The sequence below is a fragment of the Nasonia vitripennis genome, chromosome 5 (assembly GCF_009193385.2).
Source record: "Nasonia vitripennis strain AsymCx chromosome 5, Nvit_psr_1.1, whole genome shotgun sequence".
Taxonomy (NCBI): Eukaryota; Metazoa; Arthropoda; class Insecta; order Hymenoptera; family Pteromalidae; genus Nasonia; species Nasonia vitripennis.
Genome location: NC_045761.1, coordinates 18,407,414 through 18,682,247, shown reverse-complemented (window position 1 = coordinate 18,682,247; position 274,834 = coordinate 18,407,414). Strand labels below are relative to the sequence as shown.

The window sequence follows — 274,834 nt, the reverse complement described above, 5'->3', positions numbered from 1 at the left end:
AGGTAATTTTGAAGTGAGAATTATGCGTGGCTGTAATTTTTTGCGAGCCGGCCGCTGATGCGCTGCTGGCTTATTCAGCGGCTCTCGCGTGCTAGCTATATAGTGCGCGCATACTTTCCAAAATTATATGATTATTCCAGGCGCGCAGCCTCGAGATTCGTATTTTGAATTCCGAATAGACTCTAATCCGGGGCTAATTCTCCGAATGATCGCGTTACGGTCCGGCTCGACGTCATCCGATTTCCAGCGGCCCGGGAAATCTGCTGAGAGCTGCACGGGTCATTCTTCTTCTTTTTCCTCCGACTACGAGTCGCTCGACATGTGCGTCCGTATAGAGAGAAAGAGAGAGAGAAGGCTTCTAGCCGATCATCTCAAATTACAAAGGGTATCGGAAACGGATTTGTTACGGCCTGCACTTTCGCATCTCTCTCTCTCTCTCTCTCTCTCTCTCTCTCTCTCTCTCTCTCTCTCTCTCTCTCACTCCACCTGCTTTCCAGCTAGCGCCAGCTAATGCCTCGGGAAATTGCCCTTTTACATCATCCCGCGCGCGCTGTACGTGTACGCTCTCGCCGCCGCGTAAAAGCGCCTGTGTAACGTAAGCCCCGTTGAAATTCCCTGCTGTACGCTCGCAACTGTGTGTGTGTGCGCGTATGAGAAATCCAGTGGCCGGAGAGAGAGATAATGCAGTTACACACACACACACATATATATATATATAGATAGATAGATAGATAGAGAGGGAGAGAGAGAGCTGTGTGCAGTGCAGTTCTCTGGATTATTATGAGCGAGTAATGACGGGCTTAAGTTCGTGGTGCGGAAGAGGACGTTCTGAGGGATGATTTTTAAAAGTTGCGCAAATTCGTAATCAATTAAATCCGGGCCTCGATTAGCCTGCCCATCAGCGACAAATCGAGCGCAGAGCAGAGAAAAAAGCGGAAATTAGCAAGTTCTCGGAGAGAGAAAGCTGCGCGCGTCTACTTAAGCCTCATCCCCTTAGTGTCGCATGAGAAAAGGGACATCCGAGGGTCTCCAATTAAGACTCGACTCGGCTAAAGACTCGCTTCGCCCGGCGAATCTCGCCAACTTCTTGATGGCCGCCGACTACTTCCCCAGCCTACTCCTTTTTCTCTGAAGTGGCGCAATTCGCGCTCGCGATCGACTGCATTAATCAGCAGACGTGTACGACGAGCTCCGCCGAGATGTGTATAGCTATATATATAGAGAGAGAGAGGGAGAGCGAGAAAGAAAGCGCAGCAGCAGCAGCAGCAGCGGCATAGGCCTCGAAAAGAGGGTAAAAGGGGTGGAAGATGAGCGGTAACGATATTGCGTGACAGTGCCCCTCTAAATATTCAGCGCGCGAGAGCTGCCGCCGCCGCTGCTGCTGCTCTCGAAAACTTGGCAGCTTTATCTCGGCATTGCTCGAAAATTTATTCATATATAATGAGCAGCTGAATAATGGACGAGCTTAACCCCTTGTTCCGAGACCGAGTCTGCTCTCTCTCTCTCTCTCTCTCTCTATCTCTCTCTCTCTCTCTCTCTCTCTCTCCCTCTCTCTCTTCGACGTGACTACTACGCTGCAGTGAAAGCAAGAGAGTAGAGGCCGCGATATCTGGAGATTTTCCAGCGTAGGGAGGTATAACGAGGGAAAAAGTGGAGGACGGCTGGGATGAAAATTTTTTGGGAAAGAGACGGAGAGAGAGAGGATGAGAGAGAGAGAGAGCATCGCTGGGCAAAACGCAGAGTGGATTTTCTGCGGCTTTGGAGAGCTTTCGGGTGTGAATTTTTGAATCCGATGAGCGATCGGTTGGTGAGGTTGGTGTTATTGCCTTATTTGAAAAAGCTGTCTAATTGATAATCGTTGATGAAATTTATGAAAAATTGTGTTAAAGACGCGGATTTGCATTGAATGCATCGATGGGAATGCAATAAAGCACTACATTTCATAATAGTATTAAGAACTGAAAATCCATGGCAAGATTTGTTAATCCTGAAAAAAAATGCGATATTGATCATAACAACGTAAACCACGTGTGGAACAAGACAAACATTTTTACGCTGCCCATAACCGCACTCAAAATCCACCCTCTCTCGCAACGCGCGCGCACACACATGAAATACAGCGCAGAGCAACGCAGGCAACACACGGGATATGCCATTTTCCTTGGAATTACAGGCGGCAGAGCTTAATTCCCCACCGGCGCCGTATTTGATTATTACCCTTTTAATCTGCCAAGTCGGCGCGCGCAACGCGATGGGCGTGGTTCCGGCTACTTTTCCGCGGACGACCAGCTGCGTGTGTGTGTGTGTATATATAGGTATACTCCGCCGCGAGTGCTACCGCTGCAGCCCATACAATGAGAGGAGAGGGATACGGGCGAATTTGCGCGAGTCTATACGTATGCGCGATGAGGTCGAGGCTTTGTGTATTGCGCAGCGATTCCGCAGATTTTTTTCTCTTCATTTTGCGGATATATATTTCGTTGGAATTTATCCGATTTATATTAACGCGATTTTCAAATAAATTTCGTCGTAATTTACAATTCGATCGAGAGCGCGTGATATGCTATTATTGATATATGATACTGCGCATAGCTGGTTATGCCTTCACCTATATTTCGATTCAACGCCAACGCCGAGGATAAGCTAACAGACGCTATAAAAACAATGAATCTATTATTACTATATACTCGGGGCGAATCCGATCAATCATTCATTAACGTATAATCACTTAATAATTGCAGCCGGTGTGGATTTAGTAATGATGTAATGAAGCGTTTGAATATGCGATGCTCCATCGCACTTATCGCGTTTTTCTTATTCTGTAACTAATTGACTGTCTCGACGTGATAATTGAATCAAGCGAAGTTTGCCCCCAAGTATCCCGTATTTCCAAGTCGTTATTTTGCGCTCTCGACCGTACGTACACCAGACGGTAAATTAAATGCAGACGCGCGGTGTGTATCTTTGGAAATCCCGCTACTATTTCGAGGGCCATATCGCCGCGCGCACGGCTTGAAAAACTAAACACAAAGTTTGCGGGCTATAAGTGGGCTGATTTTTATTTTAAAATACCCGTTCCGCCATGAATAATAACAATCGGTTCGACTAGACTTGTAGGATTTTAAACAGCCTCTACATTTTAAATATCTGCGGAGTTAGAATTTCATGGGTATCTAGGTCACAGTGGATTTCCTGCGGATATAATATCAGACTTGAATCATCCATCGAAGCTAAAAAATTAACGTCATTCGCCCTGTATAATATTTAAGAGGCTTTTTTATTATGATATTCAGTTATATAGGATCATCCATTGTTGCAGTAAATTCATGCATTTGGAAGTCTTACTTAAAAATAGTCATGTGATATTTTGTGAGATACATATCAGACGATAGAACAATAATATTACACCGTACAAACTCTACACAAAAATAACCCTACACGCTATACAAAATAATTCTACACAGGAAATAACTGTATGGAAAAATTCTACACAGATATTTATTGTACCGAAAATAGGTGTAGGGAATTTCCGTGCTGTAAATATCTGTGTAGAATTTTTCCGTGCAGTTGTTTCGTGTGTAGAATTATTTTGTGTAGCGTGTAGGCGTTATTTTTGTGTATAGTTTGTACGGTGTCAATAATATGATGTATCACATGTTAAGTCTGATGACATTTCAATTTAAAACGATCACGTGATTCATACGACCAATCATACGATCTGATGTAGTCGTATTACATATAATTGACAGTCATCTGAAAATTATGTGACTCATCATGTGAGTACTTTGAAATTGAAATATAGTTAAAACAAAAAAGGGGTTTTCCCATAGAAATCGGAGTAAAACTGCAACTCGATTCCCGAGAAACAAAAATGTGCGTTCAGAACCAATCGAGGGAGAAAAAACGACAATTAACGCCTGATTCCAAATGCAAATCCTTCCATCAGCGCCTGGCAAATCTCTTTCTCAAGCAGAAAAAAACGAACGAAAAAGTCCTGGCTGATCCTCCGAGCGATGGCGGGAAAATTACGAGCTATAAGTCGAATCAGCCCCGAGTACAGAGAAGCTTAAACGAAGTAGTGGCTCAGTTCTTGCAGCAGCAGCAGCGCAGGACACACACACTAGGCCGTCGTCGTTGCTCGGCGTTGATACTTTATTCATAAGGCATTACAGGCGCGGGGGCTAATTATAATTTACATCACGACGGCGTCACATCGACGCGACAAAAGCAAGGGGTAACGCCGCCAGTAGAGAGAGAGAGACTCACTTAGGATTATGAGCCTTAAAAAAGGCGACGGGCCATTTCGTGCGCTGCGGTCAGGAGCGCGCGTCCTTTTTCGCGGATTATATCCGCAACTTTTCATACAAACAACAAGCCGCGGATCGATTCTAATCTCTATAGACGTTTCCCGATAAAACGAAAGAAAAGCCAGACACAGAAGCGCGCGGCATCGAAATCAATCGTATTATCCCTCAAAGCCATTAACTGCGAAAAGAGAGATATAGAGAGAGAGAGGGGGGGAGGGAAGAGGCAAGAACAATCGAAATAGCTTGGCAGGCGCAGTGCACGGCCAATCAGCGCTTTTTCCTCGACTGGCTGTCATTCAGTCAACCGAGCGGAAGGACGGGACTGCGCTTGTGGTTCGGCGGCGTTATTCATTATGCAACTCGCAACACGCCGTCACCTACCTAACCCCCCGACGAAGACGAGCCGCCGCTAGACTGCTACCCCCAACTGCGGAGGATGTATAAGCGAAGCCAAATCGCGGCTTCGTTTTTAGATTCCGACGGGTGTCAATAACCGCGTCGCTCGCTGTATACGATGCATGCCTGCGTACGAAGTTTTCGAAGACGCGCGCGCAGTTCTTGATTATCAAACATAACGCCACGAACTAGAGAAAAACTTGCAAGACACGAAAGGATTATATATGTGCAAATCCAGAAAAAACCGGACACTTCAGGGGGTCTGAGTGAAAAAATTTGAAATTTGGGAACACATCTACCAGACCACTTTTTTTCGTTCTTTAGGTCATATAGAACCCGAAAAACCTTGGGTTCCCAAGATTAAAAAATACCTATTTTTTTGCCGGGCAGTTTAAATTCTCTTATGGGAATTTAACACGGGGAAAATTAACGAAAACCAGAAAAATGCCACTTTTTGTCTGGAGGCGCAATTTAAAAATGTGTTTTAATAGAATCGAAGTATTAAAAAAAAGAATTTATTTGAGGGCTAGTGGGTTAAAAATGGTTGCCTAGGTCAAAAGTTGTCTAGGCTTGAAAATGACAAAAAATCACCAATTTCTCGACTTTTTACGAAAACTAGGAAATTTAAGTGCGCTTCGCGCACTCCTTATCATGTCATGCTTGGCATTTCAATTTTGCTGCCTGCTTAGCGCCAACAGTTTGAAGCGTTTGTAGGTTATATAATAAAATCCATATTTCTGATTCGCGTTCCTTAATTCTTGTACCAGGCCACCGATTCTCAATTAAATGCTTCACATGAAAGCCCATCACTTTTTTAAGAGAGGAAGAGAGGATCAGCGATTTTTCTTATTTTTAAAATCCTTATAACTTTTGATCCGAGCGGTCAATTTCGACCATCCGGGGCTCAAATTGTAGCCCTTTCTTCCGCTTTCGGTTTGAAAATTTAGATTAACATTTTTATTTTACGATCAGCTATATATATGACGATGAAAACGGCCAAAAAACGGCCATAATTGATAGGCATATATATAACTGATCGTAAAATTGAAATGTTAATCCAAATTTTTTAAACGAAAATAGAAGAAAAGAGCTTTAATTTCAGCCCTGGATGATTAAAATTGGGTGCTCGGATCAAAAGTTGTAAGAATTTTAAGAATAAGAGAAAAATCGCTGATTTTCGTAAAACATCTTACTCTTCGTGACTTTTTACTATTTTCAAACCTAGACAACTTTTTACCCAGGCAACCATTTTTAACTCACCAGCCCTTAAATTAAAGCTCTCTTCTGATACTTCCATCCTAGCAATATACTTTTTTGGATTGCGCCTTCATACACTGAGTGGGTAAAGTTAAATCGTTGCTTGTTTTCGATAATTTTCCTCGTGTTAAATTCCCATAAGAGAATTTTAACTGCCCGGCAAAAAATAGGTATTTTTTAATCTTGGGAACCCAAGGTTTTTCGGGTTCTATATGACCTGAAGAACCCAAAAAAGTTGGTCGGGTAGGTGTACTCTCAAATTTCAAATTTGTTCACTCAGACCCTCTGAAGTGTCCGGTTTTTTCTGGATTTGTACATATGTGCATTACAATACAGATGGTATTAACGACTATCGTATTTAAGGTACACGAAATCGTCGTCGCTGCGGATAGTAACGACAGGAGCTGCGCCTCGAGATTTAATTCAATAATCGCGCGAGAAGGAGAAATACTGTCGAATCGATAAATCCCCGAGCCGCAGCAGCCTACAGCTATATATCAAAGAGCGTACACGAGAGAAAGAGAGAGAGAGAGAGAGAGAGAGAGAGAGAGAGAGAGAGAGAGAGTCTTTTCCGCAGTTAGAGCCGCGCTTGCCTTCCCTTGCGTATCGATTGGCTCGCGACCTCGCAGTTATAGACGGTCAAGCTAGCAGCCGATGTTTCTCTCTCTCTCTCTCTCTCTCTCTTTCTCTCTCCGTTCGCTCGACGAGAGAGAAAAAGACATTTTCGATCGGCGAAGCCGCCGGCTGGGGAATCGGAAACTACTTTAAAGTAATTAGAGGATTGTCAAGCCACTGCCTGTTCCTATTAGGGAACGTCGCCCCGAGTGTGTGTGTATATATATATATATATATATATATATATATATATATATATATATATATATATATATATATATATATATATATATATATATATATATATATATATATATTATATATATATATATATATATATGTGTGTGTGTGTGTGCGCGTGTGTGTGTGGCTCAAGTGGGATGAACCGTGAACCCTATCTCTATTGCACCCCTTTTTTTGTTCTCCAACTCTCTATTTCTCGCCCTGATGGGATTGATTCGAGGTGTGAGATTTTCGGCTGTGCTCTTTGTGTGCCGCTGGAAGTGCTTGATGCGCTTTGAATTTCAATTGCGCAGGTTCGCGCGCGCGTATTGTGTTCGAGTGAATTTCGAAAAAGCGACGATGATTCATCGTCGTCGTCGGTGGTGGTATCTGTCAATGTCAGAACAACAGAGTCCCCGTATCTAATCTGCGCCGCGACTTATACAAAGGATACACTAATACAAAATCATTGATCTGCAAATTATCCCCCTTTTACAATATTCGTCTGCAACGTACTGCCGATACGAGTAAAAGACATTTCGAAAATTCATACGATATATTCGCTGCTGCAGCGCGGCTTTATAAGCCCTTAAAAAATACGACGAAATGTAAAGCGTCGGTCTGCATTATGGACGAGCATTAATACACGCGACCTTTTCACCGGCTATTTATTGCGCAAAATTCACACACTCACACACATACACACGTATACATCCCGCGCGCGACTTGTGCGTTGCTTTTTATTCGCCGGACACGAAGCTCGCTTAATCGGGCTCGGAAATTCCGCGTTCATTATTCAGCTGGCCAGAAAACTCTCGTGATTTTCCGCGGAGGACCTTTGCGCGCTTTGTTTTTTTTTCGCTGCAGATGTATTGATTATTAATGACTTTGCCAGCTCTGCTTCGAGGAATGATTATTTGGACGTTATCGTACAAAAAAAAAATAAAACGCAAGCACTGCTCATTGGCTGAATAGTTCAGGATACTCCGGCCGAGTAATCATCAAGGTTTTATGCCTTTTTTGCAATTGATCAATCGCTATTTGTATATCACGGGCTAAAACGAGGGAAGGTCTGAAGTTCTATATTTGCTTTCGGTCATTTCGAGAATAATTTCATCATATTCGGTGCTTCACATTACGGAATCATGATGCACCTGTTAATTTTATAACATTCATGAAATTTGTACGGCTAGCCGCGCAGCTTGTTGTTTAAAAGAGATAGACGAGCATCAAAGGATTACACGCGTAGATAAACGAGCTGTGTACACGATAGTTTACATATATTCGGACAATGCTGTACATGCACACACAGCCTTTCTACTTCTGTACAAATCGAGTATACATAACGATATAACATACGATTGTATCGGTCTGATAAGCAGGTGAAAGCTCGGATTAAAAATAGCGCTTGCGTCGCGCGCTTTCGTCCTCCCTCGCAGTCACAGTCGTACCTTTTCGGCGTTCGCAGCTTGCGCGGTTCATCCGTTGCACTCATATATGCGGTATGTCACTGTCAAACGCCGGAAAAGGCCACTCGAAGTATCTCGTCGTATAACGCAAAGTTCGAGGAAGTTGGCCGCAGCTTAGGTCGAGTTGGTCCGCGAAAATGGCTGACGATCAGCTGGCAAAGTGCGAGGAATTATCGAAAAGATGTAAGTATATGCAAACTTCCAATTGCGTGGGTGGAGAGTGAGCTACTTTCACGATGATTTCGTTTTTTCCTAAGTCAACGAATCGTCGGCCAAGGCATGTCCGCCGAATTTCGACGGCGTCAACTGCTGGCCCGCAACGGCTGGCGAAACTACGGCCGAATTGCCGTGTCCCATAATCGAGGGGGAAACAATCAGCAGATGGTGCTCGGCAAGCATCAGCGCGATAACGAGTGACAATAATCGGACGATTTTTGAGTGGTATCCCGCCAATAATGCAGACTGCTCGCTAATCAATATCATAGAGAACAATATGAAGGGCGTACCGCATCCCACGTTATCCGATTTGGATATTAATTTATACGTGAGTACATTGATTATACCGAATTAGCGTGTGTAATCGGGAAATTCGAATCAGATGGTATACCATTAGCTCGTTGCAACTATAACTGATATTTATGATGATGGCTGAAATTTTGGATTGATTATCTAGCGTAATTACATTCTTATTTTCACAGTGGTGGCATCTGAGACTCTACATGGTCGTGAGACTAGGCTACGCAGTATCGACGTTCGCCTTGTCAATCGCCCTATCGATATTCACGTTGCGCCCGTAAGTCATTTGAACGCATTGTTCGAATCGTCAACTTTCCTTACCATGAGAATTCCTATTCTGCTTCAGCCGCTTGCGGAATACACGGGTGAAAATACACACTCACTTCTTCGTCTCGCTGGCTTTGCAAGCTATAACGTGGCTGACTCAGGGAATGATCTACGGTCACAGGATCTTCTATTCGATCATAACGGGAGACGTTCACTCCGGTGTCAATCCCGTGAGTTCCCATGCAAACGAAGATGCTTTTTTATTTTTTCGACAGGAATACCCTTTATAACTAGCGACTATATGATTTTTTCTTGTTTTTTTTTTGCAGTCGATCCTTTGCAGAGCGCTGATGACCTTAGGGAACTACTTCGAGCTCTGTAGCTTCTCTTGGATTCTCATGGAAAGCTGGTACTTCTACAGTTTCATCTGTCTAGCGCCGTACAAAGAGTGCACGACGGTAAAGCCACTAATAATCTGCGGCTGGGGTGAGGAATTCGATATTAATCATGCATATAAATAGAAAAATTCCGAAAAATTGACGATATAGAAATAGAAAGGTGGTCTACTGTAGCTTACAACTTGCAGGTCTACCGGTGATTGTGATGATTCCATATTTGATCACTTATTCACTAGCGTCGGAGACAAACTTTTGCTGGGTTGACGTTGACGCCAAGTCCAACATTGTAGCAGTTCCGATACTTCTGATGGTTTTGGTAAAATTTCAGCTCATGCATAAGACATGCTTACAGAGGCGATCTTATTTCTTTTCTCTGCTATTGATATACACTTCTTTCGCTTCTTCCAGATAAATTGTTCATTTTTCGTACTGAACGTCAAAGTTCTATTCATCAAGCTCAACTGCAGCGTGTTACATCAGAGGCAGAAACATTTTTGGAAATGGTTCAGGTCTACCTTGATGCTGGTACCGCTTTTCGGAGCCCACGACATATTTTTCTGCATGGAACCGTGGATTGAGGACAAAACGATCAAAACTCAGTTTTACAACGCTGTAAGAGTCGTCTGCGCGTTTCAAGTAAGAATAACTCGCGAACTGCGAATAGCTATTTTTTTAATTTGAATTCATAACTTAATTTAATTGTTTTTCGTTCGAAGGGTCTACTCGTTTCAATTTTATATTGCTTCATCAATAACGAGGTTAGAAGCGAGCTCAGAAGAGTTTACGGGAATTGGGCAACCAAAAGAGAAATCGACTGCAATTTCGAGAAGCAAAAAATGAAAACGAAGGACTCGAATAATCCTATGAAGTCACAGAATCAAAGCAGGAATAATAGTTTATCGGGATCTACAGAACTATCGTTGAATACGTCCGTATAGTAATGCAAAATATTTTAAGGTTGAACCTAGTGCTGAATTATAAAGTAATCTTGTTCTGGAAATATAATGTGCCAGATAACAGAAATTTTTCTTGAATTATTCAAACTTAATCGTCCATATTTTTATAAAGAATTAGATTATTCAAATGAGATAACAGAAATTTTATTCTCACATGTCGTAATTAAGCAGCATGTGTTATATTAGAACCCATTATTGTTTCAAAGTATCCTTGTTTGAATATTTATTTTATCCGGCAATTTACACCTTAACGCACTAGTCTCAAATAATACTAAATGTATCCTAATCTCAAAAAGTCGCTATAGTAAAGTGTAGTGTTTTTAAATCACGAAATATAGGCAAACTTTAATTCTGTTAGAAAAACAAATTGATTAGAGAATGCAAAAAGACCTGAATTTAAGCGATTACTAATGCACTAATTGACTGCTCTGTAACTTATTATTATTGACTACGCTATTTTGGACTTCAGCATAATCGCAAACCACAGTTTTTCTAAGTTTTCAGCTGATTATTTATTACAAAGCAATTTATCATAATGCATTCGTAGTGATTAATGTGCAATCCTTGTTACACATATTCTATAGGAAAGTTAAGCAACCAATTGTGTGGTTCTCTCGACGTATAATCTGGTGTCCCATTAGCGCGCACGTGTGATCGCCATGACGAAGCAGGGAATCAAGGCGCCCTCTGATGGTAAGGCGAGTTTGCGTGTCTACACTGTCAACATTTTTTATTGTTTTTTTCTTAGTTTTCGGCATTTCAAATTTTAAGAGCTAATAATATCAAAATATTATAGTGTATTGAATCAAGGGGCGCGATAGCGCTGCACTGACAAGAAAAGACATAGTTCGGTTGAGGACAGGGCGACCCTATATACTTTTAAATTGGGTTTTCTAACCTCCAACAAAAATCTCGATTACGTTTAAATCATTAGTATTGCGCATGTATGCCCAATCTGTTGGTATCTATTTGAAATATATTAACCTAATCTTTCATCTTCGTTATTATACTACGTTACTAACTTATTATTTCAAGTTGAAAATTTGCTCGGTGAATTTCTTTTCGTCAGAGTTTCTTTTCCCGATATTTTGTCTCCTCCGATCACGTGACTTCCGGTGAGATGTATTATACGCCAGCGGTTACGGCAGTTACTTATAATCTACTTTACCGACATTCGTCTGCTACTCGGTGACACGCGATTGTGTTATTATGATACATATATTATGTACTACATATAATAATGCTATACGTTTAAATGCGCCATGGGACCAATGTCTAAAGCTTATTGTCTATCGAATAGATCAAAATTTGAAGGAGAATATGCTTTGTAAAAGATGTGAAATTTCCCTAAAAAAAACTTTTTTCAAAAGCAAAAACCTTGGCAAGAAAAAGTAGTGAAATCTATAAATATAAAAATGCCAAGTAAATGTTTTTTTTTTTTTGCTATACGCATTTGGATATTTTTTGGGAAAGCTGATTTTAACTTTAGTTTTATCTTAGCGCGTATAGCAAAAAAAAAACATTTACTTGGCATTTTTATATTTATAGATTTCACTAATTTTTCTTGCCAAGGTTTTTACTTTTGAAAAAAGTTTTTTTTAGAGAGATTGAATAGTATACATATTGCAACGCTAGGCACAAAAGATGGATTTCCTAGCATGTGCGAGATGATGCCCCGGGAGAAGCCTATAGATTTGTAGTTTTGAGGTTAAGCGTAGGTTAGGTTACAACAGTAGCGCCAACGAAGATAGACCTTAATAGAAGCGCAAAGCCCCATCCTAAAGTGAGGCATCCCGAGAGTTAGTAAGCACCCCGACCACCGCGGCGCGTCAGTCTAGTTTCTTGCGTTCAGATGGTAACAGAGTGCAGCTTAGTCGGTAACATATCGGTCATGCTTATCACCTTAGTTTTTATATGCAATCGGCGCATCGGAGGCGAACGAAATCAAGGAATAAATCTAAAAGCGAAATGCTTAAACCCAGCTACCCAAGGCGTCGCGATTCTTAATGAGAGAAGCTTAATTTAGAAAATACGTCGGCACATCGAAGAATCATAAGGCGAGTAAAAGCGAGGAATACATCTAACACCAAAACCCTGAAACCGAGCTACCCCACGCGTCGTGATTTTTAATAAGACGAGCTTTAATTTAAAAAATACGTCGGCATATCAGATGAAGGAAAACGAAAGCGAGGAATAAATTTAAAGCAAAATATATCGGGCGCTTTATACAGTGACCCCCGAAAATCGCACAGCCAATCAGAGCGCGTCTTAATCCAGCAGGCCACAAAAAGCTGTTCTTCACTGAGCCGGGAACTACGTACTTGTGGTCAGGGGATTAAGAAAAATAACAAAAATATTAAACCGAAGTTGTTCCTTCATAGTACTCGGTCCGAGACCGCGCCACCATCAGCGGCGGTTATAGAAGTAGGATAGGCAATAATAGTCACGAAGGTGGAGGTGAAGACAAACGCTCCCTCTTTCGAGAGGGAAAGGAAGTGAGACTCTCACTGTGAGAGAGCGGAAAGAACGCTCCCAGCGCGGGTAAAGCGCCTGGAGGCCCAGCTCAAAGATGCAGAACATAGAGTGGAAATAGCAAACACAGCCAGTAAAGAGGCTGAATTGCAGGTGAAACAGCTGAAGCAAGCACAGGTTAGAGAGGAAGAGCGGCGATTGCAATCGCGGACAGGACAGTGACCGAACTGCAGGTAGCGCGCCTGCAGACCCAGGTGAAAGAGGAAGAACATAGAGCGGCGATCGCAGCAGCAGCTAGGACAGTGGCCGAATTGCAGGTTGAGCGTCTCCATGCCCAGATAAGAGAGAAAGAACGTAAATCTGCAGTTGAAACAGTGGCCAGGGCAGAGGCGGTCAAGAGCCCGGCACCAGCGGCAACAACAACGCTGGAGCCAGAAGCAGTGGTAGCCGAAGCAGCAGCGACCGGGACAACGGCAGCGGGGCCACATCAACATCTGGCACAGGGCGCAGGGTTCCAGCCCAGCAATTGACAGTGGCTGCAACAGGCGTTTAATTTTATGCGCACGGCGCTGCAAGATACCGGTAATACGGGAACGGGCAGAGTGCCGTTCTCCGTGACGGTGGATCTTCTGCCGAAATTCGCGGCGGAGGATACCGATCAATCGGTCGAGGTATGGATGAAGCGCGTAGAAGAGGAGGCACTCGCGTCCCGCTGGACACCTTACGAGATGCTTGTGGCGGCGAAAACGGCGCTAAGAGGACCAGCACGGAAGTGGCTGGACACACGGAGCGCATTGCAGTCGTGGGACGAGATGAAGAGAGCATTGAAGGATGCGTTCGGCGGCAGGCAAAGAAAGACGAAGGAAGCGACTGTTCAGCAGAACGCTCGCCAACGGAATCAAAAAAGAGGAAAGCCCGTTTTTTGCGAATGCAGACTGCCGGTCCAGACAGGTAAAAAGACAACGTGCTTCAACTGCGACCAGGAGGGACACAAGACAGCCTTCCGTCCCAAGAAAAAAACGCAAGCCAACAAAATGAACCGCGTGGGCCGACGTTCGGAGGATTACAGGGACGAGGACGACGACGACGACGAAGATTCGGAGGATATGGAATTTGGACTGTTTACGTAGATGTACGCAGTTACTGTTCAAAATAAAGTTGTCAAGCTTGATTCAACAGTCAATTACATGCATTATTATAATTTTATATCGTATACTCTTTTCTTTATGCCTGAACAATTTCTTATAAAATTATATATAAGTGCGAAATTTGTATTCGTTTTGAGTCAAAATCATTCACGTAACGTTAACAACAATGCATACCTTAAGGTGATATCGATACAGAATCAAGACCGGATGCCTCCGAATCCAAAAAAAGCAGCACGAAAACGAACCGATACTGCCAAAGATAAAAAGAAGAAGACCCTTAAAAAAAATTCGCCGAAAGAGCCACGGCTAAAATCAAGCATCATCTCCCGCAGTCATCCGGTCGTCTGGCGCGCAAATTCAAATCGGCCTGAATAGTTGATGACCCGAGCGCGAGAGTCCGGGAAAGGGCCGCATAGCGCAGCTACTGGTCAGGAAGGCAGCGGCACCAGACGAAAAGGCCGTTTCCCGCGCGCTCGGCTATATGTATATGCATGCGAGGCGCCAACTTGATTACCCGCGACTAAATCCAATTTCGTGGCCGCTCGACCCTCGAAGTTGATCCGCCCGCGCGCGTATAACAAATTGCCCGGCGCTCTGCTAGTTTACATTCCGAACGAGCAAATCGTCGACCGGAAAAATTATGGCTTTATGGATAGTTTTCGCGCTGAACTGCTGCTTGCGGATCCGAATTCATTGATCGTTTGAACGAGCCATTATCTGCATCCTTTGCTCGCGAGAAGCGAAGCTTCTTGTAGGAGAGCTGTCGAATATCCTTACGTGTTTTACGGTTATAGACACGACGAGTTGTAAATCAAATGAGATATACTTTTTTATCTCGCTCGCTTCCCTTTGATTTACGATCAATAAAAATCATCGGACGCCCGGCGATAAATTTCGAAATAAAGAAACTGCCCGCGCGAATTGGAGGCGTTTTTAGCGTTATTACAACGCGAACGTTCGCGTATTATCGCGCGGCGACGACGCGAAATGTTTTTCGAGTCGCTGAAATATTAATGGATACGAGAGGCTCGTGTATACAATATAAATTTATTGCGCAGTGTGTGCGGTTTTTAAAATTTCCGCTGCTTGCGGTTTGTTGAATTTTATTTGAAATTGAAAATTCGCGAAATCTCGCTTTGCCGCAGCGCCGCTGCAGACGTACATAATTAAAAGTCTGTTTACAATCCTGATGAAAAAGGCAGAGAAATCGCGAGAGTTGGTTAAAATCGTAAACAATGGAAATATCGACTCGCGAATGCATTGTTCATGTTGGGAGTTGCAAAAACTCGACGCCGCCGTGGCGCGGCCGCGCGTAATTGATTTTTGTTGCGCAGAAAACGATTAAAAATTCAGAGAAAATTTCGCGACCTTTTTACAATATAAATTGAACGAACGGTGGATTTACCGACTCTTGAATGAGTAACTGCGCTGCTAATAAACATTGTTAATTGAATTAATTTTCGATGAAATTATACTCCGGTTATGCATTGAAAACGTTGAATATTTCGATGATTCCATATGGCAAATGGATCGAGTGAGATGCAACCTTTCGTTATTGAGTGACTTTATATTTCTTTGTCCAACTCATAAAAAGCGAGCAGCTTATAATCAAAGTAATATGCGAAGGCTCGTCAATAAAACAAGAGCTTTTATGGGTGAAAAACCATCAAAATTTGAGAATATCGAAAATATCGTCACAAAAAGAAAGTTAATTTTCTTTATTTTTATATAATTTTCAAGCGCCGGCATCTCGCACTTTAATTCATCTTATTCATACATACCGTTACGAACAATGCATGTATTTCTTGTTGATTTTTCCTCATCAAATTTCCAGATCAGTATTAGAACAGCTCATGGCTCTCAAAAACTAGCCTATACCCCAAAAAACGTACGCTCGAATTCTGTTCTCCCGCTCGTCCGTAACTTTGACAAAATTAGCCAATCATAACTCAACCAACAAGTTCAAAACTCCGGACACGGTACAGCCATCAGCCGCACACACACTAGCAGGAATTCCGCTGCACATACAGCAGCAGCGCAGCACTGGCGCATCCCTTCGATCGCGCTCGCGATGGCGAAGCCCCCTTAAACCCTGCGGACTCAGCGCAAGCGATCCTGTACGAGGATAAAGCCAGAGAGAGAGAGAGAGAGAGAGAGAGAGATGGCGAGTCGCTGGTCCCCAGCTCGCCTCGGCTCATGCGCTATTCATGCTTCATTATCATAGCGAATCATGGGCCATCAGCTTTTGATTGTCCGGCCAGCGTTGTTAGTCCTAACTAATGCGACTGTGAGCAGTGACCGCCTCTCCCTCTCGATTTTCTCCCTGGATTACGATGCACTCTCTCCCTCTCTCTCTCTCTCTCTCTCTCTCTCTCTCTCTCTCTCTCTCTCTCTCTCTCTCTCTCTGTATCCTCCGCGTGTGCCTGACAATGAGTTTGACGCTACTGCTGCCGCCGACTGGGATATGATAGGACTAGGCTACTTTGTGCTGCACGCACCGGATCGAATTTCCACTCGGGATTGATATGTCTTGCGAGCTCTAATTGCTCGTTACATGTTTCAAATCGTCGTCGGCCGCGGCGATCGATTTTTTTTTCGACTGCATCCCACACACTGTACACACCGCGCGACGCGATGGTAATCAGCGACTGTCTATCTCGATTAATGATTCACCGCATGTATGCATTACGCAAATAGGTTGATATGTATAATACGCACTTCTTCTTGAGAAGAAGCAATTTCGACGACATCAAGGATTCAGCATCGCGAAAGCGCGAGCGGTAACGATACATACGCATAGAGACACTATACTGAACGGCCGTGCAGGTATATAAGAATAAGTGCACGCTTGCGCCTATATAATGCGCGCGGCGAATTAAAGAAAACAAAAGCTGCCCATGAATTTTTTGTGAACGCGCGCCAGTTTGAATAAATAAGCCTCGAGAGTACTTGCTTATTGCCGTACGCGATATATACATGTCTACGCGACGCACAACCGATTCGATTAACTATGTATTGTAAACACCGCGTCTGTATCGCTCGACGACGCGAGCATTAAACGTATCGTCATCAATAAGAATGAAGTACCCATACGTGGCCGTCGCGTCTCAAGTGTAATAGATGTGCGCCTGAAATTCGACGAAAACGTTGAGAACTAAACTCGGACCACGCATGTCTATCTATACTGTTTTAGACCGATTCTTATTACTCGAACGAGAGGCTTACTCAAATATTCACTCAATTCTTCTCGATCTCTCCGCGCGTGTCCTTCTCGTGTGTATACATCAGGGTAAATCTAATAATACCGAAAAACGGAATCGATAGTCAAAGCGAAATCCCCTTACTAGCGCCTTCTTTTCACCGTATCCCGCATATACTCCCGCGCGCACCAGTTCAGCTCCTCCGGCGCATCTCGCCGCGCTGCGGGTAATTCTTTATGAGGCCGCGACGCTTGTTATGCAAGATAAGAACGTTTACCGAATTCTAGTCGATATATATACGTGCGCCGTGAGAGCTGAGTTTTCCTCTCGGGTAGAGGATTTTTCCCGCGCGCTGCTTTATTATGCTCTCGGTGTGTGTACACACACAGGATTTTGCAGCGAAGAGTTTTTACTACGTTATTATATCGATAATATGCAATAGGAAAGAATAAAAAGGGTGACGTTAATTATTGATGTACCGAAATCATAGTATGTGTGTGCGTGTACGAGGTACACGGCTGCGTATAAACATTAATTCAAGCATCGATTATTCCTTGGTTCGACGAAGCGTAAGAATAAAAAAAAGACACTATATACATATGTATGCAAAATATTCCTTGCACACATCATGATTGAGACATGTCACGCGCGGGCGTATAAATAGTATTTTTTTCTATTTTGACCGGTCAGTTCCCCCAGAACTACTATACTACCACTACTATGCTGCCGCCGCCGCGTTCTCCAGTATATACACATTAATTCCTTCCCCTTTTCTCGCTCTCAGCTGAATAATACAGGCGCATATGTGCATAACGCGATGAACGTGGATATTTCATAAGGGAGAAATCGCGAGCGCGGACAGGTAGAACCCTTTGTCTCTCTTTCGAGTGTCCGTGTGTGACTGGTATTCCTATTTTTTGCTCCCCTCGCGAAAGCGAGCTTGCAATACAGTGTATGTGCCTAGAGTCTTCGTTCGACGAATCGAATGATTATTTCAGGCGTATTATAGTCGCCGAAGGAGTTTATTAATACATCGTCGTCGCGGTGCAGGAGGATCGCTGGTTTCTTTTTTGTTTCGCGTTTCTTTCTTTGAGAGATAAGAGAGAGCTTCTTTGTTGACCATAAACCGACAGCAGAGTCGGATTTTTAAAGCGAATAATTCTCAGCTCGTTGATCTCGTTCTTGAATGATTGACGATCGGATCGTTATCGGTATGTTGAAAATTTTTACGAGATTATCCTCTCGCGCGAATTAAAATCAAGTCGCGGACTGAATACTTTATCTATAGTCTATACTAATGCTCGGTTTAAAAAGCCGGAGTAAAAAGGGGTTAATGCAATTATAGGCACACACATCAGGTTCTGAAATCGAACCTCCCGAGAGAGTCTCGGGACGATGATCGACAAGTGAAAGTTTAATCGCCGCAGAAGATTTCGAGACGAAGCTCGAGAAAACCGCAGAGGCGTACAAGGCATGTATTCGCGATTATCGCGTTCTACCGAGGCAATTATACACGCGGGGGCGGGATATTTTTTTAATAAACTCGCTGAATAACTGAATTGCCCGCGAGAAAGGCGAGCAGCCAAATGATCAATATATCGACTGGCCGAGAGATCGAGAGAGAAAGCTACGCAGTGTAAAGAACAAGGTAACGCGTGTACGTATACTCGTAACGAGAGCGAGTGTATCGCGCAACATATATATATATATATATATATATATATATATATATATATATATATATATAGCGTTTAATGATTCAGACACGCTGAAGAGAATAAGAGAAAAGGGCACAGGAGGAGCGTTGAAAAGGCGAGTCGAGCGCGACGAGTATAAAATAAGAGAGTATATAATTGAAGGTTGCACTTCTCGGAAGCCTTCGTCAAGGAGCTCGGCTCTGCTTATTATCGCTCGCTTTCTTCTTTGATATTTATACTTTGGGAGTGAGGTGACGCAGGAGAGTGAAGGAGAATGTGAGGTGAAGAAATAGAATAACGCGGAACTTGATGTTTCGGAGTGGTCGTTTTATTTGTCGTTGATTTGCGTGACAAGATCTGGAGGTGATGCGACTCGTGTCGTGGCTCCAGTTGAACTGACTTGGTTGGCTCCAGCGCCGACCGTCGAAGGTCTCGATCGTTCCGTCTCCTGTACCGATCGCCGATCGGATTGGCAGGGACGGAGCACGCGCGGTCCGGATAGCGTATCCGTGGCAAGGGCAGCTGGCCCAAACGGCCGGCCATTTACTGTTTTATTACGCCAGGGATTACCCGCGCCGGTGAACTTTAGCCGCCCGCGTCGAGGTGCGGATGACTGCAATAAAAGGGTTCGAGCGCGGGCCCGAGCGTTTTACTGCCTCCTCGATGCGGAGGACTTAATTGTCCGAATGCGCTCAGCCGGGCCGGAAAAACTGAGTTCTAATCCGGGCCTCGTCGTTCGAGGCACGAACGCTGGAGTCTTCACGTGCGCGTGCGCGTGAGGTTTGTATATGTGTGCGCGCGTGTGTGAGTGCGAGTGTGTGAGCGTGTGTGTGAGTGTGTGTGCGAGTAGGTGCTGTGTGGCCACCACAATATAAAACAGAGAAAAACAATCCAGCGTCGAAAGAGCGAGGCGCAATTAAATCGCACGGCCCGTCCTTTACTCAGGGAAAGTAACTCCCATCGTCGTTATGAGAGAGAGAGAGAGAGAGAGAGAGAGAGAGAGAGAGAGAGAGAGAGACGCGTAAGAGCTCATCGACACAAAGAGCTGAGGGCTGGTGTACCACCGCGAGTGTCAGAAGGATAAGACAACTTTTCCACCCGTGTATATAGTGGTGCTACTGGTGTATATATAGGGGGACGGACGATTTTGCTCGCATAAAAGCGCGCCGGTGCGCGTTAAGAGTGTAATAAGAAATTAATTATGAAGAGCCGAGGAGAATGAGATGATTACGAGTGCATGAGCTCTCGCGCTGATGTACGAAATTGGCCGATGATGCTAATGATCGTTCGCGCGCGTGGGTGTGCGGGGGTGGATGGATCGCTTTGTGTCTGCCAGTTGAGCGAATGATGAAGAAACGGTGGTTTCTCGGAATAAGTATATTAGCCGTAGAAATTCCAAAACAAAGGAGACCCTTCAAGTATAAAATTACATTAATGTCGATCGATTAAGTAGCCTATATTCCCCTTGTCGATTCGAGCTAAAAATTAAAAGCAGCTAAGGAATCTTTCGGCGAATAACCTTCCACACGTCAGGTCGGCCTAACGATGAGCGATTCCCCCCGAAGCTAAACTACTTCGGGCAGTCATAAATCATTCACGTCCGTTGTGCGTGTGCGAGAACCACGGGTTCGCGCCCGAAATTCTCTCGGATTCGAAAATCGCTACGCTAATTCGATACTTAAAAAGAAGCACTCGATCCTTCGCATGCAGAGCGACGATTCGAACGAGAAAAGCCGCCAATAAACGCAAAAGCTCCCCCGCAGCAGAATCAAGCTCGCAGAGGCCGCGTACACGCAACCAGAAGCGAAAAGAGAGAGAGAGAGAGAGAGAGAGAGAGAGAGAGAGAGAGAGAGAGAATCGAACGCATGGCGCGTTGCGTGTGCGCAGGAGAGTAGGTGGAACAAACCGAGAGAGAGAGAGAGAGAGAGAGAGAGAGAAAGCGAGGGAGGAAAGAGAGAGAGAGTAGGATGCAGTAGCGGCGTTCCGGCGTTTGAGAGCTTGAATGAGTGGAGCGAGGGTGGCGTCGCCGGCGCGTGGCCCGCATTGGCTGCTGAATTATAAATGAAGCGGAGCGTAAGGGCCGTTGCCTGGCAACCGCGCACGCTGCGTTAAGACAAAATGGAGGAGGGAGAGAGAGAGAGAGAGACAACCGGCGAAAGGGACGAGCTCCTGAGCCTATACAGCTACACGCGTGGGTGTTAGCGTGTCTTTCTCTCCACCGCTGATGCCGGACGCAGCTTCATGTGTGTATGTGCGCGTTTGAATTTGCGATTGTGTGCACATTCGGAAATGTACACCGGAATCTTTATTCATGAATATCCGATCGCGATGTCGAATATATCGCGTCCATTCACCGGCCGGTGCTTGCAACGGGAAAAGGAGCTATACGAAGATTAGCATCCGATTATACGCGCCTGATTGCCCGAACGCGAGCCCGGCTTTTAACGCGGCAACTATACAGCACACAGCTCCGTCTCTTTATCTCCCTCGCGCGCACTTTGCTACAAAAGAACAAACTTTTCGGGGAGTAGAGCTGCGCTTTTTAAAAGGGGCTTGCGCACGAAGCTTTTTTCCCGGGAATCGCACTCGCAGAGGCTTTTTTCCCCAGCTCTCGCTGCAGGAGAGCTACTTTGAATTTGAATTTAGCGTGCGCGAGCGCACTGAAAATAGAATAGTGCCAGCGCAGAGGACTCGCGTCCGCTGACCTAATCTTTACACACTTTTGCAAAATTTATAATGCGCTGGCGTTCTTTTGAAAAAGTTGCAAAGCCCAGATAGTGAATTGTTAATGCTTATGTGTATGCGCGAGCTTCGGTGTAACATTCTTTGCATGAATAACGCACGTGTTCGCGAATAGCGACCCGAATTACTGCACAATAATGCGCACATTCTTCTATGAATAATAAGTCACACGATTTAATTTTTTACTTCGTATATTCGATCCGGTGTTCGCATTGAATATTTCGCCGCTATTAAACTTTGAGGTGGATATAATAAATCGTGCATCTCATCATTTCGTTATATCATTACTAGTATGAACCGCACCGTCGGGATTGATTTCAAATTGATTTAAGAGAATCCGTGTTTTCACTCCACATCCGCCGAAAAAAAATTCAAGAGGAACACAAGGTCGCAGTGGCAGCCAGGGATAATTCAATCCTACTTCGGCGACCAAAGGAAGCACGGATTACGCGCGATCCTTATCTCGTTAGATCGCGATCCTGACCGTGTCTTCTCCTATACTAGTTCGAAGACTTATTTTAAACGTGATAAACCTCACCAAGAGAAGGTTCTGAAGAAGCATTCGAAAATCACCCATAACTTTTATATAATCCCGCAAGCTCTATCCTGCAACCATTAAAGCACAAAAGCATCCATCGAACTTGCTCGATAAAAATTTAATAGAGCGCACAGGGATCGACAAGGCTGCAAAATTGCCGACTCCTTCTTCTCCCTTCGGAAAATTATGAAAATCGCTGTCCGCTCTTTACGCAATATAGATACACATGCACAGCATAATAGAGAGTTTTGCCGATACTTTGAAAGGGCTTAAAGATGGATTATGCAGAGTCAATGCGATTTATCGCGCAGCGCGTCGTGTCCGGCCGCTATATCTGTATGTGTAGCGAGAGCCTAGGCAGATTTTTCTCGTTTTTACTTATATAAATAATCGAAAATCCAGAGCAGCCGGACTTTTGATATTTTGATCTTCTTAGCGGGCGCGGCGCGCGTTGCGAATTTTCCGCGCTTCCTTATTCTTCTTACTCTTATATGCCCTTGTTCGAAGAGCCGAACGCGAGAGTGGGGTTATCTATTATGGCACATGTATTTATAGATCGATGATCTTTGAAACATACGGCAAGAGTGAGAGAAGGGCCAGTCAAGCCTCCAAATGAACAAATAGAAATTAAGCTCAATGGCATGATATAATAACTGATTTAAACAATTTTCAGTACAATACTACTATTCTGTTGTTCAATTTGGAGCGTTGGTATGAAAAATTGAAAATTCAAATTTCAAAAGTTTATGTTCAAATCACATGATTCAAAGGATATATTCTGCGAGATGGCTATTTATACGTATTTGAAAAGTGTGAAATTGAAAAAGGATGTTTATAAAAAATTTTAGATTTCCAGGTTTTAAGTTCAAAATTTTTTGTTTATAATTACGCAGCGTCCAGATTAGGCGCTTTGAAAAATTCTGACCTCAAAACACGTAAACCGTGCACCTTACTCCAAAAAAGGTCAGCACATTTAAGCTCCCGAACGAAGCTCAACAAATCCCCTTATACTCTGCGAAAGGCCTCCAAAAATCAGTGAAAGCATTCCCCCAAATCCGCGGCCCTCGAGTGTGTCCGATCGTCACCCGATACTCTCTCCCTCGAACACCAGCGCAAGTATCTCTTTCATAGAAAAAAAAAAGACGCGCGCAATCTAACAAAACATCTCCGACAACAAAAAGCGCCAGTACTCAGCCAAAGCACGAAAACAAAAGGGGGAAAGGAGACAGGCGCGCTAAAAACGATGAGCCGCTGCAATATGTTTATATTAGACGGATAATGAATTCCCCTACCGGAACAGGTTGTGTTGTGGGGCTAGTGCGTATGTGTGTTATACGTACACAGATTCGATCTGCGCCAGAGCGGCAGATGCTCTTTTCTGCAGCGCCGCGGCCAGATGCAGGGGCCGATCGAAGTCAAAGCCCCCCTGATGCGTGTACACGCAAGCGCTCGTAGGGGGTATTGGATGCGAGTGTGTACATTCCTCGGATATACGGCGATTCGATTGCGTTTACTTTAATTGGAGTGATTTTCGATGAAAGTCGAGTTTCTTTATGTCATCTTCAACCGATGTTTGCGTTGATAAGTGTCTGTTAACGATGTACGCATACATATTGAGCGCCGTTATTTTTAATAGGATTTTTCAGCGAATATTCTATAGAGCACATGAAAATTCTAGCCCTTTATAAATGTTAATCCTATTCCAGAGCGCTTTTTCTAGAATTATCTATACGTCGTCGCTGAAATAAGGACGATTGGAGCTGATAATAATTTAACGGCGTGGATCTAAAATTTCGCCTGCTTCTTTTTCATCGGTCACCATTAAACATTTAGACGCAATTTTTTAGCCTCGATTCCCGCGCTCGATTTTTAGAACTTACATTTCGAAAAGGAAATAAGCGCGGCCTGCAATTGAAAAGAAAAATCCCAAACTCGCATCATCCCACATCAAAGCCCATCAGAGGAGAGACAAAAAAAACACTTCTCGACTGTACGACATCAGTGTCACGGTGCAGTCGTCCCGCATACAAGGGCGACAAATCCGGATAATAAGAGGGGACGCGTCGGACTACTGCGCGTAGAGCATCGGAACACACCAGGCGTTCAAAGGCTCGTTGACGCCTTGTTTGCCCCGGCATTATGATGATTCGCGACACACCCCGCCTCGATATGCGCGAACTAATGACTCCTACTCCCCGCCGTTGTGCTCTGTGGCCCCGCTCTATGAATTCACGATTAGCCTCGGGGCACTGGCGTATCACTCGTGCAGTGTGTTTATTGTTTTGATGCGACTGATGGAACTACGAGATTTTTGTTTGACTTTTGGCTATTTTATTGCGAGCGATTTTGAGGAGATGTATTTGTGTTCTGAACGTGAGAGAATCAGCGGATATAGGTAATATATAAAGCAATTGAAAAGTTCAAGCAAATCCAATCCATAAATTAGATGAAGCTATTTCTTCCTCAAAAATACATTCGCAGTACCGATATCGACGATGAAATATTCAATCGCCAAATTAAAATAGCACTATAACGAACGGCGATTCATTCTTAATGCTGTTAAATATCGAATTTGAATATAATTTGTCTAAAAATTGATGCGACCGCGCGGGTGATATACTTCCTCATCGATATTTATCCCATTTCGTGCCCACACACACAAAGAAACCGGAAGAACAAAAGAACCAATCGACGTCCAATACACAACATATCGATTACATCGACGAACCCTTCGCCGACTGGGTAGTCACGAGAAGAAATATGGCAAACAGAGTCGAGCGTAATATGCCGAAACTATACTATTTTCGCGTCTGGGCTCGTGTATACCTTTCCTTTATCCTTGGCAGGCGAATCGAAGGAAATCAGATCTGATGTATAGCCGATGCGCGCGAACATCTATGTGTGCGCGAAATTTCACGTGGAAGCCGACGAGGTCGAAGAAAGAAAAAGTTTTATCGGCCAACTTGTTTTCTTGCGGCTGGATTGTTTCTCGGCCTGAAATAATAATTCGGCGGAAGAGTGTATATCGATATACTCCTCGTGAGGATTATATTGGCTTGTTTGGAAAAAGTGAATTACGCATGACGAGAAAGTTTAAGCCTTAGACAAGTGTATATGAGTCGAGTTTGATGTACGTTTTTTCGGTTACGATGTAGTAATTTTTTTGCAATTTTTCAAACCCGATACACAAACGCATGAAAGTATCGATCCTAATCAGCTCAATCATCGCACGGCAGATCGTCCCGATGAAAAATGCAAAAGCATCGCGCCTCAAACTGCCCATCGAGTCGCTCTAATTCGCTTAATTAACTAAAGCACCGGTAAGCGTCAAGCAACATAAACATCATGCAAGACAAACGATCCGCGCGGAGAAAAAGCTCGCGTTCTCCGGATCCCGGCACTTGGATACGGCAAAGCGCGCGCGCGCGCGGATATACAGCGCAGGGGAAGCTTTCGAGTTAGCTCGCGGGCGACTATATAGCGACGCGGCGGCGGCGGCACATCGGTTTCTCCAGGGATCGCGAAATCCCAGGCGGTTATATCGACCCTCATAATATTTACGGCTCCGGGGCAGGGGAGAATCGCGCAGTCGCTCTCTCTCTCTCTCTCTCTCTCTCTCTCTCTCTCTCTCTCTCTCTCTCTCTTTCTTGATGGTAGCAGTGTGTATGCGCGCGCTGGTGTGTATGCTTCTTTTTTTGAAAGGGAGGACGCACAAAACGCGTATAAAATCACACTTGAAAACGAAATATTAGAATTTATATGCAGCGGAGACGGCGTGTGCGGAGGAGCGGGGATGTGTGCTGTTTCCTGATATGGGTGCTGTGTGCTTGAGAATGTGTGGGTATAATCCAGTTCTGCATACTGTGAGTTTGCGAGATGAATTTTTTTTTTTCTTTTTGAAATTGAGGAGGAACTTTGTGGAATTTTTAGAATGTCAAGGATTAAGCAGCCAAGGAGACTCGTCCCTGGAACGACATCCCTCTGTGTCTTTTCACCTGGAGGGACACCTCCAGATTATTATTGTCCTGCTCCTGTAGCTGCCAGGCCCATCCGTGAGCAGCATGAAAAAAATGTAATTTTGATACATGATATTAATGCATAGATTATTGTTTATTCTAAAGTTTATCCATTTACATATCACCATACCGCAAAACAACATCCAAACGCTGATGCAACCCACCCCCACCAGCGCCGAATTACACACTGTTTTGACGCTACCCGAGCACTCGCCCCTCAATGAGTCCGAGAAGAAAAAAGGGCAAAACACATAAATAACCTTTTCCCTTAACCTACCCCCGAAAAATTTCCAACTTCCAGTCCACCCTCGCGACCAGATGGAACACCAGCCACTAAAACTCCGGATCGCGTAAAAGCGCGACCCTCGCGTTGAATGAAAAGAAGAAGAAGAAGCCCGTGACAAAAAAAAACCGGGTCGAGCCTCAACCCCGTTCCGCTGGTGTCTCCTCCATACTGTACTTACCCGAGCCGTAAGTTAGGAGGAGGGAATGATTTGTGCCCTTATAGCCGAGCGATAATCCGCGTATGATCGTATAACGCGTTTCACGCTTATCAAACCGTTGCGTCACGCTTCGAGTGACAAATGTCGAGATGTAGGCGTATACGCTTTTATCGATTTCATCGATGGTATACACGCGTGGAATTGAAATCATTAAAATATGGGAGGTAATGGCTTTTTGATGACTATCGCCGGGTTAAATATGACTCGGCTTGTTATTGCCGTCGCGCGAATGTAATTACGTAATGTCAATTGTGTTTGGTGTATCATCTAAGGTGGAATTAATCGAGGGCCGATATTAGCGATGAATTATGCAGCTCGGAGTAGAAATTGATTTTTAATGCCTTTTCGGATTTGAACTGGAATAATTTATAATTACGAGGGATTGTTTAAAATTTTCATCAATCCATTCAAGCTGGCGGTATTAAAAATGAATCGAAAGAAATTTCACGGACGTTGCATGCGCGGGGATAATGCGAAAGCGATAGACAGAGCAAAGAGAGTCGATACGGACGTACAACAAAAGCCGCATGCACCAGACTCTCGGTGTTGTAAGTCAACGAGGCGAAACGCCCTGCGATGCTATACCTTTTCTTCTCTTTCATCTGCCGTCTATCGTCAACGCGAGCTTCCCTTCGTCGTTAGATCTACTTTTATCCATCCTATTATACCATCGTTATTTTTTCTTTGATGTTCGATTTCTTTTTTCCTAAAAATTCATGCAAAACTCTCCTGGATCCTTCGCCCGAGTAAAGAATAAAACACAATTAGAGCCAAAACACACGCCACTAGAGTTTCTCCCCAGACAACCATTACCTCCGCCGAAGATTTACGCGGGAATCAATACGGAGAAGAAGAAAATCCGTCATGTAAATTCACCCTCCGACTAACCAGTTGCATCAACAAATCTCACTTACACGTGTCCGTCCTCCTCCACGCTTCCCTCTGCAGAATCCGAGTAAAAAAAACACACACACACACACGCAGCGAGATTCGCTCCCTCTACAGACATCCATACATCTCCACAAAAGAGCCAGAAGATAGGGGCCGACGATCCGATCGAGAAACACACTAGTATCTTAAAAGCTCGGCGAAAAGCGCATTGAATCGGGCCGGATTATGAATAAGGGATAGATATACTGGCGAGCATAAGGCGAGCCCCTGGGGACCGCGCTCGGGAAAAACCTGCGCTTCGCCCGACAGGCATCGAAAAATAAGAGAGGGGGAGGGAGTGGGGGGATGTGTATACAGGGGTGGGGGATCGAATTATAGACACGCTTGTTGCGCCGTGGATATGATACGGGAGAACATATGCGACGCATTGCCGCGCACGGATACGCCTTAAGTGCCGAAAATGCATGTGCGGTGAGTACGTGCGTGTACGCTTGCCTGCAGGGAGGGGGTTAAGTGCCGCCAAAGTACGCGCACTTTGACTTGCGTATAGACGCGACGTGATGCGCGGCGTCGCGAGAGGTGCTTCGATGTAGGTGCGCCGGCTCTTTGACGAGGGCTTTGTAGAGAGCTTCTTTGCTAATTGATTTTGGCAATCGAGAGCTGTACGGAGATGTTTATAAGTTGTTTGAGGGATAGGTATTTATGAATTCACGCCTATTGTACTTGGAAACTGTATCACAGGACGATTTCATTAATTCGGTTATCGGTATGTTTCAAAATTACCGATTGCATAGAATCGATAAATCACTCGAAGTTGAAATCTCCATGAGATGCTGTTTTCCAAATTTGATTCGAAGCATCTGAAGTTTTTGACAGACGAAGAATCCTCAATACGTAAGCTGCTGCTGTTCGACATTCTCCTGAAGGTTCTACATTATTATAGTCGTCATGGATTCGTCGCGATCTCTACGTGCAACGAATTAATAAACGAAGCTTCGAATTAACGAAAAAAAATCTCGGTAAAACAATTCTCGCAACGAAACTGCAAACTCCAAAAATAATCCAGAATTCATCCCAATAACGAAACGCAATAATTCTCGGAAGAATAATAATTATCGGTCATGCATTATTCTCTCCCCCAACCAACTTGCGATTACACACAAGCAAACGCGATCGCGCTCGCTCATTTCCCCGCTCGCGTTAGCTCACCGCACAATCGATGATCACCGCGTCGCACGATGACAATCATCGTCGCGCGCAGTGCGCGTACATAATATACTTCAGCCGCAGTTTTCCTACACACGAATCACCCCCGAAACAACAACAACAACAACTACTACGCAAAACTACCCACGCGAGAGAAAGAGAGAGAGAGAGAGAGAGAGAGAGAGAGAGAGAGAGACCAAAAGAACAGCAGCCGCGATCATGTCTATAATAAACAGCAAAAAAAGAGAGCATACCGCGTAGCTGCTGTCCAGAGGTTCGCAGAATGAAAGAAGAGCAGGAGAAGAAGAAAAAAGCGGAGAAAGCGAAAGCGCAATAGTTCTCCGCTCGACGCAGCTGAACGCAACTTAACAATTCATCATCGCCTCGCTCGGCTAATGAAAGAATCAGAAACGGGGAAAAGTGTATTGTCGCGAGTTTTTTTGTCGTCGTCGTCGTCGTTGCATATACATACGTGGAAAGGAAAAGCCTCTGGAACACGTCCCATTTCAGCGAGTGTAGACGAGTGCGTAATGATAAGTTTACGCGCGCGCGCGAGCCACCCCTTGTCGGCAGCAACGACGCATTCAAATTGATGAGTTATTAAAAGCCAGCGCCAGCGGACGTTGCGACGAGAGAGGATGGTAATTACAACTTGTGTATAGCGTTAAAGTTATTATAACCGAGAGAGAGAGAGTGAGGGACGGGAAAAACACGTTCAATCGGATAATGAGAATTAAAGCTTTTTATGGTGGAAATGCGCGAGTGCGTCGTCTGGCGGTTTTTGATGTCTTTTTTGAAAATTGATCGGATGGTTGGGAGATTAATTTCGAAAACATTTTCGTTTGTGCGTTATCGCATCGGATTTAGTCGCTTGCAGGCGAATTTACTACGATCATTAATTGGATTATTAACGTGTACTGGATGTACGGAATATCGTTGCGCATGCGACCTTTATAAATTTGTTACTGTAAAAAATGTATAGTTGATAATTCAACGATCATTTATAAAACCAAAGTTTTTCCGAATCGAACGATTGGAAACTCAATTTTCAATCAGTTTTTTACTTTTAAACTTGTTTACTCTGCAAATTTTACGCGAAAACTCCATCCAAAAGTATTCAAAGTTTCAGTAACGTGTTGTGCAATTAAAATAATGCAAAATGCTCAACAATATTTATGAACAGTCTACCTGAATTCTCAAATGTATACAAATTATCCAATCAATCGTTACTGCATAACTCACGAGGGTATACGAAACTTTTTAAATAATTTTTTGTTAAATTATCAAACAATTTTTAACAGCGTTACTCTTGCGTCTACCAAAATTGAAAATCTGTTTACTACAATGCCAATTTGCTATAAAATTCTATTTCAATATACAACAACAAATCCATAATACGATTTTGTTTACAATAACCACAATCCTAACTCCCGCATGTACGAACCACCACAAGCAAGCACATATCATTATCTAACCACCCCATAGAACAACAGAGACACACGTACACGCCGTCATATATCGATTCGTCAATCCTTTCTCTCTCTCTCTCTCTCTCTCTCTCTCTCTCTCTCTCTCTCTCTCTCTCTCCAACTCCAGGATCCACTCGCTCGCAATTACCTCGAGCCTCGCGTCTAGCAATGACTTTTTTTGCCTCGACCTTCTTCCCCCCGAACGACGTAATGTAGCCACCTCCGTGTATCTCTCGCCGCTTTTTTTCTTCTGCCCCAGCAGACGTTCTCTTCGTTCTTTTTCGTGTCATACACATACGCACACACGGGGTAATTGCGCGAGAGGAAAAAACGAGCGGTGTAATCAAAGGGTATACATTAGAGCCGGAAAAAAGACACGAAGTCCGTTATTCCGCGCGATGTATTTCCTTCTGCTTCTTCCTCGTATTATTATATTGTGCGTCTGATTGCCGCGACTCAGCCAGTACCGTGTATGGAGGGGAAAATCTCTTTCGCGCGCGATTTATGAATACTTGAGTTCGCACGCGTATAGGGGCGGTGTACTACTTGCGCCGCGTGTATAAGCTATTAGGTGTTTACGTAGCGCAGCGAATTTCGCGATTTACATCTACTTCGAGGATGCATTATTCAAGCCGGGAATTACGGAAATTATGAGGAGAAATCGAAAGGTGCGGACTACCGCCGCTTTAAAGTCAACTATTACGCCCTCGTTTCTTATTCCGTTCGGCTGAATTAATGATCGACTAACTGCTCTATCGCTTTAATTTTAATCGAGATCAGCGGCGATTCGCGGTGAAAACTATCCGCCATCCCATACATCCGAATTATACTCTGGTACACTGCAGTATGGCATCAGTCGTGCGTTGTCTATAAGCAGCGCGGGCTGCTTGTAATCTAGCAAAGTCACGCGAGTGTCGGAAAAGTGGACGAGCGAGAAAAGCTCTTTCGGCTGCTGATGCTGCTGCTGCCTGGTATATGTAAAACGATTGGACGACGCCGACAAATGAGCAGCGCGCGCTCGGACTGATTTCCCCGTGGGTCACTTGCTGCCGCTTTCAAATCAAGAGAGACGCCCAGAAGTCGCTGGATATCGTGCGTTTTTATATGCGAGAAAACGCGCTGCTGTTCCGCGGATGTGCTGTACAGAGAGAGAGAGAGAGAGAGAGAGAGAGAGAGAGAGAGAGAGAGAGAGAGAGAGAGAGAGAGAGAGAGAGAATGGGTATAAGGGGATTGAGTCGGATATACGCAGTCTTGTTTTGGCAAAGAGAGGGATACTTTCTGCATTTTTCAGCGACGGCCTTTCAAATTTCCCGCCCTTTCGCGTTTACGCTTCGAGCGCATGAAAATTTTTCGAAAGCTCGTCGCCGCCCTCTATATACTGTATCAAACGGCCGTGAACTTGAATTAATGATGCCGTGTCTGCGCGCAGTGTGATTCGATTCTTTTTTAGATTTCGAAATTTAAAAATTCGATGCCCAGACTCGATGAACATGCTACGGGTGTCTAGACAAGCGCTCTTTACCGATTCAATTAGCCTTTCATGAGGAATTCTATTTCTTGAGTGTCATAGCTTGTAGCTCGATTTCATCTCTCGCTGTTATTTCGATTAATCGAGAAACACGAATAGAGAGAGTTACGATCTATACCGGAGTCCGTCGATTTGTTCATTTTTTATGCTACATGCAAACCACATCTAGCTTCGCCCTGTAGACTCGTGTTGTGCGGATTAGTCGCGCGCCGCATCTCGAGAGAAAAAAAAACAGAAAATCGCATCAATATTCATCGAAAGTGTACACCCTCATTTCCAGCCGACACACACGAGAAAGCCAATCTTCCGCAGAGCAATAAACAACGAATTTTCAATTTCATCCAGCCCCAAATTTTCCTCCCACACGCGCTTTCCACGATTCCCCGAGGATATCACCCGGCCGCACACGAAAGACATACTTAGAGGGTCGACCGCCAGATGTATGGAGATGCTTTTTACGCTGTTCGGAAAAAAAGCTCGAGGCCTCTTCTTTTGGCGTTTATACGCGCAGCAGATCGCGAAGGGTTGAGACAATAATTAAGGAGCTGCAGCTGTGCGTCAATGTTTCAAAGCGACGAATTTATAGCCGAAGGGTGAGAGACAACTTTTTTTCGCTGGAAAAATGTGTTTTCGCTTCGTTAGACCTGATTTGTGCCCAGTACCAGAGAGAGAGCGTCTCGATTGCGATACGTTTGTCACGCCGTTGAATTTTAATGCGGAGCAGTCGGTGGAAGCTTCGAAATACACTTTTGCCAAATAAATACGAGAAGAAAATTTTCGAAAATACTGCATTGGATGAACGAGGGTCGGACAAAAAATTTGTCAAACGACCCAGACCAGGCGTCATTAAAAAGTCAAGCGAAAAAGCGCGTCATTTCAATTTGTCGTAGTCGGCGGCGGCCGATCGGAAATCCGTCATCGGCTTTAAATAAAGCGGCTAAGCATTAAAAGTTTAAAGCGCGTATAACCGCGACAGTGTCTACGTCGTAAATATCAACGACGATGTAACGGCCGAGAGCGAATATGTGTGCGTAAACGCACGTGAAGAAAATCGCGTAAATGGAAAAGCGACTGTGTCCGCAGGTGCATGAATGATCGAAAGATTTCGGAAGATCGTCATTTTCAAGCGATCAATCGGGATCAATCCGTGTGTGCGGTTTTGAATCTCGCAGATGTAATCGCTGCATTAAGAGAGTAATGGTAAGGGTTTATACGACGGAATAAATGACGCCACGACCATCGAGCCCTGTCCTCGCTTATTATTCCTCGCTTTTTCCTCTGGAGATGCAATTATCGCGGTAACGATTATCAACCCTCGACTATACACTTCCTGCGCTGTATATCCCCTTGTTTTAATCATTTCTCTTGCCTCGACGTGAGCGCGTGCGTTTTTATGAAATCCATGCCAATTTTTCAAGTTTGATTATTCATGGCTTTGCGCATGCTGGAAGGGAGAGGAAGTTAAATTTTATCGAGTTTTATACGAGAGGGATAAGTAAATAATGAAAAAATTAGTGATGATTGTAATGGCGAACGGATTCACCCGGTAATTTGGTGAAATAAAATACAGTCGCGTGAAGGTAAGGACAAATTATATTGCTCCTGACTCATAGGATAACATTTGATGAAAGTAGACAAAAATCATTATCAAATCGCCTTTCGTGAATTACTGCACATCGACTATCATAAAAATTCAATCTCTCATGCCTACTGAGATGAACATGCTTTTTGCAATTTTCCCCAAACATCAACGATCACAACGTCGATATAGAATGCTTTTATCGAAGTTTTACATAGAAACGTTATCCATGATTCAACCTGCAATATCAAATTATTAGCTGATTTTACATTCTTTCATCGTCAATATCTAGGCTAAGCGATAAATAAATTTGCATCCGAATCAATCAATCGTCTAAATTTTTCATGAAAATTGAGCTCCCCAAGTGGCGGACTGCGTAAATACGTAATATTCTCGTCCGGCGAGGAGTGCGTTCTATAGTCATCAAGTCGCCATCGTATAGATTCTTTTTAAATTATCGGAATTATTTTATATCGATTAGGATCTGATCCGCACAAAAACTTAAAAAACAAGCGATCAATCATTCATATTTTTCCCTTCATTTCATAAAAGCGGATTTGACTTTACGTCCTACGAGCGTACTATTCCATTTCGCGGTAATCCGTTTTTTTTCACGCTTTTCACCTTCGTGCAAACTATTGCACAAAACCTTGCTCTCCACACTGCACCCTACAGATTTACATTTCGCATTTACAATAGTCCGAAGCGTTTCCTTGAAATCGGGGTACATGAATAGCGAATTAGCAACGCCGAAGGCTAGAGTTGAAAAGATTTATATTACGCGTTATGGTCACTAAATATTTCAACGGTCGCGGAGGAAAATTTTCAAATAATTCGCTGCTTTATGCTTGAGAAAGCTTTGTTGTTTTGAATCAAATTTTACGTTTAAAAATTGTATATTTTATTTTTCTTTTTTTCCAAATCACGTCTCACAGCCATTTTTCAAAAGCCGCTTCTTCCGTCATACCTATAACGTTTCACTCCCTACTCAAACGCGCGCTGACGACGCTATAAGCTCGCTCCATCGCGTTATTCCACGGCTCATGAATTATCAATCGCTAACTATCCATTTTCAAATGAAATAGGCGTACTTTTGTGTGCAGCGCGGGTAGAAAAAAAAGAGGAGCGTGCGCTATTACACGCGAGTCATCAAGGCGGCGATTGATTGGCTTTTAAGTGTAATTCAAACGTATAGGCCTGCGCACGATGCTGGAGATAAGCCAATTGCACACGATGTAAGTCATATCGAAAAAACGTTCATGCGACCATCAGCCGTATTGGCTTGCGGTTGAACTAATAATTTCGCTCCGCTTCATTATTCATGCTTAATTATGGCGACTGCTGATAAATTGATGTAGATTTCGACGCAATATCTTCGCCTTTTATTACATCGCGCTGTATCGTTACGACCGCGATGCCATCATCGTTTTAAAATCAAAAGATACGCAGGTATAATCATCTGTTTATTGTTCGAATAATTTCGAAATAATTCCAGCGGAGCCAAATCTCTGCCGTAATACGCTCAGACAGTCGGAACGAAGCGCTCAGATTTAAACCCAGTTAACCCTCTCTAATCCTTTATTTGTGTACTCAGAGCATATCGCGAGCAAACCTCGCGCGCGCACACAAAGCGTGCGGAACCGACCGAAATTGATCATTTAAGTTTTCTGCTCGGCATGAATTTTTGAAGCACCGGCAAAGGGTTGCGCTTGGAAAACGCCCGCGGGAATACCCGCCCGTGCGCGTTATTTCTCGGCTCAACGATCGCGGCGTCGAAAGTCGTAATGACGCCGAGCGCCGCAGGAAAGAAGACAAAGAATCCGAAATATGATAATTGACGCGTGGTGTACACGTATATAGTCGCCAGCACTCTCTATACTATATATATAGGTATACGCGCAACGTCTCCGGGGAAATTCGGGGGGCATGAATTTTCGATTTGTCGGCGGCTCTGGAAAAGGGTTAACTCGCTGCGTAGTGCGCAGTGTGTTTTGCTTTAAATTAATGCGCGACATCGGATACGCGCCATACATGAGCCGCGAGATTAGGATTTATTCGATGCGTTATGACGGGCGTTTCGTTACAGAGATCATCACCCTCTTTCTCTTTAATGACTTTTCCGGAGGGTATAACCCAATTTTTGCACTTTTCATCCCCTTACAGTGTGCGCGTGTGCAGCTCGACGGTATAGGTATATACACGCTAGAGTGCATAGGTACAGACAGACAGACGAACGAGTGTGTGTGTGTGTGTGCGTGTGGGTGGGTGGGTGTACATACGCCGACGCATTATCCGGGCTTGTTTGCTAGGGCCGTTGCTAGGGCTACGCGCGCGCGACTAGCCAGGGCTTCCGCAGGTTTTAGCGTATACGCGCAACTCTGCCACTGCTCTGCTGTTGCGTATGTATATATATATACCTATATGTATGCGTTTGTCAACCTAGTTCGCATGTGTGCAGCGTGATCTTCCACGTTGGCGACGAGCGAGTCCTGTTGGAGTTTTAATGGCGTCGTTTTTTTTATAAATGGTTTTCTTCTGAAAGCTTGAAATATAGGAGACTTGAGAGCGATCAATTAACAAATCTTGACAATTTAATGATTATTAACTAAGAACACAGCACGTGTAGATTACGTTTTTGATTTACAATTTGCATTTCGAGTTCCGTTTTCGAGAGTGCACAACGACGTTATACTCAGAGTCACGTTGATGATTTATTGAGTGTATATTTACCTCGATCGAATTTATTTTCTGAATGACACAAAAACGTGACTCACCATACAATGTATAGACTCTTTAATTTTTTAATCATTTCTAAAAATACGTGATTATGCACACACAAAATAAGACAATGAAAGGAGTCACAATGAAAATATGTCTTACTGATTCGCCCTCGAAAGATTTTCTTCTAGGAAAGTGCAGTAGACGCGTAGATAACTTATGTATACAGAAATTTTTTTGTTATGTACAGTTATGTGGAACGAAACTTATTTATTTAGACAAAAACTAAAGAGGCTATATTGATGGATTATAGACGTATGTAACTGTGCGTGCATGATCTATGCTTTTTTATATAAACAATTTATTCAGCATCATTTATGCAATTATTGATCCCGAGAATCTAGAATGTTACCATTTACATGTTTGTTATATAAGCGCAGATAATATTAATATTTTTATGGAAGCTTGCAGCAACTAAATTACATAAGAGATCAATCTATGTATAAGTGCGATTATACAATATCCCGGTATACAACGTACGAAATCCAGGAATTGATTGTGCAAAACGAAGATGCAAACATTTCACTGAAACATTCTATCCTTCAAATCCAACGTCTAAATTTCCTCCACGTGCAGCAAACATCCTCAATCGTCATCGCGTCTAGACGTTATTTCCCCGACGAGTATAGTCTTCCCAAAACAGTCGCGATTCCGAAAAATCATTATCGCCTCTACGACCTATTCCCGACTACAACGCAGCTGACAACAATTGCGCATATGTGGGACGGAAAGAGAAAGAAGTCGAACGGCTTTTGCCGCGCAAACGACAGATTTACGACCCCGAGCTTAAAATTCCGCGATCGATTTCGCGCTGGCGCGTTATCAGTCTCGTTCGCACGGATTAATCGTCCTTATAATAAAAGAATGAAGTCGCCAAGGAGGGAATGAAACTGTCTCTTGTCAGTCGTGTGCTTTGCGAGATACCGTCGATATAATCGGTACAGTGTTGCAGTTTACGCTAGTTTTATACTTGGTTCTACGAGTTATTTTATGGTGCAATATATAGCTGTGCTGAAGAATATAAGGTTTTATCATTTTTATAATCGTTCGATGAGATATTGATTTAGGAAACTATTTTCGCAGTAAATAATTCAGGTATTAGTATAGCTCACAAATTTTTACGCAAGAAATTGAATTACAAAACAAAACATTTTCGAATTCGATGAATTCTTTTTGGCGAATTATTAGTAGATGTAATTTCCCAAGTTCGATTCAACTTTAACCAGGATTAACTATAATCCACTAGTAAACAATCTACAGCACTGGATTGATAAAATTCGCTGCCATATAATAACGGCTCAAATATAGTTCAATTAGATATCGTTAATACCCACTTTTCTGAGCAATCAAATAGATTCGCTTTTTACCCAATAATATCTCGTCGAACATTAGAAAGCATTTACGGCAGCCTCAAAAACGATTGGGATTCTTCTCTAATCCATGAAATACATTCTTATCATCAGGATTTTTACAAGATTTCACGAAGATAATAGCCTGCGATACCTCGAATCTATCGAGCACATTGTACCTTCGTCGACTGTCCGGTGAAGTTACTTTATGTAATACCAAAACATGAAAGTCGAGATTGTCTTGATCCTGCTGTGCGGTGCGATCGCAAGCCTAGAATGCCGTCGCATCCCAGGCAGCGGTAGACCGACGCAAGGCAGAAAAGTCATTGAAGCGGTGCCAAAATCTCGTAAGTTATTATAGCTTGGAGAAATGTTTTTGGTGGTGCAATATTTTCGTTGAATATATATTTGAAATAAAATAGGAGCTACAAATAGACCACGAGAGAATTAAATTCGTTTCAATGTTTACAGAGAGACCGACGTTCCTGGCCTACACTTTGGGTCACGGCTTCATGGAACAATATCGAATGGAAAGTCCTCACGTGTTTCCCTTCCCGACCTTGCTGCAAATATCGTCGGAGCTCGAAGATAAATTCCAGGTAAAATTTACTTTGTATTACAGAAAAATATACCAGTAAAGCCGGACTTCGCAGCCCACAAAAATCCCTCGCCGAAATCGAGATTCGCACAGCTCATATCATCCCTTTCGCAGTCCCATCAAACATACACGGTTTTATAGAATAAATCAGGCGCTAGCTACATATACCCGTATAAGCGTGCATCATGTAGCGTAAAACGTTCGCTGAATCGTCGGGGCATTTATGTTTCAGGCGCTCAAGAAGCCGAAGAACTTTACGAGCGATCTCTACCTATTCGTCTCGGAGACCTTCCGGCTCAGCTCGGCGGATATGTTCTCGCTCATACTGCGCCGCAAGTACTGCTTTCCTCACGGCAAGTGCATCGATCTCGAGAACATCGGCGAGCTTTGCTGTCCCTTCTGATGATGTTTCGCCACACAGGATTTTTAATTCTCGTGATATTTGAATTTCGCGCCACCTTTTGCATATAGCTATAGACTGTAATTGGTGATTCTAAGAAAAAATTCAATTTACACATGTTATCGATAGGATTGTCGAGTGATTATACATTGATAACATCGCTGAGGCAAAGACACTCATTATTTCGCAAAAACGCAACAGATCGTTTTGAAATATAATGTATTAGAATAGAACAAAGCTTTAATAAAACCATTAGCTAAGAAAATAGTAACATTAACTTGATGCATTTTCTTTTACTTAAGATAAAATTATAATGTGATAAACGTTTTATGCGATATTTTATTTGTAAGAACTTGTATTAATTATTACGTACTTATACGAGTGCAGCTAAATGCCAAGTTTTCATGGAAAAAAGTAAAATTTCCATGTCATTTGTGTTTTGTTGAGGGCTCGTATTATATTCTTATTATAATATAATGTAGCGATAATTTATAATACCCTTTACCTTTTGTATCAAATATCTGTATAAAAAGTTGTATTATATACAATGAAAGAAATAAAAAAACGTATTATATTATAAATTATTCAAAAATAAAATTGTAAACTTTTACCAACTTCTACGATGCATCGAACGACAGTAATCGCAATCTCTATAGCAATAAAACAAAATTTATTTCATCATTCTGAAAAAAGATTAAATTTAATCTAAATAACGCTTCGAGTAAACTCTATCTAAATCCACAATAAAGTATTATCAAAAATATGACTAAATGTTTTTGCGATATACTCGTAACAAAAATTAGAAAAGAATCATTGAATAATATAAATCACCTTTATAATTAAAACAATAACCTATATATTATCCAGATTTTACAGTAGAAATAAGATTTACGATTTTTGAAACTATAATTTTATTTTATTTTTATTTATTTTTTTTTTTTTTTGAAAATGTGCTTTTGTGAGCAGTGATATGCATATGTAACAAAATATAATTAATATAACAACAAAAACAAAGTCATTACGAAAACGATCAGCACAATTAGACAAGCAGCTAGTATAAATGTTAGGTGCTTATGCTCTTCAAATAGCATCACGTGTTTCATAACTCTTCGTTACGTACAGTTATAATGTATATAAATACGAATAACTTTACAATATATGGCATCGATTTTTATTTACGCTAAACCAAAGCGCGACACGAGTTCAAGAATAGAATATAATTTACAAATAAAAGGCTCTAGACGTGATGAGCCAATAAAACGATTACAAACAAAAATTGAATATTCGTGTTGTGCTTTGCTTGGTCGAGTGTCAAGTGTATAATATATAAACCAACTGTTATGTTCAATAAAACAACTAAAATGTTACCTCCAAACAACATCGTGGATTAATACGTGCATTGTGTATCTTGTGATCTCTTGTAATATAATGAATCATTCGCATAACGTGCATATTCAAAGGTCTCCTTTACATTTTACAAAAAAATTTTATAAAACGCCGCAAAAGACCCTTAAATAAGTTAACAAAACTCGAAAAGTTCATTTTTTATTGACTTTTTAAAGCTTTCATTCCACATGCGCAAGATGATTATGTTAGGTTCAAAACGCAATAATCTCAAAACGAAAATTTAAATGAATCTAAACTAGAAGTTCCTATAAGATTGCTCATCAATTCCTTTGATATTAAACACATCTTCGAACATTATCAATAACGTATACATATATATTATACATTCACTGGACAAAAATATAATTATAAACAAACTACATATGTTGATACGGTAAAATGAGAAAACAAATCTTTTTTGGCATTGTTTCTACAGATTCAGTCACGTTATATTTTTAAAACAGACACGGATGCATTTTATTATCATTACGTTTTTACTCTATTATTAATTAGCTTAGGCTCCATTTACATTAGTGTGAAAATCAAAAATAAATAAATTTTACGTATATGATGTATACATGTAACAAAAAGTGTTTGTTTGGTGGTAAACGACTATAACATAAATATTAAAGTGTTACCATTGTGTTAATGTAACGAAAATAAACAAACGCAAATATTTATGACAAACTCCATTGATTATAAAATAAAAACAAAAAATATTTTATTGATCAACAACAAAATGATGCATCGACGTCTGTTATACGATTGGAAACAGAATAATCGATTTCCCTTTTCAGAACTCCGAACTATTTCTACACTAGACCTACGTACAAGAATTGAAGTTCCTTCGCGAAATTGAAAGCTTTCGCGCTTCGACTTTTACACATATGTAACATGCGAGTGACGTGCAGTACGGAAAAGTCTTGTATGCGTATAGTTCTTCGTTAAGATAGATCTCGTGCGAATTAAAAGTCACTTCATAAAAAAAAAAACGCAGAATATACATCATTTTGAGCTCGAGAAAATCTATTTCTTTACGGCTTAAACGCGCTCAAGAAACAAGCGACAAATAAGTCAATCAGTCTTTTTCTCGAAAGCGAGAGGCGGGTTATTATTTTAGATATACATACTTTTCGCGTCAACATTTTTTTCTTGCTTTAACGCATAGATCAGAAGCACGCACTTTTTCAGAGATCTGACGCTATAGTGATTCTGAAAAGATATATGTACCCTTCGAATGAATATTAATTACTCGACTGTAAACCAAGATTTCAAATTTTGTTGGTGTAGAAGTAAACAAACGTGCAGATCTCTGATTTTTTAAATCAGTAAAAATTATTTGTCGAAGCGCTGTTTAGGATAACTTATGTTTCTGATTTCGTAGACAAGTTTGAAAACTTAAACGTTAAGATAACATATATTCAGCTAGAGCTAGCATTAAATCGACTCAACAACAATGTACCTCTATTTCATGTAAAAATGCGATATGATGATCCACAAAGGCGACGGTTTTACAAACGACGTGATTAAATCTAGCTGGACACTCATCTAGCTACAAGAACATTCATTCGTTTACATTTTTTTCTATCGATTTTCCGGCTATAGGTTTAAAACAACCGATCGATATACATCTCATCGTTATCCACTGCTACTTTAAACAAATGTGCTGATCAAATCACATTGAATGAGTTAGTATGCGATTTTCTATTGAAAACGTGAAACAATTCACTGATGGATAATCCGAAGATATTTTTATTTTATCAATCTTGAACAGAAGATGAATGAAAAGAAATTAATTATAAACATGGTTATCGAACTTCAGTGAAATCGAATGATTTTATCATCACATAATTAATGTTAGAACATAAAGTACCGAGTTGTAATCAAACTCAAACTTAGTAATGCTGTTTTCGAGTATAAAACGCTAAAATAGTCGGTTTCGTTTGAAAATTAAAAAAAAATCAGATGTCAATCGATTGATGAGAGTATTAATCGATGTTTTAATCTTATCTAAGGTTAATCTAACGACTTGTTACTAGTATTGAGAGGAAATGTAACGAGATTATTTCATACAAATCAGTAAAGTGTTTATAAAGCAACAGCAATAATAATATTTTGTTCGAAACATCACTTTTAGCAACAATGAAAAATGTTAATATCACTAAATTTTGTATGATTATGAATAAATAATTTTAACTCAAAGAATTAGCGATTAATTAACACTTTGCTTTACGAAGCTCTTTATTGATTTTGTATTACTATCGATCGTCTTCCTCTTAAAGCGTTTGTTGAATCTTTCGAAGAGAAGAAACTCAGTTCTACGAGGTTTGAGGCTCGGAAGTGAGTACGAAGCTTATACAAAGAGTCAGTTAATGACAGTTACAATAACCCTGAGAGTCTATTTATCGTACAAAAACTTTACAATTCTGTCAAGTACTCCTATGTCAATTACTTTTTTTTAATTATGTCTTGACCCTACATTGTTTCTGGCAAGTATTTTCTTTTGGTGGCACCTTACGAAATATATCAATATAACTACCTTAAAGGAATCCTTTTAAACATTAGAGTATAAAGTGCAGTAACATCAACAACTACAAAAGCCCTGCCATTTTTTAAATTATTCAAAGCAACATGCCGATTGCTCTTTCTGTTATAAAACTAACGATTTTTTTCATAGACAAGTAAACGCAAGAATCCCTTCACTTTTGGTTCCAACAACAAACTTTAAAACTAAAAACAAATTGTTTTAATTACTAGTAATTGACGTGATTTACAAGACATACATGCTATTTTTCACATTCGCCAATATCTCAATCAAATAATGAGTCGTAACGATGTTCTTTTTTTTGAAAATCCAACCATTGCGTTTAGCGCTATCAAAGACATAGACTTCATAGTTTGGAAACAGCAGTAATTTGATAATTTGACTCCGAAGTTTTTTATCAACCAAAAAAACCGTATAACTAATTGGTATATCCAAGGGCATTCTTCCAATGACCTCACATGTTCTCCTCGTTAAAACTGCAAAATCTCTCTTAAGTTTCGTTTTCGCTCATTGAAAATGCTCAATGTTGTACTTTTTAGACAGTCTTACACGACTATAATAGTTTTTTTTCGTTTAATCTAGATATATGTACGCGTAACTTTTCCTTTTAATTTGCATCTACCTAAACAAAAGGATACTTGCAGCTACGTACTACTTAGTCTTTTATAAAGAAAAAAGAGAGTATAAAACCAAAATCATCGATAAGATAATATGTGTGATTAAAATTAAAATAATTTAAATAACATAAAGGTATTAAAGTATACAATATACATCGGCTAGATTACGTAGAAACGCCAGACAATTCTAAACACAGAAAAGTGCACGCGTGAGGGTATTTTATTTTTTGTATTTTTTAAAGCTGAGACCGATATGTGTGGCAAATGCAGTTATTACGATATAAAGATTCTTTGATATAGTTCTATAGGCGAGTGTGTCGCGGCCCTTAAGTATAACGGTAGAGAGCGATGTTGACTATAAATAGTAAAAAAAAAATTATTGCTCTTTAGATTTGAGTAATGAAGCTCCGATGACGTATCTATACATAGTTTACGTTCTACAGTAAATCTCTCGTGAAGCTGAACTCATGTAACGTATGTATGCAAACTTGCTACGATATGCTTTCACGTATTCTGCAAATTCGTTTCGAATGTGTGATGTGTACGAATTTTTCAATGTCATACTGACACGACTCTTGCCGCCAACTGGTTTTTTTCCACAGTTCGAAAAAAGAAAAAAATCAGCGGGGATGCAGCGTCTCCGCGATTGATCTCACTCGAAGGACATGAGATTTGCTGGAATGGGCTTTCGATCCGTCGCACCGCGCACAGTTGCCCGTAATTCCTTCAGCCATTGGTCTGCCATTTCGTTCGACGTCGCTCGGAATTTATATACGTTTCCTAAGAAAGACAATAATCTCTATCTTACCCAATTTATGACATACTGCTAAGCAATTTCGAGAGATCAGTGAATTGCTTGCAGTAACTACTTTGGCGTTCATTGTTTTGTCCCCTACCTTTTTTCGGATCTGCTAACAGGAAAGTATCTCCGTGAAACGTATTATCCAACGTTTCAACAATCCAACCCAATATAGACACCATTTTGTACGGCTCCCTTTTAAAGTCCCCTCTGTCATTTCTATATTGTAAAAATTACACAGTTTTAGATTCAAAACGCTTATAATAAGTATCTCGTGAGATTTAGTAAGAATCAACGAAAAAGTGTTAAAGTGCATACATCAAGAAAAAAAAATCGCTCGATATTGTGCAGATGGTTTAGTAGGAATCAACGAAGAAGTGTTAAAGTGCATGGAACAAATAAAAAAAACGAAGAGAGTATTCGGACAATGCGGAAATAACAAACGCAAAACAAAAAAGGTCACTATTTGTTAGGTCATTTGTCAGGAATCATCGCAGAGACGGGATTCGGACGAAATAGAAATAACAAACGCAAAATAAAAACGCTCAGTATTTGTTAGGTGATTTGGTAGGAAGTAACGCAAAAAGGAGGATTCGGTCTAAACGGAAATAGCGAACATATTAACTAAAATATGTTCACTATTTTCAGGTGTTTGGGTAAGAATGTGCGCAAGGGGGGGGGGGTACTGGTAGAATAAGATGAAGTGTAGAGCTGATGAATTTTCTAAATAAATAAAAAAATAGATCGAAATCAATTGTGCAAAAACTTACCCTTTGAAGCATTTCGGAGAAAAGTATACAATCGAGGATGCCCAAAGTTGGACCCAGTATCTTTGCCAGGTTGTTACCGCGGGTTTCCGTCCATCTCGTAGAACAACTTTTCGCCTCAAAGATCCTTGCATTATGCAACGAGGCTCTATGGAACCATCAATATCGCATGCCAAGACTGACAGCGTACTGCAAACAAACAATTCGAGGATTAAAATTCATCTCAAGTGAAATAACAATAATTTAAATAAACATCATGTAATATCAGATTACTAAATCTTACCTAGTCTTGGACAGTAAACTACAGTCATCGTTTATAGCGTCGGCCGGCGATCCTGGAGAATTCTGATCGAGGTCTACGATTTGCGTAGCCAAATGCGGCTCCTCCAGCACGGAATCGTCAAGTAAATGACGAACCGTTACGTGATTTGCCTCCAGAGGAACTACAGCCTTGCCGAATATGCTGCAATACAAATTGTTTATTAGTTTCGCATGCCAACGGTGGCGGAGCTATTCATGCAGTGACAGTGACTTCTCGAATGAACGATGTTTTTATTTGCAATCGAGAGGCGGCTTGCGTTATGCTAAAAGGAATTTTATTAATTGGATGATACAAAGTTACTATAATAGCTAAAGCAACTGAAAATTCTGCATGTAACGCAAGTTTCCTCTGATTTTGGTTCTCACTTCTATATCTGAATCAAATTAGACATGACTGGACGATAACTTAGAATACGTAAATAATAATATTCAATTCAATTCTATATTATAACAAACGATGGTATACATTAAAAGTAAATATAATTTTTTTAACTAAATACTTCTAGACATAAATAATCGAACCTAACCAACTTATTTGACTGTTCACTTTTTAACAAAGTATACATGCTTCGATAATTTATAAATCATATCATAATCATAAAATTGATCAAAATAAAACGTATCACTTTTACCAAATGTTGTTACAAGTTTTAAATAAAGATATTCAGTATTATCAACATGCATAGTTATATTATTTTAATGATATTAACTTTAAGTATTTATGTTGATAACATCAACGTTATTTTTTTTTATTTTGATACTGAGAAAAAAAAGTAAAATAATATAAAAAACTTGTTTATTGGGGATCAGAAGACGGAAACTAAACAAAATTATACAGAAGTTCTAAGACTCAATAAGTATGTACAGAAATATTTTTCTCAGTGAAATTAGTAAAATGAATGAATGGCATCACATGCATAGACTAAAAATGGGTAATGACATATGCATAACACCATGACGATTTATAATATGATAACAAAAAATTCTAAAACTATGTATAAGCACTATATAATAATAAATAAATCGTTTCGCATAACCCTGAACGCGGACTCTTGGGACTCACCCAGGAGTTGTCAAGCTAGGTCCGTATTTTCCTCCTTGTTTATGGAAGTTGCGTGGAAGACTCGTACTACGAAATCTAACAAGTTCACAATCGTCATTGCTAGTTCTTAGAAGCAACGAGTCTGAATGAAAATACTTTCAAAGTATTTTGTTCTTTGTTCAAATGAGTGGTTTTCCCATAAATTGTGCAACTTTTTACGTACGTTACAGACGACGTTATAACAACTAAATTGCTAGTACTTAGATTTAATATGCATACGAATAAGCACTATGCTTATTATATGAAAAAAATTTACGTTTAAAAATTTTGTTACTCAACACGGGGTCTAATTACACTATAAAAATGTTTTTTTTTTTAAATTAAGCAAATATTTCAACAGATTTGTGTCGAATGCAGTATTCAAGAATTTATTGGATTACTCCCGTTATATGAAATTCAATTAGTAAACTAGAATAACGTCAAAGATATTTTACATACTGTCTATGTGTATATTACGAAATCTGACATTTTAGTATTTTAAAGCTTTACCACACTTTTTCGATTAGTGCAAATAAAAAACACTCTAAGCTGTTTCCCAAAATACATGTATATTAACTTACTTCGTCCCAAGACTACGACACTTGCGATGTCCAGGTACAAATTTATTAGCTGCTGATGCAGCATGCAAACGCAAAGATCCTGCACAGCCTCGCGCTGGAGATAAAGACAAAGCTGCGACGCCCGTCACTACATCGCCAACTGATTCTTTACTACTACTTGAAGACGGGATTGGTGAATTTGGCTCCAATTTCATTGATAATCTAAAGAGTAGAAACAACTTTTTTTATTGAAACTGAATAAAAATGTATTTGAATACTTATTTTGGATAGCGCTTACTTAAAATGATCGTCCTCAAGAAATTTTTGTAATTCTTCTATATAACGAACACTGCTCAAATATCTTTGAACATCGGGTAGAGGGACTATGCCGGGATATTCGCTGGCTTGAAACATTGCTACTTTTGTTAAAACAGCATTCATCTTCAAGATTCGCTGATGATTGTCGCCATTCTGAAATAAAAAGAGATACAAATTTTACAATAATACGAAGTTGCTACAAGCTTTTATACTTTTTTTTCTTCAAAAATTACTTTGGTTGGTGGATGTGCCATGTCTATATATACAAGATCTGTCAAAAATAATCCTAAATAAGGTATGCATGGCAGTTTGATGCTATCCATATGTTCTCGAAGATTCATCCAATTGCTTTTATCACTAAATACTTCTGCAAGTTTGTCAAAGGTGCTTTTATCTTTTTTTGTTAAACAAGCCCACGTTTTGTTCAATCTACAAACAAAAAATTTTAAAATTAAAAACATCAGGATTAATTTTTTTTTTGTTGGTAACTTGAATTCGAAATTTTTACCTGTAAATTGACGCGCTGTGTAAACCAGATATAATAGCAAATAAAGAGTGTAAATTATTCAAATCATATAGCTTTTTTGCTACTCGTATAAAATGTGCTAGAATTTCAGATCTTTGCTTTGGTGTTGGTGCATTTAATATTTCTTGAACTGTCCAAAAGCTGGCCTGTATAAATTATGAAATTAATTTTTAAACCAAACTCTGTATAGGTAATGTGTATAATGATAGTATTATAATGTATGATAGTAAAAATGCTTATACTAACGTGATTGAAACGCCTTGTGAAGCTGACAACATTTGGGGCAACCAAGAGTTTGTTCTTTTTGTTCCACGAACAACTGGATAATTCTTCAGGTCTTATGCATTTGAAGACACTAGCATCGAGCAATGTTAGTTGTGATGCTAGGTCTTCAGCTGGAATCTCAGTAGCCACTGTGGCATTTGGTACTGGTGAACTGACATTGCAGCGACCAGGTAATGAATTGGATTTGCACGCCACAGATCTTAAAATGCAAACATACATATACATATGATAAATTAAAATGAAAAAATGAAACTTTGCCATACAGAAACATAGTTAGCAAAGAAAGTTATGGAGTTATTATAACAGATACACACCCATAATTGTCATAACAGCTTGATATAGCGGGCGGTGTCAGTTCAGAATATTTTCTATACGTCCTACATTTTTCTCTGTATTCCTTACGTTCTTTTAGACTCTTGTCACCCGAATTCACACCACTGGGCAACAAGAGTCCACTAAAGGAATTCGAGTCTGGACTATAGGATTTGTCAGAGCAATCATTGGGTCCATACTTTGAAACAATTATTAAATATTAGATGTCAATGTTTTAGTTGACAAAAAACTCACAATAAGAAAATCAATGTCACTAATGGTCTTTACCTCAGACAGCCGCAGAGTGGAAACTGACTCGGTAGACAAATCGCGGGGCATGGCGGTATAATGCAGATCAGCCATGAGGCCGCACTACTCAATGGGCGCATCGCATCTTCCATCAAACTTCAAAGTGCTTGTATGTGTCAATAGACACTATTACACTGCAATGTGAAACGAATATAAATTAATAAATATATTCCTAAATTCTCATAAAACTATTTTTCGTAAATAATCTTCTATTACACAACTTTAAGAATGAATTTAAGTCTATTGCATACACAGATAAATAGAAACAAGCAATTAAAATGTCATCAGACCAACAAACTGTGGTAAATCACCTTTTAATGTACATACACGTGAATGTAAACTAAGATTTCCAAAAATATTTGCTACGCACAATTCAACGATTTCGCTGTTTCAATGCAATAAAATTTTAACAACATTGTCAAACTGCTTCTGAAACTAGTCAGTGATAGCAGCATTGCTGCAAAAAAGATCAAGCGTAAAGTGAATAATAACAGAGCTATTACTCAGCCAATTGGAAAGTCCACTTATGATAATGGAATGTACACCCTTCACAATCTCAAGCGCAATCATAGACCTCCTCGCTTACAGTATCAAGCTTTATGCACGTTCATCAAAAAATGATGAAATTGACAACTGGATTGCCGCCTATCCCAAACTATTTCCATTTACAATTCGCGAACTTGGTGCACTCGATCTCCCTCAAAATCAATCACATCATACTCAACGAATTCCCGCATACGCTAATGCATCTGGTGCACCGCAGAGCGCGAGAAGGCGACTGACGTTTCAGCAAATACCTCCGAGACTGTTTGCACAAACCATTGCATATAAGCGCGCAGCCAAACTCCAAACAAGCATCGAGCTCGGCTCTAGAACCGCGCGATAAACACTGATACAACGGGAACAAACAAAAAGCGCCGAGACTGAGAGAGAAAGAGAAGGCAATAAAGTATATAAAAAATTAACCTCGAGGCCTAGGGCGGTGAGAGCAGCAACAGCAGCTCTCCGAAGACGCCGCTCTTCTGTCTTGCTCTCTTCGACAAACAACAAACTGCACACTCAACACACACCCGCGCGCGAGAGTCTTTACGTCTCTCATACGAAGCGACGAGTAGAGGCGACTGATACTCGCGTCCAGCGAAAAAACCCGTATAGGCTGCAGCTGCGGCCGCGATCGTGAGCTACTCAAGGTCGCGACGACGCGCGCGATATAGATCCGGAAGCGGACGAGCTGCGCAGAGAGACGGACAGATGCACTGCGATGTGTGTGTATGGGCGTCTCGTGACACTTGGCTTGGTGATAGAGCGCGAGTCTCTACTATACTCGACATGTATATATATATATACCGCTGCGATACTGGCCGCCGTTAAAAATATTATTTTTCGGCGGCTCCACTACTTATACGCGCGCTAATGCCAAGCCGAAAATGACGTTACACAACAAACATCTGCGCCCTCCCCTTAGGCCGCTTGCTCACATTATGCTCTCTATATACTTATACAGTCTACCACCTACCGCGAGATTATGTGTACATGAAATGTATACCTATATATACGCCGTTGGCTATATTATGGGTGTATGGGCATGGGAACGGGAGTGTGAGAAAATTTCATAAATATGAAGCTATATCTATATGTCTGAGGCGGAAAAGTTAATCGGTCATTGGTGGATCGCTCGCTGACGCGAGATGTCGCGATGGTGTCGCGGGAGATTCGAACACTCGTTGGATTTGAACGTTTGAGACGAACTTTTCACGAGAATTTTAATAAGTTTCATGATTTTCAAGTCTGAGATGAGTTGAATAAATATTGTTCAGCTCTTTTCTTTGAAATTTCTTTGAAAATCGACTTTATCTTATCTACGGTATCTTTGTAGACACGCTCAAGTCATCTTTTATCTCGTAGAGTTGCCGGCCTGTATTATATAGAACAGCCACACAAATGGCGCATGTTTTTGACGACCACGTGTTTGTCTTCGCGATATCACGGCGTTGATATTAAGTTTGTAAGATAGTTGAATTTCGCTCGTTGTTAGCCGTTGATACGAATTTCACGTGAAAAAATGAGGCGTCTTTAATCAATAGAGCGAAGATATTAAACTTACGAAAAGGAGATAACTAGAAATATTTATAGATTTATAAATAATTTTGATATATCCATGTTGATACAATGGAAACGGAGCAAGAAAATGTAAATGTTAATCAACAAAATAGAGTTTCGGAAGAATCTGGCTTGAGAAACGAAGACGGTCAATGCAGTGATGCTGCTTTGACAGTTTGCAACAATAAAGAAGATAAACAATCTTCTATAAACATGACAGAGGCAAATATCATTGATGATACATCGAACTCTGATGTTGTTTTGAGCAATGAAGGCAATGCACCTTCAAGCGAATCTTCATTAACAGATGAACATTCTTATGCCAATGTCAACAATGAAAGTTTAAGTGTACAGCAAAGTTCGACAATCATTGAAAACACTACTTCAGATGAGTTGATGCATGTGGAATCAGTATTACCTTTAGATACTTTGAATAATGTAATTAGTAATAGTGACAAAGAAATTAATAACCATCCTAACAACAAAGACAATGATGTTGTACCTATGATTAGTAGCGAAGTTGTTGAAGTGATTACAATCAGCACCGATGATATTCAAAAAACTTGCACAAAAAGTAAGGATTCTGAAAATACAAATTTAAGCAATGAAAAGGATGCAGCAACGACAGCAGACCTGTTTTATATAGGTAATTTTTTTAAGCTCATGTATTTGTATATCCAGTTTTGATGATTCGTGTGTGTTATATTTAAAAAAACAAATTTTAGATAATCAAACTTCACTTGCTGCAATAGCTGCTCAATATGACAGTTCGGATTCTGAGGAAGAAAAAGATTCTGGAAATTCTGGCAGGAAAGCTGTTTTAAATATTCAAGATTATCGTAATAAGGAAGTTGTACTGTCAAGTGACGAAACGAGTGACAGTGAGAGCGATTCAAGCAGCAGTGATTCTGATAGCAATTCAGACTTGCCTGGCTCTGGCAGCAGTGATAGTGGTGATTCAGATGATGAGGAAAAAGTCAAGAAAGTCAAGTAAGCTATAATAGTTGGTAGCTATTTTTACATTATTAAAATAAATATCACATTATACATCAATTATTTTTTAGGAACAAAGGAAAGAATCCAAAGAAAGTATTCAAACCAAAAAGTGAATTCGATGATCTGCCTCCAATTGAAGATTTGAAAATCAGTGTACCTGAAGTACTTTGTGACCCGTTAGGCGAGGTAATTATATTTTTTTTAAAGCTAAGTGATAACAAATTTTATGAGTCGTTCGTGAAAATAAACTTTATTTTCAAGGTTGCATGGACTGTTGAGCAAATGGTGGTTGTTCGTCCAAAACCTGGCAAGCCAACACTTAATTTAGATACAGTGTTATTTATTGACAAGGGTCAGAGAGCACTGGGTCATATATTTGATGTATTTGGTCAAGTTGCTGAACCTCATTATTGCGTAAGATTTAATAGTTCAGATCATATTCAGGAGTGTGACATTAAAGTAGGCATGACTGTGTACTATTGTCCAAACACACCGTACACATCCCTAGTCTTCGTAAGCGAATTGACAAAGTGAGATGATCCAACAAATTTTAAATTAGTTTTAAAATTACTTATGCATGGGTATTAGTTATTAAATAATGGAAATAATTTATTTGAACGAAAAATGTTTTAGGATGAAGGCAATAGATGATCTAGGAGATGATGAACCTCCACAGTTTTCAGATGATGAAGAAGAACAAGCTTATTTAGCAAGTTTAAGAAATAAAGCGAACAACAAGCAAAAAGACTCAGCTGGTGAAAGACCAATGAAACGTAAACGAAGTAATAAAAAAATATATATATTTTTTTATTGATAATTCTATAAATACTGATGCACGTTAATATTAACCTTCTATATTTTTTACAATTATTAGCTAACAAGGCAGGTTGGCAATCTAATCATCCTTGGAACAGCAATAGAGAACATCAACAAATCTCACCAAATGTTCATTCACCAAATCCAAGGCCTTTTTACCGCTCACAACATCCATGGTCTCGCCCAAGATACCAGCAACCAAATTCTTGGAACCAATACAACATGTATCCAGCTAATCAGTGGATGGGTCAATATCCACAGTATAATGAAGTACAGCCTTACAATGAGTATCTGGCTCCGGTACAAGTTTCACCAATGCAAATGCCAAACGTCAGATATCCGCAAATGCAGTGGAATCCTCACTACCCAGTGCCTCAAATGAATGCAATACCAGTTCAAAGATTTCCTCAAACATTAGTACCACCGCTCACTGTACCTCCACCACCACCACCACCACCTCCTCCAAATGCGGACACATAATTGTTACATTGATAATGTTGTGTAATTAAATTTTTTTATATAAATACGTTTTTGTTAAAAGAATATATATATATATATATATATATATATATATTATCTTTATATTTCATTGCACTATCTAAAATACCATATGAGTGTAATACATGTTCAAATGAGCTCAACTTTTCAAGAATGGATCCTCTTTGTATTTTACACTAGTTGCTTCATCAAGAGATTTATCGGCTACTTCAATGTCTTTATTAATGGCTTTAATGAGTTGATCTGCAACAAAGATTTCATTGATTTTTAGAAACTTTTCATTGCTACAATTATTATTCTACAATAACTGTCTACTATAACTTACCAACTGATGAAAAATTCAACTCTGGCCGAATGTATCCTAATACAATAACTTTCAATTCCTTGCCATAGAAGTCATCTTCAAATTTATGAAGTAAATGTATTTCCTAAAACATGATTTGAAATTTAATTTCAGAAGAGTGCTAATATAAAATTTTTAAATGCCAAATTATTTACCATGGACTTTTTGTCATTTTTGTAAAATGGATTCCAACCAATACTCATAACCATCTTGTATATAGTTTTCTCTAAAGATGCCCATCCATAATAAATCCCAGTTTCAAATTCTGATGGAAGAGCCTCCACAATTTCTTCTGAAAGGTTGGCTAAGAATTTTTTTATTTATTATTATCAGCATTTCATTTTGAAGATAATATTTATAGAAAATAATTTTTATCTTCATTATTAAACTAAAATGACTTAAATAATCAATCAGGAAACTGAAGAGGTGATAAAAGCAGACAAATTTTAATGAAAGAGACTTTAATTACTTATATTTATAAATACCTGTTGGACATCCCAATGACTTGGATCCCCTCCCAAAGCCAGAGACGACTTCTCCAGCTGCATAATATGGTAAATAATCCTTAGAAGACATTGCCGACTTTTTATTCACTTATTGCACTTTTCTTAGGCCGTCTGTAGAAAAAGAAACGCTACATGTATATCTCTGTCTCAATCTACTTATAACTTCTGCACTTAAATGAAGTGGGACTGAAGAATTAATATGTGCCTTCGATAAGCCACGTTATGGAACTTGTTCAAATAACGTCATGAGAGGGAAAAAAACGTGCGCAATCAGTATAATTATGTATCGTAAAAAAGTCTCAAATCCCGCGAAATTCAAAACTTAAGTAATTGTGTAAAACAAATTGATTTCGAGCAATATACAAAAAGGAAACAAAGTTTTACGTAGATGTAATAAAAAAAAATTATTTCAAATATGTCAAATACTTGTCATGTTATATATACACTTCGTTGTCGCTCGAGAATAGGTTATGTCAGCTCCTCTTCCACATCGCCTTAGACTTGATTTGCTAATTGTCTCTATATCTGAGAGTCGTTAAAAAATTCATGTGACTAATAACACGTGTCAAACATGCATATCTTGACGTTACGAACTTACGACTTTGCACGAATCGAGCACTACCTTCCACTTGGAGCTCAACAATTGCATTATACTTGTACTATTCGGGGGCCCTATTCTTAGCTATTTTGAGTTTTTGAATAAGTTCGTGACAATAATGAGTCATGTGTACAGCCCATATGACATGATAACAAATGCCTAGAAAGTGGATGACATTCGTATCTGACGTCTACAGTTACGAGCTACAGCTGGAGGAGGTTTTCAGTCACTTTTTTTTTAAGAAATATCACGTACTATACACATATGTATGGCAGGAATCAGCTGATCCTATACCTATATGGCTATATACATATATGGCCGCTTATATACCTGCGCTGACTGTCGGTGCGCGTCGACATTATACATACACACATACTTTATTAATTAAATTATAACAATTATGGTCACAACTTTTTTCTTATTCTGAAAAGGAAAATACAAGCTGTATACATAATTTCCAAGAAAATATTTATCGACACGAAAGTATTAAAAAAAAAAAAACTATATGCGCTTACATAAACGCGAGTCCGTAAAACTAAAAAGTCTTTTGTTAGTCTTTATGTATTACATATACATTCGCAAGTAAAAGAAGCGAAAAGAATGGAAATAAGTTAATATACATACAGTTCTCTTCATTGTTCATTTATAATCAAGTTTCTCTCTTCCGTTTTGCGCTCGGCCTCGCAAAACCTTCTTACGTCGCTTACGTGCCAGTATATGAAGTGAACGAAACTTTTAGCAAGGTCGAGTAATTACAGATGCAATTATACTATCACAAAAATCCGTTCGTTCTATTTACCTATTGACGGCGCAGACTAAAAAGATGTTATGTTTGTCCTTGAGATTGATATGATTTAATGCTTTTTTATTATTAATTATTTAACAATTTGATACATCACCCACTTGTTTTCTCTTAAATTTCTTTAATTATTTTTAAGTATAATATTTCCTAAGTAATAATAATATGTATATTTTATTGAATTTTATTACAATAACTTGATTCCTTCCTCTTATAATTATAGCCGAGATATCAATGTTAATTTTTTACTTATCTTATTCTTATTGCTTCAAAAATATAGGTATATACAGCTTCAGCGTATAGCAATTAAATCTAATGCTGTTTTAAGGAGAAAGTAATAACAATGAAACGTTGCTTCTTATTTTATGCAATGCGTACAGAAAAAGATTTCTCAAAAATACAACAATAATTATAAAATTATTCTATTTGATCGTTCCAATTGTAAAAAAAATCAATTCCTTCTATAAATCATCTCCATATCCTCCCAGCTATTTGCATTGCACGTTAATAGTTTGCCAACTGTCGCGTCTGTTTCGTTCAAGATAATAACGATTAAATGTGCCGCGTTTTGTCTCTGATGTGACGTTTTATTACGAATTCATCACAAACTCTTTCCGGACACTTCCAGTCCGATCCCGCAAGCGTTCAATCTTTCGCTCCGGTCACTTCTGGGACAGTCGAGAATTTTACCGAAACTGACGGTCGCAATACGACTGCTCACGTAAATCAATTTTTCGAGCTACATTTCGGCGCTCACGAGCATATTTTGGAGTAGTTTCAACGTTGCAGCGAATTCGAATCGATTAAAACAGCCTTTGTAGTTTGGTATTTTCGTCTTTTTGACGGTTGACAATTCCACACTTCGATTCTATTCTTGATTAAATATCGGCATACCATCTTTAGCATTTGAGCAGAAGCGTTGAAAAATAATGCAGAGATCCTTTTCACAAGAGAATAATAAATAGAAGAAAGTAAAAGACATTCAGCCAAAAATCCTCTATAAACCCCGTAAAAACATGAAAATCTCGAAGCGCCGCGCAAGGACTATGACGATCACGTAACCGTCGTCTCGAACGGTCTCGTCTTGCGAAACGAACCGGCCAACAACACTCGTGTCGACCCTCGTGTCGCGCTGCAGCGTCAACACACGCGAAGGTAAAGAGTACTATCTGTATATGGCCCAGCGTAAACGGATTACAAAGTTCGCCTCAGTCTCTCTCAGGCAAATATATAATCGACGTACACACGGACACGTAGAAAATTCGATAAAGCGCCCCCGCGCGCGCAAAACCACCGTCTCTGTGTGTCTCTCTCTCTTCTTTCTACGTCGGCGCGCAAAAAGTCGGCGTGCGCGAGGAAGGAACCTGTGCCTGTTCTCTCTCCACTAGGCACTATATACTCCAGTAGTTCGGCCTCGTCTCTGACGGCAGGCGCCTCGCAGCTACTTTACGGAATCGCGTGAATTTTCATCTCATCGCATACCGAATCGCCAACCGACGACGTGTGAAGAGAGTGTCATATATATGTATACAAGCATACCCACGCGCGAAGCGAAGCAGCCTTACTTCCGCATATTTCGAAGCGACGGATCATAATAGTCGTCTGGAGAGCGAGAGAGGAGTATAGAGTGACTATTTTGACCCGGACTGGCGGCGGCGTGTGTGCAGATATATACACAATCGTCGGACGTATGCTTCTCGGCGGTGTGACTGCTGCGAAAGGGGCTGCTACTGCCACCACTGCCTATACTGATATGAAGTGACCCGAGGCTGAGAAGACTCGCCGACCCGGATTAGACACGAGGTGAGTCCATGTAGCTTCTTTTATTTTCCCTTGACAACATAATCCATGCTGTCCATATACTCGAACGCGAAGCGATGCCTCGTGCGCGTTTTCGGAGGTTTTTGAACTCGCGAGAGAGAAGGAGCATCCGATCATGCGGGGTTGCCGACTTTTACGTGGTGCATACACTTGCTCCCGTTTTTTTTTTCGAGCAGTGAATGTTTATAGGTGCGCGAGCCTACTCCGGTTTTTTAAAATTCCGTTTGTTTATTTTCCAGCACAGCGTCTAATGCGTACACCTCTCACTACTCGCAGTGTGTTTTTATTTACCTATATAGGTACAACGAATACCTACGTATATGTTTCTCGGGACTGCGGGATTGTCCTTGTGAGCCATTGTTAATTATAATTCAGCCGCTAACTTCGTTACTACCTCGCGTTAGCCGACAATACGCGTTGGAAAATTCTTCCTTTTCCTCGTTCAATACACTCTCATGGCGCTTCTAATAAACTCTGCATGTTTGATTGAAATAATCCAACCGTAAAACGGAACCCATACCTTACACGTTTAGCGCGTGTTGACACGCGCGTCTCCGCGAACGTACAAATACAGCACCTGGAACTGGCCGTAATGCCAGGCTTCCTAATAACATTTTCGTCGGACCCTCTCGGTGTTTAGATGAGCTTGCAGAAACGTGCGCGTGTGTGCCCCGACGATGAATTATTCGGCCGTGTAAATGCGAACAACGCCGACGTTCGAGCTCATCTATTTTTATTTTCTTCTCGCTCTTCCTTTTTGGAGAAAGACGCTCCGCACCTCTTATAACGCTCACCTAATGTATATATTTTCCCTCGACGAAATTGGCGAATTTTTGATGGGGCAATCTTCGGAACTTTGCTGAATTATTAACGTACACGGGTAGATTATGGTTGTTGGATAAATTGAGTTGATAGAGAAAAAATAATAATAATACTCGTCGCTCTAATAGCTAGTGAGTTTACTGGCAAAGTCAAGGTCCGTCAGCTGATGTGCGTTGGAGAAAATAAGCGTCGTTATATTGTGTTTAGAAATTATTAGCACCCGAGTCGACGTATATGCTGATGGTATATACGAGGTGTGTGTTGACCTCACCGCGATGTATTCTTGTGGAAAATTTACTAATCGTTCCAGAGCCTCCTGCTGCGCATCCCGAAAGTGCCGAAATTAATGTTTACATGAACGGCTAATATTTCATAAGTGATTTCACTCCGGTCTTTGCCAGGTCCCTCCGTATCAAATTGATACAGTCAATTCGATACTCAGCAAATCAACATTTCTTTTGCCGCGCACACGCAAAAATTCAAAGTTTCTTCAACGTCTTCCACAATTCCCATGTATAAAATCTCCAAACCAAGGAAAAAAAAGGAAATTCCTCGCGCGGCCTTCCAGCGGCATTAGCTCGCAGCAACCTTCCCAGACATCGCCAACCATGAACGGCAGCAGCATCCCACCCCATGCACACGCGCGTGCGTATACCTATAGTAAAGAAAGGAAGAGGAAGGAGCTAACCTCCCCCGTCGATCCTCGCCCACGCGCGCTATATTCCCCCGGAGCAACGCGCACAGGTATAGTACCACAACACAATAAACGAACGCGAGAGAGAGAGAGAGAGAGCCGCGTGCGCAGAAACCCTATACACACGCTGGCAAGGATCGAAGTAGGCGGCTGCTAAAGTAAGAGAGAGAGAAAACCTTGTCAAGGTTGCGCGCGTGCCACCTCGAACGCGCGCATTATTATCGTCGTCGCGGCCTAGCATCGTGTCGTCGTCAGAGGGAGAGAATGTAATCGCGGCGACGTGCGTCGAAACGTGATCAATAACCACGTGTTCGCTGTTTATTTCTTGTATAGGCTGGAAAACAAAATGCCGAACTCGTCATTTATACTGGAGTATCTTCTTTGCATGGGGTTGGATTACCGATATAAGCGATTGATGGACTGCTGTGTTTAGTGGAGGAGAGAAGGGGGAGGGGGATTGGAAAATTTCGAGAGCTATTCGCTGACAAATAGGTGTGTGCTTGGCTGTACGTAATGTAGCTTGTTTTTTGATAGATAGGATAGGTGTGTGTTTGGGTGTGTTCGGAGAAAAATTTTGTTACTTGTCTAGTGACGGGGAGGATAGATTGTACGGAATATGCCTGAGTACTTTTAGTAAAAATTAATATAAACCATTTACTTCTTGTTCATATTAAACTCTTCAATGAAGATTCTTATACACTTGAATCAATTGAAATTCCGATCTTTACCGTCATAAATCTGCGCCCTCCTTCAGCTTTCACATTTCATCAACGTTAACAATCCATTAAAAACACGTATCGAACCAATCAAAAGTGTCATCACCAACAAAACCAACTCCGAGTAACCCAACTCTAAAAACCACAAAATCGGGCGCGGCCAAGAGTATCATTTTCGCCGCAAGATGTCCCACATCAGACATCAATGTTTCACTTACCACCTCTGCATTTAGCTCCGAAAACATTGACTCTATCACTTACAGCGATATCTCACAACTACTTCCACCAGCCTTTCGCGAAAAAAAACTGCACCGCTACATCTCTGACGTCAAAATACCATATCTATATGCATACTTTGCTCTGCACGTGCGCGCAAAAACCCGAGCCTCTGCAATTCTATACGTTCTATCTCTCGGCTCTCTCTCTCTTTCTCTCTCTCTCTCTCTCTCTCTCTCTCTCTCTCTCTCTCTCGCTCACCCTCGTACGTGTGATTTAGCCTATATCCATCCGCGTCAGGGGTATACGTTATATGCGCAGAGAGCCGTATCGACTCGTAATTCCGGTGCTCTTCTCTCTTTCGATGTCAAGGCGCCAAATTAATGCGAAGGCCTGCGACTCTGCGACTGGATTTTTCGTGGTCCTTCATTTGTTTACAATCGACAGGTCTGTCACGTGGGTTTTTTCTTCCCCCACTGTTTTGGTGTTTTGTCGCGTCGCGAGCGTCGCGGTTGAATAGCCGTGTGGGTATATGTATAGATCTAAATAGGTACTGTGGACAAGTAGATTATATTCGAAATGACGCAAAAACGGGGGATTAAATTTTACGCAACGACGCTTTGTCGAATAAATCGTGTAACTGCGGTGTTGCGTAAGAATATTTTTAAGTGTAAGCGTGTGGACGAAGAATCGAAGTTTTTTTCAAAAAACGGATCTGGAATAACGCCGAGCTTTCGAAGAAAAGCGCGAGCTTATACTTTCAGTGTTACTTGAAAGACCGACAAATCGAGTTAGAATAAACAGAATTTTCCGAGGACGCGCGGTACACTTTCCGGAGAGGGAGATTTATTGCGCTGTAGTGCTTTTTAAATATGCATAAATTTTGCTTTATCTCTTTTTTAAAATAAAAACACGCCCGGAAAGAGTGACAATTAAAACCGCGACATTTTCCTGATATTTCCACAGCGAAAATCCGTTATCACTATCGCGTACTACTATATGACTCACTACTATGTCCATACTCACGTACACCAGTCCTTACACTAACTACAATTCAATAATAAAACTCAAACTACGCATCGCACCGTGGAATCACCTAAACACAAACTCTCTCGAGAAAATTAACACTCGATCATCGTCAGACCCACCCGATGACACACATCAGCGCAAGTGGATCTCAGACCAGATAATCGAGAATCATCCGGATTTCTCCCGCTTCATTTTTTTTTCATTCTATTTTTCTCGTCTAGAAAAGCGCTTTCTAAGCTATACGTCGGTGTTTTGCCTTTCTCGCGCTTTTTCCCTTCCCGCCGCGTACGACGACGAGCTTCTCTGATTTCCGACGAGGTCAGCTCTCTGCTTTCCCAGTGCGCAGTTCTTTCGGATATGAAGTTTGACCGACAAAAAAAAAAGAAGTGTAATCGCGCCAAGGCGAGACACCTCGCGTTGTCACGTTCGCGAAAATATATGTGCTGTATAGTTTGAACAAGTATACGTAATTGCGGTTGGGATTGTTTCGAGGTGATTGGATAACGGAGCGGAGTTGTATACGTGTATAGTGCAGGTATAGACGGAAAAAGAGGAATTTTTCTATATTCGTTATAGGTAATATCAAGGAAGTATCGACGTTTTTGCATCGGGAATATTGGATAGCCGTAACTATACCTTACGCTGTGGTTTCCACACAAATCCAGGTATACTTGTAGCTTTTGTTCTTTAAAAAAGTTTTCAAACGATCTCGGCGTATCATAACAGCCAATCGTCGCTTCCGACACACTTGTGTCGATTTACATAACAGTAACCCGCGTGTACTTACCGTCTCGATTATTCCCCGATCAATCCTCTCTGCGAACTTCTCACCTACATATTATTAGCATACGATCTCTCTTCCGAAGCCGCAACTCTTATATTCGCGGTCTCGTTAGTAGCGGCCGATACACCTATATGTATACATAATTGTACAGTTGTCGCGAAACTTCTAGATTTATGCCTCTCGCGGTGTTTCTTCTAGGCCTGTATATATAACTTTATCCTCAATAAGTGGCACGGTACATTAACCCCTACGCGCGTCTCTCTCTCTCTCTCTCTGCCTCTACTCTCTTTCTCGCTCTCTTCGTTCAGCTCGTCGTCATTGCACGAGTGTGTGTATGTGTGTGTGTGTGTCTAGTCTCTCTCTCTCTCTCTCTCTCTCTCTCTCTCTCTCTCTAGCAGCCCGGTAATACAACATTTTCGTTATATGTATGTAACTATCTCCTAGTATATACTGTGCGTCAACTGTGCAAACTCTCGGACTTTGTATATAAACGTTGTCTCCTTCGCGTAATCGATCGTCCTCATGCTGGTTGTCATATATATATTTTTTTTTCGACGTATTATTGTGTACAGTTAGCGAAGTAGTATACTAAGTAGTATAGCATATATATGAATATCGGGGTACGGGAGAATCGCGTTGTGTAATTATTCGGTGTTTACACTTTTACGTCAATGCTCGCAGGCGCTTCGAATTGATAATAATTGCGAGGCACGTGGCTTTGCACGCATTGCGCAGGTATAATGTGTATACGGATTAAAAAGGCGTCTTTTTCAATTTGGATAATTGGAGCATTTCCTCTGCTAATCCGCGTGATGTGGCTTGTGTATGACACGTCGATCTAAATTTAGATCTGTTTGATCGAACTCCTGAAAAATTTTCCCTCTGTATGAAACCAGAAGACTCATGTTTTAAAGATATCCCACGCGGCGGCTTCTCGTCGCATTAAACTTGCGAGAAATTTAAAATGTCGCTCGGATCCTCTGCTCCGGAATGCATTATTGAAGAAACTCGAAAAACGTGAATTCCGACCTTGCCGTCCAAAATTAAACTCCATCTGCGTGAATTTTTTTTTCTTTTTTTGTTTAGAAAAACATAAACAATAAATTCCGTCTCTTTCTGTTCCAGCAAGACAGCAGTGAATTCGCGAAACGTTGGTATGAGCAGCCTTTAGGGACACCGGATCTTCCATAGACGGGACGATTTTTTTATACAGTTGAAAAAACAATCCCAGAAAATGGTCTCTTCCATTTCGACGAACGGGGACGCCGAGGGCCTCAAGAGCTCGACCCTCGAGCTCCAGGACGAGCATCACTCGCGACTGATTCTATCCTCGCTCAACATGATGAGGAAGAACAAGCACTTCTGCGACGTCATACTACACGTGAGTAGGACAATTTGCTCTTCTCGAGATCAATGCAAACAGATATTTTTATCGAATATTCAAATTTCAGGCTGGCAATGCGGAGGTGCATGGTCACAGGGCAGTTCTGGCCGCGGCGTCTCCGTACCTATTCGACCTGTTCAGCACCGAGAATCAGGGCAACAAAGAACCAGTGATCACGTACAAATTGAGCGACAACATTGACAAAAAGGCGCTGCAAAAGCTCATGGATTACGCTTACACTTCGAGGTAAACTTCGTTTGACATCGGCTGCTGTTGTGTAACCAATGAGAAATATTCGCGCGCGATATATTACAATTATAGCCAGAAAGTGCTTCCTTTGTTCTATCGTTGCTATTTACTCGGAAACGTGAATGTCATGAGCATTAGGTGGCAGATACGCTCGATTGCTATCGTTCAAATGTATTAGCCGTATCTTGTTGACGAAATTCGCTTTTTTAAATGTATACGTGAGTGTTTAATACCAGTAAGATGCAACATCCAAAGGAATTACACGAGTTAACGCGAACGTGTGAGGCGCACGAAAAAATATCTAGTAGACCTTGACTGGAATTATTGCTTTTGTTGAAGTGAAAACCACAATAGGCGTATTGAAAGCACGACGTAGTTCTCTTTGTGCGCGGGACATTTGTTTTAATAGATAGGAACCGTTATTGGAAATCAATCCATGCCAGGAATAAATTAGATGTATGAATACACATTCAGACCTTCATCAGGGTCGAAACAAACAAATTACACCGTTTGAACAATCACCCGATGCCGAACGACGTGAAAAATAATGCTCGATAAACATCGGAACTAGATAACGCGTTGCAAAGGCTTCTGCCTATACTATTTCGTGTGTACTCTTAATCTCTTAATTTCGAGATAAAAACAACGGCATCGAACGATAAAACTATCCTTCGATCGGCAAATGCCAAGTGCGCGATAATTTGGACGCAAAACTGGAACTGATGAACAAAAATGTATGCTTTCAGGCTGGAAATCAGGCCCGCCGAAGTAAAGTCGGTGTACCTGGCGGCGAGCTACCTAAAGATGGAGCGTATCGCGTCGCAATGCGCAGCCCATCTGTTGGAATCGCTGACGCCCGAGTCTTGCCTCGACATTCGCTCCCTGCCCGGCATCACGCAGAACGAGACTTTCGTTAAGCAAGTCGATGCCTACATTAGGCAGAACGTAAGTAGAAGTCGCGAGCCGATTGATAACTGCACGCGACGTCGAGTCTACTCGTGCGTCAGATGAGAATATGACGAATTGCGACGACGATGATCGTACATACATGAACGTAAATTTGCACTGGATGTGGGACGTTCTTCGAAATTGAGCGTTTATTTAATGCTGCATCAGAGGTGCTTGCGAGTAACGATTCTTTTTTCCTGCGATTCGTTTCGACTTTTGTTTTATCAATGTCATTGAAAACAGACAGCCCTGTACGTGTTTACTTTTTATTTTGTTTCATTTTTTTTTTTTTTTTTTTCATTTCTGATCGTTACTCCGCGACAAACCTCGCTTCTCAGCATTATTATAAAATGACTCCTTGCAAAACAAAGTCTCACGGAGTCGCGCAAATGCTCCGCTGTTGTAAAACGCGTGAAGAGAAGTCTGCTCGCGCTTGCTCGAGAGTCAGCATCTGTTGACCTCTGCCCCTCACGACAGTTCGAAGCGGTGTGCGCCAGTCCTGCCCTGTCCTTCCTGCCGAGCGTCAAGATCGAGGTGCTCTACCAAACCAGCCAGGAGATGAGCTTGGTCAACGGCTCGAGTCTCTGCTGCCTCGTGCTCGACTGGATCAAACGATTCCTCGCCGACCAAGACAACTCGAGCGTCGAGCAGCTCATTGAAAAGACCTACTTGCTCTATCTTGCTCTGGACAACAGTCTGCAGGACTGCACTGACCTGCCTTCGGGCGACGTTAGCGACACCGACATCGTCCAGGATTACAAGAAGTTGTCGTTGAAAACCCAGGCTCAGAACAAGAACCGAAGGAAGGGTGTGTTGCAACCGGCCAAGCCGAGAGTACTTATCTACAACAGAAATATCGAGGACAGTATAGAGGAGCAACTCGAGCCCGATTGGAATATGATCGGCGTTAACAAAGTGGGAGGTAAGAATAACTTTTCCATTTTCTTTACGTTGTAGATTAATGATTATCATTGCGAAGCTAATTACTTCTTCTTCGCGTTCTAGAACACACATTCCTGGCAATTGTGACGCTTAACGGCCGACTCGCCAAGCTGTCGGTGCTACTGCGTTTGAACGCACCCTCGTCGCCAGCGGCTCAAGACAACATCAGCCGCATTCCGGACGACCAGCGCAGCTCCAGCAGTGAGCCGGATCTCTACTGCGCCCTGCCCACCATGAAGGCTGGCAAGTGTTCGGTTGGCTGCGCCGAGCTCAACGGCGCGCTCCTCGTCTGCGGCGGCTACGACCGTGTCGAGTGCCTCAAGACCGTCGACAAGTACATACCCGAGAGCAATACTTGGGAGGTACTCTCGGCCATGCGCGAAGCCAGGGGCAGATTTGGTATTGCCGTTGTCAACGGCAAGGTCTACGCCATTGGAGGATCCAATGGATCTACGGAGCTGGCGACCGTGGAGGTACTGGATCCCGAATCCGGCAAGTGGAAAGCTATCGCCAGTCTACCTCTGGCCAGATCCAACTCGGGCGTCTGCGCTTTAGGCGAGAAGATTTACTGTATCGGTGGCTGGAACGGACAGGTACAATATATTGTTACTCTTACAACTAATTCGATTGACTTTATTTTAAGAGTTACTCTCTGACGTAACTTGAATTCTCTTATTACGACACTACTTGAAAAAAAAATTACGTCGTTTTGCTATTTGAAAATCCTATTTTATCCGGCATTAGTAGAGCTTCACACAGTTTACTAATCTTATTTTGTCGATCTAAACTCGTTTCTTTTTCTATATAAATGTAAAGAGATTTCATGCGACTTAAAAAAACTCTGAAAGTTTTTTAATGAACATTACTATAACCTTGAATTCATCACATTTCAGGCTGGCATTAAACAATGCGACATCTTCGATCCGTCCACAGGCGACTGGTCTAGCATCGAGTCTCTGAAAATCGGTCGCTACCAAGCTGGTGTCTGCGCGTACGACAATAAGGTCTACGCGGTGGGCGGTTGTGACTCCTGGAACTGCCTAAATAGCGTCGAAATCTACGACCCTACTACCAACAGCTGGAGTATGGGGCCAGCTCTGATTACCGCCAGGCGCGGTTGCGGCCTAGCCGTTTTTCACGGACGCCTCTATGCTGTCGGTGGATCTACTGGCACGCACAGTCTGACCAGTACCGAGGTCTATGACCCGTCCGAGCAAGTCTGGGTACCTGGTCCCAGCATGTGCACCCCTAGGGCTAATGTTGCTGTCGCCGTTGTAGGTGACAGGTTGGTATTTTTTCTCTGTTGAATAAATTTTAATTTACAAGTTAATGTATACAATTATAAAATAGAACTATTTTACGAGGTTTGCATGATCGATGTAAGAAGTATATATAACATAGTATAGATTTTCTTGTGAGATATATTCCAGAACTTATATAGACCAATCTAAAAATATTGCTTTCCAGGCCTTCAACCTTGAATATAAATAATAAATTGCTTGTTTCCAAAAATACGAGTGACATTCTAGTTTCCGTCAATCGAAGAATTTTTTATGAAAAAATATCGAATAAGCATCATGCAATGAATACAATACCAATGATTTATGTCTACAATGTTTGTTTATCTATTCGAAATATGTATATATTTAATATATAGATTATTTTTTCCAACAGGAAACTTATTTATATTCGTTCATAAATCAACTCCTTAACTGATTAAATAATTGAATTCACAGAAAAACGTCGCATAGAATGACAATCGTTAATATCGAAATCATTATATCGATGAGGAAACATTTACAATTTTATCAAGATGCGTCTTTGTGCCAAAGTTTGGGATATCAAAACCGCCATTTCTAGAATAATCAGAACAGCATAATTTACAGATTTTTAAAGAAATTTCATTGATTGTTGTAGATTGTACGCAGTCGGAGGTTTTTCCGGCAAGAACTTCCTGAACTCTATAGAGTATTTGGACGTGCATACTAACGAGTGGACGACGTTCATCCCGAAGACCGATGGCATCAAGACACCCCCCAACCCAGAGTACAGCAACTACTCAGACTCAAGCGCTAATGGCAGCGAGAAGGACATGCCTCAGTCAACGGCGGGTAGCCGACAACTGAGTAAGGCAAACTCTGAGGTTGAATGAGATGCGAAAACGTCAAAATCATGCTATTTCTCCTGCTTTTTTATTTTCTCGCGTTATATAATTTCTCCGTTCTACGCGAGAGCGTCATTTACGAAAACTGTCGATGATTTTCAAGCACTGGAAGAGAGAAGTACAATTTCAGTATATATCAGTATATTTGGCGAATAAGAGAAAGAGAGAAAGAAAAGCACGATAGAGAGTATTTGCGTATCGCCCTTGGTCGTTTATTCTTCTCGCGTGAACGAATGTTTCTACGCGAGTATATTTTCGAACTTTTAGCGGTCCTTGATACTTCTGCCGTTTTACGTATTTGTAATATACTTACCCATATTTAATGAGGGACGCCGTTTAAAAAAGCAATTAATCTGATAATAAAGATTATATACACGGGTGATATGGCCGGTTTATTTCCTTTGAAAGGTATTGGAAATATCAATTCTAGTACTAAGGACTGAGCAATGTCATACGCGGTATATAGATGGTGTGTATCACATCTTTGATTCTGAAGACCTTGTCCGTCTCCTTTGCAATCCAGGTTTTCGATTCTTTTGATATTAATATTGCCTTTACTGGTAAAGGTAGAAGTATAGTTTTATTGCATTTGTATTTTATCTATATATTTAATACCCTTACTTACGTGTCTCTTGGATTTATTTATACCGAACAATTTTTTTTCAATGGCTTCCATTTGTACAAAGTTTTGAATCGCAAATTATATTGAGTATATTCCCTGTATACTTATCGACAGCTCTAAATGTTCGTAGTTTGCCAATGATATTATCAAATTGTTTATAATTATGCAAAAGTGTGTAACATTGCTCAGTTCGAAGAATTTTTACTTGTATACAACATTGAGGAATTAATCAGAAATTCTATTTATTGTATACTTTATGGCAAACCACAATTAAAACGTCGATATAATGAACTTACAAGCAGATATTATGCAAATTTCAATATTGTCTTGTGCTATGTACTTATTGAAAATCGTAGATGAAAATTGGTACATACATCAAATATACACACTGCTTAACATTCCCTTCCAGTTAATTTTTTGCCTAAAATGAAAAATACAGGTGATGTGACTACGAGGATTTATAAACTGCACGACCAAATGGATCTAATAAATTTTAACATTCGTGCATTTTTCCTTTCATTGAAAAGCAATACACTGCCAAAAACCAAACGTATTTGTTCCTAAGTAAAATAAACCGCACTATAAGATTTTTTGAAAGTGACGTTTTTGTGATTAAACTCAAAGCCGGGTCCAACTGACAACACAACAATTTTCAAACGTATAAATAAAATTGTCAAAATTCTGTAAAAACGGATTTACAATAAGTTTTATGCATTGTTCTGATCCATTGATCGGCTCTATATATGTGATTTTAAGGACAGATATAATGATTGTGCAGAAAGTATCAAGGGCGCTCGATATTATCTATGCGATAAAAAAAAAATACTATCTAAGATATGATCTATGCTTCAACTATAAAATATAATTTGCTATAAGTTTTTTATTTTTCGGAAAATGTCTGAAAGTATATTAAAGTACTATATAATTTTGTCACGGATACAATAGAGTTAAATTAAAAACTATTAGACTTGCTGAAAAATATATACGAAAAAAATGAATTTCTATAATTTTACACATTTTTCATGTGAGTGGCTGAATTTTCGACGTTGATTGAAATAATTACAGACAAAATTGTAAAATGTATGAAGATGAAGTTCTCGATTGAACAAAATTGACTATTGTAAAATGTAAAGCAACGCAAGCGTTTATTGACACATAAACGATTCCAAGGTGACATCATTTGAGCTTGTAAGCAGTAAAAAAAAGATGTACAGTATGGTATGAATGTGAAACTGTTTTGTAAAACTAATCTGATTATGAAAAATTATCGGCGAGTCTGCATAATAAAACTATAACTGTTACAGTATAACAATGAAAAGTCTAATGGTATTATTAATCTTCCTTTTGTAATCGAAAATATAGGGAAAATAAATTCAACAATACAATTTTATTTTATTATATAATTCTTGAAATATTTTATTCACATAATTGGTATAGATAACACGTTCATTATAGAATAACAAACTATATATAAAACGTTCTTTATACAATAACCGACTTATCCTTATGCAGTATATGCTGGCCAGATTATGGACACATAACGCCGTTTGTAAAAAAAAAATCCAAAAAATGAAAAATAAGAGTATATCTTTTGTTCACAAAAGTAGGTGTTTTTCTATACCTTAACTAAATAATTACATATTGTATAATTTGTTCTTTTGTATCTTAAATATTAAACAGCACTTCTTAAACTTCATTCTTCAGAAGCTTCTTGTCAAACAAGAACTCTCCCAAAGCTCCATGTGAAGCCATCATCTTGCCCAAGGTCGAGATCTTTCCAGCAAGATCCCGCTGGCCCTTGTACTGCTCATCCAGGAAGTCTGCGGTAAGGTAATCTACCAACTGCAACCAAAAATATTTACATAAGTATACTTATATAAATTAATCGACTGTCCGCGACTATCAAAGAACTTATAGCTTTAACTTTTTTTAGAACCCGACGTATGAAAGTTTCAACAGTCACCAAAACTGTAGACTTGACTGACGCATTTATATCGACAACGACCTTATCGACTTGCATTCCTATTTACTCGAAAGATAAAGTCAAAAGCAAAGAAGAAAAAGCGATACTCACGTGATAATCGTTGAAAGGAATGTCCTTAGGTGACTCGCAGGTCATGATGATGTCCCGAATGCTGCGGGTGACTTGGGATTCGAGGTTGAGGGCGTCGGTGAGAGCTTCGACACCGCTGTTCCATTCCTCACGGATGGGCTTGAGCGGGAACTTGAGAAGCTTGCTGACGTCGCTGACCAACTCTCCACGCATCAGCAAGTACTCGATGATCTTAATTGCGTGTTCACGTTCCTCGCCTGCGCTCTCGATGAAGAGTTTGCTAAAACCAGGTCGGTTCACCGAGTCTCGTGCGAAATGTGCGCCCTAAAAAGAACAGTGATTATAAGCGAAATGTTTTGATTTTTTTTTAAATTTTATTTCAATCGAGAAATAGCTATAGGATTCTTACCATAGCAAGGTAAGTCATGGCAGCCTCGATTTCAGTTTTAACTTGAGCCTCGAGGATCTTTATGCAAGGACTGACCATGTCCTTCCATGCTTGTGGAACATCAGCTGGTGCAACGTGGCCTGAAAAATTGAAAAATCATTCATAAGTTTGAATCTTTGGATTTTTTTACCTTTTAAATAGAAAACAATGATAAGCAATTAGAAATAATCTTTGAAATGCACAAGCATTTTTGTGTCTCTCATTGATGGTCATTTGGTATCCGAATAATAGATAATGTTCATACGTGTTTTTGTGGGCATACAATTTTATCAATAAAATTTTTACGTGACTATGAGCATACTATGATATGATCAGGAGAAGATATAGATAAGCACAATATTAGCTTTCAAAGATTTTCTCATTTATTATTTTCAAGACTTTTATTGTTGTCTGATATTGGTATCACGATACGTGCAAAGATAAAAAGTTGTTGAGAGATATCTTTGTAATTTAACTCAAACATTTTTTTGAGCCTTAATGAAGTTGAGCTATATATTAGTCGAGAAAATTCTTCTTTTTTGAATATTGAAAATGAATTATTCATTAAGAATTATTTGAACAAAAAATCTGACTAAGCAAAATTGAGACAAAGTTCATGCAATGCTTGAAATATTTAATGCATATGCGTTGATTCAAACTGTGAGTCAACAAGTAACCATTGGTAGGATATGCTGTACTGGCTGCCTTATCAAGAAATAGATAATTATAATAAAATCCGGGAAACAAACATTTAAAATGCAGCAACCTCGTTTATTCATCAACATGATTTGCGCATTATTCAACTGTGTAATTACACAGCTATTGCATGAGTATCAATTGGGATTGCAGAAAGCGTGCCAAATGGAACATTCCTAGAGTTGCTAACCAGCCAATTCATCGATGAATAATATTTCTATTATGACAAGACAGGATGGAGCGTTCAAACAGACCTTTGTTCGCATCCTTCACTACACAAAACAATTCTAAGAAATGTTAATTAAATTTGTTAAATTTTTTCCCATTGATTAGCCAAGTTTCTTGTAACTTGTATTTTTGTTTACAACAACTTTCAGTCTTTCTGACATCATTTGCATCCAAGAGGCTCAAACAAAGAGTGGAAAACTGTTCACTCGAGTAAGTAGTTATTTATGCCAGATATCATGCATTTTGTTCTGCATTTAAAAAGTTTCAACTTTAACCTTTGTCAAATGTGCTTTAGTGATTAAAATTTCTTGGATGCAACATGCCAGAAAATAAGTTGCCAATCGCCCACAGATAAGAGGTAAACATGCTTATTCATTGTTTATGTCCTCAAGTCCCTACATCAAACATCCGACTCGAATTCATTTGCATCGAACAAAGACAAGCTCTACAATGAGGGCAATCTAAGCGGTGGGAAAGCCACAAGCTCCGGTAGCCCATCCTCTATCAAACGAACCCTCAACGATGGGACTGGTCAGCAACCTCTAGTTCGAACCAATAGGAATTATAATCGCGCTAGCAGATCTCGGCCAATAATTCTCTATAACGACGTCTGAAAGGACATTATAAGAAACTACAAAGGCCTCCAGCAGTACATTATTACAGGCGATGAGCCAAGGTCGCGCGACCGGGGCAGTCGAGTGTCTCTCACGCGTTATCGGCTCCACTTTTCGCGCAGCGGAAAAGTTCCGAGCGTTGCATCATGTGTCAACATTCGCGAACACGTAAATAAATATATATTAAATAGGGCGGCAGAATAATTTCGCAGAGAGAAAATAAAGCAAAAATATGCAAGCGTGCATTGAGTATACTCACATTTGAGACTGTCTCCGTAAGTGCCGACGCACGCGAGGAGGAGCACAAAGAAGGCGCCGAACAGCTTCATGACGTAGTTGATAAGTTGTCTGGTCGAAATGTAGAAAAAGCGTAGGAGAGTTTCGGCTAGTACTGTTTATTATAGATGAAGTTGTAAAGGCGTTGATCGAAGGAACGAAAGCGGTCTAGTATGCGAGCTCGACTCGTTACGAAGCAACCTTTATACACACTGGCATAGAAGGCTGGCTTCTAACAACGTCAGGTTTGGGGATCCGCGCGCTGCTCTGCTGATCTCTCTTACTGGCCTGCTACTCGCGACTGGCCGACGTAGATATCCTATTCTGCGGGTATACGTATGCGATAGTCAAATAACGACACTTTGCTCGGCCATTGGTCACTAGAGAACTCGGATAAGGTGTGTGTAGTGAACAAGGCTCGCGGATCTCTATGTGCGTGTAACGACGTATGAGAGACGTCGTCGTGTGCTACTGCGGCGCGCAGAAAACAATATCACGCAGTTAAGAGAGAAAGAGGAGATATAGTGGGGGAGAGCGTACTTCGAACGAAATGAGGGGCGGCGCAGGGGAATACCGCTGGAATATTCTGCGCGAGACGCGACGTTGCCAAGTTGTGCGGGTATATGCGTAGGATGTTTCGTGGACGGATCGAGATCGCGATTTGAGATTTGACGTGTGGGAGAAAGACTTATTTTTATCGTTGTATGTACATAGCAAATTGAATGGTGTAATTGGCAGATTTTCCCTTATATTTTATTTAGGTTATGTCTCGCTGAGCGGAGGAACGAAGCATCGGAAATTAGAATTTTTATTCGTGAGCAATGCGCTTCACCCTTATCTATTTCGGAAAAAGACACACGTGCCTACTTTAAGTGCAGCTCTTGAAAGCCAAGGTATACTAATTATGGTACAGCGTACTTTTACAGCGGGTCGAACTGACCATTTGTTTATTCATCAGAGTAAAACGCATTTATCGGATGAAAAATCGTTATGTTTATTCGGCAGCAATTATAAACAGCAGATAGTACGTATGCATGAATGACGCACTCGTGAAAATCATAAAAATATAGCGCGTCCGCAAGCATATTGACCAAATAGTATAAAGAGCTTTTTGTTCAGTGCGTATGTGTATTGTATGGAAATTCGTGCGGTTTGCGATGTATATTTTGTTTGGGCTTTGGCGCTACTACGTTTTGTTTTTACACGTTTTATTATATTATTTTTATAAAAGTTAATATTCTATTTACAAAACAAAAAAATAAAAAATAACGATAGCATTTGAACACAGTTGATCGATTGGAAAATTACGGCGGAAAAAGCTCAAGGCATTCACCTGCACTATATATATCTATATATCTCATAAATGCAAAATGCAGAGTGAACATAAAAAAACTGCTGCCAATAAGTCATTAACTGTTCTAATTAGAGATGAGTGGGGGTATACGATTCATCACACGTAACACATTAAGACATGAATTATTATATTTTAAAAGTATAAATGCGGGCATTTACGGACAACCTATATATAGACCTGAGATAACCCCTTAAAGAGAAAATGAAATTTTTAAGCCTGGTGCATGATCAAAGTTTTTTTGTTTAAGTTTTTTTCTTATACACCCATAAAAGAACATTTTGTTCAATTTTACTCCGGCCACGGAGCAAAATTGCACGAGTAGTTTAAATGAAAGATATGATGCAATTTAAAAAATTGTTTAAATATAAGGATATATAAAAGTACTGTTTTTTATCATGTTGAACTTTTTCAAGTATTCATGCATCTGCACCATCAACAGCCTATATTAATAAAATTGTAAAGAAAAAAGGTATACTATATGTACACTTACATTTCATAATATCATCCATTGTATAAGAAGGTGCATAAGCTGCAGAATAGATAAGTTTACACTATAAATAATACTTAGCACGGTTGCTAAGACTGTACCTCAGCAAAATTATTATAAGTTTTTTGGTGGTATACGTTCTTATATTGTAAATGAGAATCTCCCAATTCCGCCGCTTCTTATATTTATAAGCAAAGTCAATTGAGCGCATAAAAATGTGCTGGCGTAGTTATACATAGAAACGAATGAGATACAAAAAAAAGAAAAACATGATGTATGTAATTTCAAAAAATATGTTAATGCATAAGTAGATGGATGGGTTTTCCACCAGGATATATTGCCGTTTGATTATAGAAACAAATACGTGTATTTGTATCAGCAATAGATGATGTTGCAGCTGTACATCGCCAGTAAACGAGTATAGTTATCGGTATAGTAATCGTCATTTTTTCTATCTTTTCTTAAAGTTTCAACCGAAAATTATTGAAGGTTTTTTTTTAACTTGACCCGTTAAATTGCGTCGGAGAAAGAAATCAATTATTTAGTCAGATAGTCTTCTTTCAAATGCATTTTGATTGAGTTAATTTTTGATTAACTTTATATCGATCATCTGCGCTGAAAATAAAATCCATCTCTAATAGAAAAATCGCCGGATTTTTTACTTTTTTAATAATATTTTTAAAAAACTGGAGAAATTTCAATGCATAATGTATAATTATCCCCCACGTGACATCATTGCGCTGAAACCGGTTTCTCATTCCGGCCTCTCTTTAAACGCCACGTAGGTTGCAGTTATTATTATTTTTTTCACGATGCATGATTTGTATAAACAGATAATAAATCGATACATTTTTCAATAATCGAACGTTTTTACAACATTCTCTGCAAATTAACATCGATTATCTCTCAGCGATAAAGCAGTATATATAGACTCGTGTTCATACATGTAATTCACCGCGGAATTATAAACCCTGAATTAGATTTCGATATTAATTTATAGACGTCAATAAATTTGGAAAATGAATCGTATATTACGATGACCAGTGCTTCGTCATGCAAAATCATCGTGTACAAATTAGTCACACATTCGGCGCACATCTGGTATTGATACCATAAGTTTAGTCACCACTATCCTAACGCTTTGTGAATAATCAACGCGCAGGAGATAAAAGCTCTGCATCGCGTGGTACACACAGTACAAGCTCGTCGCAATAACAATGCAGTTTTAAAAGTACATTGTCATCATCGTCGTCATTATCCAATTTCTGTTATTTCGTCGGGTGTAAACGCGACGCGTTCAATTCGAACGCGGAATTGCGCGACATTGAGGGTGTGGTAAAAGTACCGACTTATATCCTTTTGGTGTGTCATTGATCTTGTTGATCGAGTCGCCCTTTACACGCGCGTATGATAAATTTGTAGAACGTATACACATGCTTCGTCGTAAATAACGATTTAATTGAGCTCTCCTATTAGCGAATGGTTATATTTAAAAGCGTTATGTAAGTTCATCGGTACACAGCCTTGTAAAACCTATAGAGTATTTTTTGCTGTGGAAAAAAACATTAAATTGTAATATTATTTTACGAGAATCGATCGCAAAGTTCGAGAAAAATCGGGTCGAAGTACACACACACACACACACACACACACACACACACACGTGCACAGTTCGTTGATTGAGAAATTGTATCGCATATACATACTATACAATCGTTTAGAGTACAGTCATATACACAATGTGTGTCTTACACGACTACCATAGGTCTATACTGCTATATAACAGTTCTATGCTTGGCTTCTTTCGCGATCTCGACATAACTTCGATCGCGGCAGCATTTTCCTTCGATTTCCCGCAATAGCACATGAGCGCGAGGCCGCTAACTATTTCATCAGCCAAACCGCCCGTGTAAAAAAGCCCTCACCTATTAAGTATACTGGAAAGACTCATTTCGAGGAAAAACCTACATATTTACAGCAAAAAACAGAAATAAGTCCGATAACGATTAAAGCGACTATATGTGCACGCGCGCGCGCGCGCGAGAGAGAGATACCGATCGCGCATTCGAAATTCCCGCGTTTCCCCGTGGAAAATGCCTCGGAAAAATCATGAAACTCTCACTCTCCCTCGGCACTCGCATTCGATCTCAAAATTTAAAATCCACAACGCGTGGCGTGTGCTGATTTTCATTCGAAAAAAAGTCTCGATCCCCCGATAACGTTCGAGACTATGAGCAGAACTGCGCGAGTATGAGAGATCCGGCAACGTCGCAACCGCGACGCATGCGCCAGTGGGAGCCAGCGGTTGACGACAGTCATCCCCACTTCTCGGCCACAAACAGCCTCTGAATACGCATCAGCAGCGGCCGAGTTTCTTCATTGTTTAGCACAGCGTCGAAGCGAGAGTATTCACGCTTTTTGCTAGACACCCAGACCAATTCACCGCCCCGAAGAGGTAAGTTGCTTCTTTTTTCTATAACACGCGATCGTGGTACTTATAGTATATAGAACAAGCGGTTGTCGTCGGTGAGTTTTCGAAATCGAAACAAATATACTCGCGAGATTCACAAGTGCCTACGTCTGCTGTCCGTTTCGGAGCAAAACACTTCTATATGCGTATTTTCTTCGGGGGGTTGTTCGTCGCGTGTGTAACTATTGCGCCGTCTTGCATCTTAGTTTTCGACGCGTCATGATCGTCGCAATAATAACTGCGCGCCTCCCTCGAGAGTAGCTGATGTGCGAGAATATGACGAGTCCGCGAGAGAGAGAGAGAGAGAGAGAGAGAGAGAGAGAGAGAGAAAGATAAAACTCGCCAGTGTGTGTTTGTCGTCGCGAGGACTTTGTTCACGCGTTTCCTCGAGCAGCTCACATGATTGCAGATAAATAGTTTATCTGCCAGCCTAGAAATTGTAATCTTGATAGAATTGTCCGGCCTCTACTGACTGCGTACACGTATGTACTTGTGCTCGAGCTTTGTTCTACTCGTTGAATGATATGTATTCGAGCTGGCATCTAGTGGCTCTGATAGGGCATTCGTAGTTTGATTGGCGATCTAGCATACTGAGGATCCACTATTCGCTAGTTGCTCCCTTGTGTTTACCAAATTTGTAGGATAGGATATTTTTTCAATTCTGTCACTTGGTTTTGCCAGGTTACTTGACATACTCGTAAATTATTCACACTGATTCAGTTTTATTATAATTGAACTTTCTCCCAGTTACAATGATGAGTCAATTCGCTGATAGTACATACTGCCTTTTCTATCATTTTTTCTAAAATGCAGATCCATCATTAAGATCATATTTAGGATTGATACTTAGATTTGTGCTAATAATGCTGATCACTATTAACTTTTAATTAACTCTTATCTTAAAACATTGATGACAAGATAACTGATATTAAATTTTATTTTATTTTACAGAAAATGTTTCTACTAGGAGTTTTGTGCACTTTGCTCGTAACTGCTTCGGCAGAATACTGCTACAATGATATTGAAAGTGCATGCAATCCTAAGCAGGCACCCTCATTAACAGGTAACTTGTGATTTCAATTATTTTAATTGATGATAGTTAAAACTAATCATTTTAATTGATAAGTAGAAAATAGAAATTAATATGTTGATTTTGATGATTCTTTCAGCTGGACCACAACTACCCAACTGTAATGCAAAGTATGGAGGCATTGATTTAATTCAAACCGACCTTCAAGCTTATGCTAATGGACATATTGAGACAAGCTTTGAGTTCTTGTTGATGTCCACTCACTTTGGTAATTATGAATCCAACCGAGATGGATTCAAGAGCTTATACAGGAAATTGTCTGATGATGCTTGGGAGAAAGCCATCAATACCATTAAGTACATCACTAACAGAGGTGGAAGGATGAACTTCAACCAACTCCCACACTTCAAGAAAGTTGTAAGCACATTTTTTTATAGCAATACGATATTTTGTTTTAAAAAATCGTTACTATTACAATAATTAGAAACACTTTTTAACAAAACTAATTTTAATTGACAGACCAAAGATCGCGTGCTGGACCTCACTGAGCTTCACAGTTTGGGTAAGGCATTGGACACAACCAAGCAGCTGGCCCAGGAGGCCCTGCGTCTGCACTCTTTGTCCATTAAGCACCAGGACTCCGCTGCGTCCCACTACATCGAAGAGAAGTTCATGGAGCCCCAGACGGAAACCATCCGCACCCTCGCCGGATACACTCACGACCTCAGGGGTCTGCTCAACAATGACGCACCACTTGCTCTCTTCTTGTTTGATGAGTACCTCCAGAAGACCCTATAAGTCCTGTATATTTCTATTTCCCGCAAAAGCGACTTTTTTTGTTATTTCAAGATAATTCCGTTTATATATATCATATTATTATTATTCTAGTATTAAAGTTAATTGAAGCAAAGAACAAATGTTGTAAAGAACAAACGTTGTAAAGATTATGTTTGTACAGGAAGATAAACGATTTTGGTATACATGGAGTTTTATTAAAAAGAAAAGTTAATTGTGCATATTAACAGTACGTAATTTATTGCCTTATTGTGATACACACTTTGATTTATTACTTCCTACAATGATTGAAATATGTAAATGTCGAACAGATAAGCAATTTTCGTAGATGATAAAGATACACGTTTTCAGTCACTCATCTTTTTTGATAATCTTTATCACGAGAGAGTAAATTAAATGCGTTACAATAGCATTGTTCGTCAGCACTGATAGCGAGTGAAAATAATTTTTTATTTTGTACTTTTGAGAAGAAAATGTTTTCTTGTATTAAATAAATTCTATTCGATATAAAAACGAAACAGTTTTATTTTGTTGTGTACATCGAATATTAATTATTTTATTGAATCTAATTTAGAGGCTCATATCCAAGCGTTTTTCTTAGAATACAGTAAATAAGTCAAGTTAAAGAAATTTCTCATTTCACGATAAATGTTCATGAAATCGTGTTATCTTTGTTATCTTCATATAAGTCAATACTGTAAATCATTAAAATGTTGACTTTTCTAATTGCGAAAGTCAAGCTACAAATAATGATAAATTTTTCCGCACCGAACTTGAGCTTTGAATAAGATGGAAAGCCAAAATTTTAACTTTTAAGAGATTAATTTATAGGTTTTATTCTTTACATGATTTAATTGCCCAATTTCAATCTATTTACAAAGATTAAAATGCATTATAAATTAATCTCCTAAGAGTTTAAAGTTTGGCTCTTAATCTTTTGTAAAGTTTAAGATGTAGGCTTTAAATTTGAACAAATTAATTTTTTTTTTATTTTTCTTCATCAGTTTAAAGCCGGTGTGGTTTTTTTTTTGTAAAAACGTACATTTTTTTAACGTGTAATAGAATTTGTCAAAATTTCGAATGGTCACCTTATAAGTAAAAGTAAGTAAACCTATAATTGCTGAGTAGTAGCATAGTGCCAGTGGTACTCAATCGAAAAAGCAAAAACGTTATACCCTGCACTAAACAAGACGTAATTACGTCGAGTCATACCCATTACCCTAGACCCCCTAACCTTCGAACGAACGACAATCGCATTACATCACAATGAGCAATTAAGCTAATTGTCCAGCATAGTATCCCAAATACGGATCAATCGAAAAAACGGATCGTAGATGCAAAACACTGCACCTTCCCATCCTCCCGATTTAAAATTCCGCACGTTCGCGCGAAACTCGCGATATATATCGAGACAACGCATCTATAGATGCACGTCTGCGGCACTTTTCGCACGGCTATATACCTATGCACTTACCTCCTATTATATACAATACTCAAACTGCATCAGCTGACGAGTTTCCCGATATTGCGCAGTTTCGACAAATTGAGAGAGAAGAGGCGAGCCGCCGCTGCCATGTGCGTTTAACATAAACATTAGGAGAGACTAGCCGGCGACTCGCGAAGGTCAAGTTCGCGTCCATAGTCCAATTGTCCAGCAGGAGGAGAAGCAATAGTTAGTTGACGAGGTGCGCTCGAACCAGACGGACGCACCAGTCGGTTCTCGGAACGAATTCAATAAGTTTCAATAATATTTAGATCACTGTACTGCGTTTGTTTTGATATCTATATATTGCCATGGATTACCCGAGGAGATACAACTACGTGAGCAGGCTGTCGGTGAGTTTAGGCCATTTTTTTAAGGATCGAGTGGTGGATGTTTTAGTTGTTTCGGTAGGTTTAGCCTACTTCCGCGCCTGCGAAAAGGAGATCGATCGATCGAGCTCCGGGAGGTTCGCGAGCGTGTTTATACCTGTCCGTACACGTTTAAGTACTATTGTTGTGAAACGGCGACCGAGCTGCTGAAAAGAGATCCGTGACATTCGGTGTTTACAATATTTTTTTTTCTTGTGAATTATACGTTATGTTTTAACAAATGCGAAATGAACAATAAATTATATGCGAATGACAAAATATTCTCTATTAGTTAGACTTTTAGAAACTTTGCGACCAAAGCTGCAGATAACGAGCGCATTTCCTGGATCTCTGTCCATAAACGTTGCATAATCAAGTGCAACTATTTCGTAATCTATCATACGCCGCTTCGAATGTGCGTTTAGCATTTTTTATCTACGTTATTGAGTAAGCTATAAATCTGACGCGCGAGAAACATTGTCGCTCAGAGAATGTCTAGGAGCAACAAAGTAAACGAGAGAATTTTCGGTTTGATTTACGCAAGACCGTGAATAAAATTTCTTAATTTTCTGGCAGAAAGATTGCTTTTTGGCACCTACAGCGCGCGTCGACAGTTTTAGAAAAACATTCTCTTCGCGGCTATTTCATTTCGAATAACGCGATGTAAATTTTCAAACAAATGTTTTTTTTTCTAAGGAAGTTAAATTGATAACTGTAGAAAAATGCAATATTTATGTATTCGATCAAGTGTTTACAGTAAACATTCGGGGCGAGTCTGCGAAACAAACGCGCCATTAGTCATTTTTGTAAAGCACACTTTGACTAATAGCGCAAATCATACATGCATAATTTTTCCTCATTGTTTTTACGTAAGGAGAAACGCGAACTAAAATCGACTTCTGTTCGACAAAATAAATAATTTTCGGTTGAGCTTCCCCGTTAATGACTATACGGAAATCGACTAATCTAATTACCGACAGTGTAATTACGATACGCACAACAAAGAAGTCGTAGCGCGGTTCATTATTTTAAGGCGAGGCCGAGTTATTATAATAACAATTATCCGCTTGTTAAAAATTAAACTCGTCACACCTGTCAATGAATAAAACTAAATAGAGCCTAAAATTAACTTTATACTATTGCGAAATATAAAGACGCGATTTCGGGAACGACATAGTTGCGCAATTTTCCCTATTCTCTCCCACGAAAGCTCCGCTCCAAAAAGCCTAGACAACATTCCACTCTCGCGCGGGTATTCAGCACGAAGCTATCCTTACGATCCGCGTAAATCACGAGAGTAAGTATATAACAAAAGCCCGTATAGCTATTCCACTACACCCGGGCGTCAATCATCCTAAACGAACGCACCCCTAGCTCCCCGCAAGCTCTAGCACCTCGGCGAGCGAGCTTGCAACGGTGCGAAAAATCACCAGCGCACTTCCCTCTATTAAACCGATCGACGTGCCTCGTTTCTCACTCCCTCTTCTTTTGCCCTCGAATTTCGTAAGAGGCCTCTTAAAAATAAATACATACACCATCGCGCACACACACATACTTGCGCGGCTTCTTTCGCGCCTCTCGATCGTGACTCAGCCACGCGCTCGAGCGGACAGTTCGATTTTCGCGCACGTTGCAGGCAGATTAGCTCCGCCGACGCCAATCGCGATGAAGAGCACGTGGAGGGACAGGGACAGAGTGAGACTACTTCCTCTTTATACTTTCCGTAACGTTATCTCTATATGCGACAGGTCGAGTGAATAGCTGTTTGAGAGCTGCCTGTGTGTTCCAGAGGAGCCTGGCGAGATGACGGACATGGCTGAGGCTGAGACGGAGAAGGTCAAGGGCTGTTCTTCTTCTTCTTTTTCTTTTTTTTTGTATCTGTTGGTGAATATAGCTTCTACGTGCCGTTGCAGGTGTAGATCGGAGTTGCGGTGCTTGGGTTTTGGAGAATTTGTTGTGTTTAGGTGTAGGTGCAGCGTGTAAAAAGTGTTTAGCAGTCGGGTTATTTTTAAGCTTTTGTGTAACTTGTACGAGGTTGATGTTTCCTTGGGGTGTCTATGTTGTAATGTTAGACCTATACGATTCTTTTTGCTTTCGTATTTTAGAATCGTCCTCTCATCCGTAGTGCTTAATTTTTTTAAATTTAAAAATAGGAAACCTTACAATACGTAGAAATGTGTTGCGATGATGCTTTTACGACTTCCAAAGCTCCACTTAGTTTTCAATGCGTCCGCGGTATTTGTTCCAATCGATTTAAAGTACCGTTAATTGCGGAACAATTCCAGCTTCTTCCACAATAACTGCGCGATGATCAACGATGAATATACCACCGAATCGGGCAGTTATAATTGGAATTCAATCGAATTACTTTTTTCAGTTGAAAAATTGATCTTTTATGTAACGCGCAGTCGTACGTCTATCGGTGATTAATCGACGTGCAAACGTCTTCTTTCTTTTACTAACAAACGTTTAAGTTTCATTAACGAATTGACGGCTTCGATATCGAAAATTCACGTTCGCGTTGAAGTGTCAATTAGTTGACAAAAAAAATGCTCAGGTATTCATTTATTGTAAAATATTCTCGCACTCGATCAAACGTTTGCATATCGGACTATTCTATTTCAGACATTGTTGGAAGGTTTGTTTAACGAACTTTTGTACATTTTGGTTTTAGTCTAATAATTGGCATATTGTATCGTACGTAAATGCGGTATTTGGGGTAAAGAAATTATCAGTAAATCAATCATTGTATATATGTAGTCTATATAGTAAAAGAATCCTCCCCGAAAGTATAATCGAAACCAACAATATTATCAAACAAAATAAGACTAAAGTCCATGTTTGTCTTTCTCAATATAGGATTTCCGTAAACCGCTGCCGGACGGCGAGACGACCGTACAGCGCTTGGTCCACGCGCTCCACACCACCAGGACAGGTTACAAGCGTATGCCCGGCTTCGATCCCAGCATCGACAACATCGAGTACTACCGGGCCCAGCAAACCGTCGACTGCGATGAAGTTTTTCCTCGCATTTACATCGGAGATGGGTAAGCCCCTCAATACTCCGTTACATCTTGAACTCTTTTTCTCAACACCTCTTCCTTTCAGTATTACTGCCAAGAACAAACCGTACCTGCAGAGGATAGGTATCACCCACGTGTTGAACGCAGCCGAAGGCAAGAAGTTCGGCATGGTAAACACGGACGCCAATTACTACAAAGACACGACAATAAAGTACCTCGGCTTGCGAATGCTCGACTTGCCCAGCACCGACATCGCCCAGTTTTTCTTCACCGCAGCAGCTTTCATAGAAGACGCGGTACAATCTGGAGGTGAGATACATCGATCGATCTCTCATGTTCTCAAAATTCAGCAAGAATAATAAGAGTATTGTCTTCGTAGGGCGAGTCTACGTGCACTGCGTACAGGGAGTGTCGCGCAGCGCGACCTGTGTGATCGCCTATCTGATGATCAAGAAGGGAATGTTGGCTACCGATGCCATCCGTACGGTGAGACTGAGTCGGGACATCCATCCCAATGAAGGCTTCCTCCGTCAGCTGGCGACGCTCGATAATCAATTGCGCAGACAGCGATTGTAAAACAATCTGATCCGAGAGACGAGTGATCTTGCTATGCAGCGCCTTTTTTTATTTACGATGCATGCTGCACTTAATGATTAATGAAAGCTTTGTTAACGATTAGTTCGTTGTTGCGAGATCGCGCTTTGTAATCTAGAGATCGAATTTCCCGCATGATTTACATCATGTCGGAGCTTATTCACTATTATTTTCCAATGCTATTTGAACGATTCATTAAAAAGTATTAATACGTAGGCTTTATTCTACTATACAGTGTTTTGGAAACACGAGCTTGATTGAAAAGTTATTTTTGTAATGAAAAGATTAATGATTTATCTTTGTTTTGTAACTTTGTGAATAATGTGTACAAAATGAAAAGATGAAAAATAAAGAATTTGATACACTATTCATGCGAGATTTATCGATTTAACAAGAGTACATTGTAAGAGGGTAATAAAAATCGAGTCAACAACAGGAAATTGATGGAGAAAATCCATTTATTTTTTTATACATACTTTTGTACCAAAGGCTTACTTCTTAGCTTTCTTATCCTTAGCGACTTTCGTCACGTCATCGGGATTCTCGGCAGCATCCTTGACGCGCTTAGCCCTGATACCGACCAACCTCGCGTCGGCTCTCGCTTTGCGTAGCGTGATGTACGCATTGAATTTCTTTTCATCTTCAGTGATGACGCGGGCCTTGGCCTTGGCCGGAGCCTGGTGGAGTCCCTGTGGCATGATCTCTCCCTTGACCTGCGAGGCGACCTTGCATTCCTCTGGAGTGGCTTCACCCTTCTTGATCTGCGATAATTTTATTAGATTAGAATTATTATTTGAGTATCAACATATATTCAAAAACTTTTTTCAAAAGTATAAATATGTGTCTAATTAATTTGAAACAAGATAAGCAATCAGACAAGTAGTTTTCATTGGTTCCATTTACATGAAAAAATGATGTAAAACAAAAAAAAAATACTTTGAAATTGATGATCTATTGAGTAAACTTATCAAAAACTACTGTTTCAAATTACCAGAATTTTTCTCACAACTTCTTTAAATTAAGTTAGCTCCAAAATTTTGGAGCTGAATTGTAGAACTTGTGGACAAATTTTGAAGCAAAATAAAAATGCTTATAAATGAAAAATATCCATACCTTCTTCTCGTTCAATGGGAAGAGGATCAACTTGGCTCTGTATTCCTTGAGCCTCTGAGCATTTTGCTGAAGGGACTCAACGGACTTGTTGCGCCTTCTGGGATCAACAGCAATACCAATGGTCCTGGCAAATCTCTTGTTCAGACCGCTGGCCTTGAGTTCCTGAAGGGTGAAACCTTTGCCTGCCCTAACCTTAGCATGGTAGCGGAATGTGGGGCAGTGTACAACAGGCCTCAGAAGATTGACAGGCCTAGAGTAACAATCAATACATAGATTAACAAAAATAGTCTACAATAGGGACAGATGCAAACAATTGATGGATTTGATTAAAATCAGAGTTAGATTATTAGTAAAGTTCAAGTGAAAGTCGAATGTAACATACCTTGGGGCGACGGTGCGGGCCTTCTTGACGCGGTTAGTTCTCCTGCGGAATTTGCGGGCTGGCTGGTTGAACCACGTCTTCACAAAGCGCTGCCAGTCTTTGTGGAAGTGCCCATTAGGGATCATATTATTCCGCTTACCCATTTTTGAGCTATCACAGAAAGAAATACAGAACTAGATAAATAACTTATTGTAGGTTATGTCGCACTGCCTAAGTTCACACGCACTAACAGCAAAACTTCGCGATTTATTAGAGCACACTTGAATTTTAGGAATGTAACAACTAGCACAAATTGGCCAATTTTCAATGAAAGCCAATAAATTGATCGATATCTCTTTCAACAACACACAAATATGTTATCATAACCTCGCGAGATCACGTCACTTTGAGTCTAGAGCAAAGTCAATATTTCCGAATGAAAGCCGAAAATATCAATCGGTTATGAAAATGTAATAGCTAAACAACAATAATTCATCGTTTCGCGATGAAAATCATCACGATGACGATGATTTTTAAAGATCCGATTTTAGAAAAGCCTCCTTACCAGCTTCTCTTAGCCTTGCAAACCGGAAAAAGAGCGTTCGCCGACGATACGAAACGCGGAAACTGCTCCAGTAGAGAACCACGTGACTCAAATCATGCCTATTTGAATCTGCAGGATCAATGTTCCCGCTTCGCGCACTGGCCGCCTTCGAGGCGCATATCCTTCATTAATGAGTTTAAATGGCGTAATTAACTTTATTATTATAGATTTATTTATCTTAAATGTATTTCTTTTATTTTTTGAATCTTAATTTATTAAATCATGACTTATTCTTATACAGCAAATGTTATACCTAAAGTTACACAAAAAAGTTGTAAATATTCGATTGATCAAAAGAACAACAATTACACTGATAATTACTTATCCCTATATTTGTTTATGCAGTACCTTTATAAGAAGAAGGTAAGTAACAATAATATAATGTTTAGATACGATTTGACTAGATCAGTAGATCGCGCGAGCATGTCTGTCTGCTATACTCTGCTGTTTCTACTCCTGTAAATTAACAACAAATATTTTACATTGTTAAGAAAGTGATTATCCACTTCGACAATGAAGTACAACATTTTATTCAGTTTCAAATACCCTCTAAGAAACAAGCATATTCAGAAATGCATTTTTTCGAGACACGCATCTACCGGGTTAGGCCTCTGGGTGAGGTTATGTTTTTAAAAACAAATAGCCAAATACCGCTTTATCCATAAATTGCTTCTATATTAAAGAATATTAAAAAAAAAAATTCTATGCCTTTTCCACAGAATGAAACTCTCGCCACCGAACATAAACACGAAATTGAAAAATACTGGAAAGACAAAATTCATAAGACTGATGGAGCATCTGAGAGCAAAGAGAAATATTATGTATTATCCATGTTTCCCTATCCCTCAGGATCTCTTCACATGGGCCATGTTCGTGTCTATACCATAAGTGATTCTGTTGCACGATTCCACAGAATGAATGGTAAAATATTTTTCTTTGTGATATTACTCTACTTAAAATATCACGTCAGTATATGATTTGCATCCGTATAGGTAAAAATGTAATTCACCCAATGGGATGGGATGCATTTGGATTACCAGCCGAGAATGCTGCTAGGGAAAGACAAGTCGATCCCGCAAAGTGGACACAACTAAATATTGAAAATATGCGTGAACAGCTATTGAGATTAGGTTGCACCTTTGACACTCATAGCGAGTTTGCTACTTGTGATCCCGAATACTATAGGTGGACTCAAGAACTGTTTCTGAAATTATATGAAAATGGTTTACTCTACCAGAGAGAGACATATGTCAATTGGGATCCAATAGATCAGACAGTACTCGCTGATGAGCAAGTCGATGAAAATAATAGATCCTGGAGATCTGGTGCTATTATTGAGAAGCGGCTACTTAGGCAATGGTTTGTTAGAACTACAGTATTCGCAGAGTGAGTAAATTGTCAAGCAAATCATGCAAAATTTAACAAGTTTTTATCACATAACATTTATTTATTCTAGATCACTACTGGAAGGTTTGAAAGATAAAACTTTAAAAGAATGGAGGGACATTATTAAAATACAGGAGCACTGGATTGGGCAATGTACAGGAACAAATTTTGATTTCCAATTAATCTCTGATGTTCCTGGATATCCAAAATCTGTTACTTTGTGGACAGATAAACCTGAATATATTGAGAATGCTAAATTTTTAGCAATATCTAGCAATAGCCTTCTTGCTAAGGTTGAAAAAACTGAATCTCACAATTCTTTAAGAAAGTTGAATGCAAAAGTTGTAAACCCATTCACAAATGAGGAATTACCAATATATGTTACTGATAAAGGTAATTTCTAAGTTAGTATTTCACAAAATCATTTTGAAATTATATTCACAATATTTTATTTTACAGAAACTCTTCCATACCCTGATTTTAGAGATGATTATCTTGGTATTCCATGTTTGTCTGAAGCTGATATTGAATTTTGTAAATCTACCGGTATTGACTATGAGGCAGGGCCAGTTTATTCAGCTGAAGAATTAGCAGAAAAACGTTCTGATATCCTTAGAATAGCTAAGGAACGAAATATTGGTGGATACTTGGTCAGTTCAAAGCTAAGAGACTGGCTTATATCCAGACAGAGATATTGGGGTACACCAATACCAATAGTTCACTGTGATAAATGTGGTGCTCAACCTGTACCTAGAGATGATCTTCCTGTTAAACTTCCGAAATTGGATAGATCGTCGGAAAATAAAAATTTGACTTTAAAAGATGCCAATGAATGGCTGAAAACCTCTTGTCCAAAGTGTAAAGGACCAGCTACCAGAGAAACTGATACTATGGATACGTTTGTTGACAGTTCTTGGTACTTCATGAGGTACATTGATCCAAAAAACACTAAGGAAATGTTCTCCAAAGAAGAGGCCTTCAAATCCCTACCAGTGGATCTTTACATTGGAGGAAAAGAGCATGGTAGGAGCTGTTTTAATTTTTTTATAAAATGAAAATCACGGTAAATTAATGTTCTTAAACGATTTCAGCGTCACTGCATCTGTACTATGCACGCTTTGTAAATCACTTTTTGCATCATCTCGGACTCGTCCCTACTAGAGAGCCATTCCGACAACTACTAGTACAAGGCATGGTGATGGGCCAGTCTTATTCCACAAAAGAAGGAAGGTATCTCCGACCAAGCGAGGTATTGCTGACAGACGACGGTTACGTAGAGAAAGAGACTCACCTTCCTGTTGTAACAAACTGGGAGAAAATGTCCAAATCCAAGTATAACGGTGTTGATCCATCGGAAATGTTCTCAGAGTACAGTACCGACACTATCAGGCTACTTATTTTGGGCGACGTGGCTCCGACTTCGCACAGAAATTGGTCCCAAGACAGTAAGCATCATTCCTAACTTACATTGAAAATCTGAAAGATTACTAAGTTTTAGTAATGTATTACAGCCTTCCCGGGAATCCTAAACTGGCAACGACGACTGTGGCAGACGATCAGTGAGTTCATCGCGGCCAGGAAGGAACTTAGCCCAGAAGACCTCAAGATCCACCACAACGACGAAAAATTCGTTAAGGAGGACGACTACATGTTTGACAGTCGAAACTACTACGTCCATGGCGTAACGTTCAACATAACAGGTGCCCAGCAGCTAAGCGTTGCCATCTCCAAAATGCAAGGTCTGACAAACAGCATCAGAAAGTCGTCGAAGCTCTGCGTTGCCCGGAGTCGCGAATACGAGAGAGCTTTAGCTGTGCAAATTATAATGTTAGCGCCTCTGGCACCCCATTTTGCCTCGGAATTGTGGGCCGGATTCTGCTCGGCTCTGCATAGGCTGTCTAACGATGGAGAACTGCAGTGGGACAAGGATGTACTTGAGCAGAGGTGGCCTGCGGTCGATTTGGAGTACAAGCTGAAGGTTCGCGTTCGGGTGAGTAAAATAGAAAGAACATATTTTTCTTTTTATTCAAAGAAATCGAGTTACAACTTTATGGCGTTTTTTACAGGTGAACAGCAAAGATTTCACAACTTTGCGAATTCCGCGCGGACAACTGGACGTAATGACGGAGAATGATATTCTGGAGGTAGTCACGAAGGACCCCAAGTTCAAGAAGCATGTCCAAGGCAGAAAAATCACCAAGTTTATTTTTCGGTCAGAGATAGGCTGTGGAGCAAACGTTTCGATTAATACGAAGAAAGAAGTCGTTGAAAATATTTCGCAAGAAAAGGCGATTTAGAGTGATGTATAGTTTTTATTTAATGTTCATTTTTTTTTAACTAGCTCTAAGTTGTACAGTTGTAAATAAATCTAATATTTGTTTATGAATGTGATTTATTATGCTTACTCTACTTGCGTTTCACCAGCATAGCCATTATGAGGAAAAGACTTAATATATTTAATATATTCCTCGGGAATACCATGATCTTGGGCTCCAGTTAGGATGATGTTACTGAAAGCAATATTGATGTGTGTAATAATTTTTAACAATGATAAAAAAACTTCTATAGCTTACTGATAGACAAAGGAAGGTTGCCTTTCAGGAGGCAATTGACTTGGTTCAATATAGTTCTCTGGAACCTGGCATTGTTGGTAAACTTTACAACTGATAGTTTCTCCAGTACTGGTTTCAATATCAACAGTTTTTGAAAAGTATATGTTATCGTGAACTCCTTCTTGTTCGTCCAATGCAGCTGAACTGCTTATATCAATTTCCCAAACTACTCCCCAAACCTCGCAGCCTGGAGTAGGAACAATCGTCGCAACGCATCCTTCCCACCGTTTTGTAAACAGGTTGAAATCAAGTCGATGGTCCTATTTTGTAAATTAATTTTAGTTCCATCGTGATCAAAAATAAAAGTGAAAATTTTCGTCTTTTACCTTCAATTTTCCGATGTATTTTTGAACAGCTGTTGGATTTTTATAATGAATTCTCTTGGCAAGCATGTTGCTACCGTAGGCAAAGTATAAAAATGTTTCCGACATTTTTTAAAATTATTTTTTTTACTTAAAGTCGACTTATGCTTCTTTAAAACACGTCCAGTCGATTCCGACAACGAACTACTTGTGCAGAATTTAAAAGAGAAATCAAGCGTGCAGCTTTGTAAACCAATACTATGGAAAATCTTTATTGAAATTCTAAAATTAGTAATACGACTTTCGCAACGTCCTTTTGAGACCAAGGCTAACTACCTGTAATCAGCAGACAATTACTGCTCTTAACGCTCGATTTAAAGATGTTCACTTTTTCAATCAAACGATTATAATTAATTCAAAATTTATCGAGGTTCTGACGAAAATTATAATACCGTAACGATAATACGAGAAATAGTCTTGCGTTTTGATGATGCGTCGACGGTGAATAATTATCTTCTCACTCGAGCAACCGCACGATAACGTGAATGTAAAACAAATAAAAGGAAATTGAGACAGCATTGATGACAAATAAATTTACGTAAGAGAACCGGTTAATTGAAATATTCGAAATGACGATTAAATTTAGCGTGAAAGATAACATTCAAGAATTTTTAAATTGAAATTGGTACTTTATTGTAACTCATGTTATGCTAATATCAGTAATACATATAATTCAAGATAATTTTTTAAAATAAATATATTACTACTTTATCAATTTTGTCAAGTGTTAGTCTTCATTGTCCTAGTTGACAGTAAAAAAGTTTGAGCTTTCATTCTGATTTTCCATGCTGTAAAACAAAAATTATAAAATCCAATTTAATAATTTGTATGAATCATTAAAATTACTGGTGAGTTTAATAGTAATATGCTTACCAGTTCTACTTCACCCGTGTAGCCATTGTGTTTAAAAGATTCAATGAATCGTATGTATTCTTCTGGAATGTGAAATTCTTTTGCTCCTCGTATTATAGTATTTCTAAAATACAATTATCATGAAACACAAATCATTAATAATTTTAATACGTATGCATCAAAAAATAGCTTACAAATATACAAAGGATGGTTGTCTTTCAGGTGGCAGCTCACTCGGTGGCACATATTTTTCTGGCAATACACATTCCTGATATGTTCTGCATTCAATAGTTTCTCCTTCAGGGGTTCTTATGCTAACGTTCTTTGGAAAATATATATTTTCATGCACTCCTTCCTGGTCATCTAAATGGGCCAGGTCTTCCAAATTAATTTCCCATATAACTCCCCAAACTTCAGATTTTACATCAGGGACAATAGTTGAGACACTGCCTCTCCAATTTTTTGAATAGTGGATAAAATCAAGACGATGTTCCTATATAAATATATTCATTAGATATCAAAATATTCTTCATAAAATCATATTTTGAATAGATGACAAAAGTAAACCTTAAGTTTGCCAATATATCTTTGGACTGCAGTAGGATTCTTAATATGAATTCTTTGGCTCAGGAGATTGCTGCCATAAGCAAAGTAAAAGAAAGTACGAGACATGTTCTTTGGCGATTCATTAGAACTTGCTACCTGGAAATAATAAAAATGTATTCAAAATATAGAAATTAATATAAAAAAATTGTTATAAAATTACTATTTGGCAAAATATCACAATCAGTAAAATACAAATGATGGATTTTTGTTTCATTTTTACTTAATTTAATTTTTAAAAAGTATCACATATTTATGTTGTTTTTATTGAAAAAATAAAAATATTTAGACTTGAAACAATTGAGCTTGGTATTGTTAGGAATGATCATAACATACCTGTATTATTTTTGTTTAAAATTGTTAAAAAATCTCAAGGTATAAGTATTTAACAATGAAAAATTAATAATGATATTTTGTATGTATTTTTATTATATTTATTAATTAAGCGAGTTAGTTATGAAAAAATAATAGAGGTTATAAACATTTAACTCTAATGTAGTCATTTTTTTTTTACTAAAGTCGCACGAAATTAACAATAATGTATCGCGTATAAATTAATTACGTAAATCGTATAGCTCGTTGAAAAAAACAAATGATCACCTACGCAAAGTTTCTAAAATCTTCCTGTCATGACATCTCCATTTACAAAACTTCTGCAAAAAAAACTATCAATTTCCTACAGCAATACTGCAATTTTCGCATCTTGCATAACCGATATTAGCCCAATAAAGCACCAATTGTCCCTAATCGACTAATCATCGTCGTCGTCATAAAAAAACAAACATCCTAAGAAAAGCCACACGACTCGTAAAAAAGTCCACAAAAGCACTGACTCCCACCCGAGAGATCGAGAAAACAACAACAAACGCGCCACCACGATTTCACGTGGTTGGCGTGACGGCGTGACGGCGTCTGTCCCCGCCAGAGTTGCGCACGCACCTCCCAACAGCTGTTTCCCGGCCAATAGGCTGCAGTGTCTCAACAAAACTACCCGCGAAAAGGTGCGTGCCGTCGTATATCAGAAATCAGAATGGTGCCCCTCGTCGTTGTTATTGCTACGATGGCCCGTTGAAGTTTCAATTTTTTTAAAAGAGTGCAGTTCTCCAGTGCAACGGAGGTGCGCAAGGACAAAGAGGATGATGGCCTTGGAGGCGCTACTACCCTCGGAAGTCGCGCGTTTGGTTTACGGTGAGTCTCGTGGAATGTATTCACGTATTTTATACGACGCTCTTTAGCTTTGGGAAAATGCTAACCTCCCCATTTTTGCGTGATTTTCCGTTGGGGTAGTTTTAATTCCGGACTCGTTGAGCGATGTCTGAAAAGTGCTTTGTTAAGCCGTTATGTGGGTTCGACGACGTTCCTTTGTTCTATGAGGGAAAGTGGTGAGAGTTCTCGGAATGTAATTTGAGCTTGACAGTATTTGTGTATGTATGTGTTAGATGCATACTGCATAGTAGCTATCAAGCTCGTGAGATTATGCTTGCCTTTTAATTGTTAATCTAAGATTTTTGGCGATGTAATAGTTGAAGTAAAAATTTACTTTGACAACGAATGTTTAAAACTTGAGATTTTTCTTGTAATTTCTTTTTCTCAAGATTGCTTTAAACCAGACAAGCATTGTACTTTAGACATAATGATTAACTTAATTTTTGATTTTCCATGCAGGTTATCTACTTGACGAGAGATGCACAGAGACAGCACAATCATTGCTTAATGAGTCTACAAATTTGCTCGAATGTCGAAGAGTTGTATCCCGTGGTAAAACATTCACAACTCGTGTTGGTGGACATACTTTAAAAACTATATTGGATAATTTTTGTGCTGTGAACTCTATTGGTGGGTTTATTTTGTAACATTTAATTTAAAGTACTTATGGTATATTTTAAAAATTTTTTATGATCCCAGTGCAAGATAAAGTTAGTAAAATTGATAACTTAGATGAACTAAATCAATGTTACGATTTTGTGGACATAATTAAATTTTTCTTAGAAGACTACAAGAAACAAACAACTATTGTTAAAGTTGATGCTTCTACACAGGTATTGAATATTTACTATTTTTGTTCTGCGTATCTTTTGTTAATGCTGTAATACATAATGAATATATTTTAGGTCACACCATCCAAACCAAGTGAATCACTTGAAAAATTGCAGAAAACATGTTCTTGTTTCAGCACTAATGAAGGGCAACCTACACAAAGAGTAGTACAAAGGTTTGATAAAGAAGCTCAAACAGAAACTTCATGTATGTGATGTTTTTCGTACACTAAAATTTATAGTTTATACAGTATATTTTAAATGAAGATTGAAAATTTTATTACATTTTTTTTCAGTTTATGAACCTAGTGCAGTAGAAGCGACTCCATTGCAAGATTTACCTGGTTATATTGGTCATTCAGAAAATGGAAAGTTTCAAACCAAAAGGACAAAAAATGAAATTCAGAAAGTTAACGTACATGAAAAACAAAATGAAGAGATCAGTCCTGAAACTTCTAAGCAATATGCAAATTCTGAAGTTCAGACTTCTACAACACAAAAATCCGAGAGATTTGATAAAAATGTTATGACTGATATTGTAGAAAAACCACTCAACAACTGTGTGGACACTGAAGTACAAACTTCTGAAATCGGATCTCCTGATTCAGGAGTACCACCTAGCAGTGTTGAAATTTTAGGTGTAAGTACCATAAAATATTCATATTGTAGCCAAACTTATTAAAAAATTATAAATTGACGATTGGTTTTAGGACATAACGTTAGAGCTGTTAAATCGTACAGAAGTACAAGAAAAAATAGCTGAAAATATCAACAGGGTGCTTGGATCAAAAAAATCTGTATATTTTTCTAATAAGCCTTCTGAAGGTACCAAAGAAGAGGCAAGTAAATCATTTATCGCAAAATTAAATAAGACTGTACAGACAGCGCTTAATAAGACTGAAAATGATCCAGAACTTCTTGATTTACTTAATGAATTCATTCAACCTGTGGATGAAATCATGAGTACTGAAGATGAAGCAGATATGGAAGTAGACAAGTGAGTACATTTATATTTCAAAATGAAGTTTATTATAAATGTGTATGTTCACATTTTAATCATTTTTATTCAACAGTGTAGATATATTTCAAGAGAATATGGATTTAGATTTTGGAGACGCTATATCGAATCTTAAGAATAAAGAGACAGTATTAGCAGCGAATGGGCAAAATCCAGCTAAAATTATAATAGAACAAAATCATAGTGATGAAACACACAATACTGTAAGTGCAGAAAACAATCCAACACAAGTTGAATTTGTTCCAACTCATATAACAAAGAATATTGTAAATCAAGTATTACTGGAGAATAGACAAAGTCAAAATAAAATTTTAGGAGAACAAAATATTAGTGATGGAACATACACTACAAGTGCACATAGCAATGTAATAACAGCGTCGCAAGCTGAGTATGATCCGACCCATAGTACAAAGTGTATCGCTAATCAAGCCATAGTTAAAGTTCCTAGCAATACTCAAAATAATTTAGAGACGATTGTTTCAAGTTCTTTGAGTTCTGCAGAATCACAGGCATTGCAACAAAAACCTGTGCCTACATCGGATAATTTTTTTACGCAAAACAATACAATAACATCAACACCTCTTAAAACTTATACAGCTGTTCAAGGTTTTGACCCATGTGATTGGTTTTCCACGGAAGCTTTACTAACACCAGACATTGACTATCATAAGCATTCAGTCTTCAAAAGTAAACCTTGCAAAATATATAAATAAATATCAATTAAGATTTTCATAATCATATGCTAATCATAATGTATTTACTGTTCAGATCCATATACTGCTTGTGAAACAGTTGTACCTACTACAACACTGATTTCACCCATTGCATCTAAAGGTATACAAAGTAACTGTTTTATTCATTTATTTATAATAATATAATGCTCAAGGAAATTGCAAATTTTTATATATTTTGCAGATACGACGAATATTGCAGAAAAAGTGACATCAATAAATTGTTCTACAGCGAATGCAATCAAAAGTAAAAAATAGATAAAGATAGCTATCTAAACTATTAACTGTTATTGTGCATACTTACAAGAAATTTTATTTTTCAGATAGAACGTTAAATACGCCAGATGTTACTTTCCCACCAAAAAGTAATTTCCCAAGCAGTACAAATCCAGTATTTCCTATAAAGTTGTCTCTGAGTAAAGATTCGGAAAATCAGATAAGTCCTGAAATAAAAAATAACTTGCCTGGTTTACATTCTATGCAAAAAGTTAATAGAATTGCAGATAATAATAATTCATCATCTTTATCAAACGAAAAACTGTTTGGCTCAGAATCAATTATATTATATGGCATGGAAAATAATGCAACTACCGTACCAACGCTCGTAACTATACCAGAAATTGAAGTTGAAGATTCAATAACACTTACTGGTATCGGACTCTCGCCATTCATAAAAATAAATAAAACTTCAAAGGATACAAAACTAGAAAAAAGTGACCCAGTTGCTAATCATGCCATTTTATATGGTCGACCTAGTGAATCTAATATTGCTGTTACACTAGAAAATCAAAAAATTTCAGAGAGTACACTAAAAAGAAACGCTTGGTATGTTAAGATTTAAGTATTTTTTTATCCATGAAATAGTAGTATTTTTTATGAATTTATTTATTCTTTTTTTTAGTACTACTGAAGTAGTAACAAAGAGTACTCCTAAAATATTAAAAGAAAACCGATCGAAAAACAATCGGTTAAGTCTGTCAACTCCAAAGAAACCGAGCAGTCATGTGCGAGCCCTGAATTTCGAAACGCCGATCCCTCGGTCTAAGTCGGAAAGTAAAGCGAATGAAAAAACAACTGGCAGATCACCTGATTCGATTATGAAAGAGCTCAAAAATGCATGCAAATCATCTTTGTTTCAATCTCCTGAAATTACAAACGTAGAAATCATCGAACAAAACGATTTGCCTTCAGATAACGGTATATAACAAATACATTATTTTTACTTCTTATTGTTATAGTTTACTTCCAGTATAATATTAAACTGTATTAATGGTGTTTCAGGTGGTGAAAACGTCGATCTGAAAAATCTCAAGGGAGAAACAATTGTAAACCATAATGAGGCAAAAAAGCAAGCAATTGCTATAAATGAAAACGTGTCTTGTAAACCTGATGCTATAAAGGTAGAAGGCAAAAAGAAAAAAAGTTGGGATGAAGATCTTAGAACAATGATAGGTCAAGCTACAGAAGCAGTAAAAGAACCTTCCAAAAAATCTAAGAAGAAAAAAAAGTCAAAAGATACCGAAAAAGGCAATGATAAAATCGATTCTAAAATATCGATAAAACAAAACAAGTCGACGCCTAAAAAATCTAAGAAGAGTTTCAAGAAAACGCCTAAGAAATCGAAAAAGAACAATAAATCAGAAGCCTCTAACGATGCAAAAAACGTGAATACTGAAAAAACTAAAATTGATATTGAGAAGCCTGAAGAAATGATTCCGCTTCCAAATAGTATAGAAGACATGCCTGTGGTTTTAAATGAATCGGAAGAAATACATATACCTTTAAATAATTCAGAAATAACATCTGTTGGCCAAAATAATTCCGAAAAAACACCCATAGTTCCAAAAAATTTAGAAGAAATGCCTGTACTTACGAAAAGTTCAAAAGAAACGTCTATACTTCCAAATAGCTCAGAAGTAACGCCTATGATTCCGAATGGTCCAAAAGATGAAATTACTAAAACTACAAATGATGGGATACTTAGTAATAGCTCACTCGAAGCGTTATTATCTAATAGCATAAACGATGACAATGCTGTCGGCATAACAGACGTAATGAAGTTGGCAGCCGAGGAGTTGGACAATCTAAGCAAATTAAACCATAATGACTCTGTGAGCAATATTGTTGGTGGTACCAATCACGATATTGTAGAAAAGATGCAACACGACGAGGAGCTTATGACTGCAGCATTTGAGAATCGGACTGAAAATATATCGTCAAACTGCTTAAAGGAGAAGGAAATAGAATCTATTGATAATAAAATAGTAAAGGTATGGATAAATTACTGTAAAAATCTAATGCTTGTATTGTCGCAAATTATTAATGATTTAATAATTCTTTTCTCTTTTCCCTTAATAGCCAGATGATGTAAAAAACTTTGTAGACTACAAAAAGCTGGATACTCAACTAAACATCGAAGAACTAAATGTCACTCCACCATTTACCAATAACAGTATAATAGCCTCCATTAGTAGCGGTAGTAGCCAAAAAGCCGAGGTGATTTACGACAGGGTAAGCAAGATTGAGCGCGGCCGCATCGTTCAGAAGAAATACGCCCGCCTTCATACTCTCGACACTAAAATTGCGTCCAAGTCTAGCCTGAACAATTTTTCAATGGAAATAAAGACGCCGCTAAAAGATGAGGAGACGCCATCACTTCAAGTACCGCCTACCCCCAGAGTTTTGAGTCCTGGAAACAGCTGCAGTTTTCTTTCGATGCCGACATCTAAACTAGGAGACGAGTCGCGTAAAATCAGATGCTTTGTCACGACGCCAGTCGAATGCCCGCTTACTCCTGAGATAGTTCTAACGCCGCCCAAGACTCAGGACGAGAATACAGCTGAAGGTCTCAAGGTAAAGATTCTATAAAATAATTTTATTTCGAGTTTATAGACAGAATAGTTGGTGTTAATACTGATAATTTACATTTTTTTTCATAAACATTTTTATGTCTCTACTTTTCAAAGAATGGACAGAAAACTGGCACGTCCTCGTATTTTCAACCAACATTTGAAGCCTTCAAAAATTCCGAAATCACGCAATTTGAAGTCATTAAAGAAAATCTGAAAGGTTCCACGCCAAAGACTCAGTCTGAATCTGAAAAAACAATTAATGATGCTCCGAAAGATCAAAGTAAATTTGAACCATTCAATGATAATCCAAAACTATTAAGCGAAATAGGAGCTATACCAAGACACCAACAGAATACTATATCGTCTTCTAGTTGTTCTTCGGCAACTTGCAGTTCTTGTTCTTCATCAGTAGAAAGCTATACAAATAATAACAATGATAATGAATATAATGACAATGGCAACAATGGTCCAGGTAAAATACAAAAATGAAATAATTATGAAAACAATCAAATTAAATTCTATAATACTTTGTGAAACATTCTTCAATACCTTGTTTAGTACTAATGGAAAAAAGTTAGTACTTGTAACTAATAAGGGACTATTATTTAATCTTATATTCTGATCTTTGATCAAGTAATTAGAAGAAGTTAAATTTATCGCTCACATTTATTTTCATTTTTCAGATGTTCCTTCACCCAATATTCCAATAAACATCGATGAACAAAAAAGCAACATTCAAACTTCTCCTGAAAAACTTTTTTCTATTAAAAAAACTGATGAAGAATTAGCTGATACCATAAAAGAAACTCCCGTGAAAGACGATAATGCCTATCCCGAAATGGGCATTGTTGACACCCCTAACGTTTCAAAACCAGCTGAAAATCCTACTAATTTAAATGCTAAGATATCTCAGATGATGATCATGAAAGAGAAAGAGCAGATGGAAATGCAACAGGTAGCAGATAAGCAAAAGCCAAAGATCATTAGTGTTGAACACGTAATGCCCCGAATCATTACGAAACCATCTTCTCAGTTTATCAAAGCTCTACCTCTAAGCATGCAGAGACAGGCCTATGAAATACAGAACGAATTTCTGCACAGAAATCCACAGTTTCAGAGAGTAAAAATTGAAAAAACTGAAAAAGAAGTGGCTCAAGCAGTCGAGAGTATTACAGTGAAGTCCGATTTCAAATTTAATAAAAGTTTAGAAAAAAGCGCGGGAAGCATTACACTCAGTCCTATTGAAAAACCTGACTTAGACAACACTCCACATAAGATAGAGCTTGTAAAAGCCGTAAAGAGTATCACAGATGGTGATATTGATTCACCATTATATAGTCCGGTAAAAACAGCTGTTTGTGGCGATGATGAAGAAACATGCTCAATCCAAAGCAACAATAGCAAAATTGAGCACTGCACAAGTAGTGATCACTCACTAAACTCTTCTATGAGTAAACCTAAAGTAAGAGTGTCCGATATCTCTACAAAGTGGAGTGACCGTAATGCAACCTGCCGAGAAATACATATGGTATTTGATGATAGCGACTATTCTCGAAAACGCAGAAGAAAAAAAGTCAACGAAGAAGAATTGGTACAAGAATATTGCCTAGATCATGGGCATGTATTGCATTATTATAAATTTCGACCAACGACGTTTGAATGTATGTACAATCAAGTGCCGCCAAGGATACGAAAAAAGAAAGAAACGCTGGCAAGGACCCAATTTGAATATGTCAAAACGGATTCTCAAGAATCTACTTCAACGACGAGTTCTGCGGTACTGTCGGGTGTATCTCATAATGAAAGAGGTATTGCAGTTTTGCTTTTGTTTAAATTAAGAATTGAATTATTTATTCATAGCTAATTGAATGATTTTCCTTCCAGATGAAGAAAAACGAAATATTAACCGTAAGAGAACAATTGAGCCCGAACAAAGGACTATTTACAATAAGAAAATAAAGAGTTTAACTTTTAGTCAATTTTAAGACATAAAAATATGCATGAGTGCTGATGATATTTGAAGAAGGTGCTACTGGTCAGATTTACTAGTTTTATTTTTTACTAGTCAGATCTCAATATAACGTAAGATTATGTTTTTTTTTTAATTTTTGTATTATCTAGCTGTTATTTGAACAAACCGGTAGATGGATGAATCAAAAGTGGTTGTAAACTAGAACACTGCATAAAAATGTTATTTAGGAGTATAAATGTTTTTGATATTACTAATCGTTAAGTCTATTCAATGTTATGGATAAACTGGAATTCTAAAAGAACATTTTTTAGTATAATGCAGTTTATGCCAGTTGAATAGTTTTAAAAGACTTTAAGAAACTAAGCATTTTATTTCTGTTTTGCTTTTTAGTAACATTTTAAAAATGGCAATAATAAGTAGAATATAAAATGTATGCATAAAAGATAATATGCATACACGCCATTATATAATGTCATCCTAACTGTAGAAATATGTGTATTCTACAGTCACGTTTTATCTTCGTTGAAAAAAAAAACTTAAATCCGATATTTGAGAAATTTTTTTAGTTATAAGATTTCATAATTTAATTATACTATTAAAGGCATTCTCAAAGCAACCGTTTGTAAGTTGATTTCTTGCTTTATGAACTAATTTATCGAGTAATTTATTCACGCTAAATAAGAAATGTACATAACTGTATTAAAGTTTGTATTTTTTTACATTTCATATAAAAATGTTAACAAAAAAGTAAAAAATGACTTTAATTATAGAACCATCTCCTAAAAATGATTTTTGTTCTTTAGTAGATTAAGCTACAATTTAAGTTACACTTGGGGCGAGTAGGGCACTTCTGTATGTGGTGTACTGAACATTGATTAGAAAAAACATGCTTTAATATTTTTGACGAAAAAAAAAGAAAGTTAGTCGTTTTGAAGTTTATATAACCAATATTTCTCACTCTATGGAGAGCACAGATTTTTAGAGTACATGCAAAATATTTTCTTATTGAAAAATGGAAATTTCTAAGGATATAAATAATAAAGGTGAATATAAAAAAAAGTTTATTACTGTCAAGTCATAAATATATAAGAAATATTTATTAGCGCGTGTCAACATTAAATACATTTTTTAAGAAAATTCGGATAAAGATGAATTTATGAAACTGGTTTTGCAAGAATATTTTCCCAAAAATTTTCAACAAAACGTGCAATCGGGCGATATTTTAGCTCTAAGCTTTCTGGAGAAATTAGAATATGACTGCAAGCGTTGCTTTTCATTCAATAATGAAAACGTACATCAAGGTTGGAAAAGCTTTTTAGATAATCTGCCTAATTCGCAAAACGAAATAGTTCCACGCATCGAGGAAAGGTATTACTTTAATAGAAACATGAAATTATTAAGTATATATATATATATATATATATATATATATATATATATATATATATATATTTTTTAAGATAAAATTTATTTGATACTGATGATCAACATGCAGATTTTGGCGTTGGAAAATATACAAGAAGTATGAACCCCATGAAAGAACTAATTTTAGAAAAACAATGAAATGTGGTCCTAATATTGATCAATTTGGACGATTACCGATCACAGGCGAAGATATGCGTTTTTACCGCAATTCTTTCAAACGTTGAAAATCATAGTTGTGTCTTTGCAAAAAAATAAAATTGGAAAAAATGGTAGTCGCCAAAGCAATTAACGCGATAATTTTTATAGCAAATTTTTTTATTTTTAATTTAAATTGCGTGCTGTATGTCGTTTAGTAAATGAATTATACTTATTCAGGCAAAATAGCTATAAAATTCACTTACACAGACGCGATTTCCATATGTTCTAAATTGAATATTTTTCAGTATTATTGCTTGAATGAAAAAATTATTCTTACCTCAAGTGGACTCGCATGTGAGAATTGAGTTGCAGCTAAAGCTAAGAGCATTGCTACCATTACTATTTTACTATCCATTTCAATGGCCGGCATATGTAACTATAATCATAGATTAATAGAAGAATCAAATTTTCGTTAGTATCGCGTTATCTTACTTACAGTGTCAGGTAGCGTTCGTTTTCTGCGTTGTTAGTAGACTGTGCCAAGTACCAAGTTTTCCAAGCTATTTAATAGCATTACTAATGACATGAAGATAACAATATCTTACACATAATATCTACACGACAATATTTTAACACGATTTTACACAACGGAAAATTATATTTACTATATCAATGCAAAAGTCAAAGTTCATATAAGACGATAAAATTACGCAATTATTATGGTTTAATAAAAGAGAAGAATTCGTAATTTTTATCATAAAAGCATTATCAATGTAGTGATATGAAATCCTTGGAATGTGACCATAAAAAAAAATTGATAAAACGTACGTTAAGGGTCCACCACACCAGTTACATAGATATACTACTAATGTAAATTTACGCTCCCAACTTCTGGAAAAACGAGAGCATTTATGACTCTCAAAAAATTACAGGACCTAGTTGTCGGTGCAATCTCCCAGAGGAAAAGGATACTTAAGATATACTTTGCAGATGTGTCAAATATTTTGGGTTAAATCAGATCGATCGTTTATTGTTCATTCTGGCTGACGTTAGGCGCTCGGAAGGAAAGCATACTTTAAAGTATCTTTTTCCCCAGGATCCCGTTCAAGGCTGCTATCCAGCTCGCTTCCGCGCAAAGACGGTATCAAAAACTATAACCGGTAATTTTTTCAGACTTCTATGTACAGCCGTTTTTCTATAAGTTGGGAGCAAAGGAGCGCGTCAATTTAACACGGTTAGTATATCTATATAACTGGTGTGATGGCCCCTTAATCAGTTACAACGTCAATTAAAATCATAAAAAGTAATTTATTAAAGCTATTTATCGTATAATACAATTTTGCAAAATATCAATTATTATGCAAACTTATAGTTTTTGTAGACTTCATGGAACATATCGCGACAATTTATCTTGACGTTTAGCTTTGCGCATAGTAAGAATACACCTGACAATTTTCTGTGTAAACTGTAAATCTCTTCTGGTGGAGGGCATAGACGATGATGAACAATAGTTGGAACTAATGCCTGTATCCTAAAGTAATAAATTCGAAATTTAATATTGAAAACGAATAAACTAGTATGCTTTTCAAAATCTATTAAATACCAATGAATTACCTTTTTGTAACATCTTGACCTCCAAAATCGAAATATTCATGATCCTTATCAAATACTTGGCCTAAAATCATCACTGCATCTACGTGCGCTTCTTCCATGATCTATTTATACATGTAGAAGATATATAGTTTTTGTATGCATAAAAAATGTGAAATGTTGAATAACGTTTACCTTTGATTCATATCCAGTTAGAAATCCCATTTCTCTAGAAATAGTTAATACTTTATGCCGATCTCCTTCGCTAGCTCCATTGATTACTTCAATATATTTATCCATAAATTCTTTAGTGTAACTTCGACACGCTCCAAAATCTAACAGTATCATCTAAAACAACGAATATTTTTATTTTAAAAATTTGAGAACGGGTTTATAAAACATCAAGGGGCGCCCTGATGGCAAGTACAATATAATACTTATAACATTTCATATTACATACCTGCTTTGTTCTCGGATTGTAGAAAAAGTTGGACCAATTAGGATCAGTTTGCATGTATCGAAATACAAATAATTCTTTCAAGCACAATTGCATTATAAGCCTGCAAATATGTTCCTTTGTTTCCTTATCCTGATCCACACATTTATCCACTGGCACTCCTTCAATTAATTCAGAAGTGAATACTTGTGATGTGCAGAATTCATCTATAAAAGAAATCAATTTGTAAATGTCAATAAGATTAATAAATATCTTTAATCGTTAAGAATTCAATTAGTATTTTCACCAATGACTTCTGGTACGTAATACTCGGGATAAGGTTCCACATATTTTCTGTACAACCTAGTGCATTCAGCTTCTCTGACATAATCAACTTCCCAAGACAATTCTCTTTTAGCAACTTCAACAACATTATCAATGAACATCCCTTCAGGAAACATGTTCCACACCTGCATTAGAATCATATTACCGTACATGCTCAAAAAAGAATATTACAACAGGAAAAATATCGCTGACCTTCATGACTCCAACCAAATTCTCAATATCACTTTGAATTCCAGCTGCTACTCCTGGATACTGAATTTTCATTGCAACAGGTCTTCCATCATGTAAGGTAGCATGATGCACTTGTCCTGTAAAGCAAATTTGAATTAGAATATATTGATTAATAAATACAGCACAAAATAAAATACAAAGCCACATTACCAATAGAAGCTGCTGCAAATGGTTTTTCATCAAATGTTGCTAATTTTTCTCTCCAATCGTGTCCTAGTTCGCTCACAAGAACTTTCTAACAATAAATTATCTTTAGTATCATCAGAAGAAATAAATTCATGAAAAAAGTAACTTATCAAATGAAATTATTATCTTACATGCACTTGCCAAGTTGGCATAAAATCTGCACTTTGTCTAACACGTTCAAAAGCTTTTTGTAATTCTGGACTGATTATTGTATTATCTTGAATACTGAGGATTTGGCCAATTTTCAAAGCTGCACCTCTTACTTTACATAAAGTAGATACTATACGTTCAGCATTGGCCTTTGTAAGAAACATACTGTCAAGAGTTTGACCAACACTTTGATCCTTTAATCCCAAACTTCTGCGGGTGTATTCAGCTAGTGTTCCAATACCCAGTCCAACTCCAAGTGTTCCAAAACTGACCATTCTTCCTATCCTTGTTGCTGGAACTTTTCTGGCCTTTGCACTTTCTGATAGCTAGAAGAATTCTGCTCTGTAATTATATTTAGATTTATTCATTACATAATTTATTAATACTAACTGTGTCTTTTGGTTTTTCATGCGCTATTGGACGCGGATTTTTCTGTTTCTGATCTTCAGTACTTTCAATATTTACAGACTGTACTGACTGCTTATTATCAAATTTTTCTGATTCTAAACTTTTTCGTTTCCTTATTTTTTCTTCGTGCTCTAGCTCTAATTTTCTTAGCAATTCCTTGTCTTTTTCTGATAATTCTATTGGTGGTATGTCTGTGTGAATAGTGCCGATAGTTTCAATTTTTTCTTTGACACTTGAAAATTTAACTGGTGACTGTTTACTCTTGTTAACAGTTTTTGAACTTGTGCTTGTTTGTGCATTATGGCTATTGTCTAAAATACTTTGTACATTTTCTGTAGAAGGCTTGTCGCTACGAATAGGCACTTCTTTAGGATCTTTCGCAGGATTATAAACGTATAGTTTTTTACTTAAATCACTCAAATCTTTTGTTAAAATTTCAGACACATTTGTTTTGCCCAAAACTTCTTCAAATCTTACTTTTGTATATTGTGAGAGGCCTTTCTCAATTACGTATAATCTTTCTGCGAATTCCTTCAAATCCTTCCTTAAGTTTTCCTGCAAAAGAAATAATTTTAAGACCACCTTCGATTACAAGATACAAGCATCAAAATATAAGTCAACTCTAGATAAGAAACAGATTTTTTGACTTAAGTGCGTTCTTGAGTTAGCCTATTTGGAAACTTACAGGAACCTTACTTGCATCTATATCTCCCAATAACTTTTCCAAACCTTTGAATCTCTCGTCGGCGAAATTTTGTATATTGGTCTGTTTCATCATATGAGGAAACTTCTTTTCCTGCTCTCGCAATATTGCATCGACAATAATTTTCATCCCTCGCACAATTGCAACAGCATCAGAGGTTTTGCGCCCAGCCATGTTTCCTACGAAACCCATAAAAAATTACAAATCATTCAGAGATTATTCAATGCTACAATATACAAAACACATGAAAAGTGTCAATAATGCAAGGTAAGTTCTGATGTGTATATCATGAACGGTAAGTTGAATTTAAATCACTGTTGGAAGATAATGATTTAAAAAAACCTTTTTTGTTCAACAATTATCGGTGGACAACATAAAGCACGTGTCGAATGCCAAGAGACACTGAGCTAATCGCGAGCTCTCAGTTCCAAAATAAGTTCTGCGGCGCGAGCAGAAGTGCAGAACACGCGACATCAGAGACCTTCAATGGCTTTCAGTTACGTAAGTAAGGTTAGGTAGTTGAATGCAACAATTCTATATGCGAAATTCTTCGCGCGCGCGTCGCGCTCAATTGCATTTTTTTATATAAAGCCTTTATAATTACTTACCTAACAGCAAGATTTGCGCAATTTGAATCAAATTTTATCATATGCATTATTAAAATATGGTACTGTAGTGTATCCTATTATGGGCTATATATTATAGCATTTTGTCAGTAAAGGATATTATTTTAAATAAAGAAAAGCGCTCAAATTTTTCATTCGAAATGAGATATTGTGTTTTATTGGCATTCTGTTATATCGAGAATAAAATGAAGGAAATGAACAATTAAGCTACATCATGATAATTGGTATGATTATTATCGCAAGAACTATTTCGTCTGTGCCACGAGTTCTTGAAAGAGCGAGAAGATTATCTCGGTATGCTGATTATTCAACGAATTGAATTCCGGTTGGTCGACGAAGTGCTTCGCGTTGCCTACAATGTACTTCTTGGCTGTGTTCTTCAACAGTTCGATATTGTAAAGGTATCCGAACGACAAATAATCAACGGCGTTGCTCAGGCTCAGAGTCCGACAAAAATAATCCGAGCACAAGTTCATCAGCTCTTCGATTCCACACCTATCAGCTGCTAAGTACAAACTCTTGGCCAATTTCTCGAGATTTTCGACCTTTCCAGCGTAGATGAACCTGAGCAACTCTTTGATCGTATCGTGATCCATGTCTTCGATCGTGACCAAATTCTCCTGTTTCTCAATCATGTCGTGCTTGAACATGGATGCGAAATACTCGCTCCCAGCTGACAATACAGCCTTGTGTGCGTGCAACTCCTTACCTTCGGCACTGATCAGTGTCACGTCGCAATATAGTTCGTCCGTCAACAAGCGCTCGTAATTTAGCAGTATCTTACGCTGCACGGCGCTCGAGATAGTGTAGTTTCCTGGAATTTTGGCCCGCCGATCGGGAACGTAAACAGACGAGAGCTCGAGCAAAATAGTCAGTGTATCATCGGCAAGTTTTTCTAAAACTTTCGAGACGTCTTCCCTGGCGATGTACTTGTGAAAGCCCCAGGATTCATTGATTTTGCTGAACTTCTGGTTGTTCGTTACCCTCTTGTTGAGCGTACTTGAGTATTCGTCCAAAACAGATAGCTCGTACGAGGCTGCCACTGCAAAATCGTTTTCCGATAAAATGTACAATGAGAGGTAATCCCTATCTGCGTAATGATAGTTAAACGGGTACAACTCCATACGCCACTTGTACTCGGCGTTACTACCGCTTGAAAAAATGGGCGATAGAAGTCGTTCGCCCGAACATGCACAGTAATCCGGAAAATGGGCTATGTTCCACTTGAATTTTGAATTTGTTTCGATAACTTCGCCACGATCGCTCAATGTTGATTTTAAAGAATCCATCGTTGTAGAGTATATATTATCTGTCTAAAAATGCAGAAGCAAAAGTTCAATCTACACTTTATCGGCAGCTCGATCACTCTTTGAGTATAAATTTACGTGTTCGAACTGGTTTCTCTCAGCTAGGAGGCTATATAATAAAATAGACTCGCCTGCTTGATTCAGCACAATAGAGGTACTATCCGCTTCAGTATCGAGAGTCGACTGTTATACAGTAGGACCTGTAGGACACGTTAGACGAATACGGAGAGGGCTGCAGGAAATCTTGAAAACAACGTTATGCCGATACGATCTGATCACTACTGATGAAGGGCTGCTTGATACTCATACTAAAACAAACGGCAAGTTGTAGCTTGTATACACGTCACAGGACAAACTATCACTCATAGGAATTACAATAACTTACTTACTTACTATTTAAATAGCCGTGGGTTTGAGGAATTACAATAAGCATAGACTGATGGGCGTAGGTAGGGTAAAGGCACTACTTAGTAGTCGGCCACAAGCCGTTGGACACTTAGTGGTCGGCCATTTCAGCTGTATATTTAGTTTTAAAAGACTAAACGAAAAAAGTAATATCGAAAATTTGTTCAGTGGATACTGTAGCACAATTTGAAAAAGGTTATATACAACGAAATAAATTAACAAAAAAAGTACCTTTTCAATAAGTTTCAATGGGACAGACAAGTTCTATGGATTTGTATCATCAAACGATTTGTTTTGTTTTTCGATATATATTTATTGCGGTGGGATCATCACCATAAAAACTTGTCGAGAGAAGAGAAATTTTACAATTCTTCTCATTTCTATTAATCAAAAATCTAATTTTCTTTGTGTATTTTTTTTTAAATCGAATCACTTAACTTTTCAAACCGTGTAATATAAATATTTCATATCCAACTGTAGTACGTGCTAAGGGTAGGCTTATTTTCGCATAGATATTTTGTATTTTCGAAGCAAAGCCGTGACGAATTATATTGGAATACCTGCTATATAGTATTTGACTGTGTGTATATGCATGTGTGCGTGGCTGTGAAACTCTTTCTTTAAAGTATGACCTAATTGAATTGGACTTCCTATGTAAAATTTAGGAGCTTTTCTCAGTAGAGAATAATGGAAAGTTTACAATAAGTTGAATTGATTTTAGCATACATATCGATAAATTATCTTTTCATGGATCACGTTGTTTATTCCTATTTTTCCAGTAGTCCGCATGCGTCGTAACAGTTTAAGAGATTTCTTATGTAGTTTATTGATACACAAATGAGCTGTGTATGCAGCGCCGGGAAGTACTCTTTTTGCCACACAGGTGCAGCGTGCATGTATCGACGACCAGTTATAGCGCTGCACCTGTATATAGTTACGTTTTATTTTTCTTCGCATTGGAGCTACCTATATATAAAGTATAATACAAATCGCGCGCGAGTCCAGTTAAGCATCGCGCAGAGGCTGCGCAGAAACTCGAGCTCCAAAATAAATTAGTCCAACTCGGTTCCAGCTCCGCACCGCGGCCACAGGGAAAAGTGCCGGCTCGCATATATACATAGCCACTGGCACTGCACACGCGTACTACAATCCACTTCATTATAAGCTATAGACGCCTCTCTCTCTCTCTCTCTCTCTCTCACTCCTGTGCGATACAGATCGCGCCTGCTGTCGTTCCGGACATCGTCGTCGTCGTCGTGGTCGTCCAAGTCTCCCGAGAAAGAGAGAGACAGAGAAAGCTGCACGCACACGATCTCTTGCGTCGCCGTGTCCGTGTGTGGATCGTGGAACACACCCGCTCTCCGCAGCAGGAGTGTGGCTTTGGGCTGTACACACACTTTTACACATTATAGGCTGAAAAATCAACGCCTCGCATAGCTCGAACTCGCTCTGCGGAAGTCGCACAACACGCGCGCAGGGGCTCGATCGAACCTTTCGAGATATCGCAAAAATGACTAATTTCTCACTAACAGCGTGGAAGGCACCTTCAAGAAAGATGGCCGCCACCAAATGAAAAGAAGACTTTATGTTTCATGTTTTTCAGGTTATAGAAGTTCGAATTGTCCGAAATTCAAATTTGCATATTGCAATCATCACAATAATAATTATTACAATTAAAAATTATGAATAATAAAAATTTATAACTATAGCTTTATCACTCAAGAAAGTAAAGTGGTTATTACACTGTGAGAACTGCATGAAATATTAACTGTAGATTTTTTCTATTTTCTAATATGATAAAAATTAATAAAGTTAAATATAGTTTTTAATTGAACAGTTTATTGTATCTGCTCACACAGTGCAACAATCACTCTGCTTTCTTGGGCAATGAAGCTGAATTACTTATTTTTACATAATTACATAAAAAAAGCTTGCGACGTATTACATATTAAGATTTATTAAACATCTTATGGCACAAACTGATCATGAGATCTACATAATTATAAATAAATTATTAATAATTGAACACTTAAAAGTGGTGAAACTAGAGAAATAAAACTTGCAAACGCATATAATTGAAAATATTAGAATACTTTTTAAATAAAATCATCTGAAATGAATCCATTGGACCACCAAAGCTTCATTCTTTCTTCATAATATTGCTCCGTTTTGCGACAATGCCTTCGAAGAATCTCACACTTTTTCGCTTGCACCTCTTTCAGTTCAATTACCGTCTTGACAAGTTTGTTGATGGAGTTTGAGTTTTCTGCCACCGCAGCCAATGCCACTTCTTTCTTAGCATCTTTAGAAGCTGAAATAAAAAAGATTTTGAATGTAATTTAATTATAATAATATAATTATATTATAATTATAATAATAAAGAAGTAAACTAGCTAAGAACTAAACTAATAAACTAATAAAGAAGCTAACTAGAAAAGTTGATTGTGGAACATAGATTAATCTCACCTTTAGCATTCTTTTGCCAAGAACTAACATAACTGCTGTAGATTTTGCTGTATTCCAAAGATGCTGAAAATTTGTTCTCTGCTGTCTCTTCCATTTCAGACTTGCAGTTTGATTGCGTATCATTTGTGAGCTTTGTTACTCTTGAGCTGCTTCTTGTGGTAAACTTCGGTGGAGCTTGTTCTGTGGATGCACCGACATATGCTGAGTGATGGAGAGTTTGTCTGATAGAGCTATTGATCCCTTCCTTGTCTACAGTCGCTGCAGCTTCACTTGTTGAACCACTGGAAGATTCTGATTGGCGAGGAGCTGGAGTGACACACCTTGATAATGTCATTTCTTTCGTAGGATTGATTACTTTCAACCTTCTTGAAGTGTACTTTGGTGGTACAGCAAACGTATCATATGGTTTGCTATGATGAGCTGCAGATGCACTGACATGTGCTGAGTGATGGAGAGCTCGTCTGGTATTGATCACTGGGTTGTCTGGAGTCGCTGCAGATATAGTTGCTGACAGACTGGCAGATTGTGACTTCAGAAGAGCTCGAGTGACAGACGTAGTGGATGCCTCCTTGTTAGGTGGAATTGATGCATCTTTCATTCCTGAACCAGTGGCAGATGCTGATTGATGGAGAGCTGGAGTTGCAGACGCAGTGAACAATGCACTGTTAGCTGGAGTTGCTGCAGATTCACTAGTACATGTACTAGTAGTTGCTGCAGAATGCAGAGGTCGAGTAACAGGTGAAGTCAACGATGCATTCTTCATTTTGATTTCACCAGCTGCAGTCACTGGAGATGCTCCTGAAGTGGTTGTTAGAGAAAGTGGAAGCTCGTAGACAATAATGCTCTTTTTTGGCTTTCCTAAAACAAAATATTTTCAGGTGAACTTTATATTTTTGGTACACAGGAATAATAGGAATAAAAATAAAAAACTTTTCTACATACGTTTCAACTTTGCTGGTGCGATACCAACTTCTGGAACAATTTCCAGACCATTTTTGTGCGTTGTTCCCACTATCTTCAATATCTTCTCCATTATAGGATTTTCAATAAACCGGACTTCAGTGTGATTTCCAGTTCGCCTTGCTGCTCTAACCTTTTCAGCGTTGTACTCTTTTGCCTTGCCTCTTTGTCTTGACCAGATCTGGAATCCAAAAATTACATTAGAAAGTAGAAACAATTTATTTTTTCCTGGAGCGTATACGGTATAAATTAACTGAAAAATTGACTGTATTAGTGCGAAAGTCTACTTACAGCTTGCAATTGCTTGATATCCTTAGCTGGACCACATGAGCTGACGAGATCTGCCAATCTCTGCCACTGCGCCTTCTTGCTCTCCTTTCCATTTGCTCCAAGCAGCTTATTAGCTGCGAATTCACTATGCTGTTCCATATAATAGAGCATTGCATTAAGTTGCTCAGGTGTGATTCTGGCACTTCCCTCCGCCTGACTTTCCCCATTTGCATTTCTGTATGAAAAACCAAATTAAATTAGCAATTGGAGTGGTATGTAATAGAAAGGATGATTTTTGGCTATGAGAGACTAATGCTCGCAATAATGTTCATACTGCTATGATTGATTAAACTTAAAGTTGTTTGCATTTGAGTGCACTACAACTAATTAATCATTAATTACATTCATGCAATTAATGATTAAAAAGTACTAGCATAGCCAAATAGATTTTGAGGTTAGAATGGTATATAACATCTCATCAATGTTGCTGCAATTGTTTGGCATTAAAATGATTAATTTATCAATTAAGTGCAATTACTTTACAATTAACTGGAAACATAATTTTTATGGCCTTGAACGAAAGGGCTGTAATAGTCAAAATAAAGCAGAGCAAAAAAAAGAGAGTTGAGGTTAAACTTTTACCGAAGCTATTTTCTCACAAAAGTGGAGTTATCACATCCAAACAAATTGTACTTACTCCTCTACTATTTCCTCGTTATCCATAGTTCAGCAAGTTCACCTTCACCTTGTACTGGGCTCCAAAATGCTTCAACAAAAGCTTGGAAGCGAATGAATTAGCCTTCTCCGTCGATGGATTCAGAATGCCGGACAAATACTCTTCTTGCACTCACAAACACCGCACACTGATCGCCTTTTTCTCTCTCCTCCTCCTCCTCGTCACCTTTACTCGCACTTACAAAGAATTTAAACATTCTTTTTTTTACTCCGAAATTTTGCCTCGGCATACAAGAATCGTCGTGTGCTTGTCTCTCGTTAGTATTATGTTTACCACCTGATTCTCTGCCTCACTCACTCCCCCCCTCTCTCTCTCTCTCTCCTTCGCGAAGCGCACTATTGCGCGCTATACTACTAACCTAACCTATTACGCGTTTTGGAGTCGGCAAAGACGGCACGCTTATCTCTTGCTCTCTCACACTCCCTTCCTTTCTGTACAGTGCGTGTAGACAAAAAGTAACCGGTGCGCGGGAGTGAATTAACGTTAGTACAGATTATTTTCTCGCCTCCTTTTCTTCTCGGAGAAGCCAAAGGAAAGCTCAAGTAAATTGTGCGAAGGACGAAATAGCACGGCTATTGGGTTTCCATCAAGTATTTCGAAGTTTCGAAGCCACTGTTTTGGAACCAAACACTCAAGCAGGACATTCGTTAACCTATATTGCAGAAGGAAAGTCCTAAAAAATCTCAAGGTAGGTATAATGTAAAATTCATTATTTTAGTATATGTTTTTAACAATTTTTTGAGGGTTGTTGTTTCTAAGATGTTTATACAAAAATATAGTATATTTTAAGCGCCACAACTGAAATTAAAATATTAATTGATGAAATGTAATATTTCAGCGCAAAATGTTAGCAGTAGCTGCTTTTTTACTTGATGACGATGAGGAAGATGTTGAGATGGAATTTCAAAGGATGCACATGGCCTGGAAACGCACTGTACGAGACATGAGCGATCCATTTACAATGGGAGATAATGTTTTTAGGAAACATTATAGAATGATTCCTGCAATTGCCATACACCTGATCGAGTTGCTTAGACCACAGCTGATTGAACATGAGCAAGGAATTCCGGTACACCTGCAAGTATTATCAGTCTTACGCTTCCTTGCTGAAGGATCTTATCAAAAGGGTGTGGCGCACGACTGCTACCACCCCATGGGCCAGAGCACCTTTAGCAAATATCTACACGAAGTGGTTCCAGCAATAGTACGCCTAGCAGATGAATACATTGTCTTTCCCAGGAATATGGAGGAACGCCAAGAAATGTCAAGAAGGTAGGCATTGTAGAAAATTATTTGTTTACTTGTACTATTATTCATACAACTTTGCATTACATTACTCTATACAGTCCACATTATTTTCATTTCTCACTTAACAGATTTGAAGAGTCGCTTGGGTTCCCAGGGGTTATTGGTGCTATCGACTGTACTCTTCCAAAAATTCACACACCACATGAGCACGAGGAGGCCTATGTGAATCACAACCAGGACCATTCATTAAATGTACAAGTGGTGTGTTATTTAATTTATTAATTTTTTCAGTTATCTTTTTTTTACACATGTTTTAAAATTTTAATTATTATTTTGCCCTGTTTTCAGGTTTCAGATATGGATTATAATATATTGAATATCCGAATTACCAATGGGTCCAGTAATGATAAATTTGTATGGCGTCATAGCCAAATGAGGGAGACAATGTACCAGCTACGAAATAATCCTGATCCTGCAGAGATAAACAACCAATACTACTTGATCGGTAATTTTGTTCAATATTCAGCTTTTAATATAATAGAATATTCTATTATCACTGCAATATTTGCACTTTTTTTTCATTTTAAAAGTATTTTTAGATGTATTCATGCTTATTTTGCATATTTTCCAGGGGATGGAGGCTACACTCCATCACCAGTGCTGCTGACACCTTGTCAAGAAGCTGCTCCAGGTTCTCCAGAGTTTCGCTATTCAGACAGAGTGCGAAGAACCAGATGTAGGGTTGAACAGACCTTTGGCATTTGGAAACAAGTATTCAGATGCATCAATGGAGATCGTAGTCTCCATTATACACCAGAATTTTCTTCTCAAATAGTATTGGCTACTGCTGTCTTATACAACTACTTAAGACACCAAGGGTAAGCTGTTTTTATCATTTGTATATTAAAAAAAAAAAACATTTCTACTAGTAAAAATAATATAAAATAATTGTAATTATATTCCTAGGATGCCTATGCCAGTGCCTTTAAGAAATCATCGAGTGAGAGCCATTCCAATGGTGGACTTTGTTGACGATGACTATATCCAAGGACTACAAGTACGCAGGAATATCATCCTCAATCATTTTGCTTAGGTCTGAGTTGAATGATAATAATTCTAATATTTTAAATTATATATGTTCACAAGTTTGTTTAGTTTCACTTAGTAGTCTCTCTAGTTTCACCACTTTTAAGTGTTCAATTATTAATAATTTATTTATAATTATGTAGATCTCATCAGAATTGTAATTATGTAGATCTCATGATCAGTTTGTGCCATAAGATGTTTAATAAATCTTAATATGTAATACGTCGCAAGCTTATTTTATGTAATTATGTAAAAATAAGTAATTCAGCTTCATTGCCCAAGAAAGCAGAGTGATTGTTGCACTGTGTGAGCAGATACAATAAACTGTTCAATTAAAAACTATATTTAACTTTATTAATTTTTATCATATTAGAAAATAGAAAAAATCTACAGTTAATATTTCATGCAGTTCTCACAGTGTAATAACCACTTTACTTTCTTGAGTGATAAAGCTATAGTTATAAATTTTTATTATTCATAATTTTTAATTGTAATAATTATTATTGTGATGATTGCAATATGCAAATTTGAATTTCGGACAATTCGAACTTCTATAACCTGAAAAACATGAAACATAAAGTCTTCTTTTCATTTGGTGGCGGCCATCTTTCTTGAAGGTGCCTTCCACGCTGTTAGTGAGAAATTAGTCATTTTTGCGATATCTCGAAAGGTTCGATCGAGCCCCAGGTACATATCGAGTGCGTATAATATCGGCGGCCGCCGCGCTAGCCTCTGCACGTACACACACGCAAAGACGGAGGGAGAGAGAGAGACAGAGCGCGAGGAAGACGACGGATAGCGACCCCCCCGTACTCTTATTTGGTTTCCTCGCATCATCAGCGGCGGCTACACGAGAAGCAGTTTCACGAGGATATCATGGCGGTGCCGACAGCCGGTGTAGGTTCGTATACGTTCCATCCGCAAACTCTTCCGACTCCGTTTTGGCCGTCCGGAGCACACGAGACACTCCGTAACCTTGACAGTTGGGGCTTGGTTGGCTGCTGCTGGGCTTGCCCAGACTGCAGCTTTGAGTGCAGTCGAGATTTTTCAGACTTGCTGGACACTGGCCTGCACTCAAGTGTGGCAAGTTGCTCGGAGCTGGTTTTTTTGACTCCGAAGGCTTCTCAGTGGATTTTGTTTTCTTTGATTCGTTCAACTTGCACTTGTCAAGCCTCTGCGAATTCCACTGCTGAGTTTGCATTGCTTGGTGATGGATTAAACTTTCGCAGTGTTGTTTCAGAAAGGGAATCTGTTTGTTGCTGAGAGATTGAATCGTTAATTGTAGCAGATGGGTTTCAATGCATCGATTGTGCAATTGATGGTTGAATTTAGTTTTGCGTTGAAAAATGGGTACAATTTTATTTTAATGCAATCTTCAAAAAAGGATGACTCATGTGACATTTAATCAATTAAGAAAGATAAACTTATTCAAAGATTTAAGCAATTAATTTTTTGTACTTAACACTGACTTGAGTTTTGAATTCATTCTTTTTTACAATTATTAGTTTAATCGTGGCTACTACGCTATTTATACCCAATCCTGGGAACCATTTAAAGTTAATCCCAAACAAATTTGCTCTATTCCATGTTTAATGAGCCCAAACTTGATTGTTATTTATTGATTTATTTTTCTAGTTGTACCAAGAAACTTCCGTCTATTGGAAGAACTTGAACAAGGACAAAAAGGTGTTGGTGATGGTACAATCAGTTGGGGTCTTGAGAATGACGACGACATGACGTTAACTCATTGGACCGGCATGATCATAGGACCACCTAGGGTAAGTTTTATATAAATTTCAATAAACAATATCTGATTATCGATTCTGTTAGTAAAAAGAAAGGTTATGATGAGAGAAAAAATGCTACCTTTACGCATTATTCATTCAATTTTTTTAATAATTATACCACCTGTAGTCTTTTAAACTTGTTTATTGTTCTAATGATTAAAAAAACCATTATTTTTACAGACACCATATGAAAATAGGATGTATAGTCTTAAAATTGATTGTGGTCAGAGATACCCAGATGATGCTCCCAGCGTCAGATTCTTAAGTAGAATTAATATGAGTTGCATCAACAGTACTACAGGAGCAGTAAGTTGTCCAAACATTTTTAATTTAAAAGAATATATTTTGAAGAAATTATTAAAGATAATAATATTGCATACAATTGCTGATTTAAGAAAACTAGCTAAAGACCCATTTTTTTGCATGTTGCAGGTAGATAATCGCAGTGTACCAATTTTATCTAAATGGCAGCGCGAATACACGATTAAAACGGTTCTCACAGAGCTACGTCGTTTAATGACGCTGAAGGAAAACATGAAATTATCTCAACCACCTGAGGGTAGCACATTTTAGCCTAACCGCATGTAAAGTTTATCACCTCTTCCTGTATGCGAAATAGCACGAGGCAAACAAAAAAAAATACCAAGGTACCAAATAATATTGCACTGGTGCCTGATGAAGACGTATGATAAAGAAAAAAAGTTAATGAAGCAAAGTGTGCACACACTTTCATGGCTTGAAGATAGGGTGTGTCAGTGTGTTTGGACCGCCGAATCTGTATTTTCGTTCGCGTTTGTAAGGAACCTTAGAATAAATACCGCTAGTGATCTTCTCGCTACATCAGCTCCCAGTTTCACGCAGAGCTACGAATGTACACGTACTCTAGACACGTATAAGATATTTAAGCTACATTTGTGTAATAATAATTCCTACGTGACCGTCGAATGAGAAAATACAGATTCGACTACCCAAAATTTATTAATATATAGTAAGAAGTCATATTTTGAACCTTAAAAGAGGAAAAACTGGAAACACGAACTGTGTAATAAAAATTAACTATTCAGTACGGAAAAAAATCAATATTGCCTTCAAAGTTTTTTGAGTGGAATGTCGTCTGAATTGCTCTGGGACTTGCTGATGAATTTATTTTACTGATACCATTTCTATGTGTGTAAAACAACTCTTGACTCTTAAACGCAATATTTTTTAATCTGTGAAACAGTTTGTTTGTAAAGCAAAGATATTGAGTAATTTCAATTCAACTTCTATGGATATTTAGTCTTTAATTTTGAAGTGAAATTTTGTTAAATATCTGACAAATATATGCCATAGTCATGTTTATAATACTATTGATTCTTTTTAATTATCTAATGTATTCATGTTTATTTGCGAAAAATAAAATGACAACGTAATATTGATAAAACTCTTTTGATTTAAACGTCTAATGATCACTTTAATTAGCAATTTTCCATTATTCCAATGTTCCAATCGATTCTTGCAATCATTCAAATATAATCTATATTTGTCAGATATGAATATGTAGAAAATTTCTTCAAAATAAAAACATTAATTGAATGAAAAGGATTCTATTTCTGAATAATTTTTCACTGGGTATTTCAGTTCAAATGTATAACATTTTCAATGTCGTTATGATATAAGTAAATCTTTATATGTATTTTAATTATAAAAAAAGGGTTTTCTTGAGTTCAATTTAAAATGTTGATGAGTTATTGGTAACAAATCTTTTACACCTTATATGACAAAAAAGCAGAAAATAAATTTGTTTTTTTAAAGAAAAATACATTTCGTAAAATATATAAAAATAGTAATTCTGGAATTGTAAATGATGTCAGGTTTATATACATTAAACAGTCGTTAATCCACAATTAACAGTGAGATGCCTGTAATGCACTATGTGAATACATTTCAAGCTTTTTATTCCAAGTGTTTATCTCTGGTGGAATGTGAAATATTTTATTCCATGGAGATTACAGTTGAGTGATATAGGTACTGCTAATTTCACGCCACTCTAAATATTCAGCTTTATAAATTATTATTCCTGTGACGTTATATTCGTCATAATAAATCTGATGCATAGTTAATAAATACGCTTCTCAGTACTATAAATCAATTAACACTGAGAATGTTGTAAGTATGCAAAATTAAGTTTGAGTGCATTGATTGTTAAAGTAATAAATTATCTTTATTGCAGCATTTTGAAAAATTTCCAGTGATGATAAATGTCAAAATCAATTTAAAAACGCTTTATAGAATGATTTGATTAGTATAAGAGAAAAATGGAAAAAAAAAATAAATAAAATGTTTCTTATTCAATAATATCTATAAAATTCAAACAATTTTGTATGCAACCATGAATACTAAAAATATAGTTGAAAAACATTTGATATGTGCTTAAAGATTCTGTCATTCATGGGAACACAATTTAAAAAATTCGATTTTCTTACATTAAGCAAAAAAAAATGAAATATAATCAAATAATTTATTTGAAAATATTGAAGTCGTTTTCAATTAAAGAATTACCCTTTTCTAGCATTATAGTTATTTTTATGGGGTTTTTACTGATAATATTAATATATCGCATTTTGTTATTTATTTTGAGTACCATCTGATTTCTTATTCAGTGAAAAATGTGTAATCTCTGAAAGTTCATAACAAGGAAGTTATACTTAGTACACATGAATTGACTTAGCAGGTGTTTATAAATATTCACATAACATGAAATTTAATGTCCAATAAAACTTGAGAGATCGTGTACACATCGATGCTCGTTTCCGGTTTACTTAATTAATAATAGGAAATAAGTCAGCACAATTTTAAAACAGCAGGTTATCTAGGTGAATTAATGATTTAATTCGACAAGCCAATGAGGGCATTGCTTGTATTATTTTATGTACATTGTACAAGTTAATTCATTTGGCGCTGATAACAATTGGGCTCTTCATAACTGGAACAAACCAACATGTCGATGGTACAATGATGGCACGGCCCTTTGAAAATCGTCTTCACTGAATTAATTTAAATTATAAAACTACACATCGTAACCAGAACCACTATGTGTTCCAAGCAATTTCCGTGAGCTATCAAATTGAATTTAATTTAGAAGTTGAAGTTTTTTTTTACTACTTCTTGGGTATGTACGCTAATTTGGTAGTCTTGATGTGAGAGAACTTGTGTCTCTTCAAGTAGAAAAAGAAAGCACACAAAAGCGAACCAATGCCAATGACCTAAAAACAGTATTTATGAATTATTAATTTATTGTCTTTTTCTTGTATATTTAATAATTTTTATCAAAACGTCATAAATCGTACCTTGATGGCAAGTTTCTTCCTCTCATCAAATTCGTGATTGGAAGTCCACATAAGGAATGTGGCCACATCCTTAGCTATTTGAGAAGAAGTTGGGGGTGTACCATCCTCGAATTCTAATACTTCATCATAAATGACCTTGAAAATAGCATAATTTTTTTAAAATTAAAAACACTACCTAATAATTTTAGAGGGTATAAATATAAATATCAATTTATTTCGACATACCTGACCCATACCAATGGCTCCTCCAGGGAAGTATGGGTTGAAGTATTGACCTTCCCTAAGATTGACTCCAGCTGGGGCATCAGTGTAACCAGTAAGTAACGAGAACACATAGTTCTGAAATGATAGCATAATATAAATTAGTCAGAATGTTTTTGTTTATCATTTCAATCCTTTTGGCTAATTTTTGTATTCAAATTTTAAAGTAATATGTCAAAACTGCTAACTCTATATCTTTATTAATTAGCTGCATTGAATGTCATACCTAAAGATAAGTACATGCAATTGTTGTGTAAGAGCTTTATCTATGAGTTTACTTTTGATAATTTAATATAATGAAATTGTACAAAAAAGATTGAAATAAAACAGGTAAATCTTCTTGTCGAACAGGTCTAGTTTTGAACAGAATTATTAAACTCCAAAATTAATTTTGTTACCTCTCCACCATGTCGTGCGTTGACGATGTACGAGAGATCTGGTGGATAGGCACCATTATTTGCTGCTCGAGCAGCCTCCTCGTTAGGATATGGAGATGGAACATAATCAGAAAGTTTTCCTGGCCGCATGAAGTATTCACCCACATCGTTTGGACCGTCTTGAACCTGCATTCATTGGGCACCGTATATGTTAATTACTTTGAACTCATTAACAAATTTTTATTAATAATTGGGCAAGACGTAGAGAAAAATGATCATACCTGAATCTCTTCAGCTAGAGCTTTAGCCTCATCTTCGGTATGAGTTACTCCTACAAGATGACGATAAGCTACGTATTTTAAACTATGGCAGGCAGAACAGACGTTTTTGTAGACCTCCCATCCTCGTCGCATGCTAAAAATATAAATAATTCATTAGTAACGGTATCTATCACAAAACCTTTCATGCGACTAAACTTTAGCTCTAAAAAGTTAATGAATATAATGTTCACCTAGCATGGTCTAAGGAATCAAAGAGTCCAGAAAAACTCCAGTGGTAGTGTGGTGGATGTGCCACTAACTCACTTGCTCTAACCGAGCTATCTAAGGTAAATATAAGGGCGCCGATTCCTCCAGCAGCTACACCCAGACATGTTGTCATCTGTAACATATTTTGTGTTTATTTTGATTTGGAACTAGACAAAAGTAAATGGATTATACCAGCAGAAACTTACTACAGGCATTTAGACTATACAGGAAACCGCATGGAAGACTGGATTTGGAATTGGTAATGACATAACAAGGAGCTATGCAAGAGGTTTTGGATTGGAATTTATACATTTGTTTGGATTATTAGTACTAGAACCATGCTTAAATCTACTCATAGATTTTACACTAATCAGCATAAAGTTTGAGTTAAAACCAATTCTTACCACTTTTCGACCCCTGGACCATTCTCTCGTTGTTGAAAAGTTGTTAGCCTGCAACAAATTTTTTTTCAATTTTGATTTTATTATTCAAGAAACGTGTTAGAATAAAATATTTCGTAGTTATATTTTTTAAAATACTATTTACTCAGAAAACAAAGTAGATTTATTTATATAACACAAAGAAAGAAAGTTAAAATTATTCTAGTTATTAAAAATAGGAAAAAGAAAGAAATATCATATGAAATCCAATTCACCTATAAGGATTTATAATAAGTATTTATTGCACACAAAATTAGCGAATCATTGAATGAGGATTACAATAGAAAATTCAGTGACTATGTCAAAAAAAATGACAAATGGTGTATTGTACGAAAATTAAACTGAAAGCATGAAAAAATATGAGAATATCCAATCTCAAATATTCCAACATTTGTAGTAATATTGCTCAATTTAGAGCATACTACACATACAAACATAAACTTTTGATTCTGTTTATAAATGTTGTACATTAAAGTATGAATCAAGCAGCATAGTAACAAATTTTCCATTCAACAATTTGCAATACTAGCTTCTTATCTACAGATTTATATAAATATACGTAGTTTCAAGTGACATAACTATGTATTCTAAAGATAAACGCAATCCACCAAATTTCCTCAAGCCTTTGTTCTACAACAGTCAGGCATCGCTGCTGCTCTATCAAAACAACTGGTTCCCAGAATCCAAAATTTCCTCGTCCAGCAAAGTCCAGCTTCAAAATCAAGCCAGTCTGTCATAAAAAGTCCAAATCATCGGTTTTAACGAAATTCTCCGAATTTTCACAATCTCTCGCAATCCCAGGCTTTAGCAGCGGAGCGAACCCTGTCACGCGGCCGATCCCATGCCATCGATCTACCCGACAGAGAGTCATCCTCTCATCAGGGGGAAAAAAAAGGTGACCGCATAAGACGTGCGGGAGGGTCGTGTGTTTTCGAAGCGGAGCATCAGCCGTAAGTATTTTTCGCGGTTACATAACGCGCGTGAAAATCCACACCCGGGCAAAACAGAGCAACAGCAGCTCTGGCTGAAGTTCCGGGCGTCCGGGAGACTTGCCACGAGGTCGGTCTGGACAAAAGTTCTCCGTAGCAGCCGACAAGGTGGAGCGAGAGAGAGAGAGAGGAGCAGAGAGAGCAGCCTCTCGGCCTGTACTCACACCAGCGCACACTGCTGCTGTCTATCCGCGACGGAGAGCTCTCGTTCCGGGACCCGATCTTCGCGATCCGGACAAGAACGCGACCGGCTGAGAGGTGGGTCGGAAACACGGAGATTCGAACTCGAGGTTGATCGCTCGCAGGATTGGCTTACCTGATTGAAAAGCGAGCCATTCGACGGCTTTAAAAGGCCCGATCGACAAATCCGTCCTAACGAAGCCGCCATGTTGGCCAGAGGTGCAATGTGCGCCGACGAAGCGCGGTTCACTCCTCGCTCGACTGCGTATTGCACGCGAGTGGCGTGTCGCTGGCGCTGCTGTCTTCTGCCAGAATCGCTGATGCCATCGGTCGTCAAAAGTCGGCTTCACTGCACGAGGACCGCAGGATTTTTTGATTTTTTTCTTTTCACTTTTCAGGTTTTGTGGCAAGGTTTTTGAACTCTAGGTAGGATGTGCGCTGTGCCAGAGGATGATTATTACGAGGATTGACGAGCTTTTTTTAAAGCTCGCGGTTCACACACCGCGCACTTGAAGCGATAAGAAGAACGTGGCGAACGATTGTTAAAATATGTTTACTTGTTGGCGCTAGATTATTGTTTTTGTTTTTTTCTTCTTTTGTATAATAATTGAATCGTTAGAGAAATTTGATATTTTCTTAGGTTTTGTCTATACCTATCACAAAGCTTTCGATATTTCACGATGTTATAATCAAAAGTATGGTCTACTTTATAATTATAAAAATGTGATTTCGTTTTCCAATTTTCTTTTTACAAGTGCCTGAAAATAATTTTCATGCGAGTTGATTTCATAAATACTAGGGCTTGAAATCTATAAAAATCCATACATAAAAGTTCATTACCGGTGACAGATTATTGTTCGCAATAAGACGATAACATATTATCAGTCAAGTCATTGTCAGTTCGCGTCCCTTTAAAAATTAAATAACCAAACAGAAAACTTGAAAGAGTCCAAAGCCAGCTCCTTCAAAACCGTTAACGACCAACGTTGGCTAACCTTATTATTCTGACCTCACGCGACGCACTTTGATTCGAGTATAATTCGAGCACCACGAGTCGCCGCCGGTGATTTTTTCAACATATCTGACGGTCGCAAATGGTATCGTTCTCCCACGGAGTTTCTGAGCTTCGTCTCGAAGAGAACTTGCGGCAGACGCGATTTCCCCCGATTCCGCGACCGAAGCATTCGCTGAAAATCGCGCAAAGCAGCAGGGCGAGATTCGAGCAGCAAGTATAAGCTTAAATCGATCAAAGATATTATTATTCGAGAGCATTAAAAAGTTGCCACGCGGTAAGGTGACGTCGATTGGGACCGAACTCCGAAACTCCGAAAAGCCCCACTATAGCGCGCGCCGAGACGAGGTGGGGGGCCAGCTGGTGCGTCGCCGCTCGCGATTCACTACTCGCTCGGCAGTCGTCGTCAGATGGTCGCGCGTATTCGCTGATATCGCATCAATCGTAGTACTGTGTGAGATAGAGAGAGAGAAAGCCGCAAAGATGAGCGCTGGAATGCCGGAGCTGGGCTCGAAGATCAGCCTGATCTCGAAAGCCGATATCCGTTACGAGGGCCGACTCTTCACGGTCGATCCCCAGGAATGTACCATCGCCCTCGCCAACGGTAAGCCCGAGAACATTATTACTTTATTCGTTCCACACCTGCATCGCGCACTCACACGGGCGGCCTACTCCCGCATCTCGCCGTCGATCCAAGATGGACGCGGCGGCCTGCGCTCATCGCGCGGCATCGCGACGCTCTTTCCTCGCCGCCGTTGCCGAGTCCCCCGCAGCCTCTGCTCGCCCCTTCCGCCCCCTGAATCCGGCCGCGTTTTCCTCCCGAAGACGTCCTCCCCGGTTAACCTATCAATCATACTCTCGCTCGCGTCGACTTCGATTCACCTACTTCCCCCCGCGCGAAAAGCCCGGAATCTGCACCCTCTCGCGGCTCGCGAGTCTCCAGAGCCGCGCGCGCATATTGTTTACGAGGAGGCGACGACCGAGCCGAGAAACGCTTCTCGCGGATGACGAAAGCAAAGCGCGCTAGGAAATCGCGACGTTCGCGCTACGTCGCAGCACGGTATATAGCCGGAGACGGAGAGGGAGAAAGAGAGCGGGCATTATTGCGTTTGTTCTCGTTTCTTCGCCTTTCTCCGGTTTGTACACGCGTACTCACGTATATTCGTCTTTTCGGCGTCCTCTTCCCCGAGTTCGTTTTTTTTTGCATAAGCTCGCCGCGTACCTACGCCCCGAGCTCGCCTTTATCACGCTCGGACGCTGATAAACTTGACTCATTTTTGCCCCATGTCGATGATCGTACAAGCGTGTGCGCTGAAATTCGAGGCGCGATGCGGTTCGCGCCGAGCAACGGGAATATTCGTACGTCGTGCAAAATTTTCGGAGTATGGTAGAATATTGTGCGTACGCCGGTAGGATCGTTCCGAAGGAAAAGGTTTGCTCGATTCGAGGGAAAATCGGACGATTTGATAGAGGTAAACTGTTGCCATGCCTTGATGCTGCTCCCTATTGTTTATGTTTGCTTCTCCAATTCTCCTTGACTGACTACGCTTCGTGTGTACAAGGTCCCTGTATCAAAGCTCTGGATTATGACTGATGTACACAAATATCCAAGTAGGCTGCCTTGATTTTGATATGAAAATTCGATTCATGCTGTGAGATTATATTTTCCCCTTTTACACAGCTTGGAATATTCGTACAATTATTTTAAAATTTTTTAATTTCATATTTGTAAGATCTTGAACTTTGGCAAACCTTTAATTATGTGCAAAATAAGCTACATTAAATTTTCTCTACTTGCAATTTCTTATAAATAAACTTGTTGATCGTCAATGCTTTAAAATTAATAAACGATTGCTTATAAGCTAAAGTTCAAGTCAATAAATAACAAATTATATTAATCACTCTTTATTTAATAATTTACATAATCTAATCTTTTTTTTATAAACGTTGTTGCTTAGAACTCAGTAAGAAATTATCATTACTCTTTTCCGTGATAAAGTGAATATCACGTTTCTCTTATCCTCACAAATTCTCTGAAAAATCACAATCATATATCTAATGTTGTAAATTTTTCTTTGGTTACTCATGGTACATTTTCATTTTCAGTTAAATCGTTTGGAACTGAGGATCGAGAAACTCAATTCCCAGTAGCACCTCAAAACCAAGTCTATGAATACATTCTGTTTCGTGGCTCTGATATCAAGGACATCAGAGTTGTCAACAGTGTCAGTTCATTGCCCAATGATCCAGCCATTGTCCAGGTAAAACTTGTTTTTTTCCCTTCAAGCTAGAAGCCAGCATGGGGGCTTTGACCTGGCAGTATACATTTTAAAATTTGATTTATCATTTCATTTTTGTTAAAACAGTTGACACTATTTAGTTTTTCATTAAATTAAATAAAAATTTTATTAATTTCATGATTGTATACTTAACATTAAATGCATTTAATTACATTCAGATAAATAATTATTTTATCATGGAATATTATTAATAAATTTATTGATTTCATAGGATGCAATGATGAATCTAATGCATTATTTATTGTACAAAAATTATTATGCATCAATAGTAAAAATTCTGCATTGCAATAAAGGATAATCAAGTTTTTAATTTTGTTATAGATTTATAAAAATATCTACCAGAAATTCAAAAATTAATTATCATATAAGTGTTTATAATAATCAACCTGATTTCTTTTTCAGATGACCGTGCAGCCATCGATGGGACAGCAGTCCTATCAACCTCAACCTGGTTATGGTCATCCAATGATGGGCCAGATGGGCCCAATGGGTAACCAGTATGGTCCACCTTATGGTATGTCCATGGGTGCTATGGGCCCAATGATGGGAATGGCGCCAACGCAGAACCGACAGCCAATGGCCAAACAGCCAAGTGAGTTGGGCTTGGGTCCCACTGATCCAAACATCATCACTATCCCAAATTCGCAATCGACTGCCAATGTCGATCCATTGCCCAAAGACCAATCTCTGGAAGATGGTAAACTGTTTTTGCTATGATTTCTATTTCTAACCTGCCGATGGCATGCTTGCTGCTGCATTTCTGCTTTATTCTTCTATGCCTTGTGTGCCCCTTCTTTTTGAACTATGGATGGTAGTATGCAGATTATATAAACCTTGCTATGGTCTTTTAGTACTCAAGCTTAGCTTTCTTCTTTGTGTATCTCTCTTAGAAAAACATTATCTTTTACATAAATATGATAATCGTATTTTTATCATTCGAGTTTGAATTGATATTACTTTTGAAAAATGTTTTTCTATGTTGAAACACGCTTTTGTGTGTATTTTAATGAAATTCTATACTACAACTGTTGATACTTGTGGTATTATTATCAACAGCGTTTGAATTTTGGTTTTATCAAATTACATTTTTACCAAAGTAACAAAATCTAATTCTTTTTCTTTAAAACTCATACTACACAACTTCTGCATTTATTGCTTTTTTTTAAATTTAAAAATGCTTGCTAAGTAATTTTTTAAAGACATTTTGCACATGCTTTTTTCGATACATGCACAAATTTTTTTCGTTTTGAAATGTATAAAAGTTAAATTATAATGTTCAGTAAATATATATTTTCTATATTGGTAGTTTAATTTTTATAAACAATCTTTAATTTATTGAACATTATCTTTAGCATGCTTAATATTGTAAGTATTTTTATGCTTAGCTTTGGCTTAACTGATTTTTTAATCTTTAAAATACCTTAGATTTAATTCTAAATTTAGTGTACTAAGTAGAATTTGAAATATTTAGATGCTAGATAAAACGTAGTAATAAGACAGATTTTTTTTCAATCATATACTTTTTCTTTAATTTAATGCTACAAAACTTATAAATAACTACACAGCCAAAAATATTTTACTCGCGCACGTAATAACATCGAATATCTATCAGATTGATTTTCTGCGCATGTTAGCTGCAAATTTTATTTGTTTCTGTAAATATCACCGACATTTGCTGTGCAATTTTACATTTGAATTACTTTTTTATTCTTCTTCAAAATGCAGCAGCTGTCATTTGTAAGTTGCAGTAGAAAAGTATGAAAGTTGTAGCAACAACAGTTAGATATAAAATATCATACAAAACTTTTTAAACATGGATGTTTTAAATTTCATTATTTTTGTTACGATTGTACACAAATACATGCATACACATATAAAAATGTACATGTAACTATAAAGGAGCGATTTTCGATATTGGTTTGTCTTGAATGATCAACTTGTTAGTTAATTGTAAAAGTTTATTTACTACATTTTTATTTGAAATTTAGACATTAAAGTAAAGTTAGTAGTGAATCAAAAGTAGAGGTCTTTTAATAAATTAAGCATGAAGTTATTCTGAATGTATTTCTTCTTAGTATTATTTTGCGCACTTTTATATGAGCGTATGCCAGAAATTTAGAACGCTATGAGATTGATAACTTTTTGCTAAATCGTAGACATTTCCTGAGTTTGGCAGTTTTGATGGTCCGGCTGTCGATCAATGAACAAAATTTACTCATTATACTTTTGAAACTCAGGTGTGCTAGACATTATTAGTGGAGGATCTCGTTCGACGACTCCGACCTCGCTTCTTGCGAGAAAGAGTCCAACGATGGACCAGGGCGTTCAGACAGGTCAACAGCAGAATCAGGCCAATAACATCGGTAAGATCGGAGATAAGCAGAACATGAGAAACGTCCAGGCTCCTCACCGAGATCGGGATGGGTAAAGATTTTCTTTAATACTAATTTTTATCCTAACTCGACCTTAAGTTTTTTTTGTCTTTAATAAATCATTGCTCTTGTGTTTGCAGCCACGGAAGCGGAAGGACCAGTGGCATGTCGCAGTACAGCGAAGGCAAGCAGCAACAACACCGCGGTGACATGGGCAAAGATCACCATGGAAGTGGCCCTGGTGGTCACCACGGACACGCGCAGGGCGCGCACGGCCAGAACATGCGTAACCGCGGTACCCAAGGACAAGGCCAGGGATGGGGCATGAATCAACGAGGTGGACAGATGAGAGGAGGTAGACCGAGTGGCCAGGGAGGACAAGGCCAGGGCGGACGAGGCCGAGGAGGCAACTTCAGGAACCAGCAGCCTGGTGGCGCGGGAGTTAAGCCCAAGAATACGCTTAAGTTCGATAACGACTATGACTTCGAGCAAGCTAACACGGAGTTCGAAGAGCTGAGGTGAGTTTTTAATATCTGATCGATAAAATTTGTTTTTAATTTGGTTGTTGACAAGCAAAGATGTGAAAATGTTGAATATTAAGAGCGCGTTCTAAAAAAAAATATATTATGAATAAGGGTGAGATGAAACCGACATCCACACACTAGATAAGAACGATATGAATAAGCCACTACTCTTGTATATTGTCATGGCTCAGACGGTAGAGTAAGAGACTTCGGACCTAAAGGTGGCGGGTTCAAGTCCTGTGTTCGCCAAAAACGGCAGTGTCGTACTCACTCGCATGGGATGTGCCGGATTTGTTTCATGTACTCTATTGAAGCAACGAATGTGGAACCCATGCTAAATTATAAACTGGCAGTTAAATTGGATGCAGTGAATCACTACTGTATCTGATACGCGCTGCCGTAACATTTTTTATTATTTAAAAAATAAAATAGACTTTGAAATTTTGCTTTGCTAATAAAAACATTGTTTACGCTTAGATCTCAATTGGCGAAGGCAAAGATTGACCCCGGCACGGAGAACGAGAAGAAGGATGACAGTGGCAACGAGACCGGTGCGGGTGACAACGAGCCTGAAGAAGAGACCGAAGTTGTACATTATGATAAGACCAAGTCATTTTTCGACAACATCAGCTGCGAAGCTGTTGAGAGGAGTAAAGGGTCAGTAGAGTTCGATTTTAGAATCAAAATTTTGTGTTATTAACAATACATTTTTTATCAAATTTCTATGTTTGTCATTTTTTAATATATTTAATGTGTTTTATTGTGTTTGTTGCAATAATGCAATTAAACACTTGCTTTATATTTGTATTGCTATGATACAAAGATCTTAATAATTTTTATTCATTATGATTTTTAGCATTATGTCAATTTACTCATCCTTGTGTTGTTCACTAACAAAATATTAAAAATGAATGTTTTATAATGGTGCGTCTGCTTACGGCATAGAAGATCTCAGCGTACGGACTGGCGAACGGAGCGCAAACTGAACTCAGAGACGTTTGGCGTAGCGTCAATGAGGCGCGGTGGATTCCGAGGACGCGGTTACTACAACCGGGGTAACATGGGTGGTGGTATGTACCGCAACAACCAGGGAGGTGGCCACCAAAACTATCGTGGCGGATACAGAGGTCAGAGGGGAGGTGGTCAACGTAAACCCAATCCCAACCAGCAACTTGCCAACAATGCCCAGCCTAGTCTTGTAAGTCAACGGCCTATTCAAGTTTCAATGAAAATATCATTGATTTGAAATGTAATAATAACTAATTTTGCTTCTGAAACAGGGATCGACGGGAGCAGCCAGCAACCAGAACAACCGCAACGCGACGAGCAGCAGTGGTGCTCAGGATAACAGCAACACCGCAAGCGCGTCAGTGTCTGCGAACCAGCCCCAGCAGAATAGCCGTCTCGTTACCGGCACCGCGTAATCGCTGTTATTTGCCAGCCCCTCGTCGACGAGTGTCGGCGTCATCTCGGCTCTCCTCAAACACACATACGCCCAACACAAACACACACCTACGATGCATGAGCGCGCGCGTCGCCAATATACGAACTATTCTATAATTGAGAGCAATTAAAGCTCGAATCAGTTGAAAAAAAAATGAAAAAGGAGATAAATAGCGGGCCCGATTCTTTTTTCCGAGTTCGTCGTTACCGCGCACCGAGACGTTGTAGTTGCTATATTAGTTGAGAAGTGACTTGTACATTTTGCCATTAAAGAGAAGATTCATCAGAAGTTTACATGTACGGTCGTGGAGTCATCTACCGTCACTCTCGCGATATCGTTGATGACGACAGAAAAGAGCGGTCGCGAACATAAGGGAAAAGAATTCGAATGCTCACATGCCTGACAACAAAAGTAAATACAACAACGCGCTATAATTCATAAGTATTCATTTAGTATTTAAGATTTTTATGGTAAACGCGCGACCGAGCGAGAACGAGGACTGAAAGACAAAAAAAGAAGGCGTTTAAAAAAAAGAGAATGATGGGTTTTCTCCGTGTGGCAATCAATAGTCGACGATAAAAAAAACAGATTCAAATTAAATGAATATACACACTTGGGATTATTGTAGTAACTCGAGAATGAGGAAAAGAGATGATGTTGATTTGTAGAAGACGAACGAGAGAGAGAGAGAAAAAGAGGATTAAAATACGGGATGGTGTGAGAAAAGTACTTTGTAATCGTGCGCCTGTAGCGGATATTCAATATATCTGTGTGTGTAAACACTGGGAGGGGAAGTGCGCCGGATGCATTTCAAACTTGCAGGTTTATTAGAGCAATTTTTCTTATGAAAAATTATTGAAAAATAAGTAAAAATAAATGATTAAACGAAATAAAGACGCACGCGCACGTGCAACGGCCACACGGTACATAACGAACACAAACACTTACGTCTATGATGCCAATTATGCATTATTATTGTATTTATATACGTGTACGCGGTCGTAATTTTTCATTTTGACAAGAAGAATCGTGTTTTGTATAGCTTTAGTACGGGGAAAATGTTTAATAATTTACAAAGAAAGAGCGTAAAGGTAAAGTCGCAGTTTAAAAGTAAAAATAATGGAGTTTTAACGTCAAAAACAATTGTAGGAATGGCATTTAATAGATAGGTGACCCATGGTATAGAATGATTGTATCCGCACGACGGAAGAGATGGAAAATGATAATATGAGAAAAAAGATAGGAGAGAAAATCAGCATTTTATCGTAAAGCAAAGAGATTTCGCGCGTTAACTTCTTTGCATCTTTGACAGATTGTTTGAGGGAAAAAATTCAAGCATTCTGTACAAAGCGAATAAAATTCAATTATAACTTCATTGCTTTTCCTTTTGAAATAAGTTATGTTTGATCCTCATGGCATTTGCTGCTGATTTAACAAAGACGTAAATGGTAACCTTTGCACGTGATCTTTAATAAACTTGAATTAGAGGGTCGTTAAGAAAAACATATACCTCTAGGGTCGATTTATTAATCTCTCTCTCGTGCCGTGGTGGTCACTTGTTGTAAAAAAAAACTAAGGAAAGAAAAGAATTAATCAATTATTTCGAATATAGATGTAATAATTAGTAACCTGCTTTGATACGTCGTCGCGTGGAACGAAAAATATTAGCTTTTCTATTCCGGGAGAGCGTTCTATTGTAATTAAGGTTACCAGTGCCTGGTACGACTTTTCTTCCAAAGTTAAGAATCGAACGAAATAAAAAGGAAAACGAGTCGTGGGTGCACGTTCTTCGTATCTTCTCGCTTACAATTAAAAAAAATAAACGATTTTTTCGTAAAAAAACGTTAACCCCAAACTAGAGTAAAGGTGGGAAGAACGTGCAATCGACGACGTTGATGAAAAATAAGATTGAGACTTCGTGTGTGCAGGTTACTCCGTGAAAAAAGCCGAAGGTGTTATGTTCCGGACGAGTATCAAGGCGCGTGCGCCGATCTTGATCAATGTGTTTTTTTTAATTCACAAAAGTGCGTAAACAAAAGAGAAGTGAAGGGGGCGCTTTCCGTTTGCCGATATAGACTATAGGACAATACGGTGTCGTTATTCCAAGCGATCAGAACTTTTCATTCTCGTTTATTTAAAAAAGGAGGAGGAGATGCTGAGCTGAAATAATGATTCGTTTTACTTTTATAAGCTTACCGGACGGTTTTGATTTTTTGAGTAGATGGGACGCACCAAGCCATTTTCGATTTGAAGAAAAAAAGAATGTGACTTTGTGCTTACGATTGGGTGTCATGAACGATTTGAACTTAATGAGAAATAAAAAGAAATAGTACATTTTATTCCTGGCGAAAATTACTTACACGGCGGTTCGTGCGACGTTTAAGAGCGGATTGTAACTGTACAAAAGAGCCAGCTTAATGCAAAGTAAATGGATGAATTTATCGACTTTAATCCGCGAAATGTTAGTAAAAAAAGCTCATGATACTCAATGTGAAATGTGAAAAAAAAAATGAAAATGTGTAATAGAATTAAAGTAACGCATGATCGTACGCCGCGTAAGGAAAGAAAAGAAACAAGCAGATCGAATGACGTTTGTTTATGACTGTTATTTTTGTATGGCTCTTAAAGAAGGGTCCTATATAACGCGTCATTGTAACTAGGGATTTAGTTGAAGTAATTACAAAAAAATAATTCAGGTGGAAAACGCGTAATGCAAAGCAGAAAATTAGGCCACGAGCGTTGTCATAGAATTTCCGAGAAATTGAAATGTATAAAAATTCGCAGCAAAATGCAATTGATTCAGGACACAAACAAATTTCTACAAGACAGATTTTGGAAACAAAAAAATAGTATACGATGTGCACGATTTCCTGACGATGAATGTTTTTTTGTTTTGTACAGCGGACATTGTGATTCCCAAAGCTGAATAATACAAAGATGAGGAAATAACATTAAGACTTGTATTTTCATTACTCGCTACCTTGTCAATCCCATTCTTTATGTTTAACCACGCAATTTTCGTTATCAATTGTAGAAACCAAAAATTCGCTGCTTATCGACTTGATTACATGAGTTTCTGTATTATTGAAAAGTGCGTAAATTCACATGATAGTTTACAAACATGCGGCGTGAACTTTAACGCCGGGCCGTTTTATCGAAATCCCGACTAGTTCGATTAAGATCAAGGACGCATATTTTTTACTTGCGGCTGTATACGTTGGTTTACTTTTTTACTGGTGTTTGATTGTTAAAAAAAGTACACTTATAACAAATATCAGTCATTTTTGCTTCACTTGCGCCGAGAGAAAAGTAAACAGCCGCAGATGTAAACAAAATCATCGCTTAAAATTAAAATTAAACTTTGAACCAGTGTGCTATATGTGTAGTGCGACGGCTGGCGATTAATAATTAGTTTTTGCACCGATACGCTCGTCGAATCCCTCATTTTTATCGTTGATTTCGGAGCTTATCGCAGAGGTCACATTAACTCAGCGATTTCATTATCTATGATACAATTTTGTTTCAAAAATAAGTTTGCACTTCCCAGAAGTTAGTGCAGTTCTGTGGATAGAGTTATACCCTCACAAAAATAAGTAGCTTTTTTCACATCACCAAAATGTTGCATCCGTGTTACATGTGATCGATAAACGAAAGTATTGCGTTACACGATGTAAACAGCTCGAACTGAGACTATTTTTAGTATTTTTGTGATGGTTACGACCGAGTAAGGAACTATGTCGAAATAATAAAAATCGTACATCGCCTGACTAAAGCTCTACCTGTTTTACTGAAAACGCGCTCATTATTTCCAAAAGAGTTTACATCGATTAAATTTATATTTTTCATTAGTACACACGTAACAAACTTATATGATCTTTCTGTATTAAACTATTAAATCGTTTAATCTCTTTTGTAACTTCAAGCTTACAACAAAAATCGATTTAATTGCACAGCTTAGTGCAACGCGTGCCTTCACATCACGCCATACCATTAGTAACTATTCCGCAGTACTTGTACAGCATTAGAAAAAGCACACGAGGAAAAAATATTCATTCAATTCCTCGATTCGATTTCTCATAAAATTCCCCCGGCTTATCAGCACTGATGACGTCGTTCACCAAAGTAACTCACGTACCGGCGTCATATGATCCGCCTCGTGAGTTCAAGTCGCTTCTCTCGTGGTCACAGTACATTATTCAGTCTATACTTATATATCATATGCATCCTCGCATTTTTTTTGCCGTCCATCGAATATCGCTTCCCTTGACTATAAGAGCCAGTAGATTACATTCAGAGACGCCAAAGGTCAAAGAGATTCGCCGAGAATATACATATACTTTGTTATGTACTGGAACTCATTGCTTTTTATTTGTACATTGTGTGTAATAACGTGTATACAATGTCGCTGAAACGATGATTTTGTTAGTTTTTTTTTTAAGTTGGATAACTAATTGGTTTTCATTGCATATTTGAAATTACGCAAATGAGAACGTATGACTCCCGAGATCTGCTTAGAAGTGTACAAATATGGGAAATGCGAATTAGTCTCATGTCATTTAGATGGCTTGATTATGCCATGTAAAAGTTGTTTACGTTTATTTAAATATTTTTTCAACAGTTACATATGTTTCAGTTTTGTCTTATTTTTGCAACAATGCGAAATAGAACTGTGTTGTCATTTAAAGTGTTCCTTTGTTTAGAACGTCTCATTGAATTTCTGTATTTATAATACCATTGTTAACTTGGTTTTTCGAAATCGATAGACACAACATTCAAGACAGATCAACAGCCTGATGTAAACAAAGCTTTGCTCAATGTTGTAGATATATTACAAACATTATATTCTATTTTATAAATTTTCTATTATATAGACTAGTGTGTTAAATTTGAGTATCATCGAAAGTATTATAATAATAACAATAAGTAGCTGATAATATACTTCTTTTACCATTTTCGTGTTGCAAATGTAGTAAATATAAAGCAAAACAACTTCCTCGTAAATTATGATGACGCCTAAATTATCATCGTAAAGGTAAAGATAACAGCGAGATGTCAAGCGGACATAATTTCAGAATAATTTGCTGATAACCGCGTGAACTATATATTTCTAATGAAGCATTATCTACATCGTAAAATGAGTTTCTCTTGTTTATAAAAACGAAAAAGGGATGATTGAAACGAGGAAGTTATATCATTGACCAATAAATGCATCTCAGATATGCAGAGAAATTAGTAAGGGAGAGTCATTATTTTGGGCTCGTTTCTTTTTTATTGGTGTCAATTTATATTATTGTAAAAAGTTCTCTCAGATTTTTATGATATTTAAAAATTGGCACTAGTCAAATCCAACGATACTGAATAAAGAAAAAAAATAGAGATAGTAAACTCCGTTAACGCTATGGTAGTTTCTTTTCAAGGTAGTTCACCGGCTGCAGTAGTGCTCAATTAGGGTTTTTATTAGAAAATTCCTTTTTTAAGATATTATACAGTGTTATCTAATGTTAAAACCTTACAATTCACAGTATCAAAAGTATCAAAAATTAGAATGGTGATATAAATTGTTTAGAGTATAAAATACTCTCAAAACTTGTAAGAAGGAGGAACACTGCGCACCTATGTAGATATACTGATAGCATGGGATGAAAACTTTGAATTGTTGTATCTTAAAAAAAAGCCTCGTTTGCCCTATCCAATTTTTTCTCCATGATTTCTATTGCTATTTTATACCACAAGCTAGTTTTTTAAAAAATATTCTAAGAAAACTCGCTTCGCAATTCAACTAAACGTCCTCAAAATTCGGACTCGGTATAGGCTTCCCATGTTAAAATACAAAATTTCAAGGTTCAATATCTCTAAAAATAATGTCGCTTGAGGGGTAAAAAATACCACGCTGTAGAGGACACTTAATTGAACATGTAAACAAAGTTTGAGCGATATCCTAAGAAAAAAATATTCCGGTGAACTACCTTAAGTTCGAAAAATGACCGATGATTCGATACTCGACACTGATCATATCCAGAGCCCATAGGTATTGAAATGCACTCGGCTATCGTAAAACAAAAATGTCGAAGTGGTATCAATCATCGAGAGACAAAAATAAAATCAAAGAAGAAAAGACAGCCCAAGAAACTGCTCGAGCAGCTGATACGCTGCGAACCAGCAGACGCGAGTACACGTCCGCATCGGGCTGCTGAGCGATAAGAGCGACGTCTCTGCTATTTTTCTATTTCCCGTCTTTCTCTCCTCTTGGCGGCGCGGTCAGCTTGCAGTATCTCCTCTTGGCAGCTCTGCTATATAGTATACTTCGTTCAATTAAGTCTCGCACTGCTTGGCGCGTGAACTTTAGCCTCGAGCCGACGCTCGAAAGTTCGAGCTTGCGATGTATGATGGAAAAGATGGTGTGGAGAGCTTTTGACGTCATAGTTTTCTAAATGAGTGTATTGGCAATAAAAATGCACTTTCGGAGCCTTTCCGGCTTGTTTTTCTGTAGTCATATCGCGAAACGCCAAAAAAGTAGAAAAATATTTTTCATAATGTGTATAGTCCTCCAATTAGAGAAGTTTTTCTTGATTTTTTAAGATATGAAGAAAGATGACAAAAGTTTAAAGAATTTTTATTTTGTGGTCAAGGGAGTTACTGATTTTTCTTTTTAAATGAGCAGCATGTAAGCAATAAAATGTAAAAAGTAGGGATAGTTGCTGAGCTATTTAGAAATGTCATTTCTTTGATTAAACATTTACGATCGATACTCCAGTCACGGTGAGAATGAATGTCTTGGAGGAGTTTATTAAATCGCGAGTTTATAATATAAAATGCGATACTTGCAGATATTTATAACTTTTCGATCTACATTTCACTTTTGATAATCGAGAACGATCCAAGACGTTGTTAGATTGCATCCGTCCGGTATAACCAAGTGATCGAACAACAAAATTGTAATATAAGCTGTACTTACTATACGCTATAATTGGATTATTAGCGAACGATATCGGACTATAAAAAAAGTCGAACTCAAAGCGACGTCGTCAGACGAAGTTTTGTCTGGAAGGTGCGATATAGCGCATCAGTATCTCTCAAAAACACCGCCGAGTCTCGAGCTTTCGGCCGTCTATCGAATCCATCCGGCTGTGAGACGAAATATGGAAAAGCCAAAGGAGAAAAAGCATCAAGAGCAAGAGAAGAGGTCAGTCAAATGGGCTTATCTCCTATCGTGTTGCGGTGCTATACACGTAACTCAGATTGATCGACCGGATGACTTGTACATACGACAATTCCGTCGGTCAGAGTGAAGCAAGGCCCTAAAAAACGAAAACAAACAAATGTTCCGAGAAGCTCTCTCTCTGCGTCGTTTTCCAGAAACAGCGCTTCGAAGAATCAATCGAGCTCAATCGCAGGGTCTTTCCCTCGCAATAGCGTCTTTCATAATTGAAAAGTGCGTTTCTTCCAGAAAGCTATAACAAGCGCCGACGATGTCTCGATTTCCAGCCCTAATTAAGGCCCAACAAATCATCGAGACGACGAGGCCTCGCAAGCTACGCGCATCAGAATAAATCACATCGTCGCGTCAGCTTTTTCCCGAACGCATTATGCGCTATCACGCGCTGAGCCTTTGGCAGCCGGCGCGTCCAATCGGCGGCTATCACGAGGAGCGAGCGTCGCGCGCGTGCCGCGCGCTCTCATCTGCGCGCGCGTCTCTTATCGCGTCCCGCCGCGCCGACAAGCACTCGGGCCGGTTGAAAGTATAAATGCACAATTCAAAGCGAGACTCGGGCAGTTCGATCGCTGGACCGAGTCGCATCGATCTGTGGCTATTTGGCTGCTTGTATAGGTGAAGAGGAAGAGATAGATCAGAGAGTTCTGTATTGCGTGAAGATCGAGTTTGTAAAGTGTATCATGAGTAAGTTTTGCTTCTCTTTCTATATGATATTTCGTGGCTGTACGAGCTTGCAAGTAGAAAAGTCGAGGTGCGGTAAGACGCGCGCGCGCGCTTTTTAATAATCGAGGCATTGCAGTGAGCATAATTGAAGCTAAATGTTGCAGGAAGCTTTGTACACTCGCTCTAGAAACAGCAACGTATAGTGGCTGGCGGCGATAAGTGCATTTTTGCGTGTACATTGCACTCCTCTAACAATGCCAAGTCTGTTCCTTATACTACAATAAATTTTTCAATAACGACCGTCTCCATTAAGATAAATTTATGTGCAACGTCCCTCGATAAGAAATCGAAGTTATAAATGATCGTTACATTATAACCCTATTCATCACGTTTATCAAGCCAGAGCTCGTGACAATGTCTTTGTTTATGAATTCAATTTTTCGTTTTACTCTTTCCAGTGTCTCCGAACACGAAGATAGTCGACGCTTCGGTTGTCGAGAAGGTAGCAGCCGGTTCTCCGAATTCCCGCGCGCGTCGTACTTCCGACGACAAAGCTCGAGAACTGGAAATCAGTGGAGTCGTCTCCGGCAAGAACGTCCTCATCACCGGAGGAGCCGCTGGCCTAGGTCACGCTTTCTTCAATCACTTCCTTCAGTTCGGAGCTAACGTAAGTTTGTTAAAAGTTCTGCCAGCTGATGGAAACAATATAATTGTAAATTCACGAAAAATAACGCGAGAACCTATTGAACATTTTCAGAAAATTTGCATAATCGACATAGACGACGTCGCCGGCAAGAAGATCGTCGCCTCGACCGACAAGTCTCACGGCGTCGGCAAAGTGATCTTCATCCACGCCGACGTCTCCCGACACTCCGAAATCGTTGGTGAGTATTTCCCCTCGGAAAACAGCGATTCGTACCACCAATACGTGTGTCTAAATAACGCTTCTGTTGCTTCGGTCCCAACAGCCGGCTTCCAGAAAGCGGTGAAGCTGATGGACGCCGTCGACATCGTGGTGAACAACGCCGGCATCCTCGACGAGCGTAGGTGGGAGCGCGAGATCGCCGTCAACCTGGTAAGTTATAACAATATTCATTATAATTCTATATCACTGACATTCGCGATCTCCACTTCCTCAGAACGGCATGATATCGGTAGCGCTGCTGTCGATGCAGTACATGGGCCGGGACATGGGCGGCCGGGGTGGTATCCTCGTCAACGTCGCCGAGCACATGGACGTCCACTGCACGGCTCAACTGCCCGTTTATACAGCCACGAAACAGGCGATAATCGGACTCTCGCAGTCGCTCGCGGCTCCCTGCAACACCGAGAGGACCGGAGTCCGAGTTATCACTCTGTGCCCTGGACTGACCGAGACCGCTCTGACCATCGACAGTCCCAACAAGCTGCTGTCCAGAGTCATGAAGGCCGACTTCGTGAAGAACCTCGAGCAGCTGACCATCCAGACGTGAGTGTCCATTCCCCTTCGCCCCATAATCTTATAACAGATATAGAATTTCACTATGATAATAATATGTAAATTTTGAAAATTGTTCCAGGCCATACGTAGTGGCCCAGGGCCTGATGTCGGTTCTGCGCTCGAGCGAGTCGGGCAGCATCTGGGTGATCGAGAACGGCCAGTCGCCGTACGAGGTGTTCGTGCCGAACTGCCGCAGTTTGCGCCGTTTGTACAAGAACAACTTCACCGTCGTCGACGCGGTTAAACACGCGAGCAAAGGACGGCCGATTCGCGAGGTTTGCGACAGTTCGAGGACCGGCCTCATGAGCTGCGCTTGAGTCTAATTTGATTATTTGTCTTTTTCATGTTTCCATGCAGTAAGTACTTCAGCGCGTGATTCTCGAAGTATTTTGTTTTTTCTCGAAGCGAAGCGCACCGCGAAGGTGCGAAGGTTCTTGTCGTACGTGCTTTGGCTCTGCAAAGTAAGATACGAGTATGTTGTACCGATCAAGTTGCCTACGTATGAAATTCGCTGGTTTTGTTCGAATAGAGACACTCGGAAGGTGTCGATCATATTGTGTAATGTAGACTTTAAGCTTTCATCGCATTTATATACGTCGTGTAGGAAAACGCGCAAAACTCGCAGATTGATCTCGAAAGTTGATAATAGACGCGCCGATTCGACAATTCACACTTGTATACGTCATCAATTGTATTGGCAGCTGTAGTTTTTATTTGAAGAAAAGACTTATCGTTAAGTTTCGTATGTATTACCGATTAGGATGTAAGCTTAGTTTAATATGTATGTATAGATATTATTGTGAAGCTCTAGAGTGTGATGTATTTACTTTGCAATAATTATGTATAAAACGTGCACTTTATGACGTTTTGAATAAATACATTTTTCGAAGAAACTCAGTTTTTAATCTGAACCCATTATAATAGATCATAACTCTTCGAGAACGAATTTTCACAGGATCATCGTGGAGAATGTGATGAAAGTATCAAGCGCATCGAGAAAAAAGTACTGCGTCACTGATGCTATAAAGTTCAAATGCGTCTAAGTATGATGCCAACTATACGATACATTTTTTTCTCTCGTCTGATAACTTTTGAATCTTCGACGATACGACGAAGCTTATTGCGCGTGTGCAGGTCAAAGTTATTAAGAAATCGGGAAAAAGCGTAAACACCAATATAATACCGTTTTTCATGCTGGTCGTCATATGAGGAACTTCAGAAGAAAAGATTCAGTTAATATAGCGACAGAGAGACGTATAAAAATGTGAGAGAAAAAAACCCATGTCAATAAACATATTGCGCTACATTGTTGTACTTTAATTTTTATGTAGATATATAACGTCGTAAAGTGGTTTTTATAATTCTGATGTTTAACTTGGACTTTATACGTTCGATGCAAATTATAATGGCAATGTTGTGTTTTTTAGGTCATGAAAACTTGGAGGTACCTTGATTACTGTGTTAAAATCTATCCTAAATTACACCTTGCCAAAAATGAACAACAACTTATTTGTTTAAATTTTTATTTTAGTAAACATTTTTGCCCTTCGAACCTTCTTTGATGATAATGCATCTTAAAGCTATATAAGCAAGTTTATATCTTTCGTTCTGTACAGCACAATATTCTCTCCACAAATGTTTCTCTTCGACTGTAGCGAATTCCGACTGACCGTATGAATACTTGATATCCATATAGGCTATAGGAATACGTCATAATTCGGAACGATTTTGTAGTTTACCATTTATAATACTAAGTCAGTTTTACGAGAAAAAAAAACTAACGTGTACAACTTTTAATGTACGAAAATTGCGGATGATTATCTTATACTTTTTAAATTGCTTAGCACAATGTCTGCCCTAGGAAAAGCTACGTGCACTCGACGACGACGTAAGAAAAATAATGTCTTAAGTAAATTTATTCAAATTATCATAATTTCCTCTAAGACTTTAGGATCCACCACAGAGAAGACATTATACTTTCAGTACATGGAAAATTAATCGTTTGATTGCGACGAAAGCATTACTATAATATAATAATGTAATGAAAATAATAAAAAAAAATAATCTCGGACAGAACGTTTTAAACTATTCAGAAAAATTGAGAAATAACGCGTAATTTTAAAAGAATTCCATATTGTGACTGATTTGAAAACAAAAAGATTTACTTGCCATTCAAAGCTTTGAAATTTTGTAGATACAATTTCAACTGGTATGCAGCTTCTACTAAAACAAAATATCTTATTGAATTTATCATTATGAGAACCTCGAAACCCAGTGTGATCAGTGTATCGGTTTATCCGTTAACATTAGAAAATTTCACTACGGTAAGACTATATTATCATATATATTTACACCATGCATACATCCTGATAATAATTTTCTAAATTTTGAAGCACAGCACAATAATCGAATATCTTAATTTTTTCAGTTAATGAAAACTATATTCTCGTATTTCACCGTTATGAATTCCACAAGATAATGTCAAAAACCCAGTAAAAATGTGTTACGAATTGTTATAATGTTGGAATACAAAAAATATAGATACCAGAAATTGTTATGATCTATTCTTACAGCTTCTTATGCGACATCATATTTTATATAACAATAATATTATAATGTACGTATAATAGCTATGCGGAACAAACGTTGTAAAAAATCCAAGTTTTCGTGCTATTTTTAAGCCTAGACAACTTTTTACCTAGGCAACCCTTTTTTACTCACCAGCCCTCAAATTAAAGCTTTTTTCTGATACTTTAATCGTATTAATACACATTTGAATATTGCGCCTTCAGACACTGAGTACCTACAGTTGAGCAACGGCTAGTTTTCGTTAATCTTTCACATAAGAGAATTTAAAGTGCCCGGCAAAAAAGTAAGTATTTCGAAAACGCGAGAAAACCCAAGGTTTTTTGTGTTCTGGGTGGCCCAAGGAACCCAAAACAGTTGATCTGATAGTTGTGCCCTCAAATTTAAATTTTGTTCACTAAGACCTCCAAGTGTCCGATTTTTTCTGGATTCGCACATATGACTATAATTTTTCAATTTAAATCAATGTAATTGAAAAAAATTTTCAAATCAATTACAAGGTCGAGATACGAGATCAAACTTGTACACGTGATGGCGTCAGGTAGATGTTTAAGAAAATCACGCCGTATATATTGTGTGCCAAATTACGCTTCGGATTTTTTGCATTTTAGATGTTTATTTTACACGTTGACATGCACTATTAGCTCTTCTGACAACAAACTTCAAAACGGTTAACGAATGTGAGACTGTAACTGTGTATGCTGCGTATACCCACAATTGTTCTTTGTCTATCTATGACGAAGCCAATGCTTACGAAAATTAAAAAAAAAGAAACAAACTAAAAAGGAATATATAGAGTCACTATCAGTCATTTATAACAAAACCTTATTTCCTACTTTTCCAAGCCTTTCTCATAAACGATTGTCATAAATTCGTCTCTACCACCATACGATCGAGCTTCAAAAGCTCGCCTTATCCCTCAATAAAATTCTCCCCTCCAACACACTCGACTCATCTTAGCAGACACCAATGACGCCGGAGTGCATCAGCAGCGGCAATGATAAGAGTTTGTCGTCGGGTCAAAGTATCACTGGACGTAAACAGAAGCCGTTGCCGCCACCGCCAAGATATCACGCGCGAGTAGTCCGATCGAACGGGACACGGACGCTGCTGCTTCGTTTCGGCAAGAGTGTGAGACTTCTCTTCGAGCTTCGATTTCAAGGAAAAAAGATGCAGATCAAGGACAAGAAGGCCATGGTCATAGGGGCCTGCGATGGTCTGGGCATGGCGTTCAGCAAGGAGCTGCTTCGAAATGGAGTGGCCGTAAGAGATTTGAATTTTGGTTTTTGATATAGATGGTGACTGTTTCGTGGAGCTTGCAGTGTGGGAAAATTGATTTTTTTTTATTTAGCGAGTACTGATGATCGACATGAACGAGACGTTGGGGAGAGCTCAAGCGGACAGACTGAACGAAGAATTTGGCCGCAACAGGGCGACCTTCACCAAGTGCGACGTGACCAAGGGTTCCGAATTCGATGGTGACTTACGATTAAAAAGATCTTGTCAATTTTGTCACAATATCACTATTATGAACCATAAACTTTTTCAGCTTGCTTCAAAGACGCCGTTAACACGCTCGGCGCTCTCGACATCATCGTAAACAACGCGGCGATGATAGACGAAGTGAACTTCCACAGAACGATAGACACCAACGTCGTAAGTCAGAAGTATACGGTTTTCTCCTTCACACATTTTGCATAAAGTAAAAAAGCTCCTCCCCAACAGACGGCAGTCTTCCGAGCGAGTATGATGGGAGTCCAGCAAATGGGCAAAGACACAGGGGGCAAAGGAGGCGTAATCGTGAACGTCGCCTCGGTTCTCGGTCTCGAGGCTTGTCCTCAGCTGCCTATCTACTCGGCCACCAACCACGCCGTGATCGCCTTCAGTCGATCGTTCTCGGTAGGCACTCTACTTATCGCTTTTGGCTTATCTGTTCTTGTTTTTTGCGGGTGATTTTTTTCTGTTTTGACGGGCTTTCGCCGAGGCTGCCCACGAGCTAGCGAGATTAATTTATATCTGTGTGACGCGTTAGCAACCCTACCACTACCAGAGGACAGGTGTGAGGCTGATGGTACTCTGTCCGGGGCTGACCGAGTCGCCGATGTTGGAGAACTTGAAGAACGAGCAGTTCGTCCCGAGGCCGGAGGAGCTTTTGGAAGCCATGAAGGAGTTTCATCCGCAGAGGTGAGCTTGCAGCGGATTTTCGATCTTGAATGGAAGATTGATGGGAATTTTTGATGGTACAGGGCCGAGAACGTTGCCCACGCGTTGGTCTACGTGATAAGGTGCGCGCAAAACGGTAGCGTCTGGATCACCGAGGACAGCAAGCCCGTTTACGAGATTCAACTGCCCGACTCTCTGCCGACCAAAGAGGCGTATTGAGGCGAAGAGATATCGAGAGTGTTCTTATCCATGTGCGCAAAGTGGATGCGAACTGCATCGAGTAAACCAAGTGAGATTTTTTTTTGTTGAATTAATTTGTTGTTGCTGTTGGTTTTGTTTAAAAAATGTAAAATACGAAAAAAAAATTTAATAAAGATAAAGTAAAAAAGAGATCGCAAATTCATTCGCCAATAAAACCTCTTATCAGCTGATTTCAACAAGAGCACCGAGTGAGTCGTCGAAAGCTCAGTCGCACCTGGACAATTTTAACGGTATGAAAAAAAAATAATACATATGTATTTTATAGTATACACAGAGATAAGTACGAGAGGTACAAGGGCTGAGGTTTTTATAAAACTCAAGCAGAGAATCAGGCACACTTTCTGCTCTCTTCTATAAAGTAAGCTTTGCATTGATTTTTTAAAATTCATATGTCTAAGATACGGAGGAAAAATGTTATAATTTGAAGATACGGTTGATGCATAATAACATTGTAATAATTGGGTGATACTGAAAATTTTCTAGAAGTTTATATAAAATGCTAATAAAATCGCAAGTGTTTTTTCATCGATAAAATATACGCTTGTTCTTGCCGCAGTTGATTTGATCAGGTGCATCCTTCTGCTCTTCTCCGGTGTGGCCGGAGTTGGATGTGTTCATCCATATTATTGCCTTTGTGCGCGGCACAATCTTGTCCAAGGCTTCTGTTCTTATAGCCGCGGTTGTCATCGATTGGCTCGTCATTGTTATCGCGTAAGTGATCCCTCGACGTTCAATAGGCTCATTGTGTACACCTAATGTGATATTACACTGTTCTGCATTCAATGTAAATACTCTCTATACTATATAGATAGTCGCACAGTTATTTTAGCGCTTTCCATGAAAATCAATGTACACAGGTCGAGTTATTGCAAGATTTTTTGGTGAATTCAAAAAGAAAGATGTAACAAATTTTTTTTTATTAATCTATCTTTATCTGCGACGTACAAGAAATGAAGACTACACTTCCCTTCTTAGTAAGCTTATTATCGGACATGAATTAAGATCTTCCGAAGCTGTACAGAATGTTGAATGCCAAATAAGAAAATTTCAGAATCTAAAATTATATATAATGATTATTTTATAAAATTAATTTGAATTTCATATTACATACGCAATTGAGTAAGAAAATATTGTAGATTTGATGGTATGAAACAGGAAACTTTGTGGACTGACAAATTGCTATAGGTACTGAATTTTTCATTAAAAATAGTATCAATCAGACACAAATTCTATACATAAAATAACTGTGCGGGTGCAAACGGAAATAATTACGACTCCGTTGCTCCTATAATATTTCGGTCTGAAAAATTAACTGTAATAGATTACAGTATATAAAAAAAAATGATTAAAATGGTCATCTTGGTTGACTAATCGGGTAGTTTATTATGTTAATAAATTATTTCAGCTCATTCACCTGACTGCTCGACCGAGGTGAATATTTTAACAATTTTTCCTGTTAAGTCGCTTTTCGGGACTGAAATATTATTTCCAAGTAGTCGGTATTCATTTTCGCCTATACTCTGCGCCGCGAACGCCGACAGTGTTATGACAACAAAGATGAGCCCTAAGAAGGAGAAACTACTTACTGTTATTGAGCTTATACTTAGCATAATAATAGAGTAAAGCTACTATGCATGCCCCTGTAGCTGCGCACTCCGATATTACATTGTTGTTGCTTCCTGATGCATAGCCGAAAAATTGATCGAGAGATCGCTGCAGTGTATAATTAATATCATTATGTACGTGGGAGTGGGCTCTTTGTCAGTTCCGCTTTGTGCTAGGATAGACCGCATGGATGCAATACGCCAGATAATAAGTATAAGCAAACGACGATAAATGTTTTTTGCATTAGAAGGTGTGACCGCTGAAAATAATCATAAACCGTTCAGTAATTTATAACAATTTTTACAGATTACGATAACCATGCTATTCCTTTACTTGAAATTCACTGGAGTTTGGAAACCATTTATGCCTTACTTTTTGTTGAGAGTGATTTTCGATCTGTTCACGGCATTCCTACTCATTATAATATTATGTAAGACGCTTATTCTCCCTGAGATATTGGGCATGTTATTTACTGGAGCAGACAAGTTCAAGGTGTTTTTAGAAAATATTTATTTGATCATTACGATGGTTAGTGACCTTTTGAAGATGTTGCACATAATAAGCAAAAGAAAGAAAATAACTCAGTTGGTGGAAACTTGTTTGAATTAACTGTGGAATCCACCAAGAGATCAAGAGGAATATTTGATAATTACTAAATACAATAATATATCCAGGTTTTAAATATTTCTTTTTCTTTGCGTAGATATAGTCTACGCTTATGACGTTGAAATATAATAAAAAAAGGTCGTAATGTCCAGTTTGATTTTAAAATTTTTTTTTAAATTTCAATTTTCTCTCCCACTCTCAGGCAGAAAAAGGCCTTTTGTGCGCTTGCTGTATAAAAAAGGTACATAATAACACACAAAATAGAAAAGCTAAATATATAGTTTATACGTAGCGAAGTGCGAGTGCTAATGAATATTAGCAGCATATTTTTGTGATATAGAAACTTTATCACAACTATTATACATATGGACAAAAACTTTTAGAATTAATTTATAAGAGTCATTTTTCAGACTCGGACCATTCGTCGCTGCTATATGGTAAAGAGCTGACGTCAGTTGAGCTGCGTCTGAGAAAATTATTTATAATTTCGAATCTTTCTATACTATGTTAGCAACTATGCCATCACCAGAGCACAGGTGTAAGGCTGACCGAATCTGCACCTATGTTGGAGAACTATTGTAGCGCGAGCAGTTCATCCTGAGCCCGAAGAAGAAGCTTTTTTGTTGAAAAAATATAAAATAAAACAAAATGTAAAAAATCGAGATTGGAAATTCATTCTCCAATATATAGGTATTTACGCTAATAAACCCTCTTATCAGCTGATCTCAAGAGCAAGCGAATGAGTCGTCGAAAGCTCGATCGCAGCTGGAAAATTTCAACGCTTCGAAAAAAATGTATATATACATACACAAACACAGAGATAAGTGCGAAAGCTCGAATACAAGGGCCGCGGGTAAAACCTGTGTCACCGGCTTTATTCAATAGATATTGCGGCTTCTTTCTATTTACACGTATAGCACGATTATAGGCGCTTTTATCAGTATTGTCTATAATCTCGATTCCACGGACAGTAGCTGTAGGTCGTATACGAATATGAAAAATCGTGTAGTCACAGTCAGCCCTCATAACAGTCGGAACGATTCGGGTTTACCTACACACTCGACTGTCCGTGCGTCAACGCGGTCGCCTGTTCTGGGAAAAAAGCTCGATAAAAAAGTTTCCTTTAAAAATATGCCTCGCGATTCATAACGAAGGAGACGCAACGGCATAGAGTGAATTACTGGTCCACCGCGCGATTAGTTATGAAAAACTATCCGATCAAGCGAGAATGGCGCATTTCATCGAGGACAGGTACAAAATTATAGTGTTATAATATAACGCGTAGACTAAAGAATTGGGTATATTAATGCATTTTGTTGTAAATTTTCAAGCATTTTGAGTATCTCCTACCTGGAAAACGACACGCTATACGAGTTCTCGGAGCTGGTGGAGAACAGCGTCTGGGCGAGCAAACCCCAGGCATGGGGTGTCGTGGTGTACAGCATGATGATTCCGATGATTTGCAGTTTCGGAATCGTCGGGAATTTCGTGATTCTTCTCGTGCTTAGCAAGAAGTCCTTGAAGGAGTCCACCTACACTTATTTGACAGGTATGTTTATTTAAAAGCTTTGCATTGATTTTTCTAAATTATACAATTTTGCTTACAAATCGAGAACGATAAATTTCTTGAATAATTCATGTAACATTGTAACAGAGTTCAATTAAATATTCGAAGGAAAATAAACAAAATACTGCGGAGGGTTTTTTGTACATAGATATAACAAATAAATTAAAAACAATACCGTCAAGTTCTTGCAGCAGCGGACTTGGTCACGTGCATCCTTCTGCTCTTCTCCGGGTTGGCCCGGGGATTGTTCTGGAAGAAGCACGGCTGGGTCGAGTTCGACGTGTTCATCCACATTCCCCTGTGCACCATCTCGTCGAACGTCGCTGTTCTCGCCGCGGTTGGCGTCGCCATCGATCGGCTCGTCATTGTTATCGCGTAAGTGATCCCTCGACGTTCAATAAGCTCATTGTTTATACGCACCAAATATGTGGCTGAATGCGATCTTACGCCGTTCTTCGGCAGTCCTGCGCAGTGCTGTCAGCCAAGATTCTGCAGAAAACCCATTGCCAGGAAGCTTATGGGCTTCTCCATACTTTTCGTCGCGGTTATCAACATCCCGTTCTTCTTCATTTACACTTACGACGAGAGAGGGAACATCGTTAGTAACAATCTATCAAAATCATGGTGAGCGTGTATATTCTAGTTTATTTGGTTCACGTACTCTATATACCCTGTTGCAAATGTGGCTTTCTCGCGTGGATTATTCATATGGATATCCACGTTGATTCAAATTGATATACCTCCATTATCTACTTGGATTTTTAAGTAATATTTTAGCAGACAAAATACTTTAAATCAATCTGAACAAACAACTAATTGAAATATGCACGAATTATACTCTCCTTCCAGTTTCTACGATGTACTGAATTGGTTCCAACTGGTTATCTTCGGCTTGATCCCAGCGATTTTTCTTCCAATCAGCAACGCGATTATGATTTTCGCCGTCAAAAAGACAATGAAACAACGGGTCCAGCTTCTGAAATGCAGGCAATCGAGAGAAGGAAAATACTTGTGTGTAAGTCATACCATAATACAAAAATATTTGCAAAATTATTATATCCTTGATTCAACAAAGTGTTGAATTATTGATTCCATCAGGATCAGTCGAAGTTGACGATAACCCTGGTAGGCATCGTCTTTATATTTCTGGTCGGCGAAGTACCAACTCACCTGGCATCTCGCCGAAGCGCAGTATCCATCCTTTATGGCGGAGATCCTTGTAAAATTAACAAACACCTCATGGAAGTGTAAGTTTTTGCAACATCAAAAAATAACCGTATCTTTCAATTATCATATATTTTGTAAAGCCCCTTATATCCTATTATATCAAACATTAACAGTTTTCGCATCGTCGCAACCTTTCTGAACTCCATATCATGCTCGGCGAACTTTGTGCTCTACTGCGTGTTGAATCCAAGGTTTTTGGCCATTTTAAAAAGTCTGTTTCGGAGTAAAAGACTGGAAAGGGACAATACTGTGTCTGTAAGAATGACGACGTTGAAAAACATACAGACCAATCCTTCGTCGTGCACCAAATTGGAGAGCAAGGATTGTCCATGGAAGTTTTAAGCATTAATGTAATACAACAATAATTCGAGAATTTGTAAATATTATACATTACACCAAGCCTTCGCATTTAACTAATTCTTTCTTCTATGGTCTATATTTAATTTTGGTTGAATAATTGAAAATTTAAAAAAAGTTTTTTTATTTATTTATTTATCATTTATCTGCGACGCGTATACCTACACATGCAGTAATAAAGTTAAAAGGTAACATGGTTTTCTGAATAACGAAATGAAGACTAGTAACTACGTCAGTTCCCTCTTCAATGTGAATAAGCTTATCCATCATTAGTTATGATCTTCACTATGCAGGATGTTGAAGGCCGAATAAGAGAACTTGAGGATCTATAACATTATAGGTATATAATAATGATTGTAAATTGTTTAATTGAAATTTTAATCGGGAAATATTTTTACGTTAAGAAAGGCGTCCAAATTAACTTTAATGATGGCACCTTCAAACAATTGAATCGGAGACGACGCCACAAGCATCATTAACAATAGAGTCTTTTGCGTCTTGCCATGCAAAGCGATCCAATCCGCATTATAAATGGACTGGACGAGTTTTTGACTCTGTGCAATGATATAACAACACCGAATTATTATTGTTCAAATAAATGTACGTCAATTTCATATTACACTTACATTTAACATAACTTCATTGCCATACCAGCAGTACAACAGTATTTGATTCAGCATACAAATGAGATAGGTAGTCATCAGTAAAAAGTCGAGAGTATTAACTTTTATTTTGGTCAGCATATAGATGCTGGTGCAGAACACCGTAAGGCTTGCGCAGAATTGTATAACCAGAACTTGAATGAACGTCTCGCTCAACAGTTTTGAGAATCTGCAAGGCATTCGGTATTTTTTTTTTTTTTTTTGTTTTATTGAATAAAGCGATAATTATTAGCGAAACGGATCAACTTACTTTAAAATACCATTGTGGTCAGCGACGCACGCATTGGTCAGAAAGGTTTCGGCCATAAGAATCCTATTCTCGTCCTTCTCGCGTAGCGTTAAATTTCGAATTTTCAAATCGATCGACAAGACTCGGTGATTAAGGACATTCAATTGTGCGCATATCTGAAGCATGAATCCTGTCACAAGAGTTTCACACGCCACGTGAACTATAGCTATGGTCGCGGTTCCCACCGACTGATGCAGGTAACAGGCCCAAAAGCAGCTGGAGAAGTTTATGTTACACGGAATCCAGGAGTACACTGGTGTGGCCCAAGCGTCAGCACTCACCGTCGGATTTAATAGTATAATCAGCACACATGTGCCCACCGATGTCGCGTATGCTAGAGTTATGTATCTGGAAAAGTTGGCGTAGATATTGTACTACAAGTTTTGGTAAAGTTATGCTTACATAGTGCGATGTGAATTAAATAACAAGGAAGGTCGTAATGTTAGCTATACCCTTTATGAGATAAGGTAAGTTTATGATGATGCGTGTAATTATTCTAGCATGCGTGGAACATTTATTCAGACCATTGTAAAAATGTATAACAATATGCATAATACAGACATAATGTATGCTCGTACAATTTTGACTATCCTTCGAATTTCAGCTCAAGAAGCTTTGAAGGATAATCCATAATCTTGCGAAAAATGTTATACCACTTACCAGTACGCCCGTAGTTTTCGCGTACTCTGTTCCGTGAACTGCAGTGTTATGGCGACTATTTTTCGCATTCTCAAGACGAGCTGTATAAGAGAAATGCGCAACTACCAGCTGTTATTAAGTATACTTAGTATAATGATAGGCTAAAGCTAAGACTGCCCCATAGCTGTGCGGTTCGACGTGTTTCATTGTTGCTCTCTTAACGAGAAATATATAAAAAATACGAAAATTGTCCGAGCTGAGCGCAATTAGATGTAATTTTACGCTCCCTTAATTGCGAGAATAGCAAATGAGTTGATCGAGAGCGAGTGTACAATTAAACGTCATTATACATAGCATAAGAGTGCGCTCTTGCGTCGATAGTAGCTATGCTATAGGATAGATAGTATACATAGATACTGTACGCCAGATAATAGGCAGCAATACGCAACGACAAATGTTACTCACGCATCGGAAGCTTTCTTCTGCCTAAATTAACAGTTATGTTTTATCTGTGACTAGCGCTAAATAAATCGTTTATTAGTGCTCATTCGTTTTTATAATGATGACAATGGATCCGAGAATGCAACAAGAAATTTTGCATTTGCCATTCCTTTACTTGAAGTTAGTCGGTGTTTGGAAACCATTTATTTCTTACTTTTCATTGCGAGTGATTTTCGATGTGTTCACAGCAGTAATGATTATCATATGTGAAACTGTTGTTCTCGCTGAAATATTGGGAGTGGTATTCACCGATGAAGATGTCGCTCAGGTCTTGCTGGAAAATATTTATATGATCATTACGATGTGTAGTGGCTTTTTGAAGATGTTGAACATTATTAGTAGAAGAAAGAAGATAGCTTTATTGGTGGAGAGTTGTTTGACCAAACTGTGGAATCCCCCAAGAGATCGGGAGGAATCTTTGATACTTAGTAAATACAATATGATAAACAGGTTTGATATTTACTTTGCGCACTATGATACACTTACTTTTAACGTTGATATGTAATAAAGAAGGTCGTAATGTTTGTTTCACAATTTTTTTTTTAACTTTTTAACAATTTTGTATGTACTGCACGCGTGCTTTAATAATTTTTGAATTGTTATGAAATACAGCTTGTTTTAGTGAATTGATACAGCAAAACACGTCTTCTGTGAAGCTATTTCTCAGGTATGCATTTACTTATGTTTGTAACATTCGAAAAACTATAGTCTATACATAAAAATATCAAAATCTATCAAACTCGTCGCTTATATTACCCTAAGGTAAATCAATCACTGCCTAAAGTATATAATAGGTGGTAAGCAAACAGAAGGTCATGCTCTATAGAAAACAACTAAAATAAACCCTAAAAGTCCTATATCCCATACTTGAATGCGTAAGTCCATGTTCCCCAAGTACAACAAATATTAAATGTAAATTTTTAAATAATAAAAATAAATAAAGAAATTAGAAAAAAATAGAAGAAAAGTGTAGTAGGTCGAATAGCAGATTTGAACATGAGGGTATTGTTGTTTTGTTAGAATCATTTTAAATAAACTATTCACCTATCCAACGCACAGCAAGTAACAAATACCATAGGAGGTCAATAATATATAGGTTTTATTTTGTAAGACACTGTGAGTGCGCTCTGCGTAGGATATTTGGAGTTAGAACATATTGCATTATTGTTTAATCTTTATGTCTGTAATTCACTGTGCGTCGAGTAGGGAATCGCTTTGCGTATAGGGAGGTAGGTCGAAGGTTTAGGATTTGTAAATGTCTATTTGTAACTCGCCGCGTGGGGTAGGTGGGTTTAGGCATTTTATTTGTATGGAATCTCTCCAGAGTTATTCGTATATTTTTATGTCTGATTATAGATGTTATTTTTAAATATATTATTTACACTTTTCATCACTGCCCAAATCCAAGTTTATTACTGTACCTAATATAGCTTTTGACACTGATTCATAGTATATACTCTATTATTGCTTGTTGCTACCAAACTTGTATTTTTCTACTTATCATAAACATAAAACTTCAGTCATATATTATGCTGGAGATGGGCATTGAATGATATATCTCGAGAAATTGCAAACGTCCAAATCGTCTAGATGCGTCTATATTACTTCGATTCTACGATAGAAGAACGTCGATAGCTCTCGAAATCAAATTTTCCAAAAAGTCTGCGCCGCCTAATCAATCCTGCCTTGAGGTAAAAAAAAATGGTTACAACGTTTTTCTTTTCATAAGTTTTTTTTTTTTTAATTCGAAACATTTCTAGCTATTATTTCATAAAATATAGTGAATTTCAGCGAATTCAGGCAGAAACGCACTATAACAAACAGAAATAAACAGTACACAACGCTTGCTATAAAAAAGTGTGCAAGAATCTTCCAAGACAAATTTGCAGGAATCGCTGCTGAGATTTCTGCAAATGCATCTCTGCATCAGAGTCTTGATTTCTTAATGATTTTTCCTCAGTTTCCTCAGCAGGAATTCCTGCAGACTCTTTTTTGCAAGGACTGTGCGATAACAATTTTTTTTACGAATATTTTCTATAAATGTAATTTCTCTTTGCACATAAATACTATTAAAATTACTAATAAACAGTTTTTTAACAAAAGTACAGTTATTCTTATGAATCTAATCTAAATGCACAATGCACATTAACACACCCGTGCATGGAGTATTTATCTATGTGCCGAAAATCCATACAATGTACCGAAATCCTACACTAAAAGAAATATTTCGGAGGTACTTTTAGCTGCAAACCCAAGGACTTATGAAGTTCGAGGAGCCGGAGAGCACGAAGTCCAGCATTGGAGTCAATTACTTCTTGTTAAAATAACAATATAAGTTTCAATAATATCTAATTCAACTATTATCTTATAATTGTTATATGAATATGTAAAACTAAGAGGTAGTCTGCACTTTGTAGTGCTACCAACCCCTTTTGTTTTTCTTAAGTTACTACCTCTGATGAATATAGGTTAGTCTTCACGCGCTCCCACTTTTTTTTTTTTGTTCTGTTCCTACACACGAATAAATATGTAAATCTTAGAGATAAATAAATCTTTTATTTACTGGAACATCGCAAGTTAAGAGTTAATTATTCACCCAATTCTTAACAGGTTATGGGCCCAGTTACGAATTAAACACTATATTTTTTTACTTCTCCACTATTGGAGCAAAAATAGAAGGGTGTTCAATCTTACGTTTGAGGTTATCCAGCCACGTTGTGCAAAAGTGAAAGTACTCAACACGTAAAAACCATGGAAGGTGAACTAACTCGAATAATTAAACTCAGAGACATAAATAACTGGAGTATATGGAAATTCCAAGTAAAAGTAATTTTAAAATCCAGTGGAGTATGGGATGTGGTTTCGGGCACAAGAACGTGTCCAGGTGCGCTTGCAACAACCGCAGCTGCAGATGCAATTACTGAAAACCAGAAAAGTATTGAAAAATGGAATAAAGATGATTCCCTTGCACAAAAAATCATCGTTACAACAGTTTCAGAGCAAGCAATGCTACACATAATAAATTGCGATACCGCTAAAAGTATGTGGGATAATTTTGTAACAGTATATGAACAAAAATCACTTGCTACAACACACATGTTACAACAAAAATGGTTCACAATCACAAAAGAACCGTCTGATGACATTGCTACACATATAGCAAAACTAGAAGATATAGCTCATCGCCTGAAACTTGCTGGTGAAACTATGAATGATAACATGATAATTACAAAGATTTTGTTAACCTTACCACCAAGCTATGACCACTTTATCAATGCATGGGAATCAACGCCAGAGACTGAGCGAACCAAAGCAAATTTGACTTCAAGACTGATTAATCAAGAAATGAGAGAATCCTCTCGAGATGAAACTGCACTAGCTTCTCATAAATACAACAAAAGAGGAAATTTTGAAAGACCAGCGGCTGACAAATCTAAAAATAAATGGAAACCAGGTAAATGTCACAATTGCAATAAGCCTGGTCATTGGGCTCGTGAATGCCGTAGTAAAAAGTCGAATGATAAAGAAAATTATGGAACAAAATCTACTGAGTCAAAAAGTAAACCGCATGGAAATGCATTAATGATTGATGCTTTTGCGTCAATTCAAAGTAGTGACAACCATACAAATTTATGGTATAAAGATTCAGGAGCCAGTAGTCATATGACACACCACAAGGATTGGTTTTTGAACTATGAACCGTTCAAAAAGCCAACTTGGGTACGTATAGGAGATGGAAGCTTGCTTGAAGCCTGTGGATCAGGGGACATAAATGTACTATCGTACAATGGAAATAGTTGGGATCCTAGTCACTTATCCAATGTAATATACGTACCTGATTTAAAGTATAACCTTTTTTCGTCAAACGTAACCATGGACAAAGGTTTAATGCTCTCTTCAGATAACCGCACTTGCAAATTTACCAAAGGAGGTAAAACCATAGTTATAGGTGAACGAATAGGAAACCTATTTGTAATGAAGCTGAAAGTTGAGGATGCATCAAATGCTCCACATCAAGCCATGGTAGCATCTGAACATTCGCTAGCCACATGGCATGAGAAGTTTGCGCACCAAAACTACCAGCGAGTCAAGCAAATACTAAGTCAACGGAATATAGTATTAAAGGACAAAAATGAACCTTTCTGTGATGCCTGTGCAATAGGTAAGACTCACAGATTGCCCTTTCATGGTAGCAAATCTGAAACTAGTCGCATAGGAGAAATAATACATGCTGACTTGTGTGGACCTATGCAAGAAGCATCTCTCAAAGGGTCTAAGTATTTCTTATTACTTAAAGATGATTTCTCGAAGTTTCGCACAGTATATTTTGTAACAGCAAAGTCAGATGTATACAATTGCATAGAAGACTATGTCAAGAAAGCTGAAAAACATTGTCCTAAAGGAGTCAAAATTATCAGGACAGACAATGGATTAGAGTTTGTCAACCAGAATGTTTCAAAATTATTAAATAAGTATGGGATTGAGCATCAAAGAACTGTGGCTTATACTCCAGAGCAAAATGGAGCTGCTGAAAGGGAGAACCGAACCCTAATAGAAGCTGTCCGATCCATCCTTGCTGGAAAAGGTTTCGAAAAGAAATTTTGGGCAGAAGCCACGAACACTGCTACTCATGTTATGAACTGTACAGGTACTAGTCGAATACCAAATAAGACTCCGTATGAACTTTGGTATAACCAAGAGCCAAAGATTCAAGATCTACATATATTTGGAGAAAAAGTGTACGTACACATTCCCAAAGAAAAAAGAAGAAAATTAGACGACAAAGGAAAACCAGGATTATTTATGGGATATGAACAATATGTAAAGGGATTCAGGATATTAATTCTAGAAACAAACAAGATTGAAATTGCTAGAGATGTAGTATTCAGTGGTATAGCTGAACCTGTAAATAAAACTAGAATAGAAGAAAATTATGATATAATTTTATACTTACCCAAGGAAACCGATGATGAACCTGAAAGAGAAAGAGAAGAAAACTTACCTGATGAAAACGATAGAGAAGAAAACGTACCTGATGAACCTGAAATAGGATTAGAAGAAAACTTACCTGATAACCATGACAGAGAAGAAAACGTACCAGCTGAACCTGAAAGAGAAGCAGAAGAAAACTTACCTGTAAGAAGAAACTTGAGGAAGAAACATGAATGCAGTAAACCAAAAAGGTTCGATGATTATATAGATCCTGATGAAATAGACATCGAAGAACTTTTTATTACTGACATTCAAGAACCTCTTACCTTTCACGAAGCCACAAATTGTCCTGATGCTGATGAATGGAAGCGTGCCATGCAGGAGGAGATTAATTCCCTAAGCAAAAATCAAGTCTGGACTTTAGTTGATGCACCTAAAAAAGAAACTGTGATGGAGAGTCGTTGGATATTCAAGTTGAAAAGAGATGCCAACGATAATATTAAACGATTCAAGGCTCGCTTAGTAGCAAAGGGTTTTCTGCAGAGAGAAGGAATCGACTACAAAGAAACCTTTAGCCCTGTCATCAGATTTGATTCAATCAGATTAATACTTACCATAGCAGCAAAAGAGAGGTTAGTCCTTAGACAATTTGATGTGAAAACAGCCTTCCTGTATGGCAACATCGAAGAAACAATATACATGAAGCAGCCACATGGTTTCTCTGACGGATCCAAAAAAGTATGTAAGTTACTTCGAAGTCTATATGGTTTAAAGCAATCATCCAGATGCTGGAACCAAAAATTCACATCCTTTCTAAGTAAGCATGATCTCAAAGCAACAAATGCTGATCCATGCATTTTTGTTTCTACTAACGAGAATAAAAGACTTATTCTAGGCATATATATTGACGATGGACTCATTGCAGCACAAAGTCAAGCTGTAGTAAATGAGCTTCTGGCAGAACTAAAACAAGAATTTGAAATAACACATAGTTGTGTAAATATATTTTTAGGATTACAAATAGAATGTCTGAAAGATGGATCATTCTTTGTCCATCAATCAAGTTACGTTAAAAAAATACTTGAAGTGTTCAATATGAATAATGCAAACAGCGTTACCATACCTGCTGATACTAACCAGGAGATGTGCGTTTCTATGCATTCAGGAGATCAAACAAAAGCCACCAATGCACCTTACCGTGAAGCTATTGGTAAACTTATGTATCTCTCTACTGGGACCAGACCGGATATCACTTTTGCTGTTAACCGAGCCAGCAGATATATGGAAAACCCGAATAAGATACACTGGAATGCTGTAAAAAGAATTCTAAAATACCTGAAAGGGACACAAACTCTAGGATTGTTATTCAGCCCCACTGAAGACGATCAATTGTATGCATATAGTGATGCTGACTATGCAGGCGAAGTAGAAACTCGAAAGTCAACATCTGGAAGTCTTATCACATTGGGAAATAGTCTAATCACATGGAACTCCCGCAAACAATCTACTGTTGCTTTGTCTACAACCGATGCAGAATACATTGCAGCTTGTGAAACAACAAGAGACATCATGTGGATTAAGAAACTGGTCAGAGAAGTTTGTAACACAAAGCACGTGGACACAATTCTTCATCTTGATAACCAAAGTGCTATTAAACTAATCAAAAATCCAGTCTTCCATAAACGTACAAAACATATTGACATCAAGTTTCACTATGTAAGAGAAAAATTCGAGCAGAAGGAGTTTGAACTGGAATATATCAACACACACAAACAACTAGCAGACGTTTTCACCAAAGCGCTGGCCAAGATGCAGTTTGAACAACACAGAAGCTTTTTATTACACGATCTCCAGACAGTGATTAATTAAAATAAACATATATTATAGAAACAGGGGGAGTGTTAAAATAACAATATAAGTTTCAATAATATCTAATTCAACTATTATCTTATAATTGTTATATGAATATGTAAAACTAAGAGGTAGTCTGCACTTTGTAGTGCTACCAACCCCTTTTGTTTTTCTTAAGTTACTACCTCTGATGAATATAGGTTAGTCTTCACGCGCTCCCACTTTTTTTTTTTTGTTCTGTTCCTACACACGAATAAATATGTAAATCTTAGAGATAAATAAATCTTTTATTTACTGGAACATCGCAAGTTAAGAGTTAATTATTCACCCAATTCTTAACACTTCTGTGAGTTTGCCGATCGACAGATTCACTAGATCGCAATGATGCTGCAGGTAGAAAGCTTTTTGCCGATTTATCGTTGACCGATTAATACACGAATTTGCTATATGCCTTGTCAGGTGGAATCTGGGCGGTCTTCATCATTGATGATAATATCTGGCCGCAAACACCCTCATAGTTGGACAAGTTTTTCTGTCCGGGTCTCACCTGTAAGTCGATGGTACCTGCCTCGTGTTACGAGCTTAGAGCAACCACGTCAAGAAGCCCACATTGTTTACTCATAAATGAGTAAAGAAAAAAATCGTCTATTACAAGCTTCTTCTCTGCATCATTATTGAGCTAGAAGGTTTTGTGCTAGCTGGAATCTACCCTCATTTCCAGTAAGTCCTTTAAGACAACTTCAGAAGGTCGCGTATCAGATCTTGCGCTTAGATCCAACGCTTAGCCGCAAATTCAAGGTTTCGGACCATCATCAGAACGCCACATGATGAAATAGACCGAGGAGGGCAACAACCACCAGAACTCAATAATATATCACGAGATTCTTTGTGAAGGACATGCGAGGGCAGCGTTTATACGATAAGATGTGACAATTAAGAGCCAACAGAATCACACAGCTCTCCGCTAGCTATGAACCTTTTCTACCTTTTCTTACCTGATTCATGTCGTTGTTTGAATGAAAAAGTAAATCTTGATTTTTACTCTTATGTTATTTCAGCCTAAATTCCAAATCCTTATATCGGCCAAAATGAATAATAATCTGATAAATAGCTGCAAAATCTGAATAAAATTCGTTTTCACGATTCACACTCTAGAAGTGTTTAAAATCCTTGAAAATTTTTGGTTAAAATGTTTGAAATGTATAATATAAAATTTAGAGCCGTTAAGGTATCAGTTGTCGAAAATTATATTACTCACTTTGTTGAAAGTTTTTCAACAAAAATAAATCTTACACGTTCGCAATTGAGAGTCGTTTGTACTAAGTTTATTTGACAAATAAAAAGTATTCAATACAAATCAATTGTAAACAGTATATCTTATATTACACAAACGTGTTACAAGGCAATGTCCACCGTTTTAAAGACATCGTCCTACAAAAAAAAGATCCTCCCTCCCTTCGCCGCTCTTCATTATACTTTTTCCGCAAACTTCCTACGTAATATAATTAACGTCTCGCGCACTCACGCACTCTCTTTCATCATGTTTTATACTTTTATTTTCTCTCTTTTTCGTCCAATCACTCGCTACTATAATAAATCAATTTCTTTAAAAAATGTACTTCTTTTATCATACTTTTTTGTCGCTCTTATTTTATGCACTTTGTATTATTTTTATTTTTTTGCTATTTCATTGCTTGGTCGATGATCGCCCGTCGAATCGCCGAATGTAATAATAAACAGTATAAAAATAAGTGTGTTTTAACAGCGGGCGATTCTCTCCAAAAATATGCCTTGCACGTGTGCGAGTGAGTGATTTCGAGTTCTTTGTTTCGTTATCTTTATCTTTTTTTTTCATTAAACGTAATAGTAATAACAAAAAAGGAGAGGGGTTGTACATAAAGCAAAAGTCACAAACTAAAATTATGTTATCGCCTAGCTATTTTACGGAAAATGCCCTTACGTTCGCCCTGAGGTCGCTTAAAAATCATTCATAAATGGACTGTTTCCGAAGTGTTTTTTTTTTCGGGGAGGGAGGTGTACACGATTCCATATATATATTTTCAAATATATATACGTGACAATTAATCTGGGGTGGGGAGACTTGTTTATCCGTTACTTTTCTTTAGAACTTATGAACTGCGGTCACTGCTTAAATCTGAAGGTTTTTATAATAATTATATGTATTATTTATAAAAAAGGGGTACTCTTGCTGACTTGAAGAAATATGCTTTCTTCTTGTGAGCCAGCGAGAAACGAAATGAAAATAAGAATAATTATATAAATGCCACGTTAAAACGACGCGTTCTAAGGACTTATACACGTTGAATTATAATTTTTGTGATAGATCTCTGTTTTTTGTTCTCCGTTCGTTTTTTCTTAATATAGCGTAGCTGACGTTTTACGCTTGATTTTCACTTTACATCTTTTGCTTTTATTTTTCTTAAAATTGTAGAGTTAATTTTCTTTGTTTATTATTATTTATTTTCATTAGGGCCACTTACTGTACTAACGATTCTAATATATTTCTACAGATAGAAGATTTTATTTCTGGTATATTATCTTAAAGGATTTCCGCACATTCCTGTTCCACTGACACTTATATTATTAACATTTAGTTTTAATGTTTAATGTTAGCTAGATGGAATCCAGGTAAGTCTAAAGATTTTGTAATAAGGCTGCACACATGCAAAGAAGGCAAACGTCATCAAAATAATATAAAAAGTTCGGTAAAACAGGTCATATAGGCAAATCCCGCTTTAAGAGTCTGGGAAGGGTTACGTTCTGCTAATTATTCATAATCATTAATCATTAAATCGTAATAATAAATGAACATGCACTACGGTGCAGTCAGCAGTCAAAGTGTAGATGTTTGTAAAACGCGAAAGAAAGGGTCGCTTTATTGCTTATTTACAAAGTTTCCCTGCAACGCTCTCTCTTTCTCCGTACTTTTTAATATTAATTTTTAGTTGATTTCTTTTTCAGCGCAAAACAAGTATGCATAAATGGTGTCTCTGTGTACTTTCATCTGAAACAGCTCGCAGTTTATCAACCTTCAGTTCCATAAAAATTGCGAATTGAGAGCGGATTCATGCCATTATACTCAAATAGTTATGAGCGTAAAGTTCACGTGCATCAGACAGGAAAGATACAGTAGCACGATGCAAAATACGCCGAGTAGTTTCAAAATTTATACGTAAAAGCGTGACTCTCATCGGAGTTCGAAGATATTTACAGCTTTTATATATCGTTTCAAAGGTCTTTCAATGTACAAGGGGACAAATACAAAATTAAATAAGTAATTAAAAGGAACTTATAAAATTTACAATTTTTTTTCTTAGATCAATAAATTGAATAAACAAATATCAGCCTCATTTGTTGCTTAAAAAACGTAAGTTAGATACGTATGACCAATTTCACAATGTTATTACATTAGTAATTCGTAAAAAAATGCACATAAATTAAGAGCGAATGTTATATTGATTATTAGGCGATTTGGCACGCGAAGCGCGACATGCGTACACACTATTTTTTGAAACCACTCGTTGCATCGAACGAACCGAAATGAATAAGCAAAACAATGAATCGGGATAGCCGTACGATCGATACAATGCGTTTAAGCTACGGATGGCGATGTGAAAAATTTTCGGTCGTTGAAAAAATATGTTCCCTTTTTACTGCTTTTTGTTTGTCTTCTTCGAAGAACGATTCGTGCGATGCAGTTCGCACTACATATACGTCATAATGTTGGTGTATCCACTCGAATATGTTGCTCAGTATGGATTCCTTTATTTCGCTGTTGCTCATTTTTCTTCAGTTTTAACGCTTGTTATATTCCAAGGTAGATTTCTTAAAAAAAATTACAAACGCATCTTTGGCTCCCCCCTCTATACTCCTCTGAGATACTTAATAAGGAAGATCAGCATTTTCGTGTACACTGCAATCAAAAAAAAAATATTGAGGTTATATTATGCCTATATATTAGATAATAGTTAATACCAATAAAAAACTGCGTTATTCTTTGTTTGCGGCTCAATCATTCTTTTTGTTATTTTTTTAACTTTCATGTATTTTTCAATAATACCAACTTATCTTAGTTGGTCTTATATTAATAGTCATTTATCGTCGATAATCATTACTCCACACCATTTATGATATGATGCCAGTCGATACGTTAATATTTATACTATATCTATAGAGAATGAAATATGGCATTACGTTCAACTTTTATATGAATAAGATGAATTGATCAAACATGATGTTCTGAAGTGATGCATTCTCGCAAAATAATTAGTCTATAGCGTTATTAGTAGCGACGATTTTCGATGGCGTTTTTCACAAAACAGGAGCATGTTGTTGGTTAGTTTATCCAAGGCAAGCAGGACTGGTAGTAGGCGAGTGCATGACGATCGCGAGCGTCTTTGTAGGATGATTAGTGATTCCTTGTTACATCTTAAGTAGAACAACAAAATCACTAGTCTTCCATACAACGACGCTCAGATATTTCTTTTCGGTTTCAGTAACTCCGAACGACGAACCCCAGGATAAGAAGCCAATTCTTCTTACTTTCTCATTTTTCTCCACTCACAAGCACTGTATACAGGCAGTTAGTCCTTTGTAAAATTGTTAGTTTTATGATATGAGTTTGATAAATAATGAGAATCGAAAATTAAGCTCAGCTAGTTGAAGTAATCATTTCTTGAAGTTACTGAGCCTTGTTAATCTTTGTTCCTCATTTAACATATTCCAGTTAGTACACATACAATGTCTCAAAAATGTTTGTCGATGCGTTAAATTAATACTCTAATGGAATTTCAAGCACAATTGTTTTTGCAGGTTAAAGTAAAGCAGATTATGTTAAAATAAACATGACATGTTTTGTTAAAGTACATATTCTTACAGCTCATTCATTCATACATCAATTATTTAGTTTCTTGCAAGATTGCGAAATTTACGTATCTCATAGTTAAATTATTTCCATTCGAGCCATTTTGCTTTAACGCGTGGCTATCGCCGTATATATTACTGTCGATATTGATCCCTATCGCAATAAGAATTACAAATATAGTCCACATGAAATCAATGGACTCGCAGTACAAATTACAAAATACATATTTAAATACACAAGCATCTAGTTATCACAAGCGAATTAAGAACACGAAATTTCAATAATACAAATGACCCAAAAATGTCACGAATATTCTAGGATGACGCACTTATCGATACGTATGCAGCCATAAACAAACGATCCAAGAACCAAAGAGCAACGCATTTTTTCATTGTCAGAAAGAAGACTCGAAAAAACGGAAATAGCATCTCAAAGAGGAGTCAAGTAGAAAAAGTAGAAAGAAATGCATGAATAATAAAAAAGAAGCGGCAAAGCATTGTCGCCTTGCGGTACAATATGCTCTGTGCTCGTGTTATTTACCTTTGTTGCAAGAGGAACTGAGCCATCTGTATCTGATCAGGCATGCCAGTGATGGTGATGATGCGGTCGTTGCTGCCAGGCAGCGGCAGGTCTATGGTTATGCCTGCGCCACTGTCCGATCTAATCTTGCGGATTCGCGCACCACCTTTGCCGATTATGGCTCCAGCGAGCTATGAAATAGAAAAAAATTCTAGATTAAATTGCGTCACGCCAGCGTTTGGATTTTCTTTCGACTGCGCAACATCGGCGAGTAGGAAAAAGTTTTCCATTCTAGATGACATTCAAATTCAGAGATAAGCTTGATTTAAACTTTGCTGCTGTATAAGCGAGCGTTTGAAGCATCAATTCTAAACTTAATAAGTTTCAAAGTGAACCATGTATTCGAATTCGTCGGACGTTCGGTATGAATTATTAATTCGTCACTTACGTCTTTGGGAATGGTGACCTGGGTGCTCGTGGCATTGCCGCCAGCAGCACCTCCCTGACTGCCAGCGTTATTGCCACCGCTCATGGGTGCATTTCCCATTCCGGTGTTGCCACCGCCGGCTCCTCCGCCGAGCCCGTTCGCGTTTCCACCGCCACTGCCGCCGCCACCGCCACCGCCACCGCTGCCGCCACCACCGCCTTGCATGCCGCCGCCGCCGCCGCCACTTCCCCATCCGTTACCTGTAAAACAATCAGTTGCGCATTATGATCCATTCTCTTGCATATTGCGAACACGGAGGCACTGTTCCGTTGTATTCAGTAGCAAGAAAAGCTTACCATTGTAGTTTCCGCCGCCACCGCCACCTCCACCGCCACCGGCTCCACCGCCACCGCCACCGGAGTATGGAGGTCCGCCGCGGTTGCCATTGAAGCCACCGCCGCCACCGCCTCCCATGCCAGGTCCGCCGCCGTTGCCTCCGCGGTCTCCGCCAAAGTTACCTCCGCCAATACCTCCGCGGGGATTGCCGCCTCCGCCGCCGCCGCCACCTCCGAAACCGCGGTCGGGACCAGACATTCCACCTCCGCGTCCACCGCCGCCGCCTCCGCGACCACCACCCATACCTGGGCCTCCGAATCCACCTCGGTTCATGTCAGGTCCGCCTGTAGAAATTAAAAATGATTGTTTAGTACAAAGAGAATTTGGTAATTTTGTGCGCTCTGCGTGACGTGTGTCTGTACTTCACTTGTTTTTGCATATTTTTTTAAATCAAAATTCGTTAAACATTGTTGTGTATAGTAATATCGATTTGTACGTGTCCAAATTTAGTTTCTTGTTTTAGGTACAATAAAAACTCAAAGTATCACAAAGAGCAGATTTTTCAGGGATACAGACAGGAAAGCGAATGAATCCAAAAGAAAGACGTTAAGCAAATCAACAAAACGACTATTGTCAGTCGTCGCCCCTATATCCCGAAAAAACGCCTCTCTAAACGCATCCGACCGAGAAAAGCATCACAGTTCTTTTCTCGGCCAGAGGCACGCGCAGCCGCAGATAAAAATAGCAGATAAAGAAGCTTGCAAAACTACAGCACCTGGGAGGAACGGAGTTGGGGGAATGAACGTACCACCGCCTCCGCGGTTGTCAGGTCTGCCTCCACGGTTCATGGGGCCTCCAGGACCACCACCAGGTGGAGCATTAGGGGGACCACCTCGGCCTCCGCCGAAGCCGCCACCAGGCTTGCCTCCGGGGCCACCACCGCCGCCACCGCCACCGCCTCCGGCGGGTTGGCCGTTTTCACCGTAGCCGCCGTATTCCTCAGCGTAGAATTCATCGTAGTTTCGTGGGTCGTAAGGGTTGTTCACGCCCTTCAACGGTGACTGAAACGAAAAGAGATAAGTTAGGCCGGTGTATAGACGTAAATGCGCATCGAAAAATCGAATAACACTTACGGTCTTGATGGTGTTGATGAGCTCTCGAATGCAATCGAGGACAGTCTCGGACTTTCCGCAGACGCTGATGAGCCTGTCCGTACTGTGGGGACAGCAGTTTGAGTAGATCTTGATCCTGGCTCCATTTTTCGTTCTCTGTAACAAGCAAAGGGAAAACACCATTAGTCATTTGTACAAACGTGGCACAATTTTACAGTGAAAAATATACAGATTTGAGAAATCGATGCAGAACGAGGACTCACCGCGAAGCGATAATTTCCCCTCCCGCGCGAGCTTTATGGATAAGCGCAATCAGCGAAATTAAGCTCGCGGCCTAAAATAACTCCCTCGCTCACGTGCGAAAGTGAAACAAAACGAGGTTGCGGACACACAAGTGTCGGCGGCGCACAGTGCGCAACTATTGTCAACGGCCTCGGCGATGGACAAATGGCGTGTTTAACGACGGTTAGCCGCGCGCACTTCGCGAATATATCGCTATAAATATACCTGTTCTCGCCGCAATTGTCTACCCTTTGTGCTTGCTTCGCTTTTGTTTCTTTTTTCCTTCCCTTTGTTTTCGGTGGCGCAATCGCTTCGCGGTACCGGGGGTGAAAAGTAAGTCCTATTTCTTTTATTTTTCAATACTACGATTATTATTACTCGACGTAGAGCCGGGAACAAACAGAGAAATTCCATTGCGAATTTCTACGAAGAAGCTACACGTCTAATCCTGTATTCACGAAATTCCATGAATCTACATCGACGAGCAGCTCGCGCAACGTATTCCATTCTGTGCAAATGAGAGAAACAGGCGGATCGATGAATTTTCATGAAAAGTTATCGCGTCGCGATCGTAAGGTCCGATTTCACCGGGAGCCCAGTTGGCCGCTGCCGGTCGCAAGCGTCGCAGTGCCTCAGAGTTTTTCAGGGTAAAAACCGACTCGTCCGATATGTAAGTCTTGATACAATATTGAATCTAACGTCGTCGCGATTATAATCCCATCTGAGAGAGAGAGAGCGAGAGAGAGAGAGAGAGAGAGAGAGAGAGAGAGAGAGAGGCTCTAATCAAAGGGAAAATTCGCGTTTTCACTCGGGCTGTGTCATTATTGCCGTAATTGCAAAACTAGTTCCCCCACGTGTCTCCGGGAAAATCTCGACTTTCACCGCAAAGTCAAGATCGGCGCGCAGTCGCGAAACGTCGTCCCGGTGAGAAGTTTCGCGACGGATCTTCAACTTTCGTTTTCGAAAAATCGCCAAAGTTAGCACATGCGTGCGTTGTAACCGAGATAACCTTTGCAGAAACGAGAGAGATACGAGATGTCGCAAAAATACTCGGCGGAGGAAGTCTCGCGGCACAACAACGCCGACGACCTGTGGATAGCGATTCACGGCAAGGTCTTCGACGTCACCAAGTTCCTCAAGGAACATCCCGGCGGTGAGGAGGTGCTGCTGAGTCTAGCCGGGGGAGACGCCACCAAGTGCTTCGACGACATCGGTCACTCGCAGGTCGGAAATCGTTTCGATCGGTTAAGCTTTTCCTGGGATGACCTCATAATTTCGCAATGATTTTCGACAGGAAGCCATACAGCTGAAGGACACTTTCGAGATCGGCACACTCCAGGGCGAGCTGACCTCACCGGTCGCGGCAGCGAGTACCGGTCCGACGGTGGACGACGACGACTGGGTGTACGAGGAGCCGAAGAAGGAGGCCAACCCCTACATCCCCGTCTTCATCGGGCTGGCCGTCGTCGTCTACGCTGTTCTGTTCTACTACATCTTCTAGTGACTCTAATAACCATACCCATCGACTAGTGAAGTGTTGCAAAGTGCTCGAATGTATGTGCGTGTTGTGTATCTAGAATAACTACGTGTAAGCCCGCAGTTTATCGAATTTCCGCGTGGAATGCTGTACGTCTCCGGGTTTGTTGATTTAATAAACGTCGTTCACCACCGAATCATCTCTGTTTATAAATAGTTCTCTCCTGCCCGAAACTATCATCATCGAAGCAATCACGCGTCGATTCGAACATCTCATTAGCGACCGATCGTGGCAGCTACCAAACGCGATGATTTTCAAAATTTTTTAATGTATATTTATTTCTCGTGCGGCGTAGCAAAGGCGCAGTAGTCGCTATCGCGTCATCGTGACTCGGCAAGTCGGGGGGGACGCCACCGGTTCTATATCTCTCCTTATCGCCGTGCGAGCGTCTATATAGGTATACATCTCCGCGTTGTAAACACGCGAGTGCATCGCTAGCTGGAAAATTATTTTTCGAGAAAAGCGCGCCAATTCGAGAGGACTGATACAATGTAATGCACGCAGAGCAACAGGTGCGCCTGACGCGATTTATTTTTTAAATTCAATGAAAATTGCAATAAGCTCGTTGTTATTCGCGCGAGCTTCGCGGGCCGAAGGTGAAAATCCGCACACGCGCGGAATATGAATATTTTTGGAGTGTCGAGTAGTCGTTTCATGAAATCTCCTCCGCATACCGGGTCGCGATTACACGGTCGGTCATCAATTCGCTATTACGGCGCGAAAACAAGATTATCTTCGAAAAAAATCGCGATACGTCGAAGTGACAGCTGCATGTGTTGTCAATCGGTGCGGATCTCACCGCAGTCCCGAAAACAGAGCGAGCTGTGTGCAATATCGACGCGAGATTAATCGCGCGAATCTACAGCGAATTTACGATAAGCGCGGAGGATTGTTATACCGAGATAGCGACGGTAATCGATGCTATACACTTATACACGTGCGCCGCATCTAAAACTGCCGCATCACAACTAGACAGCTGTGATGATGTTCACGTTTTGTTTTCGTGCTTATCATAAAAAAACTACATAATCATCGCGGCCATTCATTCGCGAATATTCGAAGCCAACACAACAACCGGTCACTCGATAAGCCGTATCAGCGCATTTATTGAAATGCACACATCTCGCGACTTATCTAATGCGGCTCATGCATTCGCGCAGCAGGAAAACATGCTAATGCCGGAGCCTCTGAATAATCAACATTAGGCGAGCGACGCGAGTCTCTCGAAAAATCATCTCACGGAGGATGAGATATGCTCCGATAATCGTCGCACTCCTATACATCGCCGCCTCCATGTGTGTGTGTGTGTGTAGAGACGAATAACGAGAGCGGGGATGAGAGAGAATAGTGGGGAGGAGCAGAGCCGAGCGCAAAGACAAGTCCCACCAAGCCGGACAGCGTCAGTCTGCTCGCGAATGCGGCTTCGCGGTGAAGAGGCTTGCGCGTTGGCTCGTATTTACCGTCCGACTATTGCTATCGAGGCGTCTCTTGGAGGTAAGCTTCCTTTTTTAATGGTACGATCATTAAGCAATACGATGATTGTTTCCGCGTCTTCTTTCGGGATACGGTTTCGATAAGGGAAAGGGGGGCGAGCTGAGGGTGTATTTTTAGAACTTATCACGGTGTTTTAACGACGATACGAGGAGAGACTCGAGTACTCGCTAAGATGGCAGACTCCACTCGAGGAAAACGCTCGACTCGCGTTGACAGATAAATTGCTAGATATAATGACGGATTATAGTCGTCGAGCGGCGACACGCAACAACAGCGCGCCGGGGATCCGAAATATAGTAATCAACGGCGAAAATGTATAAAAAGCCATTTTTAACCTTCGTTTCTCTACGCGTGCATATCATCATAGACATAAGAGAGATAGACTGCGTGTGTAGGTTAGCATAAGTGGCACCCTGTTAGAGAAAGACAGACTCTCTTATGTCAATGTGTAAGACAAAGACACCATACCTTCTATCAATGCTTGGTATATGGAAAGAAGGTATGTCGTCTTTCTCTAATAGGGTGCCACTTTTGCAAACCTACACACGCAGTCTATCTCTCTTATGTCTATGCATATCATACAGGCGAGTGCGTCGTCATTCGCTATGACCTCGGTTTATAATAAAGCTCATGTAAATCGACTGCTATCGAGGACGAGGTGATAATCGAGGAAAACGAAACGTTTCTGAACTTTTCACGACTCATCCGGTTATCAGAACTAGTTTGTTATTACTTTTGCTCCGAGGTAGGAGTCACCGCTTTTAATATGATACTCGTACCAGGAAGCGATCGTTACGTAATACCGAAGGAGATCCGTTCGAACTTGAAAAAGAAGCTCATCACGCGTTTATTTTTCTTCGCCGTCCGTCGGTGCACGATCTGTCCAAGTGTTTCCTTATCTCTCGCATATTCACACTGCGCAACCAGCGTCGAGATAAAAAAACGACTGGAAGATTCCTTCTTCGATCGCTCCTCTAAAATACCGATCACTGAAATACAATATTCAGTTTCAGCTGGTTAAGTAAAAGGAAAAATGCCGGAGATGAAGCAGTACACGTTCGAGGAGGTGCAGAAGGCCAGCGACCAGACTCGCACCGTCATAGTGATCCACGACAAAGTCTACGACGTCACGCCCTTCCTGAACGAACATCCAGGAGGCGAGGAGATCCTTCTGGACCACGGTGGCAAGGACGCCAGCGAGGACTTCAACGACGTCGGCCACTCGACCGACGCCCTCGAGATGATGACCAAGTACCAGGTCGGCGAGATCGTCGAGGCTGAGAGGCGAAACCCGCCCAAGAAGGACGGCTGGAAAGCCGGCTACAACAGCAAGAACCCCGAGAACGAGAAGTACGTGAGCGGGCCGGGTATGCCTTTTGGTCTGCTGGTCGGTGGTGTCGTACTCGGTGCTCTCGCCATCTTCTACCTCTTCCTGTGAGGCTTCTCTCATATACAAAGTTTTTGAGGACGTTGTGCGGTGTTTTTGAGGTTAGGTGTTGCGGGTATACCTAACTTCGAGCGGTATGGATTCGTTTCGCGAGGATTATTTATATATAGATAACGTTATCTTATTATATATGTATAGAGAGAAATTTTGTAAATTTTTTACTGCAGTGTTTGTGTAAAGCCTTACGTGCATTTCGAAGATCCATGATTCCGTTGTTGTTTTTCTATGAGTATACAAGTAATCGACACAGTGTTATGAGCTTTGATGCGTTAAGCGGTGGTTCGAGAGGTTGTTGTTTTTCATTGCGACACGAAGGAAAGTATACTTATATATTATTGCAACGTTACAATGTTTCATATTCGGCTGGTGTTTTAATCCGACTGGGTGCATTTTTCTTCGATATTCTTAGATTGATTGTAAAATAAAAAAAAACGTCGTTTGCCGATTTGACGACGAGTTGTAAAAATTTTTAACGCATTCCACAATATAATTATATAATATAGAAAATAAAGCGAGTTTTAATAATGCCAATAGTCGAAATTTCCATCGCCTCGAGCTTAAAGGCCTTTATTTTACTTTTGTACTACATGTGTAGTTTCGTCGCGCCGACTATTATGCATACTATTAACCCCGAGGCCGTGTGTGTAAAGAGCGAAGCATTCTGAAGAGCCAATGAGTCGAATCAGGCTTGTTAACGCCGACGAGTCCAACTGGAGCGTAAGAATTTAACGACGACAGCGAACGGGATAAAAATCGACAACGCTCTTGCTACTCCTTATCTCCTCTGGGCTTCCGTTAGTTCAACTTATATACTCCGTGCATTGTTATGCAATATGCGTCAATTAATATTTATCGTACGCGCCGTAAAATTTAGATTTCCCTTATCTCCCGGCTTCTAACGAGGAATCGTTTATTCACGCATTTGTGGTCGAGTGTATAATGCTCGGTTCTCGAGATGATGGAGATAAGGCTTCTATTTTCTAAGTTGCGACGAAGTTTTCCTTGTTATGATTGGCTTTATGAGACTATACTGAAGCGAGGCGAGAGAAAAAGCAAGCCTCGCGTGCGCAATCGACAGGCATCAGTTGTCGAATTCGAGAGGCCGTGAGTACACACGGCACACGCGGGGCGGATCTCTCACGAGCGGAAGTACGCGGGAACGGAAAGCAGATGGCACGATTAACAGGAAGGATATGCGGTCTCCCGCAGCCGTATGTGTCGTGTATGCGCGCACGTTTCTCTCTCTCTCTCTCTCTCTCTCTCTCTCTCTCTCTTTCTCTCTCTCTCTCTCTCTCTCTCTCTCTCTCTCTCTCTCTCTCTCTCTCTCTCTCTCTCTCTCTCTTTCACTCGCGCGTGTGTGTGTATAGTAGACAAGGACAACGGCGGAAGTAGCCGGACCCGGGCCAGCTTCGAATGGTCAATTATGTACGGCGACGAAAAAAGCCAGTCTGCGTTTCTTTTTTCGGAGGGGGCCAGCCGAGGTTTTCCATGGGAAAAGTTGGTGAGAGTCGAGGTGATGGAAAGTGTCATTACCGACGATGACGTTACACACGGATTATGTCATATGCGCAGCAAGCTGTCTCTACGTTACGTTGAATGAATTTTTCAACGATCAACTACTTTCGTCCGCGACTTTAAATACTTGAACGGAAGAGCGGCCGAGGCACTGAATTATAGAACAAAGAGCTGCGGACTACAACCGCAGGGAAAATCTATAGTCTAGTTACAGCTTCGCGGAAGATTTGCCGAGCGCGAGCTTCGCGTGTCCCATTAAAGCCTCGTCTTTCGGCTTTAATAACCCTGAGAGCTATTTAATAAACCGCACCGGTACTGCAAGTTTCCGAGCCCTTTCATTACGCTCCGCTTTTGAAAAAGTTTCTTGTGTATAGGTAAGTGTACATACAGAGACGGTGTCGGCAAAAAGAAATCAATCGCGAGTAGTTACCTTCGAAGGGGTTGTGTGTGTGTGTGTGTGTTTGTACGCGATGAAAAGCCGCGTAACCTGAATTACGCGCTATAGGAGGGAAAACGAGTTCCGCTGAATTTCGTTGACACGTACGGCCTCTTCCACCCGATTGACCAGCCGTGTAACGTTGTGGGAAAGCGCGGACGGTCGTGATATTACCCTTCGAAGGATGAATTAAAATAATAATGTTCATTGCCAAGACAATATTCTTCGAAATTTTTCCCGCGCATCGGTCGTAAATCTGCCGTAAAATATCCTCGCCGTCTCGTAATACGCATTGATGAATGATTTATCTGGCTCGTCACGTGCCGGTTTTCTGTATTTGCCGCGGCTACGATACTGCGCGGCACAAAGCTTTATGAACTCGGCTGTTTTAATGAAGCTACCAGCGTGAAAAATGCGCTGGCCGCGGAACGTTAATTGCGGCGGGCGCAGAGAGAATTCGAGGTTGAATTTCAGCGATGGGCGGAATCGGAAAATCGAAAGCGCTGCAGTTTGATTACGAGTTTCGATTTTAGAACGAGTATCAGAGGAACGTAACGATGCGGTTGAATATTAAGCCCTGAACACGGAGAAACAAAGGGAGCAAGAAAATTAATTAATTCATTTCGTTCTATGCTAATGGAACACGAAAGCTCGGGCAATTAAAGCTCGCAGAGCCTTTTATCTCCATTAATTCGACGTGTTTGAATTTTAATATCCCTAGTTACCCGAGCGTTTTAATTAAAACTCGATCCACTTAGCTTATTTTAACAATAATCGACGCCAAAAGTTACTCGCTCCGAGCGCGTCTCTCTCACTGCAGTACCAGCATCGTCTCTAAAAATTCCCATCACCGCTCGCGTCTCGCCTGGCCTGAATCTCTAGCAGCAGCAGCCATCAAACCACCCGTCCTGCGTGAGAAAAGGGAAGCAGCAGCCAGCGCACGTTTAAAAGGCCACCGACATCGTTCCGAGCGAGATAGAGAAAGAAAAGAAGCTGCAGCCGGCGAATCTCGATTTTCCCGAGGCGGAAGAGAGAGAGAGAGAGAGAGAGAGAGAGAGAGAGAGAGAGAGAGAGAGAGAGAGAGAGAGAGAGAGAGAGAGAGAGAGAGAGAGAGAGAGAGAGAGGGAGAGAGAGAGAGAGTAACCATCGTCTTTGTCAGAGGGAAAAGGTGTGCGAGGACCCTCGCTTTATACTCCGAGATAATACCTTCCATTAAAAAAAAAAAAAAATTGCCATAAGAATAAAAAATACAAGAAACTTTGTTTCCGGACGACAACAAGAAGCTTATCGGCGTGCAGGCACACGTGCCGCTCTCGCACCTACTCTCGGTACATTACATCCGTTGCGTCACCTTTATCGCGGGCTTGTACGCGTAGTCCTTGCATTATGCATCCATCGGTCCGGCGCGCGACGCTTTTTTTTATTTTTACCTCCTCCTTTGTGTCGCCCGAGGGAAGATAGGAGCGTATACGTGCCGCGCTTGTTTACGGTTATAGTTCGAGGGCTGCTGCGGATTATTACGACGATGGGCTGAGCGCTCGTAGATAAAGTCGTATACTTTGTAGAATATTTTTTCTTTATTCCTCCAAAGAACTGCCGGTATATAAACGGAAAGAAGTAAAGATAAAGTAACTTATTCTTCGCGAAGCTGTTTTGAAGCGATGCCACCCGATAGTCTTCGACACTGATTAGAAATAAGGAAATAAAAACTAAAGTGTAAATCTCACCGATCGTCGGGTCGATCCTTGCCAGTCTTCACGAGTGAAAAAAAAGAACACTTCACGAGGGTAAAAATAAGCGGAGGCAGAGCTCGTCGGGAGGTGTGCTGCTGCCACCGCTGCCGTTTGACAACTGAGGTCTGTCGGGACGCGCAGGGCCTCCCTTATTCTTGCCAGGCCTTCCGGCGGTCCCCGCCACCGTCCGGGGGAAGGAAGGGAGGGGGAGAGACGCGCTTTGTGGCTGCGACGCCGAAGGGCGAGCGAACGAGCGCGAAAACTTCGATGCGGTCGATTCTTTTATTTTTTTTCGCGTTTATGCGGCTACTTCTTCCTTTTTAGCTCGCTATCGCGGGGGTGGCTTTTCGGATAGCGGTGCAGTGCGGTAGCCTGAGTTATTCATGTATTCCACGCGCTGCAGCGTTATTCCCGCCAAAAAATCTCGCGGCTGCCGAATCAAAGCCCTTTATTTGGCAGAGAGAAAAGAGCGCATGCATAGCTTCAACGGCGTAACGAAGAAGACGAGAGAAGCCTTGAGGGGAATATAGAAGTGCCGCCGCTGGCTTTTGTAAGACGTCACGTGACTTCGCCGCTGCTGTGCTGCTCTTTCAGACTGATGATGGTCTTTCTCGTTTCGTCGCCGGACGTCCTTTTTCAAAAGTAGAAGAGCCATGGAACGTGTCCCGGCGAAACGAGATTGAAGTTCCGGGAAATAACTGTGTTTTCCAACGAAATTATCTTATAAATTTTCTTCTCACACGCTGAAGTTGATAACTTTCGATGTACCGCAGCGAAACGAGAGAAATTCAAAAAGCCGTTATGAAAAGATCGTTTTCCCGTGCAGCAGCCGGCGATTTTTCCCGCGCGTTCTCGCAGCCGGCAGAAGAAGCGTCTGGAAACCGAGACCGTCGCGAACAATGAAGTCCAATTCGAGAAGAAACGGCCTTTTGATCCGAATTTAAAATTTCCATTATGCGTATTTTTATTATTTTTAGCGCCTTTTGTAGACACTCGCAGCCGATAGTCGTCGTTGCGCAAACTGCAATTGATATCGGCGCGATTGTATTATGCATACGCGTATACAGCTTCCTCTGTCGGCCGTCATTTATAGCCGAGCACAATAGTTAGAGAAATATGAATATATGTTTAATGATGCGCGCGTGTATTCGAATGAAAGAGTAATGCAACCTACTTTACCAGAGATAGAGAGAGAGAGAGAGGGGGGGGGGTGAGAACGAATTGTCGTAATCGAGGCTTTCATGCTCGCGGTAAAGAGCGTCATGAATAATCGATGCCGCGCGAGTCTTTTTTCCGTGTCGTAATTTTATAATTTTGCGTGGAAACGCTCGGCGCGCATTTGCATTCGATAATCCAGTATACAAAACGCAGCTCCGTGTCTATAACAAAGAGGCTGCAACGCCTCGACGAGCTTACAGCTGGCCGAGCGAAGCGAAATTTAAAAGAATCTTCTAAGCATCCTTCGGTACAGATGCATCGAGCCCGAAGAAAAATTCCTCGAAAATCTCTCGACTTCCTCAGCCGCTTCAAGAAACTCGACGTAGCTGCAGCAGCAGCGGCGGCAGCGCAAACAGGCCCTTTAGGGAGAAAGAGAGCGGCCGCGCACACCTGGCGCGGCAGCTGCTCCCTGCAGAAAGAGCCGTCCGTTATATACCTGGTGTATGTATATACCTCGAAACAGCGAGACGGAGCACCTGTTCGGTCGCCGCCGCTGCTGCTGCTCTCTGTGTGCGTTACATTGCGTGCCATACGGGCAAACCCCCGTAGCACATGTCGCACGCGCGCACGCGTAATAATAATATCTCGAGAGCATTCCTTCACCGATATGACGCTGTTTTTCCTCTACTACACACTCGTCGTTACACTTTCACTTCGAGCGTGACAAGCTAATGACGATCGCGACGACGTTCACCACGATGATGATGATGATGATGATGATGATGATGGAGGGTATGTAGGGGGTAGCTACTTGGCCGCGTTCTCGCGAATCAGCTGTTGCGGAGGGAGAGACAACTACGGGGGTTGCTCGCCGGGGCCTAGAGGAGTCGAGTGAGCTGTTTTCAGGGGGAGGTGTGTTTGATGGGGGGGATCTTTTTGGGTCAGTCGGTGAGGGGGGATGGGAGCTTTTCAGCTGTTCTGTGGTTGTAATAGGAGTGGGTGGCTGAGTCTGTTGTCCGCGCAATTGCTAGTGTGGGAGAGAAACTGCGCGAGAGCTATGTTTCGAAGGTAACGCGGTATGGTATTATGGTAATTAGATCATACTTTGCGTTTCAATGATACCGGCAATTTGCTCAAAGCGTGTATACGAGGCCTTTTCGAACTCGCGCGGGAATAAACTAGGCAGTTGGATTCGTGCAGTTCTCACGACTGAAACTTCGTAGAGAAGTTGTGGGCTTTCGATGATGCGGTCAAAAGTGTTGGCTAGTTTAAAAGCGAAAAATGATATTGATTTAACGAATTATTTTCAAAGATGTCTACACTCTAAATTTGAAAAATCAATAACTGTCAAAAAGTAAGTTATATAAAGGATTAAATTATTATAAATCGAATTTCATTGATGAAGCATCGGGTAACCAATCTTAGCCGTGGTAAGGTAGAAATCCACCTTAGATACGCGCCGTACAAGAATAAGTTTACCGACCGGAGATCTCTGCCTTACCAGATAGAGTACACAAAATTTTAAATTTCAACAACTCTATAATCACACACAAACAATACCCTCATCTCCATTTCGTCGAAGCGACTAAACGACCATAAATTCAGTATACTCGCAAACAAAATGAAAAAGACTACGAGCGTCGTCACCTCAGCAGTGTGTACTCGAAACCTCTCAATTAACGCCCCATAATTGCTCCTAACACGACGACGACGACGGCAACGAGAGATAACATAAAGCTACATAACGAGCAAAGAAAGACAAAATTCCCCCCTCGAAGTAGCCGACCGGACGAAGCACCGGCGTCGCGTGCGCACAATTATCCGGCTCAGTTTCGTGGAATTAATTCGCGTGGCCTGCCTTTTCCCAAGAGCAGCGAGAGACGAAAAAAAAGTAATTTTGGCCCGAGCCCGAAGCAGACAAGAGGCGATTTTATCGCATCTTGAGAGAGACAGAAAAGAGTAGTTCCCTTTTTATTGCAATTTTTCGTCAAAGATTTCACAGCTGAAGAACGCAGTCGATAAAGCAGAACACAGGTGTGTGAAACAAAGCAAAAGATGATCGAAAGCACGCTCATAAATTTCTCCCGGAACTACACGAGTGAATTCCACTCCTCGACCTATCGTAACGAAAAATGCGCGCGCGAGCAAGTTTGACGCCCCCCCCCCCTGCCTAACCGGATTTCACGGCTGATCGGTGCAATAGCAGCAGCCCTGCGCTACACGCCTCTCGTGCTTTATTTCCCCCTTGCTCGGGCTTCCCGACCCCCGGGAAGACGAATGGACAGGGGTGGAAAAATCGTCGCCGGGACGAAGTTTAACCGGTTGTTTACCGATCGAGCAACGCTTTATTTATGTCCTGCTTTTCTTTCCCCCGTAATAGCATACGAGGCTATTGAAATATCGTTCGCTTATTTTTCACTGGTAAAAAAACTCTCTCGAAGCGTAAAATTACGCAAGAAGCGTCGCTCCGAAAGTGTCAAAAGCGCCAGACAAGCTCGGAGACTAAAATCAATAAGAGCCATTCTTCGCAAGCTCGATTCAAAATATAACGCGGCGATGTCTCTGAGTGGTAGTGCCGTGTCTTTCTCTCTTTCTCTCTTTTGCGTCAAATCCTTTATTCTCAACTACACACTCCGATTCGTCGAAAAACAGCGCTGGGAGGAGCTTTCTTTCGCGTGCGAAATCCGGCATTAAGGCAATTCGCTTGCGCGGAAAGCTCGTCGCGCAACGAGCTTAATTACGCCGATGCTGTTTTTTTTCGTCGTCGTTCTCGTTGGCTCGTCAGCGCTTCTTTTTTTTACTGTAAGCGAAGGAATGCGTTGGAGGATAAATTTTTAAAAAAGAACTCAAGCCAATAAAGCGAGCGAAGCTGCAACGAGCATTTCTACCATTCCGTCCGATGAGATCGGAAACTTTGGCCGACACTAACTTGTGAATTTACGAGACTCCGGAGTCTTGTTTCTACACTTGTATACGAAATTGGAGTACGCACACGTATATTTGTACCCGTGAGGGTCTCAGAGCAGGAAAAATGAGAGCTTTCAGGCTCGTTTAGTTTTAAACAAAAATGCGACGCTTTAATTTTAAAGAGCTTTTACTGGAATTGCTTCTTTGGATGTGTATTCTTATTTATACTTGAACTAGAGAAGAGCCCGCGATATCACGCGTTGAATCTAACACGATCCGACTTATTATTAGCCGCCTGTCGATTCAATTTCGAATCGTGAATTTCCAGGATTTCAATTTCCCCTTCGCCGTATCTCTGACACATCCTTCCATCTGCCAATACTATGCGCATACACACGGAATCGCGCGAACGTAAAGCGAGTACAGGAATATATGCATGTACGTAAGATCGAAGAAGAATATGAGATGGAATTTTTTCGACTCACCTCTCGGAGCTCCTTGATTTTAAGTCCTCCCTTGCCGATGACGCATCCAGCTTGGCTCTGATGCACGAGCATGCGCAGATCGATCATTATGTCGTTTCCATTCTTCACGCCATTCTGCAATTGTTCGGTAAATAGCATTTTAATGTTTGGCCTCGGAGACGGAGACTCTTTTGTGTGACGAACACTTTAAAGCTTTTAGCCTTTGAATGTATTTGTTTTTTTTCACGGATGCTCTTGAATAGATTGTTTTCTTGAGTTTGTTTTATCGTCAGTAGACTAAATTGGCATACACGTTAAGGATTGCTATGCAATTTTCGAAGTTAATGCATCAGCAGTAATTATTGGAATAATTAGAATAAAAATTTCGTTTGTTTTCGTTGCATTATCCCGTGTAGGTCGATAAAACAGATCCATTAATAATAAAGAGAGTTAATGTAATATTAATAGGCACAGTAAACAACAACGTGGTGCTCACCTCTTCGAGTTTAGGTACCATATCACCCAGGACTGTCAGTACAGTATCCAGGTCCGAGCTGATGGTCAGGATCCTAAAATCAGAAAAACTCGGCGAGTTATGCAAGCTCTTCGATCGAGGTGCAGTTCAATACAGAAGGGGTGAATACCGAACTAAGCCATATCATCAAATCGCGGGAAACACTTGAGAACAAATTAATTGATATCGAATGCAAAAGTCTGTTTTTTTTTTTATTCAAGGAAATGGAGTAGCCCGTGTTCGTGAACCGGAAAAGATAAAACCGAGCAGGCAATGTAGTGTTCAAGCGTCTTTCGTTAAACGGCGTATCGTTAAAGGAACGTGTACAAAAAAAGCTTTTAACATAAAACTAAAGTGGTATAGTTACACCGATGCACGTGGGATTATAGTGGTCATTTTTTTCAATTACGGGTGAATATCGATTCAGTTTTATCTATTCTAACTCAATCAGATAATGAATACAATGGGCAATCTCTTAGCCGCGTTTACGGGCTAGTAAAGAGCTTCAATTTTATTAGGAGTCAGATCATTAATTAATAGGGGAATTTACTACCTCTTTTTAAAGTTTTAATTAATTTTTCGACGCTCTGGCCATGGGACTTTCTGAAAAAATTCTTCAGACATCATAATAATATTGCTGACCAATGCAGACGCGATCGTTTATCAAAGCTAAATCCAATTATCCTCGGCTAGACGAGTTGATGAGAAACTTTAAACGGCTGAGATTCGCAATTTTGATAAACGGCTGCATCTGCATTAGCTTCTTAAGCATAAAGGTAGTTGAATTAAATTTTACCATCGCTGATTCTTAATGCTAGCATTATCCATTCACCAATCGACCCTTTTTCTTTCTTTAGCGGATAATACAAATGTCAACACATTCGTAAACGAGGGATATTTCGAAATCATGGTAAACACCCGCAGTGTCAGTGGCTCGAAGCCTCTGTGCATGTTTGTCCTTTATTAAAAAAGGTTATTTACCGCAAACCCTTGGATTACACATAAAAAAGCGGCAGCCACCCATATTATGGACATACAGGGACTTGTTGTTAGGCGATTGTTATGGATTCGAGACCTTTTTGGCGTTAACTGAACGAAATTCGCGTGGCTTCTTCGGATTTGACGAGACTTCTTGGGAGAGAGGAAAAAAATAACCAATTCGATCGATCGATTGCACATGATGGAAATTTCGATGGACAATAAATAGAAAGTGATACGAGTCAGTTTTATACACTCGTGCAATCAATCGACATCGATATCCTAATTTAGAACGATCCAAAGAAGCCAGCACTCAATAAACCACGCTGTCAGTATGACAGGAAATGAAGCGAAGAACCTCCTTACATTCTCGCACTCGAATGAAGAAGCGAGAAAGAGAGAGACAGAAAGAGAAAAAAAACCGATTTCATCGAAGACCATAAGTGGGCCACGGGACTACTGGAGGGTCGGTCGGTGGCGCGGTGTATATACATCTATATAGCACCGCGTGTGGCGAGCTGATCGAGTGAGAGAAAAAAGAAGGTATATACGAAACGAGGAGGAAAAAAAGGCCACGCGAGATTTCGATCAGCGAAATCAGCGCCACCGAGAAAATAGCAGCAGCGCAGGACATTAAAGAACTATCGGCAATTTCCTGGAACTCGCCGCTGGTTCGATTCCTTCGCTTCTTTCTGATCCAGAAAAATGTTGAATTGTTCATCAGAAGTGCTTGGTTTTCTGCGCTCGATGAGGCTCGAGCGCGACTGATTACATCCGAGAGTGATACTCGCTTTTTCCTTCTCAGTGGATGGGATGAGAAAATATTTTCGAGACGATGGCATTGTATAATTTCGCCAAGTGGAAACGATGACGAGAATCGTAGTTGTTTGTACACAGAAGAAGAAAGGATGCTATTGTTCACCGTGAAAACACATCGCTTGGATCATTGGAATTGGTCGAATTTCCAAAATTGCAGCAATATAACCCAACAATTCATAATGCGACTCATTATTGTCGGGCGGGTGATTGGGCCGAATGAATTGACATAATTGATAGAGATAAAGAAAGAGAGAAAAGTAAGTTCATAACAGTGAGAAAGAAAAAAAATGTTGGATGTGAAAATGGTATACAAATGAAAATGAAGCGAAAACGCTCACCGATGGAGATTCCTCAATTTGTTCTGTTGTTTGATTTATTTTCAGCATTGACGAGCCTCCATCGGACAAGTATTCACACGTAATTGACAAAAATATAGTGAAACGTGACGGTGAACGAGCGCGGACAAATGAATCATGACGCCGTAGAGTATATCGCAATCGAAGGCAAAGTGAATCGAAGAAAGTAAAAAAAAAAAATAAAATAAAATGATAACAATAACAATGATAAAAAAATACATAAAAATAAATAATATAGTAGAAAGTAGAGACAGAAAGAGAAAGAGAGAATTAGAAACATTAAGTAGTGGTGTATTGGTATTACCGTTCGGGTCCGTAACAATCGGGTACAGTGATTGAGGCTTTGTACTGTTGGGCGTACACAGCATTGGTACAGTTGGTGGTATTCATTTTCATTGGCGTTCAACGTGGTGGTCGATTGGTTGGTCGGTGGTTGGGCGGTTGTGTGCGGTCCATTTTTGCACGTTCACATCCCGTGTGTCGCATTTCGCACGTTAATGCGCACGAAGAAGAGGCAGAAGGTGTGTATTCATCCAGAGTCAGGTCGGGGCACACAACGACAAAGCCATGGTGGTGGTGGTGGTGGAGGGGGCAACCGGCACCGGGGTCGGGGCGGGGCCAGGGCACAAACCATCAACCAAGTTAGAACCACGTCAGAACTACGTCGCTCGAGACGTATCATCAACATATATTCATTATAGCCTTATAATTCTAATGCGCTCCCCCGATTCATCTTTTTCAAGAGGTTTTAGGTTATGAGATTCAAGTACTTGTCCCATTGTAAGTTGGGGATCGGCTACAGTCTTTTTCGACTTTCCAGCAAATCGAATTTCAAATTGCCTTCTCATTCTCGCGCTCGTTTCAACGGCAAATGTGGCCCCATACGCCGTGCACTGCGGGTAGAACCAATTGCATTTCTTTGGAACGTGGGCGAATGACAATTGTCACGGAGATCTAACCTAAAAATTTCATTCCACGCAGGTAGACAAGATATGAGACCACAGTCTGTCGCTGTTGCGATAGGATGAAAAAACAATTTGAAAATACGCAAGGCAGTGTAGATATTCATAATATCGTGAATAAGGTACCATTGTAAAACTGTACTGTAAAAGGATGACAATGAAAGCACATATATAATGATATATATATATATATATATATATATATATATATATATATATATATATATATATATATATATATATATATATATATATATATATATATATATATATATATATATATATATATATATATATATATATATATATATATATATATATATATATGGGTTCAAAGTGCAATAAACGAGGCATAAAAAGAAGTTAATGGCATCTGCGTCAAGTAGCCAATGACATCGAAAGAATGTCTGGAAGTGCATTTTTATGCGGAATAAAGTATAAAATGGTCGATTTGCTTGGGAGGTAAAGTCGTAAAGGGCTGCTCTCAGAGGTGCTACGCTACACATCACAACTGAACATATGTATATCATATGCACATAAATAAATTTGAATAAACTAATTCTACCGTAAGTAACATAACTCTAGCTACTTTTGTATACTTGTATGCAAAGCTAAAAAAGACTGGCTTTCTGTAGCCCCTTTGATAAGAAATAATAAAAAATGCTACAAAAAATAATAAGAACCAATGCAGTATACACTCAAATCAAACTATAAAAACAAAATCATTACGTATAATATGAAACAGAAAAAGGATCTCAAATAGTATTGAACATTCGCAGCATTTTTTCTGATTTCTTGCCGATCACCATCAACAAAAGCTTCGTGCGAAACTTCCTTCCTCCTACCCTCTATGCGCATACAGTCAATCGCCCTCAGCGCACTTCAACTAGGGGAGGTATACAGTGCTGCTGGCAAGTGGGTGTTCAACTCCCTCTTTCCCCTTTCTATTCCCCCACATCACGTATATCTACACACACGCACACATGATATATATAGGCCGGTGTCTCACTACGCATTCGCTAATTTAGAAAAAAAAATTGAATGATAAAATAGAACAATGGAATAAGAAGAGGTCACGAATAACACTATAGTAAAGGAATAAGAGACCAGTAGTATAGTGTGTGTGCGATATCGTGCGCGGTTGCGTCAGTGCTCTCACGTTATTTGGCCGCTCGCTTATTTGGGTGCACGCACAGGCATGGAAAAATACGTGCACCTCAGGCATATAAGCACAGGGCATTGTCGCACGTAATTTCGCTTCTCCACAGCTCTACTTGCAATATGCTGCGAGCTCTTCGCGCGAGGGACAGGGAGGGATCGGGGGCGTAAGCCGGTGTGAGAGACAGAAGAAGAGGAAGAGAGAAAGAAAGAGAGGAGTAAAAAAAGATGTAGAGCAGAGATCCATACGCGGGGATGTATGCGGAATCGTCAGCGGGACGAGCTTTAATAAAAAGCGAAGAGGTATATATGGAAAAAGAAAGAGAGACAGAGAGGTGCTTTATTGCGGAGCTTCGTGCCGGGCGAAGAGCTTTTGTTTATTACCGCGAGGTACAGCGAAGTCGATCACTCCCGGGAAAAGTTTTTAATTTCATCGCGCAGCATAGTTTGAAAAATTTCGATCGCCGCTGATTAACGAGCCGTCGATCTAACTGTCGATTAACCAGCGGCCCGAAGTCGGGAAACTCAATCTGCGCTCTGCAGTTTTCATTTTCCGCGAATATCGGCACCATCTCTTTCTCTCCTTCCGCTGAATTTCATCCTCCGACGTCTGATCAGCGCCAGACGCTGCAGTCTCTCTCCACCCACGCACACACTTAGACAGAGAGCGAGAATTTTCTTTCTCGTTTTCTCGCGACTCGTCTCTTTTTCGCCGATTCCCGGCTCCCCTTTGGAGAATTCATTCATTCAGTCGACCGGCGGCTTTTGTATTTTCTGCGGAAAATAAAAAACTTCTGGCTGTGTATATATATCTATACGTGCACAGGACAACAGCGGCAGCAGGCAGACAGTGCACAGTGGTGGTGGTAAGAGAGAGAGGGAGGGAGATAGAGAGAGAAGAAAGTAGAGAGTATACATGTACAGATACTGAGGGGGTGGTGGTATACAGGGTAGTTGGCGAAGAGCAGAGAATTAAAGAGAGAATACGCAAGAGCGGGAGAAAAAAGTGGACTTTTCGCCTGATCCTCCCAGTTGATTTTTCTTTTACCACCGCTATACGTGTAGCTTTTTTCCCATCTCCTCATGTAGACGGGAGAGCTTTTTCCCCGGCTTGAGCGCGAGGGCGCCTGCATCAGTCGCGAACGAGAGCGACTCTACAGAGTATAACGAGCGAGAAAGAGATAGAAAGAGAGAGAGAGAGAGAGAGAGAGAGAGAGAGAGAGAGAGAGAGAGAGAAGCGTAGCGCCAAGGCTCGCTTTGCTCTTACCTGACTGCGCAGCTTGGCGATGTTCTGGCCGCCTCTGCCGATTATCGAGCCGGCGACCTGAAAGTGAAAAAAAGGAGGTTAATTACTTCGTGTTGATCGTTCGGAATGAGCTTTCGATTAATTGGACGAGCGTGAAGAGAAATGTAATTAATTCTGTCATTATTATTTATTTTTTTACAACGCACTCTGTAAAAGCTCAAAGTTAATCTCCAAGCTTCTCCAGCTGAGCACGCGCAAGATACTTGTATTCAATTATGCAGGCGGCTAATTTTTCAAAAGCTCGCGCCCTCCAAGAATTCCCCCCACGAGAGAACGCAGCGCATAGCAGCTCGACCGCGGAAGTAGCTAATCAACCTGCCTCCTTCTCTCTTTCTATTTTCAGGCGTCTCAAAAGAGAGAAAGAGGAACGATTAAAAAGCTCAAAACAAAGCGGATATAATCAAGCTTGCGAGAGAACGCATGGGCGGCGCATAATTCCCCGTCATTAGTCTACGGGGACGACGCGTTTCGTGGAATATATAACACGCGTTTCGCGACGGCGCTAATGACGAGGTGTGTGTGTGTGTGGGTACTATATACACTGTATGCTGCTATGCGCCACCCCTGGTGTGACACACGCGCGAGTTATATTACGGGAGCTTGCAGGAGCTTCCAACTGTACTTTTTGCCAGTCACACGAGAGCTTAACGGACAAGTGCGTGCGTATATGCGCCGGATCGTGTGTAACTGTCGTTGCGTGGGCTGCATGCTTTCGAGAGGACGTATACCATGTACCTACACCGTCGTGTTGTTCCTATACTGTTGGGACGATGCTCGGCAGCGAGGGGAATGTTGTGCGGTTTCAATGCAGGGGGGAGGGACATTGTTCGCGTGATGAATTCGATTTTACGTATATTTTAAATAGAGCTTTTTTCTATTTCCTGGTTCTTGAGCTTTTATCCGAAAGCTCCCGCAAATTGCAACTGCATTAAAAATATAACAGCAGTGTGCGTATCCTTGAAAAGCTCGAAAAAAAAAACAAAGAAAGAGAAGCGTTCGCGCTTCCGTATGACCTCGAGCTATTCGTCATCGATCCTTTTTTGCACTGGCAAAATTCTCGACCGTCCTTCTTGGTAAGCAGCGGCACGTCCGCGACGCCGTTTACAGAGCCCGCGGGAATGCGACGCGCTTTGCACTTTGTTTTTGCTACTCTCGAAACTTTCGCGGAAACCCACGAAGAAAGAGCTGCTCTTCTTCTTTTTGAGAAAATTTCGCCGCTAACGACGCTGCGCCCACACGCGAATGACAAACTTATTTCCATCTCTCTCCTATATATTCGAATGCGAAACGATAGCCGCCATTGTTCTCCGAATATGTATAACGCTCGGCGTGTACCCCCCGAGCCAATCAGACAATGCACAATACGTAATTGTCTATTCAATCACGAGAGAGCTGGCGCCGAAAAATTCCAACGAAAGCTCGTGGAATCCCGGTAAAATGCTGCACCATATCGGCGTCTCTCATCTGCCGTATGCAGCGAGCGAGTTGCCCAACTGGAGGTATATTCTAAAATCGCAACATCTTAATCCTCGGGGAGGCCGAAACCTCGAGATGACGAAAGCAGACAAAGACGAACGAGAAAGAGAGAGATCATCATCTCGTCGGACTCTAACGTTGCTATCCCACGACCTCAGCTGACTCGAGGTCTAAGTGCATACGTGTTCGGCGTTTATACGAGTGATTTGAAAGGGAGTGCGTGTTCGTCGTTATGCAAATTTTGATCCAGCTCATATACAGTATAATATAAGTCTCGCGCAGACATCATCAATTTCCAAGCTCTGCGCAGCGTCGAACACGAAAGCGAATCGACAGACGCCTGTCATCGCCGTTCAATCTCGAAAAACCGATCCGGCAGTCTGTCATCCTCGACTCATAACGCAGCTCTCTCTCGGCAGAAAAAAGGCGTCTATTCACACACGACCTGACGTAAGCTGTATACGCGACGCCTGTAATGCAGTGCTGTGAACAATGGAGAGCAGTGTTTCATCATCATCGCGACGACGAGAAAAAGGGAATGTGTGCTGTCTACCCGTATACGACGTTTTAAGTTCAAGGCGAGAGAGTTACGTGGTATACGACGCGCAGGTGCACACCTATAGCTCGAGAGTTACGGCGCTGATTAGCATCAAGTTGGAATTTTTCACGGGATCGGCTTGTGCGTAAACGGTGAATCAGTCGTTGAGGTATGCTTATGGGATTGTCCGAGTGCAGTGCATTGAGATAAAAGATAGCTCGACTATTCATTGGCGAATTAAGCTGCGTACCTTATCCTTCAAGAGGGATAATTAGCCGGTTCGTAGAGCGAATGAATCGTACGAATTAAATCCTACGGAATGAAGCATTGAATAGCCGCGCGATTATACCCTACTACTCTCCACAGCTGTGTGTAATGAAGGATGATTGAGTATTGAGTCATTTACTCGAAAACGGACAATAATACGGATAGTTAGCTCCGTACGATCAATTCAACGCGGCTCTACTTTTATTTCCACTCTTAACTCGAGGGGCTTTTCAGAGCAGATTTCTCACTGTCTTTCGCTCTGGACTCGACGGAGCGAATTTTCGAACTCGTCATATTCTCACGAGATATCAGGAGACACCTTTCTCCTTCTTTTTCTCGAACAAAAAGCCCTTCATGTCCCGCAAATCGAAACGCGCGCAACACACGGCTCTGAATGAGCCGCACACGCACAGGAAATCGTCGCGTGAGAAGCTCGAGAAAGTCATTCCCAAGACGTTATATACACTCGAGAGAGACAGTAGCGTCATTCAGCCGTATACACAGCGAGTCCTCGAGATCTGCACTACTCGCGAGAGCGCCCACGTATATCTTGCGTAATATACACATGGCGGTGATGAAATTGAAATATATGTGTGTACACGTTCGCGTATATTCAATCGAGCTGTTTACCGGGCGGCTTTATTATTATTGCGAGAGCGTGATGAACAAAGTGCGAACTGGATTGCAAATTGGATATTAGCGGCGAGAGCGGATCGAGTTATGATTTTAATGCGTGTGTGTATCGCTCGCTCGATTATGTATGGATACTTGCGCGTGATGTAGTCGGAGTTTGTTTGAGATGGGAATTGCGTTAATCGAGCGCGAATGCGAATTTTCCAATTAATTAGCGGCTTTTTTAATCAATCGCTATATAATACACGATCAAGCTAACGACACATCGTTCTCTAAAAAAAGCCCCAGAAAACAAGCGGTAGTTTCACAAGAACGAAAGCGCGCCTGGCCACTTCTCAAATTATCGTGGCACTTAGAAAAATTACATAGCCTATAATATCTTCCCGTCGGCGGCCTCGCAACACGGCAACCTCTATAATCCTCTCCTTGTACTGAGCAAACAAACGAAAACAAGTCGACGACGCGGCAACATAACAACAACAACGACGACGATGCCTAATACCCCTTGGATTAGAGAGAGAGAGAGGGCCTGTGTATAATCGTCGCCGGCTCGCTTAGCGTCCTCTAAAATTACACCTCGTGCACTTTCACGAGTGAATTTATACGCCGCGCGCGACGACGAGAGACTATACTATTGCATTATGTGCGCCTTTCAAAACTATCGCGACAGGCTGATATGGGGCGCGAGTCGATCCAGTTCCTATGTTATACCACTGCGACACAATAATACGCGTGTGCGTAACTTCTGTGAGCGGATTTTCCGGCGAACAGCTGACTTGTAACATGGCCGCGAGGCGTTGTTGATTGATGGATGTGTTTCTTGCACTCCTTCGCTCTACAGAGCCATTGTTTTTACGCTTCCTGCCGGCGCGCGGCGGTGTCTGTCTTTCAGTTTTTTGTCAATCGGCCGTCCGTCCCTCTTGCAGTATAGGATAATGCGCCGTGATCTATACTCGTTTCTAAAATTCCAGAACGTTATCCAATTCGCGATATAATTAGTATTTTACGTAAGCTTTCCCTTAATTAGGCTGTAGATACTCTCCTAATTTTTTCGTTCGTCGAACGATCTGACATTAACGCCCGCAGCTACGCAGTTCCGTTCGATTTTCATTGCACCGCAAACTGGAACAGCGACGGCTATATCGAGTGCATTTATTGAGTCTGCAAACGTCTGCGCATGGCTCGCCAGAGCCTGACTTTATCTACTTCTGAAATAGACTCCAAAGACACACACACACTGGCAGCGTTGATTGATCGTCGATTTGAAGTCTATAAAAGACGCGTCTCTCCATCATCCGCCCCGAAATAAATCGCCCTGAGAAGCCCACGCGGAAGGAGTCTCACGCGAAAGAAACGAAAAAGAGCTGGATAACGCGCGCTTTTCCGGTGTCCGAGAGAGAGAGAGAGAGAGAGAGAGAGAGAGAGAGAGAGAGAGAGAGAGAGAGAGAGAGAGAGAGAGAGAGAGAGAGAGAGAGAGAAGAGCGTCTGACAATGACCGGAAGGGAAGCGCGCGAAGCGGAAAGATTATCTGCCGACGGCGTCTGCGGTTGGCTAAGCCGCGATTGCGTGCCACCTGTAACGCCGGGAGCTGCTGCTTTCGACGTGTACGAAACTCTCCCGAGGCTATGCGCTCGCGCTATCGATCTCCAGCGTCCGAAGCTCTTTGATGTGTGTACGCGTATACCGGCGTCACGGGGTCAACGACCGCCGAGTATGTGTGTGTGTGTGTGTGTGCACGTACACTGATGGACGTGCACGCGTGACGGATGCGAAAATCCAGTTCGGCTGTAGCGGATTATACGGGTGGTGCATAGGCTGCTGTTAAGGTTTTTCGTCCATCGGCGCTTGTGCGCAGTGGCGATCGTGCGTGAGAGAGTTCAGTGAACGGCGTATGTGTGTGTGTGTCGTTGATTAGAGGTTAAAAGTGCCGCTATGTAATCGCGAATAAATTAAAAATGTAGGCGACGCCGTAACCTCAAACTGCAGCCGATAACCTCTATATAGCGTATGCAACCGTCTGTGTATATAACGTTGCCTCGCACGTTCGATAAAGATATCACTGATATACATATCTCTCCGAGCTCATATAAACAAAAAAAAATAATAATAATAACAAGAAACAAAATGAAATACATACCCTGCTGGGGATAAGGAGTCGAAGTTCATCCTCTCCTTGCCTGTAGCGCTTGTTGGGGTTGGTTGGGCCTCCGCCCGACTGAGCGTCAGCTTCACGCTTCATTATCCCTGCAACACAAATAGACAGTGTCTCCGTGAAAACTCGGCGCGCACATTTATAACGCATCCCTATATACGCGTCTCTGCCAAAAAACCAGCGGCGAAATTAATCAGTCACACGCCCAGGCGCGCAGCTTTGTTATATGTCTCTTTGATCGATCCAGAGCTTCTCGCTTGGCTCACGTGTGTGAAATACATAAACAATCGCAAAATCCACACATGCGCAAGACAATAAAAGAGACGCACATACGGTAAATTAATTTACGTGTAAATCATACGGCTGAGCGCCTCGTCGTAAATCAGTGACTTTATCCGAGCGCCTGTGTGCGTCTATTATTTTCGAGTGAGAAGAGGATTTATCGCGCGTAAGATGGCTTTCTACGAGCTGAGCGTGCGAGTATGTGCAGGGATTGGAAAGTCGGAGATCTCGTTGTTTTCCGTGTGGAAAACGGCTTTTCGAAGAGCCGACTTATCTCTCGACGAAGGAATATCACCGAAGCGAGCTCGATTTACGAACGATTATTTATCCGAGAAACCAGTTCTCGGGGAACTCTTGCTCAATTTCCAGTTGCTGCGCTGCGGTAATATCCGTCGGTAGCCACCCTTATCCTGTGCAGATCGGACAAGCGGGTTTGCCAATACACGAGCCTATAGATTCGACTAATTAACGGAACCTTAGGAAAAATTCATATCAGCCGAACAGCATCTGAATGAAGCCGTTCACGTGCGCGAGGTTTTCGCGAAAAACACGGGCTTCGCCGACGTTCTATCCCTACTACTCCACTTGGGCTTTTATCAATGAAACGAATTTCCCATTCAGCATAGTCGAGTTGTGTACACGCGAAGAAATCGCGGTATTGTTTCGCTGTATTTTCCGCGGCGAAAGTTTCTCCCGCCAAGATTATACCGTATCGCATCTGCGCTTGCGAGTATTAGCTACATGCTCGAGAGGGAAAATTCTCGTGAAATTCAATCCGCCGTGGTGTATAGCGTCGTCTCGCGTTTCCGAGCTAAACCGTCACGACACTGCACCGAGTATTTTTCATGTGTACGGAAGCATCGTATAATCTAGAGTATGTACACTATACACTTCGGTGGGAAAAATTCACGCCTTATATAACAGTTTTTCCTTTTGCTTGTATTTAAATCGCGAAAAACTTTCCCGCGAGCTCTCAATTTTCGCCAGCGAGTGAAAAGACTTTTCCTTCTTCCTCGGGCACGCGACGGCGACCTAAAAAAGAAGCCGCACAAAAGACCGTATTGTGTGAGACCGTAACGGACTCTCCTCGATGCATAGTAGTAGTATGAATTCTTAAGAGACTCGTTAACATTCAACACAGTGAAGCAGTTTTTATTTCGACCGAGTAGTGTGTGTATTAATTAAATTATACGACGGACGTGCGCGTGCGTGACTCGTCCAAGACTTTCGGTCTGAACTTTGAACGACTATACGTTCAAAAAGTTGAATAACAATATAATCCGGCAGTGGCGAGAAAAGCTGCTGTAATACTCGAATTAGAATTACCGCGAGAAAAGTGGGTCAGCGTGTCGCTATTACGATTTCCGAGAAACTCGCGACACGGCTAAATAACTCACGCTGCACGTAAGGCGTAAAATCTCGGGGAACAAAAACAAGTTTGAAAAGGCCATTTCCTATGCATCCGAAAAGTCGGCGCAATACATCAACACCCGAGATACTGGCGCAACTTTTTCCGATTGACTACTATGGCTCCCACATACAATGCAACGTATATAGGTGTGGCTGTCGCGCCGTTATATTAGGCAAACGCACACGCCGGACGCAAAAGTTTGCTGTGTGCGTCGTCGTAGCCGGAATACAGCCGTGTGAAACCGTCGCTCTCTTTAGAGAACTTTTGAAGTGTGTATACGGCTGTGAAAGGATCGTTTCGAGGAACGATTTTAAAATATTCTTACTTATACATCCGCACACTCGAAAGGATCCCTATCGCGTTGCTAGAGAATTGCGAAACGGACGTGTATAGTGTACACGCGTTATAGGAAACGCGTTATATATTCCCCAGCTTTTAACGCACAATATATCAATTTCTTTCAGCGGTGTAGCTTGCAGCTTGACAGACATGCTGATGCAGTGTGTGCGCAATGCGAACACACGCGGACACACTCCAGCTAAACTTGATACATGGCAGCTTTCTCTCTATTGTTGGAAATCCTGTATCTTATTTTACAATACACACGTGTGTGCATATAAATAGCAAACGACATTCAAAATTTGCATCGATGCAGCACTCGAAAGCTCCAATAATACAATCCTGTAGCGAATCTTGGCCGAGTTTGCGTAACCCTCGCGGATTATGTTATATACGCATATCGTGTGAGAGATAGAGCGCGGCGAGTTAGGTAAGGTAATGAGTCGAGGATTTTTCACAGTCGGGTTGTTAACGCTACCGCCGCTGCGGATGATTAATGGCGTCGGTGGATTATGATGTTGGGGCCCAGCGAGGATTTTGACGATGATTGAGGATTTTTCTGGATTGACGCGCGAATCGCTCGCGGACAGAGGAGCAGCGAAAGTTCGCGGGAATTTCTGTTAGAGAGAGCCGAAAAACTTATCCATTAGTGCGGACGAACGATGACAGCTGCGGCGACGGAAAAAATGACGACTGTGTGGTGTACTGAAAACTATATGCGGAAACGCTATAGTAAGCTATAGTACTTTTTCTGTCTCGGATATCGTTGTTCCTAGACAATAAGACGACCGGCCGATTAGTATGCAGACGACGTTTTCTGCGACGGCTATGAACATATGCGTATATGAAAGGTTGTCAAATATGTTCAAGGCTGCAGCCTTGCGTCATCAGTACGATTTTTTGCAAAGATTTGGCCTCAACAAGTTGTGTATCAATGAAATCACCAAAATACTCGTCCCCAACTGCACACGCGACTCCCGAAGTAGCCGTAATTCGGTCGTTAACTCCAAAAAGTCGGTCCGATCGATTAAGCACACACACGACTACCATACCAGATAATTTAATTGCCTAAAAAAAACAATCGCTAAAAAAAGAAGACAGACGTGTGTGACATCCCGGAAAAGGACACACGCAGTGCCGCGTGAGTCGAACGATCGATGATAATCGTCGCTCGCTGGAGCAATTATTGGAGATATCATCGTCGACGTGTCTCTGAATGATTTACCGGCAAGCAGCCGCGCCACCTAATGCTCCCGACGATTACGAATACCACTGCTATATCGTTGCGCTTTATCGGCGCAAATCCGTCGCCGCCGCGGTGAATTTACTAATCGATCGCGCGGAATTATACGATCGCGGGTCGACTCGTGTGCTGTGCGTAAACACAGTCTATGCTGTGCGTGTATTATTCGATACATTTCGGTCAATAATGTAGGATGACGATGACTCGTTACGCCGACGGTGAATTACCCCGATTGTGTGATGCGTATGGGTAGCTTTGTAAAAATTGATCATTGAGCTAATTTACTTCCGTTTCTGCACTACACAGTAGAAGAAGAAATTAAATGCGCTTTCCATCGCGAAGAGACGCCATTTTCCCCGAGAGTCCATTCATCCTTTCGCAAAAGGAAGGCGAGGAAGAAAAGACGAAGAAGCAGACGCGCCAAATTGTCTGGAAGGTAAGAGTCGCGTGTCTCGCGACGCCAAACAGTCCATTACTGCGTATATATATATATATATATATATATAGACGCGTGGGCGGATATGGAAATCGAGAGCGACAGTCGAGATGTTGGAAACGAGTAGCCCCGTGTAATCTGGTGTAACAGCTTTTATGAATTCACTCAGTGACTGGATATCGTATACGGCTATAGAGCGTGTGATTTTAAAAGGAAATTCAGGACGAGTCATTGCTTGATTTTTTTTCGGTCTAACGGCGCCGTGTCGGGATTTAATTGAAGGGTTACGGCTAGAAATTGCTATTATCGCGCCGTGGTCCGATATAACACAGAAGAGGTTTATTGAATCATATGATTCTATTGAGACGCCGACACCATTCAATTTTCGTATGGGATCGCGAGGTAATTGTACAGTAGCTTATATTTTCGAAGCCCGTAATAGCGGCTATTTCGAATGGGAAAAGCCGATACAGCCGGACACTGGACTGTAATCAGCTATTGATATCGTTTCTGGTCATTATTAGGCTGTCGTTGTAATTATACCTACAGGCATTTTCATGGAAATGCCGATGCGAAAGGGGACAAATCAATCACAATAAAGCCAAAACAATGACGGAAGCAGAAAAAGAAAGGCACTGAACCCCCGCACAAAAGGGCCATACATCGTTTGCGCTTTTCGGCGCTTCTCGCGCAAACGATTAGCGCCAGAGAGAGAAAGAGAGAGCGGATTCATATCCGTCTATATATTCGCGTTAAAGCGGATGTGCCGCTCTCACGCGGGCACGAAAAATCCATTACACGGATTACCATACTTTTTTGCTCTAACTCTTTAGATTCCACCCATCGCAATTAATCGCTAGCTTAATTCAAATACAGAAAAAAAGTCGTCACAACGAGTTAAAGACCCTTTTTCCAATCGCTGCGTCGAATCGCTCAGTCGATACACATCGGCGCGCGCGTTTATCAATAGCCGAGAAAGAGACAAAGAGACGGACTACTTCGGTCGACTATGCATTATCGTGAATTTTTCATCAGAGAAAACGCCGAGCGCTGTTGCTACACGTCTGCACACAGATGCGGGAAGTGGGCTCTGACGCGCGCAACTGAGAGAGCCGCCCGTGGAACTTATTGATCGGCGAGTCGAAACGGAATCGCGAAGCCTGTCTGTGACTTTTACACGCGCCTCCTATCTGTCTTTTTGTAGGTCTCCTCTTTGGGAGACAAAAAATAAGCGCTAAATAAATTATCCGGCTTCTCTCTATCCCGAGGATCATCGTCATCGAGGAAGAAAATTGTTGTTGTTCCGCGGTAACGAGTTTTCTAATAACGCCGGCGTGCATCGTTGGAGATTCAATTATGCGACGTAGCTGCAGTGTACACTGCGGAATTGTTATTAAAACGCGATGGTACGCGAAGCTTTGAAAAAAGGGAGGGGAAACGAAGAGTTAACCTGATCGCATTCCTCGGAAATTTCCAGAGAGGTAACTTATCCAATATCGAGAGGAGTAGAAGAGGAGGAAGAATAAAGTAAGCTCATTCAATCAGGCCGCGGCCTTTGAAGCGAGAAAATCTCCGTGTTTCCGTTTTAAATAAAACAGCTCCCGAGCACGAATCTCCGGTCAGAAAATAAATAATACTGCCGTCGCATCTCTCTTTCCTCTCCCTCTCGATTATATGTGAGGCAACCTCGGCGGCGGCGAATCGATTTTCTCCGGAGTAATTGAGTCTCGCGAGATCATTTCCTCGATGTACACACTCGCGCGCCTGAAGAGAGAGAAATGGGAGAAACAGGCGAGCGACGCGCACTAGAAAAATAACCAGTTTTATGTGTAGACCACCCGCTGATCTAATGCGCTTGTAATATCAATGGATTTTCATTAGTGCTCTAGTCGCCCCTCGCGCAGTACATTATATGCAAAAAAGAAAATAAGCATATCGAGTCGATCGCTATAATCCCGATCAAACCCGCAATCCAGCCTCTCGACGGGCGTCGTCCGATGAATGAGTAACCGGTTTACGTCATCGCTCGCCGCCAGAGGGGGTTGTTTACGCGACTAAACGCTCCGAAGAGGGATGGAAAGGGAAAATGAAGAGAGAGAGAGAGAGAGAGAGAGAGAGAGAGAGAGAGAGAGAGAGGCCCGAGAGCGAAATCAATTATACAAAGTAATCTGCGCCGGCTAATGGCCGAGTTTTTGAGCCTCGGCTCTGCTGTACACAGCGTGTCGCTGTCGAGGCTCCGCGGAAGCTGCTTGTGTTCCGTATGAATTATTGACGACCGTTTGGCTGATGATGTTTGTCGCGAGTTGACGGAGGCGCTAAAGGAAACACCGATCGACTGAATTTACAAATGGCGATGAAAGTATTCTAGTTTATCAGAACGAAGAAGAAAACTGGACGGATCGGAGGACGGGAACATTTTGCGAACGCGAGCTCCTGCACTAGTGCGCATCTTTTATTCATGGCCGGTTTTTTGTTTACATATTCATAAAGAGATCAATAGCCTCGTAGGAAGTTACGTGCCACTACGCGTACACACAGCAATCCGAAAGCTCCGGATGCAAACCACGGCTCTGTATCAGGGAAAAATCGCTCTCCCACCGCCTAAAATTCCGTCGAGCTCCAAACTGATGCCATTGTATACGCTGGCCCCGGACTGTATAGAAGCTTTGTGTAACTTCGCTCCGCGCCGCCGTCTATTGTACTACAGCGAGCAAAGAGCCCGGGTTAACTTCAAGAAGTTTGCCTAATTCACTCGCAGCGGTAATGAGCAAGCCGTGTACCTGTAATATCGTCAAATGCCGGTAATCGGGGGAAATGATTTTTACCGAGCTAGAGGAGCTTCCCTCAATTTTGCAAGTCAGCCCGCGCACCATAAAACCACGTCTATTAATATATCGCGTAGTACACAAGCCTCGCAGCGACGCTAAGCGGTCAGCGAACCCGCGGCTCGCGAACAAAGAAGCTCTCGCGCGACCAGTCGACAAAGCAAGTGTACAGAGCTTTGACGGAAGATATGAGAAAATTTGACAAACCCATCTCCAGCGGCGACGAGTCGTCCCGGTGGACGAAAATAATAACGCCTCCTAATAATAAGTCTCAAGGAAGAGGAAGAAGAAGAAGAAGAAGGCAGCAACAGCAGCGGCGTATAATGACTCCTACTCCAGCGCGTCGCTGCACCGACTGCGGATCCGCGGTTTTCCCTCCTCTCTATCGCACGTATACGCGAGCAAGAGAGAGGAGAGGAGAGAAGCGCATTCCTGGACAGCTTCGCTCTAGCCTCGACTAGCTGGAGAGGGAGTGGTGGTAGTCTCGAGCGGATATGCAGCCGAAGAAGAAGAAGAGGAAAGAGGAGGATGAAGGGGAACGAGCGAGGAGCTTTGGAATTTCGCGTAGGGGCTTTCCTTTGATGGGAGTTTAACTAGTTTCCGAAGATTCTTGCGCGCGCGAGCTTTTCGGCGCGGTATCGATTGAATCCCTCGAGGGAATCGATTCGTCCGCCCCTGGGGGTTGTTAACGGTGAAAACAGCGAGTAAAGTCGATCGGGAGTATTTTCGGTAAACATTCGGAGCGTCGAGCGAAATTATGGATCGATTTCGGTGTGAGATCCTCGGAGGACGAGGCAGCGAGAAAAAAGGGAAGCGCTGCAGTGCCGAGAGGCGTAGTAGGGATTGGAGAGAAGAGCTCTCGGTACTAGAGGGTAACGTCCTGGTACTGCACGCTGTATGTAGAGCCAGTCAGGCGAGTTTGCTTATGCGAGGAGAGAGAGAGAGAGAGAGAGAACCTCCTCTGCTGATCTATGCTGCGCAGTAGAGAGAGGACGACGCCGATGATTTCCAAGGACCAAACGGAAAAATCAGCTGAACGCTCGCGTGGACACTCGTGTGTTATACTTTGATATTGAAGGCGATCACTCACCGGATAACAGTTGGCGCTGTTCCGTACGTCGATGTTGTTGCTGCTGCTGGCGGTAGTAGTGCTGCTACCGCTCGCTTTCTCTCACTCCCGGAGGCCTCCCGTAGATGGACTGGCAGCCTGCCCTGCGCAAACAAACAGACGACGCGCACGTTAGACACACTCTGTGTACGTGTACCACTGTTATGCCGACTTGCTCTCTCTCTGTTTAGTCGACGGATAATGAGCTGTATGAGTAGGTGTATCTAGGAGAACAATGTTGCCTTTGCTCAAGGCTACAGCAGTAGGTGTGGATGAGAGAAAAAGAGAAAAGGGCACTTGTGATCGATGCTCGTTACAGTCCGTCGAACCCCTCGCGTCGTCGTAAGGATTCACCGGGTCGCGTTTTGCAAAAGAAAAAAACCACACTTTTTATCACGACGGACACACTTGCACACACCTCACACAGGACCTGTTGTACACTGGGTCAACGTGTCGCCTCCTCCTGCAGAAACAATCTCGCCTCCGAGAGCTGAGGGTCTCGATGTATTTCAGCGAGAAGAAGAAAAAAAGAGTAGAAGCAGTAGTAGTAGACGGTGGAGTCGCTGACCGGCGACTGCAGCACGCGCGCGACGTCTGAGCTCCGCGCTACGAAATCCGATGCGAGCCAGCCCCTACTACTCGCTATATACCGAGAGCGAGTGAGAGAGAGAGAGAGAGAGAGAATCTAGCCGAGAGGGAGAGACCGATAGAGTATCGCGCTGCGAGAGACGGAGAAAGCCCGCCAAGTGTGTATTTTATACGTGGTGGGGTCGCGAGTGTTGTGTACCTGTCGAGCCGCTGCGTATTTCTTTTTTGCCGCTATAGAATAGTTAGAATTTTTCGGATTCAGCTTTAATACAGCTCTCGGCGAGCCAGAATGTTATTTCTCGCCGCCGGAAACTCGAGTTTAATACTGACGAGAGCGAGGATAAAGTTTATTGCCGTCAGCTGTGTTTTTTTTTCGAAACAACTATTAAAAAGTACACACGTAACTCTAGACGCGACGTTGTTTCTCTTTTTCCGCGACCGCGCCGGAGTAATTAAAACGCCGTGTTGACTGTTTTCGACGCTTCGGCTGGAGCCGAGTGTATGTGTTTTGAATTATACCGAGCGTCGACTTTTTCGAATTTAATATTTCAGCGCGAATTACGAGTTTCTGTAGTAATTACTGAATCGAGCCTGCGATCGATCACCTCGCGTTACGTACAAAAATAAAGTGAACCAGTCCATACGAAAATCCAACCCACACACCCCGCGTTAATCGAACGATGCAGCGCCGAGGAAAAAAGCTGTCGGAAAACGCCCCCGGCGATCTCGATCTCGAGATAAAGTCTCCTCGGCAGTCGGGTTCTTATCCGAGAGCGAAATTTCATTCCTACCAATGTCGACAATATTCGTAAAAGGCTCTCCTCCCCCGCTCACGAAATTCATTGGCGGCTGCAGCAGCAACCCGAGGGAATTTAAAAAGCCCTCGTTCCCGGAAAAGCCGAAAAGGAGCAGCCTCTTTTTTTCTTCCTCTTTCGAGCGTATAATACACGCAGAGGGTGAGATAGACAAGAGCCTTACGCTGCTCAATCGATAGAGTTGCCAAGCGCCAGCGTGAAAAATCCGAAACCTTGTTGTGTACAGGGTCAACGAGCTTTTTAAAGCTCCGAACGGGATCAGAGATTTTATACACTTAACTCTCGATGTTACGCAAAGCCGGAACAAGTCGCATACACACGAGCTGCAGCACACCGAGAAAGTGTAATTACCTCATCGCAAATGGGTCAACGTCCACTCGATTCGCATTCCGCAAGTCGTATAAGCACACACATCGAGCGCGATGGAGAAAACGCATCGACTTGCGCGGTGAGAGCTATATAAAAAAAAACGTCCCCGGCAAAACAGTTAAACGCATTCGACCGCGAGCGAAGTGTATACTCGAGCTCTCGTACACGTATGTTTGCAGTGGCACGCGCGCGGGAGAAAATCATTTCACGGAAGAAAAATTGCGTGCGCCCACAGTCTTTCGCGTAAAGTGACGCGTGCTTATGCAAATTTCGGCGTTAATTATGGAAGGGTGAGAGAGTGAGGGGGGAGAGACACCGGCGGCGGGGAGACTTATCGATTTGTCAAAAGGTTGCTATTTTCCGAGGCTGAAAAATGAGTATGTGCGTGCGTGTGTGTGAGAACACATAGGGGAACGACTGGCGCTTTTCTTCCCCCGCGTACACGTATGGCAGCAGAGTATGAGTCAACCGATATCGATCCATTGTGTATTAACCGTCAAACTCCGTCTCGAGAGATATTATAGACAGTCTCTTCTCTCTGAATCATTTTTCACGTATACACAGTGCGAAAACAGCGTCGCAGGATTTTAATTCCGCCGTAAATGAAGACTCTGCACGTCAGCCGAAATTCCTGAAACGCAATATCAAGCTCTCCCGAGTCCCCGTATACAACGTAGTATACAGCACACACACGCGCGCGCAGCGTACTCTGGGCTCGCGTACAGACAAATTTAATTAAAGCGCGATCGCGCAAAGGCCCGAAGCGAGAGAGCTGAAACTCAATTCCAAAAAGCCTCCATAGCGTACGTATATACATGTATATACAGGGGTGGGGGGGTATAGAGGAGCCACAGCGCTGAGAACAAACTCGACAGGCTGGCAAATCGAGCGTAAATGTGTGAACACGTCTATATACCTACTTCAATCTATCGGCGATTCCTCGAGGGATCCGGTCGGAGAAAGCACACAGACATATACACACTTGTACACAGAAACTCGCGAGTATATACAAACTGTCTCACGCGATACGGAGGGACGACGCGCGACGGCTGCTGCTATATTGATCAGCCGATGGTCGGGTGGATACTGAACCCAAGTTCGTGGAACTCACCCCCCGGTGACTCGGTCTAGTGGTTAGCGCGCATGCGCCAAGCTTTTACCCCTCTATATAACAAGCGCGCGGCGCAACTCGATTTCCGCGTCGCCTAGTTTTCTATCTCTCTCTTGTTCTCACTCTTTCTCTCTTTCTCGCGTTAATTATCCGCTCTCTGGAATAATGCTGGCTCTTGTTTTTGTTTCGTTTCTTTTTTTGTGGCTCATCGACGTGTGCACTTTGTTGTATTAAAGAAGACAGAGAGGCTTTGTGCTAAAGGAAAATGAAAGTTTCCGAGTGGAACGCTCACGAAGTATCGCGATTTTGAGGTTAGGTATAACCTCAAAATTGAATTTCGAACGTCACCGCGCGTTATTTAGCTCCACTTGTATATCCCAATTAGGCGTGTATATGAATCATGAAAAGCGCGTCGAAAAAGACGCGCGGGTTTAGGCAATTAGCCTCGAGTGTTTCTGAAAGGGTTGAGTATGTATGTCTGGCTGTGTGCACGCGCGTGGGATTTGTAATTTAATTGTTTCCGAGTGCGATTGCGTGCGCTGGCTGTTAAACACTTAACGAAGATGTAAATGCTGTACGATCGGCTTCGTCCCATATAATGCAAATCGCGAGTGTGAGTAGTATCGAAATCTCGATTTTTTTTTTATGTAATCAGTGCTTTACGACAATCGCTTATATACAAGCAGCTAACGAAAGTCAAAACATCGCAGATTACACTCGGTTCTAATACTCGAAAAAAAAGCAATAACCAAGCGCTGAATCATTGCGGTTTGCCTAATGGCGCTACCTACCGCAAAGAAAGAAACGTCATATCCAATCATCCAGAATTTTCCAAGCGCTCGGCGACGGCAATTTCACTCTCTCGCGTCTCTCTCTCTCCCTCTCTCTCTCTCTCTCTCTCTCTCTCTCTCTCTCTCTCTCTCTCTCTCTCTCTCCCCGAGACAGTCTCATTATTCAGACCGATTCGTGTGCCGGTGTGTATACATATATACACGTATATTCCCACAAGCCGCAGATTCAACCGCTCGCGCGCGCCCGCTAATTCCACTCGCTCTCGACTCTCCACGTAGATATATAGGTAGGCCATAGCGGAGATCGATTCTCGGTCATCCTATAGGGTTCATCCTTTCTATTAGCGTCGCCTTCGTATATTTTCTCATCGATTGTGCAGAGCTGCTGCAGCTGCAGCAGCCTTTCTCTCACCTGGTTTATTACCCAGCGCGTCGCTCGCGAGTCGGTTTATCGTGAATGAACTCTCTCGCGGATTGTTTTTGCACACTCCACTTTTCCGCGAAAAATGCCACTCCATTGTGCGACTTTCTTTGTTACGCGATACACCATACATATACCGAGTATTGCTGCGATGCGGCTGCTATTTACGGATCGTAGCTGTATAGAGTGTGTTTGTAAACAACGAGGCGAACATTTTTTGTTTTTCAACGTTTCGAAGGTATTTCCACAAGTGCTAATTTTGGAACGGCGTAAAATTCAAAGAGAGAGAACGGAGCTCACACGGGAAAAACTCTCGATCCTTAATCTAATCTCTCTCTTTCTCTCTCGCTCTCTCTCTCTCGCTCTCGCTCTCTCTCTCTCTCTCTCTCTCTCTCTCTCTCTCTCTCTCTCTCTCTCTCTCTCTCTCTCTCTCTCTCTCTCTCGAGTTTCCCTTCTGCGTGCGCGCGATCTCTGTAGCGCCACTCGCCGGAGATAAAGATTTTTCCCTCGACCCTAATATAAGAGCCTCACTCTCTCTCGCGCTGGCGCTACTCCTCTTCTCGCATTTTGTTTTTCCGCGAGACGAGCGGCCTAGGTAATATACTCTCTGAGAGAGAGAGAGAGAGAGAGAGAGAGAGAGAGAGAGAGAGAGAGAGAGATAAGAATCGCAAGGCAGCTCTCGGCGAGGTATGCGCGACGGGTACACGCGGTTTTCTATACGTGAAAGCATGCGCGCACAGAGGCTGCATCGGAGAGGCGCATATTGGAGATAAGGTTCGAAGGAGCAAAGTGGATGGATGCGGGCAGTGATATCAGGGAAATTATATTTGAAATACCGACCGAGTGTTTAAGGGGCTTCCAAGTCGGTTTTTGTCAAAATAGCGATAGAACTAAGTATAATTTTGAGATTCGGCGCTCCGTCGGTAAAACAGTATTGTAGATAAGGTAGGAACTCCAGAACCCCCTTAAAGTTACTACAAGCCTTAATAGAGATGATATTTCTCGCGACACACGATAATTTGCTCTCGGCACATCAAAAATAAAATATTTAGAGAGCTCAGCATCGAGATTTCATAAAAGTAGTAGGAAGAGAGCAAAGGTGCGCACGAGAAATAAAGCATCAGCAGCAGCAGCGCGAAGACAGGAAGAAATGGCGAGTAAAAATCGAGGAAAAAGTCGCTGCAGAGGGGCTTTACGAGCTGAAGGCAAAAAACGAAAAGGGCGCAGAGTAGCGTGTACTGCATAGTCGAGAAAGAGAGGCGCGCGCAAACACAAGAAGAAGAATAAGAAGAGAAGAAGAAGAGGTTTGTCGCGTCGTCGCCGGACGACGTCGATGACTCCTTTGGTTTCCGCGTTTCGCAGGGGGGACGGAGAGTATTTACAAGTGCCGCGCGGCGCATTAAAGGCGTGGGAGCAGAGAAGAGCTTGACTCTGCTGCTGCTGCTTCTTGCTGAATGAATAATATCGCGCTGACGGGCAAACCGTCGGGCTCAAACGCTATTTCGCTCTCTCCTCTTCTACAGCCACCAAGTAAGTAATGCATAATCCTTTGTGCTATGTTTTGCCTTCTCTCCCTCCAATGTTTACCCTTTATCTCCGCTTAGAACCACCCGCTAGAATATTCCATAAGGCGACTCGATTTTTTTTAATTAAACGGATAATCGCTGTCAATTGTTGGGCAAACAACAAGAAGTATTTCTCAAGAGCGAACAAACACACCTCGCGAGTGTCTCCGTCCACTCCCATGCATTTAACGCAATAGCAGACCATCATCCTTGACAAAACAATGAGAGCCAAACTAGCTAGACGCATGCCTATTTGCTAATCTTCCTTACGTGCCAGTCGGCTCGGTTAAAAAGCGTGTAAATGAAGACAATATACAATAGCTCGAAAGTCGGGAAAGATACAGCGGATTCGCGGTTACGCTTCGCGGATTCGATTCCTAAGCCTCACTGGCTTCCACCGGGGGAAGGAGACCTTTCATATCTGGGGAAGTACAGGACGATCCTTCAGCGCTTTCATTTCGCGCGCGGCGGCGACATTCTTCGTACGCGCGGAATTTTCGTTTCTCCCCCTGAAATGAAGTACGTGCTCGTGATGGCGAGGAATTCGTTTGCGTCGCGGCCTGTTTGGACCGTAAATTGCACGACGCGCGCGGTTATTTTTTAATTAAGCTGAATGAAAATTTTTGAGATCCTTCGACGTGAATTTCGCGATAGAATAACGGTTATATCATCTCGTCGTACTACACGTGAACGTCTTTTTTATCGCCGTCGGTAAAGCTGCAATTTATACGTTCTTATAAAACGGAATCCAGAATTGTAAAATTCCCAACAACATAATATCTGCAGCCGTCAATTTCCCGCGTATTCCCACGCTCGAAATTCCCCGCAACCTGTGTATAACGTTCCTCGATCCGCGAAACACGTGTTTTATACCTAGAAAAACAACTTACACATACACACGCGCTCGAAATATGGAGAATCACGTGAGCCGCTTAGGCAGTGATAAATAGTCTCCAGAGAAAGCCTACGAATTTTTCGAGACTATACTCGTGAGCATATTCATTAAAGCCTAACGAGTGTGGCTCTGGCTAGAGACACACAATACATCAACTCCGCCGTCGTCGTCTCTCGGACACTGACCGAACGGCTGAGTAAACCGGCTACTCACTTCGATCCTCGTAATACGGTTAGGATGTGTGTGGCGTAGGAGGTGGATTGGCTGCTAATTTCGTTTTCGAGAAAATGCGATTTCGATTTTATTTCCGGCGCGCGTGGCTTAATTGTGGCTGTAAATTTAACGCGCGCAATTAGGAGCTCGGCACGTGTAAAGCGCCAAATTAATTGGATGATCCTGCAGTTTAGAAAGCTGGAAAAATTTTTACTCCAACGAGGCGTAATTAGAATTTAAGAGAGAGAGAGAGAGAGAGAGAGAGAGAGAGAGAGAGAGAGAGAGAGAGAGAGAGAGAGAGATATCTGCTGAGAATTTGCGAATATCGAGTTTCCTCTATTACTTGCGGGGGTATATGTGATATGCGAAATACGTAAACGAATTGAATTGGCCTGGAATGAGAAGAAACTGCGGCAATCGAAGCTGTATTGATTGAATGTAATGGCGGTACTGTACAAGCGTTGCGAAAAATATTGAACAAACGGGAAAAAGTGTGTCACGTCGTCTATATCCGATACAAAAATAACGCGCGCTGCGCAAATGCGTAAAAGATACATTAAAGCTAAATCCTAATTGTTAAATTCGCCTGCTTCTGACACACCCCTCCTCATCACCTCTGGTCCTGGAACTGCAAACCGAGCCTGAAATTCCGCGAACATCGAGCCATCTTTCAGGTAACTTTACGACATCAAGAAGATACGAAGCATATCTCTTGCGCGTTATCTGAGGCACCGTAAAACACCTCCAAGGCAGTAGCTGAACTATGTCGACGAAGCACAACTTCCTCCCGGAAGATTTTCACCCACTTAATTAAAATCGTTTCCTCCGATAACTTAAATTGCATTAATTCACTGCTCCCGCAAGCGTCTCTGGGCTTACAGAGCTTGCATACCCGTTCTTTTTTCCTCGAGAGAGACGACGACGCAGCAGCCGCGCATCCGGCCCCATTAACGATTTTACGAGGGTGGCGTTAAAATAATAAGCCCCTGTGGCAACCTCCCGCGCGTACGACTTTACGCGCCTGAATCAAAATTTCGCGACTTAGCTTCAGGGGTCCAAGGGAGGGCGCTCGCTCGCGCGTGACCGGAAACTCGGAGAGTCTTTGCGATATCGCGCTGTTGAACTATCCCCCGTTCATTAAAAGCTGGGCTGCTTCGCGAGGATTTGAACTTCTAGGCGCGTGCGAGCGAGGGAATAAATAATTTCGGGACTCTTACGGGGTAACTGCGAAAATCCGAGCTACTCGAGCTTTTTCGTAGTCGTCACGGTTGTCCGCTTAATTAATCATACGGCGATAATTTAATTACTTTCCTGTGCCGGTCTTTCTCAGAAGCAGCGGCCCAGACAAAACGCGCGTTAAACCGTCGCGCGGGGCTTCCTAATCGTCATCGACCGCTCGCGTCCGTCGATATAATTAATGATCGTCGCGGCGGCCGAGCCGGAAAAAAAGAGGGAAGCGCAGTCGCGACGATCGATGCCGCGAATTTCGCTCTCAGCCGATGTGTAGTATACAGCTCTAGCGAAATTTCGTGCGTATAATTCGCGCGATGGATTGGACAGCTGCCAGCCACGCGGATGTTTTGTTTAGTAGCGCGAGAGCTAAGCGAAGCTTCGGGAATGTGTCTTGCGGCCGAGCTCGAATCGTTGGCGAAAACAATTTTACCGGTCTGTTTATGCATGAAGGGTAGATGCATATCGACGCGAAATTTTTGCATAAGCGCCGATTAAGAGTCCGAAGGCATACACACTGTGTAGAAGTTAAGAAGTACTACATGTATTGTAATAGCTTCGTATGCAAGGTCTAATTTAATTCTAATATTAAGTTCATGCGACAATTCACGATGCCCTGGCACGAAAGAATGATGTTGTCTCTTTTGTGGTCAGTCACCTCGTGCACAGAGAGAAATAGTGTCTCTGGAGCCGATAAAATCAAAAGAATACAGGATTCATGTTGATATTTGGCGGAACTGGCTCGAGAGTTGTAGATAGAACCGTAGCGCATAACCTCCTGTTGGGCCGCGGTGCCCCGGCGCGGAATAAACGAGTTATTTCGTGGTCGGCCGTCTCGAGCGCAAAGAACAACTTTGAGCTTAATTCCAAAGAATGTTCGAATCGAGCTCTGTAGTGACGATTTGGCGCGTGGGTTGTCGGGGAGGGAAATGCGTTGCTAAGACGAAACGAGAGTTTCTTTGTTTTTCGGCGTTGGGGACGAAGCCCTGGACGCGTTTGATAGGGGGTAGCGCGAGAACTTGCACACGGAGCGGATGTATTTTGATCGGATCAATCAATTCTTTATCAAAATATAAATCACGACGAGTCTTCCTTTACACACTGGGTCTATAACGAAGCTTGCAAATTGCTACGGCGAATAAACCTCAGTCGGCTGGATCAAGTTCTCGCGAGCGAGTAACGAACGCTATTAACTTTTCGATACGCTCTCGTGTCGCGGCAGACAATGAAAACTAATCCCCCCGCGGATCAAATCTTAATCAAGCCTTGATACACCGCGCCGCAATGGAAAGTCGTTGTTCGCGTAGTTTTTCGCGCTTGCACACACACTCGCGCGCGTTGTAGCATATCGCAAAGCGTAATTCAATTAGAGAAGCAATCGGGGCATTCGGACGCGCGGCGCGACATAACGAACGAGGAACAAAAAGAAACGTGTCACTCGGCAGCGCGAGCGCTTCGTTAACGATAATTAAGAAACTCGCGCGAATTATCGCTCGACCCTCTTTTTCGCGCTAGCTCCCGCGCAGTTTAATTACCGAGCATTAATAAATCGTAGCGAAAGAGAAAGAGAGAGAGAGAGAGAGAGAGAGAGAGAGAGAGAGAGAGAGAGAGAGAGAGAGAGAGGAAGTGGCCGTTACCGTAGTCGGGTGGATAACGATGATAAAAGGCGTAATCTTTCGGGGGAATATTGGTCGGCGGGTAGATTGTGTCCGCACTTTTAGGTGAAACGATTCTCGCTTATCTTCTGGATTTTCATTCTCGAACTCGTTGTTGGTACAATTGATTTCGCGATGTTTGTGTAGCGTTGAAGAATGGAAGGGAATGAATGGTATTTTACGTGTATAAAGGCAGGACATTATCGAAGGGGAGAAAAAAGTTCGAGCTGCCCCATTTCGATGGAATCAGTACGTGAAGTAAGCATTTTTTTCCTTTTAGGCCAGACGAGAAAAATATCGAGCGGCCTACAAAACGCGAAAAAGGCATTTCACGCGAAACAAGCCGAACAATTTAGATAATTATTGGGTGATTTTCCAAAGTGACTTACCGGTTAACTGCTCGAAATCCTATACAGTGTACAGCGATTCAATGTTGAAGAAATTCTGTAACAAACAAAATGAAATTTTTGTTAGCCGTTGTATGGACTCTTGCGAAGGTTAATTTTAGAAAGGAAAGTGTTATCGATGCGTATGCTTTGCTGGAGTTACGAAAGTACATTATCGTTATGACAGTTTCTATTGCTTGTCCCAGTTGTAAACTGTTGCTTGCTCGAATTGATAACGTCGCTTCGAGCCAACTTTCCCGAAGTTGTGCTAAGACGTCGATGAATGTTTACAACTTTTGCTCGTTGTTCGCTTATAAGGTACGACTTTGTTGGACTCAAACCAAAAAAAGGCATACCACAACGACACACGCAAGCCATTCGACGACTGTTCCATCGGACGGCGAATCAAGCGATTTCCCAGAGCAGCCATCAGCGGGCAAAAATCTTAACAAGCACTTGCACTCGCGCTATTAAATCAGAATTTATAACCGTCGGACGTTCAAACATCAAACGACCTCAAACGCCCACTACAACGCTTGCGAGCTATCTCTCTCCCAATGCGGGGACGATAACGCGTACTGCTCCTGCGGCTTATCGCACGCCTCATCCGACAATAAAGCGTAAATCACGTGCGCGCTGCGACCGATTCGAAACTGTACGGGGACGAATCGCGGAGCTCCGAGGGCAGATCAAACGGAACGACGAGTTATGAATAAGGAAAAAGGGCGAGCGCGATTAACCCAGATTCGTTCGGGCTGATCGAGGTTGTAAAGGTGTAATTAGCAGCGTTATCGGGATGGACTGATCGCGGAATTGGTACGAGCGAACAAAAAGTCCACGTACGAATAACCGTTCGCGGCCAAAGCTCTCTCACCTTTGTCTCTTACAGAACAGCGTAGTATCACGTGCCGATAACGATCCACCGCGTGGGTGCACTATACTCCGACAAAGTCCGAGTAGGACTAGGAGAAAAGAAGCTTACGTGCTGCATGGCCAGGTCTGTCCAGTCCACACGAGGCTCAGGTCTGCTGAGAGACTGAAGACGAGGCGACGCGCACCGTTACAGTCCACTCGGGACAGTGGCGGTCAGGTGTCCTCGAACTGGTCTCTTATCCCCTGGATCGCCCAATCAAAGCAAGCCGTCGCCGATTGGCCAAGCCGGACGGACACCGAGCCGGTTGCAATTGGTCGCGCGGCACCTATAGCTCTACCGGCAGGGGCTAGTTGCCCAGGGCTACCGTTGGTATCAACAATAACACACGGCACCCCCTGTAGGTCGATATGCCAGGTGAGACTGCCTTTCTTATGCGGCCTTGCCAGCCGAGTTCTATGGGGCTGCTGCTGGTGGTGGTGGTGGTGGTCGCGCGACTACCACCACCACCACCACACCGGTTGTCTATGGGAGGACTCTTTGACTTCGGATAGGTTAAGGTTGAGTTGGGAGGAGTGGATGTGTGCCCGAGATTTTCCGGGGGTAGAAAGCTGATGCCACGCGGTGACCAGTTGAAGAGGAGACTTGGAAGTACCAGTACATCAGAGGATTTGGATTCGTCGACGTCGTTAATTTTACTCGTGACAAATAGACTCACATGCCGAACGTAAATCAATAGCGGACAAAAATACACGCGCCACTTTTGCGCACTTATTCGCTCAGATGCGGAGACTCGCGCGCGGCTAGTCATCTAACTCCACGAGATAAATTAGCAAACTAGTGCCATAATTTTCCTTGAGAACGAGCATTACGTCGTCCATGAGTGTCGCGTGCATGGAGATAGGAGAATTGCAATTTCCAAATAGAGCCTCAAAAATTCCGGTGCACCATCGAATTATGCAGGGCGAGAGCTCGCTTCAACAATTTCCAGGGCAGTTGCAGGAAAATCTGTATTTTCACAGCGCGATGCTCTAAAAATCTCCTCAACATTTTCAAGTTTCCAGGCGTACATTAATAAATTACAGCTGCACCTTTCCAACTTTCCAGCGAGCGAACGAAGCTGCTAGAAAATTCCACCCACCAGGCTCTCGCTCTTACTAGCCTTCTTCTCCTCTCTCCCACTACGTACACAATGCAAGCGTTGCAGAAGCTACGCATATAGACTCCGCTGCGTTACAGCCTCCGCATAAGCCCTCGATTTTTCCTAGTCCCAGAACCGGATTCTTCACCAAGGGCAATGGACTTGATCTCTCTCTCTCTCTCTCTCTCTCTCTCTCTCTCTCTCTCTCTCTCTCTCTCTCTCTCTCTCTCTCTCTCTCTCTCTCTTTCTCCAGAGGATGCGTGTGTACACGCGCGACTGATTCGCGATTCCGATAAGAGGCCGCCGAGTCTCAGCGCGTAATATAAGAGTCTCAATTTTGCAGAGATATCGCTGCGAGCTGTAAGACGATCGGATCTAGTTGGCGCTTAAAGTGTGCATCAAGTTTCTGCGACGAGATGTACTTCTCGGCGTAAGTAGGCTTAAATGGCGACGTTTGGTAAAATTAAACGGCTGCATCATCTTTCTCTCAAAATATACTTGCGCCGCCGCGGAGGGAAAAAAGTGCCCGACAAGCTTGGGAAACACGTCTCGAGGTCTCGCAACAAAAGCTCCCCATCGCTGCGCTGCAGCCGCATCCGAAAATATTTTACACGTGTCTCTTCTCTCCCAGTTAATATTTGGGTCTTGAGGAGCGAGCAAGCAAACAACACATGTAATTTCCTCGCATCAGCAAAGATAACACGAAGAGAAAACTTAAAGTTGCGCCAGTCGTTTTCTGGAGTGAGAGAGAGAGGGGGGAAGAGGGGAGTATAAATATATCCTCGCGCCTTAGCGGCGCGACATTCATGCGCGTTACATCCCCCGTCGAGCTTACAAGCTTTTCGCGTTAGTCTTCGACGATGTTCGGCTGGTCGCGAGAAAAAGGAGAGCAGTTAAGTCCGAGGAAGTAAACAAGGGTAGGAGTGAGGCAGCCGACCCAATTGTGGCGGTGGGAGGAGGGAATCTATTGCGGAAAGTTGCTGAGAATTACCCCTTAGTCAGCGTTATTGAGTATGACTATTTTTTTTCAAGGATTCTTGTTTTTTCGGAGAAAAAGCTTCGTTATCCGCAAGCATTTTTCTTCCTTTTTTTACATATCAAGATTAGAATGTGACTCATAAACCCGAACCGGGTGAGGGTGAACATTTTGAAAAATATTAGAAAGGTATATTTTTAAAAAACTAAATTTTGAAAGTACTAAAAATATTCCTTTCACAATATTTCAATCTAACATTTTTGTTTTATAAATGTTTTCGTTTCAAAATCATCGCAGTTTGTCAATTTTGAATTTCTAATCTTTACCCTTTCCAATTTTTAATTTTCAACATTTTTACCCTTACCCACCCGAACCTACTAGTTTAAAAAAAAACACGACAAATATGACGGTATCCGCATTTTCATAGAGCTATATATTTGTTTGATAAATTCGATAGCTACGAAATGACCGATGGATTTGAATCTTCAACCAACAGAAACTCATTCATGGGAATAATAAAAACTTCAATGAAGTACTATAAATTTCGAGCTCGATAGAAGCATTAACGATAACCGATAAAATTGACAGCACCATAAATCCGTCATTGTTTCAGAATTAACCGACAGATATATCCGTGCACAACTAAATATCGCGAACGTACTAGCAGTTCGTGTCACCGTTTAAAATATCCATTAGGACAACGTGTTTATATTCAGTATATAAGCTAAGCACCGTTCATAAAAGTTAAATATGGAAGCAGCAAAGTGACTTCTCGAAAAGCTCGCGCGCACGCGCGCATATCCGCACGAGATACACTACAACAAACGCATACATCCCAAGGATAAAGACGCGACAAAAAATAATCGCCTGTCCGCAATATATACAAGCTTGATCCCAGAGATACTCATAATTCAATTTACGATACGTTTGTCCGCTGAAATTATGCGAGGCCAAAGGGGGAACAAGAGTGCGCAGTTCATCCATTCGTCTCGGTGCACGGAACAACGCACAGCCTTAATATCTCCATCCCAGAGATTTGCATACGCCAAAGCTTTCTTTCGCGAATCGGGAGCGCACAAAAGCCTGCTGTACGGGGATTTTTCGCTTGTGCAAGATGCGGCCTTGTAACGTCCAACGCTTTTATTCTAAGTGTATACGTGCGCGCGGCGTGTTGCAAGTCACCGTGTATGGACATTCCCATTTATGCCTGTGCGCACAGGCGGCAGCGCGGCAAAAGAGGCAGCATTTGAATAATCGCGCGTATGTGTGTGTGTAACTTTGATTGTTCCGATGCGGCTCGTTGACGGAGACAGTTTGTTGGGTGATTTATTACTTTGTTTTTTTATCCTATAATTATATTATGGTCGACGATGTACGATTTAGTGTTTTTGCACACTTTCGCGTATTTATCGTATCGTTAATCATTCTTTTTTTAATTTAATAATAATAATGGGTGAGAGATTGATTTGAGAAGAAGAGAGAAAAATTCGCTGGGATTCCAGTGTGCGAGAAGTGTGTATACGAGCGCGAAAGCGAGACGCATTAATATCCATTAAAGGTGAACGTTTATTATACGAGGATCCTGTCTCTGCTAACTTTTTACGATAATTTATAGCAGCTAGTATTGGAGGTACTATTTACGATCCTATTACATCAAATAAAATAACATCTTTATTTATTACAGCGACGTTTAATAAAATGTGTATAATATGTCGTTAATCGCTCGATCAATCACGCTGATTATGTTGTTTTCATTACACCCGGAGCATATTCTATAAAGGACGTACTTAATACGATGTATCGAGTTATGAATTTATTGCTGCAGTAGCTTCTCTCGACGCGATCAATTAAGCTCCGGAATTGGAGCGGAAGAAACACACAAACGTCGGATGCAGTTCTTACGCCCCATTAGCATCGCGGTTTTTATCTCCTCTCTCCTTGCGAATTAACATCCAACGCACTGATTAACATCGCCACTTTTTTGCAATAAACACTGCACAACAGAGAAGCTATCGCACACAGGCGTCGAAACAAAAGGTCACTCGATCCAGTATATAGGAAAAAGAATCGAACTCACAGAGCCGCGCGAGAGCAGAAGCGAAATAAAGCACGAGAGCAGCAGCAGCAGCAGCAGTGGCCATCAGTATAGGCTATCAATATTTCACGTGAACACGCGGGACGACCGCGCGCATCGATCCTCACTCGCGGCTTTGTATAATTAATCGGCCCGCGGCGGGTTTCAAACTTTCTTTTCCCTCTCGCTGTTTGTATATATGTGCAGTCCCCGTGACATTTTGCAAACCGAATGCGACGGCCGTCGAGGAGAAAAATGAACTATGTGTACAATTAAAGGGAAACAGCTGCAGCGCAGCGCAGAGTCGTCGCGGACGCAAGAGTTTTAAGGACTTACTTACTTGGCTACTCGTCCCCGCCATTGTTTCGTTTATACGAGGACAATAAAACGCTGAATTCTGCCGGGACTATATACTTAATTAAGTACGACTCTCGAGCCTCGTTCTAATTAAATTTAACGATCGGCTTGTTAGCCTATAAGGGCTTGCGCGTATATACGGGCGGGTGCGATAATTAAAGAAATCGTTAGACAATTCGCTTCGAGCTTTATCCTTGATAAGACGCGGACCCCTCGCTCTGGAAATAGATCCTCCTAATTTATTATTATATCCAGCGGGGCTCATAGGTGTGGCGCGCAGAAGAGCAAAAGAAAAAGTGTCGGAGCGAGGTAGCAGCGAACGAGTGAGCCAGAGCTTCTGAGAATGCACCTGCCCGGACTATTTTCGGCGCTTCTCAAGTCCATCGCCCCTGAGTCTTGTCCCGCGAGTGTTTCGTGCTTGCATTATATCCGCACGTGCTTTCGAGGCTCTGCGATTATTTACCTCTTTTTTTTTAATCAAGCGCGACGGGAAAAAAAGCAGCGCGAGAGCTTGCAGCACACGTGTAATTTATCGTAGCGACGCCAGAAAAAATGTAAATGCGAACAATGCAAGCTCGCGCGCGGGAAAAACATTTATTGGAGATAGTTTCGGCTGTTGCGTACAACCAAGGGGCGGAATTATTCATGTCGAATCGCTACCGCCACAAGAATTATTCATACGGGCTATGCAAATGCCCGAATGATAGAGTTATTAGTGGAAAAATTCATCGAGCTCTCGCGAGAGAGCTTTTCTGTCGCGAAAAAAGTTCATTTTTCCATTCTCATCTCCCGCGCGCGCGCGCGATCTAAAGTTTGCGAATTATTCATTCGGCAGACGGCTTTCGCGGAAAATTGCACGAGAGACGTGTAATTTGTTGTCGTTAACAATGCAGTGCACTGCGGAGCGAATGTGGAAATAAGAGGGAGAGAAAAACGACGGCGGAACGGCGAAGAATCGCACAGAAGGGGGCGGGTATACAACGCATCTGTCCGAGCATATTTGATATCGCTGAGCTCGCTTTTCCCCCGTCTTATATTCCTCTGTGTGGAGTACACGGCAGCGCTGCATATAGCTTTGTCTTTACGGCTTCGTTCGTCAGATGCACGTCGTGTTCTATCTCGCATATGCACATTCACGTATATTGCTCGATTATTGAAGTGGAATATTACTCCGTGCTTTCGTCCTCTGCGCATCGTCAAAATACTTATGTTCGAATTCGAAATTACGCTTTTCACAATTTTCCGTTGATAAAAAGCACGTCCCTGGAAATACTCGTAAAAACAACGCCTCGAAGTTGAACTTCTACACAGCCGAAGCACACGCGGGTCGAGTTGTAAAGGGCGACGCTTATAGCTCCGGGGCAGCGCGGGAGAGGAAGAAGAGAGAGCAAGGAGTTGGGGCACTTTATATAGGTGAGCCGCAGAGGGCCTTGGACTCTCTCTCGCGCTATAGCGCAAGCTCAAGTGTCCCTCTTAATTTTTCATCCCTCGTCCCCGCAGCTGCGGAGGAGTAAAGAAGCGAGCTGCGCCGGCCGCGACGGGAGAGGAAAGTTGGGATGGTTATGGGATTTAAAATGGAAAATGGCGGGAAAAGCTGGTTATTCGCGATATGCGCCCTCTCGGGTAATTACAGCGACGTTCGCCTTGCGGATTAAAGTATTCCGGAAGACGTGGGTGCCGTCGAGTCGATTTAAAATCAAACGGAGCTTATTTGCAGCCGTTACGCGTGTTTACGTGATTGCAGGGGAAGGACGCTCAGTTTTCCTCGTAAAATTGAAGGCCCTCTTCCGCGATGCCTCAGTTTCGTACTCGAGGTACACACGCGCACACACACACACACACATATAACTTAATGCACACTACTATAGCAAAGGGATTCCACTGTAATCCGAGGATATCCTCCTTTCGTACAGTCGCTGCAGCGCCCGTGTAATCCAACGACTCTCGCACGAGTGCCTTCGAGACTGACTTTCGAAATAAAGCTTCTCCTGCTCAAACCTACGTTTTCGTCCGAGAAGAATCAAAATGCACCAACAATTCGAAATATAGCGATGAGGATGAAAAGGAAAGCCTTGCATATCGATTGGCCGACAACAAAAGCGCAAAAGCTGACATCTGCATATTGCAAGAGCCGCTACTGAGTAAAATGGATGTATCTGCTATGCGAATTCAGCGCTATTACGTCGGCCGCGAAGGTGCAACTTTTTCCCCCCGGCTTCGATTAATAAGTCATAGTCTCGAGGAACAAAGACCCTGAGATACATACCCTCGAGCTCTGCCTATAGACCCATAACGTAATAACCCGTCACTCGTATTTTTAATACACCTACAAGTCAGGGTTCTCCACTGGCCGAGATGAAACTGGATTAAAAATACACTAAAGCTTCGAATGAAAAAAAATCCAAACAAAAGCATCCCGCCTCCGCCACACGTAACAATCGTCGACGACGATTCTCTCCGTCGTCTCGGCGACTATACGTGGCCTCTGTCCCTCTCTCTCCCACACACACGCCAGCATCAATAATTCAGCCGCGAATCTATCTCTAACCACCGGCTATCTCTCCCTATTCTTGTCCAGGGCTCTCATACATGCGCCTACCGGAGAGCTATTAAAGAGCCCCCTTTGCCGTGGGGCTATAGAGCGAGGACGAGAGCTATGCGCGCGTAATACACCTCGCCGCGGAAAACGGGGGGTAAAGAAAAAGAAGACAATTTTAGCGTTCGATTGGCATTACGCGCGGGGGAGGAATATAAGGACGAGAGAATATCGAGGAGCGTATGTAATTGTTCTTAATTGCGCGGCTCGCTGCGGGAAAGTTGCGTCGGGGGACAGAACTTTGGTATCGCATAATAATTTTTATCTCTTCTCCTTCTCCTTCTCGTCGTCGTGGTTGTCGTTGTTGTTGTTGTTAGTCGTCTGGTATATAGTTCAATGTCCGAAGCATTAGAGGGAACGACCGAGGGAAAAGCACGTTAAAGTTTCAGCGATGTTAAATTGAACGCTTTGCGGCTTTGCAGCGTTTACGCGGTGTGTAATTATCATACGGGAGAGACGAGAGCGTTTTACGCTTGCGGTTGATAAAAGTTCTCCCCCGATACAGCCGAATCGTTTTTATAGCGCGTAAAAATAATCGTTTTCCATCCCGTAAAAGCTCGAGAGCTTTACCTATAAACGATAGAAAATCAAAGCGAAAGCTCGTGTGCAAGCACGCAAAGTGTATTCGACTCTTGGATTCCGGCTGTGTTTCACGTCGAATAAAGCTCGACTTTATGTATACCTCGAACGAAATCAAAGGAACGCTTCCTCGCGCAGCGATCCTCAAATAATGACAACCTCCGAGCGCCAGCCAAACTCTTGAAACCTCGTTACACGCGTCCTTTGAAGCTCCCGGTCGGCGATACACTCGACAAATATATGCGGCTTATCCAAGCGAATGAAAGAGTCGTCGTCGTCGTATGGAAAAAAGAGACACTGAGAGCTCGAGTCACGCACACAGAGCCGAGTTTTTGGCAATGAGCTTCGGATCCAACAATAGAGTATAGTCGAAGCCCATAAGAACCGGAAATCCCGACGTCTATAATTATCCCCGAGTCGAGAGAGGGCCAAGCTAATGAAACGTCCTGTGCCTCTCTACAGTATATCATCGACGTATACGTATAAGCGAATCGATGCCGAAGCTTCGCAGGGGGTTGCACAGGACGAAAGAGCGAATCGAGGAATAAACAGACGGCGCACTTGCATAAACGGCCGCGTTTAATACTCGCGCAAGTGAGAAAGCTTTTGAGCTAGTGCGGGGGGTCGCAAACGCCGCAAGTGTCCCTTTTCTTTCTCGCTTTGCGATGTGTATAACGTGTGTGCGCGGGACACCCTTTGCATGAGCACGATAAATATAGACATTTGCTTTGCGAGAGAGGAGAGAAGGACGTATGGGGCTTTGCGGAATTATATCCCGGCAATTTTCTATACCGCCTCATGTCGAAAGTTTATATGCAGAGCCTTTGCGTTTCGGTGAATTCGTTTTACCGATGGGAATTTTTTGGCTCGTCTGCGTGTGTGCGTATGCTTTTGGTGAAAAAGTTTCGCGTTTATGCTGGCTCTCGTTCGTTTATATAGCTTCAGAGGATGTTATTGAATTAACCGCTTTGAACGCGTTCGAGAGGTTGAAGTTTACAACTTTGTGCATGATTGAGAAAATCGCCGCAATATTTGTCGACTCATAAACGTAAATCTCTTGCGCTTGCACGCCGGCATATTTGAACAATAATCAATCGTCTCAAATTCAAAAACCGGCCGGCTACGTATTATCCAACATCCAATAAATCGAACGAAACCTCAGCCCACGCAAAGGCACCTTACGTAAATACAGTGTATATTCACCAAAGCAGCGCGCGCGTCATCTTCAAGATATCCTCCACAGCAGCAGCTCTCGCGAGTTATTAAGCAATTCGAAAACAAAGAGCGCATTATCCTGGGCATATGTCAGCCGCAGCTGGAGCTTTCCCAACTCTATATTTCCCTCTGCATACTACGTTTTTCTCCTCCGTGTGCCAGCAGCAGCTCGGAATCTCGTTAAACGCGGATTGCGCTAGCCGCTGATCTACATCGGCGACTATGGCAGCAGCAGTATCAGCCGATAGACTTTTACGGTGTATATGCAAGAGGGATTCGAGGCCAGATGGACTGACGCTCGGGTTAATGGGAATGCAAACTGTTGCCGCTGCTGCGGTCGAGGTAATATTTTTCGAGAGAGAGAGAGAGATACTCTCCTTCCTCTTTTTCGCCTGTTCTCGATGCAGGAAGTCGGCGCAGTAGCAGCGCGAGCGGAGATGAAAACGCGGATTTGATTTTCGCGGAGAAGAGATGCCGTGGGATAATGTAAAGCGCGCAAGAGAGAGAGTTTCCCGTTTCGAATATTCAGAGCGCGGGGAGCGGAGAAGTCGTTTGATGGGTGAGATTTGATTAAATCTTATTTATAGAGGCAACAGAGATGAGTGTGGCGCCAGAGACCTATACGCGAGTGCTCATCCGCGCTGTCGTTTATACACACGAGGCGTAGGACTAAATTTAAAATTTAATATGTTTCCTGGCTGCTGAGAGTTGCTTTATAACGCAAAAATAACACTTTTAATTGACGCCGGCTGCCGCGCCGGTGTGTATCGCTATTTCGGATACATGCAAGGTGTGTGTTTGTGTGATTTATACTCAAAGAATAATATACCGTGTTTCAAGCGCTGAAGTATCCTCTTGTTTTCTTTAGAAACTTTTGACGCGGAGCGTCAGCTGCTCTGCTGTTCTAGAGCACACAATGAACTGACAAATGACTCTTGCGGAGACGAATAATGACGATGATGAAAAGGCGATACACATATTTGGTTTCTCGAATTTTTATCGTTTTTGACGCTAAGCGAATAAATTAATATTTTCAAGCCCAATGAATTAACCGCGCGTTTACGTTTTAAATTCGCTAACATGAGATTAGCAACAGTGTGGCACTAAAAGCAAGACTCGCTGGCAGACTTCCAACCACCGGGCTGTTTAATTCACGCGAAATCGAAGCTTGATTAACGATTACGGACTAGCCAATAAACGACTGGGCATCAACATAAACTGACAAAAGGGATCTGCCGCTAAAAATAGTCGATATAGCTTCGTTCCTGACTGTAGAAAAATGTGATAATCCGTAGCTCCTATAATTAGCACTAGAATCTGAGTAGCTCGTCCGAATTTACGCTTGCGGCCAATAATCCAAAAGGTCCACCTAATGTCAAGATAATCAGCGACAGGCTCGGCTGTCAGTTATACGTTTCAGCGTTGCATAATGAAATTCCGTAGTGTCAGCCCGTCGAAACCGATTCCGTATCATTTCTAAAATTACATCGGAGCAAGTACGCTGATTTGCATTTTCAGCGCGTGCAGCACAGCTACATAATCCGCGTTGAGTTTATCCGAAGCGAAAATAATAAGTTTGCTTTGAAAAACCACGCGTCGTCTATTTTTAAAGACTTTTCATTCAATTTTCACTTCCTCGAAATAGCCTCGCACCGCCAGCGAACGATATTTACAAAAACACTCGCGGCGGCATTCTTCGGACCACTTCGCAAATTAACTTCTCCATCGCCGTAGTGTACACGAAATTCAATCCCCATTCTACGCTCGAGCGATTCTTTAAAAAAAGAATAAGCGCCGATCGATGAATCCCAGCCAAAAACCAATACTGCGTGGGCTCGATTATCGCCAGCGCCGGCTCTACGGGCGCTCGTCCACGGTATAAAGAGAGAGTGAAAGCCGAGAACGGGCCTCGACGCTGATTAATCTCAATTATACACACACATACACACACACACATCCGACATGGAAGTCGCCGCCGCCTCAGAGTCAAGTTCGAGGACGATGAGCCAGCCGAGGAGAAATAATACACGCACACGCGACGCCGGGAGACAATGAGAGATGGAATTTGGGACGTACGCGTATATATAGATATATAGGAGAGGATAAGCAGGTGAGCGAGCACATACGCGATTGTCGCGGTATCCGAGGTGTGACGCGAGCCCGACGCGCTTTGATGCGGTCATGGTTCCGTCTAGGCTACGGATATAGTGGAAAAAATTGCTCTCCGCGATGGCAGTGAACTTGACGGGAGATTACTGGTTTTTTTTCTGCTGTGGATAATAGTGGTTCGGTGTCGACTGCGAAGGCGCTGATTAGTTCTTTTTTTAATACGTACCGAAATACGCTTGCGTGGGACTTTTGAAATGAATGAGTATAATGACTTATTAATTATAGAGATGACGACAGAAAATATAGATTATGAACACCGAGTCTCAAAACACATTGCATTTATATAAAACTTTATAAAATTCGTAGAATATTTCTCGGCTATTTCTTCGTCAAAAAGAAAATCGAGTCAATATCTTTGGCATGTGCCACATCAGAAATTCGCCTCGAAAATATTCGAAATAGAGACGACGACGCTCGAATCTCTAAGTCTCGTTTCGCGAGAGGTATATCCGCGGCACGTTTATTGCGGATTATATAACGGATCTCCGCCGAGTAGAGAGCTGCGCGAATGAGACTGTAATAAACGTATTTCAAGTTAAAAGCATGATTCTCGCGCGCGCGAGAGAGAGAGAGAGATAGGAAGGGAAATTTACGTCTTCTCTATCACAGCTCGAACGCTGTAAATTACAGTTATGATTTAAATTAGGACTTTCAAGCCTTCAAAGCAGACGCAACAAACGTTACGGGCGACTGTTGCTAATGCAATAACGATCTCGAGATCCGAGAGTTTTAACGAGGCGAAGAGTCTCGTTTTATCCGAGATTACAAACAATGTCTATCGCGTCGAATAAATTTTAATACGACTCGTGAAAGTCGATCTAATTCGGTTAATCGTGTATAACAGCTGCAATAAAATTCCAGAATAATAACATTCAAAAAACGAGTTTCTCTATAAGAGAGACCACACCAGAATTACACCACGAGCCGCACATCGTCACTCATTCTCGCTCGCTGCAGTTTCCGGTGTATCCACGCGCGACACGTTTCCCAACAGCAGCATTTCGGCTTTCCAAAGCAAACTCGATATCTCCGAATTCGGCTTCCACCCACGCACGCACGAGCAATATCCTCCGAGCATTCGAATCCAGGAAAATCCTGAGAAGCAAAGCCCAGCGAAACGTCCGAGGGTCACGCGCTGCTCGAGAAATTCTCTCCCGCGAGCGCAAAGACGCTCGACAACCGCAGAATCGAACCCAACGTCCGAGTATCGATTGGACCTGTTACGACTGTATGTGCGCTGCATCGTCGCAACTCTGCAGAGCCGTTCCGATCAATGACGCAAGCCGGCGGGAGCCTCTGTAGACATGTATGTGTACACGTGTCGCAGTGGTATAAGCAGCACAATCGAGCGCAAGCGATAATCCACGTTTATACGTGTGTGGGTGCGAGGAAGCACAAGGCGGTCGACGACATCGACGTTCCGTTCGGCGGAGCTGTATACATGACGCCTTGACTTTGCCGTCGAGAGCCACCGCTGGTATACGCGGGGATTAAGTTTACGAGGAGGGAGCAATCGGTTTTTCAGCGAGTGTTGAAACTCTCCAAGCTCTTTCACTGCGGTTTCTTTAGAGATGATTGATTTTGGGTTAAAAGTGTGAGTTGCTGGGGGTGGAGCTGGCTTATCGTGTAATTAAGGGGTAGAATTGAAACTTTGCATGGCTACAAAATTTTCAAACTTATGATCGCATCGAAAGGGTTAAATTTGATACTATATGTACATTGAATAAAACTTACGATCCAATATGAATATTAACTCAGATCAGGTCCTTACCTAGAACAAAAAAGAAAATCGTTCGTTATCATCAGTCATGAGAACATCACATTAAAAACTCAACCCAGCGTGCTTCTCAACGACACTCAACCGTAATGATCTTAATAAACCCGTTTTTTGTTTACACCTCTCTCTCTCTCTCTCTCTCTCTCTCTCGTCGGCCTTCGCCTCTTTATATAAGAACCAGTCAGCCGATACCGGCCACTTCTCCCCCGTATCTCTCGGCAAAAAAGAAAACCCAGCGCGCACTCGATGCAAAATCCGCTATAATTACAGCTGAAAAGCAGAGCCTTCGAGAGTGCTCGCGGAACGCAAGAACGCGACAAATTAAGCCGCAGATAAAATTCCACTCGGGCGACGCGTACACGCGCTCTCGGCGCACATAGCTGCGGCGAAGGTCGCGCGGGTGGCTCGTTAAGACTCCGCGAAGAGTAGTTCCGGCTGAAAACAAAAGCAAGCGCCCGCAAGAGTGACAAATTGCACTACGGCCGCGCCAGGAACTCCTGCGAGAAGAGATCGTTCCTTTTTTTCGGCGCAAAATGGAAACGCACGCGAGCACGGAAAGCCGAAGGTATGCGTTTAAATTCGAAATTGCGAGCTGCCAAGGGCAATTATTTTTAATTACGCGGAGGGAAAGATCGTAGCGATGCTGCTGCTACGTCTCATTGTTAATTGTCCCCGTACGCGTACGCCCAGCTATTCGCGAGAGGAAATTATGCGCGCACGTGGTCTATGCGTTATACACTCGGAAAAAGGATGGCTGATTGAGAATAGCAAAGGTAAACTACTACACTTGACAATGTAACCGCTGGTGGAAGGTTGCTCGAAGTTTTTTTTTTTTTTTTTGGAGGAAAAAGGAAGGCGGGAGAACATTGTGCAATCAATAAGTCATCGACTGACGTTAACAACGCGGCCGCTTATTTCATTTTCATTAGTAGTCACCCAGTTGGCGTTGGGACGTGAAATTGCTCAATTTTCCAAACGATATTTTAATGGCTGCAACACATATCACCGCTGCGTACACAGTCGACGGGTATTTGCAATTTTTTCATGCGCACGATTTCGAGATGTCGTGCGCAAGCGCGATGATAAAAAAAGATTAGCCTCCGATTACGCGGCATCGATCGTAAATTGTATACGGTTAGATTTAAATGAAGACGGAGCACGCATTAAAATTAGTCTCAACTGAGTTACACCGCGAAGATTGCAGCTGCCTAAATATACTGCGCTAAGGAGCGCGAAGTGGAGAGGCTGGATACAAAACGTATAGTAGAGCGAGTGAGCGTAATTTAGGGGACAGAATTTGATCAATACGCTTCCATTTAGATTTTCGAAACGGTTGTATCAAAAGCTATTCGCGAACAGTCACTATATACATAGCATTATACAACAGTGAAATTTCATCGTCCGATCCCAAAATAATTCGCAAACTCCGCAGGAAAATCCAATATCCCAAACCGCCCTCACACATACATCACATCAGTCGACTGGACCCCGCGAACTCTTGGCGCTTTTCCGGACGGAGAGCCGCAACAAGACGCGACGAGTAGTGCACAAAGTGCATCGCAGAGGCGTCGTCGCACACAAGCTGGATGAGCATTTGCGTAAACAGCCTGACACGCAACATCCAAGCGAGAGCCGCGCGTATAACACAGCGGAAAGGGGGGAGGAGGAGGTGGAGGGACGTTCACTTTGTTCTGTCGCGGCGAGGCGTGCACGTTCGATATCCCGACGATTACGGGGGTCACAGCGCCGCGTCACGCCAGTTTGGTCTGATGCTTTACTGCGATGTATGTACAGTGATGTAGGAAGCTGCGCTGTGTGCGTGCGTGTGCAAGTCATTTGAATTTTCAGCGGTGCTGAGGTGTTTTGATGGATGTGGGGGAGAGAAATAGGCTGTATTGTTGTTAAATTTGAGAGTTTCTTATCACTAATGCTTTTGTCACTGATTTGTGTTAATTTGACTATAACCTTTCGAATTGATCTATAAAATTAAAATACATTCATTTGGTCGAAAGTGGCAGACGGTTAAGCATACATGGCCGAGATGCAGTACTTTTATAAGCTCAGAATTTTCGTGGTTTCGAAGTTAAAAATCAAAATGTTATGCTCTGTTTATTTTACGTATTAGCTGAAGCCGACTATTTCTCAGCACCAAGTAATTAATTATATTTTAAGAAATTCGAAATCACCTAAAATTTCGACGGAATACATTTTCCAGGGGTCATAAACTCCTCTCGTAAGCATAAATTTTACCTGACAGACTACATAATTTTTACTTAGCTGACTGATTGTAAAGGTAAAAATTGAAAGAAAAAAAAACTATACAGTCATTCAAGTCCCACTGGAGAAAATGGTCAAGCCAACCATCGCTCCTAACGACTTAGGTCCTATACTAATCTCGTCGTCATCCAGACTCCGTACTCTCTCGCGCGCGATAGCTTCTGAAAATCGTCGGGGACGCGTGAAATTTCGCGCGCGGCGTCGAAAGCATCGACGGCCGACTGACTCGGACATTAATAGCTGAGCAGCTCTATACAGCTATACAGGCCGGTACACGGCACACTCGAATATTAAGCTCGACGCGGACTCGCGCTTTCGCTGCTCGAGTTACGCGCTCTGATTTACGACGAGCGTCCAGCCGCTAGCCTTCGCCAATTAACGCGTTGCTCGAGTGCGCGCTATTGGCGGCTCTACACGTAGCACACCTCGAGAGAGCGAGCTGTAATGGCCCGTGGAATATAAGGTACAATTTTAGAAGGGCCAAAAGCCGCGCGCGAGAGATTTGCTTTTAATTAAAATGCGAGTGCTGGTCTATAAGCGTGTAATAAGAGAAAAATTCTGGATGTAATTTTCCTCTGGATTTGAATTTACGCGCAGGGATGTATGGAGAAAAATGCGGCGAAAGTTGCCGGCGCGCAAATCACCAGGAGACAAGGATGAAGATCCGAGAGAGATTTCCAAGAAAGGCAATTTCAATTCGCGCCAGCTCTGTATATTATGTGTACAGCCCTCGCTTGATCCATCGCGCGTTGCGTTTCAAAACAGCGCGAGATTTGAAATAGTACAGCGTGTACAGCAATAAAGCGAATCCATAAAGTCGCAGTTTTGCAACTGTCACAGCAAGCAAGGCCCGATAAATATTTATACACGTGTATACGGGTAGATTTACATGAATTTTTCAGCGACATCCTTTCACCGCCAGTCTGATGCTGCAGGTGTACGTCAAACGACGACGACGGCAATTTCAAAATCAGCGCATATCTCGCGCGCGTGTCCCCATTAGCGCAGAGAGATAGAGAGAGAGAGAGAGGGGGGGGGGATATTCCCATTAAACAAGCCGACCAAAATCGAGCTTCGCCTTTCGCGAGAGAGAGCTCCATTCCCATAAGCATCTACGTCGTGGGGCAACCACCGAGTGCTCGGAAAATCGCTCGAGACGCCAAGTGGTGCGCGCTTAGGAACGCAAGGTCGCGAGAGCGGCGAAGGATCGTTAATGTATGTGCAGTATATAACACACAGACACTTGGGAATTGCGCAAGTCGTTGCGACAGGGACAGAGACGCGGTCCTTTTGCGCATGCATGCATGCGTAGGTATATGGACGTGCGACCGAGGCTACTGCGCTTTTTTTCGAGCTGAGAAGGAGCAGGTACTTTGCTACGACACCTGTGTGCGGTGAGGAGTGAGGTGGTTCTTCACGGGGTGTTCGAGAGCTGAGACTGTTTTGAAAGAGCCGCGGCGGTTCGCACGATGCTTTCACGCAACGGCTGAATCGCTGTCATTGTGCGCAGAGATTACGCGTTGGTTATTAAAGCAAGCAATTTTGAGGCCTGTTATTAATTTTTAGTTTTCGTTTGTTGTATGCACACGATCGCAGCGCTGGTATTCTGAAAAATCGCGGATTGCGATAATTTTCCATCGATCATTCAAGCGCGTTTACATTAAATGAAATTTCACCAAGAAATACATTACTCCTGTAAACCCTCTCTACATACACTCCATCAGAGAAAACCCAAGGAAGACCTTCTCCAAAAACTTGAATACAATACAACTCCATCACGTAATAGCATCCCTCGTTCGCCAAGCGATTCCCAACCGAATCTCCGACTCATTCACCCCGTCGTTGTATAACGCTCTAAAAGCTCGTCGCTACGCGCACACCGACGACGTAACGCGATATCCTATCTCTCTCCAGAACGCGACAGTAGACAACAAGAATGGAGAAGAAGAGTACGAAGAAGAAGAAAAGAGCGAGTTTACGGCTTCCCAGGAGTGAATCCGGCGACCGACGTCCACGGCCTCGTCATTGCGTAAGACGAGACATTATTTACGAGTGTGTTTAATGCGTATACACGCAGAGGAGGACGGGGAAAAACACTAGCGCAAATTTTCCTCCGGAATGTCGCGCGTTGGGAAATCGAGAGCGCGAAAATACACGGAAAAACGGCTCGCCGCCGCGCCGGCAGTTACGAAAGTCTGCTTTTCCCTACACACTACTGCGGCTTTCGCAGAATCGATGCGCTTTTTTTGCCGTTTATGGAGAACTGCGTTAGCGGATCATTCCGCGTGTGCTGCGCGCGAGAGAGGAGAGATCGGGTAGTGGTGCACGTTTTGTAATACATAGATGACGAAATCTTTCACAGGGTTACGAGTTTAGTGCAGTGGTTGAGCTTTTATTGTTTGAGGATAAAATATTGGGTTTTTTAATAATCATCATCGATTCTCTTACAAGCGTCGTCTGCAAAAGATATCAAAAGTTACATTGTTGCTCTATATGCGCAACGTTCAAGGCTCCAGAGTTTCGTTACGGAGGCAAGTTTTTCCTATTATTATTCAGAAACTTTTAATAAAGTTGTCCCCCTTGCATAAACATACATGCTCTAACTACCAGGTCAAGTTTTTTAATAATCGCACGCGCGCTACGTAAGCGACATACGGAGGCGTATATATTTCTATAAAAAAAGAAACGTAACAATATATAGCAACAGAGGTCGATACCGGGATCGCAGGCAGTTATATATACGTATTCCGACATGCATTTTTGAAGGTTGTGTGTAACGTCCTGCTTGTACACCAGAAGGGGGAACTTTATACCGTAAACCTTCGACTTTCTTTATTCATAAGTCTATGGAAAGTTCTTTTCTCTCCGTGAATCGATACGCGAGCTCTGCAAAATGCCCGTTTAAGCCGCTTTTCCATCGATTATTTATTTCGTTTGGCCACAATTTTTTTATTTCGACCTCGGGTCGAACGCACGCTTTGTGCGATATTTCTTTTATTCAACCGCGCTAGATAAGAAAATAATTGATTTTATTCCAACTTGTGTATCGCATTGTTATTATTTCACCATATCTGCCTATTCGATTAGCCGATATACCTTTCCGTCAGAGACAAAGAAACAGCCTTATACTCAATGCAAACAAACAAGTTAGACAACAACTAATCCAATATTCCTCGAACAAAAAAAAAACGTCAATCCCACGCATAATTCGTCGCACCGTCGTCGGGGCCAATCAACGAAGCCACAGTCTTTCTCTGCACTTCCTCTGCATTCAAAGTCAATCGCGCTCTCGACTTTTCGAGACACTGACCGGGAGAGCCGCGCGCGCGAACCGGCAAATCAAATTAGAGCAGCAAGCTCTCGCGCGAGCGTCTAAATTAAGCCGACGCAGTCGTTATCTCTCGGAACCAGTTTTTTTCGCTCGAGAATTCCTCGCCCACCGAGTCCGGAGGTGTGTTTAGATACGAGCCAGAGAGCGCCAAGGACGCCGGGGCTGTGTGTGTATTTTTGATCGATGGATGCATCGGCCGCTGTCGTATTATTTTGTTTTTGTTGTTTTTTTTCGGTTTTCGCGTGTATGTTATGAAATGAAAGCCGACGGTTTATTATTGAAGCAGAGTTTTACGATGCGGCGAGATGAATAACAACAGCGTTTTATTTTTACGTAAAAGGAAGCGAAGCGCGAGACATGATTCATTTGAGGTGCGTTATTGGAATTGCTTGTCTCCATCTCGGTTGAAATTTGCAGCCGCTTTATCACGCATGAATATGCAAATAAGAAGTATTCGACGTTTGTTTATAAATTTATATGCAGATTACTCGAGGGACAATCTTCGATGCGATGTTGTTAATCGAATATTTCGAATGTAATTTATGCGGTGTGTACATCGGTGCAACTAAAATAAATTCAACCATCGAATTAAAGCCTGTTGCTTCGAAGTCAGGGTGCACTTCACCCCGAAACGTCTACCTATTTTTAAAACCTCGAAGTGCAGCAATCACAGCTAAAAAAGGACCGAAGCTTCTCGATAAATTACACGTTGCGCTTCATCGAGACTCGAAGTTCTCGAGCATGTAACGAAGTTCCACTTTTCTCCCGTCAAATTTAAAGCAGCAGCATCAGAAGAGGGAAAAAAGGACACGTTGAGCCGCGAAGAAAGGCGGAGGCCAGGAAATATCGATGCCTTGAAAGTTTAAAGCATCGCGAATCGGCAAATTGCCGGCGCGCACGTTCCATTTTACGACGACTATAAGATTCGCGTAATTCCGGCCTTGCGCTGCTCTTAATATTTTTTTTTCGCTCAAAGAAGCTCTACTCGGATTTGTTTATCGGGCGAAGAAGCATCGCGTATAATATCGTTCGTAAATTACGTTGACAGTAAAGGTGAAAGTGATCGGGAGCAGCGCAGAAACAGTGAAGGATGTAAGCCGTATCGTTTTACTTCGAGTCGAAATCGATTTATTGAAACGATTATAAATGACATTTGCAACTGATACTGATAAATAAACATGTGTAAACTCAGTTTCGCTGTACTATAACACGATTCCCGATCATGATCTAGATGTAATTTAATATCGACGTTTTGTCGATGCGGAGAAACGCCGAATCAAAAAAAGAAGAAGGCGAAGACGGGAAGCGGAAAAGGCGAAAGCGGCGAACACAATAAAGTGCATTAAACCCCTCTAACAAAGATCAAAAGCTCCGCGAGTTTCCGTTCCGCGCACAATCCAATTCCAGAGAGTCGCGGGAAGCAACAGTATACTAAAAGAGAGAAGCCGGAGAGAGAGAGAGAGAGAGAGAGAGAGAGAGAGAGAGAGAGAGAGACACGCTGGTGACCTTAAGAGAGAGAACCTGAGCTAATTGCGATACACCTGCGGATTAAAACGACTCTTTTTGCCCGCTTCCACTCTGGGAATTTTCAGCTTGAATTTTCATTCCCTCTCGGCTCTCTCATTGCCCCGCGGTTTCAGCTTTGCATATTAACTGGGAATTTGAATTCATGCTTCGGCGAAACGAGAGCGAATTTCTAATGCTTCTCCGAGAATTAATCATCATTTCTCCATCATCAACCTGTGCAGCAGCAGCAGCAGCAGCAGCAGCAGCAGCAGCAGCAGCAGCAGCAGCAGCAGCAGCAGCAGCAGCAGCAGCGCTACTGATTCGATGCAGCGCGCGGAGTAAAATTGAATTTCTTCGACACTTCGGCAAACTTCGGATCCGCGAAATCGAGCCGCTCGATTCTCCAGAGCGGACAACTACGTGGTAGTTCTCGAAAGCAAAGTAGATAGAGAGAAAAGAGAGAGAGAGAGAGAGAGAGAGAGAGAGAGAGAGAGAGAGAGAGAGACGGCAAAAGTGTCGGAGCTCTCGCAGTAGTTTTGTGATGGCAACCGAGCGACATCGAATAACCATGGCAACGCTTTGTTGTGCCCCAGTATACGTGTAAGCTCGCGGGGGAGTGTGCGAAAGCCCACCCACTCTCGAAAGCTGCCGTTGACCCAGCACGGGACGCGACTAACCACCGCTTCTCTCTCTCTCTCTCTCTCTCTCTCTCTCTCTCTCTCTCTCTCTCTCTCTCTCTCTCTCGAACGAAGAGAAGAGCTCCTGGGATCTTTTCGCACTTAGCTGCACACTGCATTGTTTATAAGTTTCTTTGTGCTTCCAGCTGAGAGAGAGAGAGAGAGAGAGAGAGAGAGAGAGAGAGACAGCCCCGATGTCTCAGTCTTTGGAGGATCAGAGCTCTGCGATTGTCGAGGATCAGCTGTTTGAAAGGTTAATTCGCGCGCTCGGACTTTCCATGCACTTTCCAGATAACCACCCTCGGAGCTAGAGGTTAGACCCTTGTACAAGGGGTGATTCTTGTCGGAGTCGATCGAGAAAGAAGTTTCCTCCGTTTGATTTTCAAAAGATCATTCAACGATTCCCCCTCGAAAGTACTTCTCCACCACAAGTGCATCTTCGGCTAAAGACGACCACAATGGACCGCATACACTCAATATTTCAATAACGAAACAAAACATTTATCTCGAATAAAAGACCGAGAAACTACATTATGCAAACGCACAACGTCGATTCTCGGAGAACCACGTAGAAAAAAAAGGGAAACGCACATACTCTCCCCATCAATTTATCGGAATAAAGCGGCCGTATACGCTGAGACCACCCCCTCGACGGAAGCCGGCGTTTTCCCCGGCTCTCGCGTATTCAGAAAGTGAGAGAGAGAGCCTCAATTTCACAATCTTCGAATTATAAATAATGGCGGCGCGGCAGTAGACTACTCGCAATAGCGGCTCTTCGATTATTCATCGGGCGTTACACGAGCGCGAGCGCGGCCCTCTCTTGCGCGCTGCGCCGACATAACTCGACGATTTGCAGATCTATAAAGCCTCGAGGAGCTAGAGCGGGCTCTGGATACGGCTGCACATAGAGACTAGAGAGAAAACACACTGCGCGTATATGGATTATGCGATGTATACGCGAACGAGTAGGACTTGGGAATGTCGGGGATATTGCAGAAGAGCTGGCATGGCTTTAGTGTTAGGAGAGATAAACAAATTTGTAGAATTAATTTTACTGAGTTAAAAAATGTTATGTATTATTTTAACATTGTAAAGTGTTTCAAGGTGTAATTTTATCGATTGGTTGATTTGAAACATAAGATAGAAATTATTATTATTTTAATTTATGAAATACCAAAGAATTATATAATAATGTTTGCTTCAGCGTATGCACGTTAATAAATAACAGATTCGCTTTTAACGACTTCAGAGTTTATACGCGTTATATAATTCTATTTTTAAGGAAAATGATATTTTATTGTATGCAGCGTCGACAATTTTCGAGAAGTTAATAAAACATGCACACGTACGTGAAGCGAAAAATGTTTATTAAATTTTAATTACTTTTCCTAGAGTTTAATTATTGTTACGCTGTATTATAAAATAATAGAGAACAGACATGGTTTTGCTATATACATATAGATACTTATATACAGTAGAAAATAGCATAAGAATACGTTATGCATCATTTTTTTGCTGATTTAGTATCTCTAGGCCCTAATATGATTAATTAAAAATCCATATGTTTGAGTAGTTTTTAAAACGGCAGCTCTCCAATATGGCGGCTCAAAGGATAAAGAACTAACCTAACGTACGGGCATTTGAGTGCATAAATTCAGTCATCATGAATCTATTTTGATTTTGAAGCATTATCTCTCATTTCTATTATGATTTCGGAGAAAACAATAAGGTTATTTTATGTATTACAATTTACATACGTTTATGCATCTATATATTTTTTCATCTTTCGCGCCGCCATATTGATCACGTGAGCTCTCAATCGTTTAAACGTATTATTACTCTCTAAATCTGTTCGAGTGATTGTTTCACTCTAAAAAAGAGTAATTCATAGAATGACTCTCCTTTGAGTAAAAACTATGAAGTCCCTATATAGCTTACTCGCTGTAGAGTGATTTCTATTGTATTTGTTCGATCACTCTTTAAAGAGTAAGTCACTTGATAACGAACTCTTTCTTTGTCAACACGTGCTTCGTTAGAAAATGTGCAAAAGTGTTTGTTGCAGTATTTTTAACCAACATAGAATGTCGACAATGATATCAAAGTTGCCTAAGATAAAAATATATATTTACGGTTTGTATGTACGTACATATGTGTATACGTATGCAATGTGAATGAATACGTGCATACATATAAAGAGGTTAGGTTAAGACATTAACAATAATAAAAAATAGTTTATGTTTTTAGGAAACCTTAGATGCGTGTGATACTCTAGCCTCCAACATTTTTTATCATCTCGAATGTAATTGCAATACCTAACCTCAACCATAACCTGCAAATCTAAAATCACCCTACCCATGGCAAAGAGTGAAAATATCACTCTTTCCAAAAGTTAGGAATCAGTCGAAGCCGAGTGACTCAATTTTGGCAGAAGGCTTAGAGTGATTTATCACTGGTTTGGAGTGATTTTCACTCTAAGAGATTTAGAGAGTAGCAAACTGAATTTTCAAAACAATATTACTTAACAAATATTGCAGTAAAAAGCGTAGCTCTTGTACTTTTGTGTAAGATTTATTCTTAACTTTATTTTAAAAAAGGTTTTAAAAATCATGCCTGTTCTCTATTCTATCTTTTCTGCAAAGGTACTCAAGAAAATTGATCACCACCCAGTCCATCTCCACGAAAATTCACGCAAAGCTGTCGTAAAAACAACGAAAAACCTCCCCCTAAAAACTCTCGCAGCATCCAATCTCAAAAATAACAACCTCGACGATTCTCGCGCCCGAAAATTAATCTCGCGCTCGCTTTTATGAGCGCCGGCGCTGCTGCCGTTGGCGCGTACCAAAGAGGGACACGCGGATTGATGAATTGCAGTCTGTCGCCGTGGCGAAAAACGCTCGCGCTCGATAAGCGCTTTCCCCACGCGTGGCCGGAATTTTATTTTCCAAGATCCTTCCGAGTTTCGACGCCGCTGTTGATTTTTCGGCGGGTCTTTAAATTTTTTACGCTTTGAAACAGCCTGTTACACAAGCGATAACGTTGCGTCGAACGAGATTTAAAATTGAAACGTACAAGTGCGACGATACGACTCGTAAAGCATCGAAAACACAGTGTATACGGTATACACTACAGGAACAAAGCATCGCAGCTCTTTCTCTCTCCGAGTGTCCCATAAATCTCCGGAGCGAATCATTACGGGCCGGTTCGTCATCGCCGGGAGATGATAGGTGCGCCGCACGAAGGCTCATTAAGCCGCCGAAAAAAAAGCCGCGACGGCTTCAAAGTGTTCAAACCGACCTGTAGACTCCGTGTGTCCGTCGGTGTTTAGCCGCATCAAACAAAGACCGATAAACGTGCAAAGGTGCCGTGCGCGCGGTGGACTTAGGTTCACATGCGCAATTACGTCAACGCAAGCGCACGTTTCTGCGGCTCTGGCACTTTAGCCGCGAGTAATTTATGATGGAAAGATTTATCGAGCCGCTGAGTAATTAAATGTTCGGCGCTGCTGTCGCTGTTTTTATTTCTCGTTAAATTGTGGAAAATATTGTATGATTCGTGAGTTAATGCAAAACTGAGTATGATTTATCGAGTGATGATAATTGCGATGTAAATCCGCCTCGGTTGTCTAATTTGGTATGTGTACTGTGTACCGTTGTTTGAAGCAAGTTGTATCAAACTAATATTCGAACTTGAATACACTTCATATCACGTGGATGATACGCATCTCGCGACGATGCATATTCCGAAACGGGCCGCTGGGCGGATAAATATTGTAATGCGCTTCGGCAAAGCTACAAGCGTATGTATACTTTAATAGAGTTGCGCATTGAAACGTGCTCTCGGGAGTGAATAATTATCCGATCTACATTCGCAGATGGCGCGCGGGGCATTAAAATTATTGATGCCACTGCCGAACGTTTTAACGACGAGCTTTGATGGCAGTGTTATCCTCTACTTAATCGAACGAGAATATTGTCAAATTCACTCTTAATCCAGCTTCGAACAGCTTTTAACGTCCTTGAAATCATCGCGTTGATTAGCACTTCTACTTCGGTAGCAAAAACTCTAACAAAAAATCCCGAGTACTCAAAAAGATAAAGCCTTTTTATCGCCGGAGAATCTCCGATTCAAAAGAAGAAGCGACGTCTCAAAGGCTCTCTCTCTCTCTCTCTCTCTCTCTCTCTCAATCTCTCTCTCTCCCTCCAGCCGTCCGCACGGCTAATTTGCGTGATACGTAAGTAATATAAGGCCTCGATCTTGCGGCCGTCTTCGAAAAGAAAGGAAACTACGGCTAATCTAGCCACAGACATCTCGAGAGGGGGAGCCTACCTCTTGCGGGCGCATCCTCGCCTCCGAAAATATCCTCACGGAATAAATTACGTGTCACCTGTGCCGGCTAATTTCCTAAGCCGCTCGTGTGTATTCGTATGACTAACGTCGAGGCGAGCAATTGGAGTGTCTCTGGAAACTGGTTGTGATGGGTATAATCACGTTACGTAATTGAGGCGCTTGGGCTTTTCTTTTTGGTATGGGAAGTAGTAATTTCGTAGTATAGGAACGAGCGGCTTCGGTTTTTCTCGTTTTCCCGTTGACCTCACAGTATACATATATACATGTATACGTGCGAGTGCGTCTGCCGTCTTATCGGCATTAGTGGAGATAAGAGCGTATCATAGAATATTCGTTGGTTATACGTTTACCCAACTCCTGGAGTTTGCAGTTTTGCATTGTCGAATTTAATGTCTCGTTGGTTTTGATCAAAACTGCGTTTAAGAAGCAAAATAGCAGCTGCGTACTGTGTATTCAGTAGTAACGCGATGAGTTTGTTGCAATAAAACTTGTTCAATGAGTGATCCCTTCTATGCGCAACATCAACATAGGCTATCACTAATTTCCATGAATACACACAAGAGCTAATAGAAAAGCCACTTCACATCCAACATTACATAAAATGCGTGAAATTTGAATATTGCTGCTGGCCTTTCAGTGCTTCACTTATGCGAGTGCTTGCTATAAACTTTGAAGAGAATATTAGATACAATATAGTCGAGAGCAAATTCTATTCCAAAATACTGAGATGAATTTTAGTCTGATGCATGCTTTGAAGCACAGCAATATTTTGTACGTGTTAACTGTTGCGTTGAGTGCTTTTAAAGCACATATTATAAGTTCTCGTTAAATAACTGTAATAGTTTAGCTGCTCCAAAGCATTTATCAGAGAAGTCGTCATTCACTCGTTACAACATCAAGTCCTTATTACATATGTGCGAATAATTATCACCCGCCACTGTAAAATTCATTACCTATTACACACACCTTTAAGGCACTTAATAATAGAGTGTATTAATCATCTTGCTGTACAATATCCGCAATACCTGGACTTTCTACTCATTGTTTTGATAAGGTTTATTGTAAGCTGGCTCAAAAATAGAGTAACCCCTGAAATTCCATCCGCACATGCAGTAAATGAAAAAAAGTAACTAAACGAGACTTATGGCCGTGATAAATCCAACAGGCAAGCAGTAAAAGAGCAGTAAAAAAACATCGACCTTATCTGCATAAGCCGAGTCGGACCGTTAGAGAATAAGAAACTAAAGTCCTCAACGAAAAACTCCCAAGTCCAAAGCCGCGGCCTTACATAAAGCGACTAAGTATTTTGCCAAAATACTTTACATAACTTGCGAAAGAACGCGCAAAATTGCCCGAGTGTCGTCACTTCGCAGCTAGACCAAACGCTCTTATATAGCCCATCGTCGTCGTAATCTTTGGCATTCCACGCTAAACGAGATCGTCCCTCCCAGGAATAAAAAAAAAACACAACGCGACGCGAACAACAGCGATGCATCAGCAGCACGCGGCGGCGCGTCTCCTCTATACTTTACACATACGTAAACTCGCGCGTCGTCGCGCACACGCATTATTTTCGAGCGTCGCCGACGCGTACCTAACCTCAACTCTCACCGGACGACAACGGCGACAGTTCTTCCGCAGACACGAGGTGTGACCACTTTGCATCATGCGAATCCGCGTGATGATAATCCGAGGCGAATCGCATATCCTGGTGGACGACCCGCCGATCGGCACGTTGATCATCGCGTGAGATGTGCGCGAGAGAGAGAGAGAGAGAGAGAGAGAGAGAGAGAGAGAGAGAGAGAGAGAGAGAGAGAGAGAAAGAGAGAGGGAAGTCTCGAGCGCGCGCGCGATCGATACTAGCCCGCATCGCTTATTATACGCACTGGCTATTATCATCGTCTCGCTATATACTCTCCCGACGACGAGGTGCTTACGCACGCCTCGAACAAACCGCCGCACTTGTTAGGTTATTTATGCAAGTTGAAGGACTCACCTTGCGACTGGACTAATGGCTGGACTCTCGGGGACGACGAGGACGAACGAGGTGCGCTGCTTCGGGAAGCAGCGGTGTAGATAGCTGATGGGCACACAGAGAGCGAAATCACGGCGCATACACAATGGCGTGCGCGCGGCGAGTGTGCGCAGCAGCGAGAGATGTCCTATGGGTATGTCGTCGTGTGTGCGGCGACTCGCTCTCCGCCGGTACGATATTGTAGAGTCGCGCGACGTTGCCAGATCGCGGCCGGGGCGCGGGAGAGCGTTTGCGGCTCTTTTTTCGTTTATTCCTTATTTGTTATTTCTTGGAAACGGGAGGTTTTCAAACATTTCGGAGGGGAGATTTGTTTGTACAGTTGTCCAGTACTATCGGTTTTACGCGATTAATGCTTGTGTGTAGGGTATATGTACCGATAGGACTGTAGCCACTTTGTTTTTAGCGAGTAGTGGCTTCGATGATGTTACTGTGTTTTTTTATGTTTGCGAAAGTGATCATTTTGGCACTTAGCCGTTCAGATTAGAATAATGGATAAAGATGTTTGAGCTCATGAAAAACTCTCTGCAGTAGATACTAAGTAATTAGCTAATTTACCGAGTCTCTAAAAACTGTCGATAAAAAACACAATCTTCCAAAATAAGATCTCTCCTTCTTCCAAGCTCTATCGAGACTCAACATTATCAAAATACGGTCGTTTTTATAGTCTTATTTAAAATTTAGGAAAATCCCACGGAAAAGCTGGCAACGTTTGCCTCGAGACTTTTTTATCACGCTCGATCACGTTTGGCTAAAGTCAACGCGGCATCTTCCGGTGTCGCGGAAAAGCTTGTTCTATTTTACCGACTCGACGAAAATTAGCGGGAAGTTGCCGTACGGTGGCGACATCTCTCAAAGAAATCGCATTTTCGAATTTTTTAAAAAATATTTCGTTACTTTCTTGACTCGAAATAAATTGTTTTATTCGTGAGCTATAATTTAGTTGATACTAATCATGTCGAACGGTAATAACAGTATGTTCGATATTTTAATGGAAATTAGAAAAGTGGACAAACAGATATCCGAACTGAAATCAAAATGGCAAAAAAGTCAACAAGAGTTGATGCTTGTAGAAAGAAGTATCAGCAATATTAAAGATTTGCAGATGAAGGCTGCATTGGTTTTGATAAAATCAGAAGGACAAATCGAGGATACGAATGAAAATTTAAAAGGGATACATGAAAATTATCTCAAATTTATAGAGTATATCGATGAGCAAATAAAAGATGCATCGGAGGACGAAAAAGAAAACGTCATGAGCAATATGGATAAGTTGAAGAAAATCAGAGATAATTTAAAGGATAAAATTGCCGCTGCTAAGAGTGAAAAAGAGCGAGTAGCGCTAGAAGTAAACGAAATCGATTTGCAAATCAGTATACAAAAGGTGAAATACATATTTAATATTGCTTTATTCAAACATTGTGTTTACAATTTATACATATTTATAAAATTCTTCATAGAAGAAAAATGCAGCCATTTTCCTGAGACTTCAGAAGGATTTAAAAAAGTGCTTGCAGGAAGAAAGAAATTTAAAAGATGAGCTAATGTCAAACGGTAACATTTAAAATGTAGTCAGTCTTTACAATTATTTACACAAATACTGTACAAATTCGCGTCATGGTCAAGAATTGTCATATAGTTTTTCCACACACTCTTGATTAAACTTTACAGTGTTCTCCAGTTCTGATAGTTTGAAAGGCATATTTAACAATTGCTTCATATGATTGCTGACTGATTGAATACTTTTTCTTCTTTTTTTCACTTGATTCTTTATTGCTTCATTTTCTTTTTCAATCTTACAGATATATGATTCCAAATTCTCGCATTGTTTCAACATTTTTTCTGCATCAAGTGATCGTAGATGAAGCTTTACATCACCTGGAGGTCTCCTAAAATGAATATTCATGTTATGATCTTTCTTAAGTATGTATCAATAAAAGAAAATGATTTGAGTTTTACCAGAGCGTCGCGCTTGGAGGAACTGTTGTGTCTTCAATTAAATTAGCTACTTTCTTCATGCCATCTACCATACATTCTTCTGTAACTAATGCCTGTAAATCTTCATCCATTGATTTGAATAAATCATCTTCCATAACTTTATGCAATTTTTTAACTACTGAAGACTTGGATTCCAGCAGGGTGAATATTTTTAAAAATTCTTCCTCGCTGTGAATAAAAAATAACAATCATGAACTGACAAATTCAAGTGAAGGTTTAAAGTTTTAATTTTTAAATGCACTCTCTTATTGTACAGTCATACTCTTTCTATTGAGAAGAGCAAGTGTGCAATGTAATTTAATACAGGGGGATTATGTTTTTCTTTGTCTGAAATGCAAACAAAGAGTTCATGACCTGTCTTGAATTACATCGAGTTGAGTTCTGGATCTATAATCCTGTCATTCATAGTTTTATTTCATTGTAGATTGATGCACAATATATAAAATTAAACACCTATTTTATTTAATATAAAGTATATCCTGTGTAGCAGGAAATTTACTACAAAACTGGAACTAGAATTTGTTGAATGTTATGTATCTAATCAGGCCGGGGCGGGGTGCAATTTGATACAAAACTACAAATTTGCCTCCTTCCCAGCCTGACTAAAACACATTTTCCTTCCTTTCTAGATAGATATGTCCTGTACGAATGTATCCGTTGATTATCCACAATTCTTTGCTAAATAAAACGAAGTATGATTGAATCATGCAACTGTCAGAACTACAAAACTTAATAGACTGTGAAAATTGATACAAAAAAAAAAACAAAAAAACAATAATGCAACTCACAGCATAAAATAGTGATAAAGAATACAGGAAAAATAAGTAAGTAAAGCAAAAGTAAGATGCTCTCAAAAGGCAGGAGGCAAAAACTTCCAGAGAAAAACAATGGAACAAAAAAATATCGAGTCTGACCTGACGCAGTGGGCGATGTCCTGGAAACTCTTGGAGATAGCCGCCCCGAAAATGAGCAGATTGTTGGGCTGCGTCTCCTGGACTACCTGCTCTTGACCCTCCGACATGATTCCGGTGCTCAGTACTCGATTTTCGATTAAATAACGTATGCAGTAATAAAAAGTTACCACGAACGTAAGGGCCTAGCGATCCTTCGCCGGCGGCCCACGCGAGTCTTTTGTTACTCGCGCAAAATTCCGGCGTGCGTTTTCAAGTTAAAACGGCTGAACTTCGGCTAAACTCGGCTGCAGTCGGTTCGTTTGGAGCGACCTCTATAGTACGACTTGGCGGGAGTTTTCGAATTCTTGTAAATTATTTCAATTATAAGAGAACTGAAGAGTAAACAACGAGTATCGATATAGATTAATTGGGATTATAGGAAATAAATTGAAATGACTATAGAGTTTTCGTAATATTATTACAAAAAATATTTATTGTTATTAATGACAGTTACAATTCATCACTAGCGTTAGTACACATTTTATAAATTTGTAGTCTCAGTTATAATTGCCAGGAACATGAATGAAGTTATGTAATTTTCAATACTTTTAATGTAGAATCTCATATCAAAAAGCCATGTAGCATTCTGCAGAAAAATGTTATACATCTCTTTATATACCTAACATTTTGAAATATGTTATATTCAGATTGGAAGAAGAAAAACTGTATTGTTTTTTATTTTGTAGTGAATAATTATGTCTATTCTTTTTATTAAGCGTACAAAAATAGTGTTGGATATCATTTTTTTTATAAATGTATAGTACAAATTTTGTACATAACTTAATCACGTTTCTGTCTTGTTATATTAATAATAAACATTAAATTTTTAGAGATATGCAATATTGTTTTCGTGTGTAATTATTACATACATATTTGAAGCGTTTTTAAGATATTATTTTCAAAGCATTTATGCTTGTCATCAATATGTTGTACCTATATAAATAAATATCAATTATGTAATGTATGTATGTACAACATACAATACATATTGTGCATGATTGATAAAAGCGCTATAAATATAAAAGCTTCATGATTATAGTGTGTCATTTAATCTTTTAGTATGTTCATTGCGCATTTCCTTTAAAAATATATGTAAAGATCTCTGAAATGCTATGTCATATATCGCATGTTTTAGTAGCTTGACAACGTCTTTAAAAAACAAACATGAATATGGCGACTCAGTCGCAAAAACATTCATCAGACGTAAATAAAATATACGAAAAATACACCTGATCATTATGACCCTCTAAGCTTAAGACCCGATTTGATTGTGCGATTTTTGGACTCAGATTCTTCTTGCTGAGTAATCAACTTCAGTTTGATCCGGGTAGCAGATTCATGGGGGTTTACCCCATTTGAAAAATCAATTCTTGTGCCATTTCGTTAATAATAAAGCTACTGAGGTTTCCAACCATTATTAGAACGAAAACTTTTGGGACTTCTTTCTCTTCTGTAGTTATACAGGCTCTCACTTTATGGCCATACAAACATGCAGATTTTACTGTATTATAAATCAAATGCAAAATGTTATTTGTACGAAATACATAATTTATATGTACGCATATTTTAAGAACTTTTTTTGTTTAAATTTCGTGTCATGTACTCTATAGTCCAACCAATGCAATACCTATTTCAGAGTTTTTTAGAACAGATTTGATCCGTTTTTAAAAAATCGTTTGCCTGAAGGCAATTAATAAGAAGCTACAGACAAACGCTTCAATTGTCATTGCAATGAACCGATATGTATATCACATTAATAAAAGTAAAGTTTGAGGCAAAAACAGATTAAGCATCCATAAAGTTTAAGCTCTTAATACTGTCGTTCAAGTTATTGTTGACTTCACAACGTATAATTATATGTATTAAGCGTTTCGTTCAGATTTATTAGCAGATCTAGCAAACACCAAAAACAATTGCTCCAAAGTTGAAGATAAAACGGAGAAATCTTGTATGCTGGAATATTTGGTTTTCAGATCGTCGACTACATCATACATTCTCCTCCATGTTAGATCGGTTGATTTCAAGTGATACATAAGGTATCCCTGCAAAAGAAGTTTGCAGAATGGTTATATTGCATAAAAAAATAAATGACCTATCCAAAGCCAACTTTCTATTCGATGCTTACCGAATTTTCATCCATAACTTCACAATCAAAAGCTTTATTCATGTCTTCTTTGATATTTGAAATTTCATTTTGAGGTGCCTCAGGATCAAGTTTTAATTGTATGTTATAACCAGCTCCAAACCGCTGTTTTAATTCCTGAGAAGGTCCAATACACTCAAATTTACCATCGACCATGATAGCTAATCGGTTACATAGAGCTTCACACTCTTCCATACTAAAATAATTATTAAAAATGAGTTTACTCACAGAGATTTTAATTACCTTAAAATAATGCATGCATAAAAATATAGTCACCTGTGTGAAGTCAGTATCACAGCCTGTCCTGTAGTTTGACACGATTGGATAACGTTCCATAGGGATCTTCTGGCAGCTGGATCTACGCCTGTTGTCGGTTCATCAAGTAAAACAAGATTCGGTTTTCCTATCAGAGCCATGGCTATATTTAATCGTCTCTTGTTGCCACCACTGTAAGTTCCACTCGGTTGCGATGCACAAAAATTGAGCTCTGCAAATCAGATTTAAATCTATTTATAATATTCCGTTTTTATAAAAATATACGTCTATTTATTAACTCACTGAGTCGGTCAATCCATTTTCGCACTTCAGTTTCCACTTGGCTTTCAGGAATACCCCGAAGCCGAGCGAATAAACGCAAATGATCGTAAGCGTTTACAGATTTTATTATAGCATCGTTCTGGGGACAGTATCCCATTTGTGAAAGGAACTGAAATTGTTTAACAAAAAATTGATCAACATTCATCAAAATTTTTTTGCACTATTAAATAACTTCTATTGAGTAAAAACTTACATGTTTTCCATATTTAATCATGTCTATATGATTCAAGTACATCTCGCCGTTGTGCGGTATTTCTTCGCCGGTAACCACTTTAAAGGTCGTACTCTTTCCGGCTCCGTTTACTCCCAATAATCCAAAGCATTCACCTTGAGCGACTCCAAAACTTATATCCTGCACCGCAACAAAGTTTCCGTAAAGCTTTCGCAATTCGAATGCGAGGAATGCGTGTTTCTTCGTGTCATCATTATCACCATTAATTTTCTCGATGTCTTCTTTTCCGAAAGATGGATCTGATTCTAGAAGTTTATTATCCAAAGTTATAAAGTATTATGTTTTTTAAAGACTATAAAAACGTTACAAATATTGATAAAGTACCTCTGCTTTTGATTCTGGAAACTTCAAATGCTATGTCGTGCTTCACTTTCTTCACCTGTTCCTCAAATGCCTCGTCACTCTTATCGAGCTTATTTCTACGAATTCTCACGATCAGTCGATGAATCAGTTTATGTTCTAGAATACAGAGTAACCCAAAGTACAAAATAGGCGTTAAGCACAAAGTCAGGATACTTGTTTCTAATGCAATGTCTTCTTTGAATTTGGTAAACATTATGGGCGGTTCAGCGCAAGTTCCATTGATGCAATTTAAATCTGAAACAAATAGAGTGTCGTATGTATTTCGAATTTATAAAAGAGCATTCGCAAATCAGAATATGGATAATTGATTTCAACTTACCTTTGCAATGAAGAAAATGTTCCATTTCAGTTTGATTTATCATTCTTGATATTCTTATGCAATTGCCGTAATGCCTTGTACCTCTGAAGAATGCTATCAATCCGTGGAAAAAGCTTACATAGGGCGTCAACAGGAATATCGTTTTTTGAATTGGCCGAATAATATTCATGGTTTTCGAATAGCCTTGGAACATCAAGGTTACAATAGTCATTACGGTTTCCACTGCAACTAATTGATTAAATAATTGGTTAAGTATCTACAGCAAAATATCAACACTTCATTAAGATTGTTTTTGTACTCACTAAGACCTAATGGCAAAAGACTCAGTAACTTGATCGCGGTACTTGTGCCTTTGCCGGAGAAACTAAAGTTGTAAACGAGCGGCAGTATGTTCACGGCAAACAGCACGAACAAGATAATCAATATAACTGAAACAAAACGTAATCAATCAAAATTCATAATTAGGTCAACAGTTTTCTAAAATCAAATTCACGACTCACAAATTTCGCAAGACCTCAGCATTTCAAGTTCAAGCACGGCATCAATCAGTACCAAACTGATAACAGCCAGCGCGATCATTATCAGCATCACTGCAAAATCAAAGAGAAACATCGATCCCCAGTATTGAAAACACGACGCTCCGGTCATCCTCTGCAGATGTTTGATGTTTGTTAGAGTCTCCTTCAATGGATGGATGACGAAGAGAGCCACCAGTGGGTAAAAGAAGAAAAGGAAGATGATGGGCACAAAGAAAGTCTCGATCGGCTCGCTGGCGGTTATCATAAGCACGTCGATTTCGGTGTCTTGTTTTTGAGGAAATTGTTGAGTCTCTAGACTGATGCTGTACTCAGGACTGACGAGAGTTTTTAACAATGTGTTCGTAAGAAGGTTGACGGAGATAGGTAGAGAGTAGATTGTTTCAATGCCATTGTATAAAGCCGTGGCATTAAGAGCGTCGTTTTCACTGATGAATTCAGCACCAGCAATCAGGTGGAAATCGTAGATTGCTGGATTGTCTAAGCCGAACTTTAACAGGGCTACGTTAAAATTTTCGTACAGTTAATTGTAAGGAAATGCAAGATTTAATAAATGAAATGATTCCAATCAGTTTCTGATTATTCAAAATTATTACCTGACATAAAACTGATATTCTCATCAAGATTCTCAATAACTTTTCCATAAGATTCTTTTGTCACCGCTTCGTAAGTGTCTCCAAAAGCCTTGGCTTTTTCATTAGTTCTGTAACAAGTTCTCCCATCATGATACATGTCAAGTTTTATCGGTATTGGATCTGGTACGTCATCCCCGGGAAAATGATCCATCAAAATGAATCCTATGCAAAACATTGGTATGAAAAGCTAAAAGAAATGACAATTATTTATGATAATCTCTTGTTTAACAATTCAAATGCTGCTAATTTTAAGTGCTAGAGGGTACCAAAATCAGCATGATGAGGAGAGTCGATACATTTCTCACAGTGTATGTCAGTTTTTTACGGAGCAAACCCGTTACAATATGTACGAACAGATTACGACCTGTCAACTTTTTGGTAGTGTCAATGAAAGCTTCTCGCAAGTTGTTCTCTTTTTTGTCCTGAGTGACCCTGCAAAAAAAGATAAGAAATTATTCTTGTTTCATTTTCAGAATACAAATAAGTATTATAAGCTGAATCGATTACTTTAAAAACACTTGTTCCAAGGTAATCAAGGAAACACTCATCCCTGTAATGCCAAGATCCTTCTTATTGATTTCTAGTTTGTCCAACAAATCGGGTAAAGTAGGACTCTGTGGGATACTGAGCTGTATTTTGCTACCGTCTGTGCTGATTATCTCACTTTCAGAGCCCAAGTAATTGCAAATTTTCGATGGTTCACACCAGGATTCAATAGACATAGTTACCTCTACGTTTCCTTGCCCTTTTAGTGATCGAATATTATTATTGAAAAGTATGAAACGTATTCGGGTGATGGATAAAATTAAGATATGAAAAAAATTTACCTAAAATTTTCTTAAGGAACATGGAAGTACCATAGCTTCTCAGGTTACCTGCATGTACTATGGCTACCCTATCACCCAATATGTCAGCTTCCTCCATGTCGTGGGTGCTTATCAAAATAGTTTTTTCTCCTCTTAGTTTCTAATTTGATAAAACAACAAATGAATATTGCAGGTAAATGAGTATACATATTTTAAACTTATAAATTACCAGTAATATATCCCAAATATCACGTCTACTTTCTGGATCTAATCCGGAAGTTGGTTCATCCAAAATTATAGTCTAAAAATACAACATTTCCGTTTTAATAGAAAATTATGAATTTTATAGCTTAACAAAAAAATAATACCTACACTCGAATCTCCCACTAACGCCATTCCCAGACAAACTCGTCTTTTCTGACCACCAGATAATTGTTTGGGTAAAGCATTTCGTTTTTCAAACAGCTTCAATTTTTGCATAAATATTGTAACTTGGCTTTTAACGAGCGATCTCGACTGTCTTTCACTCTTTAACTAAGATATTAAAAGTAATGTAAATAATCATCATACCCAAATACTTATTTTTTTCTATGTCTTTAAAATCAAACATAATTATAGTGAAAAATATGATTTACATACCAAAGCAAAAAATGTCAACTGTTCAGCTATAGATAAACTTGGGAAGAACATATTTTCTTGAGGACATAATCCAATGTCTCTCATTATCTCATCTGTGTCATCCTTTATATTCTTGCCATTTATAAGTACTAAACCTTGCGAAGGACTAATCATTCCTTTGAACAACAAAAAAGAAATTATTAAATTTCTGTTCAGAAGTAGACATATTTTTACTTTATCTACCTGTTAAAATAGACATCATTGTAGTCTTTCCAGCTCCATTGTGTCCAAGCAAGGCAGTTATTTGCTTTTGGTAGAAATCGACAGAAATACCCTTCAGTGCATGTACTTTCTAAAATAAATAAGTACTTAGTTAAATAAGTGTACTGAAAAATAGCTGTAAATATATCGTAAGAGGGCAAAAATATTTACCTCTCCACTAAACAAACCAGTGTTATAACTCTTTTTCAGATTTCTTATTTGTATTCCAGGAGTGAAAACATTTCCAGTGACTGTTTCAAAAAGTTTGTTACTATTGCAGTCGAATTTCTCAACTTCAGGATTGTCAGTAGATATATTTGACCTTCTCAAAAACTAAACGCAAAAAAATAAAGATTAACTTTTTCTTATAATAGACGTTATAAAATTCAAATTATTGTATACCTTCAAGAAAAAGAAGGGCCTTTTTTTAACCCCATATTTTCCAGGATTTATAGCATAAATATAATTAGCCATAATAAAATGAAAAATCGACCCTAACATTTCAAAAATCAAGATCATTCCTATACTTCCTGCAGTGCCATATTGATGTTCTCCAACTCTAAACAAATTGTCAAACTGGATTCCTTTCACTATAAATTAAGAAAACTTAGAATAGGACCATAATTCTTGATATGTATTGCAAATTATAAATGTTCATTTACTCATAGATTCATAATAATTGATTTCTTCACAAGCTCTAAATAATAAGACATTAGGAAAAATGATCCCAAAATAAGGTACGATTTTTGAAGCATCGTCTTCAAATCCTTTTTTTGCAAGTACAGCTGAACCTATGTATAAAATTAAAAGTCCAGTGACCACAAATGAAGCTACAAAAAATAAAAAAAATTAGTTTCAGTTTTGAAATATGCTAATTTTGTATGCAATAATTAAATTAGAAAAAACTCACATCTTGTAAAGTAAGCCGACACATGCATCCCAAATGTTACCAAATGTACAAAGTGCATTGTGAATATCAACCAAAATAAAAACGAATTCCCATAGTATAAAAATGGGACCGCGCTGTCGGTAGAAGTTAAGTTTACTAAAATTGTTACGGGAACAATATATGTCAAACTGAAAATCAGTCCAGTAAGCAGCCAGCTCAATAAATTCAAATAATTAGGAACACCGTTCATAGCCATTAAAACCTAAAATAAAATATCGTTTTTTTTTTAACTGTTGATAGTTATGTTACTTCTAATGTTGTGTCAACTTACATTTATTCCTAAGAATTTTTCTTCAGATGCATAAGATGTTTCTATGCATAGAGGCACCAAAAATGCCAATATGGCAAATGCACAAAAAACTACTCTGTAAATTTTATCAATTTTATCTGGTTCGACATGTGGTGGGTAAGGCATTTGTTGCATATTCATCTGGAGTATTTAAAAATATAAAATTGATTTTATATACAAATTTCATGGAATTAATCATTTTGAAATATTTACTTACATGCATTCTGGGGGAATCATTTTTTGCTTTCATTACTATGAAAGATTCATCAAGACATAGTTGCAAACCAACAAATCCATTCCTAAATGCAGGTCTAGACAAGAGACCCTTGTATATTTCCTGAGGTACTTTTTCATCTAAAAGTATTTTATAATCCAAGTGTGTAGTAGTAGAGTCCATAGAGTCATTTTTAAAAATCACAGCTATTACTTTTTCATTTACGGCTCGTTGATATGAATAGTCCACAAGCAAAGACATGTCTTCTACAGTCTTGAATTCTCTTATAACTATCAAAATAAATATAATATAACCAACGAACCTCATAAAATTAAATAATGAATTTCAAATTCAAACATTCAACTTACTATATCGATCTTTTCCTAAACAATTTCTTACTTCATTCATGTACAATGTTATAAATGGGTTGTCAGGTACAACGTAGATTTTAGTTCCAGGTATAGGTAAAAATTCATATCGTTCTTCCACTGGATATGTTATACTAGAGTCAAAATTTGCATTAGGAGATGTCTGAACTGACAAATTCCTCAAGCCCCATACCGTTACAAATAACAGTAGGGGAATTGCAATTTCAACAAACAATCCAAGTTTCCAGTGTCTTTTTCTAACCAAAAAGTCTTTGTACAGGAGGAGTTTGAAAACTCTTAATTTTTCTGAAATCATCTTGGATTCCTTTGTAAATACACTTTACAAAACTATCTTTCAACCTGTAAAAAATATTCATAATTGACATTGTAACTTGAGCATAATCAGATAAAATACTTTTAGTCACGTCAGCGATATGATAATGTTTATTGCAGACAGGAGAAGCAGAGATAAGAAATAACAGAATAAAATGTACAAAGTATACAATTGTATACAGAATACAAAGGAGGGAATTTTTCATTTAAAACAAAAGAAAAATCTTGTTAAATAAATCCATTTATATATTAAAATAAAATCATTGAATGACATCTGAAAGGTATTTGTCAATTACAAACAATATATAGATATAGTGCGTCATGCGTACACACAACAAAGCAAAACGTTTGTCGCGCTGCAGCGCAAAAACCGAAGAACCTTATCGAACTATACCCGTATGTGAATATGCATACCGAGCCAAAAGTTGCTCAACGCAATTCAGAAAAGAGCGACAACAAATTTCTAATAATAACCCTGCATAACTGCTTCGAAAACTTCGTCGAGAGAAAGATTCTTACCTCCTGTATAGGAAGAAATTCTCCATGCGATTCGCAGAAATAAGGCACATACATGTCAACGTTCCACACCTAAACTAAACTGTACATCGGGGAAGGTAGTTATTTTTACGAAGGCCGCGAGGAAGTACCGCGGCCGTCGGCACGCGACTGATGTATACTTACTTACTTATCGCGTCGTCTGCTGCGGACGTCGCTATACGAATACGGCACACGACTCGGCCGGTTCTCCCCTCCTTTATTGTATTCGGCCAATATATATGTATATACTTTTGCGAGTATAATGTATACCGCATGTGCGGCAATGACGTGTGTGCCGGCAGACCGGCGTCTTATATATATTTGCTCATCGATTCGGGAAGTTGAGTTTTTTTATATGCGAAGGCGTAATGTTGTAGTACATACCGACTGTTAAATATGACAATTTCTTCGGGAGTTTGATGTGGAGTTTCAGGAAAGAAAATGCTGAGAGGTTAGTTTGTTGATGATTTTTACTAGGAAACGAAGTTTTATAGGATGTAAGCTCGTGTGAGATTTTTCGAGGTTGGGACGCGAGACAGATAATTATATGTATAAACATTCGGTTTTCGTTTTATATTGGGTATTATTATTTCTGGAAAAATATAGCATTTGAAAATACAATTACACATACATGAATGCTTTAACAATGACAACTTAAGTTCGAGTGAGTATATAACAAGTTGGCATTTCAACATATTATCATTGACATAATAAATATTCTTTAATTTAATTTTTCATTATATTTTAATATATTATATATTTGTGTATACATATATCCACAGAGGTACATTTCCACTTTCATTTGTTTTGTTTTGTACTTTTCATAATCACATATAAATGCGGTAAATTCGTACTATCTTATAACGTTAAAAATAGATATTATGACAATACATTAATTGATTCCAACGAGTGAAGAAAAATATCGCTGTCACAATAATTTTATTTATTTTACGTCGATGTTTATACACATGGTTTTTTGCGCAAAATGATCAAACGGCCATCGTCAGCGTTATTTACTTACACATTATTTTTTGAAACTATATCTGTATAACTTTTATATAGGTTATGTACCTTAAATTCGATAATTGGAACGCGTTAACAAATATCACTTAAAAACTACACCAACATCCATAAAAATTAAGCCTTGAGCAATATTGCTTACGTATACGAGTTATACTTGAAAAATCGGTTATCAAATTTACATTTTACGCTCAGATTTATTGGCGGATTTGGCGAACGCCAAGAATAGTTGCTCTAACGTCGACGATAATACTGCGAAATCTTCTATACTAGGATACCTGTTCTTCAGTTCACCAATCACGTCGTACATTCTCCTCCACGTCAGATTGGAAGATGTTAAGTGGTACATGAGGTATCCCTGAAAATAAAATCACATTAATTCGTCGTTAGAAATGTATAACATTACACTAATGCAATTATTATCTTCACTAAACTCATACCGAATTCTCATCCGTGATCGTGCAATCGAAGGCATTGTTCATGTATTCTTTGATGAGGTTTACTTCGTCCACAGGAGTCTCAGGATTTAATTTCAATTGCACGTTGTAACCAGCACCAAACCGTTGCTTCAGCTCCTGAGAAGCCCCTATACATTCGAATTTACCATCTACCATGATGGCCAACTTGTTGCAGAGAGCTTCACACTCCTCCATACTGGAAGAGGTTTAATTACATTTTTTAGTTACCCTATACAGTAACAAAGGAGTTTAGGAGCATCTACCTATGCTTACCTGTGAGATGTTAGTATCACAGCTTGTCCCGAAGACTGGCACGACTGGATGACGTTCCAGAGAGATCTTCTGGCTGCTGGATCGACACCAGTTGTAGGTTCGTCCAGCAAAACGAGATTTGGTAGACCTATGAGGGCCATGGCTATATTCAAACGTCTCTTGTTCCCGCCACTGTAGGTCCCACTCGGTTGAGATGCGCAAGCGTTTAGATCTGAAATTTGTAAAATACGTGTGCGGTGAAGTGAAAGAATAGTTTTGTGGCTACAACATTTGACTTATTAAAGCAACGTTTTTTGCACATACTCAGCCTGTCGATCCACTTCTTCACCTCGGTTTCAACTTCTCTTTCTGGGATGCCACGAAGGCGAGCAAACAGACGCAAATGATCGTAGGAATTCAACGATCTTATTATCGCGTCGTTTTGAGGACAATAGCCCATTTGCGAGAGGTACTAAAAATTAACGTCTCGAATGAAAAACAAAAACCAGTTTTTTCTTTATTGATAGAGTTTGACTTGGTACTTACGCGGTGTCGGTTTTTCGAGATCTCCGTGTTGTTCAAGTACATGACACCGCTGTTCGGGATCTCGTCACCCGTAATCATTTTGAACGTCGTGCTTTTTCCAGCACCGTTTACTCCCAGCAGACCAAAGCATTCGCCTTTGCAGACTCCGAAACTTATGTCCTGAACTGCTGCGAAGCTTCCGTAAAGTTTCCTCAATTCGTACGCAATGAAGACATGCTTTTTGGCATCGTCGTTGTCTGGTTGCGTTTCCGGCGTACCGTTAGATGTTCCTTCGGTTTTTCCGTTCACTCTTTCTTCAATGAAGTTAGGATCTTGCTCTATAATTTCATCGATTTTCATAAGCAAATATAGGATGTTTATTACAAGCGTAATTCAATAACTAATCGTTTACCTCTACTTCTAATTTTAGAAACTTCAAAGGCGATATTGTGCTTGGTTTTCTTCACCTGCGCCTCGAAAGTCTCATCGATGTTGTCTGGTTTACCACCGCTAATTTTCACTATAAATCGCTGTATCCATTTTTGTTCCAATATACAGAGTAACCCAAAGTATAAAATAGTTGTCAAGCATAAGCATAGAATACTCGTTTCTAACGCTACATCCTTTTCAAAATTGCCGAAGTAATTAGGAGGATTTTTGCAGATTCCATTGAAACACTTGTAAGCTAACAAAAAAAAAAAAAAAAAATAGAATTAATGTTATTACCATTCAAACATTGGTTCCACTAAAGCACAGATAGTTTAATATATTCTTACCTCTGCATTGGTGTATTGGTCTTTTTATCGTTGTCGAGAGTCGTTCGCAATTGCCATGATTTCTCGCAGCTGTGAAAAAAGCGACTAGCCCTTGAAAAAGGCTTATGTAAGGCGTTAAAAGAAATACAAATTTTTGGATCGGTCGTATAGTGTTGAATGTATTTGAATAACCGCCAAGTTCTTCGACAATGCCAGCTATAACTGCTTCAATTATTACTGTAAGCATAATAATTCAATATAATTAGACGCAAATAGTTTTTAGAAATTGTTGTTGACTACTTGCTCTGTTTACCAAGGCCTAATGGTAGAAGACTCAACACCTTTATCGCAGCACTTATGGTTTTGTCGGAGAAAGTAATCGCGTAAATGAGTGGCAATACGTTTATGGTGAAGAGCAACAACAATGATGTCATTATTACTGAAACAGTATAAGCACAAGATTAGAGTCGTAAATCCAAAGTCAAAAAATATGTGCAACTTCAACTCACAAATTGCAATAGCGTTGAACATCCGAAGGTCAAGTACAACATCCATCACGACGAAACCAACTATAGTCAATACGATCAGTATCAGCATCACTATGAAGTCAAACAGAAACATCGTTCCCCAATATCCGAGTCCAGATGCCCCAGTCATCCTCTGCAAATGCTTGATGTTGGTTGAAGCTTCCTTCATCGGGTGAATAACGAATAATGCTACCAGAGGATAGAAGAAGAAGACGAAGATCATCGGTACAATAACAACCTCAACGATTTCGAGACCAAACGTTCTTCGAATTATCCTATCGACCATGTCTCCGTGAGGAAGTTCTTGAGCTTCGACGGTAATGCTGTAGTCAGCACCAAGGAAAGCTTTTAGCAAGGCATTTGTTAGCAAGTTGATAGAGATTGGCAGGGCGTAAGTCGCCTGCATCGAATTGTACAAAGTTCTGGCGCGAAGAGCGTTTCTTCTATGAATGAATTCACCAGCAGCGATCATGCGATAGCTGTAGCTTGCATAATTTTCCTCGCCTAGGTTTAAGAGTGCTGGAACATTGAGATATATTTGTAATTCCTTCTGAAGTATTTAATGCACAGAAGATTTTTGTAAGGTTCTATCCTTTACCGTTAACAAAAGTTGTGTTGGTGTTTTCATCTTTTATAGCGTTTCCGTTGAATTCCTCTGCGATTGCTTTGTAGTATTCTCCGCATGCGTTGTATTTGTTATCGGCTCGGTATAAAACGTTAGCGTCGTCATACATTTCTAAATTTAGAGGTACGATTTCTATTTCGTTAGAGAAGTGTTCCATCAGAATGAATGCTATGCAAACCATTGGTATAGCAAGCTGTAATAATAGTTATGGCTTTAGAACCTGAAATTCAAAAAGTATTACTAATAATACAAAAATAGGGTGTACCAATCCTAGCATAACGAAAAAGGCTGATGAATTTTTGATCGTATAGGTCATTTTCTTGTAGAGCAAGCCCATGGCTGCATGTAGAAATAACTCGAAACCTTTCAACTTTGTTGTGTTATCGACGAAAACTTCCCGAGTTTGGGTATTATCTTCATTATCCTGAGCGACTCTAAAAAGTTTGCACATGAGTCATTGTACTTTTTTCTAATTTTCAGCGAAACAAAAATCTTAATTCGACTCACTTTAAAAATACTTGTTCCAAGGTAATCAACGAAACACTCATCCCTGTGATCCCGAGTTCGCTTTTGTTACTTTCTAACTTGTCCAAAGAATCTGGCAATTCAGGTGTATTGGGTATACTTAGTTGTATCGTGCTACCATCAGCATTGACTATCGTGCTTGGAGAATCCAAATGGCTTTGAATTTTTTCTGGGTCGCACCAGGATTCAGTGGATAAAGTTACTTCCACGTTTCCCTGTCCTTTGTATAATAATGAAAGGTTATCGAAAAATTTAAAAGGATTATCCAAGTGTTAGATGCAAAAGAATTCACCTAATGTTTTCTTGAGGAACATGGAAGTACCATAGCTTCTCAAGGTACCACTGTGTACGATGGCTATCCTATCACCCAATATATCAGCTTCCTCCATGTCGTGTGTACTTATCAAAATGGTTTTCTCTCCCCGCATTTTCTAATGAAAGAAAATCAGATGTGAAAAAATGTGCGATAAATAGTAATGTGTATATAATAATGATATGTCACCAGTAATATATCCCAAATATCACGTCTACTTTCTGGATCTAATCCAGAGGTCGGTTCGTCCAAAATTACAGTCTAGAAAGAAGACAACTCATTAGTATTATCATGAAAGTAGGTACTTTTAACAATATGTAGTATAAAAACTTACGTTTGGATCCCCAACTAATGCCATCCCAAGACACACTCGTCGTTTTTGTCCACCAGATAATTCTTTTGGTAAAGCATTTCTTTTTTCGAAAAGTTTCAGTTTTTGCATGTATGACGTTACTTGGCCTTCTACAATGGATTTGGGTTTGTTTTTATTTTTCAGCTGGAATGCCCGCATAGTTTAACAATTGAGAAAAGTGTTCGTAATAAAATTAGCAAGTTGAACAATATTTAATTGATTATTAATAATCATACCATAGCAAAAATCGTTAACTGTTCAGATACAGATAAGCTTGGAAACACCATATTTTCTTGAGGACATAATCCCATTTCACTCATTATTTCATCTGCGTCGTCTTTAATATTTTTTCCATTTATGAGAACCAAACCTTCTGTTGGGCTTATCATTCCTTTAAAAAACGGATTTGTTATTCAAAACTGATTTGACAACTAAAGAATTAAATATTCCTTACCCGTTAAAATGGACATCATTGTTGTTTTGCCTGCTCCGTTGTGTCCGAGTAGAGCAGTTATTTGCTTCTGATAGAAATCGACAGAAATACCCTTCAGTGCATGTACTTTCTAAAATAAATAGGCATATAAAAATTGTAAGGAGATTCAAAGATTTTTAAACGAATAGGACGTTAAAAAAAGATTACCTCTTTACTAAACAAACCAGTTTTATAATGTTTTTTCAAATTTCGGATTTGAATTCCGGGCGAATATACATTTTCAGTTACTGATTCAAAAAGTTTACTAGTGGAGCTGCAGTCAAATTTTTCAACTTCGGAATTATCATGCAGGGCACTTGATGTTTTCAAAAACTGGTGTACAGATGAAAATGAATAAATTAGTTTTATAATTAACGAATTGCAAATCTATGTCCGAAATATAAACTACCTTTAAGAAAAAGAAGGGACTTTTCTTAACACCATACTTTCCAGGATTCATTGCATAGACATAATTAGCCATGATGAAATGAAAAATTGATCCCAATATAGAAAGTATCAATATCATCCCTATACTTCCTTCAGTTCCATAAGCCGAGTTACCAACTCTAAACATATTACTAAACTGGATCCCTCTCCCTAAACATTGAAGTTTAATGTTACATTATGATTGGGATAATTGATGTAGAGTTTCTTGCATATTTTTATAACTTACTTATACTTTCGTAATAATTAACTTCCTCACAAGCTCTAAATAACAACATGTTTGGGAAGAACATTCCCAAATAAGGTACAATTCTGAAAGCACTCTCTTTTATGCCATATTTCGATATTGCAATAGAACCTACGTACAGAACTAAAATTCCAGTAACCACGAACAAAGCTGAAAATCAATATAAATTTTTACTTATGATGATAATCAATTCTTGTATCTTCATTATTTTTAAAATGAACATATTGCTTACATCTTTTAAAGTAGGCTGATATGTGCATGCCGAATGTTATCAAATGTCCAACGTGTACCGTAAGTACCAACCAAAATAGAATCGAGTTTCCATGGTATAAATACGGAAATGCATCTTCCGCGGTCGTAAAGTTCATCAAAATTACTATGGGAACGGTATAAAATATGCTAAAGATCAGTCCAGTAACTAACCAACTCAGGAGATTTATACAGTTTGAAACGCCATTCATTGCCATCAAAACCTGGGACAAAACGCATAATGCAAATTTGTTAGTAATCACCATATCTGCTATATTTATTTTTCTCTATTTTAACAATAAACAATATTACGTTAATTCCGAGAAATTTTTCGTCTGATGCGAAGGAAGTTTCGATACACAGCGGTATCATGAATGCCATAACAGCAAATGCGGAGAAGACCGTATTCATAATTTCGTCAACCTCACTTGGTTGAAAATGTGGCGGTACAGGTAACTCTTGTGCGACGATCTAAAACAAAATTTCGAGTTATCATATAGATTTTAAATCTCTCTCTCGTACTGTATTGCACTCGCCTACTCACGTCCATTTTGAGAGAATTTTCTTTCATCTTCATGAAAGTTTCATCCAGACACAATTGTAATCCAGCAAATCCAGATTTGAATGGATCAATGTGTCTACGACCAAAAGAAGTGTATTTGAAATTTGGAAGACTGTCGTACATGCGTATTTTATAGTCCAAATGCGTTGAAGTTAGATCGATGCTTTGATTTTTAAATATCACAGCTATCGGCCTATTCCAGCGGTCCTTTTCATTGAGCATTTTTTCCTCCGTTTCAAATTCTTTCAATTTTATCCCTATAGAAATAATTCTGTTAAGTATATGTTGAACTTTTTTATAATCGCAGTGGTATTTCTTATATAACTTACTTCTTTTACCACCTTCTAGACATCTGTGTACTCTATTCATGTATGATGTTATAAATTTACTTCGGGGCACGACCAACAATGGCTGACCCTTTTCCGACAAGAATGAATGTTTGCTTTCCAAGGGAAAAATTTCAGTGCTATTAACTGAGAAGGAAAGCGGAGGATTGGCTTCATTTCTGATAAACCATACAAAGAGAAAAAGTAATAGCATAACGACGATTTCAACAAACAATCCTACTTTCCACTGTCTTTTTCGAACCAAAAAGTTCTTGTAAACTAAAGTGTTGAAAATTCTTAATTTTTCCGCTAACATTCTTGCACTTTTTCAAAACTTTTAACAAAACGATTTCTACGCTCCTAATACTTTTCTCCTAAAACAGTTTTTTACACAAATTTTATGCGTATAGAAATGGAAAAATCTTTTTGCAAATTATGCTCAAACGAAAGTAAACCAACAACGCTTACCCTCTCACAGCAGTTCCATTCATAGACACATGTTAACCACAGAACAACCTGCACTTACTCCTCAGTAACAACATATCTTTATCCACCGCAATGTATAACTTCGCACAAAACAAACTTTTTTTCACCAAGTCAAAATAGCAGACGACGACACGCGACTACTGCTACGTCGTCTGCTAGCGTTTGCCTCGTGATGTCCAGTTGTCGGGGCTGTTCTTTTTCTTCCCCTCTACACTCGCGCGTCAGTGCACATGCGGGGCGGAAGAATCTCCGCGACGTTCCGGCGCCAATCTGCATCGATTCTCGTATACTTGGGTTTTACCACTGGCTATTATCTTCCGAAAAGGACTACGTGGGTGTTTACTTTGAAGATGAGAAGTGAGAAGGCTTGCTGGGGAATTCCCGAGTCTTTGGGGGAGAATTTGTCGAGGGATTTATCTTCAGGCTTCGAGTTGGAGAGGGTTGTTGTGAGCTTATTTTGTAGTCTGCGATAGAATTATTATACCAACAGAAGCAATCACTGATCAATAATCTCAATAATTTTAATTTGTTGAATTATGCAATTATGTAGGCTATTTCACTTTTCGAATAACTTATCTTGTTAATTAAAGTATATTATTATATTGATATAACTGTTTACCCTAACCATCAGAAAAATCGATATATAAAAGCAGGATGGAATTTCAGAAGACGCAAACTTGAGCACATTGTGTTTATACGCCGCGCTCTAGTAGATATGCATTTCATGTCTGCGAGACAATGTGACGCCTTTACACGAAGTATTAACCAAGTTATTTTTATTTTTTTTTTTAGTATGTGAACTGAATTACCGACTTTTCTGGATTCGTTTAAAAGATAAGCATATAATTTGTAATTACATATTCTGATAGATTTTAGCCAATCTTTTCCCTTCAATGTTTGCGATGCTTATCTTAAAAACTAAGAAAATTATACTTATAAATTATTGTGAGTCGGTTTTTTGTAGCAGCATCTTTAAAGATACAAACGTATAGTTGTTTGCAATAGTTACTTTTCATAAAGTTTCAACAAATTTTTCAAAATATGTGTTGATTCGGCTATTGAGATCATCCCAAATTGTAATATCCAACAAATCAGACATCATCTGATATACACGCGTACAACTGTCTAATTATTATCTACACCTGTACTTGACTTATTCAAACTTATCTGCGATAACAAAACATTTATCACAAATTTCAAACGCTAAACCCACCTATATCAAATTAAAATCAAATCTGTACAACCAATCGAAACACACACCCTTGAAATCGCGCCGATCAATAATTAAAAAACCGCTGCAGCCTCACAACAATAATCGCCGCGCATAAGCTTCGCAGCCGCGCGATGCGGCCCACTTACGCAATCGGGGTAATAATCTCATTATCAATTATTCATATCAGACCGAATAGTCTGAATACTTTCTCACCTTTGTTTCCCTCCTCTATATTCACTCGCTCCTCTCCGCGTCTTTTTGGGAGCGCCGCTATATTAGCGCGATGACGTCATTCCCCCTTTACATCTCTGCTGATGCACCGACGCGAAAAAATTGATCTAAGTGCAGCATCGATGTATACCTATACACATCGAGCGCTTCGAGAGGAAATATTATGAATTAATAGTCTGCACGAAAGCGGCTGGGTACGTCAGTGTACATAACGAAATCGATTGCCGAAAAAGAGATCGGAGAAAGAGTAGGTATGTACACAATCGAACGCCGTGTCGTAAATTAGTGCAGGGAACATTTTCGATGGTAATCCATGCGGTTCTTTGACTCGTTTCAGTGCTCTGCACCTCGAGAGCTGCTGTATACGAGGGAACAATACGTATACATTAGAGCTACCGCGTATTTACACGTGTCGGCGGGCTGTGAGATTTTGCATTTGAATCAAAGAGTTGAGGATGTTAGGTGTCTCTTATATTCTTAATAGGAATTGAGTTGTGGATTTTAGAACAAAGGAAGGAATCATGTTTTAAGGTTTTATTGGATATGTCAACCAAATCAGTCATCTGATATATGAGTTCATCTCATTCACGGCAAACAACTGTTTTTTAATATTTCATAATATTGGTCAACGTCTAATAGAATTTGAACTCTTCTAAATACACTTGTATAAATAGTACCAAAACTATACTTATTCCATGTAAAATAAACATATATGCAAATGCAGATGCAAATTATTTTAGTACAATACTTTAAAAAAGCCATAAATAATCTTAAAATTAAGTACGAAACTGCACTTTCTCGTAATTTATCGTAATGCTAGACTTAACTATAAATAAATTACAAAAAAAAATACTTTTGTGGCCGCACATACATAAACATAAAACGTATTTTCAAGATTGAACGATAGCAAAAATGACACATCTATGTAAAAATCTCATTCTCAAAACCGCTATTCTTCTTTAGGCTTAGTCGTTTCCTTATTGGCTGCCCTGGCAAACAGTAAAAACAACTGCTCGAGAGTCGACGACAGCACGGAGAAATCTTCGATGCAGTCGTACTTGCTCTTCATCACGTTCATCACGTTGTACATCTTCCTCCAAGTGGTATCGGTCGGAGTCACGTGATACATGAGGTAACCCTGCGATAATGTCAAAAAACCAATCAATTTTCAATCGTCGTAATAATATTACGTCGGTTTCGATTAAAAAGACTGGAATCGAGTACACGATAAAAACGAACAATCATCGATAGCCCGCGGGCCGTGAAGGTACAGTCTGTGTTCTCTTGTTACAGCGCGCTGCCTACCTAATTAATATGCATCGTATCGCACATCGCATTGTGCGTATACTTACCGCGTTTTCGTCGGTGAGTTCGCAAGTCAGCGCTTGCCTCATGTCGTTTTTGATGCCATCGACTTGATCTCTGGCTTTCTCCGGGTTCAATTTAACGTGAATATCATAACCAGCCCCGAAACGTTGTTTCAACTCTTGACTCGGCCCGATGCATACCAGCCTACCGTCTACCATTATTGCCAGTCGATTGCAGAGAGCTTCGCACTCTTCCATACTAGAAGCGATAAATTTTTAAAGAAAAACTGTGGATTGATTTCTTTTGAGCAAAAAAAAAAAAAAAATTCACCTGTGCGACGTCAAAACGACGGCCTGTCCCATAGTCTGACAGGACTGGATGACATTCCAGAGCGATCGTCGGGCGCCCGGATCGACGCCCGTCGTCGGCTCGTCCAATAACACCAGACTCGGAACGCCAATCAGGGCAATTGCTATGTTCAGTCGGCGTTTGTTGCCGCCGCTGTAAGTGCCGCTCGGCTGTTTCGCGCAAGCGTTCAGATCTGAAGGAAAATTTTCGTTCCGATCGTTATTAGTCCCAATTTTACGTTAATTGATTGACGTCGGCGATGATGAACTTACTCAGCTTATTGATCCAAATTGCCACCTCGGCCTCCAACTTGTCTTCCGGGATACAGCGAAGACGACCGAATAGTCGCAGGTGATCGTAAGCATTGAGAGAGCTTATGAGAGCGTCGTTTTGAGGACAGTAACCTATTCGTGAGTGGAACTGAAACGATGATCGAGTGTAAGAAAAAAACTTCACTTTTAATAACTTGATCGTACGATAGATGAATCGTGTGAACCTACATATATTCTGTCTTTATGAACACTCTTGTCGCCGATGTACATGATCCCGCTGTCGGGTACCTCGCCTCCCGTCATCATGCGGAACGTCGTGCTCTTGCCAGCCCCGTTGACACCCAGCAGGCCAAAGCACTCGCGCTGATTGACGCCGAAACTGACGTCCTTTACCGCCATGAGCTCGCCGTACTGCTTGCGCAAGCCGTAAACCAGGAAAGCCTGATTGCTCGAGGTTCCCCAAGTAGCTGGTGGATGGTCTTCTACTATACCGTTGGGGATGTAGTTGGGGATGCTGCCTTTTGAAGCAATGACATTTTTAATTTAGCTATAGCGAATCTTATTGATTTACTTATATTCGTTATATTTTCAAATAATCTGTAAAGCTTACGTCCGTTGATGGTTGAAATCTTCCGACCGATCGCCGACTTTTCCCTTTTCACCTCATCATCAGTGGTGTAATAAGGCGTCTCCTCCGTTGTCAATTTTGCTTTGATCTTCTGGATCAGCTGATGATCCAGTACGAAGAGAATTCCGATGTACAGTATAGGTGTGACGCACATGTATATCAAACTCTCTTCCAGTGTAACGTCGTTTTCGAAGTTGCTAAAGTACTTGACGCTCTTCACGCAGTTCTGCTCGTAGCAATCGAGAGCTTGAAGACAATGGTAATGAGCGTGCATGGCGATCTTTTTAAGTTAACGATGTAAAAACAATACACTTACTGCAACATATATCACCGACGCGGGATTTGCACGCGACATCGTAAAATTCGTTCGGCATCCGCTTACACCTGGCGTTGGTTAGCGCGGTGGTGTAGAACGAGATTTGACTGTGGAAAAAGCTCACGTATGGCACCAGAAGGAAGATCCCCTTCTGAATCGGACGGATTATCTCCACTGCTTTGTAATAGCCTAGAGTGATGTTAACGGTGTACATGATGGTTTCCAAAACGACTGGAAGCATTGGTTAGAAAGAAGGTTTATGAAGAGTTCATAAGGATCAGTATCGGTGATGTCTAATTACAGAAAAAGCTCGACTCACCAAAACCGACTGGTATGTACGTTAACAATCGTATCACATTACTGGGACTCAAGTTGATGAAACTGAAGCAGTAAACGAGTGGTAACGTATTCAAGGCGAAGAGCATGTAGCAGATTGCAGATATCACTGGAAAGATGATTTCAAATTCAGAATAAACTATCTTGGTTCGTGTTAACTAAACGGAAAACATTGCTGACAAACTCACCGACGGGCTCCCGCAGATCGAAAATCCGAAAGCCCAAAATCTCGTCCATGGCGACAAAGCCACCAATGAGGAGTGCGAGCAACAGTACCAACGATCCCATATCGAAAAACATCATGTTACCCCAATATTCAATAAACGGCACACCAGCCATCCGCTGCAACTGCTTAACGTAAGTCGAAGTCTCTCTCAGAGGATGAAGAGCAAAAAGAGCGATAGTCGGGAAGAACAAAAAACAGAATATAATAGCAGTGGTGATTGCATTGACCATCGTATTATCGCTGTAACTTCTATTGTATTTGGATATCATCGTTTGACTGGATACACTGATGGAATACTGTTCACCGAGCACAGACTTGATCAGTGTGTTCGTCATAAGATTAACCGATATGGGCAAACTAAAGACAGCCTTGTTCGAGTACAACGCACTGGCGGAATATCCCGCAAACATGCTCGAGTTGACTTCTGCGGCGGCTATAAGCTTATTTTCATAAGCTGTGAGATCGTTTTTCGCGTAATTGATCAAGGCTGAAAATACAACGTTTGATGACCAAGAGTTTAGAAGCTTTAATCAAGGGGAAGAACGACTGATACCTTCACTAAGACTAGAGTTGCCAACGTTAGTGGCTTTTCCACCTGCCTCCTCAGCTACCTTATTATATGCTCGCCTTATTAGACCGCTATTCATTTTGTAAAATACCTCAGGCTGCTTGTACATGCTGAGCTTGATTTCGTTTATCTTGTGAATTTGTTTCTGAAAATCTGTTTCTTTCAAAATCAAGGAAATCGCAAGCAAGGCCATGGCCATCTGGAAAGTAAAGTTGCTATTTAAGAGCACAACTAATTTGAATTAACGCATGAAAACCAATCGAAATTTCGCATCACCGTACCAAAGACAACATGATGATGATGGTAGATAAATTTTTCCACGTATAGGTCACTTTCTTGCGCAATAACGCTCTACTGCATTGTTCGAAATCTGGTGGTTTAGAATCCGCGGTACGTAAAGGTTCCTGCCACGTTGCTGGGGCATCGTCTTCTTGGGTGACTCTTTGAATTGTAAAATCGATTACATTCCCTTGCCACAATTAACTATATTTACGCACATGCGCGTATGTGTTCGATGCTTACTTCAAGAACACCTGCTCCAAACTGATCAGTGAAACACTCAAACCAGTTATGCCAAGTTCCTTTTTCTTACGCTCGACTTTGTCTAGTGCTTCTGGCAGATCAGGAGAGTTAGGAATGCTAACGACCACCTTGCTACCATCTTGGTTGATGATTTTTCCCCGGCAGTCCAGCTCGCGAAGGATTTTTTCTGGGTAGCACGATGATCCAACGGACAACGTCACTTCTACGTTACCTTCGCCTACGGACGAATTACGATGTCATTGTTTTTTATCATTTATGTGCTTGTATCGTTGTTATTGGTTATATGAAGGCTATACCTATCAATTTTTTTAGAAACATGGCAGTTCCATAGCTTCTCAATTGTCCAGTGTGCAGGATCGCAATTCTATCACCAAGAATGTCAGCCTCTTCCATGTCATGCGTACTTATCAAGATGGTCTTTTGGCCTCTCATTTTCTGTTCAAAAGATGGTTGCAAGTGGGTAAAGGAATTTTGAGAACAATTTTAAGACCATGAGTAAAAAATTACCAATAATATGTCCCATATGACTCTCCTACTTTCAGGATCCAATCCAGAGGTCGGCTCGTCCAAGATCAAGGTCTGAATTTAAAATAAAGTGAACATTGGCTTAACTTTCATGCATTAGAAAAAAATTAATTGAAACCACATATTGTACTTACGCCAGGATCACCCACTAGAGCCATACCAAGGCAAACCCTTCTCTTCTGACCACCGGACAAAGTTTTCGGCAGCACATTTCGTTTGTCGTACAATTTGAGCTTTTCCAGGAGGGCGTAGACATTTGATCTCACTTGAGCCCTTGATTTATCCTTGCCTTTTAGCTAAAATAATATATCCTTATACTTCTACTATTTTGATCACAAACGCAACTATGAAATACAATCGAGTTTTGCTTACCATAGCGAAAAAGGTCAACTGTTGAATAACAGTGAGATTTGGGAATAGCATGTTCTCTTGCGTACATAGTCCCATGTCGTTCAAGACTTCACTCGTATTGCTTTCAATATCCTTTGAATTGACCAGTATGACACCTTCGGAAGGGCTCATCATTCCTGCAACGCATATCCAGATTGAGGTCAAGTATTCAATTGAAATCCACAAACGAACTTACCTGTCAAAATAGACATCATCGTCGTTTTTCCGGCACCGTTGTGGCCCAGTAAAGATGTGATCTGGCCCTTGTAGAAGTCTATGGAAACACCTCGCAATGCTTGTACTTTCTGAAACGTATGCAATTAGTGAGTGTAAATCGTGATCGCGGAAGCATTTTCCCATCACGCCGAACTTACCGCATTCTTGAAAAAACCGATGCTGTAATCTTTCTTCAGATTCCGTATTGTGATTCCTGGTGTGTAGGCACCTCCTGGAACGGTTTCAAAAGGTTTTCCAGTCACATCGCTATCTTCTACGCTCTCAATATGGCTGTTAGCAGTCTTGCTACTTTTTCTCTTTGAAATAAATTTTGAATTAGTCAAATAGCATCGTTTACAGGCGCAAGAAAAGAGGCGGAACGAAAGAGTCGAATTCTGTACCTTTATGAAAAACAGCGGATGCTTCTTGACGCCATATTTACCAGGATTAATTGCGTACATGTACACAGCCATAGTGAAGTGGAAAATCAAGCCTATTATGGACAGTATCATCACCATTCCCATGCTTCCCGCGAATTTATATTCAGTATTTCCAACGTCGAATAAGTTGCTCCACTGGACTCCAGAGCCTGAAATAGAAAATTAATGTAGAACCGAATAATATTAACGTATACTTTTCCAAACATAATACCGATCGTTTCGTAGTAGTTCAGTTCTTCCACTGCTCGGTAAATTAAAAAATTTGGTAAAAATATGCCCAGATATGGTGCAATGGGATAAGAGTCCTCATTGAAGCCGTGTTGTTGCAGAGCCATGGATCCCACGTTCAGGATCAATAGGCCAAAGATAACGAGCAAAGCTGTAACATTTTCATAAACATCGTGTCACCATCTCGATTCATAACTAAAATTAAAACTCTTGCGTTCTGTGCTTACATTTTGAAAAATACGAGGACACGTGCAGACCGTAAGCCAAAAGATGGGCAACGTGAATGTTGAATACTATCCAAATTATAAATGGATTTCCGCTGTTTAAAAAAGGAGTTACGTCAGTGACCGAGTAAAGCACTGCTATGACTGTGGGGAGAACTATGACGATGCTAAGAAAAATCCAATTGCTGACCAACCAACTGAACAGGTTCAAGCCGTTGGATACTCCGTTCATGGACATTAACACCTGTGTGACATGACATAGCAAATAGAATATAGCTGACGATCCATCCGGTCATTTTCATTCAAGAATTGATTCGAATACCTACATTAACGCCAAGGAATCTTTCGTTGGATGCTATCAGTGTCTCGATGAACAAGGGAATCATCAGAGCCACAACTAAGATCGCACCGAACAGTTGTCTGAATATCGTGTCAGTCAAGCTTAATTTCGTGTAAGGAGGTAAAGGCATCTGCTGTATAAAGATCTGAAATTTCGTTTTAAATTAGTACAACCAACTAATTCTAGTCTATCCACATGATTTTTAGTATCATGCTACTAATCCTAAGCTTATTGCGTACTTTCTCTGGATCCAATACGTTCCTTATCATCTTTGATTTGCTTTTCGCAAATGCTTCATCCAAACAGAGTTGTACAATCGTGAACGCATTGCTCTCTGTGTAGTAATAGGTCATGTTTATATCCATTATGTTGTACAGCTCGTTTCGATTCAATGCTAACGATAGTATCTTGTACTTTAAATTCTTCGTCTTATTGTCAAAGTCGTCGAAGACTATCCCTACAGGTCCCAAACCGTTCTCTGTATCCTTCCGTGTACCGCGAATCAACTCTCTCTCCGATGGGTAACCGAATATAACTGTTCAACATCAAAATTTGATAATTCATCAATCAATAATAGTTTTTACTTGACGACGAGAAAAAGTCCACACTCACAGCTCTGGTTGTTCGGCAAACAGCTGTCCGTAATATCTCGCATGAGGTCTTTGACGGGATCAGAGTTCGGCGCATAGTGTATCCGCACCTGCCTCCGGTATCTCGTCGCTGCATCGGCTAAGGCCTTTTGCGACACCAATGGATAGTAAGTGCTGCGGCCGGTCCTCATGGGCGGCTCTGATACCAAGCTTCGAATCGCCCAGACCGTCAGAATCAGGCCCACTGGTATGACGAATTCAGCCAGTAGACTGACTATCCATTGACGTTTGCGCATCAAATAGTTCTTGTAGAACAAGAGTCGCAAGACTCTCAGGGACTCGATCATTTTTGCAATGACTTTTGACTCTGTCGACGATCGATCGAGGCCTGACTCGGCTTTTGTGAGCACTACTGTTCGTCGCGCTCGATATTGCTGATAGCGCAGCAAATGCTATTTGCGGTGATTCTCTACTGTTGAATTTTTAAGTGTGCTGCTAATTGTCTGAAAGGATTAAAAATTTAGATTTATTAGTTTTCGAAAGACAGGTTTTACATTCGATATGTATGAAATAGGCGAAGACTACCAAAAAATGATAGAATATGTTTTCATTAATTTCTAGAGTTTGTTTATAACATAGATCGTAATTCGCGTTATCGAGTGAATATGCGTCTCGTAATGGCAACGTTAATTTTATATAAAACTGAGCACGTGTACTCAATGTTGATAACCAATGTGTAAAGCCTTGATTATTCATATCTCGATAAATGACATCAGATTCGGAATTAACTATAGCTATGTCGAAGAGACTTATGTAAATATACGGTGATAGACCGTTTACTCCGTTATGACAAAAGTCTAAAGGAATCACTGTGCTTAGAACATTCTAAAAAGTCTTGATTCAATATTTTGAAAACTTAGATGATGAAACTTTTTCGCCCGCTAAATTTCTCTTACCCTATTAAGCGGGCGAAAAGTCTTTGCCCGCCGATTCACTAAGAGTCACTTTAGCCACGATTAAAAGATACAAAGAAACGCAAAAATCCTTCGTGTGTTTACAAAAAATTAGCTTCATCATCTAAGTTTTAAAATTATTGAATCAAGTCTTCTTAGAATGTTTGAAGTATAGTGATTTCTTTAGACGTTCAATGTGTGTTAATTTTGATGTGATTGCATTGACTCGTACTGCAAATTCCAGACTCGGTCTAAAAAAGCCCACTTTACGCCCTTGTATACAACATACTATTTGATCCGTTCATTAGCTTGCTTTTAGCACAAATTGTTGCATCGCAATAAACCATAAATACTACCCCATAATTCAATAAAACTCACCACTAACGATAACGATTCATCCTGAAAACTCCAACCATCAGTCCAGTCCAAAGCGCATCAGAACATGTCAATTATCCGCAATCACTCACTCGACTGCGTCAGTCACCGAACTCAGCGACGGTCGAACCTGCGATGCGGAAGCGTCGAAGCTGGCCGATAATAAGCTCCGAGAGTCGCGTGTACTATGAGCGTGTGGCCAACAGGTGGACGACGATAAAACGCGATAAGAGACCGACTCGCCGATTTTTATCTCCGTATGCGAGGCAATAACGCGAGCAGCGACTTTTTTCGCTGAAACGCGCGGATTTTCAGTAAATCGACGGAGCGCAGATGAGATCGAGGTGAAACACACTTGTTTATGAGGCGCTTCTGTTTTCTTTCGACGCAGCAGGTGGTGGAGTGACGCGACTGTTGAGTTTATCTATTTCGCGAGGAAAATTGCGAGCCGTTCTATTGAAAATCAAAGTGGACAACTGAGGTCATCGGTGCACGCACTGCGCTATCGATCGATCGGAATTCTGAATCGTGTGGATGATTCACGGTTTTGCGTGTATACAGGCGAGCGCGAGCGATTTTTCGCGCGCTTACGAATGATTCACGTTTATTTGAAAACAAGAAGATGAGTTTCGTCTAATGTTTCTATTTTCGCATGCTTTTTTTCTATTTATAGAGGGTGTGTATTTCGTCCAGTATTTCGACGATTCTATTTGCATTGCATAATTGAATTGCATAATCTCGATTCGATTATTTCTATTTTGGAATAAATATTCAAAAACCATTTTTCAGAGGGTACCTACTGTTGAAGTCATAATTTTGTACAGGTCGATATGTAACGTACTTGCAAATATAATAAAATTTGTGCATATGCTTCGTAGTAGTCATTCTATTATTTATAAATAGTGATTAGTCAGTTCTTAAATATCTAAGCTATGAAATTCGACAAGATGCGAATTGCTTCAGATGTATATAATGAGTCGGCTAATTTGCAGGACTTCCCTCAAAATGGTCTGAATTTTGAACGAATAAATTAAAAACATCTGCCATTCAACCGCAGCCTCTCAAATTATTCAGTGTCAAAAAGATGCAACTCGTGATTCTCAATCGTCATATGCACACATATCTCGTTTTACAACTTACATATACAGATCACGCGTGAATATTCCAAAACCAAATCTTGACAAAACGACGTTATCATTAAGGTTCGTGTAATCCTTTCCTTTTTGTCATTCCCAATAGCCATAAATCTGCGAAGCCATGCATAGAAAACGTCAAAAACTTATTATATCTTCAAAACAATAAACAAGATCGATTTACCGCTATGCCCGCCGCCGTATGCCAGAATTGATAAACGAATCCTTATCGAAATTTTCAATAGATAATAAAATAACTACGCATCCATCCAGGCGCGCGGATCTATTGCTACTCAGACGCCAGCTCTATGCGACTTGGCTGAGTCAACCTTTGATCGCTATCGTCGCGCGATACTACACATTGTTCGATTTTTTTTTTAACAATCGTTCTTCAAATATTCAGCCGACTTCCATGTTTATACAGACTGAAAAAGCTTGGAGTATACCTTCGCGAAAAATCCAGGCTCTCATCGAACGCTCTGCACACATTTCCCACAATAGTCAACAAATCCCAATTTCAACGGCGATCTAACAAGCTCTCGCGCAATCGCACTCCCACATCGTCATACAGCACGTAAACGCTGCACACACGTATAGAGATCCTCTAAACGGGCGCGCAGATGCATCTCATAAAACGCCGTAAAATCCACGTTCCAGCAAAGCCGTCCATTACCCAACGCGCAACAATTGCGCGCCATAAACGCCCCAAATCGATCTTCTCGTATGCGCTCTTTCTGCGGGAGAGCGCATATCCGATTGCGCAACGCGAGCTAGTGTAAAATAATAACGAGCGGAGTGCAGTATACGGTGCAATTTTGAAAAAGGCAAAATACGATGATCGCGTGCGCGATCGAGCCCATCTTCAGACGCACTTATCGTGCGGTCGCATCGCTCCGGGAGCGATATTACGAAAGCGCGAGATACACTCCGCGCATATACTTGCACTGGATCAGTTCCTCTATGATAGCCCAAGGCGCTTCTTCGTCTTCTTCTTCCCTCGATTTTTCATCCTCGGATTCTAAACTGTACGTAATGCAGGGATATTTTTATCCCCAGCGACGAGATGATTTATACGGGTGTTCCGCAGAGACGTGCGTGTTATTATAGGCGGCCGCGGCGCGTCGAAAGTTAATAAATTACACGTGTGATCTCTCTTTCTCTTACGTAAATTGCGGCTCTGTGCGCTCTGGAGTCTTCTCGGGGTTATTAATGCGCGGGAGATCGATAAGGCGATCGGTCTCTCTGCGTTAGGTTATACGAGTGTCGATTCCGGATCGAGGGGATAAGTGCGCACAGGTTGCACAATACGTGGTTTCGGAATTCAGCCTATGCGCGCGTGTAATTACACACGATGTTTCTATACATCTGCGCGGAAAAGCTGATGGATGTGTGCGTGTTTTTGAAAAACGCTTAACGACCCGCCGACGTTAGTATACCTGTTGACCCAGCCGAGGTTCGATCTTTATTATGCGCCGAAAAGCGCGAGTACAAAGGCTTGATGTATGGAAATCTCATTTCGCCGAGCGGAGCGTCTGCCGCATCGAGAGACGCACGACTGCATTGTATCGGGTGCGATCCTTGGAACTGGCTGAACGATCCCTTTGCATCGATTTTCAGAAGGTATCACTTTAATGGGAGGCGATTAGACTTTTGAAACGGTGTGTTAACGCCGCCGTGCGATTCAATTGTGCTAAACTTTATAACTACGTTTATCGCGATTAGCGAGTTTGATGGAATCGTTTTTGCCGTGTAGCAATAACGAAAAACTATATATTCTTCGGCGCATAGGCTCGTTCCCAAGCCAAAGTGTTTATGTTCTAGGACTTGTAGCACTGATTTCTCATTCCAATCATTCTGAGAGTAGAACGTCCGAGGGAAACTGAAAATAACACGATCTCGAACATCGAAATAGCTGGGATTGCGCTGCGAATATTGTTTCATTCATCACATGCGTTTAGCATATAAATTGAACCATTGAATTTACCTAATACTCCTATGCATTTACATCAGAAGTGGCGAATTTTCACACAAATCTATAAAAGCCCTCAGACAGAAAATCTATTAATCTTAGAGCGCTCGGTGTAATTTTCGAGCGCATCCTTTCACACACACACACACACACACCTGCACAATAAATCGACTCCCATAAATTTCCCTATCACTCTCGCGCGGCTCCGATTCGAATTTATTGCTCGGGCATCAGATAAAATCATAATACGAATACATAATACCTACGCGGACGTGCAGCGTGTATACCCTCGATCCTATATGCGCCGCGGTGTAATGTGCATATAACGCTGTAATCGCGTACACGATGTGTATAGGCGGTTTGACGAAACACGCGGAAAAGATCGACGGCCATCACGACGGGCGTCGATCCCCCGCAACGCGCCGATCACGTCTTCTTCTTCTGCTGCGCAGCGAGAAGTAGGCGACATCCATTATTGTATATATAGGTTTCGCAAAAGCCGCCTGACCCGAGCTGCTACTACATATTTTTTTCCATCCGCCTTCTCTCGGCTGGGGCAGATTTATGAGGCTGGAAATCGCGCGATCGCCTGTGCCCTCGTATACCGCCGGGAGATAATTGACGAAATCTCTCTCGGAGGAGTAGAGGCTGCGGGAGTTAATTTATGCCGTGGCTGCAGTTGCTTCGCTTTTGCAAACTTTTTTCCGATGATGCCGATGCTTTATGGGACTCGTCATCGATATTGGACCTGATTCTCGCGGTGAAGTATATCGCATACACATTGTTGCGACGATTAAGCTGTTCGCGGATAGAGCTGCAGCGAGCTTGGATTGTCGTGGGTTTGGAAAAAAGGTAGTTGTCGAGAGATGACTTGCGCCATGTGCGCTTCGATGGTATTTCGTCTCGGTATGTTGAGAGGCGCCTTTATACGTATCGACCGAAGCGTGTTATTATCGTTTTATATGCGTATGAATTTTCGATTTTTACTGCTGCCAAACAATCGAATGACGATTCAATTTCGAGCTGGAGGCATTGTGTGCAAATTAGAACAGATCGTTTGGGCGTAGCTCGTATTAGAAGATCAACGACGAAATCGTATCAATTTTTTATCTCAAAACTGAGGTATGTATAGAAGTCAAAAATTACTATGGACAATGACTTTATGACAAAGCATTGGTAGCTCAGAGAGTTACAGCGTCAGCAGCTCCGTATTTTGGCATATGTGGTGCACCGCTATATATCCACTGCGAGCGCGTGATTCAAGTGAAGGAAATAGAAAAGCGCCCGAGCGCCAGCTAGCGTCGCTGTAGTATAAACACGCGTGGCGATCGCCAATCCAATATTCTTCTTCGCGCCAAAAACTTGGTTCCCTCCTTTTCTTCCACATTCTTCCACGTTTCAAAAAATTGTAAATGAATAATAACACACACACACACATTCGCAAATCCATTGCCAAAGCCCCTCCAATACAGCCCTCAATCAGCATAAAGTTTCGAAAAGCGATAGCCCCGAAAGCATCCGCGCATAAGAGGTATACACCTATATAACCGCGGCACAGCTCTCTCGCTCCATAGTACACCAGGAAGTGACTCTCGTCGAGTTTTTCTGCTCCCCTTTTGTGTCTACACGTACTTGCACACGTGTACATAGCCAGTCCAGAGTCGTGCGCGCCTATAGAGATACAGACTCTTTCGAAAGAAGAAAGATGCCCGAATCGTGACGCCGCGGCTCGAGATAAATCCCGCGAGCACATCGACGGCTACTGGCTTGTATAGAATAATATACGTTTGTGTTTGTATACGGGGATATTGCGTCAGTCTGGAAATCGGGGATGAGCTTTCGTGTGTGTGTGTGTTACAGCGCTTGATAAGGTCTCGAAGGTATCAATTATCCGGAGCAGATGCGCGAGGTGACCCACTTTCCGGGATACGTTGGGAATTCATACGTACGAATGTGTAGAGAGAGCGATCGAGGTTGGTTTTTCATTTTATTTCGAAGGAAGTGCGCGCGAAAGTGGACGAAGGTCGAGCCAAGGCCGAGCGCTGTATTGATGCATTGTGTGCGCGTCGCCAGCTCTCTGGCCTGATTTGGATAAGTGGAATTTCCTCGCGAACTTTCTTCGGGAATTCATTGGGGATTTTATTTTCGAATGTTTTCAGCTCGACCGATTCTAATTCGAACGACGATAACATAATCCATAACCGGCCACCCAGTGCACCTGTGCAAACCAATTTCACGCGAAGTTGAACCAACGTCGGCCAGATAGCAAAGAGAGTTTCAAAATCCAAAAACATCGATAAATCATCACTCGCACACACACACGCACATCTCTTGAGAAAAAGCAAAAGCCTCTTTTCGAAACAACCCGCGGCGCGAAAATTAAAAACCCGCGACCATATCCCAATCCCCCAATTATATCGAACAGCTTCGTCCGCTCATTGTCTCTTATACACACACACACGCGCGCGCGCAACTCATCTTCCAGCAGAAAAACTCTGTCGAAACCCTCCACAGCCCTTGCTCAACAGTATACGCTCGAACCTCGTCAAATTTCCAAGTTGCACAAAAAACCGGCTCTCTTTATTACGTCCAGCTGAAAATACACGGATTCAATTATGCCGCAGCAGGTGCGCTCGCGCGCGCTAGTCGTCGCCGTAAAAGTATCTGCGCAACGCTCGTTCAATTTTCGAGGAATGCGCGAGGAAATGATAAGTCGTTGCGTGCGTGGAGTCAATTTTTTTTTAAAGAAGTGCAGCGTGTTATGAATTGAGTTATAAAGCGTGCGGAGAGGTCGGTTTTTAGTCAGGTATTTCGAGTCGTTACGAAGGAAGATGCACTTCGAGTACAGAATTAGCTCGTTACGAGCGAGAGAGAGACAGCTCTGAATGAGCAGCTCCCTCTCGGCTTTTGTTGTGAATGGACGACGGGTTGTACCCTGAAAGTGCATGATCGCTGCGGTATTTTTGCATTAGCCGCGATTGTATAAAAACTCGCACGAGCGCGCGAATTGATTGATGATATTCCGTGCGCTGAAATCGTGTCATGCGCTTTAACCATCGGCTGCGCATCGCTCTATAAAGTAATGCATTAATTATAGCGAAAAGTTTCGAAAGCCGTACGTTCGCAATCGCAATGTTTATATCAGGCAGTTTGCAAAATTTCCCGCTAATCGACACCCGATGAACCAATCAGCCGCAAGTTATCGAACTTTCAGGCTAAAAGCCAAGAGCTTTAAAATTAATCGTGTTCCACGGATTCCCACGCACACACGCGATCCGCGCATCGGTGAACTCTTAACCTGATGCGGACTTGTATGCTCAGCTTGTGCTCTCGAGTCTTCATAATTAGCCCGGTTGCGGAGGCGAATATATTAATTAGGCGGTGTATCTGCCAAAGCTCGTCGATAATACACGGACTATACGGGCAATTAACGCCATAGCGAATTGGCGGCGGTAGACCCCCCAAATGACTCACTCGCGAGAATCCGCGGAGCTATTGAAGGAGAGCAGGGAGAGAGAGAGAGAGAGAGTAAGCGGCCGCGTATCGTAAAGTCGATTAACTTTACAAGCCCATTTACGTAATGCACAATGAGCGGCCTCTGACCAATTAAAGCGTGTGTACGTATACTTTAAACAGTGGATGTCGAACTTTAACCGCACGACGACGACGGGATGCTGCGAGTCGTGGCGGTGAGCTGGTATTACGTGTGTGTGTGTGTGTGTGTGTAGATAATAAGATACTGTAAAAGAGCGAGTGTGCAGAGGTTGTGTGACCGTATTCGGAGCTTTCTTGCGAATCATGTTGTTGACTCTTTTCAGTTGGAAAGGAAGATGCGTCCTGTATTTTTTTTATGATCTTCGTGAATATTTTTCTATAAATAAAACTTTTTAATTGAAAACGCCACGTTGCTATTACTTTTTTTATATACTTATCGTGCGAACATGCAGGCATGTTCTATTATTGCAACGGATTTAAAGAAAACCTTGAAATAGAGACAATTGCAGATCAGAAAATTCAGTGAAGTGACGAAAATTCGAGCGCCTTACACCCACAGCATGCCTCCAGACAACCGTCAAAAGCGGCAACAAAAATCCACCTGATACACACGACTCATCAATGCAAGCACGTCGCTACTCAATACTCATCCCCGATTTCGACACGTTCATGTACAATGTATGTACTTTACGTACCCATACAGCAACACTCGTCGAAGCCGCAGCTCGCGATGACATAATAACAGTCCCCTCAAGCTCTCTTTCTCTCTCTCTCTGTCGTCGTCTCCTTCATCTTTCTCCTCTCGCCTCATTACGTTCCACAAATCGCGCCTGTACATCTCTCCCGCTGCAGAACAAAAGAACGAGGATAATTGGATTTCTCGGAAGAGCCAACTGAATATTCAGCCCTTTTACGTCGAGACGCGCAATATCGCGAGCAAAACGCGCGTCATTACCGCCTTAATACACACGTCCGGTATATGGATCTTCTGTGCGCTCTCTGGATTATTATAATCAATTTCTCCGCTCTACTGCAGCGGCTACTTCTCATTTTGGTATTCCCTACTCCGCAACTCGAGCACTGCGGTTTTCCATTGTGCTTCGTCGGCGGCTGTATGATCTTGCGTAACGGATCAAGCGAGAGCCGATTTTTTCCCGATCGACTTCTTTAATTTACAAGTGGGACGTGCCGCCGCTGCCGCCTCGAGATGCGCTACTATCCCGTTATCTAACGCCGCGAACCACCCACTGGTGTGAGCTGTGTTTTATATTATGTAAAGCCGCTTAGAAAGCCCGTTTATTTGCACTTGCGTGCTACAGACGTGCCGCTGCGAGCGAGAGAGCTTCCGAAGCGCTGTTTCGAACTTTATAATACCGTCTCGAGGATTTCGCCTGGTGGGCTACTTTTCCTGGAGTTTATCGTCTCACTGTTGTATCTCTGCATCTAAGGATGCGGCTAGTTTGCGGAGCTTGTTACGTAAACGTTGTTTTTGAAAAAATACCATCCGATGCAGCGTTTATGGATGAGAGTCACGCTTTAATTGCATCGACCCATCGTCACGTTTTCATTAGAATTTTTACAAACTCTGATTACAAGAAAAATTTTGAAAAAAAAACGACCAGCCCGTGCAAGCATCGACACGACCGAGGTAAATCAGCTGGCGCAACCCATCCCCCAGCGACTCTCCACACACCTCACCGGGGCCGCGATTTATAGCCAAGTGTCAATGTCAGAGACACGGCGTAATACTCGGCTCTCACACGGTAGCGCAGTGAATCTCTCTCCCACTCCCGCGCATTCAATTATACTACCAGCTCCTCTTCGCTCTTTGTTTTCCTTTTCTCTTCTTCTGCCTCGTTTTGCTCATCCATCTGCTACCGTATACACCTATGGGGTATTCGCTCTCTTTTCGTGTGTACCGGAGTGATGGATTGTCGTGGGAGGCTGCGGCTTTGTTCGCGCAGGAACCAACGTTTCTCACCGCAGGATTGCATCGAGACGCTTTGCAC

At 40.6% G+C, this 274,834-nt stretch overlaps 30 protein-coding genes, 1 long non-coding RNA gene, 1 other non-coding gene and 1 pseudogene across 85 annotated transcripts; 15 read left to right on the top strand and 18 right to left on the bottom strand.

Annotated features, from left to right (window-relative positions):
• The first annotated feature begins 8,403 nt into the window (after positions 1-8,403).
• On the top strand, positions 8,404-10,385 carry NV_30083 (orphan G-protein coupled receptor). Its single transcript, NM_001167723.1, has 8 exons — positions 8,404-8,449; positions 8,524-8,810; positions 8,965-9,059; positions 9,129-9,279; positions 9,379-9,535; positions 9,636-9,763; positions 9,856-10,083; positions 10,164-10,385. The coding sequence occupies exons 1-8, from the start codon at positions 8,404-8,406 to the stop codon at positions 10,383-10,385; spliced, it is 1,314 nt and encodes a 437-aa protein (NP_001161195.1).
• A 26,508-nt stretch (positions 10,386-36,893) lies between these two features.
• On the top strand, positions 36,894-39,985 carry LOC100122282. 2 transcript variants are annotated; one of them, XM_001605836.6, is made up of 4 exons: positions 36,894-37,195; positions 37,634-37,866; positions 37,991-38,118; positions 38,350-39,985. In XM_001605836.6, exons 2-4 carry the CDS (start codon positions 37,743-37,745, stop codon positions 38,518-38,520), a joined length of 423 nt encoding a protein of 140 aa, XP_001605886.1. In that variant the 5' UTR covers positions 36,894-37,195; positions 37,634-37,742; the 3' UTR covers positions 38,521-39,985. The 2 variants fall into 2 exon arrangements, with proteins under 2 accessions (XP_001605886.1, XP_016841847.1); XM_016986358.3 differs by having other exon boundaries at positions 36,894-37,265.
• Positions 39,986-40,049: 64 nt separating this feature from the next.
• Positions 40,050-49,571, bottom strand: LOC100122268 (ras-specific guanine nucleotide-releasing factor RalGPS2). Of its 7 annotated transcripts, none has more exons than XM_016986328.3 (13): positions 49,310-49,400; positions 48,323-48,477; positions 48,037-48,233; positions 47,684-47,921; positions 47,420-47,583; positions 47,145-47,340; positions 46,892-47,064; positions 46,615-46,815; positions 46,016-46,090; positions 44,915-45,094; positions 44,635-44,820; positions 43,962-44,083; positions 40,916-43,845 (listed from the first exon to the last, which is right to left on the bottom strand). In XM_016986328.3, the coding sequence occupies exons 2-13, from the start codon at positions 48,395-48,397 to the stop codon at positions 43,718-43,720; spliced, it is 1,935 nt and encodes a 644-aa protein (XP_016841817.1). In that variant the 5' UTR covers positions 48,398-48,477; positions 49,310-49,400; the 3' UTR covers positions 40,916-43,717. The 7 variants fall into 7 exon arrangements, with proteins under 7 accessions (XP_008203934.1, XP_016841817.1, XP_032456849.1 ...); XM_032600958.1 differs by lacking the exon at positions 49,310-49,400 and adding an exon at positions 48,655-49,267; XM_016986329.3 differs by lacking the exon at positions 49,310-49,400 and adding an exon at positions 48,847-49,267.
• Positions 49,572-50,275: 704 nt separating this feature from the next.
• Positions 50,276-52,818, top strand: LOC100122252 (H/ACA ribonucleoprotein complex non-core subunit NAF1). The gene is made up of 6 exons (XM_001605805.5): positions 50,276-51,089; positions 51,169-51,433; positions 51,508-51,625; positions 51,701-51,969; positions 52,073-52,221; positions 52,314-52,818. The coding sequence occupies exons 1-6, from the start codon at positions 50,513-50,515 to the stop codon at positions 52,733-52,735; spliced, it is 1,800 nt and encodes a 599-aa protein (XP_001605855.2). The 5' UTR covers positions 50,276-50,512; the 3' UTR covers positions 52,736-52,818.
• On the bottom strand, positions 52,784-55,483 carry LOC100122227 (riboflavin kinase). 7 transcript variants are annotated; one of them, XM_008205627.4, is made up of 6 exons: positions 54,201-54,479; positions 54,029-54,127; positions 53,582-53,713; positions 53,252-53,400; positions 53,079-53,181; positions 52,784-52,996 (listed from the first exon to the last, which is right to left on the bottom strand). In XM_008205627.4, exons 3-6 carry the CDS (start codon positions 53,670-53,672, stop codon positions 52,893-52,895), a joined length of 447 nt encoding a protein of 148 aa, XP_008203849.1. In that variant the 5' UTR covers positions 53,673-53,713; positions 54,029-54,127; positions 54,201-54,479; the 3' UTR covers positions 52,784-52,892. The 7 variants fall into 7 exon arrangements, with proteins under 7 accessions (XP_008203849.1, XP_031788685.1, XP_031788686.1 ...); XM_031932825.2 differs by having other exon boundaries at positions 54,047-54,127; positions 54,201-54,473; XM_031932826.2 differs by lacking the exons at positions 54,029-54,127; positions 54,201-54,479 and adding an exon at positions 54,825-55,483.
• A 647-nt stretch (positions 55,484-56,130) lies between these two features.
• Positions 56,131-68,702, top strand: LOC100122211 (influenza virus NS1A-binding protein homolog). 6 transcript variants are annotated; one of them, XM_008205676.3, is made up of 8 exons: positions 56,131-56,802; positions 62,211-62,462; positions 62,533-62,711; positions 63,461-63,659; positions 64,140-64,584; positions 64,668-65,197; positions 65,498-65,889; positions 66,522-68,702. In XM_008205676.3, the coding sequence occupies exons 2-8, from the start codon at positions 62,316-62,318 to the stop codon at positions 66,754-66,756; spliced, it is 2,127 nt and encodes a 708-aa protein (XP_008203898.1). In that variant the 5' UTR covers positions 56,131-56,802; positions 62,211-62,315; the 3' UTR covers positions 66,757-68,702. The 6 variants fall into 6 exon arrangements, with proteins under 6 accessions (XP_008203898.1, XP_003424732.1, XP_031788677.1 ...); XM_003424684.4 differs by having other exon boundaries at positions 62,207-62,462; XM_031932817.1 differs by lacking the exon at positions 56,131-56,802 and adding an exon at positions 58,368-58,386 and having other exon boundaries at positions 62,207-62,462.
• On the bottom strand, positions 67,992-73,669 carry Ft (ferritin). 2 transcript variants are annotated; one of them, XM_032599993.1, is made up of 4 exons: positions 73,529-73,669; positions 69,853-69,971; positions 69,465-69,767; positions 67,992-69,232 (listed from the first exon to the last, which is right to left on the bottom strand). In XM_032599993.1, the coding sequence occupies exons 1-4, from the start codon at positions 73,545-73,547 to the stop codon at positions 69,077-69,079; spliced, it is 597 nt and encodes a 198-aa protein (XP_032455884.1). In that variant the 5' UTR covers positions 73,548-73,669; the 3' UTR covers positions 67,992-69,076. The 2 variants fall into 2 exon arrangements, with proteins under 2 accessions (XP_032455884.1, NP_001166224.1); NM_001172753.1 differs by lacking the exon at positions 73,529-73,669 and adding an exon at positions 71,668-72,162 and having other exon boundaries at positions 68,765-69,232.
• Positions 73,670-73,791: 122 nt separating this feature from the next.
• On the top strand, positions 73,792-78,333 carry LOC100122197 (ferritin 2 light chain homologue). 3 transcript variants are annotated; one of them, XM_008205610.4, is made up of 4 exons: positions 73,792-75,980; positions 76,947-77,058; positions 77,165-77,442; positions 77,545-78,333. In XM_008205610.4, the coding sequence occupies exons 2-4, from the start codon at positions 76,950-76,952 to the stop codon at positions 77,821-77,823; spliced, it is 666 nt and encodes a 221-aa protein (XP_008203832.1). In that variant the 5' UTR covers positions 73,792-75,980; positions 76,947-76,949; the 3' UTR covers positions 77,824-78,333. The 3 variants fall into 3 exon arrangements, with proteins under 3 accessions (XP_008203832.1, XP_031788683.1, XP_032456854.1); XM_031932823.2 differs by lacking the exon at positions 73,792-75,980 and adding an exon at positions 75,987-76,477; XM_032600963.1 differs by lacking the exon at positions 73,792-75,980 and adding an exon at positions 75,987-76,676.
• Positions 78,334-79,299: 966 nt separating this feature from the next.
• Positions 79,300-83,657, top strand: LOC100122180 (dual specificity protein phosphatase 3). 3 transcript variants are annotated; one of them, XM_008205606.4, is made up of 5 exons: positions 79,300-79,656; positions 81,420-81,507; positions 82,531-82,718; positions 82,780-83,003; positions 83,074-83,657. In XM_008205606.4, the coding sequence occupies exons 2-5, from the start codon at positions 81,475-81,477 to the stop codon at positions 83,268-83,270; spliced, it is 642 nt and encodes a 213-aa protein (XP_008203828.2). In that variant the 5' UTR covers positions 79,300-79,656; positions 81,420-81,474; the 3' UTR covers positions 83,271-83,657. The 3 variants fall into 3 exon arrangements, with proteins under 3 accessions (XP_008203828.2, XP_001605784.1, XP_003424742.1); XM_001605734.5 differs by lacking the exon at positions 81,420-81,507 and having other exon boundaries at positions 79,304-79,656; XM_003424694.5 differs by lacking the exons at positions 79,300-79,656; positions 81,420-81,507 and adding an exon at positions 81,208-81,366.
• Positions 83,658-83,728: 71 nt separating this feature from the next.
• Positions 83,729-85,468, bottom strand: LOC100116342 (60S ribosomal protein L13). The gene is made up of 4 exons (XM_001607279.6): positions 85,328-85,468; positions 84,784-84,933; positions 84,402-84,651; positions 83,729-84,049 (listed from the first exon to the last, which is right to left on the bottom strand). The coding sequence occupies exons 2-4, from the start codon at positions 84,924-84,926 to the stop codon at positions 83,780-83,782; spliced, it is 663 nt and encodes a 220-aa protein (XP_001607329.1). The 5' UTR covers positions 84,927-84,933; positions 85,328-85,468; the 3' UTR covers positions 83,729-83,779.
• Positions 85,469-85,759: 291 nt separating this feature from the next.
• LOC100122168 (probable leucine--tRNA ligase, mitochondrial) lies at positions 85,760-89,138 on the top strand. 2 transcript variants are annotated; one of them, XM_001605722.5, is made up of 8 exons: positions 85,760-85,981; positions 86,086-86,287; positions 86,359-86,752; positions 86,823-87,145; positions 87,212-87,775; positions 87,844-88,197; positions 88,264-88,742; positions 88,819-89,138. In XM_001605722.5, the coding sequence occupies exons 1-8, from the start codon at positions 85,880-85,882 to the stop codon at positions 89,047-89,049; spliced, it is 2,649 nt and encodes an 882-aa protein (XP_001605772.2). In that variant the 5' UTR covers positions 85,760-85,879; the 3' UTR covers positions 89,050-89,138. The 2 variants fall into 2 exon arrangements, with proteins under 2 accessions (XP_001605772.2, XP_031788674.1); XM_031932814.1 differs by having other exon boundaries at positions 85,785-85,968.
• LOC100122156 (gamma-glutamylcyclotransferase) lies at positions 88,760-90,242 on the bottom strand. The gene is made up of 4 exons (XM_016986306.2): positions 89,691-90,242; positions 89,326-89,624; positions 89,158-89,262; positions 88,760-88,976 (listed from the first exon to the last, which is right to left on the bottom strand). The coding sequence occupies exons 1-4, from the start codon at positions 89,793-89,795 to the stop codon at positions 88,955-88,957; spliced, it is 531 nt and encodes a 176-aa protein (XP_016841795.1). The 5' UTR covers positions 89,796-90,242; the 3' UTR covers positions 88,760-88,954.
• A 92-nt stretch (positions 90,243-90,334) lies between these two features.
• Positions 90,335-102,535, bottom strand: LOC100122138 (gamma-glutamyl cyclotransferase-like venom protein). Of its 7 annotated transcripts, XM_032600056.1 has the most exons (7): positions 101,850-102,097; positions 101,691-101,789; positions 95,271-95,409; positions 91,146-91,280; positions 90,773-91,071; positions 90,600-90,702; positions 90,335-90,514 (listed from the first exon to the last, which is right to left on the bottom strand). In XM_032600056.1, exons 4-7 carry the CDS (start codon positions 91,248-91,250, stop codon positions 90,497-90,499), a joined length of 525 nt encoding a protein of 174 aa, XP_032455947.1. In that variant the 5' UTR covers positions 91,251-91,280; positions 95,271-95,409; positions 101,691-101,789; positions 101,850-102,097; the 3' UTR covers positions 90,335-90,496. The 7 variants fall into 7 exon arrangements, with proteins under 7 accessions (XP_032455947.1, XP_008201766.1, NP_001155144.1 ...); XM_008203544.4 differs by lacking the exon at positions 95,271-95,409 and having other exon boundaries at positions 101,850-102,535; NM_001161672.1 differs by lacking the exon at positions 95,271-95,409 and having other exon boundaries at positions 101,691-101,760; positions 101,850-101,894.
• LOC100679925 (probable serine/threonine-protein kinase DDB_G0282963) lies at positions 92,149-100,280 on the top strand. The gene is made up of 16 exons (XM_031932813.2): positions 92,149-92,369; positions 92,847-93,017; positions 93,087-93,220; positions 93,293-93,425; positions 93,514-93,857; positions 93,928-94,214; positions 94,291-94,922; positions 95,004-95,069; positions 95,151-95,213; positions 95,290-95,791; positions 95,868-96,163; positions 96,248-97,236; positions 97,325-97,819; positions 97,933-98,290; positions 98,502-99,626; positions 99,703-100,280. Exons 1-16 carry the CDS (start codon positions 92,318-92,320, stop codon positions 99,801-99,803), a joined length of 5,748 nt encoding a protein of 1,915 aa, XP_031788673.1. The 5' UTR covers positions 92,149-92,317; the 3' UTR covers positions 99,804-100,280.
• Positions 102,536-102,641: 106 nt separating the features above from the next.
• LOC116417785 (atypical kinase COQ8B, mitochondrial) lies at positions 102,642-105,921 on the bottom strand. Of its 2 annotated transcripts, none has more exons than XM_031932818.1 (11): positions 105,745-105,921; positions 105,385-105,581; positions 104,682-105,254; positions 104,273-104,617; positions 104,106-104,190; positions 103,917-104,032; positions 103,687-103,849; positions 103,404-103,606; positions 103,139-103,291; positions 102,968-103,068; positions 102,642-102,884 (listed from the first exon to the last, which is right to left on the bottom strand). In XM_031932818.1, the coding sequence occupies exons 2-11, from the start codon at positions 105,574-105,576 to the stop codon at positions 102,710-102,712; spliced, it is 2,106 nt and encodes a 701-aa protein (XP_031788678.1). In that variant the 5' UTR covers positions 105,577-105,581; positions 105,745-105,921; the 3' UTR covers positions 102,642-102,709. The 2 variants fall into 2 exon arrangements, with proteins under 2 accessions (XP_031788678.1, XP_031788679.1); XM_031932819.1 differs by having other exon boundaries at positions 105,396-105,581; positions 105,745-105,920.
• A 234-nt stretch (positions 105,922-106,155) lies between these two features.
• On the bottom strand, positions 106,156-107,886 carry LOC100122096 (protein roadkill). Of its 3 annotated transcripts, XM_016986175.3 has the most exons (3): positions 107,725-107,886; positions 107,467-107,643; positions 106,156-107,341 (listed from the first exon to the last, which is right to left on the bottom strand). In XM_016986175.3, the coding sequence occupies exon 3, from the start codon at positions 107,315-107,317 to the stop codon at positions 106,274-106,276; it is 1,044 nt and encodes a 347-aa protein (XP_016841664.1). In that variant the 5' UTR covers positions 107,318-107,341; positions 107,467-107,643; positions 107,725-107,886; the 3' UTR covers positions 106,156-106,273. The 3 variants fall into 3 exon arrangements, with proteins under 3 accessions (XP_016841664.1, XP_031788680.1, XP_031788681.1); XM_031932820.2 differs by having other exon boundaries at positions 106,156-107,643; positions 107,725-107,885; XM_031932821.2 differs by having other exon boundaries at positions 106,156-107,643; positions 107,729-107,885.
• Positions 107,887-109,675: 1,789 nt separating this feature from the next.
• LOC100122065 lies at positions 109,676-112,492 on the bottom strand. Its single transcript, XM_001605618.6, has 5 exons — positions 112,134-112,492; positions 111,458-111,671; positions 111,149-111,347; positions 110,207-111,064; positions 109,676-110,051 (listed from the first exon to the last, which is right to left on the bottom strand). The coding sequence occupies exons 1-5, from the start codon at positions 112,157-112,159 to the stop codon at positions 109,837-109,839; spliced, it is 1,512 nt and encodes a 503-aa protein (XP_001605668.2). The 5' UTR covers positions 112,160-112,492; the 3' UTR covers positions 109,676-109,836.
• Positions 112,493-112,542: 50 nt separating this feature from the next.
• LOC100122048 (putative nuclease HARBI1) lies at positions 112,543-114,728 on the top strand. Its single transcript, XM_001605602.6, has 6 exons — positions 112,543-112,860; positions 113,011-113,444; positions 113,549-113,681; positions 113,769-113,925; positions 114,052-114,298; positions 114,387-114,728. Exons 2-6 carry the CDS (start codon positions 113,017-113,019, stop codon positions 114,511-114,513), a joined length of 1,092 nt encoding a protein of 363 aa, XP_001605652.1. The 5' UTR covers positions 112,543-112,860; positions 113,011-113,016; the 3' UTR covers positions 114,514-114,728.
• Positions 114,729-115,194: 466 nt separating this feature from the next.
• On the top strand, positions 115,195-118,231 carry LOC100122032 (ubiquitin-conjugating enzyme E2 variant 2). 2 transcript variants are annotated; one of them, XM_001607247.6, is made up of 4 exons: positions 115,195-115,407; positions 116,142-116,284; positions 116,474-116,599; positions 116,726-118,231. In XM_001607247.6, the coding sequence occupies exons 1-4, from the start codon at positions 115,383-115,385 to the stop codon at positions 116,864-116,866; spliced, it is 435 nt and encodes a 144-aa protein (XP_001607297.1). In that variant the 5' UTR covers positions 115,195-115,382; the 3' UTR covers positions 116,867-118,231. The 2 variants fall into 2 exon arrangements, with proteins under 2 accessions (XP_001607297.1, XP_031788687.1); XM_031932827.2 differs by having other exon boundaries at positions 115,385-115,856; positions 116,726-117,874.
• Cyc1 (cytochrome c-1) lies at positions 118,175-123,426 on the bottom strand. 2 transcript variants are annotated; one of them, XM_032600054.1, is made up of 9 exons: positions 123,237-123,426; positions 122,533-123,154; positions 121,192-121,239; positions 120,772-120,920; positions 120,542-120,674; positions 120,282-120,446; positions 119,848-119,961; positions 119,623-119,757; positions 119,008-119,538 (listed from the first exon to the last, which is right to left on the bottom strand). In XM_032600054.1, the coding sequence occupies exons 2-9, from the start codon at positions 122,602-122,604 to the stop codon at positions 119,434-119,436; spliced, it is 921 nt and encodes a 306-aa protein (XP_032455945.1). In that variant the 5' UTR covers positions 122,605-123,154; positions 123,237-123,426; the 3' UTR covers positions 119,008-119,433.
• LOC116417786 lies at positions 121,446-122,526 on the bottom strand. Its single transcript, XR_004228048.1, has 2 exons — positions 122,381-122,526; positions 121,446-121,957 (listed from the first exon to the last, which is right to left on the bottom strand). It is a non-coding gene; the product is annotated as an uncharacterized LOC116417786 (long non-coding RNA).
• Positions 123,427-123,544: 118 nt separating the features above from the next.
• Positions 123,545-133,003, top strand: LOC100121988 (protein LSM14 homolog B). 4 transcript variants are annotated; one of them, XM_016986210.3, is made up of 8 exons: positions 123,545-124,012; positions 125,515-125,669; positions 126,111-126,405; positions 127,946-128,132; positions 128,221-128,598; positions 129,082-129,261; positions 129,553-129,802; positions 129,885-132,558. In XM_016986210.3, exons 1-8 carry the CDS (start codon positions 123,892-123,894, stop codon positions 130,026-130,028), a joined length of 1,710 nt encoding a protein of 569 aa, XP_016841699.1. In that variant the 5' UTR covers positions 123,545-123,891; the 3' UTR covers positions 130,029-132,558. The 4 variants fall into 4 exon arrangements, with proteins under 4 accessions (XP_016841699.1, XP_032456852.1, XP_016841700.1 ...); XM_032600961.1 differs by having other exon boundaries at positions 123,767-124,012; positions 126,111-126,300; positions 129,885-130,737; XM_016986211.3 differs by having other exon boundaries at positions 123,767-124,012; positions 126,111-126,300; positions 129,550-129,802; positions 129,885-130,737.
• A 4,676-nt stretch (positions 133,004-137,679) lies between these two features.
• Positions 137,680-140,708, top strand: LOC100121968 (15-hydroxyprostaglandin dehydrogenase [NAD(+)]). Its single transcript, XM_008205464.4, has 6 exons — positions 137,680-137,945; positions 138,383-138,591; positions 138,682-138,808; positions 138,893-138,999; positions 139,064-139,392; positions 139,484-140,708. The coding sequence occupies exons 1-6, from the start codon at positions 137,942-137,944 to the stop codon at positions 139,719-139,721; spliced, it is 1,014 nt and encodes a 337-aa protein (XP_008203686.1). The 5' UTR covers positions 137,680-137,941; the 3' UTR covers positions 139,722-140,708.
• Positions 140,709-142,944: 2,236 nt separating this feature from the next.
• LOC100121951 (15-hydroxyprostaglandin dehydrogenase [NAD(+)]) lies at positions 142,945-144,543 on the top strand. Its single transcript, XM_001605503.5, has 6 exons — positions 142,945-143,253; positions 143,342-143,468; positions 143,540-143,646; positions 143,716-143,889; positions 144,023-144,174; positions 144,237-144,543. The coding sequence occupies exons 1-6, from the start codon at positions 142,960-142,962 to the stop codon at positions 144,370-144,372; spliced, it is 990 nt and encodes a 329-aa protein (XP_001605553.3). The 5' UTR covers positions 142,945-142,959; the 3' UTR covers positions 144,373-144,543.
• Positions 144,544-147,036: 2,493 nt separating this feature from the next.
• Positions 147,037-149,893, top strand: LOC100678900 (probable G-protein coupled receptor B0563.6). The gene is made up of 7 exons (XM_003424707.5): positions 147,037-147,876; positions 147,957-148,174; positions 148,375-148,567; positions 148,655-148,816; positions 149,042-149,207; positions 149,291-149,439; positions 149,533-149,893. Exons 1-7 carry the CDS (start codon positions 147,854-147,856, stop codon positions 149,759-149,761), a joined length of 1,140 nt encoding a protein of 379 aa, XP_003424755.2. The 5' UTR covers positions 147,037-147,853; the 3' UTR covers positions 149,762-149,893.
• Or108PSE (odorant receptor 108 pseudogene) lies at positions 150,046-151,074 on the bottom strand (annotated as a pseudogene).
• On the bottom strand, positions 159,954-235,810 carry LOC103315636 (heterogeneous nuclear ribonucleoprotein K). Of its 13 annotated transcripts, XM_032600952.1 has the most exons (15): positions 235,634-235,810; positions 221,457-221,493; positions 207,748-207,802; positions 197,688-197,809; positions 190,047-190,153; positions 184,957-185,013; positions 181,874-181,917; positions 179,399-179,471; positions 178,924-179,037; positions 165,951-166,085; positions 165,593-165,878; positions 164,838-165,161; positions 164,503-164,741; positions 164,076-164,245; positions 159,954-162,584 (listed from the first exon to the last, which is right to left on the bottom strand). In XM_032600952.1, exons 5-15 carry the CDS (start codon positions 190,146-190,148, stop codon positions 162,554-162,556), a joined length of 1,575 nt encoding a protein of 524 aa, XP_032456843.1. In that variant the 5' UTR covers positions 190,149-190,153; positions 197,688-197,809; positions 207,748-207,802; positions 221,457-221,493; positions 235,634-235,810; the 3' UTR covers positions 159,954-162,553. The 13 variants fall into 13 exon arrangements, with proteins under 13 accessions (XP_032456843.1, XP_032456844.1, XP_031788645.1 ...); XM_032600953.1 differs by lacking the exon at positions 197,688-197,809; XM_031932785.2 differs by lacking the exon at positions 221,457-221,493.
• Mir7 (microRNA mir-7) lies at positions 163,060-163,146 on the bottom strand. The gene has a single exon (NR_039003.1). It is a non-coding gene; the product is annotated as a microRNA mir-7 (primary transcript).
• Positions 166,319-171,220, top strand: LOC100116300 (cytochrome b5). 4 transcript variants are annotated; one of them, XR_004345070.1, is made up of 5 exons: positions 166,319-166,544; positions 166,700-166,881; positions 167,229-167,435; positions 167,506-169,242; positions 170,250-171,196. XR_004345070.1 is itself a non-coding variant. In XM_001607123.6 (4 exons), exon 4 carries the CDS (start codon positions 170,276-170,278, stop codon positions 170,678-170,680), a length of 405 nt encoding a protein of 134 aa, XP_001607173.5. In that variant the 5' UTR covers positions 166,732-166,881; positions 167,229-167,435; positions 167,506-169,242; positions 170,250-170,275; the 3' UTR covers positions 170,681-171,220. The 4 variants fall into 4 exon arrangements, 3 of the variants coding, with proteins under 3 accessions (XP_032456848.1, XP_031788654.1, XP_001607173.5); XM_001607123.6 differs by lacking the exon at positions 166,319-166,544 and having other exon boundaries at positions 166,732-166,881; positions 170,250-171,220; XM_032600957.1 differs by lacking the exons at positions 166,700-166,881; positions 170,250-171,196 and having other exon boundaries at positions 166,323-166,394; positions 167,506-167,884.
• A 1,249-nt stretch (positions 235,811-237,059) lies between the features above and the next one.
• Positions 237,060-238,823, bottom strand: LOC100678542. Its single transcript, XM_003424701.4, has 3 exons — positions 238,582-238,823; positions 237,629-237,835; positions 237,060-237,558 (listed from the first exon to the last, which is right to left on the bottom strand). The coding sequence occupies exons 1-3, from the start codon at positions 238,686-238,688 to the stop codon at positions 237,291-237,293; spliced, it is 582 nt and encodes a 193-aa protein (XP_003424749.1). The 5' UTR covers positions 238,689-238,823; the 3' UTR covers positions 237,060-237,290.
• A 207-nt stretch (positions 238,824-239,030) lies between these two features.
• Positions 239,031-247,996, bottom strand: LOC103315867 (phospholipid-transporting ATPase ABCA1). Its single transcript, XM_031932808.2, has 25 exons — positions 247,803-247,996; positions 246,951-247,310; positions 246,586-246,872; positions 246,351-246,509; positions 246,041-246,281; positions 245,793-245,960; positions 245,533-245,720; positions 245,302-245,463; positions 245,113-245,221; positions 244,891-245,045; positions 244,624-244,785; positions 244,481-244,552; positions 244,273-244,411; positions 243,953-244,190; positions 243,712-243,877; positions 243,407-243,632; positions 242,775-243,311; positions 242,577-242,702; positions 242,275-242,502; positions 241,917-242,189; positions 241,554-241,837; positions 241,322-241,469; positions 241,040-241,250; positions 240,746-240,959; positions 239,031-240,662 (listed from the first exon to the last, which is right to left on the bottom strand). Exons 2-25 carry the CDS (start codon positions 247,264-247,266, stop codon positions 240,483-240,485), a joined length of 4,989 nt encoding a protein of 1,662 aa, XP_031788668.1. The 5' UTR covers positions 247,267-247,310; positions 247,803-247,996; the 3' UTR covers positions 239,031-240,482.
• Positions 247,997-248,321: 325 nt separating this feature from the next.
• On the bottom strand, positions 248,322-256,162 carry LOC103315863 (phospholipid-transporting ATPase ABCA1). The gene is made up of 25 exons (XM_008206805.3): positions 255,941-256,162; positions 255,476-255,846; positions 255,129-255,403; positions 254,897-255,055; positions 254,568-254,808; positions 254,318-254,485; positions 254,054-254,241; positions 253,813-253,977; positions 253,627-253,735; positions 253,409-253,563; positions 253,155-253,316; positions 253,010-253,081; positions 252,800-252,938; positions 252,490-252,727; positions 252,248-252,416; positions 251,956-252,175; positions 251,340-251,876; positions 251,144-251,269; positions 250,852-251,067; positions 250,488-250,760; positions 250,097-250,413; positions 249,875-250,022; positions 249,572-249,782; positions 249,281-249,494; positions 248,322-249,198 (listed from the first exon to the last, which is right to left on the bottom strand). The coding sequence occupies exons 2-25, from the start codon at positions 255,786-255,788 to the stop codon at positions 249,019-249,021; spliced, it is 4,995 nt and encodes a 1,664-aa protein (XP_008205027.1). The 5' UTR covers positions 255,789-255,846; positions 255,941-256,162; the 3' UTR covers positions 248,322-249,018.
• A 1,759-nt stretch (positions 256,163-257,921) lies between these two features.
• Positions 257,922-266,686, bottom strand: LOC103315610 (retinal-specific phospholipid-transporting ATPase ABCA4-like). Its single transcript, XM_008205402.4, has 25 exons — positions 266,232-266,686; positions 264,923-265,403; positions 264,550-264,845; positions 264,297-264,455; positions 263,974-264,214; positions 263,730-263,897; positions 263,480-263,667; positions 263,237-263,395; positions 263,059-263,167; positions 262,845-262,999; positions 262,607-262,768; positions 262,455-262,526; positions 262,244-262,382; positions 261,927-262,164; positions 261,686-261,845; positions 261,390-261,603; positions 260,799-261,323; positions 260,594-260,719; positions 260,275-260,505; positions 259,941-260,204; positions 259,559-259,848; positions 259,331-259,478; positions 259,041-259,251; positions 258,755-258,968; positions 257,922-258,540 (listed from the first exon to the last, which is right to left on the bottom strand). The coding sequence occupies exons 2-25, from the start codon at positions 265,245-265,247 to the stop codon at positions 258,352-258,354; spliced, it is 4,983 nt and encodes a 1,660-aa protein (XP_008203624.1). The 5' UTR covers positions 265,248-265,403; positions 266,232-266,686; the 3' UTR covers positions 257,922-258,351.
• Between the last annotated feature and the right edge of the window lie 8,148 nt (positions 266,687-274,834).

What these genes read in the sequence shown, in the direction of transcription:
- NV_30083 (NM_001167723.1), top strand. Translation starts at nt 8,404, where the DNA reads ATGGCTGACGATCAGCTGGCAAAGTGCGAGGAATTATCGAAAAGAT. An exon ending in ATTTGGATATTAATTTATAC is followed by an intron (nt 8,811 to 8,964) that starts GTGAGTACATTG and finishes TTATTTTCACAG; the next exon opens with TGGTGGCATCTGAGACTCTA. An exon ending in TTCACTCCGGTGTCAATCCC is followed by an intron (nt 9,280 to 9,378) that starts GTGAGTTCCCAT and finishes TTTTTTTTGCAG; the next exon opens with TCGATCCTTTGCAGAGCGCT.
- LOC100122282 (XM_001605836.6), top strand. Translation starts at nt 37,743, where the DNA reads ATGAAAGTCGAGATTGTCTTGATCCTGCTGTGCGGTGCGATCGCAAGC. An exon ending in TGAAGCGGTGCCAAAATCTC is followed by an intron (nt 37,867 to 37,990) that starts GTAAGTTATTAT and finishes CAATGTTTACAG; the next exon opens with AGAGACCGACGTTCCTGGCC. An exon ending in AGCTCGAAGATAAATTCCAG is followed by an intron (nt 38,119 to 38,349) that starts GTAAAATTTACT and finishes TTTATGTTTCAG; the next exon opens with GCGCTCAAGAAGCCGAAGAA.
- LOC100122268 (XM_016986328.3), bottom strand. Translation starts at nt 48,397, where the DNA reads ATGGCTGATCTGCATTATACCGCCATGCCCCGCGATTTGTCTACCGAG. An exon ending in CCACTCTGCGGCTGTCTGAG is followed by an intron (nt 48,234 to 48,322) that starts GTAAAGACCATT and finishes ATTGTTTCAAAG; the next exon opens with TATGGACCCAATGATTGCTC. An exon ending in TGGCACATCCACCAACCAAA is followed by an intron (nt 47,065 to 47,144) that starts GTAATTTTTGAA and finishes TTTTTATTTCAG; the next exon opens with AATGGCGACAATCATCAGCG.
- LOC100122252 (XM_001605805.5), top strand. Translation starts at nt 50,513, where the DNA reads ATGGAAACGGAGCAAGAAAATGTAAATGTTAATCAACAAAATAGAGTT. An exon ending in TTTGTGACCCGTTAGGCGAG is followed by an intron (nt 51,626 to 51,700) that starts GTAATTATATTT and finishes TTTATTTTCAAG; the next exon opens with GTTGCATGGACTGTTGAGCA. An exon ending in ACCAATGAAACGTAAACGAA is followed by an intron (nt 52,222 to 52,313) that starts GTAATAAAAAAA and finishes TACAATTATTAG; the next exon opens with CTAACAAGGCAGGTTGGCAA.
- LOC100122227 (XM_031932826.2), bottom strand. Translation starts at nt 53,672, where the DNA reads ATGTCTTCTAAGGATTATTTACCATATTATGCAGCTGGAGAAGTCGTC. An exon ending in AAAATGACAAAAAGTCCATG is followed by an intron (nt 53,182 to 53,251) that starts GTAAATAATTTG and finishes ATCATGTTTTAG; the next exon opens with GAAATACATTTACTTCATAA. An exon ending in GTTGAATTTTTCATCAGTTG is followed by an intron (nt 52,997 to 53,078) that starts GTAAGTTATAGT and finishes TCTTTGTTGCAG; the next exon opens with ATCAACTCATTAAAGCCATT.
- LOC100122211 (XM_008205676.3), top strand. Translation starts at nt 62,316, where the DNA reads ATGGTCTCTTCCATTTCGACGAACGGGGACGCCGAGGGCCTCAAGAGC. An exon ending in TCTGCGACGTCATACTACAC is followed by an intron (nt 62,463 to 62,532) that starts GTGAGTAGGACA and finishes TTCAAATTTCAG; the next exon opens with GCTGGCAATGCGGAGGTGCA. An exon ending in TCGGTGGCTGGAACGGACAG is followed by an intron (nt 65,198 to 65,497) that starts GTACAATATATT and finishes ATCACATTTCAG; the next exon opens with GCTGGCATTAAACAATGCGA.
- Ft (NM_001172753.1), bottom strand. Translation starts at nt 71,737, where the DNA reads ATGAAGCTGTTCGGCGCCTTCTTTGTGCTCCTCCTCGCGTGCGTCGGC. An exon ending in TTACGGAGACAGTCTCAAAT is followed by an intron (nt 69,972 to 71,667) that starts GTGAGTATACTC and finishes TCAATTTTTCAG; the next exon opens with GCCACGTTGCACCAGCTGAT. An exon ending in TTCCTTTCAACGATTATCAC is followed by an intron (nt 69,233 to 69,464) that starts GTGAGTATCGCT and finishes TTTTGGTTGCAG; the next exon opens with TTGGTAGATTACCTTACCGC.
- LOC100122197 (XM_008205610.4), top strand. Translation starts at nt 76,950, where the DNA reads ATGTTTCTACTAGGAGTTTTGTGCACTTTGCTCGTAACTGCTTCGGCA. An exon ending in GCAGGCACCCTCATTAACAG is followed by an intron (nt 77,059 to 77,164) that starts GTAACTTGTGAT and finishes TGATTCTTTCAG; the next exon opens with CTGGACCACAACTACCCAAC. An exon ending in TCCCACACTTCAAGAAAGTT is followed by an intron (nt 77,443 to 77,544) that starts GTAAGCACATTT and finishes TTTAATTGACAG; the next exon opens with ACCAAAGATCGCGTGCTGGA.
- LOC100122180 (XM_001605734.5), top strand. Translation starts at nt 79,615, where the DNA reads ATGGATTACCCGAGGAGATACAACTACGTGAGCAGGCTGTCG. An exon ending in ACTACGTGAGCAGGCTGTCG is followed by an intron (nt 79,657 to 82,530) that starts GTGAGTTTAGGC and finishes TTCTCAATATAG; the next exon opens with GATTTCCGTAAACCGCTGCC. An exon ending in AGACGCGGTACAATCTGGAG is followed by an intron (nt 83,004 to 83,073) that starts GTGAGATACATC and finishes TTGTCTTCGTAG; the next exon opens with GGCGAGTCTACGTGCACTGC.
- LOC100116342 (XM_001607279.6), bottom strand. Translation starts at nt 84,926, where the DNA reads ATGGGTAAGCGGAATAATATGATCCCTAATGGGCACTTCCACAAAGAC. An exon ending in GCCCGCACCGTCGCCCCAAG is followed by an intron (nt 84,652 to 84,783) that starts GTATGTTACATT and finishes TTGTTACTCTAG; the next exon opens with GCCTGTCAATCTTCTGAGGC. An exon ending in TCCCATTGAACGAGAAGAAG is followed by an intron (nt 84,050 to 84,401) that starts GTATGGATATTT and finishes AAATTATCGCAG; the next exon opens with ATCAAGAAGGGTGAAGCCAC.
- LOC100122168 (XM_001605722.5), top strand. Translation starts at nt 85,880, where the DNA reads ATGAAGTACAACATTTTATTCAGTTTCAAATACCCTCTAAGAAACAAG. An exon ending in ACGATTCCACAGAATGAATG is followed by an intron (nt 86,288 to 86,358) that starts GTAAAATATTTT and finishes GCATCCGTATAG; the next exon opens with GTAAAAATGTAATTCACCCA. An exon ending in AATATATGTTACTGATAAAG is followed by an intron (nt 87,146 to 87,211) that starts GTAATTTCTAAG and finishes TTTATTTTACAG; the next exon opens with AAACTCTTCCATACCCTGAT.
- LOC100122156 (XM_016986306.2), bottom strand. Translation starts at nt 89,795, where the DNA reads ATGTCGGAAACATTTTTATACTTTGCCTACGGTAGCAACATGCTTGCC. An exon ending in AATACATCGGAAAATTGAAG is followed by an intron (nt 89,625 to 89,690) that starts GTAAAAGACGAA and finishes TTTACAAAATAG; the next exon opens with GACCATCGACTTGATTTCAA. An exon ending in GCTGGTGAAACGCAAGTAGA is followed by an intron (nt 88,977 to 89,157) that starts GTAAGCATAATA and finishes TTTGCTCCACAG; the next exon opens with CCTATCTCTGACCGAAAAAT.
- LOC100679925 (XM_031932813.2), top strand. Translation starts at nt 92,318, where the DNA reads ATGATGGCCTTGGAGGCGCTACTACCCTCGGAAGTCGCGCGTTTGGTT. An exon ending in TTCACCCATTGCATCTAAAG is followed by an intron (nt 95,070 to 95,150) that starts GTATACAAAGTA and finishes TATATTTTGCAG; the next exon opens with ATACGACGAATATTGCAGAA. An exon ending in ACACTAAAAAGAAACGCTTG is followed by an intron (nt 95,792 to 95,867) that starts GTATGTTAAGAT and finishes TCTTTTTTTTAG; the next exon opens with TACTACTGAAGTAGTAACAA.
- LOC100122138 (XM_008203544.4), bottom strand. Translation starts at nt 101,783, where the DNA reads ATGCCGGCCATTGAAATGGATAGTAAAATAGTAATGGTAGCAATGCTC. An exon ending in CACATGCGAGTCCACTTGAG is followed by an intron (nt 91,281 to 101,690) that starts GTAAGAATAATT and finishes TATTATTTCCAG; the next exon opens with GTAGCAAGTTCTAATGAATC. An exon ending in CAACCATCCTTTGTATATTT is followed by an intron (nt 90,703 to 90,772) that starts GTAAGCTATTTT and finishes ATTGTATTTTAG; the next exon opens with AAATACTATAATACGAGGAG.
- LOC116417785 (XM_031932818.1), bottom strand. Translation starts at nt 105,576, where the DNA reads ATGGCTGGGCGCAAAACCTCTGATGCTGTTGCAATTGTGCGAGGGATG. An exon ending in ATTTGGTTGGAGTCATGAAG is followed by an intron (nt 103,850 to 103,916) that starts GTCAGCGATATT and finishes ATTCTAATGCAG; the next exon opens with GTGTGGAACATGTTTCCTGA. An exon ending in GGTCAAGATGTTACAAAAAG is followed by an intron (nt 102,885 to 102,967) that starts GTAATTCATTGG and finishes TTATTACTTTAG; the next exon opens with GATACAGGCATTAGTTCCAA.
- LOC100122096 (XM_016986175.3), bottom strand. Translation starts at nt 107,317, where the DNA reads ATGGATTCTTTAAAATCAACATTGAGCGATCGTGGCGAAGTTATCGAA.
- LOC100122065 (XM_001605618.6), bottom strand. Translation starts at nt 112,159, where the DNA reads ATGGATAACGAGGAAATAGTAGAGGA. An exon ending in AACGAGGAAATAGTAGAGGA is followed by an intron (nt 111,672 to 112,133) that starts GTAAGTACAATT and finishes TTTTTCATACAG; the next exon opens with AAATGCAAATGGGGAAAGTC. An exon ending in TTGGCAAAAGAATGCTAAAG is followed by an intron (nt 110,052 to 110,206) that starts GTGAGATTAATC and finishes TTTTTATTTCAG; the next exon opens with CTTCTAAAGATGCTAAGAAA.
- LOC100122048 (XM_001605602.6), top strand. Translation starts at nt 113,017, where the DNA reads ATGTTAGCAGTAGCTGCTTTTTTACTTGATGACGATGAGGAAGATGTT. An exon ending in ATTCATTAAATGTACAAGTG is followed by an intron (nt 113,682 to 113,768) that starts GTGTGTTATTTA and finishes CCCTGTTTTCAG; the next exon opens with GTTTCAGATATGGATTATAA. An exon ending in AACTACTTAAGACACCAAGG is followed by an intron (nt 114,299 to 114,386) that starts GTAAGCTGTTTT and finishes TTATATTCCTAG; the next exon opens with GATGCCTATGCCAGTGCCTT.
- LOC100122032 (XM_001607247.6), top strand. Translation starts at nt 115,383, where the DNA reads ATGGCGGTGCCGACAGCCGGTGTAG. An exon ending in TGATCATAGGACCACCTAGG is followed by an intron (nt 116,285 to 116,473) that starts GTAAGTTTTATA and finishes TTATTTTTACAG; the next exon opens with ACACCATATGAAAATAGGAT. An exon ending in TCAACAGTACTACAGGAGCA is followed by an intron (nt 116,600 to 116,725) that starts GTAAGTTGTCCA and finishes TGCATGTTGCAG; the next exon opens with GTAGATAATCGCAGTGTACC.
- Cyc1 (XM_032600054.1), bottom strand. Translation starts at nt 122,604, where the DNA reads ATGGCGGCTTCGTTAGGACGGATTTGTCGATCGGGCCTTTTAAAGCCG. An exon ending in GAGCCATTGGTATGGGTCAG is followed by an intron (nt 119,758 to 119,847) that starts GTATGTCGAAAT and finishes GCTATTTTCAAG; the next exon opens with GTCATTTATGATGAAGTATT. An exon ending in GGAAGAAACTTGCCATCAAG is followed by an intron (nt 119,539 to 119,622) that starts GTACGATTTATG and finishes TACTGTTTTTAG; the next exon opens with GTCATTGGCATTGGTTCGCT.
- LOC100121988 (XM_016986209.3), top strand. Translation starts at nt 123,892, where the DNA reads ATGAGCGCTGGAATGCCGGAGCTGGGCTCGAAGATCAGCCTGATCTCG. An exon ending in ATGATCCAGCCATTGTCCAG is followed by an intron (nt 125,670 to 126,110) that starts GTAAAACTTGTT and finishes TTTCTTTTTCAG; the next exon opens with ATGACCGTGCAGCCATCGAT. An exon ending in CCTCACCGAGATCGGGATGG is followed by an intron (nt 128,133 to 128,220) that starts GTAAAGATTTTC and finishes TTGTGTTTGCAG; the next exon opens with CCACGGAAGCGGAAGGACCA.
- LOC100121968 (XM_008205464.4), top strand. An exon ending in CCGACACTCCGAAATCGTTG is followed by an intron (nt 138,809 to 138,892) that starts GTGAGTATTTCC and finishes CGGTCCCAACAG; the next exon opens with CCGGCTTCCAGAAAGCGGTG. An exon ending in GCGAGATCGCCGTCAACCTG is followed by an intron (nt 139,000 to 139,063) that starts GTAAGTTATAAC and finishes CCACTTCCTCAG; the next exon opens with AACGGCATGATATCGGTAGC.
- LOC100121951 (XM_001605503.5), top strand. Translation starts at nt 142,960, where the DNA reads ATGACGCCGGAGTGCATCAGCAGCGGCAATGATAAGAGTTTGTCGTCG. An exon ending in TGCTTCGAAATGGAGTGGCC is followed by an intron (nt 143,254 to 143,341) that starts GTAAGAGATTTG and finishes TTTTTTATTTAG; the next exon opens with CGAGTACTGATGATCGACAT. An exon ending in GAACGATAGACACCAACGTC is followed by an intron (nt 143,647 to 143,715) that starts GTAAGTCAGAAG and finishes CCTCCCCAACAG; the next exon opens with ACGGCAGTCTTCCGAGCGAG.
- LOC100678900 (XM_003424707.5), top strand. Translation starts at nt 147,854, where the DNA reads ATGGCGCATTTCATCGAGGACAG. An exon ending in GCGCATTTCATCGAGGACAG is followed by an intron (nt 147,877 to 147,956) that starts GTACAAAATTAT and finishes TAAATTTTCAAG; the next exon opens with CATTTTGAGTATCTCCTACC. An exon ending in GAGAAGGAAAATACTTGTGT is followed by an intron (nt 149,208 to 149,290) that starts GTAAGTCATACC and finishes TGATTCCATCAG; the next exon opens with GATCAGTCGAAGTTGACGAT.
- LOC100116300 (XM_032600957.1), top strand. An exon ending in ACGACATCGGTCACTCGCAG is followed by an intron (nt 167,436 to 167,505) that starts GTCGGAAATCGT and finishes GATTTTCGACAG; the next exon opens with GAAGCCATACAGCTGAAGGA.
- LOC103315636 (XM_032600952.1), bottom strand. Translation starts at nt 190,148, where the DNA reads ATGAAGCGTGAAGCTGACGCTCAGTCGGGCGGAGGCCCAACCAACCCC. An exon ending in CCCAACTCCGTTCCTCCCAG is followed by an intron (nt 165,162 to 165,592) that starts GTGCTGTAGTTT and finishes TAATTTCTACAG; the next exon opens with GCGGACCTGACATGAACCGA. An exon ending in AGGTCACCATTCCCAAAGAC is followed by an intron (nt 164,246 to 164,502) that starts GTAAGTGACGAA and finishes TCTATTTCATAG; the next exon opens with CTCGCTGGAGCCATAATCGG.
- LOC100678542 (XM_003424701.4), bottom strand. Translation starts at nt 238,688, where the DNA reads ATGTCGGAGGGTCAAGAGCAGGTAGTCCAGGAGACGCAGCCCAACAAT. An exon ending in GACATCGCCCACTGCGTCAG is followed by an intron (nt 237,836 to 238,581) that starts GTCAGACTCGAT and finishes TTTTATTCACAG; the next exon opens with CGAGGAAGAATTTTTAAAAA. An exon ending in CCTCCAAGCGCGACGCTCTG is followed by an intron (nt 237,559 to 237,628) that starts GTAAAACTCAAA and finishes TATTCATTTTAG; the next exon opens with GAGACCTCCAGGTGATGTAA.
- LOC103315867 (XM_031932808.2), bottom strand. Translation starts at nt 247,266, where the DNA reads ATGATTTCAGAAAAATTAAGAGTTTTCAAACTCCTCCTGTACAAAGAC. An exon ending in AATGATGTCTATTTTAACAG is followed by an intron (nt 245,046 to 245,112) that starts GTAGATAAAGTA and finishes TGTTGTTCAAAG; the next exon opens with GAATGATTAGTCCTTCGCAA. An exon ending in ATATTTGGGATATATTACTG is followed by an intron (nt 244,412 to 244,480) that starts GTAATTTATAAG and finishes TTATCAAATTAG; the next exon opens with AAACTAAGAGGAGAAAAAAC.
- LOC103315863 (XM_008206805.3), bottom strand. Translation starts at nt 255,788, where the DNA reads ATGTTAGCGGAAAAATTAAGAATTTTCAACACTTTAGTTTACAAGAAC. An exon ending in TAATTATTACGAAAGTATAA is followed by an intron (nt 254,242 to 254,317) that starts GTAAGTTATAAA and finishes TTCAATGTTTAG; the next exon opens with GGAGAGGGATCCAGTTTAGT. An exon ending in CGATCACGGATGAGAATTCG is followed by an intron (nt 249,199 to 249,280) that starts GTATGAGTTTAG and finishes TTTTATTTTCAG; the next exon opens with GGATACCTCATGTACCACTT.
- LOC103315610 (XM_008205402.4), bottom strand. Translation starts at nt 265,247, where the DNA reads ATGATCGAGTCCCTGAGAGTCTTGCGACTCTTGTTCTACAAGAACTAT. An exon ending in GTCGTTTTGACGTCGCACAG is followed by an intron (nt 258,969 to 259,040) that starts GTGAATTTTTTT and finishes TATCGCTTCTAG; the next exon opens with TATGGAAGAGTGCGAAGCTC. An exon ending in AACTCACCGACGAAAACGCG is followed by an intron (nt 258,541 to 258,754) that starts GTAAGTATACGC and finishes ACATTATCGCAG; the next exon opens with GGTTACCTCATGTATCACGT.